Here is a 243000-nt window from a genome sequence, read left to right as displayed (position 1 = left end):
CATACTGAGCTAAATGCAGCAATAATCCCATATAACGAGGCCAATAAAACATCCCTATCATGCTGTCACTACTTTTAGGGCACCTGCTCGTATCGGCAGTGATGTGCGTCATAAGATGGTGGCAAATGGGACAGTGAGCCCCAGTGCCCACGTGAATTGGAAGAGGGCTGCTCTAAGTCCTGGAGTCAATGGTTTTACTGCAGGGCCCTCAGCAGCCATCTGCAACCCAAATATTGACAGTGTCAACAAGGCAGCGTCACAGCTTCCCAGCATCACACCCTGCCTGCTCCTGGGGACTTTTCTGTGGAACAAAATTCAATGACAGCAAATCTCTGCCCCCTGGAAGATGGGGAAGAAGCATATGGCCTCACCCTCAAGCCTATGTCACTGCCCACTCCTCCCCATTGCTCTGCCACATGGCCTGGGGTCCCACAGCCTGGGCACACCGGGGTATCCTCACCCCTCCTCTGCCCTGGCCGTTCCCCACTGCTGTCCCCATGCCTGGCATTGGGCACCCTGGGGCTGCGGTGCCTTTTATCCCACAGCCATAGTAACACCATTGCAATAGCAATGCCCACGTGCTGACAACATCCAGCCACGGGGATCCCGTGCCACGGGGACGTCACCCCTGGAGGAGGCAGCCAAGGACAGGGGATGGGGGTTGGTACCACTGCAGTGCATATGGCATTCAGCCCTCCTACTGCCAGGGCTGCGAATGACTGTGCTGTGCACCGTGCACCCTGTGCTGTGCACTTCTGCACCACGTCCCTGTGCACATCCACAGCCTCGCTCTGTGCACACTGCGCCGTGTGCCACACACTCAGCACCTTTAAGCTGTGCACCTGCTCAGCTTACGCCCTTACAGCTGTGGACTTCTGTGCCTTATACTGTGCATCTCTGCACTCATGGACCTTCGTGCATTTACAACACACGCCACTGCACGACGCAGCACCCAGCTCTGCCATCTGCAACTCTGCACGGCTCAGTTCTGTGCTGCGCGCCCCGCACATCCGTACCCCACACCGCACTTGGCCGCTGTGCAACTCTGCACCGCACACTGTGCACCTGCGTACCTTTGCACTTCTGCACTGCGCCCCACGTGCCGTGCACCATGCTATCTGTGCACTGCGCATCTTACACCATAAAGCGCACACCGCTTCGTCGCGCACCTCGGCAGCAGAGCGCTATGCGCCTGCGCGCACTTTTACGCCCCCCCTCCACCCCCGCCCCCTCGCACGGGACGCTCGCGCCGGCGTGGATTGAGCCTCGGCAGCCGCCTTCGTCACGTGACACAGAGGAGACGCGGCCACTTCCGGGCGGTAGCGGCACTTCCGGGAGGTAGCGGCACTTCCGGGTGACTGTGATGGCTCCGGACCCCTGGTGAGGGCCGGCTGGGGCGGGGGCTGGGCTGGGCTGGGCTGTGGGGGGCTGGGAGCGGGCTCGGGCTGTGGGGCCGAGATTTTGGGCCGAGGCTCCGGGTTTTATCTGGCGGCGGTTCCAGGCCCCGCTGCGCTGACGCCGTTCCCCCTCCCGTCCCTCAGGCTCTCGCAGTACGACGCCGCCTGCCAGCTGGCCCAGGAGGTGGCCGAGCGGATCCAGGAGCGCAGCCGGCACCGGCGCAACGGGGAGAGCTCGGCCAAGGTACGGCGCGGGGCCCGGCTCGGCCTGGGGGCCCTTCTTTCTGGCGGAGCTGTAATAGGAGGAGATGGCCTCTGTGCTGCCAGCTGTTGCCACAGAGTCGCGTTTTGGAAATGATTTCTTTGAAGCATTGAAGCGTTGCTTTGAGGAACGCTGCGTGGACTTTGCGCAACGATCGGTGCTTCTGTCGAGGGACTCGAATTTGGCATGAATTGAAAAGAGGCTTTGGGTGTTTTCTCCAGCTGCAACGCCTGACGGTGACGATTGAACTCTATTTTCAAAAGGAAGGCGTTTCTGTGTTTAAACTGCTGTGCTGGAGCAGTAGGAGGCTGGCAGTAAGAGTGCTGCTTAATTGTGCTGTGTTTATAGAGGACAAAGTTCTTTGGTTTGAGTCGTTGTGGTCTGTGATGTTCCAGGAAAACAACAAAAAAAAGCACACACAAGTTGTGTTGGTGCTGCTTGAAGCCTTTCTGGTAGCGCAGCTCCTCCGGATTCTGTGTTGTGGAAACATTACGCTTATTTCTTCACAACATCATTCCTTCCATGCCCGGTGTTTTCCGAGTGCAGTTTCACTTAATCCATTAGCAGTTAAAGGTGAATATTTGGCCGTGTTTGGTTCAACTGCAAACAAGTGTCCCACAATGAGGGGTTGTTTTCATAACAGAAACGCACGTCGAGAAATTCACGGCTGAGCAGTGCTGCATTCCATGACAGCTGAGTGCTTCTACAGCGTGAAAGCGTGTGCAGCATTTGCCTGGCAGGGAGAACGTGACCAAGCTCTTATTTTTATCCTGTTTTGCCATTAGCATGGCTAAAAAAAGCCCCGTTGCTAATTGCTAAGTAGACATCAAGCATAAAATTTGAAAAGGGGAAGAGAAACCTGTATGGAATGATTCCAAGGCAGCTCTTACGATCTGGATCTGTGACCTCTGCTCAGTTGAGCTGATCTCAAAACTTCTTTTCTTTTTCTTTTTTTGTATCTTTAATGGAAGTGGAATCAGGCTGCCCAGAGAGGCTGTGGATGTCCCATCCCTAGAGGTGTTCAAGGCCAGGTTGGATGGGGCCCTGGGCAACCTGGTCTGGTATTAAATGTGGAGGTGGTGGCCCTGCCTGTGGCAGGGGGTTGTAGATTCATCATCCTTGAGGCCCCTTCCAACCCTGGCCATTCTATGGAATCATTTGTAGCACAGTTTCTAGCCAGAGTAGCAGCAATCTGTGTGCTGGATGGCATTCTTGGACGCATATACTTTTGTTGTGCTCATTAAATGCAGCATTCTCCAACTGCATATGAGTGCAGGAAATGAAGATGTGAAATGAAAAGATGTTTCACTAGCATATTGCAGAGCTAAAGGGTATGCTGCACACTGAATTTCTTGAAAGCACTCATGCCCCATTGTGGCTTTGGGAATGCTGCATTAGTGCCTGGCTGTGTTTGAGTGTGGGTTTTGTAGCTGTCGGGTTGTGCACTCTCAAAGTGCACCAGTGTGGCTGTGCATTTTGTCTCTGTTTGGAGATGGTGGAGAGCAAGTCCCAGTGAGCCCGAGCCACTGAGTGTTCTAATGGAGTCCAGGGCTTTTGCTCGAGCTGCTCCATTGCTGTGCTGATGCCTTTCTCTGTAGGCATTGCCCAAGACAATGCTGGGAAGGAGTGGAGAAAAGAGGAGGAGGGTTCCCAGAAATCTCAGCTTGCTCAGAGCAGGGAAAAATGCAAACAGCTTAACTGCACTTCTAGTAGGAACAGATGCACCCCAGCCTTGGGCAGGGAGATGGGCAGGTGTCATAGATGGTGCTGAGAGGTGGCACTGGGGGAAGCTGAATGTCTGTGGGATCCTGAAAGTCTGGAAGAACTCAGCGGAGGGAATATCTGAACCTGTAGTCAGCTTCCCTCCCTCGTGGGAGCTGGGAAAGAAACCCAGTGGCAGCAGGAGCTGGCGCCTTTATTTGTGTTGGAGATCAGAGGAAAGGACTGGAAAATGAGCTGGAAAATATTAAAATGTGCTGAAATACTTTGCCCATATAAAGGAATCTGTTTAGAAAGACTTGAAAGAAAGCTCTCATCAATGCATGAGAAGTGCTTGTGAAACTAGTTCTACTTATCTTGTGTTGTAAGCATCTAAAATAATTAGCTGTGGTGTTCTCTTTGGGGCTTTGAGGTGGGCTGGTTCAGTATAGGGTCCTTCCCACCAGTGTAGCTGAAAGTAAATGCATTGTTACCTGCATGCAATAGCATTTAATGTGATACAAATACAGTTCAGACAAAGAATCTCTTTCTTTCCCTGCAGCTCAATGTGATTATCAGATCGTCACTGCAGAATCTCAAAGAGAAGATTGATCAGCTGAAGGACTCCCTGCTCCGGGCTGTGTCAACGCACCAGATGTATCTGCACAAACAGCATCTCATTGCTCTTGCTGTGTTGTAGGAGAGGGTCTGAAAACATGCTGTAATTGCAAGGAGGCTCTTTTTTCTTGTTTAATTTTGGGACAGTTTTTTTTCACTTGAATTTTGTCAGTGATGATGGGTAATATTTTTATGGCAGCTGCATTATGGAAAGGGTTGAGAGCCTGGGCACCTCTGGTGTAGCAGGCACAGGGCTGGCTCGGTTGCTCTGAATCATTGCAGGCAGCTGCTGATGGCACAGCTCTCTCATGAGCCACGTTCACCCACCTAGCAGAGAACCCACTCTGCTGTTATTTTCTCTTGGCTTTGGTGTTGGCTGACTTTAGTCCTGGAGGGGTGAAGCCATGTTTGGGCTGTGGGCAGGGAAGTGCCAGCCCCAACGTGCATTGGCAGAAGGAGCAAAGCATCTGCAAAACATTGTTGATATGCCTTAAAATATATCTTACGAATCCCAGGCTTCTTTTATAGCAGCGCTGCCCCGTGGCCTGGCTTGGATTTGCTCTTCTTGTTACGTGGTGAGGTGTAGGGATTTGGAAGCACATCCATCCCCCCCAGAGGTGTGTCTAGTGATTGAATGGATGGATGTTTAATTTCAAGCTTACTGTAGAAGAAATCCTTTCAAAGCGTGAGGCCTCTGAATGCTGAGCTATGGCCCTGGGTAAAACTTTCACATCAAGGGAGTGCTTCAGGGCAAATGAATGCTACTGCTGTGGCAGATAACGTACAGAAATCAGCATGGCTATTGCATCATCTGTGCAGCAGTGCTTGGAAGACAGGTAGCAGTCCTTTGGAATGTCTCTAAGATGAATTAAAATAAATGTGTCACCTGTCAGAACTGCAGAGCTTTGGGCATCTTCTGTTTCAGACATGCTGAACAAATTGTTTTCCTTCCGTCCCAGTCGCTCTCAGGGTGTCCCATTGATGAACTGCAAATGGAAACAACTGCTTGAAGAAAACTGTTGGTGTTTTACTGATGATTTAGTGGGGAGCTGCTCACCTGGGTTGTGTATGAGCCTCAGCTCCTGGCAAATAAGATGTGCTGTGCCCTACTGACCTCAGAGCTCTGTTCTTTTGGAGTCTGCCCAGTTTCAATCACAACAGGATAGGGCTAACCCTTCCCTGAGCACGCTGCTGTGTGCTGCCAGTGTTACAGAGCCAATCTGCTGCAGAGCACTTCTGAGTAGTAACTGACAGGAGAATTATGGTGGAGGTAGAATTTGTAACTTGGCAGTAAAGAGCCTCTGGGTTTTACTGGTTGCATTGAGATGATGACCAGGAGATCACTCTGCAGTCACTGTGTGAATCCTAGTCTTTGAAATGTATGGTTGTTGAAGTGTTCTGAATGAAAGTAGGTCATTGAGGGACCTGGCCCATTCTTCTGTTAGGTGCTACAGCCTTTCTTACAGCTACAGTTGCTCTTGTTATTTTCTTGATCAGGAGATCTGATTTATTTTAAGAACGTATAGCAGGTTTTATTTTATACTCAACTTTTAAGATTTTCAGTGCTTTGAAATGTGCTCCTTAACCGAGTCGATTAGCACCCAGCTGGAGGGAGACAGGAGGCAGAACTTGGTGGATGACCTTCTCACACGACAGAAGCAACTTCAGGCATCTTACAAGAACGAGGGCACAGAACCAGATGTGATCAGGTATGATGCTGCTGTCTTCATGAGCGGTGTGACTTGTGCTTTGGGGTTGTCTGAAGGTGATGTTAAATGCATCCATAGAATTAATTTACCTCTACCTGTATCCAAGCGCACTTTGATTTGCTTAGAAATCGTGTACTTTATTTTAATGAGAATGTCACTAATGTTTTCCAGAGCTGGGGGAAGAAGGGATTGGAGAGTTACTTGGAGATGATAGCTGCCCATGATCTGGCAGAGCCAGTCACAGAGCTGGCCTGAAGGGTGCCACGGCCTGTGGGCTATGGTGAATTGTTGGAAGGAAAGCTGTCAGGATGGGGCTTAAACTTCTGAATATCAAAGAGCTTGTCTTTGAGTGGAAAGGGCAGTCTGAGTTACTTTCATACATCATGTGAGCTCCATCATGGCTGGGAAAAAATAATCATGGCTGATAGTGGTCATCCTTAATGTGTTCTGAGAAATAATCCATCCCTGGCCATCTCTGTCTGATCAGGAAGAAAGGGAGAGCTTTCCCTTGAAGAGTGAGATCTGGGCCTCTTGCCAAGGTAACTGCTAGCATCCTGCACGTCAGCATAGGTGGGAGCTTTGCAGGTGCTGTGTGTTATAACATGCCGCGTTAGGCACAGACTTGATATGTCCTTAGAGCTGTCCACAAGGCATCTTTTAAGGCAGGTTGCAGGCCTGTAAATGAGTATTTGCTGCGCACAGCTTTACTGCTGAGTCCTTGGGAGCTACAGCCTTGCTAAGGAGCTGCTTGCAGCTACTGTACATCTAAGAGCTTATGCACCTCACTGAAATACCAAGAAATGCTTGCTGAGCAGCATAGCAGAGAGATGCCTGTGAGTTTGTTACAGTTCCATGTCCTTTCACACTTGAGTTAGTATCACCTCTTGTTCCTATTTCTGTCCTATGTTTTCAGTGCCATCCCACTGGTCAAGAGGTACCCTAGGTTCAGCCTGCAGCTGTTCTGTGTTCACCTCAGCTGTGTCCCTGCCTCCCCATCGGCACAAACTGATTTTTCTCTAAGGTTCCTTTTTTCCTCTGAAATGTGTTTCATTTGCCAGCTGAATTACCTGCTGGTAGAAGGGGAGGAGAAAAGTGGTGGCAATTAATAATTGTGGTTCCTTAACTGGTAGCTGGGCTAGAGGCAACCAAATGCAGCTGTCATTTCCTTCTTCCTTTGCAGGCTGCTGGGTGCCAGATCTGCAATCTTGACACAGTGTTAGGGCTCTAGTACATCAGAACTGTGGTGTGTGTCAGGGACAACTTCAGAAGCATCCTTCTGACTCACTGCTTCATGTGCTTTGATCTCTGTTAGCCTCAAGCTGGCATTCATGGGAAAAAAAAAATTAAATGCCTCTATTAAAACAAAACAAAAAAAAGCCTGGCTTGCCACTGTGCTGACTCCATGTGTGTGATGCCTTGTGTGCTGCTGTTCTGGCTAGATTTCAGAGCAGAGAGCTGCACTTATCTCCCTAAGTTTTCCTTAGGTAATTCAGGTAATGCTCTGTCCTTCAGAGCAGTGCAGGACAGAAGCAGAGCTGCAGTCAGCGTTTGCAGCACTTGCTGTCTTCCCATCATCAATTAAACTACTTGAGCACAGCCTGTACATGGCAACGCCGTTTCCAAGCAATACTTTTTAAAAAATGTACATACTTCTTAGGGAGTTGTTCCTGAAACACAGCTGTTTGGGCCCATACCCTTTGTTGCTTTTTAGCCCCGTCCTTCTGAAAAAAACAGAGATGCTATGATGCTGTTCTAGGGCAAAAATTGGGGTGCCAGGATGAGTGTTGTGCCTGACTTAAACTGCAAGGAAGATGTTTCTCTAGCCTGTTTGCACGTCAGAGCAGGCATAGGAATTGCTCGGTTTCCCTGATCTGTGATTTTGTTTCTCTTGCGTGTTGCTGTAGAAGAATGTGTACATGCACAGCCAGTAATGTGGTATAGGGCTGCCTTCTGCTGCGCTGGTTCTTCCACACTGTGTTCTGCCCAGCTGGGATGTTACAGTTTGTCAGCTTTGTGTGGCTGACACCTGCTGCAGAGGTGAAACTGTAGGCTTCAATCTCATCCGCTCTTTGTTCTGCGGCCTTGACTTCCCCTGCAGTGTGGTGCCAAGCTGCCTGGTACATCAGCGATAGCTTTAATGTCCAACGCTGAGTCAACTGGAGCCTTAAAATAGCAGCTAGGCACTGCTTTGTAGGACCTGGTGATGCCAGGAAGCTGGGGCCTGCTCTGACCGGTATGTGAGTGAGTGTGGCTGCCTGAAAACTGGCCTGGAGTGAGAGGAGCCCATCCGTGCTGTGGCAGAGGGCCAAGGCTGGACCTAGAGCTGCCCTCGCATGGGGTACTGAGGCTGACAGGAAGAAAGTATCAAAATCCCATGATAATTTCATGCTCCATTAGGAATGATCAGAGAAACCAGTAATTTCCAGCAGAAGATAACATCAGAGACAGTGCTTATTTTCTTGTGTTGCAAGGCTTAAAGTTTAATAGTTCTCTTTAAAAGGGACAAAACCCTGCCAACTCCTCGCTGGCTGGTGAATTCACACCCCTTCCATGCTCTCCCTTGCAGCTCTTGCTCTCCATGGCACAGACAGAGGTGCAGCCAGTGCCTGCTCTGACCTTCCTTACTTGGAACTGGCTGCATGTTGTGTGTGCAGAGGAGATGGAGATGGGTGCCTTCCTCACCAACCTGCTGTTCCTGGGGCCAGAAGACAGCGCTGCTTGCTGGGGTTCAGCTGCTGTTTATAGCACTGAGTTGCTCTGAAGCTGTTAGACTTGTGGAGCAACCTGCTGTGGGTTTAGTAGGTTGGAAAGGCCACTCTTCAGTGTGCCTGGAGTCTCAAAGTCAGCTTTACCCGCCGCATTAGAAAAATCAGCACACGTTGTTTGATTAATTTCTAGCAGTGACACTTTTCTCTGCTTTTGTATTGGTTTTCTGTATCTAATCCATCTCTGATGTGACAGCACGCATTTTCAGAAGTCTTTTTCTTTCCAGCAGTCATTCCTTTCATTAACCTTCTTGCACCACTGATCACATATTTATTGTCCCCACGGCCTGTAATTGTGAAGGTTTTGCTAGAATTAATCTTCGTTTATATTTGGTCACCATTCAGTGAGTTTTACATCCTTTGAAAACTGCTGTAAAGCTATTTCTGATTGTGAAGTACAGTGGCCTTAATGCTCTTGGTATTTATCCTAACTGACAACTTGGGCCGGAACACAGGGCAGGACACTACATTACTTTGGTATAACATTAGTTTACCTTCCGGCGTTGTCGGCCTTAATTAAGATGCAACTGGAATTTTCCAGGGGAAAGATTATGCTGTTTACGTGACTCCGCCTGTTTAGGGTTACTTAAGTGTTCTATAATTGGCAATTCCAGTATCTTCTCCCCTGCGTTTGCCTAGGAAAGACATCTGTGCAGGTTGTTAAAAGAGAGACTTAAATGAAGCAGAAACAGCTGTGTTGTTCCTCCTGTCTCCCCCAGTAGTCAGCCTGTAGGAGTGGGTGCAGCTCACACTGCATCAATACGCAGTGTGCACTTAAACAGCCTGTCTGGACTTTGTGCTGAGTTTTCCAGAAAACTTGAGATAGCTGTGAGACATGAAGCACCACGTGTGATTGCTGCATAGGGAATGTTTAGAAGGGCCTGGATTTTTTTCGTAATGTGTGTTAGCATTTTTTCCTATTAAAATCCCTTTCTGACGAATGTATGGTACTGAGGACAGTAATAAGAAAAATTTGTCGTTGTTTAACTGTCTCTAAAATTATACCAAGATCGCTGTTGGTCTGCCAACGCCAAGCCGTGCTCAGCACCGCAGTGGATGGCGGCCTAGCGCCGCCTCTTGGGGGACGGGGGCAAATCCGGGGGGCAGCTGCTGGCCCTCCTCTTCGGGGGGCGTCGGGGCCCCCCAGGCGAGCGGTCCGTGCCCTGGGCGGAGGGGCCCGCTGCCGCCGCCTGCCCCGGCTGCTCCTGCGGCTCCTGCGGGGACACGGGGGCGGCGGGTCGGGGCTCGGGCCCCCCGTGAGGGACGCCGGGGAGCCGCTCGGCGCCAGGGCCCGCGGGGCTGGCGGAGCGGCCCGGGCCGGAGGCGGGAGGCTCCTGCTGGGAGGTGGCGGGGCTGGGGGTGGCCGCGGGGCCGTCCTGCCCTCCTGCTTCACGGGCAGCCCGGCTGTCCTGCCGCCGGCGGAGCTCTGGGCCGTACAGGGCCGTCACGGTGTCGATGAGTTCCCTCATAAATCCCCTGGTGAAGTTTTCTGTGAGTGGCTGCAGCACAGTGAACAAGGCCTCCTCATCGAGTCCATGTATGCACAGGTAGCCCATGATAGTGTTCCGTCTTGTAAGCACATCCCACCACGGTGCACTGGTTAATCTCTCGAGCTCCTGCTGGAGCCACCGGAGCAGTGGTTCGAGGTCTCCCGGATCCCCTCGGAAGAAGTCCGCCCAGACCTCGGCTGGGAAGTCGGGCTCGGGAGCCTCGAGCTGCGGCTCTGCAGAGCCCTGCTCCTCCTCCTGCTCGTCCTCGGAGGGCTCTGCAGGCTGCGGGATGGGGCACTCGAGGTAATCGTCCTCCGATTGCACCGAGTACCGCATGGCCTCGATGCTGTTCTTGCAGACAGCACAGGTAGGCTGCTGCTTTGCCCACCGCAGCGCACAGCCCAAGCAGAGCTGGTGCAGGCAGGGCGTCACGTAGGCTGCGTCGTCCCGGTTCTGCCCGCAGACGGGGCAGGTCCAGTCCGAGGGCAGCTCCATGGCGCCGGGTGTGCGGTGGGCCGGGGAGAGCCGAGCTGGGAAAGCCGCTCCCCTCGGTGGCTGCAGCGGGCCGGAGCCGTCAGCAGCTGCAAAAGAGAAGAGGCCGCGGTCACTCGCCGTCCCGGGGGCGGCGGCGGCGACGCCCCGGTCCCTCCGCGCAAAGCCCCGGCCCCGCTCCCCGCCGCCCGCCCCGGGGCCGCGTCCCCGCCCCGCTCACCTCCGCTGCTGCGAGCGCACCCCGCGGGGCCCCGGCTGCCCGAGCCGGGCAGGGCCGGGGGAACGCTGGCGATGCCGCGGGCTGAGCACCAGGAACTGCTGCCGGCAGCCCCGCAGCACGGCCCAAACAAACTCTCGTCCGCGCCTCCAAGTCTCGCTGCTGCGCTCGACCGGAGTCCAGGCACGAGTGATGCTGGGCTCTGCTGCGCCCCGCTTTCTGCAGGGAGGCTCCCTGAGCTCACAGCCATCTCCCGCTGCTGTCACAGCCCCTTGGTCGGTGACCTCACAGTGCAGGGCTGCGTGTATTTGGGCACCAGGCTGGGCCTGCATCGTTATCACCCCTCATGTTCAGTGACTGCCCTTTGTGATGGCGGTAGATCTGGGAAAATAAAATCTGCGCCTATACTGTCTGCACATGAATCTCCTTCGTAAATTGTTTAGAACCACAGAATCACTGAATGGCCTGGGTTGGAAGGGGCCTCAAGGGTCATCAAGCTCCAACCTCCCTGCCATATGCAGGGCCACCAACGTCCACATTTAACACCAGACCAGGCTGCCCAGGGCCCCATCCAGCCAGGCCTTGAACACCTCCCAGGACAGGGCATCCACAGCCCCTCTGGGCAGCTGTTCCAGCACCTCACCACTCTCTCCGTGAAAATCTTCCGCCTGATATCCAACCTCAATCTTCCCTCCCTCTACTTAAAACCGTTTGTCCTTGTCCTGCCATCATCTCCCCTTTCCAAGAGTTGACTCCCCTCCTGTCTGCAGGCTCCCTTTAGGTACTGAAGGCTGCAATGAGCTCACCCCGCAGCCTTCTCTTCTCCAGGCTGAACAAACCCAGCTCCCTCAGCTTGTCCTCGTAGGGGAGCTGCTCCAGCACCCTCTTCATCCTTGTGGCTCCTCTGGACCCTCTCCAACAGCTCCCTGTCTTTCTTGTACTGAGGACTCCAGGCCTGGACACAGTATTCCAGCTGGGGCCTCAGAAGAGCAGAGAAGAGAGGGACAATCACCTCCCTGTCCCTGCTGCCACCCCTCTTCTGACGGAGCCTGGGATGCCATGTGCTTAACACGTGGCTCACGTTAAGTTTTTCATCCACCAGACCCGCAGGTCTTTCTCTGCAGGCTGCTCTCAAGGACTGTTCCTTTCCATCTGTATACGTGCTTAGTGCAAAACCTGGCACTGTGCTGTGTTGAACCTCATCAGATTCTCCCGGGCTCACCTTTCAAGTCTGTTGAGGTCCCTCGGAATGGCATCCCTTCCTTCCACAAGTTTATACTTTCGGATACTTTGACTCCTTTTGATGTCTTCTGGTTCACAAGCAGCACCAAGTGGGGGCGGTGCCTCCGTCTGGGTTCCTTTCTACAGCACGCGCCCACTGCACGGCGGGCTGCTTGCTCGTGCTTTCCTGTGTCCCGTATTTCACGAGCTGGCCTTAGCAGGGGTCTGGATGGGGGGATTTCCTCAGGTCCCTTCCTGCCCCTACGTTTCTGTGATTCTGTGACTGCGGAGATTCTTTCATTTTTGTTTTTTTTTCAAGTAGGAGATGCAGGTTGGTGTTTGGGGTCCACTATCAGTAAATGACCGAAAGGTTGCCGTTAATCCCATTCACCCACCTCAGTGTGAAGTGCAAAGAGGAGCACTCTCTCCTGGTTTTGGATGGTGAAAGTTAGGATTCTGTGTCCTCCCCCAGCATCAGGAGAGGGAGAAACCAACGTGGGGAGGGACAGCAAACCCAACTTCATCATCAATGACATGGAGATATTTTCTTTTTTTGCAACTATTTTATTGTCTTTAAATGCAGACTGAGGCTGTTGTTGGTCTGCCAACGCCAAGCCATGCTCAGCACCGCAGTGGGTGCCGGCCTAGCGCCGCCTCTTGGGGGACGGGGGCAAATCCGGGGGGCAGCTGCTGGCCCTCCTCTTCGGGGGGCGTCGGGGCCCCCCAGGCGAGCGGTCCGTGCCCTGGGCGGAGGGGCCCGCTGCCGCCGCCTGCCCCGGCTGCTCCTGCGGCTCCTGCGGGGACACGGGGGCGGCGGGTCGGGGCTCGGGCCCCCCGTGAGGGACGCTGGGGAGCCGCTCGGCGCCGGGGCCCGCGGGGCTGGCGGAGCGGCCCGGGCCGGAGGCGGGAGGCTCCTGCTGGGAGGTGGCGGGGCTGGGGGTGGCCGCGGGGCCGTCCTGCCCTCCTGCTTCACGGGCAGCCCGGCTGTCCTGCCGCCGGCGGAGCTCTGGGCCGTACAGGGCCGTCACGGTGTCGATGAGCCCCGCCACGAACTCCTCCGTGCGGTCTTCCAGGTGTGACTCTGACATCAGGATCAGGGCATCCTGGTCGAGCCCGTACGCGCACAGGAGGTTCATGACGGCAGTCCGCGCCGCAACCACCTCCCACCACTCATCTCCGGTGATGTTCTCGAGCTCCTGCTGGAGCCACCGGAGCAGTGGTTCGAGGTCTCCCGGATCCCCTCGGAAGAAGTCCGCCCAGACCTCGGCTGGGAAGCCGGGCTCGGGAGCCTCGAGCTGCGGCTCTGCAGAGCCCTGCTCCTCCTCCTGCTCGTCCTCGGAGGGCTCTGCAGGCTGCGGGATGGGGCACTCGAGGTAATCGTCCTCCGATTGCACCGAGTACCGGATGGCCTCGATGCTCTTCTTACAGACAGCACAGGTGGGCTGCTGCTTTGCCCACCGCAGCGCACAGCCCAAGCAGAGCTGGTGCAGGCAGGGCGTCACGTAGGCTGCGTCGTCCCGGTTCTGCCCGCAGACGGGGCAGGTCCAGTCCGAGGGCAGCTCCATGGCGCCGGGTGTGCGGTGGGCCGGGGAGAGCCGAGCTGGGAAAGCCGCTCCCCTCGGTGGCTGCAGCGGGCCGGAGCCGTCAGCAGCTGCAAAAGAGAAGAGGCCGCGGTCACTCGCCGTCCCGGGGGCGGCGGCGGCGACGCCCCGGTCCCTCCGCGCAAAGCCCCGGCCCCGCTCCCCGCCGCCCGCCCCGGGGCCGCGTTCCCGCCCCGCTCACCTCCGCTGCTGCGAGCGCACCCCGCGGGGCCCCGGCTGCCCGAGCCGGGCAGGGCCGGGGGAACGCTGGCGATGCCGCGGGCTGAGCACCAGGAACTGCTGCCGGCAGCCCCGCAGCACGGCCCAAACAAACTCTCGTCCGCGCCTCCAAGTCTCGCTGCTGCGCTCGACCGGAGTCCAGGCACGAGTGATGCTGGGCTCTGCTGCGCCCCGCTTTCTGCAGGGAGGCTCCCTGAGCTCACAGCCATCTCCCGCTGCTGTCACAGCCCCTTGGTCGGTGACCTCACAGTGCAGGGCTGCGTGTATTTGGGCACCAGGCTGGGCCTGCATCGTTATCACCCCTCATGTTCAGTGACTGCCCTTTGTGATGGCGGTAGATCTGGGAAAATAAAAATAGCACACATTTCCAATCTCTTCATTAATCCTTCTGTTCTGTGCTGTTTAGAGACACACCTTTTGTGCTGTTCTGCTTCTCATGCAATACCAACCGGTGGCAATGTCTTTGTCTGAGTTCCTTTCTGTACCAGATGCTCACAGCGCAGCAGGCTATTTGCTCATCCCTTCCTGTGCAACCTGCAGTAGAGAACCTGTTTCAGTGGGGCTGCACTGTGAGGTCTCCTGAGGCCTTTTCTAACCCCTACAGTTCCAGAATTCTGTGAAGTCTTAATCCTAACTGGCATTTTGCCTAATGTCAAGTAGGCATCAGGTGCCTGCCTGACTTTAGTCAATGAGCCATCAGGTATTTAATTGTTTTTGTGAATCATGCTGTTGTTTATGGAGGAGTAAATGCCCTTTGGGAAATTAGGATTAAAAATATGTTGTTCAGATGCCTTTAGAACTCCTTTCTGCTGTTGGAATTATTGTTTGCTGCAGCTGTGGTCTTCTGCCTTCAGATGCGATGAGTCTTAGTGTGCAGAGATCTATGAATCGGGCTTCTCAAAGAGATGGAAAAAGGAAGTTGTCCACCGAGAGCCCCATGCTTGAGTCCTAGCACCTCGCACAGGGCTCTGTGCTCGAGGGGCAGGTCATATCTTCCTTCCTGGAGAGCATTTTCTAACGACCTCACTGAGGTCAGGGCCGTGGTTCTGGGGAAGATGTAAGCACTTGGATCTGTAAGGAACAGCAAACAACAGTAAAGTAAGTCAAAGCCCACAGCTTTAGACACATTCTTTGGGTTGTGCCTGCATGCCTCTTATTAGTGCTTAATGTTCATTATCCTGGGGAGAAGAGTGTCAAAAGGAGGTCAGTGTCTGAAGCTGAGCTACATGCTTTGTGTTTAGCCTCGTAAGTTTGCTCAGACAACCTGAAGTTTCCTGCCCAAGGTTGTTCTGTGCCAGCATCATTACTGTGGGATTTTGGCATGAGCTGAGTCCTGACCAATTACGGTGATAATTCTCTCATTCCTGAGGAGTGCAGGTGGGCTGCAGATACTCAAACGTTACATCTCTCATATCTCTCCCATTTTGGGGCAAGAGACAGTTTTTATATGTTAAAACAATTCTTCTTGTTTCATTTACTAGCTCAGAGCTTCCCCAAATCCACCGCCCACCTCTGTGAGCAATTAAACCGTAAGTGAGAGAATGCCCTGGTTTTGGCCATCACCACAGAGGCTGACCTGTGGAGCTAAGCTGAGGTGCTGTGAGCACTTCAAAGGGACCTACTGTATAACCATATCGTTAAGGGGACGTTCCAGTGCTCATGCAACTAATTGTCATATGACCCAGGTTTTGTTCAAAACGCAGTCTTGCTGATCGCTCTCCTAAAGCCGTAAGCCTTGATGTGTGGCCTTGGTCTCAAGTAAGCGTTGGGTGACTAATCTAAGTTACTGGGGAAGTTTTATGAGAATTATCAGGGAAACAATGCCTTCAGAAAGATAAGCCCTCCCTTGTTAGGCAAGGACATAGCTCCCCGATTTTAAACCCCATCATCTTTTATACTTGGGCACATCGCTAAGCCTCGTAATTAGTTAAATCTGCTCCCATAATCAAAAGCTATCCACACACTCCACTGCTCTGTGATGGTTTGAAAGATTTACGTGATTAAGTTGGCGGAGGCCGTGGGTGGCTAATTGGATAAGCTTTAATCTTCACACCGCCAAAGCGAGACGTGGTCAGATCAGAGGAAGGAGGAAGTCGGGCTGTGTTGTGTGGGAAGGCAGTTACCAAACATGTCAAAAAGATTATTGTAACGAGCGGACCTGTTGTCATGACCCAACCTACAAGAATAGGGCAGATTATCAGGGGAGAGAGGCAACAGTGCAAATTATGTTACATTTGCTTGCCTTGGCTTTTTTAGCAGGCAGAAATAGTTGTGTTCTTCCTGGCAAGCAAGGAGCTTTATGTTCCTTTTGCTTTATATGAGTAATTTGGTCAGATGTTGTTAGCACTGGGTTTTGAGTGCTTGCTAATTGAGCTGCTGTAATGATCTTTGTCTTCAGGTGCATCATGCTCCTGTTATGCTGTAGCCTTGCTGTGAGCCTGGGGAATACAGGAGGGGATCTCAGCCTCCCAAGCAATGAAGTCTTGCTAATGTGTAAAACAGCATTGCGGGGCTATCTTTATTTAATTAAAGCAGATCCACCAGCTTGATGAGTACACGGAGATTTTAATGGAGGGGCAAAGAGCTGAACTGTAGAACTGCCCCATCTGCTTCATAGAACTGCAGTGCTCTGTGCAAGATGTGCCTGATTCATGGGCAGCCTAAGGTTCATGTGGTGGAGAGGAATCCTTCCCAGCACTGCTGGTTCATTGCATGGCCAGGAGATGTCTCCAGCACACCACAGCTCCCCACCAATCTCAAGTTCAGCCCTTTGCTTCAGTACCTTTGCTCTAAATCCTCGGTCGTCCTTCCGTTGTAGAACTGCTTGCATTGATTCTGTTGCATCATTACCCGAAATACTGGGCTTATGTTAGTGCAGTAGAGCATTTCAGTTTGCGTTGGAGTGGAGGGACCTGGAGTCAATTAAAAAATAAAAAATAGGTCTTGGTTTAATAAAACGTTTTAGGGAGTTTTTGAGAGGTACCAAAAATGCTCCTGGTTCTCATTTTGTTTGTGAAAGTTGTTTGGGGAAAAAGAGAGCAAAGATAAAACAGGAATAAAAGATAGAGTAGAAAAAGACAAGTGGAAATGAGAAACTCCTACAGCCGAGCTGCAGTTGAAGACCCAGTCTCTTCAGCTACCCCAGGGCAGATTTGCAGCTTGGGGCCTGAATGTCCTGCAGGCTGTCACGTCGTACTTACACCAGAAACCAATGAAAAGCTGAAAGGAGGAAACCAGAAATCTGGTACTGAGAGAAGATATTGCAGTGGCATTTCACTTTACAACTGGAATTTATGTTCCCTGGACATTGCAAACTGGCTGCCTGTTGTAAACTGTGCAGTGTCTGTTGTGTGAGCAGCCTCACGTCATAATTCCTGTCAAAGGAGACCTGTAACTTGATGGCTCTTTCTTGGAAAATGTATGTGTGGCTGCTTCCACAAACAAGGAGTGCAGGAGTGGGGCTGTGTGCTTGTGTCTCGATCACAGAGCAATGCCACGAGGGATATATGTATTTACAAAACCTTTGTTTTTCTTTGTAACAGGTCTGAACGCTGAATATAGCGTCAAAAGTATGGCATTTGTTTCATGTGTAGCTTACTTGTTCAATGTGAAGTAATCTTCTCCTCACTTCACTGCTTTTAGGCAGTGGGATGGACCTTGCAAAATGTTACCGGAGAAAATTGGATTCTTTTGGGTCATTTCTTCAATGTTTGCAGAGAACTGTGTGGAACGTGACAAAAATAAAGACAGGTCCATCTCTGCCAGCCAGCCTTGCATGCACAAATTAGAGTGAATTTTATGCCTAAAACTTTAAACTTGTTTCCTGAACTTATTTTCAGATCTAGCCTAATGGCAGGAGGTGTCAAACGAGGAGTGACCAACCCGTGGCTCCTGGAGGAGTCTGAGGAAACCAGGGGGCTTGGCTTCGATGACATCAGGCAGCAGCAGCGGAGGATCATAGAAGGTAGAAGAGTCTGTCTGTATGTTATAGGCATGAGTGCTCATGAGAAAGTCAGTGCAGTAACCTGTGCTGAAGCCCTGTTAGCTGGGGCTGTCAGTCCAAGTAGCTGGGGGTGACTTCTGTCTGAGCAGGAGCAGTGTGGTGCTTGCAGCATTCCTTGCTGGGAACATCTTCTCAAAGCAACTTTTCCAAATAATCTCCATGCTGATTGAAACAAGTAATTTTTCCCGTGGCAGGGGAGGAGAAACCACTGAAACAGTTAGCATACCTTATTCTTGACCATGTAACCTTGTGGGGCTTCTTCACGGTCAGATGCAAGTAATTTAGGGATTGCCTTTTGCCCAGGTTTTAGTGAAGCTGAGTGTGTCACGAAGTAGAAGAGCTGTGTGTGTTAGGTGCTTGCTGAGGCCTGCATGTAGCAGAGACAACATGTGTCTTTCTAGAGGAGTGCCTGCAGAGCTGGTGTCCCCTCCTTGCAGGCTGCCTTCCATGCGCTCCGTGTCCTCTTGCAGCTTTAAAAATCTATTTGAATTCTTTGGTGCTTGCATCACCTGTTTGCCTTGTATTCATGTTCAAAGTTTCTTGGAAAATGTAAAAAGGCTAATCAGGGATCTGTGTGTGTGCCAGGAATCTCCTGCATTTATGATTGAGGAACAGCTGGAGGTTGAATTCTTGGGTTTTTTTGGGACCATCAGCTCATGTCCCAGCCAGAGCAGACAAATTAATTACCCATCATTCACATTGTTTGAGGAGTACTGTTGCCATAAGGATTCATTTTCCTGTTGTGTTGATGTCCTTTTCTGAGTATGTTTTAACTCTTCAGGCACAGAGTAGATCTTTCTCCTTGCTTCTGCATCTCTTACTGCACACAATCTGGCACGCTGGCAATTCGCCTCATGTAACTTGATGTATTTTCTGGTGCAGAACAAGATGCTGGACTTGATGCTCTTTCTTCAATCATATCCCGGCAAAAGCAAATGGGACAGGAAATTGGGAATGAGCTGGACGAGCAGAACGGTAAGAACAAGATCCACAGAGACTCATCTCACTCATTTTTGTGTAAGATTGTGTCTGATTTCTTTTAGTCTTTGTATGTTCCTTTTCCCTCACAGTCAACAAGACAACACTGCAAAGGTTTGTACAACAGCTCTGACAGATTCTGTCTGCTCACGAGCTTACTGTTGTATTTTGTCTTACTGCATAACCCGGGTGTGTGTGAAATGTGTAACACTTGGGATGTTTTTATGAAGGCTGTCTTTGAAAGAAAAGATGGGAAATTGTATGTAGTACAAAACCATTTTGTACTTGGATCTTCTGCACTTTTCAGCGATTCTGTTCTAATGACCCTTTTTTTAATGGTAATCTTTTATTTGTTGCTGGATTTCATTTGAACATTCTTCCTTTGCTTCTTTAGTAATTAACTAAATGGAAAACCTTGAGCCAGCAATTAAAGGAGAAGCGTATTGTTTGCTACAAACGATTTGGATTTTGAAGGTTTCATGAGTTGAATGTAGGATCAAATTAAGTGCAATATTGAAATAGAAGAGCACTTTTTTTTCTTTAAACCGAGCCAGTATCCAAATGGTGGAATTGCTCTCCTGATAAATATGCTTTGTTACGGCCTGAATTGCCTGCCTGACATCAGCTGTCCCTAGGAGAGCAGATCCTCCAGTCTTTCTGACTTCTTCCTTTCTTACAATATGGTAATAGTTCAATTAGAGCCTTGGAGCCCTGCCAGTTGTCTCCCTTGCACAAAGACTTGAGCCATATGGTTTATCTTTGGGTTGTGTTGTACTTAACCACTGAGAAGGTAAACGTCCTTTTACTTGCTAATAAATGATATGCTGAAATCAACTTCTTCCCGGGCCGATATTTTTCCCTTGTGTGCCTCTGACTGTTGCTCAGAGTGAGGGGTTCCATTCTAACAACTGCACAACGTAAATGCTGCTTGGGAGCTCTGTTCTGACTGGTGGGAGATGGGATGTCCTTCTCATGCTTGCCGTGCATCAGTGCTCTGGAGAGATGAGGAACGACTAGAATGTGTCTTTGTTCATCTTTAGGTCATTAGAAAATGGTTTGCACAGCTGGGAGAAACTATGCGTGGTGCTGTTGTCTTGTTGAGATCCTCTGCATCATCTGAGGAAAGACACTTTCAATTAGAAATCTCAGTTTCATAAGTTTCTTCTATTAACAGTTGTTTAAAAAGTCACATTAATTGCTTTTTTTCCTCTAAATAGAAAACAGGTGGGGCTCATGAGTGTGTTTACTAATTCTCTGTGAAACCCTGGTTTCTCATCAGGAAAATATAGAATCTGTGTCCCATTTCCCTCTCTTGGGGGTCAGGGGAGGTTCCCCATATCCTTATATTTACGAGACTGCAGGTTTTGTGTGTTGTGCTGTTGCAGCACTGCGTGACCATACTGAGCTTTTTGTAGCAACAAAGCCTTGAAACATCTCTGAAACTGGGAATGTTTTTGGCCCTCCTTCTTACAAATAGTGCAAATAATGCCAGTTTTGTTTGACATTCTTCTCTTGCAGATATTTACAAAGCCTGGAGCAAAATTCGTAATGTTTCCCTAGGAGCTCTTTGTGAGCTACAAGCAACTTTTTCTCAAAAGAGGAGCTTTCCCAAGTGAGGATTGCTGTGGCTGAAGGCCGTCCGGCTGCTGGGGGCACAGCAGAACTGCCTGTGCTTCTCACTGCCCTAAGATGAAAAGGATGAGACCTGGCCTTGCAGGCACTGTCCATGTGGCAGCACAGGAGTGGGGAGCAGTCCCACTTGTGCAGAGGGAGGCACCGCTCTGCTGAGCTTTGACTTCTCTGCTAGCGAGCAAGTTGGACTGCCAGGTTTTCTCTGGCTTCACACATTATTATTAATCTTATTTTTCTTGTTTGTGTGGACGCAGGGGATATGGTGGTGCGCTTCATGCTGGAAAAGCTGAAATCCCTAGCAGTATTTTCCAGTGGGCTACTTTCCCTCTACCACCTTATTTTATGCCATGTGCTTAATTGTCTGCAGGCTTTTCTGCGGCACGTTGCCAACATCGTGTTGCTATTACACTGACAGGCTGACAAGCGTAACTGCCCTGTAATTTCCCCTTACTCAGTCTCTTTCCTTCTTAGTGGTGAGTGATAATGGCATCGTCTGTCTGGGGGAAGGCAGTGGAAGTTCATCTTCATTAAGCGCTGCATCAGTACTTCTTTTTATTCCAGTCAAGTTTCCCACCAGCAGCCTGACTCTCACCTGCTTTGGCCATTGCCACCTCCTGCAAGCGCTCAGAGCCTTGCTCTGCCTTTGGAGCTCGAGCTTCTGGTAAAGCACGGCTTGCTTCAGAAGTAGCTGTCGGTGCCTTGTAGTCAGTGCAAGCGTTCAGAGAGCTGGATAAGTGCATTTATTTCCCAGGCAGCGGCTCTTTTCCTTCCTTGTTCCGCTGCAATCTGTGACCTCCCATCATCGGGCACTTCCCCCGTGTGCCAGTGGGTGTTGCTGCACGGCTGCGGATGCTCTGAGCGCAGCCAGCATTGGAGGCGCCCGGATTCATTATGCAAAGTTTACTTCTCGAGTCCGGTCGGTACGTGTAAATTCTTTTGTGTTTGTTAAATGACTGCAAAATGATTAAATGCCTCTGCCAGTGGGGCGGGTGCTCGGTGCTGTCTGCTTTTCCCTCGCTGGTGGGCTGGCAGGCATGGCACAGGGCTGCGTCACAGTGTGAAGGAGAGGCACTGGGTGGCTGCTCTGCGCCATGGGCTCTGGGAAGAGCCGGGGGCTTCCAGGTTTTAATTGGAGTCTAATGTCCTTCTGTACTCAGATTTTCCCCAGAGCTCCATCCTGGAGGTTTTATGGCCCTGAGCTGAGCTGTGGGTCCATCTCGACGTCCTGAGCACAGCGTGGTGCACCAATGAGAAGCAGGGTACAGGGAGACATTGTGTTTTTCCAGCCTTGGGAGCCTGCTAGCAATGGGAGAGATGGGGGGATTAGCAAAAGAATTTTCCCATTGTTAATTCCAATGTTGGCCCCAGAAAACTTTCTGTATTCTTTTCATCTGTTACATGAAAAAAAAAAAAAAAGCAGGAAAATAGTGCAAATGTCCTCTGGCCCTGCTGATGAGGCAATCTAATCTAGTGCAATAATTCGGGAAGAATGCTTTCAGAAATTCTGAGTGCTGTTTGTTTTACCCTTATAGAGATGTTGCCTTTCACTGTGGCACGCTCACATGAGGACATAACTGCTCTCAGTGACGGAGCCTGCAAAATTCGTAGTGCTCAACATTTTTACCATGCTGCTTCCCATTTGGTGCAGATCACTGAGGATGGATCCTCCTGCTTCCTGCCCACTGAAAATTCATCAGAACATAAATACGTTCATAAATGATGAGCTGCAAAGGAAAGGCCACCGTTGGTCCTTTTACTGGTCAGGGAGATACTGGATGCAGAGCAAATATCCAGTCAAGATAGCTCTTTTTTAAGTAAACGATCCGAGTGCTATTTTACAACATGGTTATGTAACATATTTACTTTCTCGTCAGCCAAATTCCAAAAACCAACCCAACATTCAAGCACACGTTGTCTCTTTGATAGTTTGCAGCATCACCTCTGGTGTGCTGGCTAGAACACGGGGCTCAGCTTGGCCCTTCCCTCAGTGCCAGCCCAGGAATCCCAGTGACTTTCTGGCACATGGAGTTGGTGAGCTGGGCACACTGCAGCCAGCACACCCGGAGCTGCTTTGTGTGCACGTACAGCAATGTTCTTGTGCAGTCATAGGAAGTAGCTGAAATACCTTGTGCAGCTGGGACTCAATGCACATCTTCAGGATGGTGTTCAAGTCCATCACTTCTGGTGCAGCCTGGTTGGTATGCAGACAGTAATGTGCTTCTCCTAAAGATTCTTTTACATGGCTATTGTATAGCCAGCATCAAAAAAGGAGCCCTGAAATACGACGTAGTTTCACATTTCTGTTTATTAGGTACATTTTGCTATAATACAAACTAATTAGTATTGTGTATAGAATATGTATGAGTTATGAGGCTCAAACCAATGGGGCTGTGGATATATTACCTCATTGTTAGGATTAGCTTGTAAATAAGAAAAGATTGAAGATTAAATGCGAAAGAACGTTCATCTTGTCTGGAGCACAGTCCTCTTACCCCAGCTGAGATGGTCTGCTGTGGGTTTGAAGGTCTGCAGCATTCCTTGAGAAACGCTGAGCGCCAGCAGGTTCCAGGTTCTTTAAACACCTCCAAAAAGAAGCATCTGTTCTTAATATTTAGATTTTAAATAACCATCCGTAGCTTGACTGACCTCATGCTATGCAGATAGATTTTTATTTTGCTTCCCGAGCTTATTGTGTGGAGTAGAAATGACTTCAGTTTTATTGGTGAAATGTTCTGTCTTTATTGCACGCTGCTTAGTTGGAGTTAACCCTTCTTAGGGGAAAAATTAACACCCGTGTTAAATGTTGTTTTTTGTCATCAGTGGTCTAAACAGGGGAATACTCAGTCTCAGTGTGAACACTCAGAAGTTAGGGAAGGCCAGAACTGAGGTCCGATGGCACTCCTTGCATATATTTCTAGGCTTAAAGCAGTCACACAGTGTTTCCTGCAGGCCATGCCTCATTGTGCGCACAAGACTTGATCTCGTCTGGGTTTGGATTGGATTGGCAGTAACTATATGTAGTGGCAAAGTTATTTCTAAGGTGTCTTTTTATGGCTTCTTCCTGGGAGCCCTGTGATGCTGCTTAAGTCTCCTTGACCGCACTTTTTCCAAAGCACTTCCCTTCTGTGCATCCAGGTGTTGTCGGGTCTGTCTGCTGAGCTTTGGGCATTGGAGCTGACCAGAAAGAGCTGTGAGCACTGCTGGGAAGGAGGAGGCTTGGCGTATTGCCTCTTTCCAGAGAGGTTCAAAACCTCATTTACTGAGCACCCCAAATAAACCGTCATGATTAATTTTCTTATTTTTCCTTCTGAGCTGGGGTTGGTAGTGTTTCATCTCCTGAGGGAGCTGTCAGAATCAGAACACGCTTGTTTTTACCATCAGGAGGGCCATGGCTGGAGGAGGAAGATGCAGAGCTGGAGCAGTGCATGGCCTGCGAGGGACGCGGCCTTGTGCTGGGTGAGGAGGGTAAAACAAAATATTCCGTATCTGTCGAGGAAGTGAGCCCTGCCCTGCTGACTGCTGGAGGATGTATGTAATGAGAACTAACGGTACACTGAGTTTATATTGGATCGAAAAAGCGTGTCCACACAAAACAGCATTATTTCTAGCATTTCCCAACCTTTTTAAGTACATCGCTTTGCTGCTTCAGTGTTTCCAGTGTTTGTGTATACGTCAAATTTCCTGGTATCTTTAAAAAGAAAACTGGAAAAAAAAAAACAAAAAAAAAACACACACACACACAAAAAAACCCTGGAAAGTGCAGAATGGATCCACCGCCCAGCGCGGGTCAGCGGCCAGATGAGAACACCTCCGCAGGGCCCTCTGCAGCCGGGCTGACAGCGCAATTTTGCCGGTGTTGGCTGACGGGGAGCAGCATGTGAGAGGTGTGAGATGTCCTGCCTCTGGGCTTCGTGGACAGTTGCTGACAGCAGCAGTAAGAATGAGGCGTAAGCATCTGCTTCCCTTTTGGGCTCTGCTGGGGTGGGTTTATGGCAGTCCGACTGTTGGGAGCTGTGTGGTGAGCAGTGGTGGGATGAGAGCTGCTGTGGCTCTCTGCAAAGTCCTCGCTAAGAACCCATTGTGTCAAATGAGTTTGAATTTGTTCTATAAAGGAGCTTCACGAGTAGGGGAAAACAACTCAATGCCATCTTGATGTAAGAATGGTTTTGATTCTGTTTCACAAGACGTTCTTGTGAATCATCCATGGCTGCATGGGTTCAAGTGAATCATCTTCAATAGATGTGAAGTTGATCGGATAGTTATGTTCAGAAATTAAGGACTGGTGATTAGATTACAAGGCTGAATTGAGTTGGGCTGCTTTGGTCTTTCTAGTTCTCAGCATTTTTGCTGAAGACACGGAGGATGAAGTGTGTGGTGTGCTTACCCAGCTCCTGTGTGACATAAAAGACGAGGAAGGCTGCAGCGACGCTGGGAGTAACACTAGGATTCCTCCCAATGATCTTGACAAACGAGAGTGAAATTCAGCCTGGCTACAAGCAAAGGGTCACACTGGTGTGAGGATTAAGCTGATTCAAGATGAGCAACTAACCTTCAGGAGAAGGGCTTGGGAGCACAGTCTCTAGGTCACAACTCAAACAGGCTGAACAGCGTAATACTGTGAAAGGCTCTGACAAACCACTGCTGTTCAGCCAGTCCTTTATTAAGCTTGGCATGGAGAAGGGACAGCAGCTTGGCCAGCAGCTCATCGAGGTCATGGGAAGCAGGTGGGGCAGCCAGGAGGTGGGCAAGGTGTGCCTTAAAACACACAGGTGTGACCACCAGGAGTGCTGGGACAGCCTGGCTGGAAGAAGAGCGTGCTGAGCCAGGAATGGAGGATTTCAGAGAAGGAAATGAGCTGCTGGGGGGGGAGGGCTGGGGCAGAAGCAGTGGGGCGAGTTGTGGGCAGAAGGAGCAGGGGTGAGGTGTTATTTCCGTCGGTTGCATTGCTGGGGTGTGTTGGAGCAGGAGGTGACTGGTCACCTTGTTATTGCCTTCTCTAGCTTTCTCTTTCTTCTTTTCTGCAGCTTGGCTTCCTTCAAACTTCCCATTCTCCTGCTTTTGTTGAGCAGATCTTTAATCTCCCCTTCTGAATGTCTTAATCCTCACTTCTGAAACCACCCTGTCTGCGTCCTTTTCTGTCTCCCTCTAACTTGTGTTAATGGGAAAGCTTTGGGGGACTGCAGCTCCTGAGGCCACTGGAGAGCCGTAACGGGGGAAAAGAGCATTGTTCTGAAATGGCTGAGATGTTTTGGCTGAAACTTTAATATACTCTTTTTTATAAAATTCATCTGGAAGCGAGCATGCAAGCTTGGAATCTTCAGCCTGAGTCCTTAACATTTTTCATCATTTCAAACAACTGAAAGTAGGGCCTTCTCTTGGGAAGCAACAAACGGCCTCAACAGCATTCGTGCGGCTGCGTGCTTTTGTATCGCTCTCTGTATACACGTGATAATGGGAGATGCTCCTTTTTCTCTCAGTATCTTTTATAGCTTTCTGCAGCGCTCGCAGAACCAGATAAAGCAGCACAGCACAACCTGGATGGGGATGAAAGGAAGCTCAGCGCTGACACACACACACCGTGAGCCTGTCTGGCCTCTTGGCACGCACCGCCTTTTTCCTTGAATAGTTCAAGCCGTAAAATAACTGCTCAACATTTGTCTTCTCAATTATGTGGATTTTTCCACAGTTAGTCAGCCCCTACCTCACCCATACGCCGTGTGGGGGGAGGCTGCCTTCCTTCAGCTGTCCTCATGGCCATTGGAGTGCTGGGAAAGTGCTGCGGGGGAAAATGAGTTCCGAACTCTTGTGAAACCTCGCCGGGTTTCCTGATAAGAATTATGATCTTAACCGTCTCAATTGCAAAGTCTTGTCATTAATTTTGTAGCAGGGCTTAAGGAGAGCTCTAATAGGGATATAAACCTCAGCTCGTAGCAGAAGAGTTCTTTTCCCCCGTCTGCTCCTTCAGTCGTTTGATTTAAGCTGTTTGAAAAGAAAACAAAACCTCACTGTAATTGTAGATATTTCAACGCTCTGATGATTTTTTTTTCCATGTTAATTTAGCTTTTCCTCTGTTCAGAATCTCAAATTGAGACCACAGAGGTCTCCTCGCCTGATTTTCCTAGCCTGCTTTCTGCTCTGTTACTGCCATTCATCGTGTAGAGGCACAGCTCCTGCAGCTGAATGCTGTACCTGCAGTGGGCAGCAGAAGGTGCAACTCCTGCCTGCATGTTCTCTGCTTGGAGGAAAGAAGGGCAAGAAGGGAGCTGCCTGCTGCAGAATGCCTGTGGTGGGAGGTCTAGGGGGCTGTCATAGAAGTATATAATTCTGCTTATTTTACCCACATAGATTTGCTGTTACCTATCTGGCCCATTTCCTTGAGTGCTGTCCCTCTTGTTTTTGACTGAATTAGGGAAGGATTTAATTGCACGATAGGTACTGGGTCCCAGGCTTTTTCTGGCCTGTGGTCACACTGAGTAGGATCTGTCTGGGACATATTTTGCATGAGCATTTTCAATGGTAGATGGCCATGCCTGGGCAACATTTTAGTCCTGAACCAGTAAGCACCTCTTCTTTAAAAACAGACACCATTTTTAGCCAGTGTTCTTCATTGTGGCAGTGAAATGCAGCGTGAGAGTTTGTACTTGAAAAGACTTTGGCTTTATAGCTTCCTTTGTCCCTTTTGGGGTCTGTGGGGAAGCAGTGGTGATCCCTGGGTCCTGCAGTGCTGGGTAACTCGTGTGCCTCAGTGCTGCTGAGGGGAATGCAGTGCTGGGCTTCAGAGGGAGTCATGCTTGGGAGGAACCATATGCTCTTGCATCACGGTGATTTGGTGAGTGGGCTGCTGGATGCTAATGGCCTCGTAATAGGTTTCCCAGAAAACTTTCAGGGTCAAAGCCTGAATGGTTACAACACAGGAGAGAGCAAGAAAACCACGTTTTTGGGCACATTGTCCTGCTGGAATCCGAAGAGTGCTTTGAAGTTAATTTACTCACCACTGAGTCAGTTTGTGAGTTCTCTCTTTCAGATTGTCCTGCATTTCTCATTATCTCAAACAGATTCTAGCTCACTCCTGCCTGAACGGAGGACTTCCCTCGCTGTTTCCCTCTGTTCTCCTGGATACAAAACAGAACATACTCCATTTCCAAAGCTTATGCTGCCTGCTTGGCTGAGCTTGTCCCCATTCCACACTGGCCAGGCAGCCTCAGGTTTGCTGGTCTGTCTTGTGATAAACAAACATAACGTATGGAATCACTGCTCAGCACCTCGCAGAACCAGAGAATGAAGTGGAACATCTTGTGATGCTCTGAGCACCGTGAGAGGCAGGCAGCAGGCTGGGGCTGGTTGCTGTGCTGTGTTGTGCAGACGGAGCTCTATTGTGCTGTGTTTGAATAGGAAGTGGGGCTTTCTGGCTTGGTTAAATACTACTTTGATATTTGTAAAGTCTGCTGCTAGGTGCAGCCTGCAAGTGGCAGTTGGTGATGCTCGAGCATTGAAATCAGCCCCACAGCTGTCTGCTTGTACAATGGGCACAACGCAGTCACTGCAGTGGGATGACAGCAGAACTGAGCGCTGCGAACAATTGCTTGCTCAGAACTGTGTTTCAGTCAAACGTAATTAAAGTTAATGTGACATAAACATGGCACGGGATGCTTTTAAGCTGATGAAGTTAATATCTGAAAGCATCTTGAGATCGCTTAAAAACAGGTAAAATAATTGTACTGTAATTATTATTGTGAATAATAAGATGACTTCCTTGCAAGCTGGAGTTTGAGTGGAATAAGTCATATTAGCATAACCTTTGTCAGTTCCTGATGTGTTGAAATTTATCTTGGTCCTGTGCAGCCCAACCCAAATAAGATCGGTGCTATAAACGCTGTGCTGTTTGGCCCACATACTGGTGAAGCATTTGGCCTTGCTGCCCGAGGATGTGCCTGCTGCCCTGGCAAGGTGCTGCTGGGGCTGGGCTGGAGGGAATCCATCGAGAACCAGGATGATTCTCACTGTGCTGCTCAGGGGGCCTGGAGGTGCACGCAGACAAGGCTCTCCCAGCACAGCTATGGGCAGCGCTGTAGCATGAGGGAGTAAATCCCCTACTTCAAAACAGATACCATAATGCGAACCGGCTGGCATCGAAGTGGGGGGCATTATCAGCTGTGTCTTTTGGCTGCATAAGTTGCATTGTTTTGAAATAACTCCAGTATTTGATCTCAACGTTTTGTTGGAGGTTTTCTCATGCAACCAAGTTTTGTTGAAAAATGCTGGTTTGGGTCCAGAACCTTTATTTGGAAACATCTGGGCCTGGTGTTCGCCAGGTTTGGGAGGAGCTCAGGGGTACCTGCCTGCAATAAGTGAGAGTTTGGCCCTGGGCAGCCAGGTGCTGGGATCCAGCCCTGAAGCACTCCTCTGGGGTCCGGCTTAGGACTGGGATCAGCAGGAATGCCGAGAGAAGGGCGATTCAAGCACTGCCTGTGACTTCTGAGGGTTGGGTTAGATCTACTTTGGGCAGAGCCCGTGTGGAAGTAAGATAACATTCGGTATAAACTCCCAGAATGTTTTTTCTGTCTTCCTTTGACCTCTGTGTTTACATTGCCACGCTGAAACGAGAGAGCAGTGACAGCAGACAGCCTCAGAGCCCAGCCTGGGTGCTGGGACTGGCGGAGGGCACTGTGACAGCCTGGGGGGGGCAGTGCTCAGTGCTCCCCTTAGTAACAACTGCAGAACAGCCCTGCTGAGGGGCTCAGCACAGTGATCCAAGCAAGCTGTCATCTTAATGTGGATGTTCCCCCTTTTCTTGGTGCCCTGTATCCCACCTGGGCACCTTCCAGATGTAGCTCTGCTCGTGACTGGCGAGCAGCTCTGGTACCTGCTGTATCCCCCTGTCATCCCATCGCTGTGCAACAGGGTGTGGGTATCACGGTACTGTAATTGGGTTTTCAGCCCAGGTTTGTAGATAATGTGGGTTTTTGCCAAAGAAAATTAGCAGTGTGAATTGAACTCTGAAGTGGCCTTCCGAAACATGGTATTTGAAATGAATAGAAAATCAGATAAGCTGGGAGGAAAGCTTCCTTCTGGTCGAGCTTATGACATAGACTCGTTTTTATGTAATAGTTCCCGTTATAAATAAGTAGTTTTCCTTGGAAACTGTTATTGGGACTAAGCTGCCTCCAAGCACCAGCCCAGGGACAGAGCATGTGGGGCGTTCTGTGCTGAGGATCAGACCTGGGGAGGAGCTGCCCTCGGTGTCTGTGTGCACCTGGGATCGGTGTGAGACCACTTGGGTTTTTCCCACTGCTTAATGATGCCTCACTGTTCATATGTAATTACAGGGCTGCTTCCCTGGAGCCCAGTTAGCTTAACTGTAGTCCTTTCTGCTGGTTAAACTGTTCTGACTTCACTTCTTACAGAAAAACTCAATTTGATGCTTTATTACAATAGAAGCTGCAATTGTTTTTCTTGTGGGTGATGTGGGTGGTGTGTTTTCAATGGAAGGAAAATGACTTGCATAGCCGGAGACCAGAGGGCTTTTCTAAGGGAAGGTCTGAAGGTTTGTGTGCACCATCAGTGCGTTCCTCCTTTTGCTGAAGGGAGAAGCCTTCCTCCAAGCTGGCTGTGCCTATTTTCCAAGCAGAGATCTGATATTCAGTGATGCCGACCATAAAGGTGGGAGAGCCTCTCCTATCAGTGTTTTGTGTGGCTGAAATGACTTTTCCTGAAGGCCTTTTGGTTACTCCATGCTCTTCCCGAGCTTTAAGTCATTCGGGGCATTTGTCCAATCCCTCCCCTGCATTTCTGTTCTCAGATTTCTAAATCCCAAAATCGTCTGGTGCTGAACTACAACTGGAGGCTGCAGATTGAACCTGATCGTCAGTTTTCCACACTGCACCTCATGTTGCTTCTCTTCAGAGCAGGCCAGGTCAGGGCAGGGTGTTTTCTCAGCATCTGTGCACTGAAGCCCAGGGCTGCTGCTGGGAGGTGGGTGCACCTCTTGGGAGCTGCTTTGTGCTGCTGGCAGTGCAGCAGCGACATGGAGCAGCTGGAGGGGATCTCTGTTAGCATGGCATTGCCAACCTGCCAGGCCTGCTGGCTGCTACCAACAGCAAGTAGGTTCAATTACAGCTTTGCTACTGAGCAGGGGCATCAGCAGCTTGAGCTTTTTTAGTTTTGGACTTGTACTAGAAGAGTATATTTAGAGAGGCTTTAAGTGGTGGAATGATGTGTATCTCAGAAACAAACACAAATAGAAAGGTGATGGTCAGAGCTGATCTAAACCAAATCTTACTGCTTTGTTATAAGCATAAGGCAAACTTCTCACTTGTTTCTTGTTCAGCTTTCTGTGGGCTACTCGCAACGGAGCCATATGTGACATCTCAAACCAAGTGGGCAAGGCTGAGGGATCTCCTTATGGTAGGCTTTCAAGTAGGAAAAGCAATATGCCAGTCCATTAGGAACCCATTATCTGCTCTCAGCCTGGCTGTGCTGATTCTGTTTGCAGCAGGACTGATGGCACTGCCCAGCCTCACTGAGAGTTCTTCAGAAGTGGGAGGGAGTGTAAAGAGGGCTTAGAGAAGCTCTCCAGAGAACAGGCTTGCCCTGCATTATTTGCAGGCTTACTGGCATGAAGAACTGAGCTGCTCTGCAGGACTTGGTGACGCTTGGCCTGTCCAGAGCAGCGTGTTGGGAGACCTTGCAGGGATGAAGCCGAGGGGAGTTGGTGTGGGTGCAGGAGCTCTGTGGCTTCTCATCCCTCTCCAGAACATTTTCCATGCTGCTCAGCTGTGACAGCCCAACCATTTGTCCTCTGAAGTCAGTAGGAAGACTTGAGAACCACTTTCATTTCAGAGCTGCCGGGAGCCTTTGTAAGGAATATGTTTTAAACAAGTCTCCCAGCACAATGCCTAAAGAAGTTTGAAGAGGAAAAAAGTCTTAGCGGGGATTAAATGGAGCAGCTGGGCATTAAAGCAGCAGAGACTGTCTGCCTAAAGTCATCTGGAGGTGGGGACGTCACCAAAAACAAATGCAGCAGAAAAGCCATTCTTCAGTTGTGGTATAAAAACATTTCATAAGCTGACTGGCACTATTGACTTTAGCAAGAGGTTTGTGTTTTTGAAAGGGAGGAAGCTTTCCAATAGCTCTTGCTATTAATTATTATATGAAAACAAGCTGCAGACACTGAGGAGTTGTAGTCCTGCCCATCTGTCCTTGATAACTCGTGGCGTTGATTGCTGCTCTGCTGAAGTTCCCATCGGATCCTCAGGTATTTCTGGATGGAAAATGATGACTGCTGTCCTTTCCAAGCCCAGGTTTGCACAGGAGTTCCTTGCTCACTCTCAAGCTGTCTCCTTGCTGGCAGTGGCTGGCGAGCACCTCTTCTGCCTGAAGCTGAGGACTGATGAGTTGCTAATACAGACAGCCTGAAGCTGTTGCAAGCGTTGCACTGACCGCTGTGTTGTGTCAGCCTCCTTTCGTGTTTCACCCCGCAGTGCTGTGGGTGCTCTGATGCTCCCAAACAAAACCTTTCTTTAATGCTGGCTAAAGGAGCTGAGCGGTGTCCCTGCGGTTGCTGCTGCATGATGGTAACTGTTCTATATTGAATGGGATTTGGGGAGATAAATGAGTTCGGTGCTGGCTGTTGCTGTTCAGACTCAGTCCACTTGTTTAATGTGTTTGAGGATTGGAAGCCTCCCTTCTTTTGGATAAGAGGGGGAGGAGCGGGGGGAGAGAAAACCAACAGTTTAATATGTTTCAATGTCCCCGTGTGTCTTTCCCCACATCCTAAACATGAAAAATAACAGTAAGCTTCCCTTTGGCCTTGGGGGAAGGAAAAAGGAGTCTCCAGCTGGAATTCATGAAACTTTATTGAATAAATGAGCGGTGTCATGGTTTTGTGGTGGTCTCTCCAGAGCACAAATGGTGTGCTGAGAGTGAACAGCCGTTTCATGCACACTTAAACTGTCCTGAACCACCACCCTCCCCGATAATTCTTCATCCTTCCACGTGGGAGAGAAGCATAGGATAAAACCATTTAGAGGGGAGAGCTGGAAATCAAGAGGTGTATTTTATCCTTTGTAAAAAGTAGCCACCGCTTTTCTTTTGGCTTTTAACGTTCCCTGAAATAAACGGTGTTTGTTATTGGAGGTGCTTTTTAAGCATGGGGTCAGCGAGCAGCTCTGGGTCTGGTGACCCTGCAGTCCTGTGTCTGGCAGTGAGCCTGTGTCAGAGGAACATAGAATCATAGAATGGGATGGGTTGAAAAGGACCACAGTGCTCATCCAGTTCCAACCCCCTGCTGTGTGCAGGTCACCAACCAGCACCCCAGGCTGCCCAGAGCCACATCCAGCCTGGCCTTGAATGCCTGCAGGGATGGGGCATCCACAGCCTCCTTGGGCAACCTGTTCCCAAACGTGGTTCACGTGTTTTTTCCCCTCCTGTAACTTCTCCCTAAAACAGTTGCCCAGGTGTTCAGAGGAACGCGCTGTCTGGATGTGGGAGGAGATGAAAGTGTTGTTCTGTGCTCACCGCAGTGCTGTGCAGCAAATAAGCCACCATGGGTTGAATGCATGCAGCTCGTTCTGCATCACCACCTCACCTTGCACTTACTGCACTGTGTGTGCCTTGCATGGCACTGAGCTGAAGCTCCCACATCACTCGTGTGTGCCTCCAGCACTGCAGCTGTGGCTCAGTTCCTCAGCAATATGACTCCTCAATTCATCTTCCCATTTCTGAAAGCAGTTCTGGGTGTTTTATTTTTTTTTTCCCCAAAAGTTGACTTGTGACTGTCACTGAATTCTTCTTCCATGAGAAAATGCAGTGAAGTCAATAAGAAAAGGACTGATGTTGCACATCTGTGTCTATTCTCATTTAAGCTGCTCTGTGCGCCTGCTGAGGGGCTGAGCACATCTCCGAGCAGCCAACCTGCTCCATCTCCTCCAGCTGTCCCTGTGCCCTTTGCAGTGCTGCCGTAAGTAAGTGGTTTCTCTCATCATTGCCTGTGAGCGCCCTTACCTGCAGGGCTGAAAGGAGAGGGCAGCAGCTGCTCTGGGTGCCTTCCTGCTGGAGCTTTGGTGGTGGGGGGTGAGGGGAGGCTGCTGTCCTCCCTTGTGCTGGGAAGGGGTTGCTTTCTTGGCATTTGTGAAAATGGTGATCCTGATAGTATGTACATTTATGACATGGGTGTCCAGCCTTCGGGCTGCTTTGAGTGAAGGGGAATTGTCTTGAGCCACATCTATATAGGTCGCCCCAAAAGTAATGCCTCCTTTTTATTTCCATGAAAACAACAACAGATACAAACAGCACAATAGTGCTGTTTGATTGAGCAAGTTCTCAGATACAAAACAGTTTTTCCACACAGTCACCATCGTTACTATGCGTTTTTGCCAACGATGGAGAGGATCCTGCTTGCTGTGTTCATGTGGGGAGCAAAAGGGAAATATATGGGCTTGTTTAGCTTGGAGAAGAAAAGGCTCTGGGGAGACCTGATTGTGGCCTTCCAGAACTTCAAGGGAGCATATAAACAGGAGGGGGACTGGCTGTTTGTGCGGGTGGGTGGTGATAGGACAAGGGGGAATGGTTTAGGTTGGATATTAGGAGGAAGTTTTTCACCCAGAGGTGGTGAGGCCCTGGAACAGGTTGCCCAAGGAGGCTGTGGATGCCCCATCCCTGCAGGCATTCAAGGCCAGGCTGGATGTGGCTCTGGGCAGCCTGGGCTGCTGGTTGGTGACCTGCACACAGCAGGGGGTTGGAAATGGATGATCATTGTGCTCCTTTTCAGCCCAGGCTGTTCTGTGCTTCTATGATATGGGTTTCTGCACTTTGTAACCAAAGATCTTCATAGTGAACAGCTCTGGCTTCCGGGCTTGCGGGTTGCAATCACTTGGAGTTGCATTCTTCCCAAGAGCAGTGCGTGCTGTGCCATGGCTGTGCACCCAGGGATGCCCTGTGCTTGGACAGAGCCAGCAGGGCAGTTCCTGGTAGGGTGCTGGGATGGGGTCTGCAGGCCCTAACCTGGAAGCAAGGCTGGCGGATCTCCACGCACTGCATTCCTCCAGCTACTCCCCATGGGTGCTGAGCACAGTGATTAATACTTCAGCATCTTTGTTCTTTGTTTTCCTTCTAACACGGGAGGAGTTTAAATCACTGCAAGAAAGGGCCTGACGTGTCTCCCATTCCACAAACACGCAGTGCTGCGCTCGCTGGAACCCAACGCGGTGCTTTTGGGTGAGGTGAGTGGAGATGCTGTTCTTTGGGAAGGTCCATCTCGAAGGCTGTGACATGGGCATCACGCTGCTGCTGCTGGTGGTGGAATCAGAGCTCTCTGCAGCATTTAGGACGCCCTCCAGCAGCTGTGTGCCCAAAGAGCAGCTCGCCGTCCGCATCCCAAATCAAACATGCTGTGTGTTGTCACAGGCTTCGCTCAAAGTAAATAGAAGATGTTGGCTTGCCTTTTAAACTCCTGCTGGGTCTTTCTCTTAGAATAATAATTCTCAGGGAAATATTAATTTGTTCCAGCTTCCATGGAGCAAGCCCTTGTCCCCCAAAGCTCGGTGAGGAAAAATACGACTGCGTAGGTGCAGCTCTGCAGAGCGGGAGATATCGGATTGCACAGTAATTTGTGATTCTCAGCAGCAGCATGTGGCTTCAGAGAAACCCAAGCTGTGATATCAAAGGTGCTCTCTGCCATACACGTAGGACAAGCTTCGTTTGTGGCTGTTGTTAAATAGTTGTGGTTGATGTGGGAGTCTGTGCCTTTTATCCCGGGCTCGGTTTTCAGGTCCTTGGTCCCAGAGAGTGAGAGCTGGGCATGGAGGAGCAGCAGGCAGAGCAGGGCAGAGCAGGAGGGTGATGCTGGACGTGCAGCCTGGCCAAGTGCAGCCCTGTAGGAGGGCTGTGTGCTTCCTGCTCGTGTTTGGCACTGAGCGATCAAGGAGGGAATAAAAAAGACTTGCAGCTGAAGAGCAATGCTGCTTCAATAAGAACGGGAATAAATTTCAGGCCCTTGCTATTTAAGGTCAGAAGACCTTTTTGTTTGAACTGAGAAATAGGAAATTCCAGAGTAGCTTCCAGGAGGCAGAAATTCTTTGTTTTTTAATGCAGAGCTCAGTTTGCTGAAGAGTTTGTGGGCTGATGGGAAGGGAACAGGGCTGGGCCTGGGAGTGTGCCTGGGGTTCTCATCTGGGTCTGTGTGCTCGGGGTAACAAACCCCATTTAAAACAGTATTTTTTAAAACGTGTAATCCATTAACCATGAAAACAGCTCTATCTTCAGTCTATAGAGTGGCAAAACCCGATACTATTTCAAATCTCATCATCTCAAACAAGCAAAGTATTGATTTATATATATATTTAAAAGGCTGCAGGGTTGTGCAGTGCTTAGGGTTGCACCCAAGGAAGCGAACTTGCAGCCTTGAAGCAATCTGTGCAGCAGCCCTGAGTGGAGGACGTTGCACATAGTGAGCTTTAACCCACACGGACGTACACCACGCTGCTAATTTTTTCCTGCTGCTGAATTAATGTCAATGTTGGAAGTATAAACAATTCCTCGAGTAAAATTCTGTTTGGTTTGCCTCGTCCCGCAGATTAACAAATCTGATTACTGCGTTTAAATTTAATACCCCCAAAATTCCCTAAATGAATGATTCACTGTGAGGCCATGAGCAGATGTAATTATCTATGAAAACTAATGAATCATGTCGTTAGGATATTTTTCCTTGCAGCTGTCTCCAATTAATATGTCTGTCAATTCTGAGAGTTAAAAACACGGCAGTCCCAGCATATAGGTGCTGCTGTAGCTGTTATCCTTCCGTCTGCTCAGCGGTCACGTGGAGTTACAGGGAATTCTCAGTCACTTTCTTATGTCCTCCCTGGGAAACGAAAAGCAGTGACCAAACGTTTCAGAGTTCATCTTCACGCAACATTTGGGATGCAGCTCACAGAGCTGTGGCTGCTGTCACTGCATCCCTTCCGCTTTGGCCCAGGCAGGAAGGCTTTACAGAAGGATGCTGTGGTGTGAATGTAAAGCTTTTCCATGCTAATTCTGCCCGACGATGTTCTTAGCCAGGATGAGTGCCTTCATGTGGGAGGCTTTTGCTGAGCAGCTCTTTTCCTGTGTAAATGAAGCCCGCTTTGCTCAGGGTCCTTTGCTACCTACAGGAGTGGATTAGGCAGTTTTTCCACTCTCCAGTTAAGTGGCGGAAGATGTTGAGTCTTTAACAAATAGCTCAGATATCCTGTAAACAGCTGAGTGAAGAGAGTGAAGTAAGTATTAAAGGGTTCTTCCAACAGCCTGAATAGGGGAGACTTTCTGTCTCTTAGGCTGTGCTGATGGGTACCACGCTGTCCTGCCCCAGCTGCTCTCCTTCATTCCCTTTCCAGATGGTGAATCTGCTCTACGTTGTGTTCATTTCATGTTCATTATTTCACCTGTAAGTAGCTCCACTTTTCCCAGGATGGGTAACGGATGTAACAAAAAAACCCGGTTGTGTGGGAGCTGTGTCAGTGAGCTGGTCTCTGTCAGGGTTCTTGGATGCCGCTGCATAAGTGAACCAAGGGTGTGTGGCCGTGTGGAAATGCTGCACTCAGGGTTTGAATTTAACCACGTCATCTGTGGGGAACTGAGATCTGCCAAACCATGTGAGCAAAACAAAGCAGAGCTGGTAAACTTAACGAGTGCTTTGCCATGCTGCACAATAACGAGCTTACAGCGGAGGTACCCAGAAGGAGAGGTCTGCAGTTTGGATTTCAGGATTGTGAGTTCATGTGGACCAAAGCCAAAGCTGCAGCACTTCTTCGTGCCCTGCGGCCCCACACTTCGGGTGTTGGGATGCCTGTGGTGTGCTGCTGTAGTTGAAGATGACAGACTATTAGATATTAGGAGGAAGTTTTTCCCCCAGAGGGTGGTGAGGCCCTGGAACAGGTTGCCCAAGGAGGCTGTGGATGCCCCATCCCTGCAGGCATTCAAGGCCAGGCTGGATGTGGCTCTGGGCAGCCTGGTCTGCTGGCTGGTGACCTGCACACAGCAGGGCGTTGAAATAAGATGATCATTGTGGTGCTTTTCAACCCAGGCCATTCTGTGATTCTATGATGACCTGGGCAGAAGGAGGAGCTGCTTGCCTCGTGCTGCTGCCGGGCAAACCCAAGTGCTGCCTTGCACACCAGTGCCCATTTGCTGCCTGTATCTCTGCAAGGCTGCTTGCTGCTGCAGGAGCCTGGCTGTGTGAAGTGGTTCCCCCTGCTCCAGAAGAACTCGCCGGCTCCCCGTACAAATTGCTCTCCTGCTGGGGCTCGAGCCGCTCCACCTCAGGCACACAATAACATTGGTAACATTGGCTCTCGGCTGCATTGTGCGCCTGCTGGTGACATATTGATATCATCTCCTGCGAGGAGAGGTTGCTTCAAATGAGGATTAAGAGGGAAACTGAGCAGATTGCAGGGTATTAGCGGCTTGCTCGCAGTGCTGGGGCAGGAGGAAAAAGACAAAGTTAGGCTTCTGTGATTTCTCTCCAGGCGTGCTGCGGGAAGAATGTTTGCTTTGTGATCCTGCGTGCTGCTGCTGGAGGGAGGCAGCGAGGGCAAAGCGTGGGGCAGACGGGTGGCACCTCCAGCACGAGGCACCTGTCTGCCCTCCGAGCGCCTGTAATTGCAATTAGCAATAAAACAGAAAGCTGGCGGGCAGCAGGAAAGGGGAAAAAGTTGAAGTGAATGCAAGTGATAGGTGGAGAGGTGAGTGTGTTCGGTGCGTCCTCTTCCGTAATGCACCGATGGCTGTAAAAATAGCAGGGTTAATTTTCAGTGTCTTGGTGATCAAAGCCAGACAGCGCAGGGTTTTCCTGTGGGCTTGGTGGGACTTCCTACAAAAGGACGGAGTAACGTTGTTGGTGAAAGTGCAAGGCTACAAGAAGTACACAGAGCAGAAGTTTAGGAAGGAGCAGCGATTTGTGCTTTTCCCAGTGAGAGTGCGATAGGAGATGTGTGTGCAGCACCACCTCCAAAACGATCCTCGCCGCCGTGATCAGAAAGTGGGATGGTTTGTTGTACCACCTGTATTGCACTGTGTTCTCTCAGCTATTTTAATAGCTAATTAATCTTGATTTGGTTAGATTTAAGAGGGTTTTTTTTTCTTTCTTCTCTTTTGGCACATATGTGCAACCTATTATATCATAAATCCCACACATTTCAGCAGATGTCATCCTGATTGTTCCCTACAGCACAGCACACTACTAGTAAAACATTCAGGGTCAGGAACTCGGATTCTTTAACCACTGTATTCAGAGAAGCCAATTTATTGTTCTGTCGCAGCAGAAAAGGGTCATTTCTTTTGGACCTATATCATATTGGCAGCCGATCCGGGGAGGTCACATGCTGTAGGTATTGTGGGTGCATTAATATGTCTTAATAAATTAACGACTGCAGCTCATTGATAGCAGCTGAGGGCACGGCTGGGTATTTGGTGTCTTTATGTTCCTCGAAGAAGTGTGAGTTATTGTTGTTCTCCTGGTGTGTGCCATGCAAGTCAGATCTCGAGATCGACAGAAGTACTTCTGTCTGTTACAGGGTCTCTGTCTGCTGTACCTCTGTCTGTCAGAGGGTTTCAGGCCGCAGGGATGGACCTCTGTATCCAGTAATCCTGGCTCTGCAGAGTGGGATGGGTGCTGTCCTACTGATACTGGCTGCAAGGGAGCATAATGAAAACATTCTGTTAAGACAGTGGTTAAACCAAATCTCTGTTGTAGAGATTCCAGTTCCCAACATCTCCCAATTGAGAGCAACTTTTGTTTGCTTGCTTGTTTGTTTTCTCGTAGCCTGTCAGTTTTTTAACAGGTTGGGCTTTATAACCAGGAACTGCTGATGTCAGTCCTGCTGCTGAGCTCCTGAGAAGCTCTGTGTGTCCTGGACTGCATACAGAGTTTTGCTCAGCAATGCAGCTCCATGTTGCGTTGTGTTTTACAGCACGTCCCTTTGGTAAACAGTGCAGGCTTGTTTATGGTGATAGTTTTGGTGCTGCCATGGCACCGTGTGTTTAAAACTTCCTAAATGTTGTTTTGAAACCATTCCTGTTAGCAAAGGGGGGCCTGAGCAGCACCTCCTGCAACTAATCTGGGGTTTGAGGGGAGGTTCAGGTGATAAAGTAGGCTCGTAGCAGATCCCAAAAATTAGAGATGCAGTTTGATGTCACAGCCATGGAGGAAAGGAACTGAGAGCCACGGCTCTGCCCGACCCAGGGAGCTGCAGGAGAAGGTAGGAGCCTGCAGGATGCTGGCACACAGCCCTGCTGTGCAGATGTGGCTGGAGAGGCTGATAAATCCCTGAATGCTGGGTGGCTGATAGCGATGGAACCAATGGGCATCTCAGCCTTTAATTAAAATCTAACAAAACAACCTTCATGATGAAGATTGTCAGCATTTTGCTGGTAATGGAGGAGATACTAATGAGCCAGGGCAGGAGATGAGCTTCTGGTGGAAGAAAGTTTCAAGGACTCCAGTGATGATGGTAGCTGGGGAAGAACCTCGTGATATGACTTCTTGTGAACTTTGCACTGCTGCAAATACGAGATTAATGGGATTTAAATGGAACAAGCAGAGGCAGAGCACTGGTTCTCAGCAGGTTCCCAGCAGGAGGTGTGCAACTGTTCTGAGAAGCATGACGCCATGGTTTTTATTAGAAGTGTGATGAGCATGTGCAGTATTCTGCAGAAATGTAGAAGGTTGACACGGATCCATTGGTCCCAAAAGGGTGTTATTGGGAATTGCAGACCAGTGTTGATGTCCTTGGCCTAAAGAAGACTGCTCTCGGAGCTGGGAAGTGAGCCAGGCAACAACATCCATATCATCTTGAGTGGATCTGTGCTGGGGATGGGGGATAATGTGCCGTGCACTCCTCTCCTGAACAGGACCAGTGCTACGTTCTGGCTGTCCTGGATTCACAGGGCCTGGATCCCACTGGTGGATGGCAGAGCTCAGCCAGAGGGACGTGTTGTCCCAGTGGCATCGGTCGGTATAGATGAACTGAAGGACGAAATGCACTAAAGCGTGCCATTAAAAACAAACAAACAAAAAGCTCGCTGCAGGCAGTGCTGCTGTCACGCTGTGGGCTTTGGCACGGTGGGCTCACGCAGCCCGGACGTCTCAAGCGAATTGTGCTCAGTGTTGCTGCCGTGCTGTTGGAACACACATTTTTGTGCTTGAGTGCATCAGTGACCAAACATAGCAGGGAAAGAGCAGAACAAATCGCTGAATGCCAGCGCTGCAGAAGCGGGTGTTGCAGTGTGCTGCCTTTGTGTGCCCTGCTCGGAGTGCATCCCTGGGACATTCCTTGCACGCTCCTGGGCACTGCTGCAACCTGCTTGGGGGTGTAACTGCAATGGTGTGCGTGTGGCGGGTGCTGATGTTATGTGAACAGTTGCTCGCTGTCCCGAAATAGTCATCTAATGATTGTATTTAGGGATGTTTCTTCCCTTGATGTACAGGCTGAAGATAAAGGTGCATCGCTTGTGGTCACTAAATAATGCCATATCATGCCGTAGCCAAGCACGTGCCTCCCTTGTAAGCACTGTGACTGCAAGTGAGATGCTTCATGCTTCCTTCAGTGCCCTGGGGGAACGGGTTGCTGCTGAAGGAGGAGTTTGAACTGCTCTGTAAGGAGGGCTGCTGTGGGGCATTCCCCTGCTTAGTGGGAATGGGGTATGCCTGTTTTCCCCAAACCAGTAAGCAGAAAATGAATTAGCTCCTGCTGGTGTTAAGCTGTGCTTATTGCCAGGGACGCAATGGTGGGTTGGTTCTTTTCCTCTTAAATCACTGCAGCCTGGAGAAGCAGAGGCTGGCTGTGTGTACAGCTCTGTCCCGGTGCCCCCACCCGGCTCTCCTGCGGTGTCTCATCCTCACGTCGGTACACTGAAGTTTCCTTGCTCTGAGTTTCTGGAAGCCCCACGCATTTCACTGCTGCTCATTTGAGCGCAGCTCACCCTTTCCTCTAACGAATCTCCAGAGTGCTCCGTGGGGAGAAATTGAAAAAATAACGTGTAAGCTTTAAATAATTTACTATGAGAGTAATTGGGTTTATACGGCAGTTCATAAACCTTTAGCTGGTAAAAATCAAAGTACCTTAATCTGAAAAGCAGATGGGGGGTTGTCAGGGTGAAGGCTTGCAAGGTTTTCAAAGACAAATTGTTTAATTCCTTCACCAGCTAGGAAAATAAATAGCTCTGCTGCTCGATTGGAAACAGAAACATCTCAGAAATGAGGCGTTCTTTGCTTTCAAGCATTGTTCCTTCGACAACAAAGAAATCAAAAGGAACTTAGGAGGAAGATGTGATCTGGTTTATGAGAAATGAAAGGAGAAGGCTCCTAAACCACGTTTTGCTATTCTTCCTGGATTTTCAAGTGCTTTTCCTCTCTCTTTTTGCCCGTGCAAGGCGGCTGTGCTGTGTGAACCGGCGATGCTCGGGGTGTTTGTCGGTCGCTTCCTTCTGTCACAGAGGCGTGAGCCCGGCTGCGCTCTGACTGCACAGCTCTTAGAGCCTCAGAACAGCACATGTGTGCGGCGGGTTGAGAGCTGGGAGCCATGCCCTGCCTGGCAATGAGGGCTGCGTTTGTACCCCCATATGAATGCTGCTCACAGTCGGCCCTACCTCGCCAGCACGTCTCTCCCGAGCGATGGCCGCACTGCAGTGGGGCCGTGGGCTGATGAGATCACCTCTCATCTGTGTATCGTTGTTCGGAAGCGAAAGGGGGGAAAAAAACGACGACGCAAAACAACAAAACTCTCTTTATTTTCCTTTTAATTCGTATTGGACTTCAGAAGCTGGCGTTGTAAGCAGTGTGCTCTGCCCTGTGAGAGCGACAGGTTTTGCTCGAAGCCATTACCTCAGCCAGTAAACATCAGAAAATGAGCACCGACATTGGGTTTGGCCTTCATTTAATGCAGGGTTGGGGCACACCGGGGGGTGCTCAGCAGGGTCCTGTGGTGCTGGGGTTGTGCTGGCCTTTGGTCTACATCCCCAGGTGTGTTTGTTGTCCTCCTTTGGCCAAGAAAATGGGGAAAATTGAAGCGAGAAAGAGCATCTCTGGTAGGTTGACCATTGTGGAAACTGCAGCTGTGAGTGGCTAAGAATGAGGATCTGAGGACCTCCGAGGCTGTGCATATGGTTAGCTGGGGCTGCATGGCCCGGAAGTCTCCAGGCTTGAAACATGTTGGTGGCATGGCTCAGATATGGCCTGTGTGGTGCTTTGGGCCTGCTCAGGGTTGGTCATGGCCGTGTGTCATCTGCCTCTTTGGCAGCACCCAATCCCACAGTGCTACACATGCTGTCCCTCCAATCTTCTTGCAACTGCAGCTGCAGTAGGGTGAGGAAGTTGCTGGAGGTGGGAACACCCAACTTGAGAGACATTTAAAGCAGCCAAACCCACAGCTGATGGTGGCAACAGCCTCTGTGAAGCTGTACTGGACTTTGTAAGTGAGGCGAGGACAGGAAAATAAAGAAGCGGTTCCTGTGATGATGTGAAGTTATGCTCAAATAAATCATCTCCTGGTGGTTGGCGAAGCACCCTGAGAAAAGCAGCGTTTTCTGCCTGGCTCGGCCATGCATTTTTGCATCAGACATTGACACAGCAGCAGAGCAGCTCAGCACACAACGTGTTTGTGGTGTCTGTTCTCTTCTAGGGTCTAGAGTCTGCAGAGTTGGGAAATGGCACCAATGAAGAGTAGGAAAGGGAAGGGAGCTGCTGAGCTGAAGGCTCTGCTCAGTGGAGGTTCCTAAATACTGGGGGTTAATGAGGAGGAGAGTTCTGGTGCTGGGAGGATAGGAGCTGTGATAGGTGAGACTTCGGCATTCTGCTGAAGCTCCCAGGGCAGGGCAGGTGCCTGCAGCTTACAGCTGGAGGAGCAGCAGCTGGCTGTGGGATGCAGTGGGCACTCAGGTGTGAGGCTGGGGAATGACCAGCATAGGGGTCTGCCGGGGCTGCCCTCCTCCCTTCTGCAAGTTTGTCAGGAGCTACTGAACCAATCTGGAGGTGACAGTTTCCTGGATGGCATCATTACCAGTGATGAGGTGTGGAGGCACCACTGCAAATTGGAGTTGAAATAGCAGCCCATGGAGTGGCGACATGGAGAGTCCCTGTTGAAGAAAAAGCTCAAGACAGCAGTCAGCAGGTAAAGTGATGTGTGGGGCCTTGTGGGATAGGAAAGGGGTAATCATAGAGTCATAGAATGGCTTGGGTTAGAAGGGACCCCAAGGATCATCAGATTCCAACCCCCCTGCTACAGGCAGGGCCACCAACCTCCAGATCGGGTAGTAGAGCTGGCTGCCCAGGGCTCCATCCAAGCCTCCTTGGGGGCTTTCCTTCTGAATTTTGAAGTCTGTGCTAGGAGTGTGCGTGCTGCTTGCCACGAGTGTGAGCAGGCTATCTGTAGTGCTGGATGGTGGAGTTGCTGTGTTCTCCAGCTTTGCTCCTTCACCACCTATGTGTTACTCCAATGAAAATACCTGTCACAAAGTGTTGCTGTGTGTCTCCTTTCAGCCTGACAAGAAGCAGGTGAGCAGAAACACTGTGCTGCAGCTGAGTTAGTGATTAGCAACCAGCCTGCTGCCAGGCTGCTCTGCGAGCCGTGAAACCCGATAAGAGCTGGTCCACAGCCCTAAGAGCCGGCATTTCCATGCACAATTACTTCAACTAGGTTTTAATCTTATAATCGTGTCTTTTGTTGAAAGGTCCTGCAGATAGGGGCATGGATGCGCGGGAGGTGGTAGGACAGCAGCACAGAGGTGCCCACAGTGCTGATAGCAGCAGTGCTCTCACCCCATGTTTTCTCCTTAGGTGTGCTTGCTTTAGTTTGGAGCAAAAGTGGTGTGTGCTCTTGTTCGTTTAGGAAGCAGACAGGAAGGAGGAGGAGGGATCTGCCGAGGTGCTCAGGGTGAGGGTGCAGCCGAGCTCACAGTGCAGGGGTCAGGAAACCAGAGCTGAGGGAACAAAGTAATCTGCAGAGCCCAAAACAAAGCTCCGAATTGTGCTCTTGGTAGGAAGAGAGATTTAATAAAGTGCTTCAGGAGAAAGCGTAAGAAATAATTGAGTTGGACTGCAGGGTGTTTTGTGAACGGAGCGCTGACACGAGAGTTAACCAGCCGGCTGTGGTCACCCAGCTGTCTGCTGGGGACGGGCTGCTCTGACTGCAGGCTCCTCGGGAGCCCAGCTCAGCCTTTTTCACTCTAAAATGAATGAATGAATAAATAAATAAATAATTGCAAAAATGGAATTTGCTTTTTAGCAGCTCATCTACAAGTCTGAATGAATAAATGGTGCAATGTTCAATAAGTGTTGTGTTCACGCTGTACTACATTAGCTGAGATGCTTCAGTGGTGTGCAGTTATCCTGGTGAGACTGATACTTCTGTTTATGTTTTTACCATTCTACACCCTTTTGACACAATGCCATCTGTGTTGCTGAAGTTTTGCTTTCCACTGAGATGTGGCTATAAGAGTTTCATTCTCTGGAGCTCTTTTTGCTTTCCTTCCGCTTTCTGACAGTTTTCCTATCAGAGCCATGAGAAATGGCAGCTCAAGGACCTTGGCTCTATTGGAGTTTGAAGGGATGAGGCATTGACCCCTCTAAAGGCTGCAGTTTTCTCAAGACATTTGGTGGTGGCTGTAGAGGTCAACCTGCACAATCTACCCGTGGAACTGGGGGTGTCTCTCTGTGGGCTTTTGTGTTTCATAGGAAGAGATAGGTAAGGACACCTGGCTCTGTTGGGCAGTGGGATTCGTTTCCCAAGTTGTCCTGGGACTCTCTGCATTGTTTGGGCTTTTTTTGTTTGCTTTCCTGCTGAACTGGGCCCGGGGTTAATGCTGAGTTGCTGTTGCCCTGACAAGTTCTCTTCTTGGAGATTTACAGCTCGGCCGCTTTAATTCGCCAAGCTAATGCTTTGGAATGCAGGTTGACAGTCCAGATGTGAAACCTTTCTCCTTAGAAAGAAAACAAAGGATTAAATGTGTTTTAAGAGGGTTTGAAAAAATAATTTAAGATTGAGGCCCAGAGCCTCACATCTGAAGTCTTAAAATACTGCTGCTAGCAGCCAGGCTCAGCTTCAAGATCCAGGGACTTAAAAGCGTGTCATCGTTGGCCAGGGTGCAGGTAGCATTTTGGTGTTTAGTGCACCTGTTTCTGCACATGGAAAATGCTTCATAAACTCAAATAATCAAATCTTTGCAGAAATAGTGCAGGAAAGGGATGGTTGTGGTGTTGTTTCTGCTCCAACGGTGAATGCAGCTTTGCAGCGATGGGTGGAGAATGGTGAGGGCTCGCTTGGAACTGAGTCCCGACTTCCCATATTAATTGATGAAGGTGCTGATTGTGCTGCCTCTTTCTTTCTGATTTGACAAACTGACCCCTGCACAGTCTTCAGAAGGGACCTGCAGATGGGCTTATCCTTGTTCCCAGGGTTCTCCTGCTCGCTGGAAGGTCCAGGTGGTGCAAGGCGACTGCAGCGGCTGTTCATCAGCATCCGCAGCACAGGGTATAGGGAATCTCTAAAGCATGAACAAATTGGGAAAGGGTATAATGGTGTGCAAAACATTTTCTTTTTTTTTTTTGTAGTGCGAGGCATAATGGCCCCGGCCAGGCCATTGAATCCAATCCTTTGTGCTCAGGAAGATTTGTACAATGCATCTATCAATTAATATCCTTTTGGATTTCAGAATTATTTGGGTTGGAAATGATCCAGCAAGCATTCATTGTCCTTTTAAAGAAAAGATGAAAACATCTATCACTTTCTCCCAGCCCATATGGAAAGATCAGACCTTAGGAGCCCCTACTACCAGATGTCCTAAAGCAGAGCTCCTCGCCTCCCAAGTCAGAAAGGGCAGATCCTACAGGGCAGGGCTTGCTTGGCTGCAGGAGGAGTATAATGAGGCAGAGAGCAGGGCTCGGCGTTGTGATTTATTAAAACTGGGGCTGCAAAGTGAAACAGCGTGTTGGTTTTAACTGGGAGACAGATAACCCGTTGGTGTTCCCTTCTGATCAGGCTTAGGAGGCCCCTGCAGACCCTGGGTTTAGAAATAATGGAGGCAGGTCTGTGCTCTGCAGGTATCCATCCTTGTCAGGGAGAGCACTGCTCTGCGCCGTGCCGTGGGGCAGCTGCTGGGCACGAGTGTGCTGAGAAATGGCATTAACAAATAGCAAAAACTCCTTCAGGCTTTTCCTTATCTTTCACACCTTTCCTGGTACCAGTACTTTTTCTAAAAGAAACAAACAAATGAGATGTAAATTAAGTAATTAGAAATAATGACTTACACAATGCACGCACAGTTATTTCCTTGCACTCGGTGCAGGAAGGCACTGTGCTGGCCTGCAAACAGCCAGCTCTGCAAACAGCTGCAAAAGCGGCACAGTAAGCAGCAGTAATCTCTTCGGTTTGATAAACTGTATATTTGTGCAGCTTGATAAAGTGGAGGCTTAAGGTTTCCTTCCTGCACTGGAGTTGGTCACGCAGGAATTCAGAAGTCGTGTAGGGAGGTGAAAGCAGCATTTAGCCACGGTGCTGTGAAGTGTCCTCTAGGCACGCTGCGGAGTGGCACCGAGCCCTCTGCTGTCTGCAGCTTGTGCCAATTAATCACTCCTGGCCCTTGTAACGGATGAACCGGGGGAAGGAGAAGGCCGTGGAGGAGCAGCTGGGTGAGGGCTCCTCTGTGCAGCAGGCTCCCCTGGCTCGGCACAAACCCGTGGGCATGTGGCCACGCCAAACACACTGCTCGGTCACAGCCACATCTGCAGGAATCCATGGGAGGCATGGGGAGAGTTGGCCTGCTTCTGGCTGCAAGGAAGGGGGAAGGAAGCAAAGCATGAGCTGGGACTCAGCGCTGTCAGGTCACCTTATCTGGGGAAGTTGTTCTTCCACCCTCCTTGTTGTTTTAAGCACTTCTGGAAGCAAGCAGAGCTTTTTCCATGGTTACAGACGTGGAGTTTTTGAGCTATCCGTTCCAGAAACGTTTTTCAAGTGTTGCACCTGTCTCAGGTGAGAAGGAGCAGGAGGAATGCTGCAGCAACGTTGCAGTGAATATTGTTGCCCTGCAGCTCAGCTGGTTCCTGGTACCCGTTAGCTGCTGCGTCCCCATTGCTAATTGCCTCCATTCAGCACTGATTTCAGAGGAGCCCGATGAAGTGTGTCAGCAGGAGATGAGTCCCAGGTGCCTGGACTGACCTGAGCTCCATCAGCTGCTTCCAATACTGTGGCCATGAAGCACTTGCAAGTTTGCTGGTTCCTCCTGTGATTGATAGACCAATTCTGAAGTGTCTTTCCTCCTTGTTAGTGATCTGAGAGGATAATGCCATGCAGCTGGCCGCAGCATGACGCCCTTGTGCTGGATGCTGTGATGCTCGGTTGGCTTGGTCCCAGCACCAATGGCTGCTAAAATGGCAGTTTTGTTTTATAGCATATTTTAGTGTAAAGAAGCAAACAGAGCCTTCCTTCTTCTGGGGGTGAAGACGAGTGGCTGTGCAAAAGCTGTGGTGTGGCCGCGTCCTTCACGCTGGGTGCCATGAGCTCACTGTCCTGTGCTCAGAAAATGAATGGAATTGGAAGGGAAGGAACCTGCAGTGCTTAACCCCATCCCTAAAGTCAGCATCACATCAACACGTTGAGCGGTATTCCCTTTTGGCTCCTCAAGTTGCACTCCATGTAATAGGCTTTTGGTCTCTACTACACCACTGGTCATTTTTTCCAGTCTCCCTTAATCTGCTTCAAAATGCAGAGCGCCTCATATCCAGTTGTTAAAGAACTCTCATTTTTGGGACTGTGGCAGCCATGAAGTGTTTCACTAACTTTTAAGCCTTGAAAATTGTGGCAGGTTGGAAGCAATGCTGGAGTTAACACTTGGGGAATGGCTCAGCTGTGTGTCTTGGACACAGCCTCCTTGAGTTTGTGCAGGGCTAGCTGCCTGCATCCTGCTGGGCACCACAGCCTGCGAATGGCTCCTATTGGAGTAGAGCCATAGAATCATAGAATGGGATGGGTTGAGAAGGACCTCGAAGCTCCTGCAGCAGCAAGCAGCCTTGCAGAGATACAGGCAGCAAATGGGCACTGGTGTGCAAGGCAGCACTTGGGTTTGCCTGGCAGCAGCACGAGGCAAGCAGCTCCTCCTTCTGCCCAGGTCATCATAGAATCACAGAATGGCCTGGGTTGAAAAGCACCACAATGATCATCTTATTTCAACGCCCTGCTGTGTGCAGGTCACCAACCAGCAGCCCAGGCTGCCCAGAGCCACATCCAGGCTGGCCTTGAATGCCTGCAGGGATGGGGCATCCACAGCCTCCTTGGGCAACCTGTTCAGTGCCTCACCACCTCTGGATGGAAAACCAATTCCCTGCTCTTCCCCCAGGAACACTGGCCCCGGCCATTTATAATTGCTTCTCTAAGCTGTGTTAGAGCTGGGGCTGTTTTGCAGCATGTTGTGAGAAACGAGCTTTGGGAAACTCAGGACACCCCACTGCTGGGGTCATCCATCTGCATGGGGTGGCCCTTTGTGGGGTTCTCCTGTTGCCCCATTGCTCTGTGGGTTGCCTCCAGGCAGCGCAGCAGAAGGTGGCAGTTGTACAGAAGTCCTGAATGCAGCGTTTTAAAAATTGTGCTTAGGTTTTGGATCAGGGGAAAATAAACAAGAGCAGAGCTGGAATTAGCTTCTGTCCTTACATGCCATGCTGTGGGCTTCCACAAAACAAACCTGCCACAACAGGAGACGTGTTTTGGTTGGCAGGCTGTTGTATGAATGTGAGCAGCTTCCAGCACTGCTGTGCTCTGGGCTTTCCTAGAGATGCCCAGTTTATGGCCGTTGTTTGGTTCTCGAGTGGTCTGACTTTCTGCTCAAAGCTAAGTCTGTCAAAAAGCAGTTCATGGCATTGTCCTTGCGACCTACAACTCTGCTGGAAGAGCTGAGAGTGTGGCCTATACATCTTCACCTCTATATAGCTGGAGTGCTCAGATAAACCACAGGATGATGGCAATTCCCGTGGGGCAGTGCGTGCTGCAGGGATGGCTGGCAGCACTCAGCAGTGCTGCACTGAGTGACCGTGCTGGTCAGCCTTGAACACGGTGAGTGAAGGGAATGGTATCTTCGAGAACCACAGAGTCAGTGAGATGGGAAAAGATCTCCAAGATCATCCAGTCCAACTGTCCATCTGCACCAGTATTGCCCACATCTCTCAGTGCCACGTGTCCATGCTTCTTGAACACCCCAGGGACAGTGACCCCACCACCTCCCTGTGCCAATGCATCACCACTCTTTCTGAGAAGAAATTGTTCTAATATCCAACCTGAACCTCCCTGGTACAACTTTAGGCCATACAAGCTGGGAAGAAAAGGGAGGAACAGATGACCTGGAGATGCTTTTGCTGAAGGAGACTTATCTCCTTCCAGATAACTGGCAGAGGATGCTGCAAGAGCTCTATCACATCCACAGAGTTACTGCCTGCCTTATATCACTGCAAGTTCTCAACACATCTGGGCTGAGAACGCTTCCAGTAACATTAAAGTGCACTGTTTTGGTTGGCACACTGACACGGTGGTATATGCCAATTAGTAATGGCTCTTGGAAAGGGGCTGCTCGCAAACTCGCCCCAAACTATTCCCCAGAGAAATTATTCAATTAAGTACAACTAAAATTAATGTCCATGGGTTTTGTTCTAATAAAACAAAATAAGCAGCTGGAAAAGGGAAAACTTCTCAGTGTGTGCTTTTAAAATAACTCTCACTAATAACTGTTTGCTGGAATCAGTGCTGCTGGTTGTTTTCTGTGCTGCTCTTTGTGAAAAGCCCGGTGAGCACTTCTGCAGCTGACCTGGCCTGGAGCTGCTCCTGCTCACGGGGGTGCAATTCCAAACCATGGCTGCCTTCAAGAGGATGAGGTGCTGTGTTTGGCTGGACACAGAGACAACTTTCCCCTTCCCTTTTCCTTCCCCTTTCCTTCCTTTCTCTTCTCTTCCCCTCCCTTCCCCTTCCTCTCTCCTTTTCCTCCCCCCTCCCCTTCCTCTTCCCCTTCCCTTTTAGTTCCTCTTTCTTTCCCCCTTCTTTCTCTTCCCCTTCTCGTCCCCTTCTCATCCCCTTCCCCTCTTCCCCATGGCTCATTACAAATCCATCCCTCCTGGGATGAAGAGCCCTTCAGAACCCAGCTGGCCCAGACACCATCAAACCCCTGGAAATTAGCAGAGCAGCAGAAAGCTGAAATGTAAATAGGAACGCATTGGTTTGCTCCTTTTAGAGAAGTATTTTATGAAGTTCTGCCAAAGCACAGATGAAATATCATCGGTTGAGCTGGGAAAGGTGGGTGAGGGCTCATCCTGGAAGCAGGCTCCATGGGAAGCAACAGTGTCCTGGAGTAGTGCAGGGCAGAGGTTGGTGTGAGGGCAGTGATTTGGGGTTCCTGGAGCTGAGCAGAGAGCTGCACGCATTGCAGACCTCAAAAACCAGGTGCTGTCTGCAGAGGTGCAGAGAAATTCCCATTCCTGGTGCTGTGGTTGTCACTCTTTCTCTCCTTTCAGTCTGCCTTGACGTTGCAGCTGGCACATCGCACAAAGGTGCTTTGGGTTTCTGATGTGCTTCCATTACTTGTAATCTTCACTTCATACCGCTGGCATCTTGAACAATGCTTGCTTTCCTATTACCATGTAATTATGGGGTTTGGACATACAGAGGTTGGTGTTCAATATATGATTCATTTCTTTGGTATTTACCTCCTCCTGAAGCACTGAGACCTGATGGAGGGAGAAAGGCTGCTTGGCTGCTGCACTGAATTCCAGCCTTATTGTAGGCTTCTTTTTTTTTTTTTTTTTTTGCATAGCATAAAATGTTATGGCTTCAGCTCTCCCTGTGTTTTTCTTGAGGCTGACTGCAGTCTTCCAATACTCACAGTGGGATATACCACGGAGATGGGTTACTCATTGATAAATGCTATTGAACAGTCTGTACTTGTGAACCCACCAAAGAAAGCTCTGGGAAGGAGAAGTTTGGCCATTCACGCTGCTCCACAGAGCACAGACCCCAGGCCGAGTGTGTTTCCCTCTGTGCTCCTTTGGTGCCTGGCTTTTGGGTTCCCTACAACGCAGACAGCGAGTGTGACCCAAAGGAGGGGTCACCAAAATCAAATGAAGCATTTTAGGTTTTTTAGATAAAGCAGAATATCATGTAAAACCACGTGTGAGGGCAGGAAGGAAGGGAGCCTGGTTCTCCCCATGGGAGGAGGTGTTCCTCCTGTGCAGGGCAGGGAGATGCTGCAGCATTCTGCTGCTCCTGGCTGCTGAGCTCGGAACATAGGCCCCCAAAAGTCAAATATTTCAGAATATATGCCTCCAAAGGTCTAATATTTCAAAATATAGCAACCTACTCTGTCTTACCACTGCTTGCTTTGCTGTTTCCTTTGCCCACAGATGCACTGCTTGGGGCTGCAGCTCCTGGCCATGAAGGGCAGAACAGCTGTGGCTTTGTCTGGTTGATGGATTCAGGATCCTGGCTCTGGGAGTGCTGTTACTTTGCTGAATAACGTCTACTGCTGTAGCCTTAATATTCACAATCACTTGAGCACTTGGTCCCAGAGCACAGGTACCCATGCTCCACCTGCAGCAGCCATGGGATTCCTGCTGCTCACTACTGCAATGCCAGGCTCGTGCCAGAGGTTTTGCTTCCTGCCTTGGGATCCCTGTAGGGCTGTGCCTATGCCTGTGCCAGTGGTTTCCGTCTGGTTTGGAGTGCAGTGTGACAGAAATGTCCTCTGTGTGGTCATTGGCAGCCTGTCAGCCCTCAGCCTGCTTCCCTGCTCCCTCGCAGAGGGGAAGCCTCGCTCCTTTGCTTTCCTCACTTTTCTGCCTATTTTTATTTTATTGCGTGGTCAGGTGAATGGGAGCTAATAGAAGAATTTCCATCCCAAAGGTGATTCTTGCAGAGGAGCTGTGGGTTACGCCAAGGAGCAGTACTGAGAGCCACCAAAGGTCTTCAGTGCTCTTATGACATTCCTAGCTGGGGGTTTGCTCTGGCAGAGTCTGCCTGCCTGAGAATCCATCACTGCTTCTGCATAGCCTGCGTTCCCGTTGCCTTCCCTTGGCTTTGTAGCAGGCAAGAATCCTTTAATCTCCATGCGGATGGGCAGGGCAGGGCTGGCTGTGGTGCCAGTGCTGTGCTGCTGGGTGCTGAGCCTGGGGCAGGAGCAGCCTGCAGGTGGGTCTGCTCCAGGCACGGTCCCCGCTGAGACCCTTTGGGCTTGGAAGTGACAGAAAGCGTTCCTGTGTGCATCTGTGATCATTTAGCTGTGGTTTGTGTGCCAGGATGTTTTCCAAGGAGGGTCTGGTCGGAGCTGGCAAGGGAAAGGCTCTCATTTCCCAGGCGTGCTTATCGTGCTGTCCTTGGCGGCGATGGGAACTTTCAGCACTTCTTTTCACTCGGAGGCAGCCGCGGCAGCCGCCCCGCAGGCAGAGCTGAGCTGGTTTTCCCATTGTGCTGAATCACACGCAACAGATAAAGTTTCCTCAAAATGTTGTTGCCCTGCGGATGAGGGACTTGAGAAAGTTGGGTGGGAGTGAAGGAGGATGAACACCTGAACCGGGAACTGGGCACGGGAGATGCTGCAGCTCCGTGGGGCAGGCTGGAGGGGCGTTCTTGGGAGGACTGTGCTTAATTCTCTTAACTCTCCGGGAGAGTAAAACATGCTTGAAATTTCCTCTGACTTCAGCATGGTGTGCAGCTGTTGGAGCAGGAGCTGCAAAGTTGGTGCTGCACTGTGGTTGCATCCCTTGTGACATGAGGTCCACAACTGGAGCTGCCAGCAGGGTTTGGAAGCACGAGGGGGGTCCCATCAGTGCCATCGCCTTGCTCCTGCATAGCTGTCTGCAAGGTCAGGTTTGAAGGAGCACAGAATAACCTGCTCCAAAGAGACAGACGAGACTCACTAGGACAGCGATCAATAGCAGGGAAGGTGCTGGGTGTGTAACCAGAGGAAAGCATTTTGCAATAGCATTCAGTTTGTGGCTGCTGTCCTCCTCTCGATTTTTCACGCACACAAAATCATTCCTACCTGCAGATAGAAAACCACCCAAACGCTGTGGGTTTGTGCTCCCAGGAACAAGCACCACCTGCATATTGCAACTTGATTTAAGCATCGCAGTCAGCAAGAAGGAAATTTGGTGCCCCAGTGTGGCTTTTCATTTTACAAGTTCAGAAAACCCCAGTCAATCAGCCCACCAGGCTCTTGTTCTGAGCCCTTACCCAGACCTGTTCCTGTGACACAAACAAAGTTGTTAGGTGCGTGAGGTGGGTTGCCTTGAAATTTCCTTTCCCCTCTCTTAGAAATGGATGTAGGGGAAATTTTGCTCACTTTCCTTTCCCCTAAGGACCATCTGGGCTGCAGGCAGCGCTGCCATTCCACTTCCAATCAGTGGAACAGTGTGAGGCTTGCACTGCATCCTCCCCTACTGCTTGATTGGCATCTCACCAAGTGCTCCCAAAAGCATCTAGGAAGACAGCGCTTCTCATTGCAATGACTGCAAAGCAGCCAAGTGAGCTCTGAGTGCTGAGATGCTGTCTTCCAGGGACTGAGAGTTCAGATTTCCCATCCTCCCATACTGGATGGCCGGTCTTGCTGTAGCTTTGTCCCTTCCAGCTGAATCTGAAGCTGCAGTCTCTTGCCTGGCATTGCCCACCCCTCACATTGTGGTGCTCTGTCGGGCTGGGAAGCTGAGGGGTGCAGCTGCTTTCCCTGTTGGAGCCTCAGGCCTCAGGGGCTCGGGTTAATGCTGTGTTTCTCTTTCCCCAGAGATCATCGATGACCTCACGAACCTGGTGGAGAACACGGACAGCAAGCTTCGCACTCAGACACGGCACGTGAAGATGGTGGACAGAAAGTCAACGTCCTGCGGTAGGAAATGAGCACAAATCCCATGCTGCTACTAAATGGCAATGGCACAAGTCATGCCCTGAGGCTGTGTGCTGTGCTTCTCCCAAGGAAGATTTCCTACGAAGGGAGGAAGCCATCTCTCCATCCTCTGTGTGCCTTCAGCCAGTGCTGCAGGCTCTGTGTGTGTTGGTACTGTTAGCTTCCCTGCGCCATTTCGCTCTGGTGTTGCACAATGTTCTGATGGGATATTGTAGAACGGTGTGAAATTAGTGTGGTCCATGTTAATGAGGTTTAAAAACTTGCTAGCTACCAGAAAGAAGAAATAGTCGCAGCAGGGAGTGGTGCCGCAGGGCGTTCCTGGTGGTGTCCTGCAGGAATGTGTCCCAACCCAATGGCACTCGGAGCTGCCAGACGTGAAATCCTCACTTGTGACACTTCAAGTTGCATGCAGGCGAGCAGAGCTCCGCCAGGCTGCCTGTTTCATAGCCAAAGCAAGGCAGTGCTTTTCCCATCAGTGAGAGCAGGTTCTGCGTACAGGTTGCAGTGGCAGAAAACACGCTGGCTTGGCCACAAGCTGGGTGAAGCGGAGCTTTCTACCTTGGGGAGCTTCTGTTCTGTGCTGTGACATCGCAGAGGCAGCAGTGAGGGCACCAGCTCAGCTGCAGGGAGGTGTCCCTCAGGCACCGAGGGTGTATTTGAGGGATTGATGTGCTTCTCCATCACGTTTAGCTTGTTGTAAGCTTGGCTGGTGCAAATTGAAATCTCTGGTCTCTTCTAGAGGTTAAAGTGAACTCATCAGGGGCGCTTGTCACCTGTTTCTCATATTCCAACTACAGGCAGAGCTGAAGATGTGTCTGCAGAGTTCATGACTGATCGTTTGTTTCAGATCTCTAATGCTGACTCAAGATCGATTTGATTTAAAAATAATTGCACTTGGATGATGTCAAGTGCCCTGTGCAGCCATTTCTGCACCTGCACCCACAGTGGGACAGGAGGCTGTCTGCAGGGAATGGCTTCTGCATGTTGGGCGTTTCTCCCCCTTTCTGGGCTCTTAATGCAAATGCAGAGCCCAACAATGCTGCTAGATAATGAGCCTGTCTCTTTAACTCTAAAGGCCATGCGGGCTGTGCTGGGGAATTCAAGAGGAGGAGGAGGAGGGAGAGATGAAGGCTGGGAGGATCCCAGGCTGGATGCCTTGGGGGTGACCTCTCTCACCCTTTCTGCATTGAAAAACATTTTTCTTTAAAGGCTGGTGAGAAATGATGCCTCTTGTGTCTGCTTTGTCTGCTCCAATAGGTCTTCCTGTGTTTGCATAACAATTTGGATATGTGTGAACACTATGTTGCCTGGAGTAGCTGTTTTACCCTGCCTAAAAATGAGTTTCAGAACAGTAAAGCTGGAAGATGCAGGCTTTGATGGCACACTTCCCGTCCCTTTTCCACCCTTAAACCAGCAATTTTCAGTGCCAGGCATATGAAGTCCAGAAAATCCCTCCACATACATAAGATTATTTCTTGAACAAAGCCGAGCAGCAGGAAGATCTGCCAGGTGACTTCTCAGAGTGCATTTCTCCACTAACACTGTTTAAATTGATGAAGCCATCAGTAACTTTTGGTTTCTGCACTGCACAGCAATACTATGCTCAGTCCTGCTCCCCACATCTATCACCCAGATCTGTGCTGCTCCAGTGTCTTTTCCTGTGTCTCCTCACTTGAAATCTTCACGTCTTTTTCTTTCTTTCCCCAGTGAGTGGATGTATTGGAGCAATGGGCTGTGGATCCAAGCAGAGCACTCTGGCATGAGCAGTGGAATAATCACCCTTTTATGAGCAGGAATGTAACACATTAATGGGCGTTCTTTGTTAGCAGCCAGTATAATAATAAAATCAAAGTATTGCTGATGAAATCCAATTCCCATCAATATTTCAATGTCTTGCTCTCATGCAAGCACCACTTGAGGCTTTGGGGCAGATTTGGGGATGGGTGTGACATCCTCCAGAGCAGGGAGCACCGACCTGGAGCTGCAGCCCAGCCCCACGCTCCCGGCTGGAGCCTCCAGGTTGTCTGATGCCTTGTTGCATTTGCAACTTATTTGCAGTGACATTTCTCTGAGCTGTTGACAGTCTCACCCTGGGACGCTGCCCACGGAGGCTGACCAGCATCTCCCTTGGTGTTCCCGGGCAGCCCTGCGCTGGTGGCAGTGGAAGTCCCATTGATTGCAGTGCAAGAATGGCTGTGGAATAGTTTATGTGCCACATTTATGAAATTATTGCTGAAAATCATCAGTCATCTGCAGGCAAATGCTTGCACTCTGCTTGGCATTGTTTCATTTCCTTTCAGCGTCTGCTGGGCATTGAGAAGGGACCTTAGGGCGCACATATTGCTGAGAGTTCCAAAACTCATCTGCAGCTTTCACCAAACCGTACGCACAGTCATCCATCAGATGCTGGGCTGCCTGCTCCAGGCCTGGCTGTGCCATCTGAGCCGTTTTACCAACCAAACTTTGGGTTTGTCTGCCTGTCCCCGTGTTCTCCCAGTTCCTTTGTACCCAGTACCTTTGGGGTTTGTTGTGCAGAACAACGCTCGTTAATCATTTCTCAATAACGTTTTTATTAGAAGCTTCAACCCTCAGGATGTCCTCTGAAGAACTGCATTTAAAAATAAACAAATAGAAGTATAATAACAAACAACTGGCAGTGTGATTCAAGTTGAGGTGCTGGGGGAAAAACAAATGTGCCCCAAACAAACCCTGAGCTGAACAAACCTGATGACGTGGCACACGGCTCTGTCCCTTCACACTGCAATCCCCTCAAATCCCTCCGTAGTTTTGTTTTTTCTTGGTAGAGGTAGCCCAGCTGTGATCTCATCCATTCCTGTTCCTAGGAGGAAAAAATGTGTGGAGAGGAAAAGGACCGCCCCGACTGCTGCTGTCAGTGCTCCCAGCCCCGGGCTGCATCCTGTGCAGCACTGAGTCTCCCTTGGCTCCAGCATCGGCTCCCACCTGCAGCACGGTACCTCGGCACCCCCCATGTCTGTACACAGCACACAGATTACAGCTCCCATCCATCTCCTTTTCCCCTGCTCCACCAGATGGCAATGCAATCCAGCCGCCTCCCGCTGCCCCCATCCCGCAGCCCCTGCAGCACTGCGGCAGCTCCTGGCCCTGAGCTTATCCCCCATCACCCCAATACCCGAGTGAACTCAGAGTGAGTTCTCAGGAGGTCTCGTAGTTTTAAAGCAGGATACCCAGACCGTACGAGGTTTCCTCTAAAGAACCGTGATTCATGCATGCCGGGCCTCCCCTGCCGCCCTGCTCTAATTACTGATTTTTGCCATGGGTTTAATTTGCAGTCAGGGCTATGGAAGCAGTTGCTGGGGTTTGTTCCCCTGACATGCACCGTGTGCTCACAGGAACAAGTGCTGTCCTTTTTTTGGAGCGTTGCAGTCGGTGCCATGAGGTCAGCCTTTCCTGCCCGCTCCTTTCTGGGATTCCTCCCCCCTGCAGCGGCTCAGAGCCTCCTGGATGGGACAAATCCTTGCCCTGGCAGCTGTATTTTCCTGCTTTATATTTTCCCCCGTCTTCATTTTCTCCCATAAGCACTGATGTGTTGACAAGCTTGTTCTGGGCCGTTACCGCTGCGAGAAAACTTTGCAAAGGAGTGATTTCTTCCTCTCCTCCGGCTCCTTTTTGCTCCATGTGATAACACAGCCTGGGGAAAGGCTGTGCCAGCAGTGTGCTGTGTGTGCTGTGGGGGACATGCTGCTGTGCCCCCCCTCACCCCGCTGTGCCCACAGCCAAGCGGGCTGACATTGGCAGGAGGTGGAGGTCACAGAGATAGGCACTTCCTCCAGGTCCACCTGGCCGTGTCTCCTCGTTAGCACTGATACCCAATTAAGGGTCCCGCTGATGGGGAGAGTGTGGGGGAGCTGCGTCTCATTAGACACCAAGGAAACCTCAAAGCAGATGAGCTTAGGGACGTGGCAGAAATGGGGCTCGTTAATTATGTTAATAGGGCAGCTTTTGAAACAGCCTGGCGGTTTTGGTGCTGAGCCATTCTGAGACTTCTGTTTGCTGTCTTACCATCTTGTTTTCCCAAAATATGAATGGCCTTTCCCTGCTTCAGTAGCTCGGAGGCCCGAAGGACCCACCTCCTTGTGCATTCTGTATCATTCCTTGAAGCATTTGGCTTAAAACCGCTCGTGTTGAGATGTTGAGGTGGATCAGCCGATCAGAGGTGCCGGATCTCAACACTCATCAACAGCCTTAGAGCAACAGCAGGGGCTGGAGCTGCCTGCTGCCCTGCTGCCTGCTGCCCTGCTGCCCAGGTGAGGGGCTCAGCACTCCCTGCTGCTGTAACTGCACTGAGCACTGAAGGACAGGAGGAGCCTTCTGGGTCATGGCATCACTTCAAGATAAATTTCCCAGAACAAGCTCGTTTCTTCCCCCCCATTACTCCTATTGGGAGCTCACAGTGGTCATAAACTTATCCCCAGCCTAAACTTGTCAGGGATACTTCATTTAGTCCTTGTGCAGCCCTTGTTCTGGTGTGCCTTGAATAGTCACTCAGCGTTCACCCCCTGCTTTGTTTGTGGGGCTGCACAAGCGTCATTACATTTAAATCTACTAAAATAACCCCTGTTCTGACAAGTCCTTTTTCTGTGCTTCTTCCTACTTGAATTTTTGCCTCTCTTACACAAGTCTCCATGCCTGACGTGCCCCAGCAGTGCTCTGGTTGTGCTAGAGATCTCCCTGGGCCTTTCTCATTCATAAGAATTTTCCACCTGAGTTCATTGTCATTCCAACTCATGGCAAAACGCCGTGTTTGTGCCACGTGCGTGCCTTCCCCTTCCGTCCCGTTCAGCCTTCTCCGTTTGTCTTCACAGCCACCCATTTTGGGTCTCCCAGCTCTCCTCTGCACCGACGGCACTTTCCAGCTTTGTGTCGTCAGCACGTTTCATTAGCACACTTACTTTCTGTGCCAAGGTCATTAATAAAACCATTTAATAAGATCAGCCTCCGGACGGTTCCACAAGGAGCTCCTCCAGTGACCTCCATCCATCCCGATCGCTCTTTCAACGCCGCTTCACCTTTCACCACTTCCTGCCCTTACAGTTCTGCTAATCCCCATTTTTTTTTCAGTTCCTAATTTCCCACGTGGCTCTGTATCACACACTTTGCCAAAGTCTGCATGGATGGGATCTATCACACTTCCTTTGTCTAGAAAATTCATTATTTTACCAGCCTAACCTGATTAGCTCTGTTTGATCTGATTTCCCTTCAGAACATTCCCATTGTTTTCTACCCTGTTTACCATTTAGCTTCATGCTCTAATTAGCCTTTCTGCAGTTTGCTCTGGAGCCTTCATCCTGCTGGGGTTAATCAAAGAGGCTCTAAATGCTCACATCACTTTTTCCCTTCTTCCATGGTGCAGCAATGCAGACGTGCTCTGCTCCCCACCAGGCAGCCCTGGTCTGGGTGCAGGAGGAGCCACTGCCTTCCGTGCTGCTCTGTGCTGGGATGTGTACACAGGTAGGTTTGGAGATGCTGGCTTTGAATGGAGTGACTTGGAGCCCCGTAAGCATCATTCCTCCTGGCTTCGCCAGCCACCCTGGTTCCCTGTGATACCCATCCTGGCTCAACGTGCTGAGAAAACAGCAGCGTCGTCTCAGTGCTCAGACCCCATTTATACCCCCAAATCGTCTGGGGTTTGAGAGCTGATCCCCACATGTGGGACGCCATAAAGATGGGAGAGGAAGCCGGAGAGTGGCACTTCTGGGGCTCATTTGCAGTGCACAAATCAGGCACAGGTTCAGGCCCGAAGCCGGGAGGTGGCAACCAGTTTGAATGCCCCCCCATTGGGAAGCACCTAATGTGCCAGAGAGAGAGAAGAGGGGAGCATGGAGAGGAGAGCCAACAGTAGCAGACATCTTCTTAATTACATTTGCATATGCAGCTGTTCAAACAGCTCCAACTTCATCAGTGCTTGTTCATACCTATCAGGAGATTTAGAGCAGCTGCTGTCAGCCCGCGTAGCAATATTGTACCAGGCTGGTGGTGAAATGAGCCCCTGGGCAGGCTGTGTGCCCGGGCTGTCCATCACACCAAAAGGCCTAGCAATTAGTTGTGTTTGAATATGGGGAAAAAAAAAAACAACACTAGGAATTGTGTGAAATATCCCAGGGCGACTGCTTTACAGCTAGGTTTCCAAGGATACATGTTGCAGAATTAAATCATAAATTTGTATTTCTGAAAATGGTGCTGAAAAGTGATAATTTGTACAGCTAAACTCGCCTCCTCCTTCCTTTTTCCCTCCAAGCACGCTCAGCGACAGATAATTGCAGTGCCTGAACTGGGGCTGGAATACAGCAGAGTTTTGGGCTGGGGATTTTGTGCTGCAGTGAAGCTAAACTGGGGGGAACCCACATGCCTGACACAGTGCAGCTGTACCCAGAGCACCGGGCTGGGAGCGGGGCTGCATCTGGAGCACAGCACTGCCCGCCCCGGGCACTGGTGGCACACAACAATACAAGGATGTGGTCAATGGAGAAATGGGCTTGTGAGGGGCAAAGCAGTTATGTTGTCTCTTCAGGGCTTTCTGAGATGCATAGAGGATGTTGGCGCCGCCAGAAGTGGGGTTTATAAATCAAGAGGGGCTGTGATCTTACAGCTTTGTTTTGCAGGAGGGCAGGCAGTGGTGGGATTGCTGCAGGCTTGGAGCTGCAGAGAGGGGATTGCCCTCCTGAGGGGTTCAGACCTCGGGTAGTGTTTGCCATGTCACTTTAAAACTTAGGTGAATAAAGGAGAAAATCAGAGAGGCTCATGCTGCGTTCATCCCGAAGCGTTCAAATAGCAGAAGCTAAGCTTCTAGAAGGGTGTCAATTAAAGCATGTTGCACATCTGGGCTGGTTTGGGAAGGCACGGTGAGCCGTGCACAGGGCATGGAGTGGTCAGAGCCCCATTTAGTGCTGTATTCAAGTGCAGGTTTTGCAGATTGCAGTCCATGGCTTTGACATCACTCTGACACAGCTGGAAGGTGGGACTGCAGCCTAATGGAGCTTCCAAGGAGGTGTACGTGTCGGTGCTGAGCACCCACCGAGGGCCAGCACCAGCCCAAGGCTGCAGGCCTGCTTTGCACCTGAACATGGTGCTGTTGGGTGTCCCCCCGTCCTGCAGCGATGGGCACAATGTGCTGCTGTTCCTGTAACCCTGCTGCAGCTCAGCTTTGCACCGCTTCCTAAACCCTCATGGTGACATCAGTGTGGCCACGTCAGTGTGTCACTCCTTGCAGCAGGGACACTTCATCGAGCTGGACGTCCTGCAGACCATGCAGCAGCAGCAGCGTCCTGTGCAGTGCTGGCAGAGTGCAACCCACCTGCACCTAAATGCATCTGAAACTTTTTGCTTTGGGACTGGAAGGAGGAAGGGGTTTGTTTTGCAGCTTATGCTCTGACTTTGCTGTGTGGTCCTGGCGAGCACTGGGACTGGCAGAGCAGCTGCAGGTGTGAAGCTGTGTGTGCCTGCAGGGGGGTCAGTGCCACATGGGTGTCATGTGCAGCATCCCTGACATCCCATAACACAGGAGCTGCTGTTTCACAGTGATCATCTATCTCAACAAGCACCAAACATTGCCTTTTTGGCAGGAAATTGGTGCCATTTGCTCTGTTTCAGCAGAAACTTCATTTTCCAAGCCGTGCTTTCTAAAACTGTCTGATTCTTCTGAAGGCTGGGAAGCCTAAAACTGGCTGTCATTCACTACAGCAGCCTTTTGCAGGACGTGCGAGCAAAATGGCCGTAATTATTTTACCTGGGTCATTGCCTGGTGATTAAATCCCACTTATCACTCAGCTCCTGGGGTTGGGCTGGTGAGGAGCGGTGCGGGCTGTCCCCATGGGTGCCCTTTGCTGCTGCTTTGTGCCCTTGGCAGAGGTTGGCTCTGCAAACGCCTCCTCCCCCGATGCTTCCTTTTGTAAGAAGCCTCCAGGAAAATGCTTATTTTAACCTGCTTTCTGCATCCACGGATGGACGGTTTTATATGATGCCGACAGTGCCTGCTGTGATTTTTATGGCCCGTAGTTTTCTGAGCAAATGGCTTTGCTCACGAGTTGGCTGGGCTGTGGTGACCTTCTCTTGTTCATTAACTGTCTGTTTAAAAATATGCATGTGGTGTTAGTTATAGAGCATTGATTGGGGTTATTCTAGGTGGTGCGGGGAGGTCTGCTCCTTCCCTGCCCTCCTCATTACCAAGCAGAAGCGACCGCTCGGGGCCTGGTTTATTTACCTAATAAACTGCCTCTTGTATCGTGTAGGAAATGCTTACATTTTTCAGCCAGGAGATCCTAGTAACAGGCAAACAGAGGTCTAGCAGTCGGGTCTGGAGAAACAACGAAATGAAGGTCAGCTCCTATGGCTGTTATTCTCCTTCCTGGTGGCCATGACAGCAGGGGTGGTTTATTTGAGGATCCCAGACTCAGAGTCATTGCTCGCATTGTTGGTCCCCGGAGCGCGGGAGGCTGTGCCAACAGCTCAGGATATTAATGCATTCTACAGATCAGTGAATGGAGAATTCCTCCGCACTCCTTTCTTTAAAAAAAAAAAAAAAAAAAAATCCTCCTCTCTCCCCTTCCCCCTGCACTTTGTTTGCAGAGCTTTGTCTGCTGAGCGTTGCCGGGCATTGCTAATGAGCAGGGAGGCATCGCGCCGCGCTCCGGGTCCCACTCGAGGTGAAGTCCTGACACCAGGCAGGTGCACAGCCATCCACGTGCAGGGGCTGAGCTGAGCTCCCTGCTTCTGCATGTACCCTCCTTCCGTTGCAGGGATTGCATTTAGGGATTTACGATATATTCTCTGATCTCTGGTGGAAACGTTAATGAGATGAGAAGTGCTGAAGAGCTCTCCAGGCGCAGCGCTGTGCTGGGGCAGGAGCGTTCAGCACAGCAGCCCCTCGGTTCCCAGGCACATCCAACACGGCCGGCAGGGCCAGGGCAGGCTGGGCAGCTGGGCTGTGCCTACAAGGGAAAGCTGTCCAGCAGCTCTCAAAGCCTGGGCCTGCCGGCGGTGCACTTGAAGTGCAGGCCGAGGTACCCACCGATGGAAGCTGTTAGGCTGCCTTTCACTTAGGCTTAATTAAGGAACGGCAGGCTTTGTCCCTGGGAGGCCCGCTGGGTGTGAATGGACCCGGCTGTGTTGGCAAACTGTGGCTGCAGCAGGGTGCATTGGGTCAGCCCTGTGTGCCCCCAGCCCATGGGGAGCTGCAACTGGGAGCCCAGGAGAGCGGCACGGGTGGCACAGAGCTGCTGTCCTCAGCCCTGCGGGGAGCAGAGGTTGAGGCGGAAGGGCGATCTCCGGTTCTTTCTGCCCGTGCTGTGGGTGTGTGCACAGGGAGGGATGTGGGTTTGGAATGAGCTGCCAGGGGAATGGCTCACGAGGCAGGTGGTTATCACAGCCTTGGAAATCTTGTGAAGGAACCCAGCTGAGCCAAAACTCAGCTTATTCAGAGGATGCACCTGATCACAGCGTCATGGAATCACGAAGGCTGGAAAAGACCTCTAGGAACACCAAGTCCAACCCCAGCCCACCCCCACTATGCGCACTGGCCACAACCCTCAATGCCACATCCACATCTTCCTTGAACCCCTCCAGGGATGATGACTCCACCAGCTCCCTGGGCAGCCTGTGCCAGTGCATCACCGTTCTTGTTGAGAGCACATTGTTCCTAATATCCAACCTGGACCTCCCCTGGTGCAACTTGAGGCCATCGCCTCTCTATCACTGTTACCTGGGGGCAGAGGCACCTCACCACAACGTCCTGTCAGGGAGTTTGAGAGAGCCACAACATCTCCCCTAAGCCTCCTCTCCTTCAGACTGACCCATCCCAGTTCCCTCAGCTGCTGCCCATCAGCTGCTCCAGACACCTCGCAGCCCCACTGCCCTTCTCTGGACACACTTCAGAGCCTCCATGTCTTTCTTGTAGTGAGAGGCCCAACACTGAACACAGCACTCGAAGTTCAGCCTCACCAGAGCTGAGTACAGAGGGACAGTCCCCTTCTGCTCTGCTGGCTGCACTGTTTCTGATACAAGAAAAGATGTTGTTGGCCTTCTTGGCCACCTGGGCATTCTGCTGGCACATGGTCACCTGAGTGTCCACCAACAGCCTCAGATGCTTTATCTCCATGCAGCTTTCCAGCCACTCTGCCCCAAGCCTGCAGCAGTGCATGGGGTTGTGACAGAAGTGCAGGATGCAGCACTCGGTCTTGTTGAAGCTCAGCCCATTGGCCTCAGCCCAGCCATCAGCCTGTCCAGATCCCTCTGTAGGGGAGCAGAGTAAGCTCACCTGGAGCAGAACCTGCCGAACTGAAATGAGCCTGTTCAGGGCTTGGTGCTGGACGCTGTGCAGCCCACTGGAGAGCACCCAGTGACACCATCAGCTTGGCAGGTGCTGAGCCGAGGCCTTGCCAGCTGCACTCTGGGGGAGTTTATTGGGCAGTGTTCACGTATCAGTAACGTTTATAAACTCGTTTTACTTCCTCAGCTGAGCAATTCCCATGTCATGGCTTGAGTTCGGGTGTGATGTAGATAATGGGAAATGGTTGCAGGTGATAACTGCTCCCTCCTGCCCTGCTCACCTGCACTCAGGAGCCTGTGGTGCTGCTGTTATTTGGAGTGCTTCAGTTGCTTCTCCCTGCCCGCAGAACAGCCCACCAGGTGAGTGCTTTGTGCACCACAACTCTGTAGCACAAGGGTAAGGATTTTAGTGCAGTCCCTTTATGCACACGTTTGTATAACTCTCCCAAATCAGCGAGAGAAGAGCCACCAGGTTCAGAGAGCTTGGAAAGCATAAACTCCGCACAACCAGAGGCTCCTGGCTGCATTCATGGGCTGTGTGTAACACGGCGAGGCTTCCAGCTCCTGCAGGGCTGCCTGTTGTATTGCTGCAGCGTTTATAATGTCTGTGGGGATCCCAGCAGACAGCGCTTTGTGTTCAGCTCTGGAGCATTAGCAAGGCAACAGCACTGCTAGAAAGTTTTGGAAAAGCACCTTTTCAGAGCCAAAGTGACTCATTCCCACTCAAGGAGCAGCAAATGTTTTTCTGGCGTTTTCATATTTTTTGCATTTTATTTATTTCCCTCCTCGATACTGAATTAAAGGCTCAAAAACGAGGGGGAAAAGGGCAACGTTTGGGCTTTCCCCAGTAACGGCAGCAGCGCCAAGTGGCTCGGAGGGGATGGTTTGGGGCAGGCTGTTAGCTCAGCACTGTAAACACTGACGTTTCCAATGTCCTGAGAAGGAGCGCTCGGTTCCCATTTGTGAATTTGGAGCTTTTGTGCCTCTTTGTGCTTTCTGATTCAGAACGACTTCACTCGGGGGCAGTGTTTTGAGAACATGCTGCGGTGGCGTGGGAGCTGGATCAGTGTTTAATTAAAGTTGATCCCCAGCCCTCGCTGGAGCGCAGGGTTGGGGCGCGCCGTGCGGGGCAGCGGTTCTCAGGCTGCGTGCTGCCCTGCTCGGCTTCCCACGTCCTTCAGCCTGCTGCCCAAACCAGGCCAGACTTCACACCCGGTGCTCCCTGCCCTTCACGTCGAGGCGTTGGAACGCTCTCCTTCGCTCTGACCTGTGGGACTCTTCTTGCCAGGAATTCGGCTCCGTTTTGGGGCTGCCTTCCAGCCGCTAAGCATGGCTCGCTCCATCAGCACCACACCGCCCCGCCGTCCTGCCACGTCTTGGCAGGGCCAAGCAGCGTTTTGCAGAGCAAACAGAGGGAGACCTGCCTCGTGTTATACCCCACTGCCCGTGGTTTTTGATATCCCCACGACACTGGGTAGATTTGAGCTATGGAAACTCCAAGGCAGGAGTCGACTCCATCTTTTCTGAAGCCCGGATGTGTTCCTGCAACGCGCCGTGCAGGAGGGATGTGGTGGTTACTCCTCTGCCCCTCCCTCGTTGCATTTTACAAACCTCACTCTATTTTTCTTTCTTGCCCTGGAACTATTTGACGAATTTGACCTCGATTTGTGAATAGTTTTGGTGTGACTGGAAGCGGGTTTTTGTGTGTTGTTTTTTTGCTGTTGTTGCTGTTGCCGGTGAATTTATGAAATGCTGAAAGCGTTTTGCCCTGCTTCATTGAGAGCTCTGTTTACTCTTCCTTACATCCCCACCGTGGTCGCAGTTATTGTTCCATGGGCTGCACACTTTGTTCTTCATCTCTTCCTTTTTGCAGCTCCCTCCCAGTGTTACTATTTGTAGCTCTGCTGTTTGCTTTGTTTATTACAAATACTTCCATTTGGTGCACAGAATTTTGCTGTGTCTTCTGTGCTACTTCCTAACATGCTGGAATGCTTCACGTGTTTGCCATCACCTATGGCACTTCACAAGCGCTCATTGCTTTGGCGTTTGAATGCAGTTATGTAGATGAGTGCAGAATAAGTTGCTCTGCGGTGTACTTAGCTGCTCGCATTTGGGCATTCGTAACATATTTGCACACACATCTTAGCGGTTCATGCTCTGGGAGTGAAACCATATCGTGGAATATCTTGGATTTAGTTCAGCCAGCATTGCACAGTGATGAAAAGCTGTTCCTGTGTTGGGATGCCGTGCCTGGGCCTGCTCCAGCCCGGGCTGCATCCTCTGAGCCGCTGCTGGGATTGTGAAGCAGGCGGAGGATGGCTCTGCTGATTGCTTGAAGTGAATGGGGAGCTGGTGAGTCCGGAGTCCTGCAGGAGAGGGGATTGCTCCGTGGGAACTGAGATAAGGAAGGCCGGATTCTCTGATCAGGCCATCTGGGTGGCTTGCTTCCTTTTGAAAGATCCTTATTTTTCATTACCAGAGGAACCAAATGCTGGAGCTCATCTTCTAAGGGAGGAGAGGTTCAGCAGAACTGATTTTCCTGTGCTACGGCATGAGCAGGTCGAGGGGTGCAGCCGGCACTTTGGTGCTCATCTTTAGTCCTGCAAGTTCTAGCACAAAGCAGAATGTTTCTCCTCAGCATTTGCAGTTGGGTGTATCTGGATGTGAATGGCATCCCAGCCCGAGCAGCACCCGATGGGGGCACGGGGCCCTTGGTGGCAGCAGCACATGTCCGTAGGTGGGCGTTCAGGTATTTTTATGGGTTATGACTGAACAAGTTTTACAATGTACGAGCTCCAGTCGTCTGCTTCCTTGCTTAATTTGGCAAGGTTTGTGGGAGGACCGAGCGTGAGGTAAGGGGTAGTTTTGGCTCGGCTCTGCGCAGGGGCTGGGTGTGGTGGTGGTCTGGCTCACCTGAGACACAAGTTGGCTGAGATATGGGGAGGGCATCCTTCTGAAGCCTTCATTCAGCATAGGCTGAGAAAAAAATGGGATGTCAGGAAGGCAGGAAACGTGTTACTTCTAGGCAGGCTTCCCATCTCTGTGGGCTCACGTGGCCGGTTCTGCTTTCCCTCCGGGGTTTGTGCTCTTCTGCCAAGGTTCTTGGAAGGTGAGAGCTAAAAAAAAAACTGTGGTCATGAGAGATGGAGGTAGGAGCTGGTGCGGTGATCGCTGCAAGGAATTGCTCCTCTTTGCTGGTTCCATCCTGCAGCAGCCACCCTGCCTGGCAGCTCCCTAATGGGTGCAGTGCTGCCGTCCCCACCTGAGCATTACATCCATCCATCAGATGAGACCCCCTCACCAGGCTGTCTGCTGGATCCACTTTGCTGATTTTTTTTCCCACTCTCAGTGCCTCTGCTGAGCTCCCAGGGCAGGAAATAGTCCCTGTGGTGGAGTTTCTGTGGATGGAGGCAGGCTGCACTTCAGCAGTCCTGAACTAACTTCTTGCATAAGAGATTTTCTCTGGGAGCTATTTTTAAAGATGTGGCTTTGGTAAAAATACCCCAGGTGGGAGGGAGAGCTTGCAGCAAACTCTCACCTTCATGTGCTTGATGGGGTTACGCCCTTTGCTTTATATAGATCCAGAAAATAGAGAATTTGTAATTCTTTAGATAATGGAGGGTTGCTGAATAATGCTGCATAGGAGTCTTTTAAAAAGAAAATGAAGTGTGTTGTAAAGTGAAGTCTGGAACATGTGTGGAACAGCCTCTCCCCAAACTGCTGCAGCCAGTACTCATTGCAAGAAGATGTTAGCAGAAGACAAATGCTGCCCATTTATGCCACCATTTGGGCAATGGGTTTCCCTAATGTCAGTCCACATATTCCTGGGAGAGTCCTGAGATGGGATCACCCATCTACCATGGGGCAAACGGGCCTTCGCTGGGAGCTTGTTCCTCTCATGGGCTGCTCCCCACTGCTGTTGGAACAGCTGCCTTTCTTGCCGCAAATCTTATTTTTTTTTTCTCTCTTTTGGATTGGGAAAGTTGTGTTAGACCACATTTATTGAATGCACATGGCAGATAACTGCTTCTCTCTGTCTTATTTGCAAACAGCCCTCTGTAGTCTCTGGGTCCTGTTGCTGGTCACACACCCACAGAGCGACAGCGGTGCTTCTTTAGCATCAGCGTTGATGGCAGTACTGGTGGCACTGCTGCACAAAGGCTGGAAGGAGAAACAGGCATCTCACAGCCGAGCTGCTAAATGCAGCCGTGAGATTCTTTTTCTCTAAAATCTTAAATATAATCTCCTTTTTTGGGGATATGAAAGTTCATTGGAACTTTCTGAGTATTCAGTCAGTGCTGCCAGGGAAGGTTCTTGATTGCGGTTTATCCAGAATCTGGTAATGAATGTGCACTATGGGGGCCTGGGGATTTGGTGTATGGATTTCCCAGGGTCTAATCATCTCATAAGGCTGCAGAGTGTGACTCCTTCCCCAGTAATCTACTTAACTCCGTAATTTAGTCCTCCTTTCCCTGCGAGGAGAATGAATCTCACAGGTTGTTTGCATGACAAGCAGCTCGGGATTGTCTGAGGCGTGAAGAAGATGCTGGGAGTTAATTGTGGCAGCTTGTGTTAATGGTTTCCCATGTTTGCAGGCGGGCTGAGCGAGGAGGGGAGCTGGAAAATGGATTTTGCGGGGAGGGCTGTAGCAGCACCATGTGTTTTGTTAGCTAAAATGCTAAATAAAATGTTTTGCCTCGCAAAGGATGTTCTTCCCCATCAAAAGTAATCTCGAGGGAGAGCGATGTTTGGTAGTTGGAGGATTATTGGATTTGCAGATAGAATCTGCTGTTGTAATGTCAGCTACTGACTTATGAGCGAGGCAGCTAGCTGGGAGATGGCTCTTGGCAGTTGACCATGCTGAAAATCTCCTTCAAAGTCCTTAAAACTCCAGTAGAGAATGCAAAAAGAAAAAGCCACGAACGCCAGCAAGAAAACATTTGCAGCATCCAGGCCTCCATATGGAGAGCAAATAGAGGGGTGTCCCGTCAGCAGCATTCACTCTTAGGTTGTATTAGGATCTCTTAGGTTGTATTAGGATCACCTTGCACCAAAACATCATTGTGCTAAGAAATGGCAGGATAAGTGTCCCGTCATCTCTGTTTGTTTTTAATGTGCCTCCCCTAAAGCCAGTCACTCTCCTTGGGAAAGGACAGGTCATGGTTAAAGGTGAGTTTGTTTCCCTCCTTTTCCTGGTTGTGAGGTTTGCTTTCATTGCAGATGTCTTCTCTGAGCTTTCCCTAAATTCGGAGGAAACTGGAATGGTTTGGAAAAGCTCAGCAACAGCAAATGCTCCAGAGGGACATTTAGTGGCAACATGATTAATAAGGGACACTGCTGGTAATGCTATCAAAACAGCACTATTGCAAAAGCATCTGGAGCATCCCTCTCTGGGGCAGTGGGCTCAGACAAATGACCGCAGCAATTTATGGGCCCCTCTGCAGCACGTGCTTCTTCTCCACCTCCAAGTGTGAGGGGATCACCGGGCTGAGCGGATCAGTCTTAAGGAGAAGCAGTCCTTAGTAAATCAGGCAACTTTTTCTTGTCCCTGCTGATGGTTTGGTAACAGGGGCACAGTCCTCACTCAAACTATTCTTTTTTTTTCCTGTATCTAGCAATAGCTTAAGGAGCTCTAAGAGGGAATCATTCTCCAACAGCAAGAAATGATGCAAAAATATCAGGAGAAAACCATCCTGCTTTGTGCAGGTGCTCTTGGGTCCTGCTGCCGTTCCTGCTGGGCAGGGCAGGGAGAGGGAGAGAACTGGAGAGAAGAGCTTACAAACTCCTCACGTTTTGGGAACGCACCGAGACGAAGTGATATTGGGATTTTCCCCCTTCCTTTGTGGTTTTCACAAAATGAAAGACAACCTCGTGTGCTACACTGGGATAAACTCAAAATACGAAATGGAGGAAACCAGCCACGCTGACACAGGACTCAATGCAGCCTTCCAAAACCAAAATAGTTTTATGTCATACCCTAGCATGCAGCAGTCACAGATCTGTGTGTGGGCTATAAGAAATGCCTTCCTTTCTTTTTTTGGAGGAGGAACTTCATTTAGCATCTAAATGATTTCAAGAATTCAGCATGGATTAAATTCCTTCCTTCATTGACACGAAACTTTCACGTTGCTTCCAAACGGTGTTGTTCTATCAGCCCTCTGCTCTTCAGGCTCCATTTACCACAAACTTCTCAAAGTGATGATACAACTCAGCTCCAATTTCTTGTCGTGGCTCTGTAATTGTTGGCTCGGTGGTTTGACAGAGGCTGCTTCCCCCAGCCTGTTTCCCTTGGCCTTTTGAGGAGGCTCTCACAGTCGTTAGCAGCTATCAGTGGTATTAATAAGGAGGGTCTGTGTCAAGGTTTCTACATGCAGGCTGATGCATTTCTGCAGAAACTGGAGCAAAACATTTTCTTTTGGAAAAATTGCTGTTGACTTCAAAATCAATGCTGTCTCATTTACGAGTCTTCTCCGAAGTGGAAGGAGCCGGGCTGAAAGGTGTTGGAGTTTCTTGGCTTTTTTTCAGTGCTGCGTTTGAGATGATCAGCACTTGCTCACTGCAGCACTGCCTTTTTGGGATGTCCCTGCCGTGCCGTTCTTCCTGAAGTGGTTCTGATGGCTCAGTGAGTACCTTTCTCAGAGCAGAACCAAGCATATCTGCTGCTTTGGCTTCATCCAGAGGGAGCCAGGAGCATTCTTAGAGGTTTGCCAGCCTTGTATTATCAAAGCCGTGAGCAACTTGCTCCGAGTTGATGTTGACTGTACTCTGAGCATTGGGTTGCACTGGAAACCAATGGTGCCTTTCCTCTTGAAGGTTTTATGATTTAGGACATATTGTCTTCTCTTTGGATTGACTAGATCTTGCTGTTCAAGTGCTGGATTCGCCTCGTGTAACCAAGCTCCTGGTGGACAGATTAATACTTGGGAAGCAGTTTTCATCATCTGCTGTTGACTCTTGTTTGCAGCCTGAGCCTTCACTCTGAGTTACGTCTCTTCTGGCTCTTGACTACATAAGACTTTGATGCTGAGGGCTTGAGGAAGGCTGGTAGCATCCTGCACTTAGCTGGCCTTATTTCTTGAGCCTCGTGGCACTCTGCTGTTACTGGAGAAACTCCTGGCCTCAGCCAAATGCATTAGGGATAAAATTGTGGCTACCGTGGTAGTCGTACCCAAAGGTTCCTCTTTGAAGTTCTTCTCCAAGGCCTGTAGCAAATGGAGACAGACACGAGTGAAGCAGTTGGAAGAATAGTTCAGACTTTAAGTCAACATGGAATAAAAAAGTAAAAAAGAGAGGTAGGTGTGTGTAACTTGTTCAGACATTGAACGCAATTAATCTTCATCTGCGGCTTTTTAAATAAGCAGCAGCCAGAGTACCCCAGATTTGCAACCCGTGTTTGTTCAGATGTAATGGATGCGGGAGGAATTCTTTCCGAGCCTCACCCCACAGAGCATCATCTTTCCAGGTAGGTTTACATCAAGTGAATGGGCCGGAGCACAGCTGCACAGTGCAGGTTTGTTAACCACGCAGCAGCTCTGTGTGATGGGGGCATCCATGTGTAAGGCTGGCACTCATTTCATTCTTGACTCTTTTGTACCCATTTGTAATTTTTCTTTTCTTAAAGAAAAAAAAAAAATCCATGCTGCCTTTCAGCTAGAGTTGCTCAGACTTAAGTCTGTGTAAAGATGATTTATGGTGCTACTAGGGGCTCCGCTGGAAATGCAAGATCTATTATGAAGTGGGATTGAACAGACCATGCTGAAATGTTTATTGCCTTCTTCAAAATAGAATACATCAGGGTTGATGGTGCCTGTCCAGGAAAGAGAGAGAGTGGTGTAGAGTGGGGCTGGTGGGGTATTTTTAGTATTCCAATAAAAGACAAGGCTTTTAAAGGAAATCACTTATTGCCATTTTGCAATCAAGAATGCAGGAGTGTTCCAGGGACTGCAAGAAATATGCTTCAAGAATGTCGGACCCATAAGGAACTAATCATTAAATATTCTCTCTTTTCCACCCCCGTTTCTTGCTCTGAGGAAGCCATTTAGAAGCTTTGCAATTTGTATGTAAATCTCAGCCCTTCTGACCACGCAGTTAAGTATCCAAGTGACTTAGGAGCCAGCATCCCATTTTCAGGAGTTCTTACAATTCCTGTGCAAGTAGGGCACTTTTTAAAATAGAAGACACATGGACCAGACTTCAAGAACACTTAATCTGACCTGAAATGACTTGGTATGAACAGTATATGATGTTTTTGTGCTATAACCCTCCGTGGTCAGTGCCTTGCTGGTAAAGTTCCTCTCGCAGGCTCAGATAGAGCAGTAAAGCTGCGCTTCTGTTTCTGCAGCTTATTCCTTTCATTGGACTGACTTGAGCTGTGATTTCTTTATTTTACTTATTTTACTGTTGCCTTCATGCATAACGCTAGCTGTTGATGCTTTAAGCATTTCAGAAGCATCCTGGCACTATAATACATCCATCTCACCCAGTAACCCCAGCATTTGGTTGAGTGAAAAACAAAGGAGGAGGCAAAAGATAATACCTCCTCAAGTGATTTAAGAGCCTTCTGGGACGATTTACTGATGTGTCTGAGCAGATCTGGGGCTACCTGCTCCCTCTCCCCACGCTCCCATCTCTTTCCTTGTGCTGGCACAGCATCCTGGTGAGCCGGTTCAGGGAGCTATAATGGCAGAAACTGACCCTACCAAAAACAAAGCCGGGGTGTCAGCGCAGCGGCAGATGGACACAGGCAGATGTCCCTTCTGTGCCAGGCCAGCAGAGCAATCCTTTCATTTTATTTATTTTTTTCCCATTTGTTTTTACTGGAGGAACAACAGCCCCCCACTGGGATCATCTGTCGTGTCCCTGCACAGCGCTGCCCCAGGTAGCGGCTTGGGGTGGCGGTTCCTTTTGGGATCCATTGGGGGCTGCCAGCTGGGCTGCAGCCCTGTGCCAGTGTGCAGGCTGCTGGGGAAGGAGCAAAGGACGGATGGATTTGAGGAGGAGCTGCGACTCTGGGATGTAACCCATCCTAGCCCTGCTGTCTGTGCAGATTGGTAAAGGTTGGGGAAAGATTTAAAGCTAAATGAGGGGAGATTTAGGTTGGATGTGAGGTGGAAATTCTTCACTTAAAGAGCAGTGAGACACTGGCACTGCTGGCTGTGGGTGCCCCATCCCTGAAGGTGCCCAAGGCCATGGATGGGCCCTGGGCAGCCTGAGTTGGGGGAAGGTACCCAGCCCCTTCCAACCCAACCCAACCAAGGTCCCTTCCAACCCAACCCAACGCAGCCAAGGTCCCTCCCAACCCAACCCAAGGCACCCAAGGCCCTTCCAACCCAATCCAACCCAACCCAAGGCACCCAATGCCCTTCCAACCCAATCCAACCCAACCCAAGGCACCCAATGCCCTTCCAACCCAATCCAACCCAACCCAAGGCACCCAAGGTCCTTCCAACCCAACCCAACCCAAGGCACCCAAGGTCCTTCCAACCCAACCCAAACAGCCCTGCAACTCAACCATTTTATGATTCCCTGCTGGTTTTTGCACAGCATATGCCGGAAAGGAAGAGTTCAGGTGCCACCTGTGTATTGGTTGGACTCACTTGAGTGAGCCTGGTCTAAAGGCAGGGATTTGTAGGATCCCACCCAGGCTTGTTTTGTTTCCTTTCTTCTGGGAAGGCTTAGTGCATGCTGCTGGTTTTCAGACTTTCACAAGTCCCGTTCCAAACTGTAACACAGTTGCTCAGAAATGCAGCCCAGTTCTTGACTGATCTTGTTTCTTGGCATTGCTTATGTAAGGGAAAGGATGCTAGAGAGCTTGGAGAAGGGAAAGTTGGAAAGTGTGCGTGCTTATTTAATTTTAAGAAAAAGGAAGAAAAATAAGCTACATGCAAAAAAATCCAGTAACCGTGTCTGCCGATGACCTTTGGGTTTGGAAATAGTTTGATAATAGCAGTGTGAGGACAGGCAAGGAAAGTCTGTGAAGTCACTTGAGCAAGAGCAAAAGGAAAAAACATGAGCACGTTTCCAGCTTCGTGCATGCTGGGGTCTGGGTGATGTCCTGCACTGGGCTGGCTGTGTGCAGCCTGTGCTTCCCTTGCACACATCACCAAAAGCATCAGGCAGAGCTCGTGGGAGCCGCCAGGTTTGACTGGAAGTAAAATAGACAGTATCAGGGAAAGCACCAGTTAGAGGCTCCTGCATGGAACGGTGGGCTTAAATTGTTGGTGTTTGCTGGGCATGGGTGCGAAGCCCTGCACAAACAGGGGAACTTTCAGCTTTTCCCTCTGTGAATTTGTGTCCAGTCTTTGTGCAGTGAGGACTGCAGTAAGTGGTTTTATTAGCAAGTCATCAGAAGAGTTTGCAGAAGGCGTTGCTTAGATATGTGTGTGAGCTGTTTCAGTACTCTTGGACTCAGTAATGCTGCATCAAATGCACGCGGAGCTGTCTATCCCAGTAGCCCTGTGTGATAGCTATGGTTCACCCAGCTCCCTAGAAGGACAGGTTATCACAGTCCTGCTCTTGCTGTGCCCTCGACCTCTCTTCAAACCCAAACAGATGTCACACCTCTCTCTGAGCTGCAGTTCTGCACGTGGAAGGGAAATTGTCTCAGTAGTCCTCACCTCCACCAGAAACCTTCCTGAGCCTTGCCTGCTTTCGTCTGCGTCTCCCCTTGGCACAGGAGCTGGATGAACTGTATCTTAAGGAGATGTAGAGGTATCACCGTGTTTGCATTTACGTGGCACCTTGAGCTTTGGATTGCGGCCATCAAGGAGTGCCAGAAGCACAGATTCCCTTGGTGCAGAGTGAGCAGTGGCTGTGCTGGAGATGTGAGCAGTGGTGGGAGCCCACGGGTGGGAGGGCTGCGCTCAGCTCCGCCGCTCCTCCGGCCGCGGCAGTTCATTTGAGGTTGGGTTTTTACAAAATACACATCGCTTTCTTGAAAGAATATGGGATTTCACTGCAGGTGCTCTTGGAAGTAGTTCAATGTGCTATCTGGCATGCGTTTGTAATTTGAAAAATAGATTAGAAGAGAAGCAAATTGAGGTCTAACAATAATGGATTAAGGGAAACGCTTATCTCACTTCCTGCCGTTCTGTTGGGCTGTGCGTGTGGTTTGGGACCCAAACACTGGGAATCATTTGATCACTGAAGCAATAAAAGTTTTGGATTTAAACCCAGTTTGCCTCTCTCTTGGAGCTGGCTTTGCCATTTGTTTTTATCTCGCTCTTGTTTGCCAGCAGGTGCTGCTGTCAGTGCTGGGAGGTGCATTGTGACCCAATGGAAGGCTCGTGCTAACAGCATCACACTGCAGAGAGAGGAGAACGGCAGCAAAATGCAGCTTTTCATAGCATAGAATAGCAGAGTCAGCGAGGTTGGAAATGACCTTTAAGATCACCCCAACCCAGCCCACCGTGCCCAGCGACCACATCCTCCAGTGCCACATCTCCTCTGTTTCAGGACAGCCCCAGGAACGGTGATCCCACCACCTCCATGGGCAGCTGTGTCACTGCATCACCACTCTTTGGGAGAAGAACGTTTTCCAAATATCCAGCCTGAACCTCCCCTGAAGGGGATATGTGAACCAACGTGGCCCGAGGAGTTACCACCTGGAGCAACGCCTGTGCATTTGGTTCTGTTCCCACATTTCACCTAGCGTTGCGTGGGTAACTCCCAGAGCAGAATAACTCCCCAGCTTTTCGTCCTACACAGGAATGACCTAGCTCTGTCTCTTTTCCAAACAAGGAATTAATAATGCAATAGTTGTTGTTTCCAAAGAGCTTAGCTTTCATGAGCAGTGTCTCCTTTTTTCCCTCAGACCCAATGAAACACATGGGCGTTGGAGCCTTTAATAACCCTTCTCGGAGCCTGGTCTTGATTTGTGTGAGTGCTGCCAATGATTTCCATGTCAGAGCTGAGAAGTACGAGCGCAGTGTTGAATTTCTGGGCTGACCAAGGGAGGTCAGAAGCAATAATGCTGGACTCCCCGGTGGACAGGCGTGGGACAGCACACAGCCACGGCGCTTTGCACAGCCCCAGCACAGGTTTGGCTGTCACAGAGCTAATAAAGAGCGGGGCCTCCAGGGAGATGGCTTCGGTGATGCAGGTGTAGGGATCGGGGAGTGTATTTACATACAAGCCGGCTTAATAGCGTGGGATTTGTGCTAAAGTGGTTCTTAATGCAACACAAATTGCGTGCCCTGTCTCACTTGAAGGCAGGAGGATGTTAGGGGGAGAGGTTTTATAGCTTTTGGGGGAGAAAGTGGCTTCTTTTAGGGAAGGCGAAGGGCAGCAGGACGGCTGTGCTGGGTGCTTGCTGTGCTGGATGAGCACGTTAGGGGCAGGAGTGGGGCTGTGCTGCCCTGACAGGTTGGGGCCAGGAATTGGGCAGCAAATTAACTCACTGAAAAAGTAGATAAAGGTGTTGGCTTTTGTTGTTTTGTTTTTTTTAACACTGTGAGGTTAAGATGTCCATAAAGAAAGCAGCCCAGCCTCTGGTTGCAGCTCCATCCTCTCCCTGCTTCCCTCCCGCCCCATAAAACAGCCATTATGTGTTTATAAGTTAGCGCTCCGTGTCTGGTATAAAAGAAGACTTGTTCATAAACTTCTGGAGAGACAGTTCGGTGGGAATATAACTTTCTTGGCACAAAACAAGCGGCTTTTTCCAGATAATGTAATGCTATACCAGGCTTTTTAAAGTCCTAGCCTGCTATTTATTATTTTTACATTGTCTATAAAAGACACCAGTGCTGAGGATGGCACTGCACTGAATTGAACAGAATCACCCCAAGGAAGGAGAAGCTGTCCCTCTGCGTGTGCTCGTATTTACTTCTCCTATTTATCAGGCCTGTCCACTGCAGTGAGGACTGGAAGAGCTCATCGAGTCCAGAGCTCGGCTATCACATGCGAACTCACCCCGTGCTTGCTTTCATCAGTTCTGCTAGGATGCTGCAAAATTATTTTGGACCTTCTCCCCACTGCTTGCCAGTGCCACTGGGCTGCACCCAGAGAGCCCAGCACTGCTGCCCACACTGGGGTGCCCCGTCTCTGGAGGTGGGCGATGGATGGCCCTGGGCAGCCTGAGCTGGGGGTGCAGTCAGTCGGGTGCCTTCCAACCCAACCATTGCGGGGTTCCATCAACCCCCATGGAACCATGGGGTTCAATCTCAGTGGCTGTGGTACTGTAGGACAGTGCTCATGGGAAATCAACGGGCTGATAGAGGTGGACCAGAGATCCTTTGACACATATTCAGGAGGGAGTTGTCAAAACAAGATGTATTTATGACAGAGTTCCTGCCTGCCTTTTCAAAAGGCACTTGAGTCCCGGCCAGATCCTGAACACGCTCGGATTCCCAGGAGTTACACTGAGCACAATGATGGATATTTCACAGTAAATGCTGCCTTGTCACAAAGCTGGCATGAGCAGCAGTGGGCTGTGAAGGCATCAGCATCAGCTGTGTGCTGAGGAGCAGAAATCAGAGCTGGGCTCCAGCCGTGGTTGGCACTAACACCAAAGGGCACCGGGAGGGAGCTCAGCATACCCAGAGCTCACACCTCCTGCCCTGGGCTCTGAGTGCCACCCGATTGCTGCACGTTGCACTGACCCACCCCATCCCCTCTATCTCCTATGGGAGCAAATCCTCATGCACTGCTTTTGGGGACGGGGCAGCGGCTCTGGGTTTTAATAACCATCTCTTTCCAAGAGTAAATGCAGAATGTTTCCTTCTGCTGCCCCGCATGCTCTGCAACTTCCCACTGGTGCCCATCAGCCTCAGTCTGTGCGTCCCCAACCTTCCCTGCTGCGCAGCGCTGCTGTGTTTACGTGCACTTCTTCTTGGGAGCTGTGAAGGAATAATTACGCCCCATTAACTCGGTATTGTTAATAGCTCACACCTACAGAACGTGTTCCAAGAAACTGATCTCGCTCGTCTCTTAATTGCTGAAGTCCATAAACTCCACTGCACTGAAACCGTGCAAAGGATTTGCACCCTCTAAACTGCCTCCCCCCTGTGCAGAGCGCAGATGTGCACACAGAGGCACCTCGCGTGGTGCTGAGCATTGTGAGCACAGCCTGGGGGGCAAAGCAGGTCCGGATTGGGCTGAGCAGAGCGGGAGGAGCAGTGCTGGAAAAACACGTCGGGCCTGGCGCTGAGATGGTTCCTGCACAGAAAACATGACACTATTGACAAAGAGCTGTCTCTAATATCCTTTTCCAGCTTGGAAAGAGGAGTTTATTTTAATACATCCTTTTTTAATTGCCATGAGCTGGACTTGTAAATATTCTAAGTGGTTGAGTAATCGTCATCTGCTCACGGACTGAGAGTGGGGACGTTTTTTTTCCGCTCTTGGAGCCCCAGTGTGTTCCCACAGCTCTGCTGGGAGTGCTGCGGGCAGACACCGACCCGGAGCCCACTGCTGGAGGGCCCTGTGTGGGGCTGTGTGCACAGCCCGGCCCCCCAAGGCAGTGCTTCTGCCCATCCGTGGGCTCGGGGATGTGGGGCAGTGGCTGCACCGTGGCGCAGAGCTCTGCCGTGCCCACCAGCATTGCCCCACGTTCATTTTCCAAAGGCAGGTACAGCGCTGGGAGCTGCGCTCACACTCTGCAGAGTCCTCTGGAAGTGGGAGTAGTTTGCGTTGGAAACAATTTCCTGATGCAATTTGGGTTTCCTCCCCAATAATCCTTTCCCCCGGCGGGACGGTACAGAGGGATTCCAGAGCAGCCCTCGCAATGAGCTGAACGTATCCCCTGTAATCTTTGTGAGGCAGATGTCAGAGCAGGAAGATACTCCGCAGGCACAGCTAAAAAATTAATTTGGGGGGTCAGCGAGAGAAGAGCAACGTGACTCGGGGGCTCACAGTGCTGCGGGAATGGAGATGTGCCTGGGGGGCAGCGGGGTGCTGGGGGGGAGGGAGATCTAATTTGCAAAAGACCAATTGTAAAAGATGAAGGCAGCAACCTTACCGCCTCGTCTCATCTCTTCTAGGAATGCTGGTGGTGATCGTGCTGCTGCTGATTGCCATCGCTGTGGTCGCTGTCTGGCCGACGAAGTAGGGGGGGCCCGACGGAGCTGCAGCTGAGCTCCGCAGAGAGCCCTGTGCTGCACAGAGCCCTGCTGTGCTTCCGATGAGCCCCGCAGCGTCAGCATGAAGCCGTGTCCAGCAGACGTCGTCCCTCCGCTCGGCGCACGGCTGAGGACTCTCTCCCTGCCTGGATTTCACGCGGTGGGAGGACGCAGCCGTGCAGTGGGTGCACGTCCCAGAGCAGCTCCACCACAAGAGCTGACGATGTGCTCCCTGCCTGCCCGCTGCTGCTGGGTACAGGGGGCCCCTGGGTGCACAGTGTGCTTAAAGCACACCCGCCCTGTTCTGCCGTGCCCTGGGACGTGTGCTGGTGTCCGTGCTCCCATCCTGGGGCTGAGATCTGCCTCCTCCTTTTACAATTTTAAACTGAAGGGAAGGATGACTTACTAAAACGATCGAAAAGCGATACTGAACACTCATTCGTGGCCAAAAAAAAAAAAAATTGTTATTTTGTTATCTTTGCCAATTTGATTTCTGACTTGGTAGAGCAAGCAATAACTACAGAATAAAAGCTGGTCTGTTTCTATACGACTCGTCTGCCTGCTGTCGGAGCGCTTGCCATCACTCCATGGCACACAGCACCCAGGAGCTGACTTTGGGGAGGGGCTCTGCTGCCTCCCAGAGGGACCCCCAGATTTACCTTCTGGTGACATCTGACGTCTCGTTGCTGTGGCCATGGGGCCCAGGAGCCCATTTGCCATTTCACACCGCACTGAGAGCTCAGGATGGGGGGGGGAAGGACCTCACTGAACCATTTGTCCCCGCAGTAAAGATCTGAGATTTCTGCCCTCCGTGATGTTTTGGAATGAATAAATCAATGGAGCCACCGAGAGCATGGGTCACACGGCTGACCCCAGAGCTGTCTGCAGCACCGTTTGCAGCACCGTTTGCTTGGGTTTTTTTTTTCCTCTAGGGCTGAAATCCCCCCTCCTGCAGGGATGGGAAGCATCGTGGGGCTCTGCCCCATCCCAGCTGTGGGTTGGCACCCAGAGGTGTCCCCATACCCTGGGGGTGGTGGGAAGCAGAGCTCCATGCACACCGTGACGGTTTACAAGAGTTTATTCGATGCGTTTCTGACTTTAGTTCTAGCAGTGGGTGCTGGACAGTTACAAGCTCCTTCAGGTTCAGTTACAGCCAATCTAACGAAACGAACCGAGAGGAAAAAATAAACCAAAAAACGGAACAAAAAAAAACCCCAAAAACCAACAGTAACTTGGCAAAACAATAAGAAAATCCACAACTTTTTTTTTTTTTCACGTGTCATTAAATATATTCATATATAATAACCATAATATATTAGTATGCATCGTAAAGAAACATTGCCCAAAGCCGTATGCAATGGTCGTAACTAAACAACATTTACAGTTCAAGATATTAACAGAAATAATCAAAACCATAAAAATGAACACAGGTTTGTGGCAGCTCCAGGACCGAGAGGAGGCGGCTGCGTGGGGACGGATGCGATGGAGGGGACGGAGTGATGGTGGTTTGGGCATTTGTGCTGCTCCTCGGCCCCATCCCAACCTCTGCTCACGTCCCCCTGGGTTGTCTCCATGTCACAGCGGGGTCCCAGCACTGTGGGATGGTGCCCCAAGGGATGCTGGGCTCATGGGATGAGCGTGCGATTGACACGTGGCGGTGACACGGCGCAGCTCTGACTGTGGAGGTGATGTTGGGGGTGAAGATTTGCCTCGCTGGGTGACGGCTGCGGGTTCCCCTGGGTGATCCTGGGGCTGTGGGGGCTGTGGGGAAGGGCTGCACCCATGGACACCCAATGCTGGGACGTCCCAAGAGATGGACACCAGTGGCAGCAGTGGCACCGTTTGCACCAAAGGCACCAAAAGCATGAATTGTACCAGTGGCACCAGTAGCACCAGTTGCACCAGCTGCGTCAAAGTCACTGAGAGGAGCAGTTGTACCAGTGGCCCCAGTGACAACTGGTTGCACCAAGGTCACCAAAAGTCACCAAGGTCACCGAGGGCACCAGTTGTACCAGTGACACCAGTGGCACAAATGGCACCAGTGGCACCAGTTGCACCAGCTGCATCAAAGTCACCGAGAGGAGCAGTTGTACCAGTGGCACCAGTGACAACCGGTTGCACCAAGGTCACCAAAAGTCACCAAGGTCACCGAGGGCACCAGTTGTACCAGTGACACCAGTGGCACCAGCTGCTCCTCTAGTCATGCTTACAGGGCCATGGATGGGGCTGGAACCCCAGGGGCACCAAGCCCTGGTGGCTGTATGGGAGCTGTCTGGTGGTGGAGCAGAGCTGGGAGCACTGGGGCTGTGCTGGGAGCTGGGGAAGGCTCTCGGGGGCACAGGGCACGCACTGTGAGCATCCCCACATCCCCTGTGCTCACCTTCCTGCTGTGCAGGGCAGGAAGGGACATGGGGACGGATTCTTGGTGGCCGCAGTTCCCTTGGATGCACGGCTGCTGGCTCATGTTGTGCTCTGCAGTGGGGGAATCCAGCTCTGTGCTGGGCGAGGGGATGAGTAGAGCCAGGTTTGGGGGCTGCTTTTCCCCCAGACCCCTTCCTATGGGACTGGGGGTTCTGCAGAGCTCCCTCCCTCCCTTCCTTCCTCCCTCCATGGCGGCTGCTGCCCTGGAGCCCTCTGCTTTGCACCTATTTACATGGCTGCCTCGCTTTATGGTGGTTTATGTCATTACATAAATATTGTCGATTGCTATAAAACAAGGCAAAAACCGCTGGAAAATGTCATAAAATGGATGTTTCCAAGTTTCCTGAAAGGAAAAAGAGCGGGGAGGTTTTGCTTTGCGTAGCGACTGAATGTTTGCTTCCCCCCCCAGGTATCACACTGCCCTCGCAGCCGTGGACTGGGGGACACCAGGAGCCCCTGCTGTGCCATGGGGCTGAGCATGGGGCTGAGCAGTGCCATGGCACCCGGCCTTCGTCTGGAGGCTGTTTGCTGTCCTGGGGCAATTCTTGAGGCAGCTATGGTTGGGTGTTTCCGTGGGATGGGAGTGCAGTGTGCACCTTGTCCTGCCCTTGCCCCACTGTGAGCACCACAGCGCTGAGGGGCTCGGGATGGCTGTGCCAGCTCCGTACTGGGCTGCTGCTGTAAGTTGGGGTCCGTGTTCTGAGGAGGGCTCCTCCAGCATCGCTCCTGGCTGCCTTGGTGTGGGTGCAGCGATGGCAGTTTGGTGATGGTTTGGTGGCAGGGGTTGGTTCACTGTTGTCTCAGTACTGGTTTGGTGTCGTTTTGGTGCTGGTTCAGTGTTGTTTTGCTGTGGGTTTGATGTCAGGTATCAGTTTGGTGCCAGTTTGCTGTCAGCTCCAAGTCAGTTCTGAGCCACTCCGGTGCCATCAGTGTCGCTTCGGTGCAGGTTGGTGCCCAGCAGCAGCGCAGTGCTGGCTGTCCTTTCAGTGTCGGCTCAGTGCCACCCAGCTGTCCTTTTGGTGCCATCTCGGTGCCCCTGGGTATCCCTGTCCCCCTCCCCCACCAGTGCTCACACCCCCTCTCCGCCCGACGCTTTTATCACCACATCTGCAGTCCCATCGTTGGGTTTCATGTTTTTTTTTTTTAACCATTTCATCCCTCAATACAAGACGCCGTGAGCCCCCCATGCCCACCCCCCGCCCGCACCCAGCAGCGCTCAGTCCACCACCGTTCCTCCCTACGCCTTCCTACATTTCCCCTTCTTCTCCCGCTGCTGGAACTTCCGCAGCCGCCGTGCCCACGTGTCCCGCCATTGGATCACCAGGCTGCTCTTGTCCGCGATGATGCCGCTCTGGTCTGGAGAGTCCTCGGTGCTGCCCAGCAGGAGGTACTTCTTCATGGGTTTCACCTTGGGGCACTTGCAGGCGATGTCCTTGGCGTGCACCCACAGGGTCTGATCCCCACGCCGCAGCCGGTTGCTGCCCTGTTTGTAGACGGAGATGATGTTGACGGTGAACTTCCACCAGTCGGCATTTTTTTCCGCTTTCAGGATGTGGATCTGCACAGCTGGAAAAGAAGGAGGGAGAGGAGAAAGGCTGTTACGTGTGGGCTGCAGAGAGGAGAGCAAGCTCAGCCTCACCCCTCCACCCTGCACTGCACAGCTCTCCATTGCTCACCGCACATCTCTCCATCCTCCACTGCACACCCCCACCCCGCACTGCACACCCCTCCATCCCACATTGCACACTCCCCACGCTGAACTGCACACCTCTGCATTGCACACTGCACACCCCCTACCTTACACTGCAGCTCTCCATCCTGCACTGCACACCCCTCCATTGCACACTGCAGCTCTCCATCCTGCACTGCACACCCCTCCATTGCACACTGCACACCCTCACCCCACCCTGCAAAGTATCAGTACGTTTCCTGCCGAGCATGGCATGCACACCAGCTGCTTTCATTAAAAAAAAAAAAAAAAAAAAGAGAGAGAAGAAGAATTAAACAAACACCCAAAGCTCTGACCGTGTATTTCCCAGCCTGGTGTGAAGGTAACAAAATGTGAGCATCGGCCAACTTTTAGTTTTTGGAAACAAATCTTTCCAAAAGAGCTCAAACCTTTGACCTGCCCGGCTCCGCGCTGACAGCATGGAGAGAGTGAGTGGGAAGGAACCGGGAGGAGCTCTCAGGACACCCCATGCTGACCCACAGTGTGGGGAGAACTGTTGGGGATGGCTGTGTGCTGCCTCTGTCTGTGGGGTGGAGGGAGTGAAGCTGAGGGGCAAGTCGGCACTGCCACAGCTGTGATGAATTCCATATGCAGCCTCATTGCATCCCACATGGAGACCCAGAGCATCCTATGCTCAGCCCCATTGCATCCATATGCAGCCCCAGTCCATCCCATACTCAACCCCACTGCAGCCCATAAGCATCCCCTCTGCATCCCATGCTCAGCCCCCACTGCATCTCATGCTCAGCCCTATTGCATCCCACGTGCAGACCAACAGCATCCCATGTCAGCCCCACTGCATCCTGTGCTCATCCCCACTGTATCCCACACTCAGCCCCACTGCATCCCGCATGGAGATCCACTGCATTCCATTTGCATCCCCACTCTATCTCATATGCAGCCCCACAGAATCCCATGCTCAACCCCCCAGCTCCCCATGCTCAGCCCCACTGCGTCCCGCACACAGAGGATATAGGGCAGAGCCTTTGGGACCGCAGTGATGACACTCTGGAAATGGAAAGCACTGCATCCTCCCCCGCTGGAGCAAAATGTTCATATGGGATTTTTTTTTTTTTTTCCCTTTTTATTATTATTTTTTTAAAAACGTATTTGGCAAAGGCACTGAGCTTTGCCTCTCTGGCCGCCAGTTTCCTACTGCCTCAATATCGGGGATTTACAGCCCTTAATCCTGGTGGGGCACGGGGCCATCCAGCCCCACACCTCTGCTGGGGCTCTCCCTGCAGTGCCGCAGTGGGGCAGTGGGCACAGCACTATAGGACCCCCCTGCCTCCTCCCCCCGCCCGCCCCATCACTGCTGTACTGCAAATATTTGCACTGAACCCATCTTGTGGGAAAGAGCCCAATTTATCAAAAGAAAAAACCACCGCAACAGTACCCAAAGCAGAGAGATAGGGGAAGTGAATCGGGGACAACATCCCCTTTCAGCCTGTGAATGGGGCGGCCAGCTCAAAGGCCCCATTGAGGAGTGTGGGGTGATAGCAGCCAGTGGAGCCCGCGGGAGCAGGAGCTCCGTTCAGCTAATTAGGGCCTTTTAGGACATTCAGTGTAGCCGTGCCATGGAACGATGAGGAAAAGAGTCTCCTAATTGGCATCCCACTGCGGTGTCACTCAGAGGGGCTGCATTATCCCCCGTGCAACTTTTCAGCCCTTTCTTTGCTCCCAGCTCTGCGGGAAGTTCAAGCTCTCCCAGCACTGAGCCGCCCCATTGCCGGTCCCACAGCGTTGCTCTTCCCCTATCCCAAAGCATTGCTGTCCCAGAGCAGTGCTGATCCCAAAGCATTCCTCATCCCAAAGCACTGCAGTGTTGCTTATCCCAAAGTACTGCTTACTCTGCAGCATCGCTTATCCCTTGGCATTGCCTACCCCACAGCAGCACTCATTCCACAGCATCATCTACCCTGCAGCATTGCCTATCCCATCCCACAGCATCACTTATCCCACAGCCTCTCTTATTCCTCAGTATCACTTCTCCCGTAGCATCTCTTCTCCCATAGCTTCTCTTATCCTATAACATCACTTATCCCACAGCGTCTCTTATCCCATAACATCTCTTATTCCATAATATCTTATATCACAGAGCATCACTTCTCCCACAGCATCACTTCTCCCATAGCATCTCATATCCCAAATCATCTCTTATCCCATTGCATCTCTTATCCCATAGCATCTCTTATCCCACAACATCACTTATTCCATGCCATCTCTTAACCCATAGCATCTCTTATGCCATAATGTCTCTTATTCCATAACATCTTATATCCCACAGCATCACTTACCCGTAACATCTCTTGTCCCATAACATCTGTTATCCCATAACACCTCATCCCACAGCACTGCCTGCCCTGCAGCACTGTCTGCCCCTCACCCTACAGCACAGCACTGCTGGGTTTGGGGTGGCTGCACTCACCATAGTCCTTCTTGCAGTACTTCTTCATGTTAATCTTCAGCTTCCCCTTGGAGGCTTTGCAATACGAGTCACAGTCTGTGGGGCAGAGGGGGGGGGGAGGGGAAGGAAAACACCATTAATGATCCAGAACATGAGGAGAAGCTGTGGGGGGATGTACCCAGACACCCCTCTGGGGTCGAGGGCTGTCAGCAGTTCTGTCTCTCCTAGGGCACAGAGACCCCTCCCACAGTGCCCCCACAGCCCTGTTCTCACCCCACAGAGCCCCATTATCACCCTGACCCCATGGGGTCAGCCCAGCAGTGGGGTTGGGGAGGAAACTGGTGGTCCATGGAGGTGAGCAGAGTCGGAGGTGGGAGCTGCAAAGCTGTATTCCACTCGGTTTTGTAAATACACTTCATTTTTGGTTGCAGAGCTGGAGCTGAGAGTGTGAGGCTGAACGCTGCAGGGAAGCACAGTGCAGGGCTGAACCCTACAACAATGGGGCTGGATGGATGTGGGATGGATGTAGGATGTATATGGAATGGATATAGGATGGATGCAGGATGGATGTGGGATGGATGTAAGTTGGATATGGGTTGGATGTAGGATGGACGTGGGATGGATGTGGGATGGATGTAGGTTGGATATGGGTTGGATGTAGGATGGATGTGGGATGGATGTGGGATGGATGTAGGCTGGATATGGGATGGAAGTAGGATAGATATAGGTTGAATACGGGATGGATGCGGGATGAATGTAGGTTGGATATGGGATGGATGTAGATTGGATGTGGGATGGATATTGAATGTCTGCAGGTTGGAAATGGGATGGTTGTGGGATGCAGGCAATGGGCTCGGGGCTGCAAATTGCAGTGCTCGCAGTTTCTAAAGGGTAACTAATACTCCACCAAAGCCACATGTCAGGAACGGAAATGAATGGCCCTCAATCCTGACATGACAGAGCAATTACAGCCTCATTTCTTGGCTGGGGTGTGTAACTCAAACTGCAGGTTTGAGGCTTCGAACCCCCATGGGATTTGCGTTTCTAATCCTGATTTATACAGCTGAATTCCCATTGATTTCCCCCAGGTTGGGCCCTAAATGCCGCTGTGGGCTGACAGCCAGCGTGGGGGTGCCAAAGCTCACAGAGCACCCCCTGCACCACACCCAGCCCCACAGCCCCAGGCAGGATCCTCACCCCATAGCCTCCTCCCAAAGCGCCGTGCCTGGGATGCCCCAGAACCTCCTTATGGCTGTGCCATGGGGCCATCCGCCCCACGCGAGGGGCAGCAGGACGCGCTGCCATGCAGGAGAACTGCCCGAACCTCTCCCTTGGAACAAGGAGTGCGAACAAGCCCGCGGAAACCTCCTTTATTCTGGCTGAGCAAGATTGATTGGAAAACAAATTGGCGCAAATAAAGCATGTAATTAGATTAAAGCCTCTCGCCCGCAGCGCTGGGATGGAAAGCAGGGACGGGCGCTCGGCAGCTTTGGCCGCCCTGTAACATCCCAACCTGACAACGGCTCCCCAGCCGAGCGGTGCTGTGTGGGACAGTGTCACCACGTCACCATGTCACCATGTCACCATGCCATCATGTCACCGTGTCACTGTCACCAGGAGGGACAGAGTGGGCTCCCCGCTCCAAGGCAGAGTTGCAATGGGGAACCAGTGCTGTGCTTCAACAAGGGGACACAGCCAGGAACACCTCGGGAATGGGAAGAGGAACTGTTCATTTCACTTCAGAATAATAATAATAATAATAATAACAGTAGTAATAATAAGAAATTGATCTGACACTGGACCTGCAGCTCCCACCCTGGAGCTGGTGGACACCCCCTCCTCATTCGGAGTGCTGCAGACCCAGAAGGAACCACACCGATCCCATCACCTGGTTCCATTTAAACCCTCCTGCTGAAATCATCCACCTCCGGTAATCAGTCCCACTCCGATTTGGGTTAGGGCAGATCAGACAGCAATGACTGGCAGCTCTGTAAGCCTTTTTCTCCCATTAGGAAGAAGCAGAACCAGGCAGGGCCCCCAGAAGTTCAATGCTTCCACCCCTGCTCTGGCTCCATGCTCGGTTAGGGGGGTTGGGTTGGTCCCCTCGCTGGGATGTGGGGCAGCAGGGGGTCCCTCTGGGGAACAATAGGCATGGAGGGGACCACTGTACTGCTGGTGCAGGGACATAGGAGGGAATGCGAGGTACCAATGGGGCAGCCCTGTGTGACCAGCATCCCACCCCATGGCCTCACAGAGCTGTTACACTGGGGCACAGCTGTGGCCGCATTGCTTGACACAGGGAGCACACAGATCTAGACAAATAGAGGCAATGCTCAATAGAGGCAATAAGCAGCACTTGGGTTTTCCTCTAATGGGGGACTGTTGGTTCTCCAGTCCTCTGACTCGAGAAAACTCAGCTACAACCACCAAACAACCACTAAACACCCCATGTAAAGCTTTCCTACTTGGGATAACCCCTGAGCACTGCCAGCTCGGCCACATCACCCCATGTGCTCCCATAAGTCCTGCCTGGATTAGAGAACTCAGACGCTGGGGGCACAGAAGTTATCCACGTCTCTTAAGTCGGTGCAGTAATTCGGTGCACTTTTCACGTCAAGGAAAGAGAAGGTGTCTGTTGTCGTGGCACTGAGGAGCTGGGGAGGGGGACACGTACCTGCGGGCTCCTCCGTGCTGCTGGCGGCTGTGGGGGGCGGCGCAGCGGGGATCTCTGCAGGACAAGAGGGGACAGAGGAGGCAGGGTTAGGCCCGGTGCTGAGCAGCTGTGCCCTCCCCACCCCCCAGCGTCGCTCCTGACAGCTTTTGAGCATTTGGGACGTGGCACTTTTGGAGCATCCCTAAGATCGCTGCTGGGGGCGGTGGTGGAGGGGAGGTGAGCTCATGGCTGTGCTGAAATGCTGCGTCTGCCTTTGTTTAGCGCTTTGTGTCCCCAGGGGGTGACGCAAGGGGAATTTACCCTCTGGTTCACCACAGCCTCGGGCTCTGGGGGAGGACAGCCCTTTGCTCACAGTGTCTGCGGGGCATAGCGCGGCACTGAGGGAGACCAGCATTCGGCCTGGGCTCTTGCCACCCCGCTGCGGCACAGGGAGGGATGAGTGTCCAAAAACCACCCCAGAATATGAAGAAAGGGTGTCTGCCCCATAACTTGGCGGTGAGATCCGACGCAGGCTTTTGGCCAATGCACCCTATGGCACGAGCTGCAGCTGCCCAGCCCTGGCTGCCGGCACATCGGGGTGAGCAGCAGCCAGGTGTGCTCGGGGTCCCCTCGGTGCACCTACTTATGCAGGGCGCGATGGGCGAGCGGCTCTGCTGGTAGCCCTTGGCGCAGCGGTTGCAGGTGATGCCGGTGACGCCGTCCTTGCAGGGGCACTGCCCCGTGGTCTGGTTGCAGGTTTGGCCAGCGGCGCCCACGGGATGGCAATCGCACTCTGGGGGGGGAACACAAGAGGAGGTGAGGGGATCGTTAGCAAAAATGCACACGGGGGGGGTTAGCAGGGCTGCACAGGCAGCAGGGTGGTGGTAGAGCGCGCGAGCAGAGCAGCAGCACAGCAGTTAATGCAAAAATGAGCAAATGAGGGCAGGGTTACACAAGGAGAGGGAAAGGGCACGGGGAGCCCAGCAACCAGCCAGGGCTTCCGGGAGTGCGGCTGTGGGGCTGGGAGGGACCATGGGGGTGCGGGTGGAAAGGGGAAAAAAATAAAGGAAAAGAAAGGTACAAGGAAGGAGAAAGGAAAAAAAAAAAAAAGAAGAAGAAAGAAAAATGAGAAAAGGGGGGGAGAAAAAAAAAAGAAAAAAGGGAAAAAAAAAGAAGGAAAAGGAAAAAGGAAAAAGAAAAATGAGAAAAAGGGCAAAAAAGAAAAAAGAAAACAGGAAAAAAAGAAGGAGAAGGAAAACAGAAACAAAAGAAACAGGGAAAAGGGGAAAAGGAGAAATGAGGGGAAAAAAGGAAAGAAAGGGATGAAAAAGGAAAAAAATGGAAAAAAGCAAGGAAAAGAGAAAAATGAAAAATGGAAAAACAAAGAGAAAAAGGAAGGAAGGAAAGGGGGAGTAAAAGAAAAAAAGAGGAAAAAGAATAAATGGAAAAAGAAAAAAGAAAAATAAGAAAAAAGGAAAAAAAAACAAAAAGGAAAAAAGGAAAAAAGAAGAAAAGTAAGATGAAAGAAAGGGAAAAAATAAAAAATATAAAAAATGAGGAAAAAAGGAAAAAGGACAAAAAGGGGAAGAAAGGAAGAAAGGGAAAAAAGAGAACAGGGAAACAGGAAAGGGAAAAAAAGAAAAGAAGGAAGAAAAAGAGAAAAGGAAAAAATGTTCAGAAGGGGAAAAAAGGCAAAAAGGGAGTGGGGGAAAGGAGGAAAGGGAGAATTGGAAAAAATAGTAAGAAGGAAGTAGGAAATTAAAATATAAAGAGGGAAGAAATAGGAAAAGGAAAACAAGAAAAATGAGGAAAAAAGACAAAGAAAGGGAGAAAATGAAAAAAAAAAGGAGGAAAAACAGAAGAAAGAAAAAAAGAAAAACGAATAAAGACAAAAGGGGGAAAACATAGAAGGAGAAAGAAAAAAGGGGAAGAGAAAAATGGGAAGAAAAGGCAAAAGGAAGGGAAGGGAAGGGAAGGGAAGGGAAGGGAAGGGAAGGGAAGGGAAGGGAAGGGAAGGGAAGGGAAGGGAAGGGAAGGGAAGGGAAGGGAAGGGAAGGGAAGGGAAGGGAAGGGAAGGGAAGGAAGGGAAGGGAAGGGAAGGGAAGGGAAGGGAAGGGAAGGGAAGGGAAAACAGCACACTGCAGCAGGTGCCTGAGACGTGGTCAGGGACAGCAGGGGATAACGGCTGGCTTCCCCCCGCCTCAATGCCTGACTTCTCACAGGATGAAACATGGAATCATTGAAAGGCTTGGAAGGGGCCTTACAAATCAAGTGTGTGGAACCTGCCCTACATGTGGGACGTGCGCAGGCTCTGCCCAAAGCTGGGACCTGCCCAATGCGGCCAGAGGAGTTCTGGGCATGCAGCAGAAAGCCTGAGGGCTGCGCGGGTGGGAGGAGCGCTGGAGGGTCCCTGCCAGCTGCAAGCACTCCAGCTCCAGCCGCCTGCAAACATCTGGCTGATTGCAGGCGAGCACAGAAGAGCCAGGAGATAGCAGGTTGTGCTCGGAGAGGGGTAGAGGCACGCTGAATAGCACATCAGGACGCTATAGAAATTAGCGTCGGGCCCTCAGCCTGAGTGAAAGGCAAGAGGAGAACCCAGGAGGCGGCAGCGGTGCCAAGAGATGGTGGAGAAGTGCCAAGGCGTGCGCCGTGTCCGGGTCAGACAGGTGCTGCTCCTCCAGGCGGGCACAAAGGGACATTCAGAGCTCTCAAAGAGGAACCTATTCCAGCGATAAAAGGAAACGCTTCCTTGCACCGCACGTAATTAACTCGTAGAGCTCGTGCTACGAGACACCATGGCAAAGACCCAACAGGATTAGATGGGCCCGTGAATGAGAACATCTGTAGTTACATTAGCTGGGATTAATATCTATACGGATATAGGCGCTCCTCGCCAGCTCCTCTCTGCCTGCGGCTAGGAGGAGATTTCCCCTGTGGATGTGCTAGTGCAGAACTGGAGGACTGTGTCCTTGTCTGGGGCTGCAGGACTAACCACTGCCCCTCGTGCAGAGCTGCTGACGGTCTGCGTCATCCACCAGAGCATCAGCACTATCAGGATTTGGGATTTGGGCCTGAGAAAATCTGCAAGAAGTCTTCAGACTGTGCACGAAAGGATGTGAAATGCCCTGGCAAAATGTTGGAACTTGTTGGGATATCTCCGGCCCACCAAAGGCAGACAAGTAGCATGACAAAAATGCAAACGTTTTTCCAGCCCAGAATGCTGGTCAGAGGCACTGCCAGCTGCTAACCTTCCCCACACACGTGTGCTGAAAGGCAAACAGAGGCACGAAGCTCCGGGCTTAGCTCCCCTCAGGTGTGACCGTGGTGATCGGAAAGGACCGCCCTGCTGGAGAACTAGCATCTTCCTGCTTTCCGGGCAGGTCTGTCCTGGGGAAGCTTTCGGAACAATGAAATCCCATTTGAGTGAACAACAGAAGGTGTGATCTCAACTCTTGTCACACTTACTTATGCCATGGGAAGAGAAAGCTGTGCACCTGATGTGCCTCCCGCCAGCCTGGCTCGGCTCTACCCAGCCTTTTGCTGACCAGAAGCAGAGGTTGAAACGTTTCCTCCGTTAACTCTGGATCCTAATGATGGCTTTCAAGATGTGCTGTGCAGTGTTGCAAGGAGATCACTGCCTTGCCTGCAGTATTGTGAACCGGATTTATTTTGCCAAAGGATCATGTTCGTGCAGCATGTTCCTCGTCACATTCTCCTGGAGATTTAAAGCCTTTCTCACCGGCAGCACATGAATTCCCTCTTTTATCAGACAAAGACAAATAATCTCCTGGCATTTCAGCGTCTGCCTTCCTGTACTGCTTCTCAGGGCTCTCCCATTTCCTTCTCCTGAGCTGGCACCTGGAGAAGCCAAGGGCTGGTAAGAGCTCCTGTTAAGAGCTGCTGGAATTCCCTCCTTGTCTATGAGCTCCACTGTTTGAGTACATCTTGAAGTGATGGCAGAGAGCTGCTGGGGATGCTGAGACCTGCAGGGGCGGAGCATCACCGCCTCCTTCTTCTGGCTTTGACAGAAAACCTGGTTTGTTTGGTTTTTTTTTCATTGAAAAATGTCAATTTTGATCAAAGACACCCAGGGGCAGGTGTGGGCAGGCAGAGAGGAGCAGGCACAGGACCTCACGGCTCTGAAGTAACGTAGAGCTGAGCCTGCTCCTGTGGGAGAAATTGCTTCTTGCGGAGTTCAAGGGTCACTTACAGGAGAGAGCGCAGATTGGAAATACTTTCACTGAAGAAAAAAGTCAGACTCTCCTCCTGATGCGTTTTTAGCCTGGCCCCTGGGAAAGAGGTTCCTGCGGGTGGATTCTTCCACAAATAATACTTCAATCAAATCTGGCAGTGGAGCCAAAGCCTTAGAGCTGATGATCTTGCCGCGAGCCCATGGCACAGGCAGCAGGTGAGCAAAGAGCTCAGCACAGGGGTGGGAAGGCAGTGGGACACCCGTTGTGGGAGGAGATTGTGGCTATGCACACTTGGTTCCAGGGGAAGAGCAAGCCCGTGGAGAAATTAAGCTCTGTGTTGGGCAGATCAATACGGTGGAAGTTCAGGATTTCTCCAGGGATGTGATCACTCAGTGACAACCCAGCACTGATGCAAGAATTTGATTCTGGCCCACCAGCACCAGGGGTTGGCTCATCTCACATAGCAAAGGGTCTTCAAGGAGGAAAAAAAGTTGAAGAGAAGAAAGCTGGAAAATCACAGACAACTCCCTGGAGGGAATCTGTAGAAAGTCTTGCATTGGACATGGCCTTGCGAAGTCATGAATGGGCTGTGATAGAGATGAGCATCAACGAGAAGTGGTTGGGGGAAAGGAACCATCTCTCTTAGGAAGCACCTCACCTGCTCCTAAGGTGGACAGCAAGGGCAGATTTCCTGCACTGCTATCTAGCATCCTAACCCTAATCCTAACCACAATCCTAAATCCAACACCAGCTCCAGCACTAATCCTAACTTTAACTCCAACCCCAACCCTGAACCTAACCATAATCCTAGCCCTGCAGTGTTGTGGGAAACCAGTGGAACCATCCAGCAGAAGGAGTTGCTGTGGACTAGGAAGGGCCAGAGCCAGGAGCCACCTTTGGGGGCCATGCACAGGGACCCTCCCAGCCAGCATCTCCTTGTCTTTGAGATGTGCCAGCCATGAGATGTCTAAGCTCTGCCCATATGTGCATCAGAGACTAAGGTGGCAGGGATATTTGTAGGACTTGAGGGGTGCTGCTGGCCACCAAAGCCTGCAGAGATGCCCCATGGACATGGTATTGACAGAAAGGAAGCAAGGGCTGCTCCTTGCGTCCTACCCTGGGACACAGATGTTGGAACATCAGCAATAGGACACCAGTGATGGGACACCAGTGATGGGACGCCACTTGGCAGCCAGCTCATTTTCAGCCTCTGCCTTAACTGGGGTTAACCCAACACCTCCTGCACCCCAGCATCCTGGGGAGGGGAACTCTGCAAGGGCTCATCTCCTCGTTTGGCCCCAGTAGATGCTCTCAGAGCTCTAATCTGGTCCCGCAGCTCCCTCTATAGTCGATGGGGAGGGACGGGGCACACGGACCACTGTCCCTGCCACCAAGGGCTCTGTTCCCCCTCCTTTAGAAACCAAATCCTGCCTTCCTCCCAGGTGTGCCCATAACGCCTCTCATTTGTCATCATTTCTCTTCAAAAATCATGCACATCCATCCCTGAAAATGTAGGGTTGTTTTATGGCCAGGCTGTAAAACCCCATGGAGTTCTGTTCCTAGAAGATGACATCAGTGCCAATAATCTGTCCGTTATCAGGGCTGGGTTTAATCCCACGAATTGACAGGGCACTGATCTGCGGTGGGAGGAGCAGGTGGAGGTTGGAAAGAGCCAGATGTGGGGTTCCACCATCAGCACCAATGGGAAAAGAAGAAAGCACGACAAATGAGAAGCATGGGCTTGGTGCTTTGGGAGCTGTTCATGCTCTCGCAAAAATCATTGAGAAAGGAGGGAAAATTGCACTTGTTATAAGCTTTGGTAAGATGAACATTTGAGATTTGTGGGTTTTTTGTTGCTAAGAGGGCAGTACAGAGGGTTTTGCTCTACTTATCCCTGCTCCTGCTGCCTTTGGCTTCATCCCACGTGGTCTGCAGCCTCACACCATGCTCTGCCCATTGCATGGCTCTGCTATGTGGTGTCTCTGATCACCCACAGCTTGTTTTCTTTGCTGTTTGGCTTTCAGGTCTTTTTTTTGCAAGAAGACAAGTGAAAGCACACACACAGACAAGGAACATGGCACAGCTGCATCTAGACAGGACGAATGGGGCTGGATGCACAGCAAACGTCCCCAGCAGATTTCATGGGACATTTGCTGGGAGCTCAGCTGCATGCTTGCAGGGTGGATAACCACGCTGCATGCCCCTCAGCGGGTCCCTGCATTGGGTTAAACGGGGTACACATGAAACATTCATATTTGTAGCAATTATTTCAGAGCAGCCCTTGAATCGGGGACACAAAACGGGGGGAACATAAAACACAGTGACATAACCAGGGCTCAGGAAAAGCCAGCGTTCAAAGGGATGCCTTCGCTGGAGGAAACTCCATTTCGCCTGCTTTTGTATAGGATGGTGGATTACACCAACAATAACCCATTGCAACGAGTGTGAAATCGTGCTAATAGCCCGCGAGTCGGGGAGCTGCTCGCACACCGGCATATTGATTGCAGTGCTTTGTATCTGGGAGCACCAGTGGCCACATTTTGTCACAACCTGTGGGGGGTTTGGAGGAGCGTTTCAATGCAGCAAGCTCAAGTTTCAAGAGCAGTGTGAGAAGGCAGGGAAAAGAGGAAAAAACAATTGTTTGAAGGGATGGATGAGCCCGCATCTGGGAAGCGTGGGTTTACGGCATTGCGTTTGCAGGATTTGCTCTCATTTATAACAGCAGAGCTTGGGCAGAGTGGGGACTGTGGGCACCCACCCATGCTGAAGTGCTATCCCATGCCTTGCGGGGCTCCAGGAGCCCTCTGGAGAGCGCCCTGCGGATGGGGAGTTCTGCTCCCACCTCCCGTCCTGGCCAAAGAGGGGACTTCAGAACTGTTTGTTGAGCAGAGTAGTAGATTTCCTGTTTTATCATTCTGTCTTCATCTGGAGGGGGGAAGCGGTTGGTGCACAGACTCAGTGCTGCCCATCTTGGGAAGTGCTGGTTTGCAGACCCAGCGTCCAGTCCCAAATATGGGATCTGCATCTCCCTGATGCACGGGAGTGAGAAAGCAGCTCTTGTAAACTGCAGACACATCAGCACATCAGCAGACTGTTTGTGTCTGAGCTGGCAGGGGACAACCAGCACACTGTGAGGTTGGAACGGGGTGAGTTTTAAGGTCCTTTCCAACCCAAACCATTGTGTGATTCTACGATTCCGTGGTTCCATGATTCTGTGAGGCTTTTACTCTCAGCGGGAGGCTGGGGAAACTAGAGGGACAAGGGCATGGAATGGGATGGGGACAAGAAAAGTCACTGCGGTGTCTCAGCTAGGTGCGGGGGAGCAGGAGCATGTGGGCACAGTAGGCAGAGGAGAAGGGGCCACGCCACCCCCCACCCCTGCCCCATAGAGGTACCTTTGCAGGCCTTGCGGTGGGAGATGGGCTTGCTGAGGTCGCGGTAGAAGCCCTCCTTGCAGTAGTGGCAGTGCCGCCCGGCCGTGTTGTGCCGGCAGTTGAGGCAGACGCCGCCGCTCTTTCTGCCCGACAGCTTGTACAGCTCCATGTTGAAGCGGCAGCGCCGTGCGTGCAGGTTGCAGTTGCAGGCTGTGGGAGCACAGGGCACAGAGCATCAGTACGTGGCCACCCCACGCAGCACGTCCCCAGTGTCACCCAAGGGTGACAGCTGCCAACCCACGCCCATCCCTGGGCACCGTGGGGCTCTGAGGACATCCCACTGCCAATTCCCCCCAAACCACTTGCCCCAGGGCTTCCAGCACCCACTTCCATCCCATCCCGTTGTTCCCATTGCATGAGTCCCAACACACACATTTGAGCCCTATGCACCGTTTAAAACCTTCTCGGTCCTCTCCCTTCCTGGTGCTCCTTGCCATGCAGCCCACAGCCCTCACCTCTCCATCTCCATCCTACCCACCTCAGCCAACCAGGCACCAAAGCCCTCTCTGACTGAATGAAAAGCACTGTGGCCGACCCACTGGGAGGTGTCCCATGTCCCCCCTGCACACCCCGGTGTCACCGCCGCACCGCTTTAACACGGCGCTTTGGCAAAAGGCGACGGGAGGACTTCAAAAGCTCGACCCCGGGGCTGTCACGAGGCCGTCAGGAGGCGGTTGCTGTGCGCTTTGCAGGGTTTTACAGCTTGTTTTCTTTTCCCGTTGCTTTTGTTTGCTCTTTGCCCCTGAACAATGCAGCTGTGCAATGCCAGCCCGCAGCTGGGCCCCCCACGCGGCACGAAGGTGTCACAGCTCTGCGCTTGTCACCTTCCTTTTGAACAGAGATGTCTTAATCCCTCATTCCTTCCTGTTTACCTTATGGTGCTTGCCCAAGACAAAGGCATGCGATATTTGCTTAATTATCAAATTTCAGCCCTGAAATTTACAGTGCAGTTCCGGGTTACTTATTGGGAACAATCCCCAGCTCGCTCTCAGCGCAAAGCTGTTGTGGGGAGCGCAGCCACGTAGTAGGATACTTGATGCTTTCCATCAGTCCTACAGCCACGTCCGCCCAGCAGGATGTTGAGCCACTCCCCTGCTTCCCCCATGCGACCCCAGTTCCTGCAGGGAGCACACCAGGGCCCGACCTCACCTCCCACAGACCCTAATGATGCAGAGTGGTGCTAAAACACGATTCCTGATGCCACAGCTCTGAATTGTGGATTGCATGCCCTTGGATGAGCACCCAGCCAACTCTGTACTTGGTCCTAGACGAACAACACGGAGATATTTCTCCAAGTGGCGGCATGGAGAAGAGCTCCTTCTTCCCCAAAGCTAAAGATGTGAATGTTTTCTAAAAATCCTTAATGCTCACCTCCTCCAACAAGTTGTGTCGTGTCCAAAGAGCTCCATCACACTTTTTGGAAAATATGCACATTGGCTGGATTTAGGGAAGAAGGAACTCTTCTCCGTGCCACTTGTGTTGGAGGAAAGTTGGAGCTGGTCCTCCAGTATTTTGCAAGATGGCCCTGGCATGTCCCTTTAAACGACTCAAAGTTGAGCCCACCCGGAGAGCGAGTGGAAATCTTTGCATTTCTTTGGGTTGCTCGATAAACAGAGATGTGTTTGCAAAGCCAGGACGCAGAGCTCCCGGGGGTTTCTCAGGGTCTTTGCAAACATTTTGGCTGGTCCAGTGGGCAGAACTGCATGGGAAGAGCAAGTGGGGTGTGTGGAGCTGCTCCTAGCCCAGTTTTTAAGCTTCCAGGGATGCAAAAATTCTATGTCTGGAGGAGAGAAGAAGCTGGACCTTGCAAGAGGCTGTGGGACCGTCTCTCCAATATCAGTGAATTGTGACACCAACAGCACAGCCGGGGCTGTCAGAGTTCCACCTGAGGCATTTGCTGGGCACTGCTCATTTCCTAACCCCACGCAGTAGGATGCTTTCCATCAGTAAGCCCTTGCTGGGGATGAGGCTGGGATGAGGCATGGTGAGAGCTGATGATGGGGACACAGGGTGCAGAGCTGGGATGAAGGCAGTGGGGAGATGCTGCAGGGCTCTCCTTGCCGAGGATTCATTGCCTGCTCTGCTAAAGCCTCTTGCCTGCTTTCAGACACCCACTGGCCTGGCATTTGTTCCTAGCCACCGGGTTTGTTTCCCCACCACAGTGAGTGATTCTTTGGCAGTCCATCTTTTCTTTCTATGAACGACTTTGCCGGCTGCAATAAGGAGTCACCTCCCAGTGTCAGCATCACCCCTGCTCCTCACGCCTTGTGTGTCACCCTGCAGAGGAGGTGCTCCAGATCTGGTGGGGAGCAAACACCCAGTGCTGCGAGTTTCCAGTGCAAGGTTTCAGCTCCTGTTACTCAGATGAATTCAATGCTCCTGTCTCCTGCTCCTTTCTTTCCCTTCGTTTGCCAATGATCTCCCCTGCCTTCATTACATCCAGATGCACACAGGCCATCAGATGGCCCTCAGGTGAAACACAGATATTCACAAGCCTGAAGGAAGGTGGGCTGGAAAAGAGGAAAGCTGCAGTATGGAGCAGGTCAAAGCTTTGGGTGCTCTATCCCCAGAGGCTCCAAAGGACATAGATGGGCCCTGGGCATCGTGAGTTATGGGGGCAGCAAGCCCACGGCAGGGAAGGGGAGCTCTATGATCTTTATAAAGTCCCTTCCAGCCTAAGCCATTCAATAACGCTATGATTCTACAGAAACACAACATAAGGACCAACAGTTCTATCGCAGATGGCCAAGGTGTGCAGGATGTTCTCGCTGGGGCAATGGAAGATCTGTGGTTGGAGATGCAGGCTGGCGGTGTCCTTTGTGTTGCCACCATACCCCCATGCCCGTGTCCCCCTGGACGCATTCTTCCCTGTGGTTTTCATTCAGCAATGACAATGTGGCCCTTCCAAATTACCCCACCCTTCCAAACTTATATTTTGGCCATTTTCAAGATGAAAATTGCTTTTTAAGCAAACGAAAACCCCACAACATTTTGTTTTAATTTTTGTGAACAATAATTTGGGGGGGGGAGGGCGGGAAGGATGGGAGAGGATAGAAGAAGCCAGGGGCTGAAAACAATCTCTAAATTTGACTCAGTTTTATGAACAGACTCAGTCTCCTCAAAATTATTCTTTTCCCAGATGAGTTTATTTTATTTTATTTTATTTTCACAAAAGAATCTCCTAATTCAGTCTGAGCTATTATTTCTCTCCTGCAGGAGCAAGCCTCACATACTTCATACAACAAGGGCCATGCTGTCTATGTTTTAAGCCCCTGGAGACCTGCAGGCATTTGGGGGATCCTTTTTTTTGGGTCCATATTTGGTTGAACACTGGCACAGCTGCCCAGGGAGAAGGGGGGGTCATCTTCTCTGGAGGTGTTTGAGAACCGTGGAAATGTGGCACAGAGGAACGTGGTTTAATGGGCATGGTGAGGGTGGGTTGGGGGTGGACTTGGGGATCTTAGAGGTCTTTTCCAACCTTAGTGATTCTATGAGTCAGTGGGTAGACGAAGCAGCCACACTTGAATCTAAGAGCAGGGATGACAGGGATGGAGCACTTGGAGCCAGTGGAATGAGGTGGAATGGGAGGGTCCCTGGTCCCCTGTGGCACCCTATGTGTGTGTGCTACGCCTGAGTGAGGAGGAGTGTGGGAGCTCACTTTGGTTAGCTAGGGATGACCCAACGAAGGGAAAACCCATGGGATGCTGCGGCCACGAGGGAGACATGAGGCCTGTGCCAGATCCCAGGTTTTCCTGACGCTCAGCCCAAGGAGATGGATAACAGAACCACAGAACACACAGCCACAAACACAGCCGGCAGCTGAAGTTTGGTCACAGCAACACGTCCCTGCCCCACAGCCCCACCGATAAGAGCTTTGTTTGCTCTCACATAAAAAAATGCCAAACTCACTGTTTGGGCTTAAATATTTGAGACTGGGTGTCTGACTCAGGCTGAATGTTTTTGGAAGAATTCCTGCTAAAATGATTCAGCTGCTAAAGAGAAGCGAGCAAAAAATACAGCACAGTGCCAACGCTAACAAGTTTGGGGATTTCTTTCCTTAAAGAAAATCTGTTGCCCTTATGGTTGAGGCCAAGGCTTAAAAAGAAAAACATCGCTCCCTGGTAGGGATGGGTCTTGTGCTGTCTCTAGGAAGAACTGTGCAAATTTAGTCGAATTTGTCACTGAAATAGGACTAAGTCCAATTTGTATTTGAATAAGCCATTGAAAAATGGGGGAAACGTTCGGTCTGAAATGGCATAAAGTTTGACAGGGTGCCCTGAAGATCTCTCTTGCAGTGGTCAACCCAAGCTCAGGAGCAAGGGCCTGAACTCCAGCACCCAGCTCACACACCGGCTGCCAACAGGAGCATCAGAACACTTGGCAAAGCCCAGCGACCCTGAAACAACACCCACAATGGCTGTGGTCTCTGGTATGTCCTTTTGGGAGTAAATAGAGAAACTCCAAAGCTTCTCAAAGCCCGGAAGGAGAAAGACCCATCCCATCAGATCAGCTGCTGAAGGTAGCTTTGCCAGCACTCGGCATTATCACCTCCCTGCAGTGCCACAAGGCACAGAGCCGTTCTGGCAGCACTGGGCACTGCTGTGACTTTACTGCAGCGTGACCTCGTCCTTTCTCATTTCAGGCAAGGAGATCTGTTCATAACTGCTCCACACTGATTCCTTCCAGGCTGACCTGAAGCACCAGCATCTCAGCAGGTATTTCCTGCTGCTCGTGTTCCCCCTCACAAAGCACCACAAGCAGAGCGAGACGTACCCCTGGGAGCTGTGCTGCTCGGGTTAGGAGCCAGATCTGCCCAAGCTGTGAGCAGCAGAGGTCTCCCCACTGCACACGTGGCGAGCAGCTGCTGGCAGTGATGCATCCCACCACTCCGTGTCTTCCTGCCCGAACCCTCAGGGACATCCCCAGTGACCTCCAGCGGCCCCTTCTGAGCAGCGAGGATGGATGGAAACCTGTGGGCCTGCCGTGTGGCACTGACATGTTGAGTTGTGTGGCAGCTCCTCACCCGCAGCGTTTTAGCCCAAGACAAAGGGCTCTTACTCAACACAGGATGCGGATGACAGCGAGCTGAGCCCTGGTGCAGCACACAGTGCACAGAGTGACTGGAGATGGGCTGAGATCACCCCTGCTTCTTCCAGCCTGGGGTTGGCTGCTGTTCAGCTGAGATGCTCATGAACAAAGCTGCCAGAGATGGAAGCTCGAGCCCTGTAGCTCAGATCCTGAGCTCACCACAGAGCGGGGAGCGATGCTCTGGTACCTAGCAGGAGCCCCCTTCTTGCAGCAGAAGCAGGAAGTTTTCTCTTTATGCCAGGTGTGATGGAGAAAGGCTGCAGATAAGATCCAGCCTGGCAGGAACTCGACTAACATACTGTTTTAGAAAGGAAAAGTCAAGAAATGAGCTCCCTATTTCAGTTGGGGAGATGATGCCAGGCTGTCATCAGCCTTTTTTTCATGTAATTGCACCATCCATATCTGGCCTCCTACGGTCATAAATGCTTGGAAATGCATTGTTTGCATCCCATAATTCATTCAGCAGGGAGCCCTGGCCATGGGCTGACCCCGAGGTGCCCCAGCAAACACAGCACATGGGGTCACCACTGTCGCAGCACTGTTCCCACTCCAAGACACTGTCCCACAAGGCTTCCTGCACTCCCAGTGAGGGATTGTGCTGGACACTTAAGGGTTAAAGCCACAGCAGAAACAGATATTGAAAGAATTTGCACATTCGGAGCAAAGTTTACTTGAAATGTAAAAGGCGCAACGATGCAACCAACCCAGCAGAGAGGCAACAGACTGAAGAATCTGTATGAAATCTTATCAGCCTACAGAGACACAGACAGCCCCAGCTGCACTCCTGCACTGCCCTGGGGAGCAGGGACACTGGGAACCAACAGCCATGGACTGACAGTCAAGTGGGGTGACGACAATGCCAGGAGAGTGACAGTGATGCTGGGAGTGTGACAGTGATGCCGGGGGGTGATGGATGCTGAGTGGCTTTACACCCCCTGGAGCTGCAGTGCCATTAGGGCAGCCCCTACCCCTCAGCCTGTGAGGTCGGGCTATGCTGAGCTGGGGTTGAAGCACCACCAGAGCGTGTTGAGGAGTGTGTTATGTTGTTTTAACCCCAGCTCGTTTCCCAATCCCATCTGGAGCTGGGCCAGGGGGATTATTAAACCAGCACCGGGCAGATCCGCCACTGGAGCTGCAGTCCTGCAGCCTCTGACTGTGGCTGGTGGTCACTTCTGAGCCCAGTGTTGTACCCCTCCAAGGTGACGTGGGGCCAGTGGCACTGCACTGTGTCACCGTGTCACTGTGTCGCTGCAGCTCAGTGTAGCAGCAACCCCCTGCCCACTGCCAACTGGGTCAGCTCAGCAGCAAACAGCCCCAAAAATCTGTGCTCCTAAGTTCCCCAATCTGCAGCAGGCACAGGGAAGTGCTGCCATGACACTACTGTAGGTCCCGTGTGAACCTAACAGTGCTGTGCATCAGTTTCCCTTTCAGGTGACAGAACTGGGATGTTCTGGCTGCAGGAAACTCTTTTCCCTTTCTTCTTCTGGTCCTTTCACTCCATACCCTCCGAGGTGTTAACCTGAGCCCTGCACAAGCCCTGTTCTGGCCTTAAAACCCAGTGCAGGTGTGAAGGGCCATGATGCCCCTGTGTGCTCAGCACTATTTGCATCTCCGGGGCTGTGCAAAGCCCTCCTTTGTGGTGCGGCTGAGCCTGGGCAAACAGAGCTGGCTTATCTCAGGGGAGGTTATCAGGGAGCTCAGACAGGAGGAAAACTCCACTCTACGTGCCTGACCTCCCCATCACCACTATCATTGCTGTGGACATGGATGCTCTTTGAGGAGATGCTGCTCATTGTGCTCCCAGAACCGAGGTGGGTGCCAGGACTGCCTTGCACAGCTCTGCTGTGTTTGGATTTCCTGGAGACTGGGGCTTTACCAAAAGCAGGCAGGCTTGTCCCTCTTATCAGAACTACCGTTAACGGATGGCCGTTGGCTGCTACATGCTGGTGTGCTGGGAGCACGCAGAGCCTGTGCTGCTGGGAGTGAGGTGCTGTCACCTGCTCCTTGTGCAACCCCAGTGCTCCCTGTGCAACTCCAGTGCTCCTTTTGCAACCCCGCAGCCTTCATGTGCTCAGCTCTCACACAGGTGCTATGGAAAGGCTGGGATGTGGCATCAGCCACGATCCCATGGAGCTCCAGGCCCCCAGCTGACACTTTATGCCCTGCTGTCAGGACACTGCATGCGAGGCAAGTGTTATCAGACCCCATTAATTAGCTTATCACAGGCAATTAGCTCCACAGCTCAGGCTGCCCCCGGGGAGAAGACTGCAGACCTGAGTGGTTTCAAACATGCATTCATAGAACTGCAGCATGTCTGGCTTGGAAGGGACCTTAAAGGCCATCCCATTCCAATCCCTGCCATGGGCAGGGATCCCTCCAGCTCCGCTGTCAGTGCTCACCACAGGCTCAGGCAGCTCCAGGGATGGGGCACCCACAGTCTGGGTAGCAGTGCCGGGGTCTCACTACCACTGGGCATAGAGGTTGCTCTCCCTTTTCTTGACTCCTTCCCCACCCCCCGCAGCCCTCACCAAGATGTGAGGTTCACATTCAGCCTCTCGGTGGGAGAGCTGCTCCGTGCTTCAGCTGAAGCTCATGAATTTTGCCCAAGTGCTGCAGAGAGAGGATTGCATTTCTCCCAAGGAAGCCGCATTTCCTCCACTTCCAGCACCCGGCCGGGAGCAGGGCTGCTGTGTTTCATTCTGTATTTTGTTCTGGCCCCTGCTTTTGCGTTTTGGCTGCTACTCGGAGCCAAACCTCTGATCCTGCTGCAGCTCATTTTCAGGCGCGTGTGCCCCAGAAACTTTTTTCTTTCTTTCTTTTTTTTTTTTTTCCTAAATGAATTTTTCATACGGAATTCTTTTGCTTGATGGATGCAGTGAGAAACTATTTCCCAAACAGGAAAGAGAGAGGACCTCTCTCTCCCTCCCCTCCTCCCTCTCTCGCGTGGATGTTTTTAATAACAACATCAATTGTCTGCAGAAGACTTATTCCTTTCTGACCTCAGAACAACTCCTGGTTAGCGCATTCCTGCGTGGCTGCACCGCGAGCCGGGATGACTTCACCGAGGCTTCCTATAGCGATGCACAGCGAGGGGGAGATGCTGGCAGTGGGACCTGGGCTGTGCTGGGGCTGAGGATGCTGTGCCAGTGATTTCTATGATGTTCCACCCCCTGCTCCCCCAGCCCTGCCTCTCTTCCCTGGGGACAGCCCTGCTGCCCATTGTCCCCAAGATGCTGGAGCTGTTCCTGATGGTACCAGCTCCATGGGATGCCAGAGGTTTCGCAGACATGAACACAGCCCAACATCTGCGCCCTGCTCTTGCATTAAAGCCCTTAAGAGCCTAATTTGCACATTCTCAGTGCTGCAGGGCTGCACCGCAGCCATGCTCGTAGGACCCGAACCCAGAGCCTGTGGCATCCCACCTCGGCTGTGGGGCATTTTCCAGCCCATTAGTTGTAGCATCTTGGGACCAGCTGGAGCTGCTCTCTGAGTCCTAAGCCGTAAAGAGGAGCTGATTTTCCTGTTAGGTCATTGGAAATACCCATCTGGGCATTTTGGAAAGGCAGCGTGTTGGTTTTCTGCTGCAAAAGGGTGCTGGAAAGCCACAGCCACCTCAAAGCAGCAGGAGGAGGGACACTGAGCAGCAAGCAATCCAACCAAATGAGAGTTTGGGGGGATGGGGTAAAGCATTTCTATGGCCTGAACTACTGGCAGACTGGAGGAAGGGAATTGTGCAGGACAGCAGATGCTTTGGCATGAGCAGGGAGACAAGCTGCAGCTCAGCCCATCTCTGGACAGAACAGCTTTTGCAGTTCCAGTTTGGCCAGAGACGCCAGCGCTCACTCCCTCCCCAGGATGGGAACCCCATGGGTCAAAGCCTACAGGGTCAGGAGAGCCCCACGCTATGCCAACCAACAACCTGTTAGCCCCACAGCAAGTCTGAATCCACCAAGAGACCCAGAGACTCATTAGCTCCAACCACAGCACTGCGATGCAACATGCACAATCCCTCCCACGGAGGATTTCTGGCCATGGACCACCAGCCCTGGGGAAGGCCAGCCAACCCACAGGTGACGGCAGCCACCAGCCAGGTGTCACATCCCTCACTCAGCACCAAGCAGCTCCCAGGCACACCATTCCCTCCCGCCTTCCCAAACCAAACCTTGCAGTGTCTGTGGTTTGCCCGCTGCTGTTTATAAGGACTTTTAAGTGCTTGTTTGCCACGGTTTGCATCTCTGGCACAAAGCTTGCTGCAGCCCTGGAAATAACCCCGGGCTGAAGGCTGATCCCTGTGGCAGGAAATAAACATAATTTTGTAAGCATTAACACGCAGCAGAGCACCGGCAGGAACACGCAGCATTTCTGAGGAGCCCAGATGTTTGCACAGCAAAGGGCTGCTCCCCTCGCGCGGATGTCAGGGAACGCTCAGAGCCTCCAGGGATGTTCCTGCATTAGGAAAAAATGTCTTTGAAAGCCACAGAAACAGAGGCTCCGGCGAGGAAAATGAACCCATGGAGCATCACCTTGTGATAGGGACTGGGTGAGCGGAGTCACTGGGCACAAAGCCAGCCAAGAAGGGCTACGTGCCATGGGGAGGCCAATGGCATGACACAGGTAAGGCAACTCTCAGCCGTATGGTGGAGTCTGAAGCCCTCTGAGGTCCTTATGGGTTTGAATCTGGCAGGACTGAGGTGGGATGGCTGCTGCTTCCGTGCCCTTTTCACCTCGACCTCGAGAACCTCAACTCTCAAGCAAAGAACCAAACAAATCTCCACCAGGACAAACATTATTTCTTCTTCTCAAGCCAAACTCGGACAATCAGCCCAAAGCTCTTTCTGATGTCCCCTCCAGAGCTGAAATCTCCTTCACCTTTAGCCAAGCACGTTTCCCAGATGGACAAAACCCTTCTTCTCCCTTTGAAAGCAAGCAGAGAAGATTCCTCCCAGCTGCAGTGAGAGGAGTTTATTGCTTTTGTTGACAAACTAAACTAAACTGACAGTTGTAATCTGGAGTATCTGCCATAAGAGCAGAACTGGGGCCACCAGCTGGGGACTGGCTGGGTGCAATGGGCACAGTGCTGGGGCTTTGGGCACAGGGGCAGCCCCAAGGCATGCTATGGTCCTGCCCACAGCCCCATGCTTTGTTGGGTGGTGGGAAGGATTCCACATTGCTCGGTGCTGGAGGACGAAGGAGCAGAGACACAGAAAGGTCTGCAGCCACCCTCCATCACTACTCTTTTACCACCAGATTCCATTTAGAGGTGATACCCCAAATGGATCATTTCCATTGGGTTTGAGAGGATCTGGGACTTGATAGCATCTGCCCACAGAGGTGGTGCTGCTTGCCCTGCTTCCCATCCCATCTGTCCATGGCAACAGAGCTGTAGGATTCCAGACATGGTGCACTGAGGATGCACATTCGTAGTGAGGCTTCATCGACATCAAACCCTGGAGAACAACTTCCATACTCACTGCCATTTGTCTCATATATTTATTTAACAAACCCCAAAGCCTCTTATTTTGGGTAAATACAGTCCTGAATCAATATCAATCAGACCAAAGTGCAGGAAATGCACCTGGAAGGGAAAAGCATGGCTTCTAGAACAGTCGGAGGTGAGAATCACACACACAATCACAGAATTGTAAGGGTTGGAAGGGATCCTTGGGGACCATCAAGTCTAACTCCCCTTCTAAAGCAGGAGACCTGGGATGCTCAGTGGGTCTGTGAGAGAGGGAGCTTCAAGTCTGCATCCTGCCACGGTCCTTTGGGCTGCTCTCCATCCACACCAATGACAACAGGAGCAAATGTTTCATTCCTGCATGCTCATCTGGGCTGCACCCTGGCTTTGCTATCAAGGCTGGGCAGTACCAGCTGCAGTCAGTGCACCCAACACATCCCCTGCTATGGGCAATTGTTCAGCCCCAGTCTTGTCCAAATCATTTTTAACCTTCCACCACTTTGGCTTTGGCAGAGCCAAGGACACTCGATGGGTAGCTCACTGGAAGCAGCACTCCCTTCTATTTGCCTCTCCAGGTGGTAATGGGATGAAAATCGCCTGTAATCCCTCTGAATAAACCATGCAGCCATGGAATGGAATCAAATACCACTGCATTGTGTTCATCTACTTTTAACACAGCTGCTTCCACCACCCAATACAAAACAGGGAGGATCTCACAGCCAGGAGAAGAGGGAGGAGATGTCCAGCAGATCCCCAGCCCTGGACTGGGGTTCTCACCTGCCCTGCCCTCAGCATCCCTGCCCTTCCCTTGCACCCACAGGCTGACTGCAGCTTTGCCTCCCTGACCTGGGGCTGCTCAGGCCAAAATGAACAAGACCTCACCCAGGAAGAAGCCATGAGCTGTGCTCCACACATAGCTCTGTGTCAGTGAAAACAACTGCCCCGTGCCAGGCTAAATACAATTCCCCTTTTCTTACTTATATAACACGGTAACCTTCTTTTAACACTCACTGTATTCCTGGCACAACAAAGCATTACAGATCCCTTATGTTTCTTGGCCACAATGGCCAGGACACTCCAAGAAAACCAAAGTTGACTCAGAGCTGGCACATCTTGCTGCTGCTCATTGATACGGAGCACTTGGTATGCTAAGTGCTGGGTGCTTGCTAGGGTCAGGGTGCACAGGCCTTGTTCTGTGGCTTTCTGCCTTGTGTTGTACTGAGTTGGGTCCAAGTGGAGAAATGTCAGCACAGCTCAGGCTGCTCAACATCTCTTTCCTGCTTAGGGTGCCCCTGGGCATATCTTTGACCCAATCTGGGACCTTCACCGGTTCTTCCTTTCTCCAGCCACTGAGATCTTGGTTTGGTCCTTCCTCACGCCAACCACAGGGATCTTTGTTTCTTTCTCCAGGTATAGGGATCTTGGTTTAGTTCTTCCTTTCTCCAGCCTTAGAGATCTTGATTTGGTTCTTCCTTTCTCCAACTGTAGGTATCTTGATTTGGTTCTTTCTTTCTCCGTCTATAGGGATCTTGTTTTGGTTCTTCATATCTCCAGTCATAGGGATCTTGGTTTGGCTCTTCCTTTCTCCAGCCATAGGGATCCTGGTTTCCAGCAGGAGAGGGAAGAGTGAAATTTCAGCTTTAAAACTGAGCCACAATCCCTGGACTGGAGGTCAGTCTTAGCTTGTAAGGAAAGAAGTGGAGAAGGTTTAGGTTGAAGATGGATCTCCCTAACGCCAAACACAGGTGATGATGAAGACAGGGAGTAACACAAGGTCCATGAGGATCACTCCACTCCCGTTTGCTGCGGGTCGCAGCCTGCTGAGCCCACAGCCTCCCGGTTCATCAGGTCAGTGGTTGTTTGGGAAAGGTGCCTCATTAGCTCCGTGTTCTCCAAGAACATCAGAGCCTTGGCAGGGCCGAGCAGCAGGCTGAGGTTAGCAAAACAGCCCGGCGCAGACAGACGCTGGTGCATCCCAGCAGCCCTTGGACGTGCTGCGGGGACGCGTGCTCATGCCAGGGGTGTGCATTCCACCTCATCCCAAACCCTTCCGGATGCTGGGAACAGCCCGTGTCCGTGGGAAGACGCGCCGGGAGATGCATCTGGAGAACAAAGCCTCCTCGTCCTGCCCGAGAGACAGCGGCCGCCTGGCTCCTGCCGGCATTTCTCCACTACAAACGCGTGCTGCAGCCAAGAGCAACCTTCCCAACGTCCAACACGGCGCTCCTGCAATCGGGTGTCCCAGGGGACCAGCCCGGCTGGAAATGTCATTAGCATGTGTCACCTCTGCCTGCTTGGAAGGATTAATCAGAACAAGGAGCTCACTTTTTAATGAGCCTTTTCATGGTGCGTTACCGAGGGAGAAAAAAAATAACCCCCCTCAAGCGAAACAGATTTTCCAATAAAATTTATAGAGCATGAAAAAGGCTTCTGGCACTGGGGTTCAGAGGTGGCTGGCCTCGCACAAGCAGCACCACCCTCCTCCTCCTTGGAGGGTGAAAACAAAACAAACAAGCTGGGAAATGCAGGGAGCAGATAAGAGGAGGCATGTCCTCTGTGAGCTGCCTTTGTTGGTGAGTGACACGGGGATGGGTAAACCGAGTGCTCCGCTGCATCCCTGAGCCTGCCAGCACTGCTCTAGGATGGCAGCACTGGGACGTGACTGGGCACAGGGCAGAGTCGTGGGCAGTGCTGGCACTCAGGCAGCACCAAGGAACCTCAGCCTCACAAAGTGATGCTTGCCTTGGGGAGCTTGCAGTGTGCCCAGAAAGGGTGCCCAGCATCCCGTATGGGGAAGGACGGGGGGGTTGGAGCAGCTTTCCATGCCATGTCAAGAGAACAAATTATTCCTGTGCAGCCCACCCTTCCCTCCAGTAGCGAGTAATCCCTGCAACCATGACAGCCACTTCTCTTTGCCCCGGAGAACTGTATAAATCAGAGCGGAACAAAAGTCCTTTGCTGGGATCTGGGCATGTGCGCTGCGTTTCAAAGGGCAGGCACATTTCTCTATAGATCCGCATTCTCTGGGGACGGCAGCTCTGACAGCAGAGAGATTAAGCAAAACAACCCACTCAACCTACCCTTCTCCAACGTCTCTCCATGGGTGGAACAAACCCATCACAGTCAAACCACGGGGCAGAGCCATAATTCACACTTGTTACTTTGCTCCTCAGTTGTTTAATGGCCTATTTTTCCTACTTAATGTTTTCAAAGTTTTGAGTAATAATTACATAGAATACAGACTCCTTTGGCGTTAGAGCTGGAAAACTTAGAAATAATGAGGAGCAGCAAACCAAATGTACCAATTATTGGAGTCCTCGGGGAACCTGCGGAGCTCGGCGAGCTGCATCCAAGCCTTCAGAGCAGCCATTCAGGGCTCCTCACGCCTGGCACGCACGCACACACGAGCCCTCGCCCACACACCCAGCTCCAAGTCACCCCAGTGACACCAGGCAAACTTATTTCAGCTGCAGTCAGCACAGTTTGCTTTGTTCCCAGCAGTGTGGATCTCCTGCAGGATGGTACCATTGCTCGGTGGCCATGGCCAGGTGATGGCAGAGTGAGCACTGATCTCCTCCTGCGCTCTGTGGAGCGAAATGTTGCAACTGTTCAAAGCACTCTGGGCAGCAAATTTGTTTCTTTGCTGGTTGTTTGCACCAGCGGGGAGCTGGGCTCATGCCAGCTGAACGAGGGGCTGAAAATGAGAGCCATGGGGAGCCGAAGCCCTCCTGCTCCAAGGGTTCTTAGGAACCGCCTGTTGTTCTGTGAGCTCCTAATTACACAGCTATTTACTTAGGCAAATGTTGGCTTCCGTGTTGTTCCCCCTGTGTCTGCTTTGAGGCTTGGATTTGGTGAGGGTAGGATGGTAACCCCCATCACTGCAGCGTCGACACACCTCCAGTGGTCCCCTGGGTCACCTGGAGCCACCCAGCCCCTCCACCACCCTCCATTCCTCCACCACAGGGGCTGCAGACAGCCTCCTTCCACCTCACACGAACGTAACCAAAAACCTGGCCTGGAAAGGTCTTCAAGGGAAAAGGAAGTATTGAAGAGCAACGAGCGAGCGACGACCACATGTGAGTATCATTATTCATACAAAGAAGTGCCATCCCCCATATCCGTGCCAAGAAACCTACTGCCATGAAGTTCCTCTGCATAGGAAACAACCAGGGATTGTGCAACTGCGGTTGCTGTCAGATCCCAAGAGCAGAGAGAGGAAGTTACACCACGGCTCTGCCAACCTCCCTGGGTGTCAGACCTACAAGCAGTTGCACGGTATTTGTGCTGCAGACAGAAATCACGGGGCTGAGCCCTTCTTTGGAGGCTCCTGGGGAAGCGTTTCCATTTTCCGACCGAAATGCAGTAGAAACATTTTTGGATTTATTTCAGATGGAGATGGTTTTGTTTGGGGTTTAGCGAGCTGAGCCAAGCCCAAAGTTTGGATTTAAAACAAAAAATCAACAACAACAAAAAAAAGGGAAATATTTCTGTCCTGTTTTGAATTGCCTTCCATCAGATAATCAAAAACTTCATGCAAAGGGAAGAGTTTTCTCTGAGCACTCGCCTCCAATTTGAATCAGTAAATTAAAAGAAGTTGGATGTTTTCAGCCAGCTCCCTTATTAGCAGTGAGGTGTGTTCCTCTGGGCCAGCACTGGTGCAAAGCCTGCCCTGCTCATCCTGCTGCTGCCCTGCTATGGGGTGTGTGGGGTTTGCTCCTGATGGCTCCAGATCTACCCAGAATTTGGGTATATGCAGAAAGAAACCCGTTCCAAAGAGCACTCAGACTGCAAAACGGGACTAAATAATATTTACTCTTTGCAGTCTCTGAATGAAAAATAATGAAACGAGGCTAAATCTCTGCTTTCTATTTTTTTCTTCTCTTTAAAGCAGGGAAGGTAGGACTCCCGAGCCCTGGGGATTGCCTTTCTTTTCTCTTTTATGATATTTACTAAAGACTTAAAGATGGGAAGAAGCAGAAGCCTACGCAGTGTATGGGCTGAGATGAAAAGGTCCCGGATCCCCAGCGGGATAGGAAGGCTTCCAACAGGAGGCACAAGCTGCTCGCCTTTGTTTCTCAATTCAAACATGGTGACATGCACAAAAGGAGGCGAATAATATCGCTCTCCTCGGCGGCGAGCCCACGCCTCGCTGCTGGCTGTAATAATAATAATTCCAAACAAAATAACAAAAAAAAAAAAAAAAAAAAAGAAAGAAAGAAAGAAAGAAAGAAAAAAAAAAGGATGCCGATGGGAAAAATGATTTGGGATTAAGAGTTCCTGTGTCCCACCTGCTGGCTTGGGGCATTCATCTGCTGAATAAACCTACAGCTTCCCCACACCCTGCGTACCCTCTGAGAGGATCTGTCCCTTTCCGGGCCACCACTGACAAGCTGTGGGATCAGAATGCCTATGGAAAGGGTCCTGGGGAGAGGATGGTGTGGATGAAAGGGCAACCTGTCAGTGACTCCATGTCAGCACTACGGGAAAGGGGAGCTCAGGTTTCCTGCACAGCAGAGGCTGAGGGGACCATCGGCACAAAGAAGGCTCAGTGCCACCCCAGGAGCCCCCTGTAATCTGCCATCATAGTCCTCCTTAAGAGGGCTTCCTTTGGCCTGAAGGTGCTCGCTGGGCTTTGCTCCCAAGGAACAAGGCTGAGCTGTCGGCCCCTCTCCGATCCCAGGGTGTGCGGACAATGCTCAATTTTCTCCTAGTAGCACAAACACAGTGATAATCAAGTAAGCCCTAGATGTCATAGAGCAGTTCTCTGATCCTCTCTCATTCTACCTCATGCTAAAACCTATCTCTTTTTCCCTGCTGCTTCCCCTTGAAGCCATACAAATCTCTGTCATCTCCACATCCAAGACTAAGGAGCTCCACAGCTTGCTCGAAGTGCTGGAAGAATCATCTCCTTTTGTTTGATTTGGACTGAATTCAGACTGAGTTCCTCTCAGCTCCATCTGTCCCCTCCTGCACAAACCCCCTCAGGTCCCCATAGAGCGTTCTGCCCCACGAATGTCCATCCTTCCCCATGTCCCACTCTCAGTGGTTGCAAGGGAGGTGGTTCAAAGGCCATGTGGAAGAAGGGTGCCTTGAGGACAGCAATGCCACTCTTCTCTGTTCCTTCTTATGAGGACGGGATTGTGGCAACAACTGAACTTTCCATCAGTATATTTGGCTGTTTAATAAAAGGGCAGAGGGAGATCACAATGCTGATTTTTTCTCAAAATCCGTGCAGCTTTCACATCTACACTAAAAGGATCAAGAAATTGCTACTGCGGCCATTCCAGAGAAACAAGAAAAACCTCCTTCCCTGAAATGAGAAACAAGTCCCCCAGCTTCATGGCCTCTCCCTGTCCGCTATACAGGTCAGGCTTTGACGAGCAGAGTCAGGGGCTACAGAAACCATCCATCTTTGGCCAGGCTCAAACCACGCTGCAGAGCCACAGCCTCTGGAGGAGCATCATCACCTTCTGGACTGTCTGCAGGAACATCACTACCCACCCTGCTTGGGTTTGAAGAGCATCACTGCCCACCTTTGTCAGGTTGGAGGAACATCACTGCCCATCTTGATTGGGTTGGAAGAGCATCATTGCCCATCGTGTTTGGATTGGAGGAGTATCACTACTGACCCTGGTTGGGTTGGAAGAGCATCACTGCCCACCTTGCCTGGGTTAGAAGATCATCACTGCTTTGACCAGGATGGAGAAAAATCATTGCCCATCCCAGTTGCATTGGTGGAGCATAGCCACCTTTCTTGTCCACCCTTGGAGGCCCTTGACAGGCTTTGAATAAACGTCTTTACTGACCTCATGAGCCAGTAGGTCAGCAATGCTGACAAAATGCCATGGTGGTGTGAATAGCAAAAGCTAGAAAGTGATGCTGGAGGAAACAGAGCTCTGACTAAGGCTTCCTCAGAAAATAAAACCAGTCTGTTGAGTCTCCCGGCCAGCATGGAAACTGTGGGCCACATGGAGTGCTGTGCCATTGCCATCTGCATCTGTGCAGCAGGCACTGCTCAGGCCCAGCACTGTTTAAAGGGGCACAGCAGGAGAAGAAGCCTCCTCCTGATCACAGGAAACCACACCCTGGCATTTTTCACTTGGGAATCTGCCCTGCTCCCTCTGTGATCAATGGGATTGCTTTAATTAACACTGGAGAAGAGACTGCCACCAGCTCTTCCAACAGCTTGGAACAAGCCCTTAGAAGCCCATAAATAAATAATAGGGTTTTATACATTTTTGTATCAAAGTTGGTAGGAGCACAGGGATTAGGGGCACCTATAGGAAAAAATACACTTCAGAATGAATTTTTGGCTTGTTCTTGATGTTCAGAATGCTCAACCCAGGCAGCTCTTGGGTCCAAGTTTTGGTTTGCTCAGATATGACCAGTATTCTCCCTGGAGAACTGGGAAACAGCTACAGGCATGACACCCTGTAACTGACCAATGAGCAGTGATGCTGACTGGATTGCCTCCTCCTGTCCTGCCCACCACTGCTTTCCTCCAACTCCAGTAGAAATTTTCACCACGTCTCACAAGAAAACAGTGCCAACCAAATGAACCCCACAAAACATAAAACGAAAAAGGAATTTTTCCTCTTCCCTCCTCCAAGGGTGGATGGTAAACTCTACAGCCATCTCTAGACATCTTGGCGTGGCAGTACCAATGTATTGCTCTTCTGGCAGAAACTGCTGAACCAGCTTTCGAAACACAGAACCAGAGGGTGTTCTGCTGAACCTCATCCTTTCCACTGTCCGGGGCCTCTTGCAGAGGTTCACAAGCTGGTAACTGCCAAAGTGGACGTGAGGACTGAATCAAAGGGAAGAAACTCCCCCACTACAATACCTACAGCAAACCCACAGCATCTAATAGAGCCACAGCAAAGCTATCAGTCAAGGAATATCACATGCCTCAATTTAAAAGCTTTGGATGAAGGAGAATCAACCAAAATACTAAAGGCAGTTTCTTACTATTTGCAAAGACTGCTGATCACTGCAGCATATGGGAAAGGAAAGGACACACCGCCCATCCTTGAAGAGGTACATCAAAAGGCATTGCCAAAGAAGGCAATTTGGGGCATTGCAGTCACAATGCACCATTGCATCATTCGTCAATTATGTCAAAGCCCGGTTGAAACATGGCTTTTTCAACTTTTCAGTACGAGACTGCGATGAAGTGATAATCCACCCATGCCTATGAGGAAGTTCTGCATTGCATTTATCTCATTGAGAACTGTGACTTTCTGGTAAATCTGCTTAATCTTTTATACTAGGGTTTGAATTTACAAGAAATTTAGTCTGGGTTCCAGCCAGAAAAGGAAGTCCTGGCATCATCTGGGTCCTTATGCTCTGCACAGTTGTGGCAATCTCTGCAGCATCCCTCGGAGTGGTAATTTCAATGCCCAAAAGGGTGTTGAATTTGGAGTTGTCTAAGCGGTTTCTGTTCTCCATCTCACATTACTCCCTCCTGCAGAGCTGTGAATTGCTGCGAATTTTATTTTGTTTTGAAAGAGGGTAGTTCTCGACTTCTGTTTGCTTCAGCACCCAGATGCTTTGCTTGAAGCTTATGGGACGTGGCTTCTATGGGCTTGTGGCACCAAACTGCAGACCTGCTGAAGCCTGGCCGTGCTTGGTGGTTGCAATCCTCAACGTGCCCAAATGCAGACTTGGAAGAGAAACCCAGTCTGCAGCTGGGGCAGGATGGCCTCTCATCGTGCACTCCCTGTTCCTGCTCGCCCAGTGTTTCTCCTCTAATAGGATGCCTGCACTCGAGGTTCTGCACTTCATCTCCTTCATAAAACTGATGCTAGGCAGAATACTTGGCTCAGCTCAAGCGTGACCCACAGCCATAAATCTGCACTGCTCCCCCTGCTCACACCCCCACGGAGCTGCTGTCGCTGCCCATTTGGAGTTGAAAAACCAAACATGACATTTCCCAGGTGCAGATGTGTTTGTCTCCCCTCCCTTCCAGACTTCCTTGGCTCCTCTTTCTTTTTGAAGAGGGAGAGATTTAGCAGGCTGGGTGGAAATGGTGAGGCAGCGGCTGGCCAGGCTGAGCCCCAGGAGAGCTCAGAGGAAGCGAGCTGTCCCCATCCTGGTGCCAGGAACATGGGGAGCTCGGGGAAGGATCCTTGGCACTCCACAGCTGCAGGAAGAGCTCCCGAAGGACAGTGAGGACAGGAGGACTGAAGATCAGCATGATGATCCCACAGTGTAAAAAGGGCCAGGGGGACTTCAGAGCCTTCTGACCTTTGTGAGCAGGTAGACAAGGTGCTGCACAATGGACGATCAAAGGTTTGGGCTCCAGGCCATCCCAACCACTTGTAAGCCCCTAGCCAACACCAGTTAGTTCACAGAAACAACTTGAAAATGTCCCAGGTACATGATCCATAGAAGAAGATCATAGAATTTTAGGATCACAGATTCATAGAACCAAACACAGAATCATAGAATGGCTTGGGTTGGAAGGGACCTCAGGAATCATTCAGTTCCAGCTCCCCTGCTCTGGGCAAGGATGCCGACTACTAAATCAGGCACTTGATCAGAGTGTTCAGAGCCCAGAGCCCCATCCAACTGACCTTGAATACCTCCAGGGATGGGGCATCCTCAGCTTCTCTGGGCAGCTGGTTCCAGATGTTGCAGAACTATTGCTACCACTTTTGTGCTGTTAAAACTAATTACAAGAAAACCATTTTTTTGGTGCAGAGAACACAGCTGTGATCTATTGCCACATGGTTTTCCAGTATCCAAACATTTCCTAAGGGCTCTGGTGCTTCTCACATTGCAGATGGGATCTGACAGAACCAGGTCCTTTCTGCTGAGCACCACGGCCAGTTGCAGTTATGGATCTCAAGACTGAGATTCATCCCCACTAAATGCAGACATTTTAGCCGATGCTCACTTAGATTCCCAGCTGCTTGGCCATGAAGGGAAGAAGAATTTCCAAGAAGGGCATTCAGAGTATGTGGGGAAAACACGTGCTCCTGAATTACCTCTGGAAGAATCTACTTCTCCTAAAGGGCACATGGCCAAGATACAATTGGGTCATTCAACCTGCAGCAGCACTGAGCATCTACTCCCTCCACAGTCCAGACAAAAGACCTCAGAGCTCCTTCCCAACCCTTGTGTCCACAACTTCACAACCACATCAGCTTACGATAGGGAGCAAGGGTGACAGAAGCCATTCAAGCAAGGGTTGCCTGGAGTTGATAAACACACATCCTACAGGCATTCTAGGATCACGTAATAGGAGAGTCCCCATCTGCAGGAAGGGGACTGAGGGCTCCTGGGTGAAGGAGCAGCACTGAGCAGCTATGGCATGCCGTGACCACACAGAAAACCTTGGCTGGCCATGTGCCCTCCTGATCAACTCATGAGGACAGAAGCATTCCCCAGCCCTGCTCCTGTGGCATCCCCATCTGATTTTTATAGCTTATTGTCTGCTTCAGATCCAGACGCCCTGTGAGAGCAGTAGAGGTGAGTCTTATTTCTGCAGCTGGGGCCAGAAGCCTCCTCTTCAGATTGCACAGCGATAAGGGGTGACTGGGGCTCTTTATGACATTGCTTAATGAGCTGATGACATTTTTACGAATGAAGAAAGCCCCAAGATGATTAGACCTGTTGATTCTTCAGCGATGCCAAGACTCTTCCCTGACTAACAAACCCTGCTTGCATTCTTCTCCACAGATGAAATCTTTGCAGCACATTTCCTCTTCCTGCCCTCCAACAAACTGTCCCCTCCCAGGCAGCTCTCTTTTCTTTTGCTCATCCACCACATATTGGATGAGACTGGGGTGCCCATGGCCTGGGATGGGGCACAGATCTGGATGTCAGCTGATTTTTCCTTACGTTCAGGAGAGGGATGTGGGGTGAGGTGTACACAAAGCCATCACTGTGTATGGCTCTGCGAGAGCCAGTCCTGCCTCCTTAGAGGAAAAGATGGCTTTGAAAGAGCAAGTTAAGTGTGCCAGGGTATACGGAGACTTTGTGAGGGGCTTTTCTAAAATCCCACACAAGAGGCTGTTAAGGAAACCTGGTAACCAGGGGATAAGAGGCAAATTCCCATCTTAAAACCAGGCTTGGGTGGCAGAGACAAAGGGTTCGAGCCCTGCAGGACTTGGCATGCAGGGAGGTGAACGGTGCCCGGGGCGTCCTCATAATTAAAAATAATAACAGTGAGCACTTTCAAAGCACTCAGTAAACATGATTAACTAATTAGTCAACTCTTAACTAATTAACCAGTCACAGGACCGGTATGGCTCAATATGCTTAATGATCCGGAGAGCGGCTGAATAGCTGGGGGCAACGTCTGCGGAGCGGGAGCTGTGCAGGGGATGGAGGGATGGATGGGGATGCCTGGGATGTGCTTGCAGCATAGCTGGGGCAGGAGGGACACTCACCATGGGCACAACCGTGCCCTGCTCCTCTTCCCCTGCCCTCCCCATGGGAAGGGACTGTCTGTGCTCCTCCTGCCTGGTGACTCCAACACCACCCCAAGCCCTGCAGGTCACCTCTACACCTTCTCCTGCCTGCTAATGTCACCTGCTTAGGGTGACTGTAAGTATTTCCTGGCTTTGCAGGAGTCTCCTGTAACAGCATAACTGATGAAACCAGAACAGATGGGTATAGCTGTGCCCACAGCTGCTATTACAACACTGAATCACACATGGCCTTCAGCCCAGCCCTAGAAGACTTTGTCTGGATGGATGTTTTCCACCCACTGTCCTCAGTAAGGTAGCAGGGCAGGACCAATGGCTGTGCAGGAGGTGATGGCACCAGGTGTTCTGTGTGTGGACATGGACCATCCCACTTCCCTGAATCTGTCACATCTGGAAAAAGGGTCCCCTCTGCTTTTTCTTAGCTGGCCTCTGAGCCTCAAGAATGAAGTCCCACCAGTGGGTGAGCGGCTCCCTGCTGCACCACCAGCTTGCCACTGGGGTAGTGAAAGAATCCGACAGAAACACTTGGTTCTGCATTACCAAGAGAGAAAGAAAGAAAATTCTCCCATGCAGAACAGTGTTTCAAGGTCAATAGGGAAAACCCTGTGGGCTGAATACCCAATCTGGGGAAGGCTGGCAGGGAGGCTTGGGGTCTGGGTGTCTGCGCTGTCACACTTGTAGCCAGGTTACCATGGCTCATCGCAGTGCATCCACACCCTGGGGGGCTGCTCCTCACCCGCATTCAGCTCCTCCAGCATTGAGGAGGACAGTTGATTTGCAGGAGAAAAAACAACCCTTAGTGGTCCTGTCATGTCATCTCCCCGGGGGTCCACAAAGGACCAGGGGGGTGCAGCCCAGGAGGGAGCTGAGCACATGGCCCTGGGCATGGTGCCCACTCCCCTGAAGGGCTGGAACCTGAGGCATGGTGGGTGCTGGATGGTGAGGATGGCTACGGGTGGTGAGGATACAGATACGGCCATACTGCCTGACATCCATGGGTCAGCAGCATCACCCCATGCCCAGGGCACAGGTACCACAAAGGAGATGGGGGGCTGCAGGCTTCCTGCATTTTGGGGTTTTCTTCCCAAACCAAGGCAGGCTACCCAGTGGGGAATCCTCAGGCTGCACTCAGCTCTCAGAGGCTCCCTGTGCCGTGCTGGGGTATTCCCAAAGGCAATGGCTGCTGCTGGGGGAGGGGACCTGGGCGCACACCCCCTTCTCTCAGGGGAAGGGGACTGAAAGAAAAGCTGCATTTCTTTAGAAAGCAACGCATGACTATGGGAAGGGTCCCTGTATCCATGCAGCCTCCCAGTCCCCTTTTAGTAATCTCACTTCTGGGCCCGCATTCATTCAGACTCTGCAGAGGATTAGCTGACCTTTCTTTCAGCGGTTGGTAAGCCGAGGATGTTAAGGCTTCCCAAAAATGAAGCTCTCAGGGTGCTGTCTCCCAGGAGGGAGCCCACAGGGCTGCTCAGCCAGACCTCGCATGTCTCCCTGCTCCCAAAAACGGAGATCTGGGGATGCCATGTGACACTAAGCAGGGCTGTAATAGTGATGGGGTGGCATGGCACACAGGACAAGCTGCTCCTGCACTGTGATGGAACGTTCACTCTGAAACCTAACGACCGGTGCCTTGGCCGGCGCTTTGCGGCAGAAAGGGCTCAAGCTGGGTCTGAGCATGAGGATTTGTGTTAAGCTCCAAACTCAGACGTGACGGAGTGACACACAAAGTGCTTCCCGCAGAGGGGGAATGTGCACGCGGCGGGGCTGCGCTCCTCCGGCCAAGTGGATGTGAGCATGGAGCGGCTGCTGGCCGTTCACCGAAACCCCGATGGGAGAATAAATGGCGCCAGGGGAGAGCAGGGCTTCATCCAAAGCAGAGGAGCTGGAAATCATTTCTCCTCCTCCCGCTTGCTTTCTCTTTCCGTTAAGTTTGAATTGAGACACTGGCGAAGCAAAAATAACTAAACAAACCCGAACACTGCAGCAGAAAACTCTGAGCCAAATGCAAGCAAAGCCATTGCCGTTCCTCTGCTCTTTCCATCCAGCCCAATTCTGTTATTCCACAGAAGCCTCAGTGGGGTCAGGGCATGGGATGCCGCTGTGATCCACTTAAATTGCTCGTTTCAATGGGCAGCCGGCTGCTAACGGGACTAATTTTATAGGCACCATAACCCCCCGTGAGAAGCTGCTTTACGACCCTTCACTCCCCCTGACTCAAGCTGGAGCATGGCTGCATCCTCAATGCAACAGAGAATCGCTGTTTGCACGGCCAGCAGCATCGCTAATTCAGAGAATAAAACTGTCTTATGAGATATAAATTAGGTTATTGCTTGGGAGAAGAGCCGCTCTGCTCAGCTGCTGTCGGAGAGCATCTGTTGCAATTGCAATAGTGGATGGTTCCAGCCCCACTCAGCACGAGTGACATCCCACGTATTTCGCTGGCTCCTGTAAGTGCTCCATGTCCTGTGTCCACCGTGCCCCGCTGCTGGCTGGGACCTGCACCCAAGGACACAGAGCCACTGGGGAGGGTGTGCAGCTCAGGCTGTCCCATTGTGCTGGAAGCTGTAGGTTTGCAGACTGCAAAGCGCACCTCTGGTGCTGGAGAAGCAGTATTAGAGGCCCACAAGAGGAAACATATAATCAGCTTTCAATGCTGTGTAATTACACAGAAATTACCAAGAGAAATTAATTCCAAAAGGTGAACATATGGGTTGCAGCGGGTTTTGCCTCTGGTTGCTGCCACTTGTATCCAAGGACAGAATCAAAGCCAGAAGTGTGAATTCTCAGTGATTTATTGCACCAAAGCGCGGCTGGTGCTGATAGCTGCCCTGTGAGTGGGGATCCTTGTGCCCCATGATCCAACCACAGTGATGCTTAGTGGTATCCAACCCCACCTCTGGGGGTACTCCTTACTGCTCCGACCTGCCGCATCCCAACACGTTGTGTATGAATGGACACGCGGCAGTGGGACGCAGCTGAGGTGAGCAGGTGCAGGAAGCCAACTGGTAGCACAGGGACCACATGGCCCCTCCTTGCCAACACGGGGCCACCGGTGGGAAAGCAGCAGGAGATGGCCGCGTGCCACAGCCGAGCCCCTTGGGAACTCATTGGCATGCCAGCACGGTAGCTGGGCACTGTGCAACACGGTGGGAGCATGTCAATGCCTCTGGGACTTCTGTATGGCCCAGCTCCCCATGGGAGCACCCCAGGGAAAGGGGGAACCCTATGTAACAGGTGACATAAAGAGACCTCGGGTCCCAGGGGTGGCAAAAGGATGGATCTCAGCACACGGCACCCCAACAGCGGTGCATGTGAGTGAATGGGACCTGCTCACCGCCCAGGACCCGAGCACAAATAGCATCACCCCAGTCAAGGCAAGCCTGCCTGCTTACTGGCAATAGGTGCATTCATTCCAAATGTACACCCACTTTGTATCCCTTTATATCAGACAGCTGCTCCAAGGGGCTGCTGGAATAAAAGAAAACAAAGTCTGCGTGCCTTCATGCCTCCCCGCTTCCCTTAGCTGAGCTGCCGCTATTGGCGTTGTTGTTATTATTATTGTTATGATTATATGCATTTCGTTCTCTGTTCAGTAATGAATAATTTATGGCTCCGTCTCCGTCCCCTTTCAATGGATTCACTATCCGGGGAGACTCGCTGAATAATTTGGATCATTCGTTTTCAAGTGCGTGGGCTGCCGACAAATTGTTCGCCTTTCATTCCTGGGGACGTCCATTGGTCACCAACGGGGATTTCTTTGGCTGCCCCACACACGTGACGGCCTGTCTGGGGTTTTGTGGCTATGGGGTTTCTTTATTGATTGGGTGGAACGTGCTGAAATGGAGCTTCGGTGGGGGGAGGCCACACTGCTGCAGAGATGGGTTTGCCAAATCACCATGAGCATTTGGTGGCTCCACGGAGGCTTGGGAAGAGCGAACGCTACGGAGTAAATTAAGCACTGTGTAATGTTTTAAAGGTTCGATTTGATCAAAACTATGATGCAGCGGATTGCTAAGCTTCCACGGAGCTAACTGGAATCCTGGGAATAGATGGGTTTTTAACAGACTTGCATTGAGCATGGCTTTGTCTTAGAAAACAAGCAAGCGTCAGGTGCGCTGTTAGCTCTGCTCTGCATACCAGGGCCATCTGATGGCCTGGTGATACCCGACTGCAGTTCACCACAAGATGCAGCAGGGATAAGCCCAGCTCCTCACCCAGTGCTGGGGCTCAGTGTGGAGCCATCCCCACAGGTACCCATTGGTTGTCCCCCAGACTTGCTTCCAGCACCCACAGCTCCACAAAAACTATTGGGATGTGTTAATTACGCTTGGCTGTGTGATGAATTGATCGCTCCCCACTCCCTACCCCACAACATGCCCAATAATCTCACAGCCCCTCCTGCCCCACACTGCTGCCCTCCCCGATTTACGAGCAGCATGCAAAGGACGCACCGGGCTGCTGGGCTGAACCACGCGGGAATATCAGCTGAGTTACAAAAACAAACAAACCAAACCCCGCCGGGAGCCCATTTCATTTATCTTCTTTTGTCCGGTTTTGCTTCAGCGTGAAAGTCGCCCTTTCAAGCCCAGTGGTTGCGTTCCAGCCCCGGCAGGCAGCTGATCCAAAGCACTGCACAGCGAGCTTCCCCGCTGCATGTTTGCACAGTTCAATTCATTTCTAAATATTCAGCGGCGTTTCCCTCCCTCCCACCCTCCCAGGACTTTCTGCCCGAGAGCTGAGGGTGTAAAGCACAGGGCCGGGGATCCTGGTGCACAGAGCCTTTGTGTGCAAACACAAGCTGCTGTTTGTATTTGCCTTCACACTGTCAGAGCCCAATTGTGCGCGCTGCAGTGCTGGCTAGCAGGCTGCCTGCAATATCCGCTCGGCCGTCCCCGCTGCCAGAGGGACGCTCCCCCTCCCCGGGATGCTTTGAAGCAAAGTGATTTCATTTCATGAGGCTTTCATTAATCGCGGTACAATCTCCGACATTAAGCAGAACCAACTCCCTATTGCAAAAGGACGGGAGGGCGGGTGGGGAAACAGCCGGGCTGGGGGGTCCTGTGTCCCGAGGATGCTCCGCTGCAGCTCAGCACTGCAATGGGAGGTTTATCAAAGCACACCATTTCTCTCATCTTCCTATTTCCCCACTATCTTCCTGCAGGAGTGAACCGAGGTGCTGCACTGAACTGCTGGGCGTCAAAAATTCCTTTTTCCCACTGTGCCCACTCCCTGCACCCACTACATCCAGTTTGGACTCTAAACATCCAGACGGCTGGCATTAAGGGACATTAAATCTCCCCTCACTGCTGCCATGAAAATCAAGTCATATTTGGTTGAAACAGAGTGGGGATGGTGATTATTCTTGTGGTCGCACAGTACCTGTGTACTGTGTACAGCCCTGTAGGGATCAGCTGATGAAGTGACATGAGGAAGGTGATACAAGCTCTGCATCTTTCCATCCAAATCCATGAGCCCAGTGTTCAAATGTGGGGATATAAGGGCAGGGATGGGGCAGAGAAGATGGGCAGCAGCTCAGCTTCTCTGCAACCAGAAAGTTCCCATCCCAGCAGTTTCCCACCGTAGGTCAGGATGGATTTGTGCCACTCCACCCCGCAGAGCTCAGCTGCTTGCATTCTGCCTTGCTGCCCAGCTTACTGCTCCTTACACTGCATTTGCCTTTTTCCAGGTGAAACTGAAGTTCCCACCTGCACTGTCTCTGCCTTTGGAGCTGTGTGCAGGATGTGGCAATGGACTCTTCCCCTGCTCTTCTGCTCACTGCGTTCTGGAGTGATGCAGGGGGAAGGTCACTTTGTACAGGAAGGGCACAGCAGCAGTTAGGGCGCTCTTGGTGCCTTTCAGTGCAGCAGGACTGCCTGTGGCTGCAGAGACCCTGGGTGCCGAGCATCATCCCCAGCACACAGCAATCTCCATATCACTCCATCAGTTCTTAAATTCTGGACACCAACAGAACAAATCCATAAATCCACAAATCTACAGATTCATGCCCCAGACAAGCTGCGTGCCTCTCCCATCCCTGTCCCCTTCCAACGCAGGTCCTCATGCCATCCCAGCTCAGAACCCTTTACCTCAACAGATATCCCTTACAGCACCACATTCCCTCCCTGCAGGACACAGAGTCAAGTGGGTGTGTGGCAGAGCCACACAGCTCCATCCCCAGCAAGCTGCGAGCTGCCGCAGGAACAGCCTCACTGCCTCCTTATCAGTCCCCAGGGCATCCTAATCCCCCTATAAACGAAAGCTATTACAGAGAGATCTCCTTAAGTGCCTGCTGGTCACCTCCCCTTTAGGGATATCTCGGCGTGTGGTTGGCAGGGAGAAGTGTTGTGTGCTCAGGGTTTGTGTCCATCCCTTGTGTGCTTGGGGTGATGCTGTTTGGTGCAGTCAGAAAGATGCCAGAGATAGATGGGGTTGGGCCTGGGGGTGGTGAAGCTTCCTTGCATGCTCAGAACTCGATCCTGCAGGCAGAGCTGTCAGTGCTCACTAGGATGGGTTCACTCTGCTACCTGGTGGTCCTGGGGATGGTTTGGGGTTATTTCTGCTGTCTGACAGCAATATGGGGTTCACCCTGACCTGCACCTCTTCCACCCTGCAAAGCTGGAGTAAAAACCTACCACAGCCCCAAGCCTAAGGTCAGGGGATGTGCTCTGAGCACTGACAGAGCTGTGGTGTCCCCATTCAGAACAGGGAGTGTGACCAGATGGCCTATAAGGGTACCTTCCAACCCAGCCATCCTGCGATTCTGTGACATATTTGCAACACAAACATCCTAAGTACTCACAGCCCAGCAGGAAGGTGTGAGCCTGGGAGAGCTTTCCATAGGGCTGTGTGCTTCTCACCCTGCAGGGCTGGGAGCGCGTCCCCCCGGGCGGTCACAGGGAATCTGCACGGCCAGGACAGTGCTGGCTGAATGAGGATGACATGCGTTGGCCCAGAAAGAGAAGGGCAGAGATTAGCCGTGGACAAGCTCAAGGGAAGGCAAGTGTCCAACCCTGAGTGCCAAGCCTGGTTTTGTTTTAGCCTTAACTGCGCTTTTTTGTTTGTTTGTTTGTTGGTGTAAAAACCTTTCTGTTGGAAATCAGTTTAACTTTAAGCTTCCTGAGAAGAAAAGCCTGTGAGAAAGCTCTGCTCATGCCTGGCTTGCTTGGGAAGCTACAATGGAAGTCTCGGCTGCTTATGGGCTCATATTTCTATGGCTACAGCACCCAGCGTGATTCTCCAAGCAGAATGACCCACGGGAGCTGGGCACTGGGATGGGAGTGGAGTAAAGCCCGTGGAGTCTGTGTTCCAGCTGCTGGGAAGTGCAGGGATGCTGTGCTGCTGCTTCACACCTTTTCTTCCCTGACCCCACACACAGCCTTGCTTTGGTCTTGGGACCAGGGGAAACTAAGGCAAAGGAGAACAAGACAAACCTGGATATGAGGAATGCTGAGCACCCATTGTGTCCTCTGTAGGAAACAGGTGGTTTGGGCACAGAGCACTCCAAAACCAGCCTGCGGATGACTGAGACCAGCAGGAGCTGAGCATGGCTACAGGACCACCCTGGTGTACCCAGGGCCATCCGTCAGCACCAGTTGTCTCCTTGTCCCATTGAGTGGCCAGTGAGAACAGGAAAGCCCTGAAGGGTTTAATTTCCCCAACTGTGGTGAGGATGGAGGGGAGCCCAGCAGCTTCTATAGGTAGCACTGCCCACAAATCTCTCCTTGAGCTGCCACTGAAATGAGAACGGTCCATCCCAGGTCTGCCTGGAGGAAGTTTCCCATTGGGAATGAGGCAGCCCGGTCCCTGGCAATTCCCAGTCCTGGAGATGATGTTTCCCTTCAGCAGGAGGAGAGGCCGGCTCACAAACTGCTCTGACACAGACACATCTCAGCCTGGGAACCCTCCACCATGCACCACACCACGGAGCAGAGCCTGACACCAGCTCCGTGTGCCAGGTGCCAAATCCCATATCTGAACACACAATGTGTTTCCTTTTTCTCACTGCAGCCGCACTCATTATTGCTCAGAGCTCTCCAGGCATAGCACAGGGCCAAAATCCAAGATGAGCCCAGCACCTGCAGACCCCATTGACGTCAGAGCCATGTGCAGGTGCCGGTGCATCTCTTCACAAAGCGCTTGGGGCGGCACTGGGAACAGTGGTGGGAGGTGGTTCCCAAAGAGCCTTCAGCCTGCGTCGGCTGGAAAATGCACCAGTGGCATTTGGTGTAAGTGAAGGAGGGTTTTCTGAAGGGTTTCATGGCGTTCTCATCTACATCATGAGGGGCTCATGAGAAATTGTGGGGTGGTGTTGATTGCATTGCATGGATTTCCCCAAATCTGGTTGAAGCCTGCGTCCCTGGTTGCACTTCTGTGCATCTGCACCAGCTCACCAGTAACTGAGCTCTGAAAGGCATTTCAGCTCAAACCTTTCCCAGCTGCAGGCTCCTCTCACGGGGGACAAAAAGCATTGGCCACAACCTGGGCTTTGGGCTGAGCACAGTGCAAGGGAGAGGGAGGATGCAGAGCAGAGCTCCCTGCCTGTCAGTGATTGCAGCAGCTCCTCTCCAAGCTGTGTCCTCTCTGGAGCCCGTTAGCTGCCAGGCACCCGGCCAAAGCCGTGAGGCCAAGCTCTTCATGGAGCAGCTATTTGCCAGGTAATGCTGATGGAACCCGCCGTGGTACAGAGTGCTGCAGGCAGGGCTCCTTCTGCCCCTGGAGCACATCTCCTTGGGCCAACCTTTGCCCTGCGTGGGGCTCTTGTGGGCAGTAAGAGGCAATGCACAAAAATTCGATCTGGCTGTCGAGAAATGTTCCCGTGGGAAATTTTGACTTCTTGTCAGAATCTGCAGTGTGTTTCTGTTTCAGTCCCCCAAAAAAGCATGAATGGGAACAAAGGTTCCATTTTGGCAGGGGGAAGAGGCTCACGAATGAAAGCACCCCAATTTTCAAGCAAAGCAGTCGCATCCTGCCATTTTTCCCTTTGGTTGGAAACTCAATTTGTCCCCTCCAAAAAAGAGCAAAACCAAAGGAAAAGCTGTAACCAGCTCTGACTCGATGGGCTGGGGGCAAATTCAGATTTGATGAATTCACCTCCTCCCTCAGCACAGGGCTCCTCCAGCCGTGCTCCCTTCATGGGCTGAAGATCCCCCCAGTGTGCAGCCAACAGCATCACTGCCAGCCCCAGTCCCTGCCCGACTCCCGAGGGTCGACAAAGGCTGATTTCCCTCTGGGTTCAGGAGAGAAACCAGGGTGGGCTGATGGTCATGAGCAAGTGGGTGGGAGCTGAATGGGTTTATTGTGATCTTTATCTAGGAGGATTATTCCAGGCAGTGCGGGCTTGGAAGGATAGTGCTGTTGTTTGGCTGCGGTCGGTGTTGCAGACTGATAGGTACGGCCCCAAGGAATCTGCAGCAGAAATGGACTGTGGAAAATGGCTTTACCGTTTGCCATTGCAAAACATTCACTTCCCAGCAAACTGTGAGGAAAGGGAAGCAAAATCGGTGATTTTCGTTTGCAAAAGTCTGAACTGTGCGTGGTGTGCAAGGCAGAGCCTGGCATGACATCCTGATTAATTGGAGACTGGGAACCAGATTGGAAATAAACTGGAAGTGAGGGAGATGATAGATGTGCAGGGCCGGCACAGTGACTGAACAGATGCATTTTGAGGAACATTTCAGGGCACTGCAGAGTAGCCCAGAGATCCAACAGTAACCACGGGGCACTGAATTTCACGGCATGTTTTCTGCAACCAAAGAACCTGCCCCGGGCTGTGAGATGGGAGGTGAGAACGGTGCGAAACAGCTCAGTTCGCTGCCGGGCAGAGAAAAGCAAACCCGAAGACAAATCGCGGCTCAGCGCTGTTTGCACACCCGGGCACCTCTCCCCGCCTTCCCCCCGGGCGCTGCGAAACGGCCGCTCCCCGGAGCGCCCCGATGTGAGCCGCAGCCCGGAGGGGTGGGGAGCTTCTGGGGCTGAGCACCGCCGGGCACCGGGACACGGCCGGGCACATTCATCCCCAGCCGATCCCGGTAACTCGCGGTCGCTGCCAGCTTTGGCCGTGCCTCGGTGTTGAAGGCGCCGGCGAAGAAATTACCCTCTCTGCAAGGAACACATCTGATTGTGATTTGTGGGAAAAAAAAAGTAAAAAAAAAAATAATAAAAAAAGTCCAACTAACTCGGCCGCTCTTTTGTTGTGTGTGTGTGTGTGTGTGTGTGTGTGTGTACTTTTTGTTCCCTATCGTCGGAGCTGCGAATGTTTTGGAAGACGGAGCCGTGTGTTCCGCGTAAACAAGGCGGCTGCGGGCGGCGGGATGCCGGGGACGCGGAGGGGAGAGCCGAGCTGAACCGAGCAGAACCCGGGACGCTGCCCAGAGCTGCCGTAGGTCACCCCGAACCCCCGCCACAAGCAGGGACTGCCACGGTCCCATAATACGAGGAACGAGGGCTGGAGGCTGCAGTCAGTCGGGGATGCAGAGAAACAGCCCCAGCTCCCCAGCCCTGCCCAGGGACGCGCCGTCTCCTTTTCATGGTCAGCCCTGGAGTTCGCTCTCAGTCCGGACGGCGCGGATTCCTCTCCCGAAACGGAGCGAACCGGCTCGGCCCGGCGCTGCCCGTTGGCTCCAGGGTCTGTTCTCATCCCTCCGCCGCCTCTCGCACCTCGGAGCGGCTGCACCGGGCACGGGGCCGCGGAAGCTCTCCGGGGCTGCGGGTTCGGCAGAGCAGCCCGGCCACCTTCCGCCCCGACAGCGACAGGAGCCGCTCCCCGCTCCGTGCCGAGCTGCGGCTCCTCGCATACACGGACCCAGCCGACGCCTCCCCGGACTGCTTCGCTTACGAACGGGGTTTTACCGCTGTCCTCCCCTCTCCCTGCGCTGATCCTCTCCGCGTCCCCTGCCCTTCTCCTCCCTCCGCCCGCTGTCCCTTGCTCTCCTCCCGACGTGCCGACAGCCGTGCTAACCCCGGTCCCCCGGTGCCACCGACCCGGCGCTCCCGGGTCCTTCCGTACCCCCCGCCTCGCACTGAGCGGTCCGTCGCTGTCTCTTGTCCCACGCTCTGACCCAAATTCCCGTCCCCCGTCGTCCATTCACGTTCTCCCGAGATCCCCGCTCTACACCCCGGGTCCCGCAGTTCCTCACCAGTCCGCTCCCGGCAGCCGCGGCTCCATCCCTGCACTCCCGATCCCCCGCTCCTCGCTCGTGTCCCCGAGCGGCCCCTCGGCGTCCCCTCCTTTGCCCCGCACTTCCGCTGCCCGTGTCCCTGGATGTCCCCACGCCTCCCGCTCCCTCTCCCCGGCGGTTCTCCCTGGATCCTCCCCTCCCTCCCTCTGTCCCGGGAAGCCCCGCGCCCCGTTCCTGACCCCGATCCCGTCCCGGTCCCCGTCCCCGCGCTCCCGGCCGCCACTCACCCACGCACTCGTTGGCCTCTCGGGCGGTCGCCCTCTGCCAGGGCCGGTCGTAGTGGAAGGGTTTGCATCGGTCGCACTCGGGCCCGGCCGTGTTGTGCTTGCAGTCGCACACCAGGTTGTCGTCGCGGTCGCGGACGCAGCGGGACGCGTGCCCGTTGCACTTGCAGCGCCCGCCGACCTGCAGGTCGGACACGGCGTAGAAGTAGGAGTCGCGGGCGAGCTCGGAGTCGTCCTCGTTCTCGTCGCCGAAGGTGTGCAGGCGGCTGAAGGTCACCTTGATGTCGGTGGCCGTCACCCAGTCCTGCAGCACGGGCGAGTTGTCGAAGTCGTGGGCGGTGGGGCGGCCGTCCAGGGTGCTGAAGGCGATGAGGCCGCCGGAGAGGGGCCGCACGTCGGTGTGCGAGTCGGTGCAGATGGCCTCCTGCTCGTTCTGCTTGGTGATGGCGGCGCGGCTCGGCTTGTTGTACATCTTGCGGCACTGCGTGGAGTAGAACTGGAAGGGCACCCACGTCTTGCCGTAGTCCATGGACTTGTAGATGGCCATGGACTCGGGGCGCGGCGAGCAGAACTGCAGGCTCACGTAGGTCACCTCGAACTTCTTGCCGAGGGACAGCGTGAGGGTGACGTTGTGCGGGTACTGCACGTAGCTGTCGGACTGCCAGCACGTCAGGTTGTGCGGGTTGTTGAGGTCGGTGAGGAAGGAGGGCGGGTGGGCGCGCTTGGGGTCGGAGGCGTTGCAGAGGTGGCACGAGCGGACCTGCTCCTCGCCCTTCTCCGTCACCACGCAGTACCTCGACGGCGGCTTCCCGCAGGTGCTCGACACCTTCACCTCCTTGCCGAAGGCCGAATTGACGAAGTCGGGGATGCAGCGGCGGGGCAGCCCGTGTTCGTCGTAGCAGGGGTCGGGCTGCGCCGTCTGCACGGCGAACATGTTCAGCCCGGGGTAGCCGCCTCGCAGCGGCTGTGCCAGCCACGCGGCCGCCAGCAGCAGGGCGAGCGGCCCCTCCGCGCCCCTCCGCGGCATCGTGCGCGGCGCAGCGGGGCTCTGAGCGGGGCGGCTCGGCCGGCGGAGGCGGTGCGCGGTGCGCGGCTCACGGAGCGCGGAGCATCGCCCGCCCCGCGGCCAAACCCCGCGGAGAAAGGGAGAGCGGAGAGGCGACGGCCCCACAAAAGTGCCGCTGGCGGCGGGGCTGGGTCCCGCCTGCCTCCCGCCCCGGCTCTCGCACGGAGAATGACTGGCGGTCCCAGCCCCCGCCGCGTTTGAGGTCATGCTAAAGGAGTGACATTGCGCTCAAGGAACAGAACAACGACATCCACTGGCGGCTCAGCCAGAGACACGCACAGGCGTCGGGGTGTGTGTATCGGGGGGAGGCGGGGGGGGATGGGAGCGCAGCCCGGGGGGCCTCCTCGACTCGGCGGCGGTCGGCGCCCCGGGGGAGCGGGCATGGGCCCGGCTTCCCCCTCGCCGCTGGTCCCCCCGCCCCACGATTCGTCCTGAGCCCCGACGGGGCGGCGGAAGCCCGGGGCTGCACTATCCGGCAGCTGGAGAGGCTTCGGGAAGGGCGCCGGAAGAGACGGGACGGGGCCTTCTGCCCCTCGCGCTCAGCAGGATCCCCACTTCTCCCCGTCCCCGGGACGCACCGGACCTGAGACCCCTCAGAATGGCGGGGGCTGCCCATGAACGCAGACCGAGTACTGCCGAGGCTCTCCCCGTGCAGGTGCCTAGAGCCGCTCACAGGGGGACTCGCGGCCCGGCGGTCCCTGCCCAGAATCTGAGAACGAAAACATTTACCCACCTCCCCAGCCCGACCCCGAGTGATGGAGGACCTCGACCCCCCCGCCCCGAGCTCGTAGACCCCACCACCCCGACGGGGCGACGCGGAGCCCCGGGAGCGGCAGAGCATCCCGGAGTGCGGCCGCCCTGCTCGGCCCCCTGCCTCCCGCAGCCGCTCCCCTTCATTAAAAGGGCACTTTTATTTTTCCAACGGAGGTGCCCTTTCTCGGAGCGCTGCCCACGCCGTGTCACTCAAGCGGCCGAGTCCTGGCACGGCGACGCGGCCCCTCCGCTGCCAGCCCCGACGGGGCGGCCCGAGGGGACGGGGCTGCCCGAGCTGCGGTGAACCCCAAGCCGGCCTCCGCCCCCTCCCCTCCGCCCGCCCCTCTCTCCGCTTTGAATTCCTTGCCACCGAGCTGAATAAAAGTGGTTGTTGTAAATTGAATTAGTGCCTGATTAATCTGCTCCCGGGCCTGCTAGCCCAGCGGGGCGTCTTTGGCAATGCAACCGCCTTCCCTGCAGGGCAGCGGGGCTCCGCAGCCTCCCTGCCCCCATCGCTCCCCCCCGACCCCCCCGGCAGTCCCGCTGCTGCTGGGATTTGTTAACTCTTCTCCGAAAAGCAGCCCCTCCGCTCCCGACGCCCTCTCTGCTCCGGACCCCCCGAACCCACTCGGGTTTTGGAGCCGTCGGGGCACCCTTCGGGATGCACTGCCCGGCTGCCCCCACACGAGTCGAGGTTCCCCTATCGTGCACCGTGCCCAGAGCTTCTTCTCCAGCCACACGTGTCCGCGACCAAGCCTTCCCCACCGGGACGCCATGTGCGGAACTCCTACAACCTCGGGGACCAGGGGGCGGCCTGGGAGCACAGCAGGTGCCCCTCCGACGGCTGTCCGACCCCCACGGCCCGCGGTGCCTTCTAATCCCGTTACCGGGCTTTTCATTTAACAACCACCCGGCGCTGCCGAGCAGGACGGACGGTGTGCCCCGGCCGCGAAGCGCCGTCCTGCCCATCCCTCCGCGTGTATTCAGCGTTTCAGAACCGCCGGCGTTTCTAATGGCTCTTGCGGTCATTAACGTGATTTACGGAGGCTTTCCTCTAATTACCTCTCCCTCGAGCTATTAAATGAGGGTAAGCAGCGCGGTGGAGACCGAAGCGCGTTCCCCGGGGCCGGTTCCGATGCTGCCGCCCCCTCGGGGCCTGGAGGCTGGGACAGAACCCACCGAGGGATGCTCGGGAAGGGCGGGCCGTGCCCCAAAACCCAGTTTGGGATCGGTTCTTCCCATCGTTAAGCACCAGAGCGGAGGACACGGAGCTTCGTCGACCGGAGAATCCCTGGGATCGGGACCGGGAGCCCCGACGGGACGGGCAGGGCGAAGCGGCCCTTTCCCCCAGGTTTGGCTGGGAGAAACCTGGTGAAAAAGGGAGGCGAAGGGTTTTATTTCGGCCAGGAAACGTGACGATTGGAGCCTATTTTAAAAGTCAAATCGCTTAGCATCCCGGAGCTCGTCCACCTCCTCGGGAACAATGCGCGGCTCCGGGCCCACCTCCCCCTGCCACCGCCCGGCCCTGGGCTGGAGGAAGGGAGGGGGGGGAGTGGAAGCCCAGCGGCTCTTCTTCCCCTCCCCAATATCTGGGGCCGTCCCCCCGGCGGGACCGGGAGCGGCTGGAAAGACAGAGAAGACCCGGGTTGAAATAATCAGGAGCGATTTATTCCCCCGGAGTGACAGTTCTTTTGAGCGGTTGCCGAATGGCAGTTTCTGTCTTTCTGAAAGCTTTTCTTCCAGATTCTGTTCAGATTAGGCTGGGGAGATGAATGAGGCCATTATCCAGCCCAGTAGCTATTCTGAAATGCCAAATTAATTACCAAGGGCTAAATCAAGGCCCTGGGGGCTGGAGGGGAGGGGTGTGTGTGTGGGAGGGGGGATTGGGGGGGGGAGGAGGGAGGAGAACGTCGATTTGAGGTGTGAAAATATCTCCGCGATCTTTGAAAGCCGGGTGCCGGGACACCTCACCCTGCCTCACACCGGGAGCGACCCCGGGGGGCTCATCTGTGACCCCCCCCCCATCCTGCCCGGTCCCCTTCACCTCTGCGGCTCCCGGAGGTGAGCAGAGCAGGAACTGCCCGACCCATCCATCCCGTCCCATCCATTCCAGTCCCGTCCCACTCTGGCTCAGGTGTTCTCACTCCAAGCCGTGCCCTTGTAGAGGTGTGGAGATCCGTCTGCAGTGCTGGCAGATGGGCTCACTTGGGAATGTGGCAAGAAGGCACTTCCCCATGGCTCTGCCAGCACTGTCTGCTCGTGGCATTTAGCTCTCCCAATAAAAGCTCTTTGGCAGTTATTGTTATTACTCTTACTCTGATATTTACGCTTCTCTCCCAAGCAAATATCATTTGCACATAAGCCCTCAATCACATTACAGGTTCTCATCCCATAATCCACTTTTCTCTTCAGTTCCCAGGAAAGCACGCCTTTAGCTCCTCTCATGTAGGCAAAAATCACTCAATTTAGGGAACAGTATACACACCTTGAGTGCAGGCAGAGATGGGTGTGTGGCTGACACAAAGCCAAGGGCACACGGCCGGCACATCACAGGTCAGCCTGCTGAGCCCCAGAGCAGAGTGCTGGCAGCAGGGAGAGCAGAGCCAGGCAAGGCTTATCCCTAACCTACACAGTCCTTGCGAACGGGGAATAAGCAGCAGAGAGATTTCCCATGGGCTGAGAAGTGGGCTGTAGAAGGAATCAAGCCTTTAATGTAAATTGGCCGTGGCTGGCAGAGCCCACTGAACACTGGGCTATTCAGCATCGCTGTGAACCTCTAATGACCAACTTGGATTTCAATTATACACCCAGAATTGCCACCAAGTGAGATAAGCCCTTGGAATACTATATTTTCTCTTCTAGGGCCGTCAGACTGGAAAGCTGTGTGTGCCATACGTGATTTATTTGGGGCAGAACGGGCTGACACGCAGTAGCTGTACCCTATGGCTGAGCCCAGGGATTGGCAGGTGGGTTTGGTCCCTACAGGGACCGCCACAGTGCAGGCACCAAACGGCCCATGGGAACTCCTTGGTGGTAAAACTGCTAAAGCCAGTGATTTAGCTGTGTGCTCCCCAGCAGATGTGATGATTTCATTCGGATGGGTGCAGGTGCAGCAGAACAAAAAATAATGTGGATCTGCACACTGAGGTGCTGTCAGGTTGAAAAAGCAACTGGGAGCTCAGTTTGCTGGGAATGCCCCAGCAATACCTGGATTTGAGGGACCTGGGTGCAAGCCCACCCTTGGCAAAGGGCTTTGCAGGCTTTGGCCTCGCTGCTTTGTGCTGCTTGGAGCCCTGCAGCACACCAGAAATTCCCAGTGCTCCCTTAAAATAGCTCACTGGGGTGAAGACAGCTCCTCACCCATGTCGCAGGATGATCTCTGGGTACTTTGAAACTGGCAGCAGCTCAGAGTGTGTGTTTGGCTCTGGTGTAAGGATATGGCCCAAGTAGGGGCCAACCAGGAGACCCCGAGGCCACGATTTCCTATGGGACCCAGGCAAGGCCGTGGAGCTGACACACAGCTCTGGTTGGGGATTTTCCTCCCCGCTGAGTCAGAATAGAGTCGTGAAAAGGAATTTGATCTCCTTAAGCCGATGTCAGGCAGAGATCGGCCCTGGGCAGAGCTCTGTATGGGAGGGGGCTGTGCGGGGCCGGGCAGGAGGAGCAGCGTGCTTCACGGAGCAGGGACGTGGCAGTGTGCAGCCTCACAACTCCCGAGCTGCTGCCCTCACCTCCAGCATTTGTGCTCAGTTTGCAGAGGGAGGAGGCAATGTCCTCATGTGCAGGGCTCGGGGTGACAAGGACAGATCACCCCCAGGACAGCAGGACACGGGTTTTTCCCAAGCCTTACCCAGAGCGCTTTGCAGCAGTCGCTCTCTTTGGCAGCCATCCTAGCCTAATTATAATTAAGTATGTATTAAGCGGGTTGAAGTGGCCTTCAAGTGGCTATAACCTTTAACAGGGAAACCTGTGGGAGGGCAGCAGGAGCGCAGTATGGCTGGGCAGCGAGGTGCTGGGCATGGCTGGGAAGGGCTGGGAGCATCATTCAGAGACCCGCCTCACTCCAAAGGGCTGCAGCCCCCAAACCCAGCCATGTTCCCCCTGCCCGAAGGCAGCTGAGGCACTGCATTCCCCAGATGCTCAGCAGGGCAATGCAACCCTGGGCAAAGTTCTCTGGTGTCTGCAGCACAAAAGGTTGTGACAAGCATATGGCAGCTGGTGGCTGCACTACTCATTCCTGATCCCTGACTCTTTAATATCAGGGGTGGGAAGAGTTAAAAACATGTTTGTTTGGGTTTTTTTTCCTGATCTATCTATACTTACCCTACCCTACCCTACCTTCTTTTCTTTCCTTTTCTTTTCTCTTCTTTTCTCTTCTTTTCTTTTCTTTTCTTTTCTTTTCTTTTCTTTTCTTTTCTTTTCTTTTCTTTTCTTTTCTTTTCTTTTCTTTTCTTTTCTTTTCTTTTCTTTTCTTTTCTTTTCTTTTCTTTTCTTTTCTTTTCTTTTCTTTTTTTTCTTCTTCTCTTCTCTTCTTCTTCTCTTCTCTTCTTTCTTTCTTTCTTCTCTTCTCTTCTCTTCTCTTCTCTTCTCTTCTCTTCTCTTCTCTTCTCTTCTCTTCTCTTCTCTTCTCTTCTCTTCTCTTCTCTTCTCTCTCCTCTCCTCTCCTCTCCTCTCCTTTCCCCTTCCCTTCCCTTCCCTTCCCTTCCCTTCCCTTCCCTTCCCTTCCCTTCCCTTCCCTTCCCTTCCCTTCCCTTCCCTTCCCTTCCCTTCCCTTCCCTTCCCTTCCCTTCCCTTCCCTTCCCTTCCCTTCCCTTCCCTTCCCTTCCATTTTTCTCTTCCCCTTTCCCCTTTTAATTCTCTCTTCTGTTATTATCACGTTTAAAGATGTAGATTTGCAAATCCAATCCTACAAATGCCGATGGGGTCTGGGAGGATTTTCCAAACACAGAACAGCTTTAAAATAAATGGGAATTAGAGCACCAGAGTGAAACTTATCCCTGGGGGAGGTGGAGTTAAGTGACGTTTAAGGATTTATGTAGGGCAGAACAGCCAGGAGGTTCTCCTGCCCGCAGGTCTCGTGTTCACTCTGATCCTCACCCAGGGCTGCCCTGCGTGCCCCTTGCCCTGCCTCCTGCTCTGTCCCCCTGGCATGGCTCAGGAGTTGCTCCTGGTGCTGTGCTGGGTCACCTGCACATCCCTTGGCACAGATAGCTGTCAGCTACAAGAAGGTCCCAGTGCTGTGTGATCCCTTACAGTGCATTTTTGCAGCCTGCAAAAAATGTTGAATAGTGTCTCCTCTGCCAGAAAATAAAACTCAGCTCTTTTGTTCCTTCCCAGTTCAGGCCACAAAAGGCTCACATGGCACCTCCCCACCCTCCTGGCTTGCTTTGCACCTGCACTGGAACCTGAAAGAGAATCACAGAATCATAGAATCACCAAGGTTGGAAAAGACCTCCAAAATCATCCAATCCAACCATCCACCTCCCACCACCATTTCCCACTAAACCACATCCCTCACTACAACACCTAAATATTTCTTGAACTCCTCCAGGGATGTTTCCAACTCCCTGGCACACTTTCTGCAAGAGGACAATTAGTAGCAACGCCATCCCAGCTCAGCACATCTACCTTTCCCCATCTCCATCCTTAGAAGACATGTTGCCATTCCCTGTGTCTGCCACCATCTCCATTCCGACTCCCGTCCCCATCTCTATCCCCATCCTCGTCACCATCCTCATTCCTATTTCCATCCCCGTCCCCACCCCCGTCCCCATCCCCATTCCCGTTCCCTACCCTTCTCTGCTCCCCCTCCTTCCCCAGGAGCTGCTGGATCTGGTGGAGATGAGCAGACTGTGCTGGGAAGATCTGTGAGGTGCTGCCGTCGTGGTTCTCTTTCCCCCAGCCTCCTTTCATCCGCATCCCTCCAGAAAACGCTGCCCGTTCCCTGCACGTTCCCATCCGCTCCCAGGTCGGCTCCTTTGCTGGAAGCATCCGTTTCTGTTGCCGGCAGCAGAACGGCCCCAAACCTTTCCCACCGCAGCAGAGACCTCAGGTGACATCTCAGCGCCGTGCGGACCCGCTGTCCCTCTGTCCCCTGCTGCCATCTGCCGGTTCGTCCGTCATCAAATGTGCATCCCAAATGTTCTCCTTTAGGGGAAAAGCAATGACAGCAGCATGCAGACACCTGTCCCTGGTGACTGCGCGGGGCTGGGGGGCCAGGCCGGACGGCGCTGCTGGGAACTCGGTGGTCCTATGAGCCGGTGCAGAGAGCTGCAGCTGTTCTTGCACAACGAGCTCAAGGCTCGGAGCGCCCTCCGGCCGCAGCTCTCCTTGCACGAGGTCTCAGGGCATCCTGCAGCCGAGGGGCTCGCCGAGAACCGTGGCGTTCTGGGACACGGAGGATGATGGGGGCTCGGGGGGGGCTGTGCTAAAAGACCTCGCGGACGCACCGCGGCACCCGCGGCTCTCACAGCAGTTCTCCTCCGCCCATCCCGTGAAGCTGCCGTGCACGAAGCTGCTTGCTTTTTGGGGGTGCAGCCCCCCGGTGGGTTTGCTCACCATCCCTGCACCATCCCTGCACGATCGCACCCACGGATGTCGCTCCCCACCCGAGCTGCAGTTCCGCACCAGGACACGGGGTGGGAGCCTCAGCCCACGGAGCAGCGCTCACCGCTCCTCGCAGGGCTCTGCCGCTTCCCGGGGCCGCATCTTGCTTCAGGAGGACGTGGAGTAAATCCAGCTCTTGGAGGAGAGGAGGCAGCAGCTCAGCAGGCACAGCCTGGAGCCGGAGCAGTGAGCAGCTGAGCATCTTTACCCAGCAAAAGCATCTGAGCAGACGGGAAGATTGTGCAGACTGACCCTACACTCAGACCCATGCCACAGAAAGTATGTATGGTTCTTCGGGGTCTAATCATCTCCCCCAGGTTTTCTGTGGCAATCCTGAATTTTTCCTCTCTTTCCCTTTTCCCCTTTTTTCCCTTTTCCTTCTCCTCTCCTCTCCTCTCCTCTCCTCTCCTCTCCTCTCCTCTCCTCTCCTCTCCTCTCCTCTCCTCTCCTCTCCTCTCCTCTCCTCTCCTCTCCTCTCCTCTCCTCTCCTCATTTTTTCCTTTCTTTTGTAGGAAAAGAACACCCATTCTCTTCCACACCTCTGTCTCACCACTGCAGACCAGTCCCACAAAGGTTCTGGCCCTTTACACTGCAGTGCTCAGCTCACCTGGAAGCCCAAAGCACTGGGACAGTCACTGAAGGCTTCCATCCAGCCCCCATGCAGCTCTGAGTGCACAGAAGTCAGAGACAAGAATGAGATGCTCAGCTGACTCAGGTCATCTGAGGTCATGTTTTCACCTCCTGTGTGGAAGGCAGAAGGGGAAGGTCTGGGGTCAGAGCTGCCACCACTGAAGCCTATGGCCCATTCTCATTTCTCAAGGGTCAGGTTCAGGTGGCATTGAGCAAACTTTCAGTATCATTTAAAGTGCACCAGAGAAATGAAAAACACACGTCAAGGGAGGAACCGGTGAGAAGAGGCAGGTTCCCTTTTTGGTGGATCCTGCTTCCTCTTCCCTTGGAGGCTGTGCGGGCAGAGGCTGAGAGAGCGGGGCTGTAAGCTCCATCATTGCATGATGTGTAGAGAAGGAAGTAATGAGTGCACCGAGAGCCTCTGCAGTCATGGGCAGAGCCACAGCCACAGCCTGGGTGCTCGTGGGAGGGCAGCATTCACCATCCAGGATGCGGGGAACCCTGTGGTGTGAGCTGCAGGGAGTGCAGCCATGGGAGTTGTGAACGTCCTTGGGAGATGTGAACGCGTCCAGTGCTGGCTGTGGTCTGCTGCTGCTGAACCACACCAGGAGCTGATGATATCTGGCATCCTTTGCAGCTCAGTTACCGTGCTTTCAGTCTGTGGCTATGGAATCCATCATGCATACCCAGCAGCCCTTTGGTTGTGAGGACATCTCACCCCATAGCCGGTTTGCTCCCCACCCTATCTGCTCCCTGGATGACACCCAGCTGAGTCCTGCACTGCTGCACCCCAGGAGATCCCTGGGAGCCCTCCAGCACTGAGCTCAGCCATGAGCCCTTCCCACAGCTGTTGCTCCACCTGAATGTGCAGCACTGTGGTCAATAGGATGTCCCCAGGTGAGATCAACATTTTGAAGGCCATCACACAGTGAATAATAAATATCCTTAGATTTGGCTGGTCACCACTGCATTCCAAGAAATCCATGCTGCAATATTTAAAGCAGAACAATGGCCTTCCAGGGATTTATCACACCGATCTGGAAGCACTCCGGGAACTCGGGCTGACTCAGTTTGGGAAGCAGTGCCCAATGGGAATGTGTGGGGCTCAGAGGGGTGGGATTGTGGCCAAAATGGATTTCCGAGCACTCCTGTGAGATGGAGGTGAGTGCCACGTTGGGCTTTGGCCAGGTGGTGTTTGGTGCTGATTTGGAGGATGAGGAATGAGAACAAAAGGGAGAAGGAGGTGTGGGTCAGAGAGTTCGTATTCCTGAAAATGAGACAGGTTTGGTGGAAGCAAACTGGCTGCTCACACACAGAGTGCTTGCAGCCTGCTGCCCCACACAACACAGCCCCTTTGCATGCATCAGAAACCTGATTTGCTTAGAAATGTTCATCATGGAAATCGCTTTCTAATAGCAAAGTGGCTTTGTGCAGCAGATTACTTTGCTGATGAAAGCATCCCATCCCAGTGCTTGCAAACCTCAGATCTCTGCACCCTGAGCCGCCCCCGCACCCGGTGTGTGTTGGTGTGGGGTTTCCAGCTGAGTTCACTGGAACTTGTGGTACCGAGAACCCAAAGCCCCAGTTTGTGTGTCAGCAGGGCACAGCCCCAGCTTCCCCATCCATGGTTTGGTGTCCTGATACAGCCGCCCAGCACAGGGAGTGTTGGGCAGCACTGGGGAAGGGCTGAGCTGCACCCTGCAGGTTTCATCCTGCTCGGTGGCAGCACGCTGCTGTTTGTCACCTCATCCCTGCACGCCGCAGCACGGCACCTCCCTGCACTGCCCCGCTTCCTTCCGCCCCCCCAGCCCCTTCGTTCACCATTTTTGGTGACTTCCTCAGGCTGCTGTGTGCCCCGAGGAGCAAAACAAGCAGAGGGCAGAGTGCACAGGTGGGATCTGGAGGGACAGAACACGTGCGGCTCAGACACCCCAAAGAGTTTGGCCTCTGCTGATGTGTCCCGATTCCTTTGCTTTAGGGATAAACACAAAGGGCTGGGAGTGAAACTGGAAGGTGGGATTGGAGAAGAAAGGGCGGGAGAGATCAGATCAGCATCCCAACAGCTGAACCTGGGCTGGTACCCACTGTCCTTTCCCCATCCCATCACTCTTCTTTCCGGCAGTGCAGGCCACAGCATCCCTCTCACCCTCCTGCTGCTCTGCTGGAAGCTGCACTATTTTGCAAGGCATGACCAACAACAGACTTTCTCCACCCTGTCATTTTCACTGAATTTCTTCCAAAATGGGGCCGCTCAGCTGGCAAAGGCTGAGATCATGGGATTTCACCTGGTGCGAGCCTTGGGGCAGCCATGCGATGGGCGGCAGTGGGGCTCAGGGCAGGCATGCCACATGACACGCATTGCAGGTGGTCCCAGGGGTCAGAACCCCAGGGGGATTTTGGCTCTGAGCGCGTTTGCTTTTTTTGAAATTCACTGGAATCTCACGGTGAAACCCACAACTATTTCAGTGCCTGGGCGGCTTTCGAGTCTCGGAACGTCGGTAGCAGCGGTCACTCTCTTCTGAAATATGAAAACCCGCAAAGGAACCCAAAGCCGGATTGCTGCTAGTGCATGCAGCGTCAGCTGGGCTCCATCCGGACCTGTGAGGCAGATGGACCGCTAGGAAAATGTGGAGAACATTGGCCAAAATTGATATGGCACAGGGCCTTGTGCTGGAGATCTCTTGAAGGTGGCAAGGAAAAACATTTCCAGGTGCCACCAGAGCAGAAAGCAGCAGAGTTGGATAGAGGGATGGATGGATGGATGCACGGATGGGTGGATAGATGGATGGGTGGATGGGTGGGTGGATAGGTGTGTGAATGAGGAGACAGAGCAGTGGTTGGATAGGTGGATGGATGGATGGATGGATGGATGGATGGGTGGACAGATGAATGGGTGGATGGGTGGATGGATGGATGGGTGGATGGGTGGATGGATGGGTGGATAAAGAGAGAGAGTGGTAGATAGGTGAAGAGATGGACAGACAGGTGAAAGGAAGAGAGAAAGATATGAAGGGAGGGGTAAATGTATGGAATAACATACTTGGAGAAATGGAAAGTGTGGGAAGGACAGATGGAGGGATGGTTGGATGAATTGATGGATGGGTAGATGGTTGGATGAATGGCAGAGTGGTAGGAGAGAGGGATGTATGGGTAAGTGGATAGAGGGCTGGAGGTGGGTGGATGGATGGATGGGTGGATGGATGGATGAGTGGGTGGTTGAGTGGGTGGGTGAGTGGGTGGGTGGATGGATGAAGGAGTAGGTGGGTGGGTGAACGAGTGGATGGATGGAGGGACGGATGGATGGGGAGGTCCGGAAGGACAAAGCTGTCCTGCTAGAGGAATGAGCGGCCGGGAGGGGCGGAGGTGCGGGCGAGGCGGGTCCGGCCGAGCCACACGTGCAGGGTGGGCCCCGCCTCCGGCCCCTCCCGCCCGCCGAGCCCGCCCCGGTGCTGCCGGTGCCGCCCGGCGGGGAGCGGCGCGGAGCGGAGTCCGACGGGGCGCGGCGAGGATGGGCAGGGGGCCCCGGCGGCTGCCGCCCTCCAGGTGGGGAACACTGGGAACGGGGCGCTGAGATTCCCTCTCCCTCCCTCCCTCCCCCCGAGTCCGAGCTGGGGGAGCGAGGTTCGATGTGGCCGGGGGGCGGTGTAACCGGGAGCAACTTGTAACCGGGGTGCTCTGCATTCGTACTGCCCCTGGTGGGGCTTCTTATAGCGGGAGCGTCTGTGTAAACGAGGAGCTGGTGGTGGATGTGGTGGCCGTGCAATCTTGAGAAGCGCCCAAAATGCTTTGTGGGGGTGATAATCGCGGTGTGATGAGGGGGGACCACGGAGTCGAGGGCTCCGCGATCAGTCGGGAGAGGTGTGCGGACGCTGGGGGAGCCGCTGGGACCGATCCGCACGGCTCCTTGCAGCCCCCGAGCTGCACGCGGTGCTGGGCTCACCCGGCAGCCCCGATCCCCGCCTCACCCCCGCATCCCCCGGGATCCCCCATCTGAACCCGCGGCTGGGGACGGGCCGCGCTGCGGTGACTCATTTCAGGCCCGCGCGTTTGTTTGCCGCCCCACGGTGATGCTGCCTGGGGCCCAGGTGTGGGGCCCGGCCCCGGGGGACCCCCCCAGTGCACGCGGCTCCCCGGGAAATCCCGGGGGTTCTCCGGCATCCTGTTGGAGTTTTGGCGGTGCCGCTGCCGGAGGTGGCACTGAGTCACCGCCGCCCGGTGTCACCGCCACGGGAGCTCCCCCCGCACGGACCCGCTGCTCGGGGCATCGCTGCTCCGCGCACCCTCGGCCCCGCAGCCTGGCAGGGCGGAGGTGCGCCCTTGGCAGCGCTCTGCTGTGGCAACAGGATGTGGTTTGGGATGTGACAAGCCCAGCCGCGTGTCATCCCTTCGACGTCGGTGTCCGCTCACGCATCAGCCGCCGAGATGTCCCCGTGCTGATGCCCGTGCCCGTGAAAGAGCATCTTGGTGCGGTGCCCCCGGCGGCTCCGTTCGGTGGGCAGGGCTGCCAGGGGGTCGCACGGACACAGCCCGGCCAAATGCTCTGCTCGCCACTGCAGGTACCTACCCAAAAACATGGTTAGCTGCTTCGGATGGTGCAAGCCCTATAGGAGGAAAGGGCTCAGGCTGACTCAAATCACTAACGAAAGTGGGAGAAAAGAGATTTCAGATCTTTGTTTTCATGTTTATTAAAATCTCACTGCTAGCCCTCTGCACCCGTTAACTTTGCGAATAGCTTATTTTCGGTGCTGGTGCTGTTACTCTCAGTGCAGAGAAAACATGCTCAGGCAGCTGCAGGCTGGTGCTGCTCATCCTGTGGCTGAAAGGGGTGATGCTAAGCAGCTGCAATTTATTTAGCTTCTTGATTTAAAGCAATTTTCTAGATTTTGGTTAGATGCAGATGTTGCAAACTCCAGGGATGTGCAGGATGTCAACACTTTGTGTGACTTCGTGTGTCTTTGTGTGCGTGTACATGCTGGGGAGGGCTGTGGTGTTTGCAGGTTTCATGGTCACAGCAAAAAACTTGGATGGAGTTGCAAATGGTTTCTGCAACACGACTGCAATGTGTTTTGGAGCTGTGAGTGTTGCTCAGATTAGAGTTTAAGCCTGGAAAGATGAGGCGATAAAGAAAGAGAGCCTGGCAGCAGTGACTGCAGGAGGCTGAAGGATGCTGGCATCCCCTGGAGCGGGGCTGGGTGGTGCCCTGCAGGTTTCTGGGTGGTGCAGAGCTCAGTTTGCTATGCTGTGAGATGGAGGAGTGCTTCAGCTTTGCACCATGATCCTGGCTGGCAGCAGGGATGCGCTGTTCTGTGCAGCATGGCTGGGGCTCTCCTGCAGCTCTGCAGGTCAGGGCAGAGGAAAGGGGACGGCAAAATTGCTGGGGGTGTTTTTGCAGGAGGGGCAGCTGTAGTGGCAAGGATGGGGGCTCATCGCCAGTGCTGCAGGAGGATGCAGCTGGCCAGACCCTCCTCCCCCCTCATAGATCAGGCCACCCCCGTTTGGAGAAAAGCAAACCAAAACTGTCACCTTGTGCCTTTTGTTGAACATGAAAACAAAGATGTGAGTTTTGCACCGAGAAAGAAGAACTGAATCCAGACAAAGTGCTGCTGCAGCCTCCGGGGCTGAAGGATGTGACACTGACTGCCATCAGTGATGCTCCAGCCATGGTGGGGCCAGGCTGTGGCACCTCTACAGTGATGCAGGGACTACTGCAGTCTTGCTATTCTGCAGCTCACCTGAGGCAGTTTCAGCTTCTCTTTTTTTGGGGGGTGACCACTGAGCTGTTTCGGGTGTGCTGGAGCTTCCAGTTTTCGCATTATCATTCTGCAAGAGGAAAATGTGCATGAGTTTGCTGGGGGGAGCTGCTCAGGTGAGTGCCCTAATGAGATGTTTTTGAGCTGCGGGAGGCTCCTGCTGCTTCTGAATTCCTCTCCCATCCCTGCTTCGAGCTTGTGCTGGGCAGTAAGTTAGGGTATGTAAGTTTCCTATGGAAACCGTGTGTCCCCACAGGCATCACATTGCAGTCTGACACATCTTCCCTTGCTGCAGCTTTGCAGCCATGTTCAACAGGGAGGTGTTTTGGGCTGCAAATGCAGTGGAGGAAAAAGAGATGTGGATGCAATCAGGCTCTCCTCTCCTCTCCTCTCCTCTCCTCTCCTCTCCTCTCCTCTCCTCTCCTCTCCTCTCCTCTCCTCTCCTCTCCTCTCCTCTCCTCTCCTCTCCTCTCCTCTCCTCTCCTCTCCTCTCCTCTCCTCTCCTCTCCTCTCCTCTCCTCTCCTCTCCTCTCCTCTCCTCTCCTCTCTTCTCCTCTCCCGTTCTGCTTCCTTAAGAGGCTCAGTACTGTGGGACTGGACATGCTGTGTGAACATCTATCACCACCCCATTGCCAGCTGCTTCCTTGTGAGGTCCCAAGCCACCCCAAACCATCTCTGGAGGTCTCCAGGTGACCTCCACAACCCCACCCAGCACTGTGTCTGTCCTGCTCTGTGTACATCTTTGCCCTCCTTGAAGGCACAGCTGGTTGTGGAGCTGCTGATGCCCATGGGGCTGCGATCAGGACCTGCACAGCATCCAGCTGGGAGCCTGGGGAGAAGCTACAGCTCCCAGTGCATTTCTCAGGACAGAGACCAAAATCCCCCCCAAAACAGCCTTCCTCTCTTTAAGATCGTGCTTTTTGCTGCCAATTAACGCCATGTGAGAATTTGTCTCCCCAGTGACACGTCTGTACGACTCCTCAGATGCTTTAATTGCAGGGCTTTCAACAGCCAGAGCGTGATGAAATGGTAATTGTTGTGATTGTGTGCTGTGCAGTAGCTAAAAGACGTGGCTCTTTGGTGAAGCTTAATTAGGAAATAGGGACACTGTTGGGAATGGCTCTGAGATGAGATTTTCCTAATGAAAGCTACTGAATAGGCAGCCTTGTAATGAAGAGCAGGCTCATGAGGGGCTCTGCCAATTGCTCTTCTCTAGTGTTAATTTTGTATTTCCTCCCCATTGTTTCTAATACCCTCTTGGAAAAGCTTGAAGATAAAATGCTTTATTTTCTTACGGCTCGTATCCTGTTTGGCAAGCCGTGATTGCAGCGCGTGCATCTGGAATACATGAGTGGACAGGCTGAGCTCCTTCAGACTTCTTCATCTCTGATTTCAAGCTCTGCCACTGAAGAAGAAAAGCAGAAAAGCCACCGCAGCTCATGGCTGGGTGATCTGCTCCCCGCTGTGCTCTGTGCTGCAGGAGATGCTTGGCTGCCTGTGCAGATGTGAAGCAGGAGGAGAAGGCAGCTCAGTGCTGCAGGATGCTCTCCTGCCAGGAGCAGCGCAGCGTGGTGCTGTGCTTTCTGCTCAGATGTGCTCCCCTTGCAAGTATGACTGCTCTATTTAGCTGTGCTTCACCTGCCACATCTGAGAGCTCGCCCGGCTTCCAGTGTCCTGCTGGTAAGAAGGAGCCCAGCAGTCAGAGTCTGACCAGCAGCTGCGTGGCTCGGTGCTCCCACCTGCACTGTGCTGTTCCTGGAACAGGGCCGTGCAGCCCCTGGGTGCTGAGCGGGCTCCAGAGCTGCCTCCCAGCTGTGCTGGGCAGTGGAAAGTGCTGCAGATGTTTTTGGCTGACAGATGTGAACGCTCACCCCATGGCTGAGTTAAAAGCGGAATCAGAAAACGCTTTCTGAGTGATGTGTCCTGTGGTGCTGTGATGATCACTGACGTCCTGTTTGGTAGGAATAGAATTTGGTTTTCCCTCGAATGCCTCATTTTATTGCCCCAAATTCCCACAGTGCTTGAGGTGAGAGCAGCTCCTGAGATGCTGCTTGTCTCTGTTTGGGGTGGCTTGAAGCAGAAGCGAGCAGCACATGTGATGAGGACGCCTGGGAACGCGGGGCATGTGGGAGCACTGTCCTGCTGTGGTCACAGTGTCAGCTCTGAGCCCGAACTTGTGACCTTCCCCAGCAGTGCTGCAGTGTCTCTTCTTTTTTTGTTAGAGTGTTTTTGTGCTGTAACATCAGAGCATTTGAAATACCAGTAGGCAGCCTTAGGATTAAAGCTGTGTCAGTGTTGAAATGCAGTGCTGCATGGGCAGGCTTACTTAGGAAGGACTGGGCTGTCTCAAACTTGCAAAAGTTTTTCACCCCTTCCACACAGCCCATTCTTGTTTGGTCTGAAATTAGGATGAAGCGCTTCCCCTTTCAGCTGCTTCCCCCATCACTCTGTGTCTATTTAAACCCCCTCAGCTCTGAGGCTTCTCTGCAAACCAACACTCATCCTTTCAGGTGGCATTTCCCTTTTCTCATTGTTTCTGGCAGTCTCTCCACGTGAAACTTGACAAATGTTTCTTTGTTCTCGGTGCCTTTGTGTTGATAAACTTTGCACACTGGTGCATGTGGGGCTGTGCAAAGAAGTTAGGGTGGCACTTGGCTGTGGGTGCTTTGTGTGTGACTGAATGATGTCCAGTCTGGGTTACGCTGCTGCTGCTGCTGCTGCTGCCTGTTCCTGGGCATGGATCCTGCTCATCTAAGAGGCTCCTGGTTGAGGTTTGCCTCATTGGATTGATCAGCTGGATGGCAAGCAAACCTAATAAGCTTGATGTTCTCACCAGACTGCTCTTCAGGTGCAAATTACTCTAGGGTTGATATGGTCCGAGTGCTGAACAGTGCATAATCCTTTATGAACTCAGGCAGAAACAAGAAATGGCTGCAGGAGTCCAAGTCTGTTTTTGCTGGATATGCAGCTCACCTTGTTCATGGTGGTCCTTGAGCTGCTGGCTTGCAGTGCTGGATTGGAAAAGACCACAAAGATCATCTAATCCAACCATCAACCCATCTCCACCAACCACATCCCTCAGTGCCACATCTCCACAGTGCTTGAACACTTCCAGGGATGGTGACACCCCGCCGCCCTGTGCAGCTGTGCCACTGCATCATCACTCTTTCTGAGAATGAATTGTTACTAATATCCAATCTGAACATCCACTGGTGCAACTTAGTTCCTGGGAACTTGGCTCTTGGTGATGAGTTGGGATGAGGGCATTGCTCATCATGGGAGGAGCTGAGGACTGGAAGGAGCTCAGGTTGTGTCTGCTGCATTGTTTGCTCCTGTGACACACTGGAAGGGTTTGGTGACTTCTCCTGTGCACGGGAGCTGGTTAGGGCTGTACCAACCCTTCTGCCCAAAGCAGCCCCAGGCCCTCGTTGAGCTCTGGGAGCGGGTGTCAGTCACCACCTCACTTGCTGTTGGCCTAAGTGTGATGAGGAACAGCCAAAACCATTCTCACCATCATCTGTCTTCTGTGGAGCTGCCATCAGCAGTGCTGGAAGGGAACTGAAGTTTTTGGGCAACCATGCCAGGGACTGAAAATACTTCTGGGTTCCCAGCAGGGCCTCCACAATGGCAGGAAGTAACTTCTAAAGCTTCCTTTGGATACACGGGGCTTTGGGGGAAAGATTTACTTGCTTGTTTATGCTGTAAGTTAATCTATTTAGTGGGCTTGGCATAAGGCTCACATAAAGCCCTCTGGAATGATCACACTGCCTGTGTGCAGTGCTTTGTCTCTCACTTGCTTTGTTTCACAGCTGGAGTAATCAGGCAGAGGTGGAGCCAATGGAAATCTCACATGCAAACTTGTTTTTCTGAATAGGCTGAAAGGAAATCGTGTGGGCTCTTATTGCCCTTCATCCTGAGGGGGTTGGATGAAAGGCTGTGAGGGGGAGAGGTTGGGGTCTGGACCCTTGGGTGGGTGGGCTCTGCACTCCTCTGCTCAGCTGGGACACCAGGCCCCACCAGGGATGACAGATGGTTTTGCAGTATTAAAAAAATGCACAAAAGGGAACCCCAAGAAATAGTGAAGCAGTGTAGCAGAGCAGGGAGAAGCAAGATGTGTTCCTGTGAGAGAAACAAGAAGTCTTAGGGAGAGTTTGGAGAGGCAGAAGAAAGTGCTGAGTTGGTGGAATGAAGAAGAGCCAATGGGATTTTCTTTGTTACATCGTGGTATCGCTGCTTCCACTCGTTTGATGCTATCCTAAATACACTAGTGCACACATGTGTGACCTTCCACTGTAAAAACGTGGTGTTTTCCTGAGGGTCATGCCCAAAAGAGCCCCATGTACCCAGCAGCTGCCCTGGAAAACCCATGAGTTGAGATCCATGCCCAGAGATGCCCAGTGCTGGGCTCCCTCCCAAGAAGAAGACAGAGCTGCATGTCTTTGGGAGGTTCTCCCTGCTGAACATGGAAATACCTGGAGGCTTGTCCCCTCTGGCCCACTGACCGACTTTCGGAGGCCTCCCAAAGGTTGTGATCCACTCCCCTGGGCTGAAGTCAGCCTGGGGAGCATTGGGAGGAACCACCCAAGCTGCCACTTCTCTGCCGAGTTCTACCTTCCCTGCTGTGCTGACGACAGAGCCCAGCTGGGCTGTGCCAGAGCCCAGTGCTATCTCCAACCTGCCTCTCGCTGGGGCTTCACTTGGCTCTGCCTGTCGTCAGCTGTGGTGTTGGGTGAAGCTTCAACCTTTGCTCTCTTGATAAAGGCTGATAGGAGCTAAAATTAACTCTTGCATCATGTGGTGAGGGGTTTTCATAATCGATGCCAGGAACAAGCACGTTTCCTCTCTGAAAAGTGAGTATGCCTAACTGGTCTTTTCTTACTCAAATCAGATGTGTGTCATTTCTGCTGATTTTTGATGAGAAAAACAGAGGCTTTTCTTACACTGGCTGAGTTTTCTCCAACCCACGCAGTCCTTTGTGTGTTTATGGATGGGGCTGGGGGTGCTGATGCCTTCTGCACCCCTCGAAGACTGACTAGGAGCAGGTCTGGATGCTAGGGAGATGCAGATGCTGCCTTTGGCAGGGCTGCCTTTGTGCAGGAGGAGAGGTCAGTGTGGCTCTGTGCTCCTGGCCAGAGAGAGCCTTGAGCTAACAAAACCTGCCAGCTTTGGTCTGATGCTCTGGAAGGTGAGGAAAGTGTTGATGGAGAAAAGAGAGAAGGAAGAACAGAGTAGGGCTGGGATTTTTTTTTTTCCTCATTTGTTGCTTTTTTTTTTTTTTAGGAAGTTACAGTTTGGTGTCAAGATGTACTTTACAATGGTGAAATCCATGAACTTCCCACTGCTGGTCAGTCATCCAGCTGAGGGTTGCCAAGGCAGCAGGACAGGAGGGCTGTGGAGGGTCCTTGGCTTTGGGGCATGGACCACTCTGCCACTTCCACTTGGTGCAGGTCTCTCTGCTCATTCTGCCCTTGATGACATGGATGGCATTGCTAATTCTCTTCCTCTTTCCAGCAGCTGTTTATGATCACATTCATCCCATTTCTTTGCTCCCAGCAGCAATGTGTTTGCTCCCTGTCCTTCTGTTTGAAGCTTGTCTTTCATCATGACCTTAGAGATCTCGTCACACCTAAATGATTCTATTATTCTTGCTCCAAGAATAGGACTTTTACAGTTTCCTTCAGAAATCATTGCAAAAAGTAATAGACTCAAATCAAACATTAGCAGGGGGACACATTCTTCCCTGTGCCTCTCACTTCCCTGCAGCCTGGTACTTGAGCAGTTTAAGAGCACTGTGGCACAGGAGCTAAAAATGAGATATGAAAGGTGCAGGCCACGCTTTGGGCTTGCCAAGGCAATGTCTTGCCAATGGTTAGAGCACCTCTGGTTGAAAGGACCTCAGTGAGCAAAAAGAGAAATGTCTTTTTGGAGAAAGAAAGAAGGCATCATCGCAGCTCTTCTCACTGATGGCTTGGTGGGACTAATTTAGAGATTCTTATTTCTTGTATCATGGCTTCAAAGGGGCAGTGAGTGGAATTCCCCTGCTGTCTGTTTGTCAAGAGTACACTAGATCCTGTCCTGAATAGTGGTGATTGCAGAAAAGAACATTTTAAAAACAACTGGTGAGGAAGTCTCAGCTTGCAGACTGGGCAGTCGGTGGGGAGCTCTGCAGACAGCTCTGTGTCGGACACTCACACTGTGCTGGTTTCACTTTCCCATCAGCGTTGCTGCTGGGGTCCATAACATCTCCATTTGCATGGCTGACATTGCAGCGAGGGAATCTCTTGCTTGTAGAAAGTCCCAGAATAATTTGTGTCTTCAGCTTGCGTGAGTCTGCAATGCATCACATGCTATTTCTGTTTCTCAAGAAAATGCACAGTTACTCCAAAATGCAGGCTGAATGTGGAAGCAGTAAGCATCTGATTGTCTGAGCCCAGGTTAAGCTGCAAAATAGCTGCAAAATGCTGCAGTCCTCACTCAATTTCTGCTGAATTTATGTCTCTGGGAGGTCCCCTGGCTTCCGAAAACTGCTGCTGGTCTACTCAGGGTTAAGGAGGCTGTATTGTCCTGCTGTATTTGGCTACCCATGGATACCAGCCCACCAGTGGCTGCTGTTCTCGTGTCTCCCATCAGCACCCATGAGACCACAGAGGTGGACAAAAGTTCTGCTTTATTTTCACCCCATGCCTGTGTGGATTGGCTGGATTGCAGTTTCCACATTGCTCTTACTAAACATTGCTGGGACTACTTTTCTCTCGCTTCCTCCCATTGCAGCTCTGACTGCCCAGGGCCAAATTCTGAAAACATTTGGGGGGGTCCTCAGGGCATCCATGAATCTGATGGTATCCCCTGCAATTGAGGGTGACAGTGGGTCGTGCTTCTTACTTGGAAGATGGCAAAAGCATTGGGATGGGATAGGCTGTCCAGAGAGGTACTGGAGCCTCCTACTCTGGAGATATTTAAAATCCTCCTGGACACTTTTGTGCACAACCTGCTCTGGGGAACCTGCTTTGGCAGGGAGACTGGGAGGTCTCCAGGGGTCCCTTTCAACCCCTGTAACTGTGATTCTGTGATTCAAATCAGGACAGGTGCTCATCACTTTGCTTCTGAGATCATCTTTCTCTGAAATAGCTGAGAATTGCCCAGAAGCTGCTGGCAGTGCCATCAACCCTGCCACCTCTGAGGCCATGCAGGTTTGGGTATCTGTGTCCCCATGCAGCTAGAAGCAGCGTGTTGCTCTGCATGCAGCCAGGTGTGGCCTCTAGTCGAGCCTGGCTGCAAACTCAACTCACTTCCAGCTCCAACACCGTATTTTGCAGCCTGCTTTGCCCTGGTATCTCTGTTCAGGCTTAGGAGGATACTTTTATCTGCTCTATAACATGGAAATGATCTCCTGCTGCAGCTCCCTGGGGCTGGAGGCTTGTCAGTAACACTGTGCTGAGAATGAGAAGCTCATTACCAGCAGAAATGGTGGTTTCCCTCTGAAGTCACTAGAATTTTGCTGTGGTTGACTTCTGTACACGTACTAATGCGTTTCATCTGTGAATGGCTCCATGAAATTGACCTTATCGAAGCACATACTTTGTTTTCAAAGCAGAAAGCCAAGTGGCATGCTTGTAAGGATTTCTTGGGTCAGTGACTTACTGACCCAAGAGCTGCTCCTTCCAGCATTCCTCCCCAGAGGTCTGGAGATCTCAAGTGGACAAAGTTTGCAGAAATGTTGACTTCTGCTTTTGTTTGTTATGAATCAAGTTCGAGGGTGAAAGAAGCATAAGCTTAGCTGAGTGTATTGCAATATCCATGTTTCCATTATTGCACTATCTGAGCTTGTTGCAGGCTCTGAAACGTTTGGTCATGCAACTGCTGGGTAAGGAAGGAAGTGTTGTTATTCCTGCTTTGCATGTGGGAAGCAGTTCTGGGGGATAAGAATGGGAGCTGTCTTGCACAAGGATGCCTGCCTAAAAACTGGGGCTTCTAAAGTCACTAAGTCTGCTCGCTGCTCCTGGAGGGGTTCAATCCAGATGGGTGGGATGGGATGGGATGGGATGGGATGGGATGAGCTGACTGCTGTGTTAGGTGCTCTGTCTGTCCATAGCTGTTGGCCTGCTTAGAAATTCACCTCATTTTTGTATAGGTAAAGTTGCAGGAGATGAATCCTATCTCTGGGTTGGACCGAGAGTGGAGTGGATGTGGATTCTCTAAAGTCACCAGATCAATTTGTTGGTCAGTTGCCTTGCTTCATGCCTTGAATTCCATTGCTTTTTGACTGGAGGATAACCCTGAAGTCACCAGCCTTAAACACCTTGATGTAAGAAACAAGATGCTGACTTTTGGCTGGTATTCCTTGCCTTGAAATGTCATTGGTTGTACAGCAGATTCACAAATGTATTCGTGGCGTAAAGGACTTTCCTCATTCACTGTGTTGGAAAGAGCCTTCATGGGGATGCCAGCAGGGCTGCTGGTGGGCTGTGGTGCTCAGAGAAGGGGGTGAAAGCCACTCTAGCAGAAAGGGCATCTAACAGAACAGTTGTGCTTACAAACAAGCACCACACATTGAACACTGATTGTCCTGCTCGACCAACTCTGGATGTTTCTGGTGTTTGTTTTGGGCAGATGGGATCCTGTGTGCCCAGAGCCTTTCAAGACATCCCACCTCGTGCTGGCTCCTGCATGTCCTGTTTTCTCAGTAACTCCCAATGAGGCGTAAATTATGGATGTTCTGTTATGACCTTGTGACTGTCAGCCTGTGCCTTGCTGCTAATTAATGCGCTGTAACTCCTGTGCTAGTAGATATTACCTCTAAAAATATCTGGAGGTGCCTCACTGGTAAGGTTACAGCAATAGGTTTTAAGCAGGCAATATGCTAATCACTTTCTGGCTGTACTGTAGGAAGGAGCTTCTTGTAGTGAGGCTTAGCAAGATCCTTATGGGAAAGGAGATGGGAGATTTTGTCCTTCAAAGATGACGTTTCTGTTGTTGTCAGGGGAATGCCTGTAATGCCTGTAATGAGAACAATGTATAACTGTTGGAGTGATCCTTGGAGCTGCCGTCCAGATTGAAAGCAAGACCCGAGCTCTGTGGGTGGGGTGTGTGATTCCTGGCCTTGAAACACGTGCTGGGCAAGAAAATGGAAAGCCAGGAGTGAAGGGATGGGAGGAGGCTTTCCCTCAGTGCCTGCTTGGTTTGTAGCTCTCTGGGGCTGCATGAGCCCAACCAAGCTGTGTGTGCTGCAGTTTAGGAGCAGCACTCGAAGTCATTGCTGGGATCTGGGCTGCAGCTTTTGCGCATGGTTCCCTCCCCTCCGCTGAGCCGTGCACCCCGCTTTGCTTTGCACTTGCTTAAATGTGACTGTTAGGTTTCCTGGAACTCTCTGGCCCAAACCAGAGCCCTTTGCACGCTGCCAGCCCACAGCACGGTGTTGTGGGTGCCACGTGTGGCCCTCGGATGTGGCAGGAGCATGAAATCATTGTCCCAAATAGGAAATGGTGGCACAACTTCCCCCGGCTCCAGGGCACTTCTCCTTTTGGCAGCAGCGTGAGCGGGAAGGTGAAGTAAGAAGATCTCTGTAGAAAATGCAGAAGTGCAGGTTGCTCTTGGAAACTGTCTCGAGGGGCAAGAACCGAGATCCAGCCGGTGGGGGGAGGATGCTTCTGGGGGGGCTCATGGCTTCCACCTCAGGTGGGAAGGAAGGATGTTCAGTGCGCAGTGAGAGGCAGGGGGCACAGCCTCTGCACTGGGGATCTGCTTGCTTCTGGGAGCCCCTATCCTCCTTGTGCTGTCTGAGAGGTCCCCTGCTCGTGGCACGTTGCCTGGTCCCGTGGGGTTATTCCTTGTTTCCTGTGCTGCTGCAGCAGGGAAGGGATCACCCACAGCTGGGCTGCATTCATTCAGATGCCATCATCTGCTGGGGAAGGACAGAGGCTGCTGGGGCTTTGGCTGGAATTTTTTTTTACCTCATTTGGTTACTGAGCCCTGTGCACTCAGCAGTAGGGTGAGAATACCAGTGAGAAAGTATCTTATGCAAAAATACCTAGAGCCAGTGCATTTCCAGATTCAAAGATGACTTTCCAAGGTCACAGGGCAGGTCCTGCAGTAGACCCTGAGCCACATCTGCAAAGTCCTTGAGCACAACTCAGCCGTGGCACGAGGCAGCTGATGGAGAGCATGAAACTGTAGGGTTAGGATGAGTGTGCTGGGGACAGTGGGTGTGTTTAAGGGATGTTATGGCTGAAGATGACTGACGACAAGATTCCAACACCTTGTCATGGGCCAGTATGCAACCAAAGTGTCCCTGTGCAGATGAGGTATTTCTGTAACTTGTGCTTTCCCTACGTGAGTTTTTCAACAGGAGAAGGACTGGCCTAGATATAAGATGGTGGAACATACCTGTATGTGTATATATGTGTACTTACATATATGTGTGTGTATATGAATACCCTAGATACAGAATGTTTGTAGTCTTGGTTAGAAGAGTCTGTCCAGTCCTGCTTGCACATGCTTGCTGATATTTTCCAACATGCCAAAGGCCCTGATTTAGTTCTGCTACCAGTGGAGGGCTGAGCTACTTGTAGGGCTGGTCTGTTCTACTCCAAGTTGAAGTAGAACAGAAGCAGTGTTCACACCAAGCTGCTGGGGTAGATGTGGGACTGCAAACAGGCAGAGCAGTCCAAATGAACACAGCTTTTGGATTGCTTAGCCACTGCCTGTCAGTGTCCAGGTTGCTGCTGAGACTGCTGACCCTCTCAGAGGATGTTTTCACTTACGACAGCATGAAGGGTGCTGGTCTGTAGCACTGGATGCTGATCTCTTGTATCCCAGTGGGCAGCTTAATCTGCAAAGCTATTCTGACCTTGCTGGGGATGCTGCAGTGGTGGGGAGAAACCCTACAAGTTGAGACCAGCAGAGATGAAGCAAAGGCTTCCAATGGTGGTGGGGGAAAAGGTTTTGCATGCACAGGGCTGAGCTCTGTTCCCAAAGGCAGGAGGCAGGTGGGAGAAGGTGCCCGCCTGGAGCTGTGCTGGGTGAGCTGTGCTGGGGGATGGGCTGCTATGGGAGTGGGGAGCACTTCCAGCCTGGCAGTGTCTGAAGACTCAAGGTTTCAAAGCCATTTTCTTCCCCAGCTCTAATTTTAACAGCCTCGCTTGGGATAAGTGCTTTGAAGCCTTAATTGCAATTATGAATCTTCCTCTGTTCCCAGCTTTCCCCTAATTGGCTTCCTGTGAGAATTTACAAAGCTGGTAAAAACAAAACCCTCTGGTTTGGTGAGGGAGGCAGTGCTGTGAGATTGCTGAGCCCAAACACAGCGTGGCTCAGCCGGGACTTTGCACTGCTGTGCCACGAGCAGACCTGAGCCGGGCACTCACAACAGTGCCATTATACAGAGCGTAAGCTGATTTACATGCTTGCATTTGGAAAGTGCTAATCTGTTTAGATATTTCTTTTTTTTTCCCTCCTTTTTTCTCCTTTCACCCCTCTCTAATCTTCTGCGGGCCCTGCCAGGTTCCCAGCTCCTTTGGCTGGAATAGGGCCCCAGCTCAATCCTTTATCTGTCTATTTGGCAGCCCCTGGTGAAGTCGTTAGCGAACGAATGACACTTTTTTTTTTTTTTTCCCAGCTCATTAATTAGATTTACAGAGCCGAGCGGCTGCTGCAAAAGTCTGGGCAAGGCAGTTCTGTATTTTGTTTCTTAGGAATTTGGGTTTTAAAAACTACCCAAAGCTTTGTGTTGGTTCTGGTGCTGGCGGTTGGATGTGCAGCTCCGGTGCGTGTGCTGCTGCTGGGAACGCGTGTCCATCCACTCACACGCAGCTCCATTCCTCCCATCTGCTGCTGCATGAGCTGTTCTCATCCCTTTCCATCGTTTTTTTGCTGCTGGAGGATGGGTGTCTGGGTGCTGCGCTCCTGAGGTGCCCGCGGCAGGATATCTTGGTTAAGGCAAGTGGTTTTGTGGGTTGCAAATAACCTCTGTGACATATCACTGTTTCTTTTTTCATTTAATTATGCATTTCGGTGTGTCCTGCTTTGCCAGCTCTACCTGCCAAGGTTGTAAACGGGATTGGGATGACGACGTCAGGAATTAGAAATAAGGGGATGGAAGGACCACGGTGCCATCATATTCCTCTGCCAATGAATCCCAGATGGGGTTGCTGGGGTGTGCTGCAGCAGGGCCTTGGTTCTGCTCTGGAAGGAGGAAACTGAGGCACATAGAGGTCACTCATCATGCCATGGCATTGGGCTCTTGGTTTCTATTGGGGGCTTTCGGTTCCTTTTGTAACCACTCGACAGCTCTGTTCTCAGCTCAAGGGTTCCAGTTGGTGGTGCCCAGCGCTGGGCACTCTGTGGTACCACTCCATGCTGCCATCACTTTCATCCCATCTACAAACAGGCAACTGGGATGCTCTGAGGGTGGTGCGGCCACACTGCTGCTTAAAGAGAATTCACCATGGTGAATATTTGAGGGCTCTGAAGAAAGAAGGATTCTCGACAGTTGTTGGAAGTCGGAGTCAGTGCCAGCTTCATCAGTCAGCACTGAGAGCAGTGCTGGCTGTGCTGCTTCCCTCAGCTCTGGATTCATCCGCTTCAGGGCTGCAGCTCCTGAGACCAGGCTGGCTGCAGGAAAACCCAAGCATGGAGCTCTGCTCTCCTCGCCTGTCTGCTGGCTCTTCTCAAAGAATTACAGGATTTGCCTCGGCTGATGCAAAATCCCAAACCCTAGGACGGTATGGGGCCAGCACCACTTGTGCTCAGAAAAACGATGGAAGCCTTTAGAGGTGGAGAACTGCATCTGCTTGAAAGAGTTTTGTAGGGGAAGAGCTGAGGGAGGGGGTCAGAAATAACTGCAAAATGTCAAAAAAAAAAAAAAAAAAAAAAAAAAAAGCTGTGAGCAATTTGCACTTAACCCACTTGAGAGTTGCCCTCCCAGAAACGTAGTGATGCGATGCTTATCTACAGAAAGGTCCCACTGACGGCAGTTTGCTGTTGGGGCAAATTGCCTGCTAATTTCTGCTCGAGCTAGCCAATTAGTCAGCTCATTACACCTTCCTGACTGGTCTGGCGAGTGGAGCCCATTGCCAAGGGGACAGGAACTTCCCAGGGAGGTGCCGGATCAGATTGCTGTGTCTTCTGATCCCTCTGGTGTCTGGCAGAGGTGAGACATGAGCTCCAACTGTCAGACCTGGAGACCCACTTCTTTGGTGTCAACGAAGACAAAAGCAAAGACACCTCTTGGGGTTTCCCTGGCGGCCAGAGGGAAAGGAAATGGGTCACTGCCTGGCAGGGAGAGCTGAAGGGGAATCCGAAAGGTCTGCGCTGAGCTGTGAGCCAGCAGAGCAGGGATCTTGCTTTGCTGAGCCTCTGCTCTTTTATTTCCATCAGTAGTATCTATTTCCCAGATAGTATTATTTCATATATCCAAACAATGTCTTAATTCTGTTTGTCGTTATTTTCAAAAATGCCCTTTGAAGCACCTCTCACAACCGCCTGCAAGTGTCTGCCTCCATGTGTCCTGAGCTGTGAGTGTCATAGATGAAATGGAAGGGGTGGAAAAGCTGGGAAAAGCTAAAGATAAATGTAACAGATGCATTCCGTGCAGCTCTCAGAGGGTGAAGCACATTGGCTTTAAGGTGGTGGCAGGATCCTGGTGGGGCTCATGTCCTGCCACCACCTTCCTCTGTTCCACTTTGCCTTCCCCACTGGCTGTGGTTCCCATTGCTGCACGGATAGCAGTACATTTTCCTTCCTAGAAGGAGTGATTTGAGAATAAGGGCAGTAAGTAGCATACAAGGCTGGTGCTGAGGGATTGCAGGGAGTGAATAATTCCCAAATACTGTGATCCTGGTGTGCTGGGTCCAGAGTCCTACTAGAGGTGTGCCCGTTGCAGGGCTGGCTGGCTTGGGTGCAGCATCCCAATTTTGGGTGCTCAGTGGGTGGCTGTGGTGACTGGGTATAGAGGTGGAAATGGAGCAAAAGGTGATGGGAAGGGGCACGTTTGAGGTTGGCTCCCATACCAAGAGGGGGCTGAAGGCTGGCTCAGGGTGCAGGGTGGAGCCTGTAGGGTAGAAGCCAAGATGAAAGTCATCAGAATCAGGCAAGGACTGCATGAAAAGACGTTCAATTGAGCTGTTTGGGGGAATCAACCCTGACTTGCTAAAAATACAGCATTTGGTAGCCTGGCCTGGCCAGACATGTTCGTGAGCTGCAGCTGGAGCACAGCTCGCTCCCATCTGGGCTTGTGGCTTGGGACTTGCAAGGGTTCACTCCTTCAGTGACTGCTGCTGGTGTCAGGGGTGGCTGGCCCTGTCCCATGCCAGGCTGCCCCAAATTGGCTCCAGACCCTCCTCTGGGTCACCCTGAGGAGGGGGAATGCAGCTGACCCTGCTCAAGGGCATCAGAGCTGGAATGGAAGCATGGAGGAAGCAAGAGTGCTCTGCTTGTGCTGGTGTCCTATGTCCTTCAGGAGTATGGTCCTCCCTGAGGGTTGGTGGGCTTTTCTGGCCTGCTGGGAACCAAACCCAAGGAGCATCAAACCCCCAAACTCTCTCCATGGATCACCTCTTGGACCACTGTCTTTGTGTCTTGGTGAGAGAAAGAACCCAGGCCATGAGCTCCCAGTGATGTAAGTGAGAGGTTTTTGCTGGCAGCATCCTCCTGGTGCAATCACCATTCCTACCCACCTCCTGCTTGGGACCAGGTGGATCTGGGTGCCTTCAGAGCAGCCAGCTCCAGCAATGTCCTTATAGATGCCATCTGCAGCGAGGATTTGGATGGCACTTTGTGGATTGGTTCCCCTGAATAGATGCTGGTGACGAATCCCATCATCACTCAAACTGGTCTCCCAGTATGGGAAGCTGGTGGCTTCATCCCAAGAGAGGTGAGTGTCAGCTTTGGGTCTGGGAGGATGGCATGTGGCCAGGGCTGTGCCTTCTCACTGGGGCTCCTGCGTGCCTGGGTTAACTCCTGAGTTAATCCCTGCTCCAAATTCAACTTAAACGTTGAAGGGTTAAAGGCTTACTTTAGGGCTGGGGTCTCTGTTCTTTTATTAGATCACAAAACGAACAACACGAAGCATTGAGCTGGTTCCTGCTTCAAAGCAGTGTGTCATTCAGAGCAGGTATCGCCATTGCAACACAATTTTAGAACAAAGAAAGAAAACAGAGACAAAACTAAAAACAGGAACCAGCAGATAAACAATCCGCTGGTGCTGCTGAGTTGAGCCGAGCTCCTTCCTGCTCTCAGCCATCTGGCAGGTCAGCACAGGGACCTGGGGGGTTCATTGGGCCTGGCTGTCCTGGTTGGCTCTTCCCAGTGGGGAAGCCAGCTGAAAAGCTTCTCCATTTAATAGAATGAAATAAATAATGATAAATAAAACCGAAGAACCTGCAGAACTGTGGTGTGAGCAGAGCACCCAGCTCTCCTCTTCCAAGCGTTCCTGGAGCGATGCCACAGGTTCACCACTCTGACCTGGGCGAGATGTGTTTCCTGGCTGCGTTTGTGAGGTTGGCATCTGGCTCCAGCCCTGAGAAGCTGAATGTTGCCAGGGTTTCCATAGAAGGGGTGCTGGTGAGCCATTGAGAGCAGGAGTGTGATCAGAGCTTGGGGCTGCAGCTGCCTGGGGCTGCTGGGATGGGAGAACGGGCACAGCAGCATCCCTGGTGGCAGGTGCCTGCTGAGGTGCTGGTGTCCCTACCCAGTGCCATGGAAAACTGGTGTCAGACTGGCCCCAGGAGAACCGACTCAGTGGGGGTCTCTTAGCAGTGAGAACCGAAATACCTGTGCATGGAGGAGGAAAATGTTTTATTTGATCTGAAATTACAGGTTTCATCTACTTGTGGCTCGATTTTTACTTTCAGAGTTGCAGTCAGATGAGTGTGAATGCTGTTTCAAAATGATGGGCTGGCAAGTTTCATTCTGAGGCCTTGAGGACCCCTTCCCCCCACTTATCCCCTTGTGCACCCTCCGTGCAGATGCATTTTGTAGGGGTTCAGTCCGACTCACTGAGGAGCTGGCTCACTCTGAAATGGTTTATCTGATTACTTTATTCTTTTTGCCAAGTTTCCTGCAACCCTCTTATTGCTGCTACCGTGATTTAGCTTGTTAAATCCACAGCCCTCTGAAAACTTGACCCTAGGCAACATCTCCAGCATCACTGGGGCAATGGACTTGGTTCTGTCAATGTCAGCCTGGCTCCCAGTGCTGTGAATCACGGCTGAGGCTCCATCAGCTCAAAGGCAGAAAAGGTGTGCAGTATTAGGGCTGAGCATCTTTATTTTTTCCCGCAGAGCCTTCAACTTTGAGTCTGAAATGAAAAGCAGTGGCAGTTTGCTGGAGGTTTTTTGCCCTTCTGGATTTTCCTTTCCTGGTGTTCTCAGCTTCTTCACCCCATGAGCCTTAAGCTCCGGCTGCTAATACGGTAATCTGGAATTTGGGAAATCCCATTAATTAATTCCCCTTACAGCATCGCGAATGGCTCAGAGGGAGGCATTAGCACGGAGCTGACGTGTCTTAGGCATTCCTCAGCTTCCTCTCGGCTTTCCCTTCTCATCACTCGAACTGGGCGAGCTTAGCGACGGCCGAGCAGGGCAAAGCTGTGCTGCAGGGAGCTGCATTAACACAACCACAGCCCCGAGCCCAGTTGTCCCACTTCAGCAGAGGCTCAGAACGCTCCTCCCCGAGCAGCAGACAGCAGCCTGCCCCCTGCCCGACTCTCAGCGGGCTGCGGCTGTGCAGAGCCGAAATCGAGTCCGCCGCTTCCCACGGCTGCACGGCTTGTGCTTTCTATGCACGGGGACGGGCAGGGCGCTGCGTTTCTTTATTTGGTGTTGCCGCTCGGGGCTACGTGATGCTGAGCGCTGCCGGCTCCGACCTCACACACCGCACGTGTGGGAGCTTCGTGGTTCTTCCCCTCCTCCCCTTCTCCCCCTCCCTGCTCTTGCCTGGTGGCAATGCAGCCTCGCAGCTTGCTGCCTTTCCCTGGCTGCAAAGCGTCGCTGCTGCAAGGCTGGAAAAGTTGCACCGAGCAATAAATCGGCCCTGCCCAGACCTTAATTCCTCCCTGCCCTCGGCTCCCCTGCCCAGCTCTGGGCATGCGATGCTCCCTGTCTCCAGGTTTTGGCTGGTTTTATGACATCTGGGATGCTTTCTCGATGGACTTGCTGTTGCAGACAGAAGACTGGATGCAAAACCAGAAGCTGCTTGTGATGGGAAAGTGGCTCTTTGCCTTCATTCTGCTCCTCCTGGGTGACTTTTTCTCATCTCCAGCGAGGATGATGCTCCAGCCCTTGGCTGCCCTGGTCTCCCTATCTCCTTTCTAGGCTGCGGGACCCTCCCTGCCCCCCGACCAGAGATGTTTCATTCTGCTTCACAGTGGTGTGCTGTGCCCCTGGGCCAGGAGAGCAGCAAAAATGATGGCCATGCAGCTGCTGGGAGCTGCTTAGCACTCGAACCATCCTGCAGTTTGCTGCTTAGGGATGCTGTGTCCCAGCTGTGGGACTATGAGATGCCCCTGACTGTGCCTCACCACAGAGCCATTTCCTTCGGCAAACTGGTATCATGAAGTGGTCTGGACTTCTTTCTGTAAAGAAGCCAAAGTGTTCTGCAAACACTTAATGTCTGGGTCTACGATTTGCCTCATTCAGTCCAGATCTGCTTAGCTACCTTTAGGTGCTCTTTAATATTAAAAGGTCTCTGAAACCACTGTTGCACGTTAGGTGCTTCCCCTGTCTGTGATGGGAGTCTCTCATTCAGCCCCGTTCTCAGGCACAGTGAGAGCAAGGAGCGAGCTCTATGTCTTAGTAAGCTTTCCAGTTCTCACGACTGCTGGTGGAAATGAGCCTTTGCAGCTCAGCAGGACATCACTGCCCTTCAGAAATGGGCTGTTCCAGATGCTGATGGGCTCTTTCAGCACTGTCCTGTCCTTTCCAATGGAGATACGTCCCAATAGCTGGAAACCTCAAAGGTGGATTTTGTCAGTGATGGACGGATGCTTATTCTTGGCTGTAGTTCTGCACACTCCACGTGTCCATGTTTTCCTGTGTTCCTTGTTTCACATAACAGCAATTTCATCTTTACGTGGTTTTGGTTGTCTCAAAATCTCCTTTGATCTCAATGTCTCTATGACAAGTGCACCTCTCTGTCTGGACTTTTCTCCTTGGTGTGTGTTGCTCCGTGCATCCTACTTCCTCACCACCAAACCCCTGAGTCTTCGTTGCTCCTTGAAGCTGTTTCTGCTCTGGTTCATCCTTGATGCCCTGATGGCAGCAAATATTCACAACAATGGCCCCAATTGCATTTGGTCACCCCTCAGTGTGCCTTTCCAGCCCTGAAAAGGAGGGAGGGGATAGCAGTACATCCTTTTTCCTGTTGTTTTTTTGTTTGCCTGTTGGTTGTCTTTCACTATGTGTAAGTACAGCAGATAGCATCAGGGGGGCCTTGGTGTGATTCACGTTTGTCACCTGCCCTCAGTAATTCAGCTCTTGGCTTCATGGGTCCTTGGTGTGATTGATGTTTGTAGGCTGCCCTGAGTAGTTCAGTTCTGTGCTTCACGGATGAGAAGAGGGGGCACTTCTCAAGTAATCAAGGCAATTTTTTCAGTCTTTGGGCTCATTCTCAAACGTGTACTTTTACTTGGCAGCAGTAGAGGTGGTGCTCTGGGCAAGCCAACATGTAGTGGGTGTGTGTGTGTGTGGTTTGCAGGGATGTGGGTGCTGGCACCCAAGCAGATCTCACTTGTATTTGCCCTCTGGCCTCATCAGTGGTTGGTGTTGTTGGTTCTTCTGTGCCAGAGTTCAGTAAGGGCTCAGTTATCAGCCAGGTTTTGGAAAAGATTCTCCATGTCATAGCATCACAGAATGGTTTGAGTTGGAAGGGACCTTAAACCTACCCTGTTCCATCCTTCTGGGCTGGCTGCCTAGTCTTGGGCACTTCCAGGGATGAAGCATCCACACCTTCTATGGGCAGCCTGTACCACGGCTTCTCTGCCCTTACACTGCTCCTCTGCTATGGAGGCTCCCTGGAGGTGAGGTTTTGCAGCCAAAGGAGCGAAGGTCAGTCATGATCCCCACTGTGGCATGAAATGCTGTTACTTCTTGGGCTAAAAGCAGCTTTTGTGCTTGCTCAGCAGGACAGGAACCTGTGGGTCTGTAAGGAAATAATGTGGTGCCGGGGTGTTTGCATGATACGCTGTCCTTTGCAAGCGCCCCAAAAGGATGTTTGTCAAACCAGTTGCCTCCAGGATCTTCTGATATGCTGCCTTTGTGCAGCTTGAACAAGCATCTTATCACCTCCATCTTGCCGCTCTTTGATGCACCAGTGCTCGCTTGAGCTGTAAATACATCATGGTTGAAGTTTGAATCTTAAAACTTGCAGGTTCCTCCCCTCTTTGCCCTGATTTCTACAATGACTTCCTCCAGCTGCTCCCGCTCTCGGCTCTGAGTTTCTATCTTTGGTTCCTGCGCATGGTGGAGAGGTGGCAATAAAATCCTGCAAGCTAAGGATAGTTAAAGCCAAGAGCTCAGTGCAATCTAAGAAAAGGAGACATTTTTGTTGGTGGAGCAGAAACCACACATGCACCATCTGCTGCAGTGCAATGGGGATGCAGCTCCCAGGGTTCCCGTGCTGCTCTCTCCTGTTGCACCCTCCAGGGAGGCAGCAGGCTGAAGTATTGCTTGAGGGACATGACCTTGCCCAAGATCTCTGCTGATGCACTGGTATGAGGACCTTGCCCTGAAAAATAGCTCTGCTTAGAATCCATTTGCTTTAATTCCCAATTAAGTGCTTTTCCTTCTATTGCAGCATCAGCCCAAGCTCTTTTTCCTTTATCCTCATCAGAATTGCTGCCCTTTTGTCCCCAGTGCCCTAAGCCCTGCTGCAGCAGCAAACCAAGTGCTGAGGTCCCTCAGTGTGCTAACCCACGGGTCAGCAGCTTTGCAAGGCGAGCCACATCTGTCCTTCCATCCTTCCACCCGCTGCCACTGCCCATGGATCTGGGCAGTGTGTTCATGACCTGCTCCCGTGGGTCAAGCACTTGTTTTTCCTTCCTGTTTCCTGCTTGGGATGCTCGGCCAGCGGCCTCAAAGCAACCAGAGCAGGAAGGGAGTTATCCTGCTGTGAAAGTACCCAAGGCTTTCTCTGGCAGAGCAAGACTGTGCTTCCCAGTTCAGGTTTCCCTGCAGGAAGGTGGAGGACTTCCAGCCATGGGAGATACTGCCAGGATTTGCTGTTCTGGAAGGGGAGATCTTGACTTATTTGATGTCTGCCTGCATTTCGCGTCTTTGGGAAGGTGGCTGGGAGCCAGCAGGACGTTGGCTGCAGTGCTGCCTCTGAGAGCATTGGGGTGGGCAGGCAGGGATCTGCTTGCTGCTGGGGTAGGCAGTGCCCTGTGTACCCACAGAAGATGGTTTAGTTCTCTTCAGTCCTTCACTTGGGAAGACCAACACTGGATCTGGTCTTTGAGCATCTCCTTCTGTTCCCATCTAATGGTGGTGTCCTGGACTCCACCACAGTAGAAGGAAACCAGGGAAGTTCTTTGGGCTGTTTAACAGTTTGGGCTTATGTGGACCTTAACACAGAAAGGTGCCTCACCATGCAGAGAAGCAGATGTGTGCCTCCCAAGTCACCTTCTCACCTGCACTGTCCCCACCATGTGGAGCTGCTGGTGGCCTCTCTCATCTCCTTGACTTGGATGCTCTATGCAGAGAGGCAGCAGCACTTGGGCACCAAGGGCCTCAGGTCTCATTTGCTCTAACCCTGAGCTGGAAAGCTGAGAAAAGGAAAGGTTTGAAGGCACCAAAGGCAAGCAGGGTAACCACAGCCTGTCTCAGCCAAGTGGAAAACGCGTGTCATGGAGCTGGGAGAGCCTGAGGGCTCTCTGTGGCCTCAAGATTCACAAGCCAGCAGGAGAATCCATAAATAAATGGACTGATTTTTTTCAAATGCTTCAAAAACGTCAGGATTTTGGCAAACTTTCTGCCTGAAAGCAGAAGAGCAATCTGTGAATCCCTTCCTTCTGCCAAGGGATGAGTGCTTACCTATTCAGTGTGGGTTACCTGGAAAAACATGATTGCTCTGCCCACCTTTCAAACTGTGACACACGGAGGAAGCAAACTCAACAGGAAACCTCTGCACTGACTTGGGTTGCTGGGACAATTTCGCAGACACCCCAGGATCCTTTGCCCCGTGCTTGTGGCATTGCTTAAATTGTTGCTCATTTCTCCAAAACAAAGCCATGAGGCAAGAATGCTCTGTTCCAAAGGAAACCAGAAGGCTTCAGTGTTGTCACAGCAGTAATGTTGGTGGTGTGATGCAAGGCTGACAGAGCCAACTGTACTCTTGTTGTGAGGTCCCGTGCCCAGATCCATGCTGTGGTTCCTGGTTCTGCTCTTGGTCTGTGTCAGTTCCTCCTGCCACCTCCATTGGGGCAGTGATGGAGGAGGAGATGTTTCCATGGGCACTGAGGGGCAGATGTTTGTCTCTGCTAGGCAGCCATATGTATGGACTGGGTGATGGGAGGCAGAGAGGGCTCCAAATGGATGAGGTCTAGCTGTGCTGTGAAGAATTCCAATCCCTTCTGACTGCTGATGTAGCACAGGGACGTTATGGAGGATAAGGAATGTGCCTGGAGAGCTGAAGGTTTGCCTTCTCCTCCCAGCTGTGCCACAAATCACTGTGGGACAGCAGAAAAGCTGCTTGACGTTTCCAAGCACTGACTTCTCTCTCTCTTAAGTGGTGATGACAGCTTGCCCAGTGCTGGGAGGCTGCTTTCACAGTATGCGCTGTTACTACTGGAGAAGGGAAAGCAATCGTGTCTTAGGGACATCCAGGGCTTGAAGTCCCATAGTTGATGTTGTAGGACAGTTGTCCAACCTGTGAGCAAGGGGCAAGAAGGCAGGAAAACCCACTGTTTCTGCAACATGCTGCTCTGCTTAGATGTGAGCCAGGCAGCCACCAGCCTTGGTGATGAGGGTTTCGGGGCAACCTGAGCGTGCTGCAAACGTGACCACTGCTTTCACCCTGCAGTGTCTCTGCCATCCCTTCCAAGCACCTCGCACCGACCGGCCAGCCTGCAGGGAGGGTCAAGATCTAACAGCTCTGCTGCTGGGAGTCTGGCTGAAGGGAGGGAGAGGACAGATTTCTGTTTGCTTTTTTTTTTTAATCAATGCTTACCCACCCTCCCATCGATCTGAACCCTTGACCTTAACGCTGGTTTCTTCCCAGCTCTGTGGGAAGTCCGATTACATCCAGAACTGTCCCCTGCCTTGTGTCATTTTGCCCAGTGTGGGTGGAAAGGAAGGGAGAGTTTGGGGAATAAACAGCAGAAGAGGTTGAAAACTTCCCTCTTGCCTGCGGTGAACACGCAGCGCTCTCCCATGAAAGATGCCTCTGTAAGCACCCCTTGGGTTGAATCCTTGTGTGGTCCGTAGCACACCAGGGAAAAGAAAACAAAGGCTCTGTGTTTTCTCTGGTTTAGAACATAATGATAAAATCTTTGTCATCTTTCATCCTTTTGTTCACTGCCTGCTCTGTGCTGAGGCATTGGGAAGGGGCAGCTGGGCCGGCACAGGGCTCACCTCATCACCCTTCCCCTCCGAGAGCCGAGCTGTGCTCTGGAGCAAGCTGACGTGCAGGAGGTGTATTTCTGTGAGCCGGGTGTTGGAATGGTGCTGGTGAGTCACGCCGTGCTCTTAGTCACTGCTTGCACCACAAGTCATGACTAAGGTGCTGTGCAGCTCCGCTCTCATTCAGTCCCCAGCACAGCAGCAGGGCGCTTTGCGGGCGTTCCTCACACTGTGGATGTGCAAAACTTTAGATGTAAGAACAAACCGTGGCAGTGGCAGGTGGGCAGGAGCACGGGAGCCTTCTCAGGGCAAAGGAAAGATCTCCCGTGCAGAAGGTCAGTGCTTCCAGATGGCTTCACTTTCACCTGCTCGGAGCTGAGGGATGGGTGATTGCTGGGACCGGAGCCTCAGCCCTGGGGGGGACTTTCTGAGGGATTGCTGGCAATTAGGGGCTATTTATTAGCAGCCAGCACTGGGCAGACTGGGATCTCTCTGCTGAGATCCCTCAGTTTTTGCTCCTGCTGGTGGGGGGTGGCTGCTGAGCATTGAGTGTTGACCAAATAGCAGGAAATCAAACATTTTGGGGTAGCTTTGGGAAATGTATGACTGTCCTGGCCAGACTGACAGCAAAGATCTCATTGACAGGTGTCTTTTGTAATATTGGCAAGTTTTATTTCCTTTTTCTGGAATATTTTCATGCGCTTGTGCCACCCGTAACCAAAAGGCAAGAGCCTTTCTCTGTGCGCTGGGAGCAGAGAGGTGACTGTCCCGAGGTCTCTGGGGAAAGCAGGGCTGGCACTGCAGGGGATGAGGGACTCTCTGCCCTGGGAACCTCTTTGCTCAGAGTTGGAGCTGATCTAAGGAGAGGTTCTGGGCAAATGGCTTTTGATTTTCTGACGTCCCAGCGTTTGGAGTGGGTGGGATAAAATCTTCTTGCCCCCAGTGCAGCCCGTCTGAGGTCGGCTGGCACCTGAGCTGTGGGGAGAGCTGCTACAGCAGCACTTTGTGAAAGGGACACAGCCAGGCACACAGTCCAGAGTTTCACAATGCCTGTAGATGCTGGGGCTGAGGTCCCAGTGGTATTTTCCAGCATTACCACAGGGCCACATGGCATCCTGTCCACGTTGGCTGCACGGCACAAGGGGACAGTGCTGGAGGCACCAAGGATGGTCCACGCATAATACAAGCAATGGAATCTTGAAGACTGCCATTGCTTTTCCCTGCAAGGTGCTGCAGCTGTAAGCTCCTGCAGTGCTATCTCTGACGGAGGCTAACCCACAAACATGTAAGTGAGACTCCATCTATGCCACAGACGGAAGCAATGAGGCAGCAGATGCGTCTGCAGTGGGTCGGGCTGGGTGCCTCGCTCTACAGCCACTCATGGTTGGTCATGGATGTGTGCATCTCCTATTCTTTGCCATAGTTGGGAGGGACTGGGAGAGAAGAGGACAACAAAGGGTGAATGTCATTGGCTTTGGGGTTGGGAAAGGTGCCAGGAGGCAGTAAGAGCAGGACATTTTACCAGGAACATCTTGTGTGCACCACAAAAGTGTCACCATGCTCTCAGCTAAGGGCTAACCTTCTTCCTTCTCTTTCCTTAGGAGATGAATTAAAATGCAGCACACCACGTGCACAGAGGACAGGATCTACCATGCACTGGAGAGATGTCTGCACGGGCTTAGCAGAGATGCTGTCTCCAGCAGATGGGCTGGTAGGTGACCTGTTGATCGTGAGCTCCCTGACAGCCTTGATGGGGGCAGACCCTTTTGTTTCTGCATGCTTTACCCTCTTGTTGCTGATCTACCTGGACAGGACAGACCTGCTGGTGCTCCTGAGAGGCTGAGTGGCCTTTTTTCCCTTCCAACATTCAAAGTTAGAGGTGGGATCCAACCCGGTCCATCTTCCTGAGTTTCTCATAGCAGTAGGAGGGTGTACTGAGTGGCTGAACAAGTCAGGTTAGGTCATACAGAGATGCACCCTGAGCAGAGCAGCCATTTGTTTTGCCAGGTGCCCATGCATGAGCTGGCAAGAGGAGGATTCTTTGCTCACTCCAAGGAAAGGCCCCTTTATGTAATCAGCCAGGAATACCGTGCTTTGGGGCATAAAGACCTCAGAACCTCTGGGCGTATCCCTGCTGCATTGTCAGAAGCAACTGTTGAGATATAGCTATCAGCTGTTTAACCTGCTTCAGATACCGGGCTGGCCATAAAGATGGGAGCCTCATCAGAGCACTGGGTGGCAAAGGTGAGGGAAGAGCTGCAACAAGCAGAAGCCATTCTTATATATCACCTTTTGAATTCTCATCCTCATACTTGCACTTCCAGGCTGCAATTAAATCACTCCTATATCCACCTGGGGATGAAAGAAATGAACACGAGGGCTGTCACACCCAGGTTTCTTTATGCCTGTACAATCCTTCTGCACACCTCCTCAGCTTTTCCATCATGGGTCAAGGAGGAGCTGCAAGCCATCTCCTGTCCAATGCTGAATGCTGGACCACAGGAGCGACGCTGGCTCTGGGGCTGCAGCATCACTGCAGGGCCTGCTTCATGCAGATATCACCAGCGCCAGAGCCCTTAGCCTCCACACATTCTGGGCACCAGTTCTTGAAGTGTGACCTGGATTCCTGGTTCCTGGAAGCGTGGCTGTGCCCGTAGGAATGCCTCTGATCAGGCATCTCTTTGTGCCACTCACAGCTCACCTCTTCCCATCATTACAACTCATCATTCCCCATGTCACTCACTCGTCCCAGCCCCTCAGTGCTGGTGGCTGCATGACGTAGCCTTTTAAAAACCACTCTGTAATGTTTCCAGCTCATTAGCGAAAATAAGGCTGACCTGGGCTGTGGGTGGAGGGGATGGGAGCAGCAGTGCTGCCCAGCCCTTGGAAGAGCTGCTGCTTCGAGTCCTACCCTCTTGTGGTTGGAAGTACTTTGTTATTGCAACAAGGTGGTTTAGGGAAAACAGAGCATAGTAGAACATATCCTATTTATTTGCACAAACAGAGTGGGAATTTTTTCATGTTCTCCTGCCTTTGTTGTGCAACAGGCGCCAGTTTTATTATGGCTGTCCAGTGTCGGAGCTATGCTGCTATTTATGGCAGGGCTCTGTTCCTCTTATTTTCCTTGAATCTCTGTCTCACTCTTAGCTGGGCAGCATCCTTCTCCTTTTTCATTTTCAACTTCTTATATCACTTTTATTTCCCAGTTTACTTGCACTCCCCTTTTACTTGCACTCCCCTCCTTTTTCCCAGTGCGATGCACCAAAATAAGGTGTTCCACGCTGCAGCTCATTGGGCTGGAGCACTGCTGGGGCTTTGCTCAGTTTTAAATTATTGGAGGTCTAATTTCTGCACAGTAACTTTGCAGGAGGATGTTCTGGAGAGGATGAATAATCACTTCCGATGTGACGTTTTCACCCGCGTGAGCAACTGAGCTGCTGAGGTTTGTGGAATCAGCAAAGGGCAGAAGTGAGAGTGCTTTGGCGTTGCAGATTTACGTCCCAGAGCACATAGTGAGCTCAGGGGCTTAAGCATCCCTCCTACACTGCAGCATTTATGGGAATCAAGTGGAAAAGCGCTAGCAAACTGATGTGCTTTCCTTCGTGGAGATGCATTTGGGCACAGTGTGATTGCCTTATTCCTCATTGCTGGGCATGGTAGTAAATTCCTGGTGTGCCACAGGAAGCAAAACGGTGTATTGCTCACAGGAACAGAGTGTTTGGTGGAGGAGTGCACTGTGTCTGGCTGCTGGGGAAATCAGAGGTGTGAGAAGGGCTGCAGGAGATGGGGACTGAAGGTCTCGAAGGGTGGGGAGATGCTGGGGAAGGTGGAGGGCAGCCCGGTGCCCCAGAGGTCCGAGGGAGAGGTGGATGCTGTGTCTCTCTTGTGAGTTGCTTGGTGCCAGGAAGGATGAAGGGTGCTGGTGAGGAAGGATGGAGGTCATTGGAGAGCCAGAGCAGTGTCCAATGATACAATAGTGGGGCTCAGATTGGTGTGCTCAGCTCTAAAAAATCATAGGGTCATAGAATGGCCTGGGTTGAAAAGGACCACAGTGCTCATCCAGTTCCAACCCCCTGCTGTGTGCAGGTCGCCAACCAGCAGCCCAGGCTGCCCAGAGCCACATCCAGCCTGGCCTGGAATGCCTGCAGGGATGGGGCATCCACAACCTCCTTGGGCAACCTGTTCCAGTGCCTCACCACCTCTGGGTGAAAAACATCCTCCTAAATGAAGGGAGGCTGAAAGCACTGCTTGAATGCAGTCATCTAAATATCAGCATGGGGAGCGACCAGAATTGTGTTGTCGGGGTGCTCCAGTTTAATAACAGAACACAGACCTACCACCAGCTCTCAGCCTTACAGGCTGTAACCCTGGAGCTGATCTCACAGCCTGGTATGGTGTTTTATGGCTGGGATCACTGCTCTCTCCACCCCCTGGTTTGGTGGGAGCACCACGGCTGCACCCAGTGCAGGATGTGCTGCAGGGCCCCACCTGTGTGGCTCTGAGCCTGGAAATGGGGCTGCAGCTTTCTGCTTTTCTCTCCTTCCAACTGCATCACTTCTGACAGCACCAGGATGCTCGCCCTGAGCACTGTTGGCAAAGGTTCTTCTTTCCCTATCTATCTATCTATCTATCTATCTATCTATCTATCTATCTATCTATCTATTATTTATTTATTCCCATTTGATGCTCCCCCCTCTATGAGCAGCACAGGGGAAGCAGCAGCCGCAGCAGCTGAGGTCAGGAAGGAGCTGCAGCAGAAGGAGGCGGCTCACAGTGCTGCTCACAGAGCCTCATCCTTCTGAGGCCGCCCACGGGGCCAGAACTTGACAGCAAATCCTGGGGCTCTGCTGGCAGCACTTCCTATGGGTGGATATTCCTATCTCCCCCCACCAGTGCTTTCGCAGGAGATAATGGGGAGCAAGGCTCCAGCATCATACAAGGGTGCCCCCAAGCTGCACCCTCCCTGCATCTCAGCCTCCTTTGCATCTCAGAGCAAGAAATGTGCTGCTGGTGAATCAAGTGCATGTGCAATGTGCAGGGCAGTCTGGTTTGAGCTTTCGGTGAGCACTCAGTGTACATCATCCCTTTGTCCTTTTGCTGAGCTGTACTGAGACGGATGAGCAGCTGCAAGTAAACTTCTGGATGTGGTTTCCCACCTGGTTGCAGCCTGTCCCTGTTCTGCTCATAAACCGAGTGCTGTTCTGCAGTTCATAAAAGTGCCCTGTGCCACCACAGTGCCCAGCTGTGTCCTGGCTGCCCACAGGGCACCTGCTGAGAGATGGAGGTGACACTTACAGAGCAGGTGGCTCATGTGCTATTCATGTCATCTGGGGCTCTTGTTCCTGACCTGTGCATGTGAGGAGCATTACCTTCAGTGCTCAAAGAGCCTTTTTTTTTCTGGATACAGGGTTGTACTCTGCTCCCAGTGCTCAGAAAGGTGATGCTTGTGACCGGGACTATGCACAGACAAAAGGGAACTCCCACCCAGCGTCCTGACCGATGCCTGATGGTGCTCTGCTGCTCAGTCTTTGTTTATTGTGTCCAGGATTTCCGAGCTGCTTTTTGTGCTGGCGAATATTTTTAGCAAGGACACAGCTGTTTTGGTGTGTTTTTGGTTACCGCTGCGTTGCCAAATTGAGGGGCCCAGCCCCTGCAGCTTGTAGCTTCCCAGCACTGTTTGCTTTGCTGTGGGTGATCCCAGCACCTTGCCTTGGCTGTGAGTCTAACAGGAATTCCTCTGCTCAGAGCAACGTTAACTCAGCCTTGCTGCATCCTTTGCTTTGGCTCAGATTTCCTGTAGAACACACAGAAATGGGTCAGAGCCCTCAGCCCTGCGTTGTGTTGGCACGGTGCTTCCCTCCAGCCCTGCTCTTGTCTCTGCTGCCTTCCCCTGCTCCCAGCTTGGTGTGCATTCAGCCCAGCACTTCTCCAGGGAAGCATCCCAGTACCTCCCTGCCTGAGCCACTGCTGCTTCTTCCTCTGTGCCAGCAGTGAGAGGAAGGAAAGGGCTCACAGCCGTGTTCGTGCAGGAATCCACTTGCTCCTTGCCTGGTGCTGCGCTGCTCAGCTCTGCTGGGCTGGGCTCTTTGGGTGCAAAACAGCTTGAAGTAACCCCAAACCTCCCTGCTGGAGCTGTGTTTCAGGGCTTTGCTTCTTGCTGAGGTCAGCAAAGCTCCCATCAGCTCTGACCATATCTCTTGGATGCTGGGTGTTTCCCTGGAGGGTGCTGCTCTCCAGGACAGCGTTGAGTTGTTTGGTCTGCTGGGGTTCTCCGGAGGAGAGCCATTGTACTGACTTCTCTTAAAGGAAAACTCAGAGCTGAACTACTGTCCATAATGGCTATGCCCTTGCTGATCAGGTGCCACAACAAAAGGTTGTGCTGGAGAACACCGATCTGTGGAAAATAACATGTTGCATGGCAGCGGGGGGGAACTTTGCAATGGGCAACAGCTCCTGCCCTGTTCATTCAGCTACAAACATGGCATGAAGCCAGGAAACCCATGGGTGTCCCAGCACCTGTCTGTGAGGGACAGAGGGAACTACAACTCCTTCTCCAGTTCTCTTTCAATATCTGGCTACTCTGGATGGGTTTACGTGTATTTTATGACAGTTTGGAGGTGCTGAGGAGGTGGAATAAATGCTGGGCAGGCTTAGCAGTGATGCTGATGTGTTCACCACCTGCAGCGATGCTGCTGTGAGGTCTGACCAGGCAGCTGCAGGGCCTGGGAAGCTGTTCAGGGGGTGAGCATCACCTTGGCTGCAGAGGGGCTGGGATCTGAGTTTTGCCTTTGGTGTATTGGGATGCAAGAAGAGTGCTGTGAGGCTTGGTAAAAAGTGATGTTGCTGTAACAAGTGCCGTTTGGAGAGCTTAAATCAGTCCAGAATTGGGGTGTGATTATTTTTTTCCCCACAGCAATATATGACCCAGGCATCAAATACCTCCCCCTGACCCCTCCCTGCTGCTCATCCCTCCTGTGAGCACCATTGGTCATTGTGCTTTGTCTCCCTTGCAGCAGGGCTGTGCCTGAACTGCTGGAGCCTGCAAGAGCTGGTGAGCAGGGATGCTGGCAACTACCTCATCCTGGTGGAGAAAATCCTCGGCAAGGCCAGGGAGGTGAGTAGGGGCTGCTGGCTATGGAGAGGAGCTTTTCATGTCTTGATGGGCAATTCAGGGTTGTGTTCAAACCCCATTGGTGGGCAGTGTTGGTCCAGCAGCTCCAAAATGATGGATACGGAGATTTTGTTGAGGCTCTGCCCAGCTTCCTGCAGTGCTGGAGATGGAGTTGGGGCAGCTGAAGCATCAGTGGGGCTCGTTGTATTGGCTGCCATGCCCAACCCTGTGTGGGAGAGCTCAGGGCCGCCTGGGGCTGCAGGCAGGAGGACTGAGGAGAATGCCTTGATGTGGGAGGAAGCCTGGGGTTCATGTGATGGGGTAAATGCTGCCTTGCATTTCTGGGGGAAGAAAGGCTGCCTTGCTAATGCATTAACATGATTGCTGCTACTCTGTTTAATTGACAAGTTGTTTTCAATGGCTGGGATTGATCTTGTTACAATGGTGTTGTATTATGTTGTGTTGTATGTAAATTTTTCTTGCACTTTGTGCTATGCTTGTAGACAAAGGGAGAGAGTGTCTGCAAGCCTGCTTTTGAGCACTCCCTACGTCCTTTGTTGAAATAATCCTGCTGAGGTTGGGACAGAAATGCATGCTTTGCACAGTGCTTTGCCTTTTGTAATCCCTAAGCAGGGCTGGGCTGCCTGTTCGGGGCCACTTGCATAAAACTTCATGCAACTCTGCAAGGATCGAGAGCATCAGAGGGCCAGGAGCTCAGCTGAATGCAGCTTCTCAAGAGTAAAGGCAGAGTGTGCCACTGCCTGCTTCTGTGGGTGCTTTAGGGGGATTTTCCCATGGAGATGAGCTGTCTCCACCTGTTGGGGATGGTTGCATGGTGGTGTGGATTGAGAGGGCTCAGATGCACTCATAGGGGAACATCTGGCACCCCCATGCTCATCCTTCTCTCTTTTGCTGTTTCCTACAGGTGCAGGAGAAGTGTGACTACGACCTGGTGATGCCCCTGGCCCTGCTTTTCTACTACGCCGTCCTCTATGTAAGTCTGTGCACACAGCACTTCCCAGCCCCCTGTAGCTGCCATCTGCAAGGTCCCACCCTGCTTTGGTCTGTTCCTCTCTGAAAAGATCCCATACGAATCTGCAGGGATCTGAAAAGACCCCATACGAATCTTGCGGCTGCACAAGCTGCAAGAGATGAAAAAAATGCACTTTGGTGTTTTTAATCTTTGCATTTAAAGACAGGTCAGTCAGAAAGGCAGGCAGTATCTCTCTTCAGAGAATCCAAATTGTTTTCATTACACTGTAGAGTTGGGCAAAATGCGCAGACAATGCTAATGAAAAGGAGCAGAGCATTCACAGGAAGTATTTTTTTATTATCATTATTATTAGCACAATGCATCATTATCCCGAGGAAATCATTGCTGCCAGGTCTTGCAAAAGCACAGACTTCAATGTGATTCATCTGCATGGATCTGTAGCTGTTAAAAGGGAATTTATATATAGGCTGTGGCATGTAAGCCTGGGGAGGCGCAGGGGAGGAAGTTGTTTTGCAGCTGTGCCCAGTGAGGTGCTTTGGCTCTTCCTTAGAAGAGGATGGGATGTCATGGGGTGACCCTGATCCCATCCACCACTCCTCCTCCCATCCCATCCCATCCCATCCCATCCCATCCCATCCCATCCCATCCCATAATCCCTGGGCTTTATGCAGAGCTCCAGCACCAGCTCCTTGCTCCCTTCCTTACCACCCCTCCCCATCCCTGCAGGCTCCCCACATCCCACCAGACTCTGAGCTGCTCCTGAAAGCTGCCAGCATCTACCACAGTTTCCTCACCTGGCCCATGCCCTACTGCGATGTCTTCCGTGAGCTGCTCACTTTCATCAGTGATGAGCTCAAGGCACCAGGTGAGTGCTCCTGCCCTGCCGTGGGCTTTTGTGTGATACTGATCCTGCTTCCCTGGGTGAGCAAAAGCCCCCAGCCCATGCAGAGTGCGACCAGATTTCTCTGGAGGAGCAAGGCAGGATTTTGGGAATGTGTTTTTGGGGTGCTGCCTTGTGGGCAAATTAGTGGGAGCATCTGATCTCGGCCCAGGGCTGGTGTGGATTAGCATGGACTGTCACTATTTCCTGGCTGCCTTTCAGTCTGCTGGTCTTTTGCATGGCAAAGCTCATGCCAGCAGCTTCCGCCAAGCCACAGCCTTTGCTCGAGATGCTCTGTGGCATAATGGGGCGTGCTAACAGTGGGTCTATTCATCAGCACGAAGGTGGTGGGAGGGTCTGAGCCTGCCGTGGGGTGGAGTTTCCATAGGGCTGAGGAACTCCCCAGCTGTGTCCTTGCAGAAGAGATGCTGCCTTGTGATCCAGCTTTAGGCATGTCGAGTGGCAGCAGCGCCCCAGTTAATTAGGGACTCTTTGCTGATATCCTGTTGTTCCCAATGGAGCAGCTCTTCCAATTATTTCTCAAAAGCCCTTTCTCCTAATCTCCCCATCTTTCTGTGGCTCATGGAGAGCTGTCATTGCACAGAGCAGATTTCAGCCCTTGTTTTGTCTTGCACAGGGCCGTGATCTGCTCTGAGCAGGGCTGGGGAAGGCTTGGAAGGGGATGGGGGCTGCAGCTGGGCCTGGTGATACCACCCTGTGTCCTTGATACAGACAGCTGGTTTGGAGATGGAATGTGAAACATAAGGTCTCCATCCATGCAACGCCCCAAGAGGCACACTGTTAATCTTTTAATGAGACAAGGAAAGATAGGGATGGATGCCCACCATTAAAATCCCTTTTGCAAGTCTCTAAGGAGACCCTGGCCACCCGGAGAGGTGTGTCTGGGCCATCATACAGCTCCTGGCCTCCAGAAGGAGCAGCAGGGCTGATGTGATCACAGGGATGCTTGTCTCAGCTCCTCCTTGGCCGTATATTGCTGTGACACCACTTGGAGCCCTGCTGTAAAGACCACTGGAAAAGCCCCAGCACTGGGGATGTCACTTCCTTCTGCCCTTACCATGCTGCCACAAGTGCCCAGGGCTGCTGAGCTGGGGACTTTGATCCAAGGGCTTTTCCCCTCCTACAAATGGGATTCCCCCACCACTGCATGAAGCAGCTGATGGGAGGTGTTGGTGTGTGGGGCTGGGTGCCACAGAGCAGCCAAGAACAGTGAAAATGTGTCCTCTTCTGGAACACTGGCCAGGGCCTCACAGCCTCCGTGACCTGACAAGAGGCTGAAGCAACAATTTTGATTGAGATGGGGTAAATATTAACTGAGAACAAGCTGCTGTCAATATTTGCCAAGAATGCTATAGCTTCTATCTACAAGCTGGGGCTGATGTCTCTGCAGGAGTGGTGCAAACTGAGGGGGCTGTGGGTACTGCTCCCATGTTGGTGCAGCTCTGGGGCTGTCAAGCAGCAGTTGGGGTCGGGATGTGGCTGCCCATAGTGCTAAGGGTGCTGGATCTTGCTGATGCCATAACATCTTTCCCAGTTTGCCCCTCCTGCTGTTTAGGAGTGGGATGGGCTTTGCTGTTGTCTCCCAATCACAAGGACTGCAACTCCAGGTCCCGCAGATGTCATCCTGATGGCACCATGGGGACAGTCCTGGGGGAGGCAGCTTGGGGACATGGGCTGCCCATGCTGGACTCCAGAGCCATAGTGGGCTCTGTCCCTGCAGGAGGGACAGCGGCTGTGACTTGCTGGCCACAGGGACATCCAGGACTGGAAGGATAAAGCCAGGGGCAGAGGCTGCTGAATTATCACTGGTGTAATCCATAGCAGCAGTAGTGGGGCTTCAGGGGCTGGACATGGAGCTGCTTCCCCTTCCCACTTTCTGGTTCCTCTCCCATTGCTCCCTTGCTCCTGGGCTTATTCCCCTCGCACTCGAGTTGTGCTTTGCATCTGTAAGGACTTTTGCTGCTGCTGTTCCTGCTACAGGAGACAGCACGTGGGGCAGGGCAGCCTGTGGTACCCCCAAAGCTTATGTCCTCTGCTCTCTTTCCCAGGGATTTCCTTCCAGAGATTGGTGAGGACGGAGCAGGGGCTGCCTGTGAAGAACTACCAGAGCTCCACTGTGTAAGTGCAGGTACTGCTGGCCTTGCTCCAGCATTTCCACTATCTCATGCTGTTTTGCAGCAGCAGCAGAGTTGCAGCGATCAGCATCCCAAAAGTAGTGGTGGTGACAGGGGAGGAGAGCTGGATGGCAGAGCTGAGCTGTGAAAAGGGAGGGGGAGAGTGGTTGTGACATTTCTACAACCACAGATGAGTATCTGCAGGCATCCTGTGCTGGATATCCCCAAACAGGGAGACAAATCTGGGGGCAAACAGGCAGGGAAGGCAAAGGCTTGAGCCACCAGGTCAAAGCAGAACAGGAGCAAGCTCACGCCAGTGCAGCAGTGCGGGGCTCACTGGTTCAGTCAAACCCTGCACCTTACTTGAGGGCTGAACGTTTCTTCCTGCCCTGACACCTCATTTGTAAATAGGGAAATGAGCCCAGGCAGTACGTGCCCATCCTGGCTGCAGGGACAGTCCTTTCACAGCTACCCCTGCTCAGGATGGAAAGGCTGTCCTGTTGCTTTGGCTTCTAGATGCATGCTGCACAGCTTGGGATCTGCACCAGTATCCCACCCAGCTGCACTGGTGCTGTTGTGTTGCTTTCCTGTTACAGCTGCCCTGCCCTGTGCCAGTGCAAGTGCAAGCACCTGTGGCTTGCAGTGAGGTGGCTGCATTAGCGTGAAACCCTGAAAACTTGGCACAAGGCTGTACACAAGCTGAATGTCAGGCTTTTTGAAAGCTTGTGCCCTTTGCCTGAGCTTTCTAGAACCGGTTGCACCTTGGCCCATCTTTAATTCAGAGCTGGTTTTGCACAGTTATGTGCACTGTTCACGTCCATAAATGTAAGCACACGACTACGTGCTCCCCAGGATTTGGGAATTTAAAGCCTGCTGGTCTTCATGTTGTGGTCCAGAGCAAAAAGCCTTCCAGCTGAAGGATGTGGCTCTTCTCTCCAGCAGCAGCTCCTGGAAAGCAGGCAGCCTTGCTGGTGGCAGAGCAGGAGGAGGTGAGCTGTGTGTGCAAGAGCTTCCCATGAAGCCTGCCAGCCTCATGCATTTTCCTCCAGAAGCCCTCAACAAAGAGGAAAATGTGGCTGATGCCTGCACATCTCCCTGCTGAAGTCCTTCAGATAAATTAAAGCTCTGCAGCAACTTAAAGCTCAGAAGGGATGCTCAACTCTTTACAAGGGGAGATGATAGCAGGACAAGGGGAAACGGTTTTAAGTTGAAGGAGGGAAGATTTAGATTGGATGTCAGGGGGAAGTTCTCCACTATGAGAGTGGTGAGGTGCTGGAACAGCTGCCCAGAGGGGCTGTGGATGCTCCATCCCTGGAGGTGTTCAAGGCCAGGTTGGGTGGGGCAGCCTGGTCTAGTATTAAATGTGGAGGTTGGTGGCCCTGCCTGTGGTGGGGGCAGGGAGGAAGTAAGAGTTTGATGATCCTTGAGGTCCCTTCCAACCCAGGCCATTCTGTGATTCTGTGTGATTCTGTGATGCTGTGATGTTCACCTTGCAAAAGAAGATGTTTCCTGATTTTCTGTTCCCCTCTCCATCATAAATGCTGGGTGTCCAGTTTGGACAACTGTCTGCTAGGCTGGAACCCTTCCCTGGGTTGGTGATATTGCAGATATGGCAGGAGAGATGATGCCAGGGATGCACGGAGGGGCAGGACAGAGGATTCCCACCCACCTCACAGCCACATCTGCAGCTCATGTGAGGGGACGCTGCCATCTAGCGTGAATTCAGCCAGCGTTGCACACCACCAGCGTGCCAGCCGAGCTGCCTGCTCTAATTGCCATCCCGTGTCCCCAGGACGGTGCTGCTGCTGAACCGCTCCGAGGTGCAGAGTGAGTTCCTCTCCATCGCAGAGAAGCTGAGCGGCACTGAGCCCCCCCGGCACGCCGCGCTCATCCTGCTGCTGGAGCACCTCTACCAGGTCACCTTCGGCACCCGCTGCGACCTGGGCAGCCTGCGCTGCCTCCTGAAGGTAGGCACGGCCTTTCCCTTCTCTTCTCGGGTCGGGGCTTTGGTGCTGTATGCCCAGTTGGAGAGAGGAAGAGCCCCCTGATGTGAAACGCGGCAAAAAATGTCGCTTCACCCCGGGAACTCTTTGCTCTGCTGTTTATGGGGGGTAAAAACTTGTGGTGAAATCCTGTAGGTGTGTTCAAATGCATTAAGTGACAAGGGAAGGGAGCTGGTCATCCTTTTTCCCTGGGTAGTAGTAGACCAGGCTGCCCCATCCAACCTGGCCTTGAACACCTCCAGGGATGGAGCATCCACAGCCTCTCTGGGCAGCTGTTCCAGCACCTCACCACTCTCATAGTAAAGAACTTCCCCCTGACATCCAACCTAAATCTTCCCTCATTCAATTTCCCTGGGTAAATTTCCCATGGGAATGGCTCAACGCCATCGGGGTAGGCTCAGATTAGATATGAGAAAAAACTGCTTTATTGAGAAGGTTAGACACTGGAACAGGCTTGCTAGGGAGGCAGCTGATGCCCCATGCTCTTCTGTATTTGGGAAGTATTGGGATAATGCTCTTAAAGATAAATTTTAACTTTGGGTCAGCCCCAGAGTGGTCTGATAGTTGAAGGTGATGATCTTCTGATGGTGGAACTATTCTTTCTCCTACTCTACTCCTTACTCCTCCTCTACTGTTATTCCACTCTATTCTTGGTGTATTTGTGTATGATTTGGAGGGGTGTGGAGGGAGAGAGATACAGTGATTCAGACTCCCTGACCATCCCTACAGACCTGTGCTCCCCTCCATCTCTCCCTTGGCTTTGCTCTCCCCAGGCCAAGACATTGGAAGAGCTCTCTGAGATCTACGCCAGTGCTGCTGAAGCTCAGGAGGTCGCAGCTGCCAGCAGTGACCCCGTGCTGGCCCGGGAGCGGCTGCAGAGCGTTCTGCAGGACATTGCTGGGGCAGCTGCACTTCCTATCATTGCAGGTGAGAAGTCCCTGCTCTCTTCTTGCTTCCTGGGTTCAGTGCCAGCTTGTTCCCACCGTCAGCCACGGGTTCCCCTTGTGCTGTGAGCTATGCTTGGAAGTGTGAAACCCTGTTTTGTGCAAAACTTTAACCTGGCACAATAAGAAGGGGACGGGTTTGTTTTTTTCTATTTCATCACTGCATAAGAGCCAGATGTTTTTTCTTGTCAAGCAACAATAAACCATCTCCAGCCTTTGTGGCCAAGATGAGGACGTTCAGTCAGAAAACCAGCTGTAGCAGCAATGTCTGCCTGACCTGGTGGCTCTGAGAGCCAGATGTGACTTCATGGGCTAATGACAGCATTGTTTCTCTGCGTGACGTGAGCTGCCCATATAACCAGCGTGGGGTGGGCAGCACCTCATGGCTCTGACCATTGTAGATGCCCTGTGTGGGGCTTGCAGCACGGGAAGGGTCCCCACAAGCTGACTCCTCTCCTCTTTCCACAGGAGATGCGCAGCCCCACAGGCTGCAGCCCATCCCCATCCCTACTTCGCGCTGCTACACTTACAGCTGGGACCAGGATAACTTTGGTAAGCAGAGAGGGGTCCCCATACCCATGTAAAAAGCTCCTCTCAAAGGAGTAGCAAGTGCTACAGCCCAGCTGTGCCAGAATGTTGTCCAAGAACTGAGCAAAAACCATCCCAACCCATAGAAGAGTTTTCTGTCCCAATACCCCTTGGAAACTGCATCTCTCTGGAGTAGCCACAGTTTCTGGCTGAGCAGGAGGTTTTGCTGTGCTCTCAGCCCAGCCACAGCAGTTTTTCAGGGGAAGCACAGCTTCTCTTTTTGCTGAGCTGACCTCGTTGGCTTCCCCATTCCTGGAAGACCTCTTTTGGCCCCATGAAGGTTGAGCATTCATTGCTCACCGGCTGCAGTGTGCTGAACCTGCTCTCTAGCTTGGGCTTTGTCACCTTCCTGACCTCCATTTAGTGTTTGATAATCCAAACACCTTGCATCCCTCTTCCCCTCTGATTTAACCCAGATAGGATGCAGGGTGCATTGGGAACTCTGCATGGGAAGGAAGCAAAAACCCAACCACTGTTTGTTTTTAGAGAACCCAAACAGAATGTGATGTCAAACGAGTTTTGTTTTGTCATCAAATCAGAGCGCCTTATGGAAACCTAAAAATGCTCAGGAAGAGGTTTTTAGCTCTTTGTCTGAAGCCATGCAGGGTTAGACAGAATGCTGGCCGTGCTGCCATAGGGCCGTTGCATGGGGTGCCCCTGCACTGCTCACATTTCTGATCTCCCTCCCATGCCTTTCAGATGTCCTCAATGATGTCCTCAGCAAGGAGTGCAGCGTTGTCGAGCCTGCGGCCTCAGAGAATGAGGAGGACGAGGAAGAGGAGGAGGAGGACGTGGAAACAGATGGCTGTTCCCCAGAGAGGGACTCGCTGCTGTCCCCCATCTCCTCCATTTCCAAAGACTCCGTGTACTCAGCGCTGTCAGAAGAGGGACCCAAGCACTCCCGCGTGTCCCTCTTCAGCAGCTCCAAGGACTCCATCTCAGAGCTGACAGTGGTCTCCAAGAAGTCCTTGCGGTCTTTTGTCTCCAGCCTGAAAGACTGCATGGACAGCGGGTACGCAGAGGACAGCGACGAGAGCTCTCTGGACACGATTGGGAGGCCGGAGCTGAAGATGGAGAAGACCCACCACAAATACAGACACACGCTGACCAACAAAATCTACAAACTTTTCAAGAGCAAAAGCCAGCTGGTCCTGAGGAGAGACCTGAAGGACTGTCCAGATACGGGCTCGCTCCCGCTGCGCCGTGCTGAGAGCCTGTGCCACCCCCAGGCCAAGCCCCGCATCCCGGCACGCTCCCGGCGCGCTCACTCGTTGCCGCAGCACGGGCTGGGCCAGAGGCTGCAGACCCCGCAGACCCCACAGCTGCTCAGCCTGCCCCGCCGGCCCTTCCTCAGCTATGACGAGGATGCCAAAGTGGCCACCATGCGTGTGGTGGTCTTCGGCTCCGACCGCATCTCAGGGAAAGTAGCCCGAGCCTACAGCAACCTGAGGTGAGCGGGGCAGCACGGGGACGTGGCTGTGGGACGTGGTGGGGTCCATGTCTTGATGGCTTGCTGCTGTGGTCACCGGGGTCCTGGTGTGGGGGACATCCAGCTGCTTTTGTCTGCCAGCAGGGACAGTGACTGCCAGGTGACGTTGTCATTAAGTCAATGTAGCACTGAGGTGTTCCAGCCCATTTTCTATGTGTTCCTTCCATTGCTGCCTCACTCTGAGAAGAGACAGGATCCTCCAGCTACCACTGGAGTCTAACTCTGCACATCACATCCTGCCTTGCCAGGCTGTACCGAAGGACTTTGCTCATCCAGCCCTCTCCCCGCTTCTCCTAGGCTGAAGGAGAGCACCTGCCCTACACTGACAAGGTACTTCAAGCTGCAGTTTTTCTATGTCCCCGTGAAGAGGAGCTGCCTGTTTCCAACGGCCCTGCTGATGCATCCTCCTCCATCCCCAAGCGACCTGCAGCTCCGCACCTCAGCACAGGCGGTACGTGTCCTGCTCATCCCACAGCAGGCTGGGCAGCAGCAACCCTGGTGTCTCTTCCCCCAGCCCTAAGCCAGGGAAGAAGAGACGGGGGGGGTCACCCCAGTGCCCCCCGGCTGGGGGGTAGAGCTGGGGGGCTCCAGGGTGACTCCCCCATCTCTGGTTTCAGGAGCCCACCTCGGCTGGGGCAGAGAGCAGCACCAACGACATCTCCCACTACATCGGCATGTTGGACCCATGGTACGAGCGGAACGTTCTGGGGCTGATGAACCTGCCCATGGATGTCCTGTGTCAGGTATGAACGTGTTCGCTGGGAGAGCCTGGTGTCCCCTTCCCTGAGGTACATCTGCTGAACACTGCGCCTGAAGCTGCCCAGCAGGCTGTGCTGTGTGGGCATGGGATGGAAACGGGTGTTCTGGTGGTCGGGAGGAGGGTTTCCATCCTTGAGGTGGTGGTGCTGGGCTATAGGTCCCACATATCCATCAGGGTTGTGACTCCCCTCCTCACTGCAGTCTGCCAAGCCTGAGGCTGAGCCCCAGGAGGACTCCCGGGAGCAGCTGCCCATCCTGGCCGACATGATCCTCTACTACTGCCGCTTTGCCACACGCCCCGTCCTGCTGCAGCTCTACCAGACCGAGGTAGGCAGAGGAGCTCAGCAGGGGAAAGGGGGTCCTCTGCCTGTACCACCAATGTGGAGCTCACCTGGGAGGTGGATATGGGTATGGCACAGCTGCTGTGTGCTGGTGGGGCTGAGCTTGGTCTCCTTGTATTCCCCTGGAGACCTGTGCACGTGGGCCCACGGCACTTTGGCTGATGCTCTGGCTAAGGGATCAAGGGTCTGCAGGTCCTGGCCCAACCATTCTCAACTGACACGAGCGGTTTTCCTTCCCAATACCTTTCTGCCCCACACAAGAAGGATTCCTGTCGGTGCTGGCAGATCAATCACATTGCTGGAAGTCTCTCTGGTGTTCTTTTTCCCAAACCAAACCTCTCCACATAACCCCTTCTCCATAACCTGCTGTGCAAGAAGGTTCTCCTGCTGTGAAGAAGGTTTGAATGCATTTCTGTGCTGGTGGCTTTGATGGTTCACGTGCTGATGGTCTGTTATAAAACAGTCTGAGGTGTAGCTGGAGGCAAGTGCCACCCAGTGCAATGGTTGAAACGTGTATTTTGAAAGCTGAAAGAATTTGCCCAAACTGCCCCATTTCCTGTGGAAAGAAGTGAGAGGGACAGGTTACATCCTCCAGCTCCACGGCCCTGTGAGGTCATCTCATCACCATATCTCCTCTCTCCTCCTGGCAGCTCACCTTCACAGGGGGGGAGAAGATGACCGAAGTCTTCATCCACTCCCTGGAGCTGGGTCACTCAGCGGCCACACGGGCCATCAAGGCATCAGGTCTGTGACTGTTCCTTCTTCCTTCTCCCCACTTCTGCAGCCTTGGGGTGGGTGTCCACGCACTGCTGGGCTGGAAGATGTCTGCCAGGAGGGGCTGCAGGGAGGCAGGGGGAGGGGGAGGACTTTGGCCTCAGTGTGGGCTGCAGGAGGGCTCTGAAACCAGGCTTCAGGTTCTTGCATTCCCCTTCAGGAGAGAAGCTGTGACCATACCTTGCTCCTTTTACTTCTATTAACTCTCTGAGCGTATGAGCTGTAAAGCAGTTTCAACCCTGCAGCTCGCAGGACATCTCTTGGCTAACCACTGTACTGCACCCAAGCACAGTGTCATGTTTTTAACCTGCAGCTTTTCTGACATCTCTCCTTGTCCGTCTGAACAGAGCTCACAGAGCACCCCTTCCCCCACAAACTATCAACACCCCACTCCCCCAAAGTGCTGACTTGGCCAAGCCCTCTTCCCAGTAATTCAGGAAGCCACCAACCTTCTCTGACTGATCTTTCTCTTGGGCTGTCTGGTGGAACACCACTTACCATCTGTGACAAATTACCCAGAAAAAGAAAAAAAAATACATTAAGAAGTGTCGGGCACAGCATTTCAAGGTTAATTTAATGTTGGCACAAATATGCCCTGAAAAACAGGAGCTGGGTTAGCCATGCATCCTCCTATTGCTTTGTGCCTTCTCCGGAGCGCTGGCACTGCTGCACTGCTCTCAGTTTGCAGTGCTTTGCCCTGTAACTTCTGCACTGGATGAATTGCTTTCTGGCAGCTTTTAAGCCACATTTTTCTTTCTGCTCTGCGTTCAGCAAAGCAGGATTTTTTTTTTCCCTTTTCTGTAGGTACTGAGTGTGGTGCTGCGTTAGAAGATTGGGGAGAAAAGGTCACCAGGTGACATTTGCTCCTTGTTTTGTGCAGGTCCGGGCAGCAAAAGGCTGGGCATAGACGGAGACAGAGAAGCAATCCCACTAACACTACAGATCGCCTACAGCAAGGTGAGCACGTGGGGATTGCACAGCACAAATGTGTCAGAAATCCACCTCCGTGCTGTCTCAGCTGGGGGCTGAAAGGGACAGGTACTGAGAGTGTGCTGGTGGAGCCTGAATCCAGGGCCAGCGGAGCCAAAATGAACCTGATGTTCTGTTCAACTTACTGGCTAGTTGGTGGTGGCTTTCCACTCCTGGGAAGCCCAAGATAATAAGGAATGTGCAGCCAGCTCCCATAGCTTTGATGCGTGCTAGGTGCCAGTTTATGTCAGTGGACACTGCTTCCAGAGAGCAATCTCCTGCTGCTCACAGCAGTTCTATTTTTGTGGTTTCTCTGTAATTATTTGGTGTTACCTCTGACCAATTTTTTGTAATTCCAAGACCAAACAAATTGTAATGCCTACTCAAAGTTTGCCTGTTCAGCTCCAGGGAAACCCAGGTGTGGGTCAGCCCAGCCATAGGGGGTAGAAGTGGGAGGCAGGGTAGCAGCCTGAAGGATGGCATCTCACGTGCTTCAGTTTGTCCCTGCAGACAGCCATCAGTGGAAGGAGTCAGTGGAACGATGTTGAGAAGGTCTGCACATCTGTTAACCTCAGCAAAGCCTGCAAGAAGTACGAAGAGCTGGGTGGGTACAGCTGGGCTTTGGGACTCGGGGTGGGAAGCAATGGGAGGGAATGGTGGAGTGAGATGACAGCATGGCTCCTCCGGGCAGAGCAAAGCAGGGATGTGTGACAGCAGAAAACACCTGGGAGGTGCCTGTTGTTCCCTGGGGCAAGAGATAGGGCAACATTTGGCTCTCCTTTGCACCACGCCAGGGTTGAAGGACGTTTGATTTCCCATTATCCTTTAGCATCAAGCTAGGGGAGTCTGTTGCATTGGGTTGCCCATTAGGAAGAGGTTAAATAAAGAACTGAGAGAAGAAGTGCTTGTGCTGGGTCCTGCCATCGCAGCAGCAATGCCCTGCAGCCAGCTTTCTGCAGGCTCTCACTGCAGCTCAGTTTCCTTCCTGCCTGCCATGTGGGTTTGTTTCATAATTACCTTTTTTTTCAGTTCAGGTTGCTGGGGGGTACAAATAAGGCTTTGAAGCTTTTAAAGGCAGCGAGACTTTTAGTCTGTTAGCTTGCTGATGTAAAAGCAACATCTTCTCATTCTTGCTTGAGCTCTGCTATTTTGACAAGTAGACACACAGTTCTGAGCAAACAGGGTTTTTTTAGATCCTCTTTCCTTGTGTGCTTTTTGTCTGGCAGATTTGTATTTGTGAGCAGAGCAGTCAGGTCAAATAGGTGGTCTACCAACTAGGAGATAGCTCCTATGTGCCCCACGGAGCTCCACCTAAATCTCCATTCCTCCTGTTGGTGCTCCATCTGATAAGTCCTGCAGACAACCCTGGAAATACTCCAGCAGGAGTTAGTTGTTCATCTCTGTGTGCTTGGAATTGGGTGTTTCTGTGCGAGTTCAGGAGCTTTGCTTTGTGCACTGGCTTTGTTTCAGGGCATGGCTTCATCTCAGTGCTTGGGGAGAAGCTTCTCTTTCGTGAATCTCCTTCCTTCCAAATAAACCTGGTCTCCTGAGGGTCTCTGTGTTTTCACACGCAGCGGTTTGGCCACAGGATGTCACTGTAATTCCAGACAAGCAAGAGCATTTCCAAGCAGACTGCAGGAAGGGCCATGCTGGGAGAGCTCATGATGCTGGGGCCATTACTTTTCTCCTGTTTAGGGGCTAAGATATTTACATGTTCTTTGCTGCTGGAAGATAATCCCTGTCTCTCTCATTGCTTTTCTATCATGCAAGTAGGAAAGCTACAACTATGCTGTATTTCCCTGCAAGTGGAGTCTTGCTGGGACCCACTTGCTTCGGGATGTGTTGTTGGGCAGGGGTATCAGCTGAGTTCTTACCAGGATCCCCAGGTGATAACAGTCCCCTTTTTGTTACAGCTTCAAAGACAGAGTGTCTCAACTTGACCATGACGGAGGTGGTTAAAAGGCAAAACTCCAAATCCAAAAAAAGTTTCAATCAGGTAACTCAAATCATGGTGCTTTTACATTTGGTAACAGGAGCTCCTCAGATGGGAGGGAAGCAGGGCAAGAAGTGGAGTCTGAGATCTGTGGAGCTGTCAGTAACTCCTTGGGGAATCCAGTTTGTGTTGGCCACCGGCCCCAGCTTTGGGGTGCCCTGCTCCCCTTCCCTGCACAGGGTTAATGCACAGAGCTGTCAGATCCCTCACTTGGATTCCTTTTCTATCAGCAGCTCAGCGTGTCCCAGATTAAGGTAGACAAGGTCCAGATTATCGGTGTCCAGTCCTCCTTCGCCGTGTGCCTGGATCAGGATGAGCAGAAGATCCTGCAGAGTGTAACCAGGTAAGATCTGCAACGTGGCACCAACCTCCCAGGATGGTGCATCGTCTGTGTAAGGACTTCTCCACAGAGTATAGGTGACCAAGAGGGACAAGGTCCTGATCACCATGGTGTACCAGTGCCAGATGCCCAAGCTGGTGTGACATATCTTCAAGCTCTGTAGTGCAGTTGTGTTCACATGGGATCCTGCTCATATCCCCAAAGCATTTTACCTTTTATGACTGCCACAGTCTAGAGGGTGATCTCTACTCAGCTGTTGAGCTCCTTGAAGAGCTTTTCCAGCAAGACCAGTCATGCATTCTAAATGGGTACTTGGAGAGCATTAGGTGTATATGAGCAGAGCCTTCAACTTCTTAATCTCACGGGAGTCCTCCATCACCTCTGACATGCCTATTCATCTCCTACTCACGATTTTCATGGCAGAGACTGGGGTAGAGGGTGCAAAAATTGTTTATTTGACTGTTCTTCCATCCATTGTGTCCAGCTGGCTCCCTGGGGACGGGATTTGTAAACTCACTGTGCTTCCATGGGCACAAAGAGATCAAACCAGTTGACCCACTGGAAAAAAGATTTCAGATGTTGTTTCATTTCCTAAAGAAAAGTTTCTTAGTTAACTTGTTTGCTGTGGAACCCAAGGGACTAATGTGAGAGTACAGTGCAGGAAACGTACAAGGAGTTATTTCCATTTCCCCAGAGTAGCAGAGGTGCAGAAATTCTCATTTTCTCTAGTGAGCCTCAGAACTGGCTCTGTATGGAGCCTTCTGCTCTGGATCCCAACCTGAGCCAGCTTATAGGACCTGAACCCTAACACTCAAACCCCAGTCCTGTTAAAAGACTGCACTGATTGCTGTTTGCAAAGTTTCTGCTGCACACCATGACTGTGATTCTCAGCCACACACCCGACGTACATCTTGGTTTCTTTTTGCTCCCTCACAGGTGTGAGATCTCCGTGTGCTACAGACCAAGGGACAGTGATCCTCTTGCACTGAGAAGGTCCTCTTTGACTCCCGAGGACCCCTCTGAGTTTCATTCTCTCCTGTGTTTACCCATTTCCACCTTCAGTGGAGCGTTGCCATAGAAGACCCCCATGCTCTCATTGGACCAGACATGCATCCAACACCAAAATGAAGCTGTCCTGCTGGAGACCAGCCACTTTTGTCCAAGACATCCTGCAGTCTGAAACCATAGTGTGGTGATTGAACTGCTCCTGATGTGAGCTTTGCCCATCCTTGGGAAATGATGTTAGTGTCAGGCTCTGGTACAGCTCAGGATTCCTTGGGAGAAAAGTGAGATCTCCACCTGGTTCAGCAGGCTGCCAACACCAAATTGAGAGGACAAGGCAAGGACAGCGACGTTTTCCTGCCAGCAAATGGTGCTGTGGCCATACTTAGTGACTGCAAAGCCCATGTGATGCTGGGGAGAATGCATTCTGGAAAGTGAATGTCTTTGGCTGAGTGGTGGTAGGTGGGGCAGATGCATGTGGAGTTGAAAACCACCCAGCCAATGTTCTGATGACATTTCACTTGCAATAAGCCAGTGATGCTGGGGATGGTTCTCTGGGGATAGGGACAGGTTTTCTCAGGGTTTGCTTTAAATTATGAGAGATGGGTGCAGAGAAACAGCACAATGCAGAATGACCCAGCTGGGGCCCAGAAAGAGCCCAATATGAATTATGGACTGCTCTTTGTGTTCCAGTGAATCCAGTGCAATAGGCCATACCAGGGCATGGGCAGCTCATCACACATACGTGTTGGCTGTAAATCCAGGACCTGCAGGAGATAACCTTCCACTTCTTGCAGAGTTTCAAAATTCAGCCAGGAGGGAGATGGAGGTGCTGTTTAGCTGGTGTTCTTGCATCCTGCTCACCAGTGCATGAGTGCTAGAGACATCCCAGAGGCTGAATGCGCTATAGGTGCTTGAGATAGAGCATAAACCATGCTCGTGCTTATAGGACGGAGGGGAGTACTGGGTAAAGTGCTAGGATTGCCTTGCCTCACCTCAGGGGGTGGCTTTGGTAGAGAAGGACCCAGCACCAATAACACTAGTGATGCTTGCAGGCAGTGATAGGCTCTGAGATCCCCTCTCCCATGCAAAGAGAGGTTCCCCCCCCTTCTTTCCCTCTGTGAGGCCTCAGGTACAGAAATTTGCAATAGTTGGGAGCTTTTGAAGTATTTTGACCCCAGGAACAATAAATGAGGCTAGAAGTGCCTTGCTTGGTTTCACAACCCTCAGGCTATTTCTCGTTAGCTGGTGGTTGCACTAACGATAGCTGGCAGAAGAGCACGCTGCCTGTTGCAGGCTGGGAGTATGGCAGCACCAAGGATGTGCTCCCTAGGAAGCATCTGGAAGGGACCTCCATCCTGCTGAGGCTGCGGGGCTCAGCCACGGTGAGCTTTGCTCCATCTGGGTCCTCCAGCAAATGGGGCCTGGGCAGCCCTTGGCACTAATGGGAGTGAGACTGGGCTCTGTCCCAAGGCCTGTGGGCACAGCAGCTGTGTTCCCCTTGGTGGTGACATTGGAGCATTTTAAGTGTCCAGCAGGCTCCAAGGACCGGGATCAGATTTTAAACAAGTTTACCCATTGACTTTTCACATTTCCCAGACAGGTTTGTGTGCGTTGTTTCAAATAGGGCTGAAATTTGACAGCTGTTTTTTTTCTTTAGTTGTTGTTCAATTCATTAAAATAGCACCTTATCCTGTCAAAACAGTGCTATTTGTGATCCCTATATCCGTGGCTAAATATATTCCTGCTGCTGTCGGTGGTGCAAAGCTCTTTGGTCTCAGCTGGCCCTACAGAGCTACAGGAGAAGGGGAGGAAAAACAAGCACACCCTCTGGGGACTCGTAATCCTGGCTCATTTTTTGACCTCTGATGCTTTCTGGAAATGAAAAGAAGGAAGTGGAAGGTCCTTGTACATATATGTGCAGCCTTACCAAACCTGTGTCACGTTTGTGCTGATCTGTAAAATAGCGTTTAAAGGACTTTTAAAGTAACTGTAAGATATTAAAGGAGGATTTATTTCGAGTACAAGCATGGTGTTTGTGTCAGTGTTCCCCAGCAGGAGGAAGGCACAGCTCGGTATCTGTGCACAGAGGGCACCCAGTGCTTTGCAGAGCACTGATCTGAGGGCAGGAAAAAGCCCGTCGGGTCGTCCTGGCTGTGAGCTGGGTGCCAGAGGGCACGGAATCGAGACCTGCAGCAGCGAATTGAGCTCAAAAGCAAGTCTCAGTGCTGTAACTCCCACATCAGCTTTGTTCTGGTTAAGGAGAGAAGCTTGCAGAGCTTGTGTGTGTGAGATCTGTGTGTGTGCCTTTCTCTTCCTGAAGTGCATTCAAGGCTGAGCTGGTAGGGGTGAGGATCAGGGTGTTGTACAGACAAAAGAACCCCAACCCACCCATCAAGTGGGCTGAGCTGGTGCTGGGGTGGGTGCTGTGGGTCACGTCCCAGGTGCAGGGACTTGCCCATAGGCGTGTGCGGCTCAGCACCTCTGATCCCTTCCTCGTGCTCACCTGCTGTGTGTTGGCAGTGCCAGTGCAAAAGCTTCCCCTTGCACCTTCCTGGTAGAAGTCCCAGCCCAGCAGTGCTGTGCCCCCCATTCTGTGTGCGTCCATCGCTGCAGCTCAGGTGTCCTTCAGCCCAGCTGGGCTCCCTGCCCACACTCCTGTGTCACCCTCTGCCACTGCTTGACCTCGCAGGGGTTCACCAACACAATTCACATCTTTTCAGGAGGAAAAAGGAGAAGCAGAGGTGAGGCACAGGGCCCGGCTCCCTGCCCTGCTTCCCTCCTGGACTGCTGGTTTCCAAAGCATGGTTCAGCGTAATGCTTTCAAGGAGTTGCAGGTAGAACAGAGTGGAAGTCTGCTGTGAGTTTTGCTCATTTCTGAAGGGTTTTGGCTGGTGCTGAGGTCTGAGAAGGGCAGGTGACTCCTGTGTGCCTCGGGATCACTCTGTTCAGGATTGGTGAGAGCGGAGCTGGGAAGCAGAATGCCAGAGGAGGCTGATGCTCACCTGGCAGTGCCTGCTGCTCCGGTGTCCTTATCTCACTTGTGCTAATTAATGATCAATTAAAGGTTCATGAGGCTCCCAGTGCCTGGATGAAGAACAGTTTTCCAATAGGGAAAATTCACTCGAGAAGAGGAACAATGTGCCAACGACACAAAGATGCATAAGGATCAGTGCTCAGACACAGCCCACGTGTCAGTGCTCGCTGTGAGCACAATTCGCTCCTTGCTGATCCCTCTAAGCTCCTGGCTTAGGAACCTGGGGGCTCTCAGAAGCGGTCAGACCTGGAGTGGCAGCAACCTGGCAGAGGACACAGCTGCTTTCCTTGCTGGTGAGATGTGCTCAATTTGCTGTGCCTGTGCACTGACTGCAGTGTCTTTCCAGAAGGGCTGTCTGAACCGCAGGCTGAGGCACTGCCCCTGGAGCCAGAGATGTGAGGACAGATCTGTCTGCAGAGCCAGGGCTTGGGCACTGCCTCACTCTGAAAGAGCCTCTTCCTGTACAACAGTGCCTTTCTTTCCCATAGTTGGTTTCTGTGTTGACTTATAACCAACCATGGCTCTAAGCCACCTGAGAACAGGACGCTCTTGTGAGAGGTTCCTCGAAGAAACTGCACAAAGCTCAGCCCATTGGGAACCTCCCTGCCCAGGAACCCAGCTGAAATGTGATCCCAAAGCAGTTTTGCTTCTGTTTTCGGGGCAGTTTTAATGGGGCACAGGGCACTGTCACCAACAAGAAGCAATGGGGTAGCTCCAGCTACCTTCTTTAGCACATGGTCCCCAGGAGGTGATGTGAGGGACGAAGGAAGGGGCAGCACCTATATGTGCACACCTGCAGCCCATCGTGAGCCCCTTCCCATGCAGCAGGGTGACCCATGATGTGACCCTCCAAGATGTGATGTGCTGGGGCTGACATGAGCACCTGAGACCACGTGATAGCAAGGATTCTTCCTCTGCTTAACTTCACAGCCATCACAGGAGGAAATACGTGCCAATCTTCAGTTTGGAGCCAAATTCTGCCCCTCTTAGAGCCATCTGTGCTATATCATGGCTGAAGCCTGCGTGCCGCCGAGGCACCTCTGCACACAGATGTGCTTGCTGTGTTGTAAGTGCTGATGTGGGCAGAAGGGTTGCACTGAGCTCCCTGCTGCAGGTTTGGGAACAGCTCCCCGTGCTTTAGGGTAAAAGAGTGGGTGGGTCTGTGTGCAGCACCAGTCTGTTACTCAAGCAGACCTGCCCAAGTGTATCACTGAGCACAGCAGTGCCACACCGACACGGTCCGCTTGTCAACACATGGCCGTACCCAGCAGGTAGCTGCATGCTCTTTGTGTCAAGTTTCTATTCCAACAGACACGTGAAAAACAAAAGCACCCCCCGCAGCCGGGCCCTGCACACACGTGCAGCTCTGAATGGAGGTTTCACTCCAGCATACAACTCAAGGTCCTTCCAGGGCTGTGCTCACCCCGTGCTGCTCAGGTACCGGCCGCTCAGGGTGGTTGCTGGGCAATTTCAGAGTTCCCCATATTGTGGGGGCTTTATTCCTCCTCTGTGGCTTTCTCCCATCTTCCTTCCTCCCCCAGTTCTCCACCCCTGGCTTTAAAAAGGACGAGGGATGGAGCAGCACTGATGGGGGGTAAGGAAATGGCAGTGCCACTGCCAGGAGGGTGCAAACCAACCCTTTGCAAGGACCTGGAAACAATAGGGAAATGAGGGATCTCTTGGGAGCAAAGCACATTACACCCATGCTGTTTAGGGAGGGGGAGAAAGGCTGCTGTGTAACTGTGGTGCTTCCCATGTTCTCATGAATGAGACGGATGATGGAGCAGATGACACCTGAATTATTTTCATAGGTGAGGCTGAGCAGAGGAGGAAAGTGCCTGGGTAGGAAAATCAGAATTTAAAGGTAGTATCCTTATATATCCATAGAGTGCAGTGCAGAGGGGGCCAGCACGTGGGGCTGAGGGGCGGTGGGGACGTGGGGATGCTGGGATGCAGCCTGGCTCTGAGCTGCTGTGGTTGTGCACAGGGCAGGGATGCTTGCCATGCCCGCTTGTGTACTCGTGCTGGATGGGTTTTGGAGCCATCCCTGCCCATGTGAGCAAGCATGGGGTTAGGCAACAACCTGCCCCTGCTCTGCCCCACCCCATGGGATGGAAACCGGAGCTCGTGCAGCCTGAAAATCCACTGTGGGAGCAGCCCTGCTGCCCTGGCACCCACACTGTTTCTGGGAGCAGAAATGCAAGCCCTTGACTTATGTGCATGCAGCGTTTCAGATCTGCACAAAAAGCCAGATCTGGAGGTGGTGTCCAGCAGCTGATCTTGGTGCCAGCAGCACACAGTGGCTGCAGCACCCACATCCACCTCCTGCTGCCTTGGCTGCTCCATCGCTGCGTGTTGCTGTGATTCCAGGCACAGTGGTTTCTTATCAGCTGTCTGCTCAAGCTGTTTGCTATGATTTTCTAGCCTGTATTATCCTAGAGGTGAGCAGTCATCCCTCCTGCTGTTAGCACATGTACAGCCTTTATCCACCCTTGCAAGACATGCTGATGCTGCTCAGACTTGCAAAGCCCATGATTTATTATTTTCTTCTGCTTGCTTCTTACTGTGGGCTTTTCACAAAGTCTTGAAGGTAGCTTAGTTTGGACAAACCAAAAAGGCAAACTAAGGCCACAAAACCAGCTGTTCCCTTGGATTCCCTTTTCCTCCCTGTATCTCCATCCTCTCTGTTAAAGATAAAATAAACCAGAATCTGACCGGGTTGAGATGTGACATAAAATATTGCTTGGTCTGTGACTTGCTCCCTTGCAAATGGGAGGAAAACCATCCCTTGTCTTTAGCCATGGTGGTTCAGATGTGGGCCAGCAGAGCCTTCCCTGCAGGCTGGGTGGTTTGGCAGGAGCGGCGCTCAGACTGCGTCCTTTTCTTCCTGCAAATACCTCTCCTTCCCTCAGAAACCCAGCCAGCTTGCTGGGTCTGCTATGACAGCAGCCACGTAATGACAGAAAATTAAAGCATGGAAGAATGAAGTTATCTGTGAATAGAAACCAGAGCAGGAAGAGAGGTGCTCCAGAGCTCCTCTTTGACTGAAGAAGAGCTTTGTGCTTTGGAGGTGGGCATAGGGTGATGGTGCAGTGGTGAGCACTGAAGAGCAATGGCTTGGAGGGAGCTGGTCCCAGCACTGTGCTGTGGGCCGTTGGATGTGCATCACCATGCTCATTGGCTGTATAAATCCACGCTCACCATTGCTGGTGTGTTTTCAAAGCATACAGAGCAGTGTGCCACTCCTCAGCAGGAAAGCCCCAGGCTGGGCAGCACATTCCTTCTGAGCTGGAAAACCCCTCCTGAAGTGGTGCTTCAGGTGAGTGCATTGTTGTGTTGCTTGGACAGAGCTCTTCCATAGAGACTGTTATGGAAAACACGGGGAACCAACTGCTTCCTCCCCATTACTCAGGTTGCCATGAGCAAATATGACCCCATATGAAATCCTGCTGCTGGCACCAGGAACAAAGCTCACAGGCACAGAAGGTTTCCAGGAAAACCCTTGAGTGAAATGAATTTGGGGTCAGAACCCCAGAGGCGGTGGCACTGAGGGGCTCATCCCCCACGCTGTGACTTTGGCAGCTGTGTGAGAAACAGCCTCTGCCTGCAGCAGTTCCTGCACACCAGGTGCCTGCGCTGCTGCAGGATGGATGCAGCATGGCAGCAGGACGCGTGGATGTAAGCTGTCAAATGGCACTGCCCAAACCTGAGCCACGGCACGCCGGAGAAGCGAACTGTGATGCTGGTGGGGAAAAACCCTCTGCAAACAGTAACCTCACGTCCGTGTGTCTCTGTTGCCCTGTCCACGCATCCACACCACGACCAGGTTCTTCATGAATGGGAGTGTGAACGAACCCAGTTGAGGAGAAACGTGGGTGTTATTGCTCTGTGTGTATGGGGCGTGCAGAGCTGAGCCCCCCTTTGGCACCAGCATGGCAGGGGGCTGTGAGAAGCAGCAGTCAGCTGAGCGGCCGCCTCCGGCCTTTCTCTTCTGGGCAGGAAGGAAGTGGGTTATTTTTAAAGCTGGGGCCCAGGTATGGAACCGTATCTCGTGTTTTTCTGTTTGTAAAAAAGGTGAGATGGGATACGGCACTGGCTGCCATCCCCATGCCCTGTGTCAGGAGTGTTCACCCTGTGCCTCAAAGCAGCTTGGAGCTGAAGCGTTCTGCTGCTGGGTGCTGAGCCGGCCCCAGCCGTGCTAATGCAGCTGTACAAACGGGCTCAACCCCGTGCAGCCTCACCTGCAGCCTCCCCCGGCGCGGCCCCCACCGCTGAGCAGCAGCAGAGCTCTGCACCAGGCCCGTGTCAGCGCGGTGACGAATTTCCCCGTGACCCCCATCCCTCGGGAGGGTAGGGGGGTCGGGTGTCCGCACAGCTGGCAGCGGGGGGCAGCGGGGGGTCGCGGGGGGCACCGTCCCACGGCGGCGGAGAGCAGACGCGCGCTGCAGATGCGCGGAGCAGATGCGCACGGCGGGATGCCAGCGCTGGCAGCGGCACAAAACTTCGCTCTGGAGCTCGGACAGACTCCTCCTTGTCTCTCGTAGCAACACCGGCTGCTCCCGGCGCGGGGCAGCCCGGGCGGTGCGGAGCGGTGCCGGAGCGGCTCCGCGGGGCAGGGACGGGGCGGAGAGCGGCGGCTGTGTGCGGCACGGCAGCTTTCCATTCGGGGCTTCAGACTGAAAGGAAGTTGTCTCGAAAACAGCTGCCCTCGCCCCGCTGCGTGCGGCCGCATTGCCGGCACAGCGGACCTCAGTGGCACCTCCGGGTCTCGCCGTGCCGCGCCGCGCCGGATGAGCCCGCGGGGCACGCAGGTACGGGCCGGGATGGGCATCGCGCACAGAGGGTGGAATTGGGGGAATACGCGGTGCAACCCCGCGGGTAAAATCCCTGGAAAGGGCTGAACGGAGTCAATGCGGTGTTTTTACCGGGGGGAGCGAGGGGAGGGGGCACTGGAGGTGCCGGGGGAGAGGGACGTGGGGATGGTCCCCCTGGTGCCCGGTGCTGCTGGGCACCCAATGCTCCACTGCTGCTGCTATTGGGCTCGCACCCAGCCTGCTAGCCCCAGCTCCCCCATCATCCTGCAACCGCCCCTTGGGTCATGGCAGTAAATTGCGATGGCTGTGGTGACAGCACGGAGCAGACAGCTCCGGAAAGGAAACTGAAAAGTGGAGCTCTGGGGGTTTGCGTTTCAACAAGAGCCGCCGGGTGCGCTGCTCGTGGGGCACGGTGCAGCCCTTCCTTCATCTGCACAGCACCGCCTCCCCCTCTGCTTCTTGGCCAAGTCTGAGCAAGGAAACAATCTCCTCTGGGCTTCCAGGGCTGATGGATCACCTCTGCGCATTACAATTCCTTTTGTGTGTGTGTGTATTCAGTCCTCGCATTGCACAGTGGGTGCGTGGCTCCCCCGGCTTTCTCCAGCAGTTCCTCTATGGATGATCCAAATCCAAGGTCATCATTCAGCCCTCACAGCTGAGCATCCTACACTTGCAGTGGGTCACTCTGCTGTTGTGCTGCCTATGGTGGCATGGGGCAGCAAACTGTGGTTTCCCTGGGCTTTATGGGAATGCTGTTGCATGACACAAAATCACTATATTTTTTGCTATATATATATACGTATATATATATCTTTTTTTTCTTGTTCTTTTTTTTTTTTTTCATTTTACTTTTGCACATAAGAGCTGCAGGGAAGCATTCGGCCCACCACCAGGCACCAGCCTGCCCATCTCTCTGCTGGGGAAGCTCCAATTTCAACATTTCTGTTGGAGTGGTTTCCCACACAGAGTCCTGCAATGTGCTCCTTGTGTCTGGTGCTGTCCCACTTCAGTGCAACACTCGTGCCCCAGCTCTAGGGTGCTCTGAGCTCCCACTGCTCTCTGGGACGTGGGGTGGGTGCAGCAGCAGCATCAGCATCAGTCATTGCTGTGTGAGCTCATGGTTGGGATGCGGTGGCAGAGCTCCTCCCCTGCAGCCCAATGTGCCCAGAGCAAGAAGCTCAGATTTTTTCAAGAAACACAGCTCCTCATCTCCAAGTCCTTATGAAGGAGCTGACCCGAGGAGCCCCTTGACGTGGCTGTGTCTCCCTACCCAAACGTGAGGTCTCCCGGGATTTGTTTCCCTGGGGACTTTCTTTCCCGTCGCTTTCTTGCTTTTGTGAGCTTTGCCGGTGCCAATGGCTGTGCAGAAGGCAGCTGCCGAGTTGGCTGAGTCACGTTGTTCTATTCTGAGGTGTGACATGCCTTGAAGGCAGCGCCGTCCGTCAACCGCGGTTGGGGCAGGAGCTGCTGGGAGAGCTGCGCTGCGGTGGGTGCTGCGTGTGGGGCCCCACTGCAGTTCTTCAGACCATGCCAGTGCTACTGGGGGGGGGATTTGCTGCACACTGTGAGAGGTGAACACGACCTGAGTTCCCACTTGAGCCCCACATTTCTTAGCAAGGGATAAGGGATGTGCAGCCAACACGAGGCTGCTTTCTCCATGCACTGCCCGCCGTTTGCAGGGCTGCACTGCACGCCATTTCCCCTGAGCGCTCCGTGTGAGCAATCCTGGCAGAGCTTTTTTCCCTCCGATTGTTTATCCAAAGCTCACTCCGGGAATGGAAAGAGAGACTCTAAATTGAAAAAGCCGATGTGTCCGGAAAACTCGTTTCTTCCCTTAGAAAAAATGAAACGTGACGTTGGTGAGGAAGTCTCCAATGAGCCGTTGGTGTCCAGGAAGAGCTCCATTTCCACGGCAGCCTTAGGGACGGGATCGGGGCCGTGCTGGCGGACAGATGGATGTGGGCTCTGAGAGGGTTCGGTGGCTGAGCCAGGTCCTTCCTGCCCGCCCGGTGCTGTGGGTCTGCTGGCAGGGACGTGCTGTGCTGGAGCAGCCGGTGAGCTGCAGCAAAGTGCTACTGGGAAGCAAAGCCTGAGCTGGGGACACGTTTCCTTGGCAGGGAGAGTCTTGGGGAGAGCAGCTGCTTTCCTACGGGGCCGCCTGGAACCACCAACCTGCCTGGAGCTGAGGCTGCAAATGGGGCCAGAAGGGACTGCGCCTGGCTCTGCTGCTTGTCCTGGGGGTGTCCCCCCCACCAGTCGGAACGGGGACAGGAGTGAGGCTCTCACACAAGCTCTTCAGGTGATTTTTATGTGAGTTTGGCATAGATTTCATTTTAATTGTGACACTTGTGCTCAGGGGCTGATCTAAGGGGAGGTTAGCCTGAGCTCTGCGTGCATCCCTGTCTATGGCTTGGGTCCTTGGTGGAACCTGGAGCTGCTGCTGCGTTGGTCCCAGTGTGCCACCCAAGATGTGCAGCAGGGCTGGAGATGGGGACCTGGCCAAAGAGAGCAGCCCAGTGCTGGCAGCTCTGCACGGCTAAAGAGAAGGTTCTGGTGTGCTGTGCTGGTGGATCTCGCTGTAGCATTGCCTTGTGACCCTGGCTTCCAGCACAGCATTTGGGGATTTGGGGTTTTTGGGGTCTGCCTGGGCAGTACCAGCATGTGATACCGGGCAGGTGGGTCTGGTTGGGGTCACAGCCCTCAGCTCCTGCAAGGACAAGCCTTCTTGGCTCTCAGTGCTGGAAGGTCACAAGGCTGTGGGTAACGTCAGAGGCAGCATCATTGTGCTGCTTTCATAACTAAGCTGGCTGGAGGCAGACATGGGGGCAGTGAGGGGGTGGCCAGTTCTGCTCTGCTCTGCACAGGGGACACGTGTTGGTTCCCAATGAGGACATGTGCTCCGTGTCCCCCCCAGCCCAACACACACCCCATCTCCCCTTGGGATGCTCCACTGCAGAGCAGCTCACTCAGTGTTGCCCATGGTCCTTGCCTGCCCTTCCATGCTCTGTGGGGCTGAGGTGGTGGTGGCATGGGCAGAAGCTGGATGACGGTAGCTTTCCCTACCAGATGGGTGTCCAACCTCTTGGCTTGCCTGGCATTCGTTGATTGAAGGGGAATTACATCATAGGTTGCTCCAAAAATAATGCCTCCTCCTATCTGTCCTTTCCACATGGAGGAACACAGTTCTCCTTTGCTTCACCTGCACTTCCATGTCAGGTGTCTTTGTGTCACAGAGCCCCTCTGCTGCCGTCTGTCACACAGCAACTAAATATAACAGGATACTGGTGAGAAGGTTCAGCATCTACTGCCATCCAACCAACATCTGCCTCTGACACTGTGGGCCAACATTATCAAACAGGAGGCATTACTTTTGGAGCAGCTCTCATGTTGTTGATATCATTGAGAACTCTGCAGTATCATTGACATATAGGTAAAAAAAACATTTCAATCTTTAATATTTTTCCTAAAACAATAATAAAAAAAACAACAACAAATAAAGAATGAAACAAAAATACAAAACTAGTGAGATATGGGATCCCAGTGTTTGTAACCCTGGTTTGAGGGATGATTTTTTGGGCATTCTTGAAATCTATTCTCAAACTTTACCAAACCTGCTGTGTATTTTTGCTCTTTCGAGTGCTGTGTTTATCCAATGGGTCAGAACACACACCATTATTTGCCATCGCCTGAGAGCACTGTGCAGTGCTGCCCCATTCCTGTAGTGCAGTACATGGGTTTTTCCTGGCAAGCATCTGTCACTGAGCTGATAAAGAGCTGCAGGAAGCCTCAGGCAGAGCCGTGTAACCAAATACAGGGCTGCAGGAGGCGTGGAGAAACTGTCTTTGGAGCAGGACTAAATATAACGCAGGGAGAGCAAAAGTGTGTGCAGCATGGGCTGCACCTGTCCTGCTCTGTCACCTGTGTCCATGGGAGAGCTGCGGGAGGGGATGTCCAGGATGGCCGTGCTCAGCAGGTCTGATGGAGTGACTGAGCTTCCCAGGGCTTCCCTCTGGCTCTGGGCTCTCCTCCATGGTGCTGGGCACTTCTGCTTTGCTCCTCCTATGGGTGCCATCTCAGCTCCCCTCAAGGTTTGTGTGTTCAGAAGTTTCTGCCAGCTCTTGGTGGCCCATGCCACCAAGCATGCAGGTTTTTCAGGGAGCCCATGCATCCCTGAGTCAAGTGCTGCTGGGGACAGCTGAGTTACCCCGCTGAGTTCAGTGTGGCTGGGATGGCTCATGTGGGTGGGCATGTCTCCATCCTTCTGCCCTTCTGCCCACTTCCAACCCCACCCCAGAGCTTAGAAGAACCATAGATGGGAGCTAAGGGGGGAATCAATACCCCCAGGGCCCCTCAGCCTGTCAGCAGAGCCTTCTGGTGACCTACAGGACTGTCTGTGAAGCCCACATATGCGTAGGGTGGGCTGCTGGTGCTCTGCTCACACTGCTGCTGGCACCCTGCAGGTTTGGAAGAGGAAGACGAGGCTGCAAGGCCTCTTCAGCCGTGGTCTCATCAACCTGTTTCTGGGGCAAACCGTGCTTTCACTGCAAAGTTCCTCATTTCTCTTAATGCAGCCAGATGGCTCCCATCTCTGCCTCAGCTCCTGGGAGAGGTGGCTTTGGAGTCGTGCAGGTTTCATCTCTAAAAGCCTCGTAGCTCTTGGAAACTGAAGGGAGGGATGCGACTTTCCTTCTCACCCTTTCTGCTAATTTTTCTCCCTGCAAATGAGCTAAAATCCAGCTGATGCCACGGGTATTTTAAGAACTGCAGGGAGGAAGCGGGGCTAGGCAGCTCTGCAGAGAAGTGGGATGAGAGCGGAGAAGCCTCTGGTCTTGCTGAGCTGGCAGACAGCAAAATAACCAGTTACGGGATGAGATGTGTCTCGTGGCTGCTGCAGAGAAGGGAAGAGATGCGTAGGGAGGAGGGGGCAGAAAGAGGAGTGGTGTGACTCGGGGAACTGAGCACTTCTGCAGGGCCAGTGTTTGCACCGCACTGTCGCATTTCCCCTCAGCTCAGCCGTCGCCTCACGGCCTGGGGCCCAACAGCCCTTCCCTTTCTGGGCCAGGCTTGTGGCCGCTGAGCTGTGAGTTCTCACACGTGCACACAGAGCAGAGCTCGGCACCGCTGCTGGCTGCTGGCTCCTGCCCCATTGCACCCTCCTCCTCCTCACCATGAGCCCATCCTGCGCCCCGCGGTGATGCCGGGAGCTGGGAGGATACAGTGGGAGGTGAGTGCGGCTCGGAGCAAGATAGGGGATGGGGACTTCCTTGTGGGTCTTCCTTGTGGGGACTTCCTTGCGGATCTTCCTTGTGGGTCCCCCTGTACAGTGGGGAGGTGTGGGTGGGGTGCCACCAGCCTGCAGGGCAAGGTACCAGGAAAGCCCATGGCGTTCTCTCACAGGCTGAGTCTGCCAGGTGGGGGTCTCCCTTTGTGGCTGCTGTGTCTGGGGAAGGCAGAGGGACGTGGCGTGGGTGTTTGGGGCAGATCCTGGGGACCCCATTAATGGGTGCTGTGGTGCGGCATCAGCCACTGCCCTGACACCAGCATTGGTGTCTCTATGTCTGCAGTTGCGCACATCTGCTAAAATGCATTTTCACCCAAATCAATGGCTCTAAGTGTGGCGTTGGTGCTTGAGATGGTTCCTGTGGCCCTGCAGGCATCTGGTGGTGGCCAAGGTTTCCCTCCTACTCAGATGCCAAGCTCAACATGGGCTGGCAGCCTCCTTCCTGGGGGTGTGAACCATGGTAACATGGTCATCTAGCACAGATCAGCCTGGCTTCATTGATGCCACTCAAAAGCTGCCTGGGAGCAGCCTGCATCTGCATGGGTGAGGGACAAAGGACGTGGCTGTGGCAGCTGTAAACCTCTGAAGGACAGCAGACCAAGTGTGCTGGGTCTGTGGAGCTTGGTGTCTTCATCTTTGTCCATCAGTTGTGTTGGCTTTGTGCAGGCAAATTGGGTTTTCTCCCTGCTACTGTTCCAAAAAAAAAAAAAAAAGCTTGGGCTCCAGTCTGTGAGAGCTCTACACAGAGGAGAATTGAGTCCTGGTTGCAGCGTGTGCTTCTGCCTCTTCAAAGCCCTCCTTGTCATGTTTGGGTTTGAGCTGGGTTGGTGCAGAGGGCAGGGCCTGGTGCCACCGTTCTCTTCCCATCTTCAGCCCCATGTCCCTTCTCTGCTTGTCTTTTGGTACCCCTGGGGAGCACAGCAGGAAGAAAATGTCCCCTGTGAAAAGGAGTGGTTTCTGCTCAGCAGAGTCCCGTGCTGGTTATGGACAGGATGAGCAGGGACCAGCAGCTGGTGCTGGTGGGGAGCAAGCTGACCTCACGCCTTCTCCCTGTGTTCACCAATGGCTCTTTTCATGCAACATCTGCTTGTTCTGATGGACTCTGGGGATCAGCGTGGGGGCATTTTTGATAGAATTTTTCTGGGGAGCTGCATCCTTGGAGCATGTGGGGCTGCTTGTCCCACCTCCAAGCTGTGCAGGCAGCAAGGACAGCAGCAGAGCAGTGGGCAGGAGAATGAGAAGCATTCCGGAATGGGTCCGGAACCACTCACCTCAACCCAGGTTCTGTTCTAAATCTGGAAAGTGAGCACTGCACATTGGGTCCCCTCCCACGCGTGGGCAGGTGGGACGCGGATGTGGAAAGCCACGCCGCCGCTCACAGCCGACACGCGTTCAGCAGCACTGAGGAGCACGTTCAGCAGCACTGAGGAGCACTGCATGCACCTGGCCCCTCGTAGGGGCCTTTTTCCTGCAGGAAATAAAGTGCTGAGAGCCACGGTGCCAACGTCTATCATGATGCGTGGTGCTCGTAGCAAGGAGGAGTGGGAGCACCGTGGTGGGCGTCAATGCAGCCAGGAGCTGCCCAGCAGGATGCTCTGTGTTTGGTGATTGCAGATTTAGGATCTCTGTGGGGAACAAATCCCAAATAGAGCAAGGATGTGAGGAAGAACATGGGCTGATGGCCTGATGGTGCCTGGAGGGATTTGGAGGACTGAGGGTCCATGGATGGGGACTGGGTGCCATGTCACAGGGGAACCTCCCTTTCTTCCTCCCTGCTTTATTTTTCCTCTTTTGCTGGAGAGAACAATGCTTGATGGAAAGATGGGTGCCTTAGATGTTGTACTGAGGGACATGATTTAGTGGGTGGTAGGTGGATGGTTGGTCTGGATGACCCTGGAGGTCCTTTTCAACCTTGGTGATTCTATGATTCTGTGATTATATGCCGTCCAACACCAGGCTTTGGAACATGGCTTGCTCCTGAGCTCTGCAGGGTTTTTTTTCTCAGAGGTGCTGGACAGGGGCCTTATGGCAATTCCACTTGTCTTTTTCATATGTTCCTTGTTCTCTTGGACTTTGCATTTTGGACTCAATTTGACTTAAACCCAAACATTTCTCCTTAACTCCTGGGGAGGAGAAGGCTTTCAGTGATGACCCGCATGGTTATGCTCATCCTCCTTGTTTTGGTTACCAAGAGCTCCTCTGGATTCAGCTCCAAGCTGAGCCTTTCCTCAACAAACACCAATCTGGTGCCTCAGGGCTAAGTGCCAAGTGCCCTCTGCCCTGGGCTCCCTTTCCTTGCCCTGCCTTTGCAAGTACAGCTGACAGCCCCCTGTGCTTTTTGCAGGTGAGACCCTGGACCCGAGGCCATGCCCGTGTGCAGTGAGCAGCAGCCGTGCACTCAGCAACCTTGCAGCCGTGCCCATGCTCTGCTGCAGCCCCGGCCCAGCCATGGAGAGTGCAGGTGGGTGGAGAGCGGATCAGATACGCGTTCTGGCACAATCTCACATTTTATCGACAGGATATTGATGCTGAAATATTTGATCTTGTGTGTAAGCCACTCCTGCTGTTGCTGGTAGGCTGTGAGCATTTATAGATCAAAGTGCCCCTTGTTTGTGTTGGAGCAGTGGTCTCATGCTTTGCTCCCCATGAAGAAATGGCAGTGTACCATGGCTGCAGGCACTTTGATTTAGGAAGAGAGGACACAGTGTTTATATCAGCCTCAGGAAAAAGCTTCCCGTCGTCATTACAAATATACACAAATAAAAAGGAATGGGAAGTTTCTTTCTGTCCCTTCCTATGGCTCCTGGCTCCCTTCTCCTGGTCATTGCTCCTTGGGAAGCCCAGGGCCCTGCTCCATCACCCAGCCCCAGCTTTGTCAGCTTTATCCCTTTGCAGAGCCATGCAAGGAGATGTGGAGGTTGTGGTCCTTGAGCAAAGTGCTTCTGTAGCATCACTCAGGCTGCCTCTCATTTTCTGTAGGCAAAGAGGAATGCACACCACTGCCCTGAGCCATCCCTGATGCATGAGGAGATGGAGCTGTGGCTAAAGAGAGTGGGGGGGAATGGGCAAAATTGGGAGGAAAACTGGGCAGGAAGGGCAGAGTTAGGGATAGGGATAGGGATAGGGAATAGGGATAGGGATAGGGAATAGGGATAGGGAAAGGGATAGGGACAGGGATAGGGATAGGGATAGGGATAGGGTTAGAGTTAGGGAATTGGTGCTTCCCATCTGATCCCTCACATGGCTTCAACAGCTGCGTCATGCCAGTGCTGACACACAAGTTCCCTCGTGAGCAGCAGTCCTCACCACAGGAACAAGTCATACCCCAAATCAGCTCTGAGGTTTTCACATTTATTTTTGGCCACGGGAAGGATGCGTCTCATTGCTGACGTGCACGGGGAGCGGGTGGCAGTCAGAGCTCCGTATCTGCCTGGGGGTGCTTGGGGCCCTGGGTGGGCAGCTGTGGGTTGGAGGAGCCTGAAAGAGAGCCTGTGTCACTGGGATGCTCTCATGCCATGGGGAGGAGGTGGCATAAGAAAGAAGGGGAAAGACTCTAGAGCAGGGACTGCGTGATAGGACAAGGGGAAATGGTTTTGGACTTAGAAAGGAGAGATTTAGATTAGATATAAGGAAAACACCCTGAGTGTTCACACTATGGGTGGTGAGGCAGTGGCACAGGTTGCTCAGAGTGGTGGTGGTGCTCCATCCCTGCAGACAGCCATGGTCAAGGCATGGGCTGTGAGCACTGACGGAGCTGTGGATGTCCCTGCTCAGTGCAGGGGGTGGGACCAGGTGGCCTTTGGGGGTCCCTTCCAACTCCAACCATTCTGTGATTCTATGGTGGATGGGGATGAGGCTGAATCCCCACGGTGCCCAACTGCAGAGGTGCTTCTGCTCATTCACTGTGCCAAGCATTGCTTTTGGTCCTTCAGCTTCTGTATTGAATATGTGATTGTTTTTTTCCAGTGAGAGGGGCTCTTCAGAGCTCACTCAGAGCAGACCCTCTCTGCTCTACCACGTCCCTGTGAGCAAGCTTTGCTCTCAGCATGGCTCTATGCCTGCGGGGTATGGGTGCCCTATGCCTCTGACTGGGTGCCACTGATGCTTAGCCAGATTTGATGCCTTCAATACCCATCCCAGGGTTTCCCTGCTCCCATCCCGGGATGCTCAGGCTGTTGTGTTCATGTTCATGTCCCGACAGAGGCGGAGTCGGACATCCTGCGCCGTGTTCGCACGCTGCTGCGCGAGCTGGATGGCCACCACCCTGCCTGCCAGAGTGACCGAGGTGAGCTCCTGGGGCAGCCCCATCCACCTGCAATTTACCAACCGTCCCCGTGGGCCTGCTGCTTTGCCACACATTGCTCAGCTCTTTGCTGGGGAGTCAGCTGCAATCCCTCCATTGCCGTGGTGGGGAATACTGCTCAGCCTGAGGCAGCAGCTGGGCTGCTGCAGCCTTTGGGAGCTTAATTCATTCTGGGGCATTGATTTTACTTGGAGTGTATGGGATGTTTTGCAGTTACTTAGATCCAATTAGCATGCCCCATGCCTTGCTTGGTCACTGGGTGAAGCAGAGGGTGGAGGAGCCACACTAAGCTGTAGGAGAGATCCCCGTGGGTGGTGGCTGCAGTGCCCAGATCTCCCCATCCATCAGTCCACTGCTCTGTGGGGCAGCCTCACCTCCCCCACTTCTCACCTCTCAGGGATGCTACGATGGACCCTGCACAAAAAAATTGACCAGAATCCCAGTAACAGCCCCATCCTGGTCCGGATCCTGGTGAAAGAGCTGGAGAGGGTGAGTGCCTCATAGTGCCCTGCAGGTGGGGGGGTCAAATCTCCGTGGGGCTTCGTCCATCCCCAGTGAAGGAGGCTGTATAGACACCTCATAGCCAGGGCAGGTGATGTTTGCAGCCCACAGGCAGCAGAACGAAAAGGCCTTCCAACCACCCCCATGCTGCCCTGTGGTTGCAGGTACTGGAGAAGTTTCTCTCCCTGCCACTCATTTCCTCCGCGTGGTGTCACACCTTGCCCCATATCCTGTCCTGGGTGCATCGCACAGAAACCCACGGATGGATTTTGTGTTTCTGTGATGCATCTCCTCATTTTCTGTACTTGTGTGAACCTTCAGCACCCTCAGCACCTGCAGCAGTGGTGATGTGGTTGGGCACGGTGTCACCTTTGTGAGCGTGCCTCGTTTCATCCAGTGCCCTCATTTGCAGAGTCCCCTCTGCTGTCACCTCCCTCTGTCCCCCTTTGGGGCTGAGGTCAGCCACCCCTTTGTCTCCCTCCATTAGAGCTGTTATTCCTCTGCTGCTCTTATTCTCAGAGGGCTGTCAGTCCTCCTGGTCTGTAATTCCCTTTGTCTCCCTGAAGCTCTCCCTGGAAATCAGCATTATGCTTTTTCAGTCCCCTGACACTGCAGCAGCCCTGAGCACTCAGCACCAACCACCGATAATAACTCAGCAATTTCATGCTTGAGTTCCTCCAGGGCTCTGCCCAGGGATTAGCTGGCCTCAACAATTCAACCTTGCTCATCTTATCGATCATTTCTAAAGCTTTGCTGCCATCAGTTCCATTTAGCTGGGATCCAGCAGCAGCACATCATCTCTGAAAAGAGGTGCTAGGGGGAGACCCTGAGTACCAGCATCTCCATGGCAAGGCTCTGCCAGCCCTGTTATGCATTCTTATCTGCTCTACTGAGCTACATGAGGATGGGGAAGCATCAGCAGCACGCAGCACCTTCATGCTGCAGCAGCCCCATTTCCATTTGAGCACACCTATATAACACGTTGTCCTTTCCCTCTGGTAGTGAGGATTCATGAGGTTTAGGGTTGAAATCAAGTGTATCTGGGGCTGTTCCTGTTGCTGGAGATGTGTGGGAGCTCCCACTTGCCTTCCCACAGCCTGGAACATGGGAGCATCCTACCTACCTCACCGCTCTGCTCCCACACCCACCAAACACAACATGGGCCCTTCCCAGAGGGTTCCCAGAGGTTTTGTGTTTCTATTTGAGTTTTTGGGTGCTTTTTTTTTGAGGGGGGGAGGGAGGCAACAAGAAAGCACTCCCCAGTGAGCTCAGATAGAAACTTTTTGCCATCTCCCACTGCAGATACTGTGTCCTTGGTGGTTCACCACTCACCCCTCATGATCTGTAGCCAATAAGGGCAGCCCACCAAGCAGGACCTGTCCTCATCCCCAGGGACGCCCTGCCCACTCCAGTGGCCCACAGAGAGCCCCCAGGGCTCCCCCAGCTGCAAGAGCATCACCCTGCACCCACGCAGGTCTGTGGCGGGTGCCCCAATGCTGACTGCACCTTTTGGTCCCGCAGGCAGAGCGAGGTGACTACAGGCATTACATCATCCCCCTGCTGCACACGCTGATGTACGCCTTGATCAAGGTAACCTCTCTGGGGCAAGATCCTGGGAAATCAGAAGGCGGGAAGGGAACACTTATTCCTGCACTGAAATAGCCCAGCCAAGCCCCGCACTGCCACAGATGGACACGCATTTCCCAATGTGATGTCTGAAATAATGACATGTTTGGGAGGGAAGGTCATCCCACTTGGGTCCTTCCCCCTTTTCTTGGTGCTGATGGTGCAGGAAATCATGCTGCTAATATTTGTCCAAGCACCTTTCCAAAGCTGGTCAGAATGCATCCCGCAGCCTTTGGTGGGTACTGATGGAGGCACCACCACCACCCTGGTGCCCGACCCTGCCCTCCCCTCCTAGGATCTGTCATGGAGAGAGTCCATTTGGGATCACTGCCTGCAGCATCTCATCAGCTGCCCTTTTCTCACCCCAGGCTCCCTGCATCTCTGATGAGCTCTGCAGCAGAGTGTATGATTTCTGCAAGAAGCTGCTCACCCTGCCCAAACCTTTCTGCACCATTGGTTTGGACTATGCTGCCAGGCTGAAGATGGAAAGGACGGCACCAGGTACGATGCTCCCTTGCTCTGCCCCTGAGTTTGGGGGGCGTGCATACAGAGCTGGCCTTTGCCTAAAGCTGTGGCTGGGGTTGCCACCTGAGGCTGGCCCAGCCTTAGGACTTCAGGATACATTTGGATGGAAGAGTTCCCCTTTCCTGGTTTTGGGTGGGTATTAGCAGCTGGATGGGACACTTATGTCTTTCCCACCCCAGGGCCAGGTGGAGTGAAGCACATCCCTCCGCACTTGGGATGGTACTCTTCACATCCCCATACTCAGTGCCATCCCTGCCGTGGCCCCATGGCCATGGCCAGCAGTCAGCCTTTCCTTCTGCGCCAAGCTCTCCTCTGAGCTCATAATCTTGTAAACAAAGGAAGGGAAATACAGGAAATTATCCATGAATAGAAGGAGTTTTCTTTTTCTGTAGCGTGGCCTATTTTTGTCTGTGGTTATATTTAACCCAGGGCCGACTCCTGGACCTTACCTCCCCTCTCCCATCAGTGCTGACCCACTTGGAGCCCTTCCCACAAGCCAGGCCAGGTTGTTTTGCCTCATGCTCCAGCCCTTGTGCACTGATTTTCTCACTTTTGTTAGGAATGCTCTACCAAAGGATGGTGATTTCCGAACAAAGTCTTAGAAGCGACCCCTACCCCTACCAGGAAAAGTGAGTAGTACCTCTTCAAATGTATCATATCTCTTATTTCTTCCATACACTTTGAATTTTCTAGTGAAGCTGTCCCTTTCCTACACCCTGAATTGATGTTGGGAGCACAGACAACTTGGAGGCAAACTCCATGGCAGGGTGTGGGCTGGGGGGATGCAATTTGTTGATTGCATGTTGATGTCCCCAACTACCACATCTATGCAGGATTTTCATCTTCGCCGACCCGGAGCTGCTCTCTGAAGCCATCTGCAAGGCTCTGCTCACTGACACAGAGGCAGCTCGTGTCTCCCAGAGCCCGCGGGCGTGTATGTGCTATGTGATTACCCACGCTATGCAGGCAGCCCTGGGCGAGGGCTGTGACCTCAGCGCCTTGAGGATGCAGCTCCAGGTAACCAGCAGCACTCATATGGCCCCAGTATGGTTTCCTAATAGTCCCACTGGGAACTGGGATTGCAATAGAGGCTCGTCCGTGAGCCCGTTTACACAGGGTCCATTTGCTGTCACCCAACACTCTGCCCATGGAGCATCTGCTCTTACACCTGGGGCACTGACAGCACCTCTGTGGCAGGGCATGCCCAGCAGCGAGGTCGAGCACTGGTTCCAGGAGGTGGTGATGGCCGTCGAGTGCACGGGGAGCAAAGTGGCTGCAGACCGTGGGCAGCACATGGAGAGGCTGCAGAGCATCTACAGTGCCATCCTCAGCTCCTCACCACCAGGTGAGCCCCCGCCATGCTGCCCATCCTCACTATTACCCTCCCACGGCCCATCCACAAAATGAATGTTCTGCAAGCTCTCTGCTGTCTGCAGCAAAGCAAGGTCCTTCACTTGCCTGCGCCTCAGTTGCCCCATGTCACCTCTCCCTTTCCCAGGTTGTGTACGGACCTTCATTTGTGCAGTTTGTGAGGGCAGGGGACTGTGATTACAGCCTTGGGTTTGGTCAGAAGTGATGGGGTGGGAGAACCCCCGGGGCTCAGGACTATTCTAACAGCTGAAGTAGGGCACCAGTGAGTTTTGTGCACTGCCTGCTCCACATGCTATGAGCATCCTTGTTCCCGCAGGTGATGCTCCTCTGGAAGGGCTGCAGGGCACCCCACTGCCCAACCCCAACATCAGCTTCCACCTCTGGACAGAAGATGATCAGCTCTGTGAGTGAGGCACCAGGGGTGGACTGGGAGGGAAAGACAAGCAGGGCACACCTGCGATGTGCACACGAAGCACCTGATGAGAGTGGTGCTGAGCTGGGAAATGGGGCTGGAAGGGCAATCTGGAGCTGATGGTGGCCCTCTGGTTGGCAGCTGGGGCAGGACGAAGGCTCAGCCTGAGTCTGGCTGCTTCTCCCTCCCTGAGCTCCTCCTGCCTGCAGGGAAGGAGCTGGTGCTGTTCATCCGCCCGCTGTCGCAGAGCTGTGAGCCCGATCACCTGAGCCAGGACCTGGACAACTTTGAGATCCAGGACATCATTTCAGACTGCGAGTGCTGTGAGCAGACCCGCTTCTCCGTGCTCTCCACCGACAGCGGCATCGAGAGGGATCTGCCACCGACTTCCGAGGAGCCCTTTGCCCCGTGCAGTGCTGACACAGAGCAATCCCGGCTCCATAGGAAAGGTGGCATTAAAAAAAAGCCCTCGCCGCTGGAGAGCGTGGCCTTCCTGCAGACCGGCTGCAACGGCCCCGGGGTGAAACCTACAGCCAAAGTGCAGAGGAGAGTGGGGATCCCCACTGAGCCCACGGCCCCGTTGTTGAGGCTGCACACTGCCCGCATTGTGCTGCTGGGGGACGACCGCATCCTGGGGCGCCTGGCCCAAGCCTACCATTCCCTGCGGTGAGCAGCTGCCAGGGGGAGGGGGACTGGAGTGGGGGCTTTGCTTGGTTGCAGCAGCCGTTGTGGTTGGGGATGCGTTGGAATCCAGGGTTACCTGGGACAGGATTGGACCTGGATGTTCTGCACCCGAATGCGTTCATCTTGGAATGAATGCTGGAATGGTTTGGGTTGGAAGGGACCCTCAAACACCATCCAGTCTCACCCTCATACTGTAGGCAAGGAAATCTTTCACTAGACCACATTGCCCCATCCAATTCAATGTCAAACACCTCGAGGGACATCCACATCTTCTCTGGACAATCTGTGTCAGTGCTTCACCACGCTTACGTTGAACAACTGCCATCTTCCCCAGCTGCGTGGCCCAAATGGTGCACATGTGGAATTCTTCCATTCTGTGCATAAGATAGATTAAAAAAAATAGCAATCAAACCAGGCAAGAATTTTTCCAGTGCACAAGGGAAGGAACATAATGAGCCCACCTATGGGACATCCCATAGATTTTAGGAATCTGGATTTGGGAATCTGGGGGCGTTGCTTTGTTGCTGTGTTGCATTGGGTACAGGAGGCGAGCAGGGAGGGAGTTTGCTTCTGTTGCAGAGCCGCTGTCATCTCCTGGCACTGTTTTCCTGCCTCTTCACCTTTCAGGCATGGCTATATTTATTTTCTTCCCTTTCAAGGAAGCGAGAGACACGACGTGTCTTCCTGACCCCAAGGCTAAACCTGCAGTTCTACTACGTGCCGGTGACCGGGCAGCCGGGCGCACTGGCAGCTGCGGTGAGTCTGGTCACTGCTGGAGGAGGAGGGACGGGGGGATCCCAGGGACTGACCCCCGAGTGCCTCCCTCTGCCTCCTGTGAGGTGTGAGCCGTGGCCATGCCCTGAGCTGTGTTTCTCCACCAGAACCCCTCTGCCACCAGCCCTGAGGAGCTCTGCGAGGTGGCCGCCTACCTGGGCAGAGCCGATCCCTGGTATGAGAGCAACATCAACACGCTGTGCCACATGATCCCCAAGCTGGCCACCATGGTACGAGGAACCATCCCCACCCCCAGCACTGATCCCTTGCCCAAAAACCCGGGTGAGCTCGTGCCTGCAAAGCCCTTATGTGCCCCAGATGGCAGCTTATGCCCTGCAGGCAGCCAGGGTTGGTGTTGAGCCCACGAGACCCATTTTCTATGATGGGTTGTTTTTTTCTGGCCAAGGGACAGGAAATGGCATATTTCAAGAACACAAATGTAAACGAGGCATTTGCTGTAATACCCCAGCTCTCATTTCCTGGCAGTTTGAGCTAGCACTGACAGCCTGCAAGAAATGTGGGGAGGTGGGGGCAAACCTACAGCTCTCCCATTGGCTTCGGCCGGTCATGGCAGAGCAGCTGAGCTCACTGCCCCTTACTTGGTAGGAAGGCAGTGACTGAGGCTGATCTTGTTGCGATTTCCTCCTCAGCCTTCCTCTCCAAGCAAGCATCTGGTGACTGATCTCTTCATCACTGATGTTATTGCTTACTACGTCCGTATGGGCGCCCAGCCCGTCTGCTTCCAGGTGTATGCAGTGAAGGTGGGTTCTGTGGATGCTGTGCTGTCCCGTGGCACTGCCAGTGCTTGCTCCCTGTTGCTGGCAGTGCTCTGCAAAGCCCATGGGGTCAGCGGGATTTGGGCAGCTCTGAGCTGATCCCTGTGCCCCCAGCCCTCCTCACCAGACTCCCAGATCAGCAGTTAGGGGTAGGGGTAAAGTTGTGGGTACGGATAGGTCAGTGATCCTGGGAAGGCTATTTTGGGATCTTGAAAGTCAGCAAAGCAAACGCAGACATTACCCTGTCCCCCCTGCTCTGCTGGGCACAGGTTTGCTCAGCAGCTCGGGCACCTCTTCAAACAGGGGTTCACTGGGTGGCTTCACCAAAACCCTGCAGAGGATTTGCAGGGTTTCCTGAAATGCTAATTGTTTTGTTTCCTGCCAGCTTTTCTCTGAAATGGTAGCAGGGTGAGACCTGGTATTTGATACTGCCACTTCTGTATTTGGTCCTGAAGTATCAGCCCTCCATCTGCTCATCTGGCAGTTTCCCCCTTCAAAGCTCAGGGTGGTATCAGTGCACATATCTCCTTTGAAGCTGCCCACAGCCAACGTGGTGATCTATTGCAGCAAAGGAGCAGCCGTTGCACGAGCAAACAGGCACATGGCTTGCAAAGAGATGGAAGAGCTTTGTTAATTATTGGTGGAGCATCACCAAGACTTGAATTAATAAAGTGTAGCTTGCAAGCAGCTGATCTGCAATGTGAGTTGCTGAGGATTTTGTTTTCCCTCTGAATTTTTCTTCGACTCATTTCTCCTCCAAGACAGAAATCAGGAGCGAGTGAAAGAGTGGTGACTCAAATGGGGGAAGAGGAACTGCCTCCAGATGTGGTTTTCATATAGAAGCACTCAAACTGCCCTGCTGTCATACAGAGCATGATGTGGAAGCACAGAGCCTGCTTTGCTGTTTTGGTTAAGATCACACTGTTCCTCTTTGGCTGCAGAGTGCTTTCCTAGAAATGAGGTCTGAGCCCCACAAGAGCTGGGTGGAGGGCAAGCTCTCCAGGAGCTTATCTTCATGTTTTGCTCAAACTGCACCGCATAGATCTGATGTGAGCGGCTGATTCAGGTGTATCAGGGAGAAATGAGCAGCCTTGCAGTTAAGGCAGCTGGAAGTTGCTCCCCCAGCACTGGGCATCTGCTGGGAGCAGCCGTCTGTGAGCACGCAGTGACACCCAGTGGCGAGGGGCCATGGCTCAGCTGGCGCTGCGCACTGCGAGGCGTGCTCTGCTCCTGTGCTTCGGAAAGCAAAACCAGCTCTCCCCAACCCATCTGCCCGCATAGTGAGGTGACAGATTCCCTTTGACGGTGTCCCACTGGGGCGCTCAGGGAACCTTTCGCTGCCGCGGTCCTTCTGTGATGGTACAGGATGACTGTTCTCAAAGTTTTTCCTTTCTTTCAGGTTTTCTTCAGCAGCTCGTCTCAGGAGCCAGCTGAGGATGTGTTCCTCACGGAGCTGTGTGTCCGGATGCAGGACAGCATCTCCCCCAGAGGTGTGTTTGCTCCTCGTGAAACCCCACAGCTGGGGCTACACCAGCCATGGCCTCGCCATGGGCACAGCCCTCACACCCTAGCGATCAGGAGCCGCCCTGAGTTCCTCTGTCTCCCTCCTTGGCATGTGATGATAGGCAGGAGGGTGGTCGCTGGGTCCTGGTCTCAGCCAGGTGATGCCTGAGGGTTTCTCTGTACCCAGTGCCTGATCCAGTGGATGCTTGCCATTGGGGTTGAGCACAGACCCTACAGCCAGTCCGTCTCACCAAACCTTTTGGTGGCACAGAGCCTCCAGTGTGTCTGGAGTGGCTTGTCCCTTGATGCTGTCCTCTGCCCTGAGGTGAGTGGGATGAGTGACACCTCCATCCTTCTTGGTCCTCCCCTTGCAGAGGTAAACCCTGCCAAGAAGAAGACGACCCTGGATGGCCCTGGCATAGATCTGAATGTAACATACAGGAAGGTGAGTGGGGCTCTGGGCACCCAACGTGCCCATGTCCACAGGCATAGCATGGACCTCCCAAAGCAGTGATCTGGCTCTCCTTCTTTCTCTGGAGTTGCACTCCATGAGAGGACAGAAAGGTTCTGATAGTCTGCCAGCTATCCCTGTTCTTGTGAAAAAAACTGTCCCCAGAGCCACCCCATGGCTTGGCTGAATGAACAGAGCCTTCCTTCCCTACAGGTCGTGGTGAGTGACCGGGCAAAGGAGGTGTCCCTGTCCCTGCGCTCCACGGGTCTCTCAATGAAGGCCATCCCTGCCAACGCAGCTGAAGGTGGGTTTCTCTGCTTGGGAGCAAATTTTGCTGAGATTTCTGGTGCTCCACAGGGTGAATCTGACCGTAGTACTCAGTGTCATTTGTGCCTGGGCTGCCCAAGTCTAACATACTGCTTCTGTTGCAGATCTGGCCTGTCTAAATGTGGACGTCACTGAAGTTGTTAGGATCAACAACTTGTCAGGACGATCCTTCTCAGTAAGTGGCTGTGGGTGCTCCTGATCCTGGGAGGGTTGGCCAGTGAATGGAAAGCCCTTACAACCACAGTGAAGGGGAACTCTCCATGGAAGGGGAAGGCTCTGGGAGTTTCCATGGCTGGGTGTTCCCTGGAAAAGTCTATTTTTTCAAGTCAAACCCCAAATGCTTTCCCTGTTGCTCAACACTGCATCACACGCTGTCTCAGGATACTCTGAAGTACTGGTGATCGTGTGATTCAAGGGGCTTAAGAGAAATAAGGCTTAGTCCTTTAGTCATCAGGGCTCTGCTTGGGTGTGGGAGAGGATTTGTAGGTTTGGGATCAACTCCATTAGCTCCACACCTCCAGCTGCAGTCCTCTCCAGACCACTTGTGTCAATCCATTTATGGCCCACCAGACAGGGGCTGTTATAGCAATGCTTTAACAAAGCATAAACAGGAAAAAGGAACTTCTGTGAACCTAATCACCACCTCAGAGAGATGGATTTTCTCCGGGGCTCTTTTGGTTTTGCATGAGAGGCCAGGCAGAGGATGTTCTGACCTGCAGGGATATATCCCTACAGTTTGGGTGTCCATAAGTATTATCATTTCTGGGTCATTTTGTGTTGCCATGGAGCCTTCATTCTCTCAGCTGGTGTTTTCAGATAGCCAGTACTCTTTTGGTTATTCTGGCTTTTGGAAACACCAAGGTACTGCAGCCCGTGCTGCCCACCAAAGTCCACCAGGAGAGAAGGCCGTGCCCCACATCAGACATCCCAGACCTCCCAGCCTGTGCAAACTGGGCCAGTTGGCAAAGTCTGCCCTTGCAGCCTTAGGCTGTGATCATGGAAAGAGAAACCCTTCCATCTTTAGAGCAGCCACCTTGCTTCACTTCTAAAGTTTAAACTGAATGAGAATGTTGTCATTTTTTCTCCTTCATATCTGCCACTTGTCTCCTCCATGTGCACCACCCCTGCCAGGTGCACGAGGCACTCACTGAGCTCTTCCTCCTCTCCCAATCCAGACCGTGGCAAACAAGTTGAAGACGTGCAACATCAAAATCAGGAGCACGGAGCAGAGGCCCTTCACACTGTGTCTGGACAAGGACAGCAGAAGGACCTACAGGAATGTGATCAGGTGAGGATGCCTTTCCTGGGAAAGCAGGGCAGAGTCAAAGAACTGTGGAATCAGAGTCTGAGTCAGAAGGGACCCTTAAAGGCCATCTGGTCCAACTTCCCTCAGCTCAATCAGGTGCTCAGACTCCCATGCAGCCTGACCTTGGGTGTCTGCAGGGACAGGAGATGGGTTGTTCTCTCCTAGCTTTGCATCTTGGGGTGATGGTGTGAAAAAAAAAAGGGTTCTTCTGTTTTAAGTAGGGTGCTGTTATTATTAGGCAGTAGAAGGACAAGTACATCCAAAATCTTAGGTCTAAAAGATTGTGCTGTGGGGCTGATCTCTCTGCATGGACTGCAGTCCTTCCTGGGGTATCTCAAGCACATGAAGGTCAGGGCAGAGGAATCAGCCCTGTGAAAAGTCAGGCTGCAGTGGTGATAGTGACATATGAAGTGCTGGAAGGGAATAGACAGAGTTTGTGGTTCATGTGGAGCACAGGTAAAGTGGGAATTTCTGAGAACTGAAGTAAGCAAGGCTGACGCCACTGCTTTAGTGTTTAAATGCTGGTACACATCAGCTCCCAGCCAAAACCACTCTGAAAGCATAAAAGCAATTGCACAGCTCTGTGTGGCAGCCCCTGCTCTGCAGTCAGAGCAGAGAGTTGGGATTTAGTCTGAGATCAGACTCTGGCCCCCAAGGGCAGCTTTGCACGAGCAGTAATCACGTTCTTGTCTTCCTGCAGCCTGGAAGTGTCTCCTTGCCTAGAGCCCAGCTACTGCCTGCAAAAGTCAAGGACAATGAAATTCAGCCTGCACGAAGCAGAGGATGTGGGACTTGTGAAATACATGCCCAAGTCTCTGCTGCTGCCCATCAACACATTTGCAGGTGTCATCCAATGAAGAAAAGGAGAAAAAGCTGATGTGCAAGATGCAGCACCTGGGTCGTTATAGAAGATGTGGGAAACGAAAGCACACTAAGAAGCTGCCAACAGTGGCTTTGCAACCAGGGTGGTGTTTCTAAAGCTGCAAAGGCAGGAGTGGGCAGGGCTTGGGAAGGACAGCTGTGTGCCAAGGAATGGCTGTTGTGGCCATAGCCTGGGCTCCCTGCCAGGGCAGAGCTCTCCTGAAGGACTGAGAGATTTGACCTTTTGCACAAGTCATGAAAAAACCTCCAAGCTTTTCATTTCAGGGAAGGGACTGGAGAAAATAGAGCCGAGGTGATGGTGCTTGCTGTGCTTGTGGATCAGAGAGTAGTTGCTAGCACTAATATTTATTGGGGTGGCATCTCCTGGCCTGGCATGCCTGTGTGTCCAACGCGTGGGACACCCACTGTTGTTTCAGAGGGGCTTTGCAAGAACGATGGTTGGTGTGAAGCAGAGACACGAGAAATCCAGTGCAATATTTGGCAGTGATGTGCTCAGGTTGCCCAGGCAGCACAGCTTGGCTTCGTTCTGAGAAGCCTGCAGAACCCCTGGGAGACTCCTCTGTTCCTCCCTCCTGCTGCAGTCAGGTGTGGGAGCCCTCCCCTGGTTTGCAGATGGGCTCGCACCAGTGCAGCTTTGTGGAGCAAAGTGTCCAAGGCCCATCTTTGCTGAAGTAATGGAAGAAACATGGTGTGCATTGGTTGGCTCTCTGAATACGGTCTGTGATATCTGGGTTGTCTCCAGGGAGTCTTCTGTAAATTCACATTGGAGGGGATGTGGGATCCATGGCACCCTTCTATGACACTATCAGCTTTGATTCTCTCAGCTCCCAGCAGCTCGGGGTGCTGGCTTGTATCCTCTGCCCCAAGGAGGAGTCCTCCAGCCTTGTCAGTGCAACAGCAGCTCTTCAGTGTCACCACGGGGCATCCCTGGAGCACAGATATTCAAGTCTGGAGATGCTTCCCTCCAAGCCTGCGGGTTGCCCTGGCTGGTTGGGCCCCATGAAACCCTCCTGCTGCTGCCCCTTATTGTTGCCTTGGCACAGAAGACGGCTTTGGTTCCTGTTCCCAAATTCAGGGTTTATGCACTCTCACTTTGAATGCACCACACAGCCCCAAACTAGCACTGGAATACATTACAGGGGGCAAAGCAACTCTGGAGCTGTTGGTGCGTCATGGGTTATTTAGCAGCATAAAGAGCCTCCAGGTCCCAAAAAGCGTTTAACCCCAAACCAGCACCTATAGCTGATGGGCAACAGCATCACAGCACCTCAACATCCTGGAAGGTCTCAGCAACCATCTTCAGTTCTTCAGTGCAGTTTTTCACCTCCCCTCAAAAATGACAACCAATGCCGGGACAGCACCAAGCACTTTGGCCTTGGAAGGAGCTGAAGTTGGAAAGGAGGCTCAGAAATAAGTCAAGCAACCTGCTTGCCCCAACATCCTTCCTTTCTGAACTGCTGCATATGGTAACACTGGGCTCAAAGTGATGAATTTGAGCACATCTCTGCCTCACTGGGCTCTTTGCTGGGGCACATGGCCCTTGGCACACCAGCCAGCAGCTCACAAAGCCATGAGACCATGGGTCAGAGCGTGGCCTGTGGTGTCCAGGGCTGAATCTGTACAGCTGTAAATGGTGTAGATGGATTATAAGTTATTTGTACAGGTTTCACAGAGGATCCATTATCAGAAGGTGCGACTCTTTTAATGTCTATATATATATATATATGTAAAGAAGGGAAAAAAACAGCAGAAATGGATCTTTTTATAAATTTACTTGCTTGTGGCTGGTGTAAGTGGTGTATGAATTGTGGGAACAGAAGGACCTGTGGCCCCATAAGTGGAAAACAATTCATGAACTTGTGTTAATGACTTAGCTCTGCTTTGAAAAGCTTTCAGTTCTCATCAGAAGCTGTTGTCACTTGACCAGGTACACGGGAAGACCTCATTCCTTTGCAGAAGAATTAACTTTAAGAGCATCTCCCCGAAGTTTTACAAGCCAGCTGCAAAACCCAGAGTATTTCTCTAAATGCATATTTAATATGTAGCATACAAGGGCCATGGTGATCTCCTACCCTGCTCCCTCCTGTGCTCTTAGGAGAGACAAGGAAAAGTGATGCTATTGCAGATGATCTTTGTGTGTATTGATTACAGTTTATCTGCATGTCAGATGCTTTCAGCATAATTAGCTCCCCATTTTCTGGCACAAACCCACTGTGCCATGCCACAACCTGCTGCAATAACTATAGATAGGCTTGTCCCTGAGCCAAGAATAACTGGAACTTCGTACTGAGAAGTTGCCTGGAATTCAAACTCAAGTAGAGAACAGTTTTAGTGTTATTACCATATCATACCTCAGGAACTCTAATTGCTCATTAATGGGGTGCATGACAGCAGTCCTGTGCAAGCAGCACACCTGAGAGCCAAAATTCTTGTTGGTTTAACTGGTGGTGCTGAGGATGTCCTCTGTAGCTGATGCTGTTTGGATTGATGTACATGTGCTCTGTGACATGGTTCAGTGATCCCCACTGAATCAGTTCTAGTAGATGAGGCAGCATTCACCACCAAATGCTGAATGTCTTTTGCTTTTAGTGAAACATGCCCAGACCCTGCATGTAACGTCATTGTATGGCCAATGGAACTGGACTGGAATCCACACAGCTCATTGAACCCAATTCTTCATCTCACCTTTTATTTTCATTCCTACATTGCAAGGAAACAGCTAAAATTGCAGGTCTTTTCCCTTCCCTTCCCTTCCCTTCCCTTCCCTTCCCTTCCCTTCCCTTCCCTTCCCTTCCCTTCCCTTCCCTTCCCTTCCCTTCCCTTCCCTTCCCTTCCCTTCCCTTCCCTTCCCTTCCCTTCCCTTCCCTTCCCTTCCCTTCCTTCCCTTCCCTTCCCTTTTCCCTTTTCCCTTTTCCCTTTTCCCTTCCCTCCCTTCCCTCCCTCCCTCCCTCCCTCCTCCTTCCTCCCTCCTTCCCTCCTTCCTTCCTTCCTTCCTTCCTTCCTTCCTTCCTTCCTTCCTTCCTTCCTTCCTTTTCTATCTGCTGACTCCAGTTGTACATTCCTCTGGGCACAGATACATTTCTTTGTGCATCACTTCTCCACTGCTTTTGCAGTGATAGGAATTACTTTTCTGGCCAAAGGCAATTTTTCCCCCCTTGAAATCAGATGTGTTGACACTGTGAACGCAGACACAGAGCTGAGTAGGAGCTAACTTTAAAATTAAGCTCTGCTTCACCTTTCATATTAAGAAACCCTGCCTGGAGAAATCAAGCAACAGAAGAAGTGATCTCATGCCAACCTTATCGGAGCAGAGAAGGACATTGTTGGCAGGAGGGCTGTGGTTTTGGACCTTTGAAAGCATTTCCAGCTGTAATCAGGTTGGAAGGTTGGGACTGCGGAAGGGATGATAGCAGTGAGAACAGCAGGCTTGTGCTGATGGGAAAAGAAATTCTGAGCCAGGAAACACAATCACATGCTGGAGTCGTGTTAATAGTGGATTGAGAGATGTGAGCTTGAATTTTTGACAAATCCCAAGGAAAAGAAGCTCATGGAATTATTTAATAACTCCCATCTTGTTATTCTGGCCAGACATATGTGCCCTTCTGCAGGAATAGGCAGTTCAGTTCTCTTTGTGCTTCTCAGTACCTTTCCAGTGTCTGAGTGGATCCATTAAAACTTCTTTACAGTGGATTCGAGGTAGAGCATCTTCTGCAAGAGAGGTTTGTACACAATGATTGCATTGGGCAGAGCAGAGCAAGCAGTGTGTGCAATGGGATCTTAGTTCTGAGTGTAGCTCTGCACTGCTAAGGGTGATCCTGTGCTTTTAGGAAGAACAAAGCAAAGTTCTGCAGTGCTTTAAATGCCAGGTGCAGAGCACAGCTGATCCAGGCACTCATTCCTTGTGGCATGGTGAACAAGCATTGAGGTTTTAAAGAAAAAGGCAGATGTGGCACATAGGGCTATGGCTCAGTGAGCATGGTGGTTATGGGTTGGTGGTTGGAATAGATGATCTTAGTGGTCTTTTCCAACCTTAATGATTCACAGAATCACAGAATGGCCAGGGTTGGAAGTGACCTCAAGGACCATGAATCTCCAACCCCCTGCCACATGCAGGGCCACCAACCTCCCCATTTCATACTAGACCAGGCTGCCCAGGGCCCCATCCAACCTGGCCTTGAACACCTCCAGGGCTGCCTCAGCTACAGTGGAGTCCTCATCCCTGGAGGTGTTCCAGAGGTGGCACTGATGGATGTGGCCTTGGGTGGGACGTGGCAGGTCAGGCTGATGGTTGGACTGGATGACTTTTTCCAACTGAGATGATGCTGTGATTCTATGCTCATTAAGAACGCTGCAAGGTTTTAGACCCACGCCCAGCCCCTGCGCTCCCAAGGTGCTGCCAGCAAACCTCTGACCCACACCAACACCTAACTTCCCCTGGGAAACATCTTTTCTTTGTCCCGCTTTTGTTGCACGGTTTATTTATCTGCAGCGAGCCGTGCCCTGCTGAGAGCACACAAAGGATGAATTGGGCTGAACGGGACCGTGTTCATGCTGAAGCTGCTCAAGTCTGTGGCACGGAACCGGAGAGGCCGGGGCTGCGGCAGGGCTGGGGATGCGCGGCGGCAGAGGACACCCAGCCGAGCTCCGAACCGCCCCGAGAGAGAAGGAGAGAAAGCGGCCGCGGTGCGGGCGGAGGGCGGGGAGCGGCAGCGGGGCGGCGGAGGACGGCAGAGGGCGCGGCGGGAGCCGGGCGGAGGGGCGGGGAGCATCGGGAGCCCCAAGCCGCTCCGAGCGGTGCGGACGGGGGAGAAGCGAGGCGGCCGCACCGCTCTGCAGCATGGAGGGGAACCGGACCCCCCCCCGGTACGGCTCGCTGGAATCCACCCGGTGGCCGCCCGCCAGCACGGCGCCAGGTGAGCTCCAAACTTTCCCCCGGGTGGCTCCGGTGTTGCCCCCTCCCCGAACCCCCCAGCCTACGTCGGGTTGCGGAGCCTCGCGGTGCGTCTCGGAGAGGTGCGGGAAGCGGGGGGAGAGAGGCTGGGGGAGCCGCTGAGCCCCCCGCAGGGTGGGAGGGCTGGGCGGGGGGAGAGAAAAGACGGAGAGAAGCGGGAGGAGGGATGGCTGGGGGAAATGAAGTGGTGGAGGGGGGGATGGAGCCCTCCGCACGGCTGGTACAGCCCGGAGAGATGTGGAGGCACCGTGCTGCCGTGCCTGCTGTGGGCATGGCTCTGATGGGCAGCCTGGGGTGCCCGCACGGCCCTTTGCTGCCTTTCCCCACTCTGAGCAGTTCCTCCTGTAGGAAACGGGGTCTGACCGGGGTGTCACCCGCAGTCGAGCTCCAGGGGTGGGAGGCAGCATCGCAGTCTGGGGGCACCTCCTGCCAGGGCATCACTCCGACATCTCTCCCGTCTCGTTCTGCTCCCCACCAGACCTCTGCATGCAGCAGGACAGCGGCGAGCAGCCAGAAAGGCAAAAATGGGAGGCACAGAGCAAACTTCAGCATCCAGCTGGATGCGAGTGTGTGGGTGCTGCTCGGCTCCGTGGAGAGCGTCCTGAAGTTTTTATCCTCCTTTGCGTCTTCCAGCACAGCAGCACTTATCCCCCCATCCTCCCCCTGTATGGCAGGTGTCTGGGGGGGGGCCTGCAGGGATCTGACCTTGTCCTTCAGGTCTGGAGTGCCTGGCTGTGTGCTGAGGATGCTGCAGGCACCAGGGGTGTGAGCACCATATCACCTCTGCAAACACTGCCCAGAGCTGGGCAGCGAGCTGCAATTGCTCTCATTATCAAATATGCACTAATCAACAAGGGCTGGTTTTGATGAGCTGGATGCCCCCCGCTCACGCTGCTTTCCCTGGCAGAGAAAAACCCGCAGCTGAATTAAAAGCCTCTTGGGATGGAGCCCAGGTGAAGACCTCTGCCCTCCCTCCCCAGGGCACTGCCAATCTATTGCCCATCTTTAATCATGGAAGAAATCACTTGCAACTCAACCCTGCACTGGCTGCCACTGTGACTCATCCTGGGCTTGTTGCTGGCTGTCTAAATGTTTGCATCAAAGCCATATGGAGTGAAAGTCTCCAGCTATTATACTCCTCATTAACGATACTCTCTTCCTCTGGGCTGTGTGTGACGATCAGAACAGTCCCAAGTCGAAATCAAAGCCTTCTCCCGTTCTTCAGTTTGCTAGGTTGAAGCAGTGGCTGTTGGAGAGCTCTGTGGGCAGTGTGGGGCTGATTCCTGTGCCTGGTTCCATTGGCGTGTGCATCTGTGGGAGCTGCACACACGTGGGTCATCCTGCATCCCTGAACAGATGCCCAGCACCACGAGCATGGGCCCAGATATAAGGAGGATGTAAGGAGTTGGGTGTTATAGACCCGTTCAGTTTTGGTAAAACCACCTCCAGGGAAGTCTTTGCCCACCTGCCTGCTGTACAACGTGCCCAGGTTTAGTCCCTCCTGAGCTCTGGGTGTTCCCACTTCCCACCTGCAGTGGATGCATGGAGCCCTGGGTACCCCAGGCTGCACAGGGAATCTGTGCTTTGACCCATGTCTGTAGCTGGGGCTTCAGGAACTTGATATCACCCCACATCTGTCTGGTGGAAGCATCTCCTGGTCTAGTAGGGAAGAGCCATGCAAAACTCAGTTGGTCTTTGCAGAGTAACTTGGATCAGGAGGGAGCTCTGGAGATCTTGAGTCCAACTACCTGCTGAAAGCAGACTCAGTAGTTAGATGGAGTTGTTCACAGCTTTGTCCAGAAGGTGTCTTGGACCAACGATGCAGATCCCTGGACTTCTCTGGTAGCTGTTCCAGTTTCCTGAAGGGTTCCTGCCTTTTGGTCTCTTGCACAGATTCACTGGTTTCTCATGAGGTTTGGTGGATGGGTTTCGTGCAGATGTAGCAGTGTGTCCCTTTCCCCAGGTGTTCACACACCCTGTGGTGTCTCTGGCCCCACTTCCAGAGCTCTTGGGCAATCTTGGTGCCAAATACAGCATGAAGGATTGGCTGATGCTGGCCTCACCCATACAAAAGCACAGCAGCAGCTTGGCATTTGTGATCCCGAGGACTTTTTCCATTCCTCACTGAATTTAGAAGGTGTGGAGAGAAGGTGCTTTGGGCAGATTTCAAGGAATCAGTGGGAAGACTGCACTCCCCCAGAGGTCCACAGGCTTCATTTTGCAGGAGCTCTCACTTGGAGCTGCTCCTTCTCCTGTTTTAGGCAGCAGTTTGATTAGAGCTCTGTTGACACCTTCCCTGGTGTGTCTGAGGATAAGTCTCACCTTAGGGACACAGAATGCCACCCTATCACCAATGGGAGCCTCCAGCTCAGGTCCTGCAGCCATGGCTGTGCTGTGTGATGTCCACCTGCCCCTGGCTCACAGTACGCTCCTGACCTGCAGCCTCTGCTGCTGGAAGTGACCGTGGGCAGAAATCATCCAGCACAGCCTCCTCTTCCCTTTGGTACACAGGTGGGGATTTGCCTCTCCCAGACGGGCTGCCTGCTGCTAATGAGGTTCTGGGATGAGAAGGGAGAAGGAGTGATGCTGACACCTGTTCCAACCATTGTGCTCGCCCACTGGGAAGCAGCTGGCTGATGACCTGAGCCAAGTACTTCTGCCACCGATGATCAGAGATGTTCTGGGCTATTCCCTCACCCACCCAGATCAGCAGTGACAGCCTCCCTCCCCCAGACCCACCCCTGTGCTCCAAGATTTGTTCCTGGCTAATGAGAGCTGCAGTGAGCTCGTTTCTTTGTTTACTGTTTGTCATTTCAGCCTGGTCACAGAAGTGACGCTGAGCAATGCAGCTTTTTCTGACAGATCTAGAGCCACACTGAACTACAGCCGAGCCCCAGGGAACCTACAAGCACACAGCGGCTGTTCCATCTGCAGCCTCGCGTGCGTTGTTACCTGCTTGTCCCTGTCAGCTGCAGGGAGATGTGACCAGGGCCACCTGCCTGTCTTCAGGTGCATGAAATCCTCTGGGCCACGAGCATCCTGGGGTGGCTGAGCAGGTGGATGTTCGGGACAAGGGAGCTCAGCATCCCTCTCCCCTAGCAACCATTGTCCGGTCCCTTAGCAACAGCAGTCCGGTCCTGCAGAAACTGCATCCTTGGTCCCATAGCAACCACAGTCCAGTCCCCTAGCAACTCCATTCAGGCCAGTAGAAAGCAGGCTGAGGGTAGGGTTTCCAGCACAGGTTTGCTGCCGGAGGGCAGCGCATCCCACCCTACTCTGTGCTCAGCTCACATATCCAGTGGTCCGTCAGGGTGGGGCTCCTGAGAGCATCCCAACAGCTTGGGGTGGGAAGTGTTTAAGGATTCCGTGTAAAGGTGTTGGTAGAAAGTACCTGCATGGCTGGAGGAGAGGGAGATGTGCTACAATTAATCCTCATGAGTTTTTAAGCCAGAAAGAGTGGAAAACTATTCCTCAAACCAGTCACGCCAACCTGAACTACATATATTTCTGCTATTCAACTTTCTCCAGCAGCAGCTTCAGAAACATGCCTCATTGGGGACAATTTCTCCAGCAGTTCTATGCGATGGGTAGAGAACCACTGTGCGGGTGTTCTGCCTTGTGCCTTCACAGCAATCCCTCCCTGCTCTACTGGGCCAATCCCAGGGCTGCAGAAACTCTCTGAGCAGAGATGTGCCTTGTGGGGATCCAAAGGAAGCTCAGTTTTCCCCTGATGTATGTGATTGTTAGTGTTTCTTATAGCCTGGCTTTGCTGTAGCTGCTGAGCCCGCCCCCCACCCCCCACCCTGTGCTGCCTGTACATCACAGGAGAGCTGGATTAGCCACTGTGTGATGAATGCACTGCTGCACATCAGTGATAACGAGCTGGGTGATGTGATGCTGGGAGCTGGGCTGACAGAGAGGTGGCAGCTGGCCTGGGAGCAGAACCTCAGCTGTCATCCCATAGAGCAGGCTGGGAGCTGTGGGACGTCAGACTTTGGCAGAAACAAAGCTGGTGGTGAGAGCAGAGCTTCAGAGACAAAGCTCTGTTTCTGGGCTCTCATCCTGCCCATCCCCAAACTTGCCACTAAAATACAACAGCCTCTTTTTCCTGTGGTTTGCTGGGATGGTTTTGCTTCTGGTCTGGAGCAAGTGGCATCCCTTTTTCCTGACTCAATTTCCCCAGGTGGGTTGCAGAGATGATTCTCAGCACTCCAGGGGATAAGGAAACTGAACTGCCCTGCCAGGTACCATGGAGGGATTCACCCACCCTGCAGTGGAAAGGGAGCTGCAGTGGGACCTTCACCTCCATGACTCCTTGGGGGTCCTGTGTGATATGGGCCCAGGTTTGGCTCTGGCATGTCCTGGAGAAGGAGGTAGACACAGGCTTGTGTCTCTGAGGTTGCTCAGCCAAGGGGTCTGATGCTGCTGCAGCAGTGAGCAGAGCTGCTCTGGTGCTCAGCTTTGTGTGCACAAATAAAGGCAAAACACATCTGCCAGTAGCTCAGTGCCCCTGTATCTGGCGGTGACTTTCCATGTCGGGCTGTCTCCTCTTGCAGCACCTGGTGGGTAGCCTGGAAAAGATGTTCAAGCTGCATGTGTAGCCTGGTGATGCTGTGTGGTGTCTGCAGGACAGCCCTGTTGTCCTCAGCACCCAGTTAACATCTGCTGCTGCCTGATGGGGCTCCTGATTCCTTTGCAGAGGATGAGATCATTTCCATGGCTGACTCTTCCACCACTATTGATGACATTGAAGGGGAGCTCTTCAAAATCGAGAGGATCAGGGAGATCCTGGTGAGGAGGGAGTCAGAGCTGCGATACATGTGAGTGCTGGGAGCCAACCTGTGTGGATTTGGGGGCACGTGTTTGACTGAGTCCATGGTCCTCTCTGAGCACTATGTCTTCTCTGCAGGCTGATGCTCTTGGGCTGGGCATGGGAAGGTACTCAAGGTTTGGGAGCTCACTGCTGCTCCCTGACATGGGCAGCCACAGAACCTGAGTTTATCATCGAATCGTATCACATCATGGGTGGGTTGGAGGAGACCTTATGGCCTCCCAGCCCTTCCTCCCCTTTTGGAGCATCAGCATGGAGGATTTGTGTCCACAGAGTGCCAGAATCAATGTAGCCCTGCCAAAGAGGCAGAAATAAAGCCACTGTAATGCAGGGGGATGGTGACAAGAGAAAAGCCTATGTGACAAAGTTGCACGGCCCCTTTGGAGCGATTGGTGCACGTAATCCTAACACTGGCTTAGCAGACAGGGAGAGAGCTGAGAAAAAAGCAAAGACCAGAGGGGCTGCAAGGCTCATTTGCAGCATGGGATAAACAATACTCTCAGCACTGGGTTCTGAGCCAGAACCATGGAGATGGGGCTGCCAGCACTGCCCCGGGCTGACCCCAGAAGTGCTGGGGTGGGCACAGAGAGAACACACCACACACCTGGAGCTGAGGTTTATTGTTGGGATTGCAGAGGATTTCTGGGAGTCACAAAAACTGAAATGCTTGAATGTTTTCCATGGCAACTGGCACCTGAATCTCACAGGTGCTGTCAAAACTCACAGCTCGTAGTTCTTCTTACCTCATTATTTGTTTTCTTCCTTGGCTTGCACTTGGGAATCACCTACAGAAAACACATCCTGGGGTGGGTACAGCTGCAACATTCATTGCTTGGGTGTTTTGGGGAACAGTAGGGCTGCACATCAGAGCTTGAGCATCGGACCTGTGAAATGAAACCATGGGAGCATCAGCTTTGCTGGGCAGGAGGAGCTGGGGCTGCCCTGAGAGTTGAGGGTACAGGAACCTTCTGCACACCAGGGCTACAAGGGAAAGGGCTTGGGGGTTGGAGTGGGGCTTTTGACACAGTGGGGGAAATAAAAGTCATATTTAGGGTCAGATGGACTGTAGGACTCAGGGAGATGCACACCTCCATCGAAGTGCCACCATACAGTGATGTAAGTGGCCTGGTCAGTCGATAGCAATCAGTGTTTTATTCTTGTTGAAAATGTCAAACCAACACATTCCAACGTTGCTGAGATGTCCATGCTCAGAAGATAATGAAACCTGCTGCAACGAGATGTCTCAGGGGGCAGAGATAACCCTAGCTCCAGCAGCAACGACCCGGCTGCTTGCCTTTGCTATCTCCCAGGTTGTATTGAAATGACAACTTTTATTATTGCCAATTCATTACTTCTGCCAAAAGGGAAGGCTTCCTCCGCTTGGGATGTTCTCCTCCTACAGCAGTATCACACAGGGTTCCTCTTTGTCGCTCTGTTGGTTTCCCTCTCCCTAATTAATATTTCTGGTGCCCCCAGCTCCGGTGTGACTCATCCTGACGGGGTGACTCAGCGAAGGGCTCGGGATTACTGGAGAAGCAGACAGGGCTCTTAGCAATGCACACCTCACAGGGAGCCAGGGGCACATCTGTGGCAGCAGCTCGTGGATCCAATCGTGTGTTATCTGCAGACACGGAGCATGAACTAGGGCTTCTGCACTACTCACAGACGTGGAGCTTGTGAGAAATCTCAGCATTATGATGCCAGGTTGGATGCTCTGCCATGTGCCTGCAAAGCTTCGGTGCATTGCTGCACTGGAGGCTTGGATGGCCTTGGGAAGGTCATGCTTCGTGTTGGGTTCTTGGTAGGGCTTGGGAGGACCAGTGGGGTCTGTCAGTGTGAAGAACAGATTGCAGTTCCTTGATTTCAATCAGCCAACAGCCCATACCCCATTTCCATGCTATCCGTGCCTGGCGCACGTGCCAGGTTTTTCTGAGGTGGTGTTGTCACTGGAGTGATGAGATTTCTGCTTCGCTAACCACCGTGGTTTCATTTGTGTCTCTGCAGGATGGATGACATTCAGCTCTGCAAAGAAATCAGCCGGCTGAAAAAGGAGCTTCAAAAGCTCCTTGCCCTTCCCGGTAAGGCTCTGTAGAGCTGCACCCTGCCATGCGCTCAGCAGAAAGATCTCCATGAAGCCCAGGAAGCTCTTGGCCAGCTCCCACACTGGGATGCTCCCGGAGATGCTGCTGCTGAAGGCAGCAATGAGAAGCTTGAGCTTAAAGTGCCTTTAGTAGTTCAAAGGGGTGGTCCTGATGGACTGTGACATCAGCAATTTGGAAAAAAGCAGTGTTTGTATGGAGGGTATGTTAACTCTGATGTGCTCTAACCCAGGAGTGCAGATCATTAACTAACTCCTGTAGCTGGTATGTTTGTGCCCAACCTGATGTTTCTGGTGGTATCTGAGTGATGCTGCAAAGTGCCCTATTTGCACCGAAATATCACAGCATATTATTTTCTGTGGATCTTTCCAACAAGACAAAGGTTATGAGAAGTTCCTTCTACCCAGACACCCGCGGCAGCACCTCCCATCGATACAAAGCAGACTTGAAGCTGCAGATCAATACACAGCTTAGGGAGCTGCTGAGACCCTGCCTGCAGGCTGGCTCCATGTTGTGAATTCTGCTGCATTTTTATTTAGCTGAAGGAAGACAGGAGATTGATCCATCCTGAGCTGGATTGATTTTGGAGCTGGCTGCTGAATTCAGAAATTGTTATTAAATAGTGCTACACAGGCATTTACCATTTCCACCGAAGCTAGCTGTCCATATTTAACACTCCCCAGCACTAGCCCTATCATCTTATAGAATCACAGAGTGCTTTGAGCTAGAGAGAACCTGTGAAGATCCTCTAGTCCAATCTCCAAGGATTTTTGTGTATTCTGCTTGCTGCTATATACCAGTTTGTATAGAACATGAGTTTGCAGTGATGTGAGAGTTTCCCAGGGCTTCACTAACTCTCTGCACAAGGAGGTGGTGGTGCCCCATCCCTGCAGACACCCAAGGTCAGGGGATGGGGCTCTGAGCACTGATAGAGCTGTGGGTGTCCCTGTTCAGTGCAGGGGAGCAGGACTAGATGGGCTTTGAAGGTTCCTATACGTGTGACACAAATGGGTCCCATGGTGCTCAGAGGCAGCCAGATGGGGGCTCAGCGCCATTCTGACACCGCAGCTGGGTGTGCTGGGGTGGGAAACGTGGGTTCAGCACATCTTGGCAGGAGGATGACACCTGAATCTGACTTTTCTGGGGGTCAGGTGCCCAGTGCAGGGTAGAGACCCGTAGGGAAGCAGAGGAGGGGTCTCTAAGCAAGGTAGCCTGACTGGTGGGATCTCACCTTGCTTAGGAACCCCTCTGCCTTGTGAAGCTCACAGTTACATCTCACAGTGCTCATCCCCATGGAGATTTCAGAGGCGAAACTCAAAAATCTGAGTTTGATGATATCAGACCTGGGTGGGTTGAGGTGAGATTTTTGCTTATTTAGCAGTCTGTATCTGGATCCAGGTGCCTAGTTTGGGTTGGCTTTTACCCCCACTCTCATAGCCACTCCCAGATGGAGAAGAAGCAGAGCAAGCTTGGCTTGGCTCAACTTTGCATGGGAGGGATGCAGAGGAGCTAAATACACTTCTTGTGCTGCAGAGACTGAGAAGTCCAATGAGGAGAAGCAGAAGGAGGAGGAACTGGTGCAGCAGATCCACAAGCTGGTGGAAACACGGGATTTCCTGGTGGACGATGTGGAGTTTGAGAGGCTCAGGTAGCTGGGAACAACTTATTCCTTGCAGTAAGGACAGTGCAAGCTTTCCTCAGATCTGTATTACGCTTTGACAGATGTTTCTAGATGCCTCATTGCTCCTTTCCCATGTGCTAAACAATGTCTTTATTGCAGGGAGAGAGAAGAAGACAAAGAAATGGCAGAATTCCTGCAAAGTAAGCTCTCCAAAAGCTACCTCCAGAAAGCAAGTAGGTGGTCAATGAGTTATATTCCTTGCACCGAACCTCCCTGGCAGTTTGTTCCCTTCCCTAAGCAGTCTGGTCCCAAGATTTCATCCCTCTGTGTAGAACTAGCTCAGTGTGGGGAGGTGCTGGTGCTGAAACATCACCAGTCAGTACAGATGCAGTGCTTCCATACATTCCTCAGCCAGCATCTCCTAGGAGACCTGGGATGAGCAGGTGTCACTTTGTGGTTCATGTACTTCACCGGGCCCTTTCTAATCAGCTCCTTCCATTTCATCGTGCACAAAGTGACAAGTCGTGCCATCCACCCGGCCTTCCTCTGGGGCAGCAGTGCTGTGCTGAGAGGACCTTTCAGAAGAAGCAACGGGCTTATGTCCTTGTCTCCAAGAACACACCTGAAGCTTACAGTGCCTCTTTCTCTAGCTGCTGTCAGAGAGAAGAAAATGACTTCCAGGGGGCAGCAAACCTCCGCACCGTACATGACCAAAACGGGCCTCACCCTGCTCAAGGAGTGCTGTGGCTTCACCTGCTCCATCATGTAGCCAGCTCCCAGCGCCTCTGCATGGGACGTGACATGGTAGTGTGCTGGGCTTTGTGACAAGGACTTCCTGGGGGTACTGAAGCTGCCAAGTGCGGGGTGGGTTGGTTGGCACTGGTATGTGGGACACACAAAAGAAGCAGGGTGTGAGGGACCACCAGGCTGCAGCCCTGCTCTGTGGGATGGTCACTGAAGAAAAGTGTCAGGGCCCCACTGAGTCCTGAGAGAGGGTATGGAAGGGAAGCAGTGGTCATTGCTGGGAGGAGAGGACACGGAAGGAAGCACCAAGGGGATCACACAGTTGCGACGCGTGGTCTCTCATTTCTTTCCTTTCCTGCCCAGGTCTCCAGCCAGAGTCCACAACCTGCTCTCCTCTGAGAGTTCCAACCTCCCATCATTATTCACGCTTCCCACTGCAGCACCGCTACTGACAAGACTTTCCATGCAGGCTGGTGCAAGCTTGAATGATGGCATGTTTCCTTGGTGCCACATCAATGGCCAAACCTCCATGACATCAACAAATACTGAATTCCACCTTAGCTCAGCTTGGAAGTGATGCGTGCAGCACACAAGAATATCCAGAGACAGGGCAACTGAGCAAGCACTGGAGCTAATATTTGGGGAGCATCCACCATCCAGTGTTGCTGGACATGTCGTCGTTGCAGATCTCATTCTTGGCCTTGTACCACCCTGTGAGTCTCTGTGGGCTGATTCCAAAGGACTCTTTATGGGGAATGTCTCTGGTCCGGGTTTTGTTGTGTTTGCTTCGGTTTTATGGCTCTGGGTAGGGCTGTGGGGAGGGAAGGGCCATCCCTAAAGAGAACCAAATGAAGGGCTGATTTTTGAGTTGTCACCTGAGCACAGATGTAGCGTGTTGAATTACAGGCAGATGAGCTGCCCTTCCCACCTCACTGTTACTGGGTTCAGTTTCAGCTCCAAAGGAAAAGGAAACCAGAGCAAAACAGGAAAGGAGAAAAAATCAGAAGACCAGGGGAAAATGCAATGGGAAATGGAAACCAAACAGCAGATGAGAAACATGGCAGGGATAGTTGGAGAGAGCAGGTGACAGACACCTGCACTGCCAGGTGCAGGTGCCAGGTTCAGCACCCCTCTGGTGCCCACCAGTGCCTGCAGGCTTGGCATCATGACCAGCACATAATCCCTGTGTGAAAGATCACAGCACCCTGAGGTCTCCCAGTGCCTCGGATGCTGGTGTCCCCTCTGAGCATGTCAAGATTTTGACCCATGTTTAGATGGCACAACTGGAGCTGCTAATGGCTGTCATGACAGCACAAGGCTTCTTCTTTATAGGTTGTGAAGAGCTCTCACATCTCCAAAACCTGCCTGCCCTGTAGGATGGGATGGCTCCACTAGGTGCTATGTGGGGACCATTTGGTGTCTGCCCAAGAGCTCTGGTTGCCCTGTAGCCAAGCTGCTGAGGCCTTCAGCTCAGTGCTGCTGCTGTTTGCTGCAGTCCTGAGATGCTGTTCCTGCCTGGGTCGCTGTCCTGCATGCCCAGGTCGGTGAGATCACAACCATCAGTCTCTTTTCCTTGCACCTAATGGCACATTCATCCTGATAAAACTCAATGCAGGTGGGACCCCGCTTTTGGTATCTTCTGAGGTCTCAGTGTGAAGCCTCCTTATGTGTTGTGCTGTTGTCGGTGACCTCCTGCATCCCACAGTACCTGCCTGCTGGTCGCTGTGTCCCTTTGCTTTGGGGATGTGGAACCCTTGAGAAAGCACTGCAGGTCAGAGTGCTTCCCTCTGCTCTGCCAGCCCTGTGGAGCAGCACGAGGTGCCTCCACACTGCAATAAGGTGCTGTGCCTGTTGCTTAAGAAGACGGACCATCTTCAATAGCATCCAGCCTGGAGCTGGTGGGGCAGATGAGGCTTCTCTTACTCCTTGCTCTTTCATTCCCTGCCCTGTAGTTGCTTGGCTTCATCACTCTGCAGCCACACACGTGATGCAATGTGGGCATTGACTGTGGACCAGCCCCTGAAGAACTAGAAAGCCCCTCCCTGTGCTGGCCTTCCCCAGGCCTTTTTTGGAAGGGGGAATAGCAGAGCCACATTACTTGCTTGGGCTGACAGGGAGCCAAAGGCAAGGAAGAGCTCTTGATTCAGTTTGACCCCCAAATTAATCCCTGCTTCCACCCTATGAGGCTCCAGGACCCAGTGCTTGTAGGGCAGGGAGGATGGCCAGGAAGGAGGTGGGAAGGATCCTGACTCACTTTGCTCTGTGTTTATGGCTGTGTTTGTATGGCTGGTCATGGAGAAAGGCTGCTGTCCTGGCCGTATGATCCCAGTTGGCCTGTAATGAACTGAAGGCAAAGGTGTGCAGCACACGGGAGCGACACTCCTTCACGTGCATTGATTTCAACCCAAACTAATAAATGTCTGTTGGAAGCTTCGTTTGTAAATGTCTTCTCCTGCTTGGGACCTTTGCAGAGGTATATCAGGTGGTGTCACAGCAGAGTGATTGGAGCAGAACATGAACCAAGTTCGCTAAAGCCAGGCTGCATTTGGGATCCCCTAGGGTTGCAGGAGTACAGACAAAAGGGTTGAGAAGCCTGACCCTTCTCTTTCTGGCTGGTGACTTAACATTCACTTCTGGATCAGGCTGAAAAGTCTTGTAGAAGGCAGGAGACTCCCTTTCTGGTTCATAAGCACCTCATGTTGGCCATAACGAGGAGGAGAGAGAGGCAGTTTGGGGGCAAAGAAGCAGGAAAGCTTTGTGCAGATGTGTAGGACCAAGGAGCTCACAGTCACTCACAGACATGATGTGTTTTTGCTCCAGTGACTGCTGAGGGGGACCAGGCAGCTCTGACACCCACATTCTCTCTTGAATAGAAACTACATATGCAGAAACAATGCTCTAATTTGGGTCTAATGACTCTCATGTCCGCCATCTGGCATCTGGTGATGCTTGGCATGCCAAGTCCTGGGTAAGTGCTAATTATGGGATTAACAAGCCAGCAATGTTTTCTGAAGTCACTACGGAGGACAGCAGTTGGTGCTAGCATGGGGTTGTCCTAGGTCCTCATAGAGCTCCTAGGATGGGAGAAGCATGTCTCCAGGTGACAGCATCATGGGGTGACCCTCTGTGTCAGAGCCTGTCCCATCACTTGAGTGTGCAATGGCACCAGGCACACCTGGCTTCTCTGGACAGTGGAAATCCCACTATCAGCGGTGGGGTCAGAGCAGCAGGGACCTGCATTTCCAGCTCCTGCCCACAGTGATGGAACAGCAGGCTGCTCCAGAGGAAATGTTAACAGAGTCCAGATTAAACCAGTGACAACATTTCAGTGTGACAGGGATTTTCTGTCAACAGTCTGTGGATTTAGCCAATGCTTAAATCATTTCTGTGCCAAGAGAAAGAAATCTTACAAAAAAAAAAAAAAAAAAAAAAAAAAAAAAAAAAGGCAAAGAAAAAAAACCAACACCCCAACACTCAAAATCAAGCAACACAATGCAAACAAACCAAAACCCTGCAATTCTGCAAGGAAAAGACAGACTATTAACAGACACACACACAAACAGTTGGTTATATGCAGCATCACTGAGCTTAAACCCTGACATCTGATCAGGTAATTTTAGTTTTTGCTTCCATTTCCCACAGCAGTGTGAGTCACATTGCTTTTGCTTCACCCACCACAACAAGGCAGATGGGGTCGGTAGGCAGCACTGCAGTCATCGTGATGCTCAGGGAAACACTTTGCTCTCACACTTTCCTACCTGGACACCTCCTGTGTCACCCCCTGTCCTTACAGTTTGGTTGGCATTAGGATCTGTCCCCCACCCTGCTCATGCCAAAGCCATCTGGCAGGGATCTGGGAATAACTCTTTTCCCTTCTGGAGATGCACAGCTGCTGGTTTCTCCCTCCAGTAGCCTGTTTGCAGTGGACAGCCTGACCCTGAGTCTCTCCAAGGTCTTTCCATGACTTCCCCATGCAGGCTCACAGCTGCAGCCCCCATTTCCCTGGGCACAACCACCCCATTCCCATCAGCCCCCAGCAGCTGCCACTGATGAGATATGTTGAAGGGGGTGGCCATGGGTGGAAGAAGAGAGGACAGCTGAGTCACCTCTCAGGGTGGTTATAAATGCTCCTGGTCCTTTTGGATGTATCTCTGCAGAGAGAAGATGCAAGGACACAAACACACAACCTCATCTCTGCTGGGATGAGTCATAGATGACTTTTCCAGCAGCTTTTTCTATCATCACCAGTGCCTCTACAAGACATTTACCAATCTCTGGTATCCCTGAGGACCTCACCAAGATGTGCTCTCTCCTGTCTATTTTTCTCTCTCCCTTCTGCTGCTGCTATTTGGTCTCACTGGAGAGCAAGGGAGGCCAGGATGCAAGGTGTGCAAGATGGGAAGATGCGATGGGGGAAGGGCTCTCAGATCCTGCACTGGCATGGAGAGCTGCTGCCCAAGGAGTATCCAGCAAAGACCCATGAGACTCAACCTGGGAGTTTTGGTCTTTGCCTTGCAGGAAAGCCAGTGCATGGCCTTATAATTGATTCTCATCTTGACCTGCCAGCTGGACTTTCTACCTTGATCTTGGACCTGCAGATAGCCTGGCCATTACTGGACCTCAGCCATGAACCTCTCCTTGGTGGCATACCATGGGGCACCCACCTCACGGAGCAGCCCACTCTTGCTCCTCCTTAACAGTCACAATCCCCATTTTACAGAAGGAACATAATGAAATCATTAAAGTGTGGGCACACGGTGGCTGCATAAAGTTGCAACATCTTTTACTTTTCCTTGCCAGCTGGAATGCAGAATGCCACTCACCTCCCACTGCTCTGGTGATCTATTCAGAAGAACACAGGGCCTGTCTTGGCCCACACAGCGTTAACTTGTCAAGGTTTCAGAAAGAAATGAGCTCTCTTTTCACACACAGTAGCTGAGGAGCAATTACTGCCCTTGCCTCTGCAACCGAGTTTTTCACTCTTGTGTTTTCTTCTGCGTTTGCATCGCACTGAGATGCTGCACATGGCGATGTTCTGCTGCTGAGACCTGAAATCCACAGTGTGAAAGTAGTCCTCTGCTTCTGTATTCATCATGTTGGGACTCACAGCGAACAAGCAAATGCTTGCTGCGATTCATTCAGCTGGTTCATCCTTTACCTGTCAACACTTCTCCTAACAGCAGCAGAGGGGTGGGTTTGGGTACACAGTGAGTGGCTGCGTAGGGAAATCCACGTTCCCATATGCACTGGGTGTGGTGATGGAGGAAAATCTCTGAAGCTCTCTGGAAGGACAGTCCTCCTCCTTTCTGATGTTCCTGTTGAATACCTCAGAGCTTAAACTGAGTGGCACATCCAGGTGTGAACATGAACCCCTATCTGAGCCTATATCCCTGGGATGCTGTATTCTGCAACCAGCGTCCCGTCTGCCAGAGAAGGCACCACTTGGATGAAACTGTGGGATGGAGCTGTTCCAATGGTTCCAACCACCCCAAGAAATGGATGCATCTTAAAACATACTGTTTTTAATAGAGTGAGAAGGTGCGAGTGACAGTGTAGGAGGGAAGGGCGAGAAAGGTATGAAATTTCACTGACGTAACCTATAGTAAAGTACAACATCTGTGGGGCTCTCTGTCCTCTTCTCACCCTTCCCACGCTGCTGGGCCTTTGCTGGCAGACCAGGTCAAGCCGGCATCTTCCTCGCAGTCCCATTGGCATAGCTCATGCTAACGGCTCTGTATGCTCTTTCTTTTCACTTCCATTAAGATGTCCATGAGGTCTTGGATAAACTGCTGAATCTAGGGTAGAGAAGAGAGGTGGTAGAGCTCAGAGTGCTGGGGAATGTGCCTCACAGTAAGGATGGGAGCAAGAGGCAGGGGGGAACTTATTGGCCCTTTAGGAAGACAAATTTCACTGATCAAACTGGAGGATAAGGCCTTGGTGGATCTGCATCATCAGAATGATCTTAAGGGGGCAAGTCTGAGTTCAGGGCAGGGGTAAATGAATCCAGATCTTGGCCATGGGGTGACCTGTGCATCCTGCCCTGACCTGCCAGGCTCCCCCCCCCAGTCACCCTGCAGCAGGGAAACACACACCCAGGTCTTCCTAATCTCTTCTGCCCAAGAGAGGGCCCAGGTGAAAATGTAGGTATCTGCTGGGCATTTTGCTTTCCCTGGGCTCTCCCCTTCCTTTGGGCAGCTGAGGGTCATTACTGCTCCTCTTTCTGGACAGGGAGAAGTGGTCTGGCTTGGCCCTACCACGCTCAGCTGTGTGTAGCTGTCATCCACTGGCACATTCAGGCTTCTTTTCAGCTGCTTGCTCACGTGCTGGAAGAGGCCAAGGATGGCCATCTTGATGGTCCCCAGCTCCTGGGTTTTCTTGGCAGCTGTTTTCTGCATGTCAGCCCAGAGACGCTCCTGAGAGGAGAGGAGACAGGCAGCATGTGGACATGAACCAGCAAAGATGCTGCCTTAGCACTGGAGACCCTGATTTGGAGAGCTTAATTTCCACAGTCGACTGGTTTTCTGGGAAGATCACATGCTTGCTGGAGGTGGTCCAGCTTGGCATGGTATAACCTGATCCAGATACTACCACAGTTGTTCCTTGCCCCAGGAGCTTCTCCATCTCTCTGCTGGCTCCTGCAGCCCTCACTCTGGTGGCTTTCACCCCATTTGTCCTCTCTGGAAGCTAGGAATCCCACTGCCACCCTCCCGCTCTCCCGTTTTGCCTGATGGGACTCAACTCATTCCAGGCCTGGGAGATTTTCCCCTGCCTGCCCCATCTTTCCTCACCTTGGTGAGGACATCCCTTTGAGCCTGGTGAGAACGCAGTTCAAGCTGATCCAGGTCACTGTTGTACTGCAGGCTCTCATCTTCATCATATTGGCTGAGTTCCTTGGCTTTCTGCTTTGCTTCCCTGAGCCCACGTTCTGCTTGCAGCAGAGCCTTGCGAATCCTCACTAACATCTTGTAGTGCCAAATGATTGCCTGGATCTCCTCAAACTGCAGCACAGTGGGGTTAGTAATCCCAGTAATCCCACCCTCACATCATAATGGTAAGTCTTGCCCTGTTCATGAGGTGCAGCACCTGCCCCAGCTGGAATGTCTTCCCTCTCTTATCGACTGCCAGCCAAGTTGGGCTGTAAGCAATGCCTCATCCCTGATAACTTCTTGTTGGGCTCTTCCCAGAGCTGCCATAAGCAAGGTGAGACATTGCACCTCTTCTCCAAAGGAGCAGCACTCTGATAAAACAAAGCACAAATGCAACTGCCTGTGCTGATCTACCTGGACCTGGGAGGGGGCCAGCTGGCATCCCAGGAGAAGGAGTGATGCATGGAATCATGCCCAGGCTTCCTTGAAAGGATACAGCCTGGGTTCCCATCTCTAGACAGCATTTCACTCCTCCCACACCATCAATGTGATATGAAACAGTGACTCAAAGTGTTCCCCATTCCATTCATCCCTGTGCCTTTACCCCTTTTAATAGTTTTCCTTTAGTTTTCCCAAGCCTTCCCCTCCTTTTCTGGTTCTCTTTGCCCTGGTTACAGGGAACCTCTTCCCATCTCATCTGAGGCTTCTGGGCTTGACCAAACGCTATGATTTTCCTGGATGTACCTTATCTTCTCTAGGTTTAATGCCCAAGTAAGGCCCTCCCTGAGGCCACGAGCTGCCTCCCACACTCACCTGTGAGACCTTCACCACATCCTCCAGATAGGTTTCAAAGATGGAGTAGTTCTGCACTCTGTCACTGAGTTTCTGGTGCTTAATTTTCAGGGCTTCCAGTTCCTTCTTAGCTGTCAATAGCTCACTCTCCTTTTGCATTTTCATCTTTCTTTCTTTGCCAGCTTTCTTTAGAGCCTGGATTCGCATCTTATCATTTTCCTGTCGGTGTTTCCCCATCAAGACACACACATATATATGCACACAGGGAAAGGAAAGCAAGAGAAGAAGGAACTGTGTCATGTAGAAGTGCTGTAAGAAGTTATCTTTCCCCTGGAACACATTTTCTCTCTGCTTAATCGGGCCTTCTCATTAGCACCGACACTTTGCTCTTGGAGACAAACCCCTAGGATGGCACTTTGCTTTTCAGAACCTACTGCTATCAATCAGTGGGGACAGCATGAGCCCCTCCTGGGGGTTGCCTGGGGCCCTTGGGGGTCACAGTGCTGCAGGATGAGCTGGGTGCTGCACTGGCCCTCCCAGGGCTTTCTGTGTCTGGCACAAAGCTGTGAAGGCAGCTCAGGGCTTAAGGGAGATCCATGCAGAGAGGTGTTCCCAGTCCTTCTTCCCAGGCGAGGGGAGAAGTTGGCCGTGCATCTCAGCGTTGTGTCGGATGGACAGAAGAGGGGCAGCTGTACCTTTAGGGTCCTCTCAGATTTCTTCATGTGAGCCTTCAGATCGGCCTCTTTGGCCCGGAGCTCCTTCCACCTGCAGGTGATGTCCTCCATCCTCACCCTGAAGGCCTGGCAGCACAGAGGGGACAAGGCTCGGCTGTCCATGCTCACTGCCACCCTCCAAAAAGCCATGGGCCATCCCAGCCGCGACCAGAGCCCTTCCACCTTTCTCACCTCTTCCTTATCCTCCAGAACCCTTTGCATCTCTTGGGCTTCTTTCTTCTTCTCCTGGAGGCGAATAAATGGAGACAGAGAGTCCTCCTCGGTCAGTTTGAGTTTCCTGCCACAGAAGCATTCAGTGTGGTGACTGGCTGGGCTCAGCACCTTGGCAGGATGCTGGCTTGCTCTGCCCCATCACCCCACCCAGGACCTGTCTCAGAGCGGGTCCGACAGCACGAGTCTCCCAGAACCAGTGTGGAAAGCTCTCCAGAGGAGATCCCATGGAGACAGTGAGGAGGGGTTGCAGGGCTGGGGAAGGGAGGTGCAAGGAGAGGCTGAAGTGGTGGAGGTAAGGAGATGAGTGGGGGAGATAAGGGACGGGAGCTTGCAGGGGTGGAGGAAACAGAATCGGATGGAGGGAGTGGAGGAGCTCCCTACTTGAGCAAGGGCAGCAGATTCTGCCTGTACTGCATGCTGAAATAGTCTGAGAGGTCCTCATTGTCCACGGTGGTCACTGCTTCAGCCATTGCGCTGCGCACAGAGCTCAGGTCTTCCTGGTGCAGCTGCTGCCACGTCACCCCAGGAGCTGCCCTTTAAGCCCACAGGCTCAGCAGTGCATAGGAGAAACACTCAGGAAGGGTAGTAGCTCTGGGAGCCTCCTGCTTCTACTTTCTTAAGGCATTCTATGCCCTGGCTGTGTCTGCTGCTGCTGTTGGTGGTTGGTTGGCATGGAACAGGTTCCAAGGCAGTTGGAAGATGCTCAGGCAGTTACGTGGAGACCAAAGCAGTGTGATACTCCAAATCCCATGGAAGGGACTGCAGAGTGCATGTAGGCCCTGCCCCTTCTGCAGTTTGTGCTGTGCCCAGCTCCCTGCAGTGCCCTGGGCTGCCAGAAGGGCTCTGCTGCCCTATGGGCTTGGGATGGTGCCTTGTGATGACGCATCACTCCCAGAGGTCCCTCACTCACAGATAGCAGTGACCTCCAGGTCTGCTCCTTCCACAAGACATTTCACCCTCTATGTTTGCCAAGGGCAACTTCTACCTTCCTCAGCCCTAATGTGCAAAATCCATCTGCAGGCTACTGCATGTGAAATGCCCCTGCCCTGGTGGTGAGACTCTCTGCAGGGAGAAGTCTTCATTTTGGTTAAAACCCTGACCTGTATCAGGGAATTTACTTTCAGGCAAATATCACCCTGTGCTCATTATGAACCAGCAAGCCAGGGAAAGGCTGCCAGCTCTGTCTGCTTTAAGCAGCAGGAAGATATATGGTGCAGGTGGGGACCATTAGTTATGTGAGAGATGCTTCATTTAGAAACAAATGACCAAGGCAAAGCCAGGGATGCATTTGGCTTTTATTATGGAGGTTAAAATCAGCCACAGGTGTCTTCCCTGTGGACAGCACTGAGCTATTCCCATCCCAACACGTCAAGCAGACTCCAGCTGGGCTTCTGGGGGAATGCAATCATTTTAGGGGAGAGCAGAGCAGCCTGAGGTGGCTGCTGGGTGCTGGGATCAGCAGCTCAGGCAGTTAAAGTTCACTACCACTATGAATAATTGGAGGCAGGCGTTTCCAAGGGGAAACACTGGCTGGCTTCCCAGTCTCGCTGAGAATTCCCCGTTACACGACACTGCCATACAAATGATAGGCAGGGGAGCAGGCAGTGCCATCAGCTGCCTTCCTGCTCCCAAGGCACGTCTACCACCAGGGCTGCCCCTCTGCCTTTGCCTCTATGGTATTTCATTGCTCCCTCGGGGCTGCAACGCCCATCCATTGGGCAGTCCATGGGGTTTTTGCTCACCACGCGCTGTTGTTTCAGAGGAAGCACACAGATCCCATTCAGAAGATGCTGGTCCATGCCTGTGGTCCAAGAGCTGTGATGGCCAACGCCATGCCCTGTCCTGGTAGGTCCTCTCAAACCTGGAACAGTATCACAGCTGTGGTGGAAGTGCCCTCAGATGGCTTTTTTTTTTCTTTTTTAATGTCCCTAATCATTGTTTGCTGCTTTTATCCTCTCACCAAGGTTTTATCTTTGACAAATGCTTTCCTCCTCAATAGACTATGCATTAAAAGAGTTTCTTCCTATCGTGCTCTCCATAGCAACTGCATCAGCCTGCCATGAATAAATTACCTATGACTTGACATCTCTTATTAGAATGTAGAAAATGCCATATCTGAGTCACTGCAG

General features: G+C 52.3%; 8 protein-coding genes across 21 annotated transcripts; 4 read left to right on the top strand and 4 right to left on the bottom strand.

Moving 5' to 3' along the window:
- The first annotated feature begins 1250 nt into the window (after nucleotides 1-1250).
- On the top strand, nucleotides 1251-80098 carry STX8 (syntaxin 8). Of its 8 annotated transcripts, none has more exons than XM_085240402.1 (9): nucleotides 1251-1380; nucleotides 1542-1641; nucleotides 3920-4029; nucleotides 5574-5684; nucleotides 17529-17653; nucleotides 18575-18667; nucleotides 54074-54175; nucleotides 57037-57164; nucleotides 79474-80098. In XM_085240402.1, exons 1-9 carry the CDS (start codon nucleotides 1364-1366, stop codon nucleotides 79486-79488), a joined length of 801 nt encoding a protein of 266 aa, XP_085096528.1. In that variant the 5' UTR covers nucleotides 1251-1363; the 3' UTR covers nucleotides 79489-80098. The 8 variants fall into 8 exon arrangements, with proteins under 8 accessions (XP_085096528.1, XP_085096530.1, XP_085096527.1 ...); XM_085240404.1 differs by lacking the exons at nucleotides 57037-57164; nucleotides 79474-80098 and adding exons at nucleotides 75733-75863; nucleotides 75950-78738; XM_085240401.1 differs by lacking the exon at nucleotides 79474-80098 and adding an exon at nucleotides 59586-72390 and having other exon boundaries at nucleotides 3920-4014.
- Nucleotides 8823-11084, bottom strand: LOC146543058 (uncharacterized). Its single transcript, XM_085240399.1, has 2 exons — nucleotides 10652-11084; nucleotides 8823-10520 (listed from the first exon to the last, which is right to left on the bottom strand). The coding sequence occupies exons 1-2, from the start codon at nucleotides 10896-10898 to the stop codon at nucleotides 9514-9516; spliced, it is 1254 nt and encodes a 417-aa protein (XP_085096525.1). The 5' UTR covers nucleotides 10899-11084; the 3' UTR covers nucleotides 8823-9513.
- LOC146543057 (uncharacterized) lies at nucleotides 11853-14039 on the bottom strand. Its single transcript, XM_085240398.1, has 2 exons — nucleotides 13652-14039; nucleotides 11853-13520 (listed from the first exon to the last, which is right to left on the bottom strand). The coding sequence occupies exons 1-2, from the start codon at nucleotides 13896-13898 to the stop codon at nucleotides 12514-12516; spliced, it is 1254 nt and encodes a 417-aa protein (XP_085096524.1). The 5' UTR covers nucleotides 13899-14039; the 3' UTR covers nucleotides 11853-12513.
- A 513-nt stretch (nucleotides 80099-80611) lies between the features above and the next one.
- On the bottom strand, nucleotides 80612-131042 carry NTN1 (netrin 1). The gene is made up of 6 exons (XM_085240396.1): nucleotides 129777-131042; nucleotides 96350-96538; nucleotides 89405-89554; nucleotides 88783-88836; nucleotides 86130-86204; nucleotides 80612-83538 (listed from the first exon to the last, which is right to left on the bottom strand). Exons 1-6 carry the CDS (start codon nucleotides 130798-130800, stop codon nucleotides 83210-83212), a joined length of 1821 nt encoding a protein of 606 aa, XP_085096522.1. The 5' UTR covers nucleotides 130801-131042; the 3' UTR covers nucleotides 80612-83209.
- An 11208-nt stretch (nucleotides 131043-142250) lies between these two features.
- Nucleotides 142251-191474, top strand: PIK3R5 (phosphoinositide-3-kinase regulatory subunit 5). 3 transcript variants are annotated; one of them, XM_085240114.1, is made up of 19 exons: nucleotides 142251-142371; nucleotides 168727-168836; nucleotides 174142-174239; nucleotides 175162-175230; nucleotides 175957-176095; nucleotides 178180-178249; nucleotides 180038-180212; nucleotides 181022-181175; nucleotides 181661-181744; nucleotides 182480-183230; nucleotides 183567-183720; nucleotides 183887-184012; nucleotides 184230-184355; nucleotides 185020-185113; nucleotides 186024-186100; nucleotides 186623-186716; nucleotides 188026-188108; nucleotides 188336-188448; nucleotides 189382-191474. In XM_085240114.1, the coding sequence occupies exons 2-19, from the start codon at nucleotides 168740-168742 to the stop codon at nucleotides 189521-189523; spliced, it is 2646 nt and encodes an 881-aa protein (XP_085096240.1). In that variant the 5' UTR covers nucleotides 142251-142371; nucleotides 168727-168739; the 3' UTR covers nucleotides 189524-191474. The 3 variants fall into 3 exon arrangements, with proteins under 3 accessions (XP_085096240.1, XP_085096238.1, XP_085096237.1); XM_085240112.1 differs by having other exon boundaries at nucleotides 174139-174239; nucleotides 188339-188448; XM_085240111.1 differs by having other exon boundaries at nucleotides 174139-174239.
- Nucleotides 191475-196998: 5524 nt separating this feature from the next.
- On the top strand, nucleotides 196999-219965 carry PIK3R6 (phosphoinositide-3-kinase regulatory subunit 6). 4 transcript variants are annotated; one of them, XM_085240096.1, is made up of 21 exons: nucleotides 196999-197295; nucleotides 199416-199597; nucleotides 204924-205040; nucleotides 206781-206864; nucleotides 207280-207371; nucleotides 208905-208973; nucleotides 209378-209510; nucleotides 210094-210163; nucleotides 210368-210551; nucleotides 210732-210879; nucleotides 211222-211308; nucleotides 211527-211983; nucleotides 212661-212757; nucleotides 212883-213005; nucleotides 213426-213536; nucleotides 214951-215041; nucleotides 215429-215499; nucleotides 215719-215809; nucleotides 215937-216007; nucleotides 217008-217120; nucleotides 217839-219965. In XM_085240096.1, exons 3-21 carry the CDS (start codon nucleotides 205001-205003, stop codon nucleotides 217993-217995), a joined length of 2289 nt encoding a protein of 762 aa, XP_085096222.1. In that variant the 5' UTR covers nucleotides 196999-197295; nucleotides 199416-199597; nucleotides 204924-205000; the 3' UTR covers nucleotides 217996-219965. The 4 variants fall into 4 exon arrangements, with proteins under 4 accessions (XP_085096222.1, XP_010719531.2, XP_010719527.2 ...); XM_010721229.4 differs by having other exon boundaries at nucleotides 199416-199608; XM_010721225.4 differs by lacking the exon at nucleotides 199416-199597.
- Nucleotides 219966-222727: 2762 nt separating this feature from the next.
- Nucleotides 222728-234695, top strand: LOC104913760 (bMERB domain-containing protein 1-like). Of its 2 annotated transcripts, none has more exons than XM_085240139.1 (7): nucleotides 222728-222933; nucleotides 227671-227791; nucleotides 229807-229880; nucleotides 231435-231549; nucleotides 231682-231722; nucleotides 232173-232326; nucleotides 232630-234695. In XM_085240139.1, exons 1-6 carry the CDS (start codon nucleotides 222858-222860, stop codon nucleotides 232289-232291), a joined length of 546 nt encoding a protein of 181 aa, XP_085096265.1. In that variant the 5' UTR covers nucleotides 222728-222857; the 3' UTR covers nucleotides 232292-232326; nucleotides 232630-234695. The 2 variants fall into 2 exon arrangements, with proteins under 2 accessions (XP_085096265.1, XP_085096264.1); XM_085240138.1 differs by having other exon boundaries at nucleotides 222733-222933; nucleotides 231682-231755.
- Nucleotides 234696-237989: 3294 nt separating this feature from the next.
- On the bottom strand, nucleotides 237990-241341 carry CCDC42 (coiled-coil domain containing 42). The gene is made up of 7 exons (XM_010721286.3): nucleotides 241253-241341; nucleotides 240830-240935; nucleotides 240620-240724; nucleotides 239946-240143; nucleotides 239055-239264; nucleotides 238521-238679; nucleotides 237990-238061 (listed from the first exon to the last, which is right to left on the bottom strand). Exons 1-7 carry the CDS (start codon nucleotides 241339-241341, stop codon nucleotides 237990-237992), a joined length of 939 nt encoding a protein of 312 aa, XP_010719588.2.
- Between the last annotated feature and the right edge of the window lie 1659 nt (nucleotides 241342-243000).

This window comes from Meleagris gallopavo, chromosome 20, assembly GCF_905368555.1.
Source record: "Meleagris gallopavo chromosome 20, MGAL_WU_HG_1.1, whole genome shotgun sequence".
NCBI classification, from domain to species: Eukaryota; Metazoa; Chordata; class Aves; order Galliformes; family Phasianidae; genus Meleagris; species Meleagris gallopavo.
This window is presented reverse-complemented; position numbering and strand designations above follow the sequence as displayed.

Coding starts and splice junctions, on each gene's coding strand:
- LOC146543057 (XM_085240398.1), bottom strand. CDS start 13,898: ATGGCTGTGAGCTCAGGGAGCCTCCCTGCAGAAAGCGGGGCGCAGCAG. Junction 13,521..13,651: donor GTGCGCTCGCAGCAGCGGAG/GTGAGCGGGGCG, acceptor TCTCTTTTGCAG/CTGCTGACGGCTCCGGCCCG.
- PIK3R6 (XM_010721225.4), top strand. CDS start 205,001: ATGCTCTGCTGCAGCCCCGGCCCAGCCATGGAGAGTGCAG. Junction 205,041..206,780: donor CCCAGCCATGGAGAGTGCAG/GTGGGTGGAGAG, acceptor ATGTCCCGACAG/AGGCGGAGTCGGACATCCTG. Junction 215,500..215,718: donor TGAATGTAACATACAGGAAG/GTGAGTGGGGCT, acceptor CCTTCCCTACAG/GTCGTGGTGAGTGACCGGGC.
- PIK3R5 (XM_085240111.1), top strand. CDS start 168,740: ATGCAGCACACCACGTGCACAGAGGACAGGATCTACCATGCACTGGAG. Junction 183,721..183,886: donor TCCGCACCTCAGCACAGGCG/GTACGTGTCCTG, acceptor CTCTGGTTTCAG/GAGCCCACCTCGGCTGGGGC. Junction 184,356..185,019: donor TGCAGCTCTACCAGACCGAG/GTAGGCAGAGGA, acceptor TCCTCCTGGCAG/CTCACCTTCACAGGGGGGGA.
- LOC146543058 (XM_085240399.1), bottom strand. CDS start 10,898: ATGGCTGTGAGCTCAGGGAGCCTCCCTGCAGAAAGCGGGGCGCAGCAG. Junction 10,521..10,651: donor GTGCGCTCGCAGCAGCGGAG/GTGAGCGGGGCG, acceptor TCTCTTTTGCAG/CTGCTGACGGCTCCGGCCCG.
- LOC104913760 (XM_085240138.1), top strand. CDS start 222,858: ATGGAGGGGAACCGGACCCCCCCCCGGTACGGCTCGCTGGAATCCACC. Junction 231,550..231,681: donor GTGGAGTTTGAGAGGCTCAG/GTAGCTGGGAAC, acceptor TCTTTATTGCAG/GGAGAGAGAAGAAGACAAAG. Junction 231,756..232,172: donor AAGCTACCTCCAGAAAGCAA/GTAGGTGGTCAA, acceptor CTCTTTCTCTAG/CTGCTGTCAGAGAGAAGAAA.
- NTN1 (XM_085240396.1), bottom strand. CDS start 130,800: ATGCCGCGGAGGGGCGCGGAGGGGCCGCTCGCCCTGCTGCTGGCGGCC. Junction 96,539..129,776: donor AGAGGCCAACGAGTGCGTGG/GTGAGTGGCGGC, acceptor GTGCTCCCACAG/CCTGCAACTGCAACCTGCAC. Junction 88,837..89,404: donor GCCCATCGCGCCCTGCATAA/GTAGGTGCACCG, acceptor CTTGTCCTGCAG/AGATCCCCGCTGCGCCGCCC.
- CCDC42 (XM_010721286.3), bottom strand. CDS start 241,341: ATGGCTGAAGCAGTGACCACCGTGGACAATGAGGACCTCTCAGACTAT. Junction 240,936..241,252: donor AATCTGCTGCCCTTGCTCAA/GTAGGGAGCTCC, acceptor CTTCTGTGGCAG/GAAACTCAAACTGACCGAGG. Junction 240,144..240,619: donor AATCTGAGAGGACCCTAAAG/GTACAGCTGCCC, acceptor AAACACCGACAG/GAAAATGATAAGATGCGAAT.
- STX8 (XM_085240400.1), top strand. Junction 5,685..17,528: donor ACAGAACCAGATGTGATCAG/GTATGATGCTGC, acceptor ACTTATTTTCAG/ATCTAGCCTAATGGCAGGAG. Junction 17,654..18,574: donor GCAGCGGAGGATCATAGAAG/GTAGAAGAGTCT, acceptor TTTCTGGTGCAG/AACAAGATGCTGGACTTGAT.